General features: G+C 37.1%; 1 pseudogene across 1 annotated transcript; it reads left to right on the top strand.

The window, feature by feature from the left end:
* The first annotated feature begins 93515 nt into the window (after positions 1-93515).
* On the top strand, positions 93516-245575 carry LOC308278985 (E3 ubiquitin-protein ligase RNF167-like; annotated as a pseudogene). Its single transcript has 3 exons — positions 93516-93706; positions 96237-96372; positions 245033-245575. The product of its transcript is annotated as an E3 ubiquitin-protein ligase RNF167-like (transcript).
* The last annotated feature ends 42783 nt before the right edge of the window (positions 245576-288358 follow it).

The following is a 288358-nucleotide window of genomic DNA, read 5'->3' as shown; positions in this document are numbered from 1 at the left end:
CTCTAGCAAAAATAATATTTTAGTTTTCCAAATTTACATCAATATTCTTCCTTTTCTTCTAAACAAAATTAGTATTTATTATTTTTTTTTATCTGTGTGTGCTTGTGTACGTGTGTGCTTTTCAGAGGTCTATGGTTGGATGCATGATGATACACAGGTTTTTTTTTTTAATCCTTTGATGTTCTATGATATATAATAGGAATAGGACAAATATTTCCTACTGTTTTATTTTCAAAGATCTCTGACTTCTCTTAAGCAATCTCTTGTGATATATAAATGCCTTGGAAACATTAAGCTGTACCAAAGGAGTTCATGTTTATAATAACTCCGAAGTAAATTTTTGATAACCAGAAAATATGTAAGCACCAGCTCTCTGATTTACATATTTTTTATCCTTATTTATTTATTTTAATTTATTTTGTGATACTGGGGATATAGATACCCATGGGAATTCTACCTCCAAGCTATACCTCTAGCCCTATTTTATTTATTTTTTATGTTGAATCCAAATTTCAATAAATTGCTGAGGGCTTTGATAATTTGCTGAGGCTGGCCTTAAACTTGCAATTCTCTTATCTCAACCTCCCAAGTACTAGGATTATGGGTATGTGACACCATGCCCGACTATTATATCTCGTATATGTATATATATTTATATATGTATATATAATTTTTTATTTTATTAAAGCAGGATAAAATATATTTTATATATCTTTCTTGAGGTAGAATAAAATATATTTTATATTTTCTTGAAGCATATATTACCTGTTTTTCGTAGAATTATGGAAACTTATTGCCTGATAGAGAAATGCAGAATCAGATAGGGTGTCCTGCTCAAGGTTTTTCAACTAGTATATAACTAAATTTTGATAGTAAAGTCTATCTGGCTCATTATTATTGGTTATTGCTCTCCTTTTACATTATTGACAACTCAAGGTAAAGATAACATTATTCTACATTAAACTAGAATGAATAACCCAGCATGAACTCTATTTTCTATAAAGCATATTAAAATTTAACATTATAAGAAGTATTATATCCTAGATAAATCTTCCATGATTATTTTCTTTTTGAAAGAACATTTGTTAATTCATGGAGTATTTCTAATGTGAATGCTATAAATGATAATAGAATATAGTATTTGCCTTGAATATCTAAACTAGTATACTAACTTTATACTTCAGTTCATATTTGATTTCTTTGTCAAATAGATAGGGTATTTATTTTTGGAAAAAAATTTGAGCGAGAATAAAATGTGTGAGTATATAAAGAAATATATACAAAGAAGATTTTGTTGCCTTTGTACTTTTTGCACATTATTTAAAATCAAACTTCAATATGACTTTTTCTCTTTAAAATATGCATATGAATTTTTAATCCAGAGTAAGAAAACAGCTGAAATTGAAAAAGAAATCTAAAAAATATGTAAAACTTAAAGAGTGGTTTGCTTAAGGCTGAAAACATTAATTCAGTTTTCAATTCCATGAACAAGTAATTCCTTCAAAAATGTTATCATTTGAAAAATAAAGCAGAAATGCTGTTTTGAGATTCTTTGTGTGAAACTGAATAATGAAATCCTGAGGTTCAAATGGTACAACTAAAATTCTTATTTTAGCTTTAGATATAGACATCTCCATTGTATTTCTTGCTTTTTTTCCCAACCCAGCAACATCATGGTCAAGTGAAGATTGCTTCATTTAGTTTAAAACACAGTGTAGTGACAAAATCTACTGTATGTTTACTAAGTAAGTCATCAACATTTCAGAGATAAGTGAGTTAATTAAATGAAGAAAAGAACTGATTTCCCACTTTCTATAGGGATAAATATGTTTACATTCCAGCAGCTCATTAGTAAAGTTGAGAATGCAGACGATGTTTCATTTGAAATGGGGCCTTCCAATGAAGTTTACTTGTACTTTTTTGTAAATTTCAAAAGCTAGCTTTAGGCCATGAAATTAATTTTGTTCTCTAGAGCATCATAATATAAAATGGATTTTCTGACACAAAGAATGAACAGACTCCAAAAGTTTGTGATTCATGCTGCAGGCAGGAAGGTTGAAAAGAAAGGACAATCATTTTATGGGCTAAAACACAAAAAACAAATTCTTCTAATGCTACTCTGAAAATTGTTGTACAGTTGTTTTTTTGTTTGTTTGGTTTGGTCTTGGTCTTGGTTTCTTTCACTTTTTTTTTTTATGGGTCTGAGGATGGAACCCAGGGGCATATGCCCTCATAGCTACACCCCTGCCCTATTTTTTATTCTTTCTTTTGAAACAGGGTCTCACTGAGTTGCAGAGGACTTCACTAAGGACCTGAGGCTGGCTGCGAACTGCGATCCTCCGGTCTCAGCCTCCCGAATGCTGGGATTACAAGCATGTGCCACCATGCCCGGCTTTTTCACTATTTTTAATTTTCACAAAGAACTAGTTGAGATAATATAGCAAAGTGTTTATTCTATGATATATTAATGAAACATGCAAATCCTTATACGTGTGTGTGTGTGTGTGTGTGTGTGTGTGTGTGTCCGTGTTACTGGAGATTGAACCCATTAGTGCTCTACCACTGACCTATACCCCCAGATCTTCTTAATTTTTTTTAATTTTTATTTTATTTTATTTTATTTATTTATTTATTTTTTATTTAAACAATTTTTATTGAACGTAAATAGTATACATTTACACTATATTTGATGCCCTCCCCCCCGCCCCCATTTTCCTTTCCCCCCTCCCACCAATGGCTGTCCAGGTTAACCATGACTTATTCATAATTTTACACATGTTCAGGTGTAGACCCTCGTTAATCAAGACCGACCTTCCTCCTCTCCTATCTTACCATCCAAACTTAGCTAGTATTTCCCCTTCAATAACTGGAGTCCTACTGGTATTCTTTGTGTTTCCTAGTTTGGGCATATTAGAGGAAACATATGTATCTTCTTTTGTGCTTGGCTGATGTCACTTAACATAATGTTCTCCAGGGTTTTCCATCTCCTTGCAAATGACATAATTTTGTTCTTCTTTATGGCTGAATAGAATTCCATTGTGTGTATTTCCCACAGTTTTTCTATCCATTCATCTGTTGATGGTGATCTGGGTTGGTTCCATATTTTGGCTATTACATATTGTGCTGCTATGAACATAGGTATGCATATGTTGCTATATTTCTCTGAATTCAACCCCTTTGGAAAGATACCCAGGAGTGGTATAGCTGGATCATATGGTGGATCTATCCCCACCTTTCTTAGGAATCTCCACACAGATCTCCATAGTGGTTGAACTAGTTTGCATTCCCACCAACAGTGTAAAAGGGTTCCTCTTTCCCCACATCCTCGCCAGCATTTGTTGTTGTTTGATTTCTTTATGCTTGCTATTCTGACTGGGGTTAGATGGAATCTCAGTGTAGTTTTGATTTGCATCTCCCTGATGGCCAGTGATGAAGAACATCTTTTCATGTATCTATTAGCCCTTTGTATCTCTTCTTTTGTGAAGTGTCTATTTAGTTCATTTGCCCATTTCTTGATTGGGTTGTTTGTTTTGCCAGTGTAGAGTCTTTTGAGCTCTTTGTATACTCTGGATATTAGCCCCCTATCAGAATGGTGGCTGGTAAAGATCCTTTCCCATTCTGTGGGCTTCCTCTTAAGGTTATTGATAGTTTCCTTTGATGAGAAGAAACTTTTTAGTTTGATGTTATCCCACTTATTTATTCTTGCTTTAATTTCCTGAGCTTTGGGGGTTTTGTTGAGAACGTTACTGCCTGTGCCAATATGTTGTAGTGTTGAACCTATGCTCTCCTCTACTAACTTCACAGTCTCAGGTCTAATTTCTAAGTCTTTGATCCATCTTGAGTTGATTCCTGTATTTGGTGAGATATAGGTGTTTAGATTCATCTTTTTACAAATGGTTAGCCAGTTCTCCCAGCACCACTTGTTGAAAAGGCTGTCTTTTCTCCAGCGTATGTGTTTGGCCCCTTTGTCAAAGATTAATTGACTAAAGATGTGTGGGTTTGTTTCTGTATCTTCTATTCTAAGAAAGTCATGTTTCATGCTGCCTACAAACCTGTAATCCTTCTTTCTCAGCCTCTCAAATACTTGGATTACAGATGTTCCACCCCTATGTCCAGCTCTTTTATTCCTTTCATATAAAACAGCTTCATATTTTGGTTCAAAGATTAAGAAAATGAGCAATAATGTACAGTACTTTTTTTTCACTCCAACTAAGATACAACTACTTCAGTGTAGTATTCCATATACCAACTGTGTCCACCCAGTAAGAATTATTCAAAAACCTATACAAATGATCAAATTGATGGGAAGGGATATACTCAATAATCAGGGGTAGTGGTTCTACCTCTGAGCTACACTCCCAGAAATATTTTCTATTTTATTTTGAAACAGGGCCTCGCTAAGTAGCTGAGCCTAGCCTTGAACCTGCAATCTTCCTGTCTCAACTTCTCAAATTCTGGGATCACAGCAATGCCAGTTGAATTAATTTATGTTTGATCAAATAAATGAATCATATTATTTTCCCTTTTTATCTTTATTATAAAAAGTTATAATAAAAAACAACTAGATGAAATTGCTAGCTTTCTTTCTCAAGCTCATCTGACTTTGGGGATGACATGGGCTAACAGAGAATGGGTAACTACTGAGGAGTACTTGGGGAGATTACTCGTGTTAATCTAATTCAGTCTTTTGATAATCAAGGGCATTGGTACTTCGGTCTTTGTAGGTATCAGTTCTCTTGCTTTATTTTTGAGGAAATAAAAATGTATAGCCCTGACTGAAGAGCTTAGCACCTATTAAGCATTCAGTAAATGTTAGCTGTGATAATTTTCCCAGACTTTCCACACCTATCAGTGTCTTGACTTGAGGAAGGCCAAAGAACACTTACAGATTACCTAGAGTAGTGCTCTCAAGCTTGGGTGGGCATTAGAGTCCCTGAAAATCTGGGTGCAGTGGTGCACACCTATAATCCCAGTTCTTGGGAGGCTGAGACAAGAGGATTTGCAGGTTCTAGGCCAGTCTAAGCAATTTAGGGAGATTCTCAGCAACCTAGCAAACCCTTATTTCAAAATTAAAATTAAAATATAGCTGGGGGTAGAGCTCAGAGACAGAAAACCCCTGGGTTCAATCCCTAGTACCCTCTCTCCCAACACACACACACACACACACATAAAGTCTCCTGGAAGGTTGGTCACAACACCAGTTTTTGGGCCACATCTTTGAATTTCTGGTTCATTAGGTCTGAGATGGGGCCCAAGAATTTTCATTTTGAACAAATTTCTTGGAGATGCTGAAACTCGGGATGCAATTATGAGTTATGTGCTCAATATGTCTGTTCCATAGATTTCAAAACTTAAAAATACTTTGCTCTACCAATGTGTCCATTTGTGTTCTTGTAAAAATATTTCTTTATATTTAATATTAGAATTGTACTGAGCAGCTAAAATAGTAAATATTTGACTTTCAAGAAAAAGATCTCAAGGGAGGAGGGGGTTAGCCAGCTGGAATTAGGAGGGAACCAAAATAAGAGATGTTCTATGCATATATGAATGCATCATTTTGAATCACACTATGATGCATAATTATATGGTACCAGTAAAATTCATTAAAAAATAAAAAAATAAGTCCGGCGTGGTGGCACATGCTTGTAATCCCAGTGCTTGGGAGGGTGAGACAGGAGGATCGCACAGGTTCAAAGCCAGCCTCAGATATTTAGTGAGGCTCTCGGAAACTTAGCAAAACCCTCTTTCCAAATAAAGTATAAAATAGGTCTGGGAATATAGCCTGGAGGTAGAAAGTCCCTGGGTTCCATCCTTGGTACTGCAAAAAAAACAATAAAAAATAAAATAAAAGGTAAAGATCTCCCTAAAGCTCTTACTTTCTATTTATTCCTTTGATGAAAATATACTTGATCTCACCCAAAAGGCTGAGAATGATCATTTGATGAAAATAATTGTATCAGATATTTTAGATTTATTTATTTATTTATTTATTTATTTACTTATTTATTTTGGTGGTACTTGGGATTAAACCTAAGAGCATTTATTTTGAAACTGGATCTGACTAGGTTGCTGAGAGTCTTGCTATGTTGCTGGGGCTGTCCTAGATCCTGCAATCCTCTAGTCTTACCCCTTCCCAAGTACTTGGATTATAGGCATGTACCATCATATTTGGCTTATTGTCTGATTTCCTATTTGAGGCATTTTATTATACTATACAGATACAAAACTGGCATATTTAACTATTTATGAGGTTCTTCTGCTAATTGAGTCAGGGTTATAACCACTGTGCCACATTTCACACAAGCATAATAATAGAAAATTAAAACAATTAATTTAGAAGAGCAGTCATCTGTTCTAAATAAGTTATAACTTCTAGAGTTACATGTAAATATGCTTTGCAGCTGCTCATATCTTTGTCTTTCATAATACTCTTGGGATAACAACTAATTTTTATACTAGATATTGATGTTTCCTCAGCCAATGTATCCCCTGGTTAAAATGTGGACAATTACATTGCTACAACCCCCACTAACATTTTGTGCATGTTGCTTGTTACATATCAATGTTCCTGAAAAACAAAACTATTTCATTTGTCATTAAGTATGTACCCTTTTACTTTTAACCATTGATGCTCAAAAGATTCACTACAAGATTCAATGTGGTACAAAGAAGAAAATTAACAAGCAGGTTAAAATTTGCACCATGGGAAAACAACAGCAGTAAGAGTGTCAGAAATTCTTTCCACATACCATACAGCAAGACTACTGAAGATTTCTCAACCCATGTGTCACAGACTAGTAAAATGTGGTGGCACTTGCCTGTAATCCCAGTACTTGGTAGGCTGAAATAGGAGGATCACAAATTCATGGCCAGCTTTGGCAAAGTAGCTAGACCTTATTTCAAAAATTAAAAAATGGTTATTTATTATTATTATTATTATTATTATTATTATTATTATTATTATTTAGTACTGGGGGTGGAACTCAGGGTTTTCGACCTCCAGGCTCTACTCCCAGACCTATTTTATATATATTTTTTGGAAACAGGGTCTCACTAAGTAGCTGAGGCTGGTTTTGAATCCAAGCGATCCTCCTGTCTCAGCCTCCCAAGCGTGGGGATTACAAGCATGCGCCACCACACCCGGCTCAAAAATTGGGTTTTTAAAAGGCTGGGGAAGCTGAACATAGTGGCACATGCCTGTAATTTCAGTACTTGGGAGGCTGAGACAGGGGGATGACAAGTTGATGGCCAGCCTCAGCAATTTAGCAAGGCCCTCCACAACTTAGTGATATCCTGTTTCAAAATTACAAAATAAAATAGGGCTGGTAGTGTAGCTCAAAGTTATATATGCCCCTGGGTTCAATTCTCAGTACCAAAATAATAATAATAGTAGTTATTATTAATTTATATTATAATATTATAATAATTATTATTATTATTGCGTGTGTCACAAACTTATAGAAGGTTACCCTTCCTGTCTCTTCCTGACCCCAAACTGCTCAGTCACCTTTAAGATTCATGGAAAAGAAAAAAAACACTTTGGCATTGGCACTAGCACTTCTCTGTGAAGAACTTTATCCAAAATGGTAGATATGAAGCTACATGATAGAGTTTTTAAAATAAATGTAGCCAGGATTTATTGAGTGGTCACAATGTCAAGTAAAGTATTTTCCCTTCCTTCCTTCCTTCCTTCCTTCCTTCCTTCCTTCCTTCCTTCCTTCCTTCCTTCCTACTTTCCTTCCTTCCTTCCTTCTACTGGAGATTTAACCCAGAGGCATTCTACCTCTGAGCTACACCCCAGCCCTTTTTTATGCGGATGGCACCCTTCTATCTCCGGGCTACACTCCCAGACCTTTTTATATTTTATTTGGAAACAGGGTCTCTTAAACCAGCTGAGGGTGGCTTAGAACCTGCACAATCCTCCTGTCTTGGCCTCCCAAGCACAGGGATTATACGTGTGCGCCACCATGCTCAGGCTTTTTATTGTTATTATGAAATAGGGTTTTACTAAGTTACCACACTAGCTTCAAACATGTGATCCACCTATTTCAGCCTCCCAAGTGCTGGGATTACAGGTATGTGCTGCCCTGCCTGGCCAGTATAAACCTTTTTTGATTCTGATTTATTTGCTTGAAATTAAAAAAAAAACTTTACTTACTAATAGTGGTTTTGGTGATAAATATAGTATTAATAATATGCATATAATGAATACTAAATATGTATCAGATATTTTATATGCAGTAATTTATCCTTATTTCCCATTTCACTCTCTTTCTTTACTTTCTGTTCCGACAACAAATCTCTCCCTCATGAGCAAATCTTTCCACTATATATGCGGTACAAAATCATTTTGCTACCTTTGGTTCAAAAGCAGATACCATCTTTACCATGCATGATGCCACTTAAGGATTTGGAACCTAGTACACAAAAAGATTCAAGTTCATCTCATTTTATGTGGTTAGGGTAAAGTCAGATTTAATTGACCTTGTGGGTCAGGTTTAACATATCATGTGCTCTTGGCCACACTGCTTTCTGGCCCTAGATACCATTTACTGAATCACCAATCAGTAGATACTGAAGCAAAGAAGCATTTAAATCCTCCTTTGAGAACCATTTTCTGGATTTTCAGAAATAATTCAGAATATTTTGAGGAAGAGGAACTTCCTACCTAGTGAAACCTTTGTAGTTTTTTATGGTATCAGGGAATTGAACCCAGGGGCATTCTACCTCTGAGATATACCACCAGATCGATTTATTTTTAATTTTGGAACAAGATCTCCCTAAATTGTAGAGGCTCTTGCTAAATTGCTGACATAACGTTATCCTCAAAACTGCAACCCTACAGTCTCCGAAGTACTGGGATTACAGGAGCCCCACACTATGCCTGATTCTATCATTTTTAATTTAAAAAGGAATGTAAAGGGAATCATATTTGTATCCATAAGTTGGAGAGGGTTGAGGAAATGAATGTGCTTAGATAAAATGATTCCTCTATTTCCCATGTGAGCTAATTAATATTCTCCAATTATATGAATACCTCACATGGCACCATAAACATTGGATTCAGTAGTATCTTACTGTCTGATCAATGCAAATAAAAGAGCTGATGATGTCCTGAAACCCATGTTCTTCTTAATTTCTTATAGAAAATGACTTTTTAAATGGCACTTGTTTTTGATTATCCTCTTTTTGCCTTCTACTTCTCAAGGCTAAGCAAAAAACAACATGTCACATCGTATCATCCGGTGCATATTTAAACATAAAGCCAGGCTGTTGAGAATATGCCATGTGTTTCCAGCTAATGTGAGAAATCACTTTCATCAGAAAAAAAAAATTCAACTGCCCACGGGGCATTCAGCTTGATAATCAGGTTGCAACCTTTTGTTCTGGTTGATTCAAACAGCTGTGCTGGCAACTAAACAGGAACCTTGGAGAAAGTGCTTTTAAGCTGCATTACATCCCTAATGATACAGGGCAGAACTCTGCAAACCTAAAGTGATCTGAGAAATTTAAGCAGGCTATCGAACTCGGAGTATTAAGGGGCAAAGAAAACTTGACTCACAGTTTTACAGAATGCTACAATCTATATGGGACTATGCTCTTAACATAGAGCATAGCATCTGAATGAGCTCTATATAACTACCTCTACCATATACATTTTCAAAAATTAATATTATACAATTAGTTATTCCAAAGAAAAAATTGCGTATTTTTAAAGATACTATACCTCAAATATTTATTAAGCTTGCATATTCATCTCCAATTCTACCTTCTTCATTTTCAGAAATCAACCAATTCCTTCGTTGGGATGCACACGTTTCATCAATAAGACTTTGTTCCTTGTTTTTTTTACCAAGATTTTGCTTTACCATGATCTATTCTCTCCCAATTGCATTGAAAATCTCTTCTTTACAACTGGAGTATTCACATAAATGCACTGCAATGCTGGATTAACTCCAGGATTACAACAATGTAACAAGTAAATCTCTCTCCACTCCATTGCCTTCACTTCCTAATGTTCTATTTATCTGCTTTCTTTAATGGAAAATATGTTTGGTTTCTATTTACTCCATATTTTGTCTTGTTTTTCACTATAAGTAAATGAAAGCCTATAGTGAATAATAGAGTGTATATAATCATGCATCTACCATGCAGATTTTTAAACCTTAATATAGCATTTTTTTTGTTCTAGATCATACTTTCCTTTTTTTTTTTTTTTTTGATGGTACTGCAGATGCAACCCAGGGGCATTCTACATCTGAGCTACATCCCTAACCCGATTTTTAGCTCTTTTTATTTTGAAATAGGGTCTCACTAAGTTGCAAAGGGATTCACTAAGTAGCTGAAGCTGTCTGTGAACCATCATGCTCCTGTCTCAGCCTCCCGAATGCTGGGATTACAAGCATGTGCCAACGCGTTTGTTATATATATATATATATATATATATATATATATATATATATATTATGTGTGTGTCTGTGTGTATACACATACATATATGTATATAGATACACTATCTATATACACACACATATATATATAGATAGATATAGATATAGATATAGATATACATATGTATATATAAAGGCTTGAGACCAACCTGGGCAATTTAGTGAGGCCTTCAGCAACTTATGTAGTGCCTGTTTAAAAATAAAAATTAAAAGGCCTGGGTTAGAGCTACAAGGTAGACTGCCCTGGGTTCCCTTTCTAGCACCAAAAAAAAAAAAGAAGAAAGAAAAAGAGAGATAAACCAATCAGAACTATATCAATAAGGAAAAATAAAAATTTTAAGGGTGAGAAAACAAAGTATGCTGTAATTTTAAGTACAATATGTGCAATTGTAAAAGCTTGATAAGCTGTATATATCTCCAAGGTCTGATGTTTATGTTATCATTCAGTTCATCATCTACTCACTGAGCAACTATTTACTGAGCACTCACTATGTGCCATACATTGCTTTAGCTTTTGATTACAGAACACTGAACAAAACAGAACAAGTCCTGTACCACATGCAACTTAAATTTCAGTTGGGGGGGGCATAGAGACAAAGGATTTAATAAGAGAACTTTTGAAGAAAGACCTCAGAAAAGAAGGAAGATGGCCATTAAAGGGGAAGGCATGGGAAAAGCCTGTAGGTGGGAGGAGCTCAGTGCATTTGGAAGAAAACAAGCAGCTAAAGTGGCTAGAGAAGAAAAGCTCAGCTTAGTGGTACATACATGTAATCCTGATACTTGGGAGGCTGAAACAGGAGGATCACAAGTTGAAGGCCAGATTTAGCAAGTTCTCTTACAGAAAACATCAGAAATGTAAGAAAAGTCTGAAAATTTAACTTGGTAGTAGAATACCTCTATGTTCAATCCCCAATATTCCCCCTCCCCCCAAAAAAAGAAAAAAATGAGTTAAGTTTTAAGTAATTTTCTCAGTGCTTTTTATTTTGTAGTTCATCTTTTCTCTCATTGATTGGTTATGTCCACTTTATTACAATTTTCTTTATACATATTAACATTCTTTTTATAAGCTTGTTTTTACTGCATCACTATATAAAATTACATGGTATTTATTTATTTATTTATTTTTGGTACTGGTAATGGGTCCCAGGGACATTCTACCTTCGAGCTACACCTCCTGTCCTATTTTTTATTCTTTATTTTGAAACGGGGTCTCACTGAGTTGCAAAGGGCCTCACTAAGTAGCCGAGGCTGTCTGTGAACCGTGATCCTCCTGTCTCAGCCTCCCAAATTCTGGGATTACAAGTGTGTGCCACCATGCCTGGCTTAGTTTATTTTTAATATACTTTTATTTGTGCATTATACTCACACATCATGATGTAAATAATGTTGACAGTGATATGCATGTACACAGTGCTTGGCCGGTTTTTCTCTGACTCCATCTCCTTCCCCTCTTCCCCACACAGGGTACTGATATTAAAATTAGTATTTTCATATATATATATATATATATATATATATATATATATATCCATAGGTAGTAATTTCTTCATAAATCCTCACTCTTTCCCCTCCCCTTCTCCTACAACACATCCCTGGATCAATTGGGTTTCTCCTCCATTATCTGGAATTCCTCTGGTATTCCTATTACAAATTAAAGAAGACATATAAACCTTCACTTTCCGTGGCTGGCTAATCTCACCTAACATAATATTCTCCAGATCTTTTCTTGTTTCTACAAATAACATGCTTTTGTTCTTCTTTATTGCTGAGTAAAAATTCCATTGTGTGGCTATCCCATAATTTTGTAAACCATTCATCTGTTGATGAATATCTAGGTTGCCTTCATAATTTAGCTATTGTGAATTGTGCTGCTATGAACATGAGTATGCATATATTACTGAAGTTCTCTAATTTCAGTCCCTTTGGAAAGAAACCCAAGAATGGAATAGGCAGGTCATATCGTGAATCCCTTCCCAATTTACTGAGGAATCTCCACACTGATCTCCATAGCAACTTCACTGAGTTGCATTCCCACCAACAGTGTAGAAGAGTTCTAATTTCTCCATATCCTCACCAACAAAAATTGTAGTTTTACTTCTTTTTTTGCAATACTGGGAATTGAACCCAGGGTATTTCTACTGCTGAGCTACACCCCAGCCCCATTATTTTGAAACAGGGTTTTGCTAAGTTGTGGAGAGCCTCACTAAGTAGCTGCGGCTGGTGGCAAACCTGTGATCATCCTGTGTCAGCCTCCCAAGTACTAGAATTACAAGCTTGGGCCACCACATCCAGCTGTTTTTTGACTTCTTGATGATTGCCATTCTAATGAGATTGAATCCATTCTGGGTTAGATGGAATCTCAGTGTTGTTTTGATTTGCATCTCCCTGATTGCTAATGATGAACAATTTTTTTCATGTATTTATTGGACATTTGTATCACTTCTTTGAGAAATGTCTATTTAGTTTAATTACCCACTTATTTATTGGATTTTTAGTGTAAAATATTTTAAGTTCTTTGAATATTCTAGATATTAGTCCTCTATTAGAGGCGTACTTGGCAAAGATCTGTAAGCTTTCTCTTTAGATTCTTGCTGGTTTCCTTGATTATTACATGGCATGAAGAAGTCCTTTTTAAATCTTGTCTTTTTGGTGTTCTGAATGTCTACCGGATGTTGAGAGTCTTTTTCTATGTTTTGGAAATTCTCTGGTATTATTTCTCTGAAGAGTTTTCTGATAAACTTTGTGCTTCTAGACCTTCTTCAATGTCTATTATCCGCAAGTTAGGTCATTTCAAATTATCCTATATTCCTTGGTTGTTCAGGTTATGTTGCTGCATTGTCTTCCCTATATTGTTGACTTTGTTTTCAGATTTGAATAAACTACCTTCCAAGAGTAATATTCTGTTTTCTATGTGGCCTAGCCTGCCAGAGATGGTTTCTATTGCAGTCTTTATTTATTGCTTTCTTCATTTTGATAAAATCTTCTTTTTAGGTCTTATTTAGGACCTCAGTTTCTCTACTGATGAGTTCTTTTATTTTTTGTACACTTTCTCTGAGGCCTTTGGTCATATTGAAGATCAAAATTGTAATTTTCCTTCTTGCATTTCCTCCAGGTCAGTATTGGTGATTTTTCTTGTTTTTAAGTTGTGGAAGTTTATTTCCTCACTGTTCTTTACTTTTATATTTTCAGAATTCTTTTTTAAAATTTTTTATTGGTGCACTGTAATCATACATCATAATGGGATATAAAACTTGTGTAGACATACATGCACACATCGCCCAGTTAGCCCCTCCCCAATCCCAACCCCATTCCTTTCCTCTCCCTCTTTCCCATGCTTGGATTAGTGATTAACATCTAGTATTATAGCAATTTATCTAAAATTAACAATGATAATCTCACAAAACAGATTCATTTTTCTGATATCAAACTTGTGATCACTTAGAGATAACATTTCAATATTTCTTTTTGCTTTCTTTCCTGCCAGAGGATATTTTTTCTTCTTTTTTTAAGGTGAAACTATCATACATTTATTTATTTATTTTTCAGAAAAAATCTATCCTAACATGAGATACGAACTCTAAATACCCAAAATCTCAAAAATGTACAAAGCAAGAAGATGTACATTTTATGATTTCAAACCTTATAAAGCTACAATAATTGAAACAGTGTAGTACTGCTATAAAAGCAGATATATAAACCAGTGGAGTAAAATAAAAAGCCTAGAAATAAATTCTTCCATATATGGTCAAGTTATATTTGACAATGTTTCCAAGAACATTTGGTGAAGGAAATAATGATCCTTTCACTAAATATTGTTGAAAAATAATAATTACATGAAAAAGAATAAAATTGGACCCTTACCTAACACCATATACAAATATTAACTCAAAATAGATGAAAGACCTAAATGTAAATCTTAAGACTACAAACTTTTAGAAAAAAACCTGAGTCATAAAACTTCACAACATTGAAATTGGCAGTGATTTCTTGGATATGATTTCAAAGGCACAGGCAACAAAAGAATAAACAAACAAACTTCCTAAAAATAAAAAAGTACATCCAAAGACAATGTAAACAGAGTTAAAAATTACAGATAGAATGGGATAAAATATTTACAAATGCTATATCTGAAGGTATATTAATATTCCAAATAGAAATCCTAAAAATTAGCAACAATAAAAGCAAACAATACAATTTAGAAATAGGTAAAAGACTAAAATAAATAATGAATCTCCAAAGATTTTAACCAATAAACACATGAATATATTCTTCTTTGCTTAGTTGTCTGCTGGATGAGAAATCTTGTTTCTCTGTTTCTGGTGTGTATTACATATTTCTTCTTGGTAGTATTTCTTCTTTGAGTATTTTTTCTAGCACTGGTATTGAAGACATACATTCCTTCAGGTTCTGTTTGTAATGGAAGCTTCTTATTTCCCCATCTAATTTGATAGATAGTTTTGCTGGATAGGAAATTTTTGGCTGGAAGTTGTTTTCTTTCAGAGTTTGGAATATGTTACTCCAAGCCCTTCTGGCTCTCATGACTTGGTTTGGGAAGTCTGGAGTGATTCTAATTGGTTTGCCTTTGAATGTCACTTGGCCTTTTGTTTTTGTTGCCTTTAAGATTCTGTGCTTGGCTTCCACGTTGGTCATTTTGACAATTATGTGGCATGGGGAACCTCTTCTCTGATCCTCTCTAAAGGGAGTTCTATAAGTTTCCTGGACCTGTGTATCGACCTCTTGCTCTATGTTTAGAAAATTTTCTGCTATTATTTCTTTGAAGAGATTATTGATCCCTTTGGTTTCACCTTCTCTTCCCTCCTCTATTCCAATTATTCTTAGGTTAGCTCTCTTAAAATGGGCCCATACTTCTTCAATGTCAGATTCCTGCTGTCTGATTTTTTTTCTAAGTTAGAAATTATGCATTCATTTTTGGAATGATCATCTTCTAGGAGCGAGATTCTATTCTCCATGTGGTCTAATCAGTTGTTTATACTTTGAATTGAGGACTTTACCTCAATGATCACATCCTTTATTTCTTTTAGACTCTCTCTAAATTCTTTTTGAGGGTACTGTATTATTTCTATAGTTATATTCCTGATTTGATCTTCTGGAGATCTCTGAATTTCTGTGTTATCAGGTTCTAATAATATGGGGTTGTGGGCATTCATTGCTCTATTGTTTTTCCTCTTTCCCAAGATTTCAAAATTCTGTGCCTTCCCTGGGTCACTACGACTTCACTTAGGGTGCTCTGGATCTCAAGATTGTGGTAATCTCAGCCACCAATACTCCTTTACTGGGTTGTATCGCAAAGTCTCAGACCCAGGTAGTTAACTTAGGCTGCGCAAGACTATGGGGGTGCCGGGCTTAGCGTTTTCCCATGGGGAGCTGCAAGGAGGGTGTGGTATCTCAGCCACCGCTACTCCTTCACTGGGTTGGACTGCAAAATCTCAAACCAAAGGATATTATCGAAGCTGCGCAAGTCACTAGGAGTGCAGTACAGGGATTTCTCCTTTAGGTTCCAAAATTCCATTCATGGATATTGTGCATGTAGATCAGGAGCTGTTGCAGGTTGCATTAACCTCACTGTTGCTGCTGGCAATATGGCGCCGTTGCCATGCCCTTAGCTGTGAGGCTGGCACTGCTGGCAATATGGCTCCGCTGCCATGCCCTTGGCCGTGAGGCTGGCATATTTCTTTTCTGGTTTTGAGCTTCGTTATGAGTCCCTGGAATTTGTAATGAGCTTGGCCACTAGGAGTTTTAGGCGCTCTTTGTGTTGAAAGAACTGCTGAATTACACCTGCATGATCCACAGCTGCTCACTTCAACTCCTTATTTACCTTTCTCTTTGGAGCCTGGTGCTTTGAGGGAAGATGGTGCTGGTGTGGCTCTGCTGCCGCATTGTGGGCTTGATTTCTGGTCTCTGGTTGTTCTTCTAGTCTTTTTTTCTCTGTCCCTTGTGTTTAAATTTTTTATTTCTCTGTTGCTAGTGTTTTCTGGCTATGAAAAGTGCTGATTTTGTGGCAATAGAAATTGAGTATTAGCAGGACTTGTAAATGCTGCCTTTCTTGGTTGCCATCTTCCCAGAAGTTGCCTCTATTTTCAGAATTTTCAGGTTTGTATTTCTATTGTCAGATGGGGCATATAACTGAGTGTTAGAGCATCTGTCTATTATGCTCACGGCCCTGAATTTAATCCCCAAAACCATATTTTTTAAAAAAATTTACGTATTTCTATTGTCTTGGCATCTTCTTCCTCTTTGTGAATCCTTTTTATTTGTTATCTCATTATAATAAGGTTGTTGCTGGTGATATAGATTTGACTCTACAAATCCTTGTCATATAAACTTTTGAGTTTGTCCCCCAGAGCCTCTTTAACAAGATTCAGTTCATATTGAAGACAAAGTGGAGTTTCTAATTAGATGCAGGCCAACATGGTCTCTAGGCCTATACTCCTTAGGGCCAGAGACTATGTTGTTCTGTTCAGAGCCTGCAGCCTGTTGGTTGAAATTTAATGTCCTACAGACACCACTGCTATTCTGCTGATTGTGAACCCATGAAATTGTGGAGCACTGACCTCTGGCCTCTGTGGTTGATGGGCCTAAATTCAATAGAGCCAGCAATTGCTATTTTACAAGTTGTGGTCTAGCTTGCTGAACTTTGATGGCCCAGAAACACCACCGCTGATCTTACTGGCTACAATCATGTGAAATACTGCCAGTCACTGGCATGCATGCTTGCCAGGAACCAACTCTGCTAGTAGAGAGACTGTTGAGTTTCCAGCCTGTATCTGTGATCACGTAAACTTTTGCCAGCCCCTTGCCTCACTGCTTTCTGGTCAGAAGCTTTGGGAGGGAGATATACTATTCTAAGCCTGCAACTTAAGTGGGTACTGCTGCTCTGGATGGCTGTGATCATGTGAGACATTTTTACCTCTAGCCTTGTTGCTTGTAGTGCTCAAATACAGCTCATCAGAATTTCCTAGCTTTCTGAGCTTACTACTCTGTAGGCTGAATTACTTCACCCCACAGACACCATTTCTTGTGTTTCATAGTTCTCAGCATACTCCAGCAAGAACTCAGAGTGCCCATGATAACTTCATAATAACCCTTTTTTTGGAGCATATATGGGACTGGGCATTGAACCCAGGGGTGTTCTACATCTGAGCCATACTCCCAGTTCTTTTTATTTTGAAATAAGTTCTCCCTAAACTACTGAGGGTGTTGCTAAGTTGCTGAAGGTGTCCTTGAACCTCTATTCTCCCTGTCTCAGCCTGCCAAATACTGGGATTACAGGCATATGCCATAATGACCAGCTAGAACTTTATAATAACTCTTGAGAACTAATATAAGGGCCAACATATTTTTCCTTCAAAAATCATTTTTATATTCTTAATTGTTTAGTCTTTCAGAGAGATTTTAGAAGCAGCTTGAAAAATTCCATTAAAATTTTGGGGGGATTTTTATTTAAAATGCAATGAAGTTATTGGCTGATTTGGCAAGAATTTAAATTGTTCACAATTGAAGTGTTTCTGTTCATAAACATGGTGGGTTACCATACATATTTAAGTATTATTTTATATCCTTTAATGAAGTATTATAAATTATGCTATAAATATCTTGAATCTTTTTTTGGTCTTACTGGGGGTTCCTGGAAACCCTTGTACCTTTGGGCTATACCCCCAGACCTATTTTTACACATTTTTATTTGGAAACAGGGTCTCTTAAGCCAGCGCGGCTGTATTCGAACCTGCACGATCCTCCGGTCTCCGCCTCCTAAGTGCGGGGATTACAAGCGTGTACCACCACACCCAGCTTGATATCTTGACTCTTTAAAGGCATTTTGTCCTACATTTGTTATGGTGTTTGCTACTATAGCTAATTTCTCCTTAAATATAAACTACATGTTAACTAAGCATGATGGTGCATGCCTGTAATCCCTGTACTTGAGAAACTTGAGAGAGGAGGATCACAGATTCAAAAACAGCCTCAGCTAGTTATGAGACCTCATCAACTTAATGAGACTCTATTTCAATAAATAAACCTATAAAATATGGCTTGGTTATAGCTTGGAGGTAGAATGGCCTTGAGTTCAATCGCAAGCAACACACACACACACACACACACACACACACACACACACACACACTATACTTTATAAAAATGTCAAGGATCAGAAGACAATACCCAAAAAGTATGGCACCTTGGATCAGGACTTTTCTTTTGATAACATGTCTTTTCTTTTTCACTTTTTTATTTTCTTTCTTTTTTTTTGAGTGTTTGGTATTAAAGATTGAACCCAGGGACATTCTATCTCTGAGCTACACTCCTAAATCTGTTTTATTTTATCTTTTCTTTTGAAATAGGTATCACTAAATTGTGGAGAGCCTCACTAAGTTGCTGAGGCTAGTCTCAAACCTGTGATCCTACTGTGTCAGCCTACCAGGTACTGGGATTAGAGGAGTGTGCCACCACACCTGGCTATAACTGTCTTTTCTTATAGGTATGTCAGCCATGACTTTTGTGAGCGATGGGTGAATGATATTACATCCCTCTATGCCAAAATTTATTTATTGAAATTATATAGTAAAGAATTTTAAAAATAAACATTATATTTACATGAGTTTTCATTTACAGAAAAATCATGAAGATCTTATAGATTTCTCATATGCCAGACATACACTTTCCCCAGCATTTACCTCTTATATTGGGATAGTACATTTGTTATGACTACTGAAACCAGACAGATACATTATTATTCAATAAAGTTTACATATTGTTCAAATCTTCTTAGTTATTATCTAATGGTTTTATTCTACTTGAGGATCCAATTCAAGATACCACTTAAACTGAGTCATCTTACCTCAGGCTATTCTTGTTCAGGACAACTTCTCAGCCTTCCTTTGTTTTTGATGACTTTGACATTTTTGAGAAATATCACTCAGGCATTTTTTAGAATGTCCCTCAATTAGGATTTAACTGGTGTTTTTCTCATAATAACATGGTGTTATGGGTTCTTGAGAGAAAAACATAAAAGTGCCATTCAAATCAAATGATATCAAAGGTCCATACTATCAACATGACTTTCTGCTGACAACAACTACTTGGGACAGTGCCTGTCAGATTTCTGCACTGTAATATAGCAACTCTTTTCTTTCCCTTTTCCATATTGTCTTTGTGTGTGTGTGTGTGTGTGTGTGTGTGTGTGTGTGTATGTAGTACCTACACCTATAAAGAAAAGAGTTTGTTTTACTCCCCTGAGGATTGAATAAAATATGAATTATTTGGAATTCTTCTGCACAGGCGTTTTGTCTCTGCTTATGGCTTTATTTTTTTAAATATTTAATAATTTTTAAATATTTAATAATTTTTAAATATTTAATAATTTTTAAATATTTAATAATTTTTTAAAAATAATTTAAATTTTTATTTTATATTTATTATATTTATTTTCTATTTTCTATTTTCTTTTATTTATTTTTATTCAATTATTTATTTATATTATTATGGATTAATAATACTTTAAATATATACTTTATTCCTTGGGAGGTAATCCAACAGTATTTATTTGGCTACTCAGATTCATTCCAGCTCTGGTCATTGGGTGCCCGTTCAGCTGCTCTCTACTTCCATTTCACATACCCCATCACTTGTTTTAGTACTTTCCTTACTTTCTGAATCTTTGAGGTGCTCTAAACCCATATAATTTTTGTTCTCATCCATTTTACCAGGGATCTCTGGTTACGTTGGGGAATGGTTTTAGAAAACAAGATTTGCACACTAAGTATGCTCACTCCCTCTGGGTTGTTGCTTTTAAGTCCACCCAGCTGACAGAACAAGGAAACATATGTATGCATACTAACCAATGTATATGCACATATCTATAAATATTTCTAGATGTCACCATCTGTATTTATATTAAGCTATACATGAGTTTATATCGATATCTCCAACTCAAATTCTTTAACACATGGACCATTCTAGCCTTGCTTATCTGCAAGCTTCCACACCAGCAGTAAGAAACCTGGTTCCTGCCATATGCCATCTATTTATTTAGTTGCTGGACTCCAGCATATGTGCATAGCAATCTCCAAATTGTTAACTAGTACCTCCATGGGAAATAACATATCCAAAAGAATACAGTATTTGCATATGGAGTCTTTTGCCTTTAATCTTACGGACATTACTCATTTCCAAAATTACTTACTTAGGTCACCAATATTCCCCATCCCTTCAGTGAGGTGGTTTTATACATTTGGAATACAATGAGATAGTTTTGTCACGTTCTGCTGTCAATCCTGGGACATCTGAGATCTCCTAAATGATTTTCAAATTTTGTTTGCTTTTTTTGTTTTTGATACTGGGAAATGAACCCAGGGGCATTCTACCTCTGAGCCATACTCCATCCCTTTTTAGTTTTTAGTTTGAAACAGAGTCTTTCTATGTTCCTGAGAGCCTCATTTAGTTGGTGAGGCTTGCTTCAAACCTGAGATCCTCCTGTCTCATCCTCCCAAGTACTGGGATTACAGGTGTGTGCCACCATGCCTAGCTATAAGCTATTATTTTAGATATGGACTATTAGTCAAAATATTAGCTGCTTCCCATGCCTGGCTAAGTTCCATAGGTTTTGATAATTAGTGTCATATGTTCACAACTATAGCATCATATAAAATAGTTTTACTGACTTGAGAAATTCTCTGTGCTTCATCTATACCAATGTTCCTTGACTTGCCATAGGTCCTGGTAATGCCACCATAAATGAAAAATGTATTTTATACACCTAACCTACCAAACATCCTAGTTTAGCAACATGATATATTGTAGAGTACCTATTGTTTACACTCATGATCACATTGCTAACAGGAGGTCCAGCCCTGTGAGAGTACTGAGTATTTCTAGCCCAAATGAAGGTTTCTACTGAGTGAACATCACTTTTGCAACATTGCAAAACTGAAAATCTGTAAATCAAAACATCTTAGCCAGGCATTGTGGTGCATGCACGTAATCTGTACTGGGGAGGCTGAGCAAGGAGGATTATGGGTTTGCATCCAGCCTCAACAACATAGGAAGGCCCTCTCAACTTAGCGAGTATCTGTTACAAAATAAAAATAGAATCAATCCCCAGTAATGGATACATATGTGTGTGCGCATGCGCACGAACACACACACACACACACACACACACACACACACACACACTTAAGGCAGGGATTGTCTGTACATACAGTACTTTCCTACAGCTTCCCTGAAATGGCAATTGCTGCACTTTTTATTGTTTTGGTGTAGAGTCATACACTATGTAGCTTTTTGCAGCTGACCTCTTTTACTTGCAATATTCATTTAAGATATATCCATAATTTTTATGGTTTGATTGCTTATTTATTATTGTATAATATTCCAGTATAATATAGATGAGCCATAGTCTATTTAACCTTTCAGCTATTGAATAATACATAGTTTACTCTCAATTTTTGGTGATTATAAATAATAAGTGCCGGGAATGGTGATCCATGCTTGTAATCCCAGTACTTGGGAGACCGAGACAGGAGGATTGCAAATTCTTGGTTATCCTCAGCTACATCATGAGGTCCTCCACAATTCTGTTTCAAAATAAAAAACAGGGCTGAGGGTATAACTCAGAGGTAGAATGCCCGGGGGTTCAATTCCTAGTACCATAAATAAAGAAGTCTGCCATCACATTCATATGCAAATTTTTGTGATTGTAAAATTTCAACTTATTTAGGTCATAAGGTAAGAGTTTGTTTAATCTTGTAAGAAACTGATATACCGTCTTCTTCAGTGACATTACCAATTTGAATTCTTCTCAGAAACAAATGACAGTTCCTATTGCTTCAAAATCTTGCAAACCTTAACCATTATTTCTTTATATGACTTTGTTTACAGGGATTATTAAATTCTTCTAATAATGCCCATAGCTTGTGTTAAATTTTTTTGAATTTTCTATACAAATAATTATATGAACAGTGAATAGTATATTCGTCTTCTTCATTATAGTTTCAATATGTTTAGTTTTCCTTATTCTTTTATTTTTTCAATGTGGTACTGGGTATTGAACTCGGGGAATTTTACTTCTGAACAACACTCCAAACCCTATTTTACTTTTATTTTTGAGATTCTGCTCATCTTGAAACACTTTTGTTTCTCTCTCAATTTTGAATAATAACTTTGCTGAATATAGCAGTATTGGTTGGAAGTTGTTTTCTTCCAGGGTCTGGATTACATCATACCAGTCTCTCCTGGCATTCATGACTTGGGTTGTATAGTCTGGGTTAATTTTTATTGTTTTGGCCCTATATGTTACCCATTCTTTTGTTCTCACTACTTCCTAAAAAATTTTATTGTTGCATTGTATTCATACATCATATTGGGGTAAAAAACTTGTATGGGCATACATGTACACATTGCCCATTTAGCCCTTACCCAATTCCCACACCATTCCCTCCCCATTCCCCCTTCCCATGCTTGGCTTAGTGGTTGACTTTGATTATTATTTTCATTTTGAGACATAGTTTCACTAAGTTGCTTAGGCTAGCCTTGAACCTTCTATCCTCCTGGCTCAACCTCCCAAGAACTAGAATTACAATGGTGTGCCAAAATACCCAGCTGGCATGAAAGTGAGTTTCTTAAACTCATTGAGGGAATTTCTTTCATGTTCTTGGAATGACTTCCTTTACCACAACTGAGCCACTGGGTACTTAGAACTGCAGCAGCCTATTGGTTAATTTTCTTCCTATTCTAGAAAGCAATTACTTCTGGGTTTTGCCTGGTTGCTATTACTCTGAGGTGCCTACTGGTGCTTTCCCCACAGTCTTCCTTTGACATAGCAGAACTGTTGTTTCTATTCAATCTCAGAAAGTACTTTTCGTAATCTGGGTTCTTCTAACCAACCTCCAAATAATATGCCGTGAAGATAATACATCCTTATGCCCAAATCTAGCAAGGATAGTAAAAGAAAAGAAGATTTGTTGTGGTGGAAACTTAATGAGACTCTGTTTCAAAATAAGAAATAAAACTAGGGCAGGGTGAGTAACTCAGAGGTAGAATATCACTGGATTCAATTCCTAGTACCACAAAAACAACTAAGTAAATAAAATAAAATGACCAAATAAGTGCATTACTTTTTTGTTAACTTGTCATTTGTTTTAAGGATATTGGTAGTAAAACTTTATGATGGGTGGTGAAAAGTAAGACCCTTTTTACCCATATTTAGGTAAGCCACTAAAATTTTATAATTGTTTGTTGCTGCAGAACAACCTAGTCCAAACAACTATTTTACTTTGAAAAATCAATTATAATGGAGTGATATGTATAGACAATTGGAGTAGGTTAAAGAGAAGGGCTAAATAAGACAAGCTGACTGAGAGGATGTGATGGGGGAAGATGGAAACTCTCTAAAGCACATGATATACTTAAACATATTGAAGTCAACCACTAAGCCAAGCAAGGGAAGGAGGGACAGGGAGGAAATGGGGTGGGAATTGGGTAGTGGCTAACTGGGCAATGTGTGCATGTACGTCTACAAAAGCTTTTTAACCCATTATGATGTGTGAATACAGTGCACCAATAAAATATTTAAAAATACTTTAAATAAAATGAACTTTAGTTGAAAACATTCCATTGCAAAATACTTGGAAATGCCAAATAAAACAAGTTATTCTTTCCAATACTTAGTGGAGCTCAGAAGAAAAGAAAAAGGACCAAGGAACAACAAAAGAAATAACTGATAACTAAAATTCCAGGCACATGACACTGAAGCTACCATGGGATAGGAGGAAAGAGAAATGTGGTTTATCATAACTGTAGAGTTTGGAGGTTATAATTGTTCCACATGATTGTCCATTCATAAAGATGATAAATAAGAACAAAATCCTTTATAAAATGAGACCAGCGCTTTGTAACTAGAGAGTGGAAGGACTCATCATAGTGTGACGTAGAAATGTTAGATTTTCTTTTTCTCTTTTGTTTCTTTTGTTCTGGGGATTGAATCCAGAAACATTCTTCATCCAGGGCCACCACAGCACTTTTTTTTTTTAACAGTAATAGGGGTGGAATCCAGGGCCAATCTACCTCCGATCTACACCCCCAGTTTTTTGTTCTTTATTTTGAGACAGGATCTCACTAAGTTGCGGAGGGCCTAACTAGCTGCAGCTGGCCACAAACCTGTGATCCTCCTGTCTAAGCCTCCCAAGTACTGGAATTATAAGCATGTGCCACCACATCCGGCTTAACCCAGCACTTTTTTTCAAAATTATTTTACCAGGCATGATGGTACATGCTTGTAATCCAGTACTTAGGAGGCTGAGACAGGAGGATCACAGGTTAAAAAACAGCCTCACAAACTTAGCAAGACTCTGCTTCCAAATAAAAAATAAGCCTGGCAGTATAGCTCAGAGGTAGAATGCCTCTGATTTCCATCCCTACTACCACACACACACACACACACACACACACACACACACACACACACATTAGTTTGAAACAGGGTCTCACTAAGTTGCATATAGGGCCATGCTAAATTTCTGAGGCTGGCCTAAAACTTGCCTCCCATCTTAGCCTCCCAAGGACTGGGATTACAGGTGTATACCAGCAAGCCCAGATAATTTTGATAATTTTTGTGTCATGTACTTTACGATTGCATTTAGAAACACACACACACACACACACACACACACACACATATATACCTATATATATATACCTATATATATATACCTATATATATATATACCTATATATATATATATAGGTATATATATATATATATAATTTTGAAAATTTTTGTGTCATGTACTTTACGATTGCATTTAGAAACACACACACACACACATATATATATATACATATATATACCTATATATATATATATATATATATATATAATCTTATTGCAAAGTGTAGGCTTTTACCTCTGTGTCTCTTCTTTTTATTAGATTTTCCCTTAACTTTCTAATTGTTGCATTCACCCCCAAAGTATATATCTCTGATATGTATGTGTTTGTGTATGTGTGTGTTACTGGAGATTGAACATAGGGCATTCTATTTCTGAGCCACAATTCCAGCCCTTTTTTATTTTTATTCTTTTTATTTTGAAACAGACTGAGGCTGAGGCTGTCCTTGAACCTGCAATCCTCCTGTCTCAGCCTCCCAAGTACTGGGATCATAAGCATGCACCACCACACCCGGCTTTCATTCATTTATTTATTTGCTGCTGAGATTGAACCCAGGGACATTCTACATCTGAGCTAAATCCTCAGCCCTATTTTATTTTTTTTTAATTTGAAACTGGATCTCACTAGGTTGCTAAGAGTCTCACTAAGTTGCTAAGACTCTCTCCAGATTACTGAGTTTAGCCTCAAACATATCAGTACTCCCAATTACTGGAATTACAGGCAAGCACTACCATGCCCAGTTGAGTCATCATGTTATGTGACATGGAAGCCTTCAGATTAAAAATCTAACAACTAAAGATGAACTCTTCATTTTGACGATAATGTTTGATGAAGCATGTGTAGAGATGTGACTGATCAACAACAACAACAATGCATGACACAATGGAGATAGATTGAGTGGGGATGAACAGAAAGGCCTGTCCACATTCTTCTTCTCAGTTGGAATATATCTTAGTCTGCGGTAGAGGCCAGTGTTCTTCTGTAACAGGGGTCTTATGACCTACATTCAAGCATGGTAAGTCACTCCCTTTATGACTAGCTTTTACACAAAAGGGGGGAGGGAGTCAGAGCAGTCTTTTCAGATTTTTATGGCTGGCTTTGAGGAAAGTAGACTCTGGATTTATGATCCATCTTGGAGAAGAAGAATACTAGTTTCTATGGTTGTTCTTGGGAAAGAACAAGGAAAGCAGGAGAGCAAAGAGACTTTGTTTCTCTACACTCATTTTTTTAACCTGCTTGCTTTTTTAAATTTTTTTTTATTGGTGCATTATATTCATACATCATATTGGGGTAAAAAACTTGTGTGAACCTACATGTACACATCACTGATTTAACCCCAACCCAATGCCCACCCCATTCCCTCCCCATCCCTCCCTCCCTCACATGGCTTGTGTTTCTTTTGCATAGTTCATGTTGGTTGCTGGTTAGGTAAGAATCTGTTCCATGTCCTCTTTACCTATATACCAAGTCTGAAGGGAAAACTCTGATCTAGAATATTATCACTTCTCTTGCAGAAGAAAAATAAGATGGATATACTTCTGCTCCCACCTATAATGTGAGGATATTTAACCTCCTACCCTATAGGGAGAGACCATAAAAGGTACTATAATGAGAAGCACCTAATATTTTGAAGAGTAACTAAGTATTTCACATCTAAAATAATACTTTAGCCGGTGTGGTGGCGCATGCTTGTAATCCCAGCATTCAGGAGGCTGAGACCAGAGGATCACGGTTCGCAGACAGCCTAAGCTACATAGTGAGGCCCTCTGCAACTCTGGTTTCAAAATAAAGAATAAAAAATAGTACAGGGGTGTAGCTCGGAGGTCAAAAGCCTCTGGGTTCCATCCCCAGACCCGCAAAAGAAAATTAAATTAAAATAATAAAATAAAAGTTTAAGCTGGGTGTTGTGGCGCATGCTCGTAATCCCAGCATTTGGGAGGTGAGACAGGAGGATCGCTGTTCGCGGATAGCCTCAGCACTTAGCGAGGCCCTCTGCAACTCAGTGAGACCCTGTTTCAAAATAGAGAATAAAAAATAGGGCTGGGGATGTCACTCAGAGGTAGAATGCACCTGGGTTCCATCCTCAGACCCACAAAAAATAATAAAATAAAATAATAATTTAATTTGGGTGTGGTGACACACTCCTGTAATACCAGTACTTGGGAGGCTAAGACAGTAGGATCACAGGTTTATGGGATCAGTGAGGCCCTCTGCAACTTAGTGAGACCCTGTTTTAAAATTAAAAAAAAAAATAAAAAACTTAGGGCTGGGGATGTAGCTTGGAGTGAGAATGCCCCTGGGATCAATCTCCAATATCACAAAAAATAAAATAAGTTAATTAATTAAATAATAGCTTATAGCTGAACATGCTGGCACATTGCTGTAAACCCAGTAATTGGGAGTCTGAGACAGGAGCATCACGAATTTGAGGCCAGCCTCAGCAGCTTATTGAGACTCTCTGCGACTTAGTGAGAACCTGTTTCTGAATGCAATTTCTCAAAAAGGGGGTGGCTAGGTTGTAGCTTGGAAGTAAAATGCCCCATGATACAATCCCCAGTACCAAAAATAAAATGTTTTAATAAAATAAAAAATAAGCTTAAAAGCTGTGTTGCTAATTATCCTAGATATGTTTTAGTCCTCTTTTTACTCACTTTATGACCATTTTTTAACACAGGATGTCACTCCCCAACTGTATTCATTTGTTCATTCATCCATTCAAATTTTTTCCCTTGTGGTACTGAGAATTGAACCCAGAGGCATTCTACCTCTCAGATGCACTCCCAAAGTGATGTTATTTTTTATTTGGAAACAGGGTCTCACTAGGTTGCCAAGAGCCTCACTAACTTGCTAAGGTTTTCCTTGAACCTATAATCTTCCTGTCTCAGCCTCCCAAGCACTGGAATGATAAGCATGCACCATCACACCTGGATTTGATTCATTCATTTATTTGCTACAAGATTGATCCTAGGGACATTCTACCTCTGAGCTAAACCCTCAGCCCTATTTTATTATTTTATTATTTATTTATTTATTTATTTATTTGGTGGTATTTGGGGTAAAACCCAGGGGTTTTCTACCTCTTGGCTATACTTCCAGACCTACTTTTTATATTTTATTTGGAAACAGGGTCTCACTGGGTTGCTGAGAGCCTCACTCAGTAGCTGAGGCTGGCTTCGAACCTGCGCGATCCTCCTGTCTCAGCCTCCCAAGCGCGGGGATTACAAGCGTGCGCCACCACGCCCGGTGTATTTTTATTTTGAAACTGGGTCTAACTAGGTTGCTGAAAGTTTCACTAAGTTGCCGAGGCTGGTCTTGAACCTGTAGTTCTCCTATCCCGGCCTCCCAAGTAATGGGGATATCAGAGGTTTGCTACCATGCACAATTAGGCCCTCTGCAACTTAGTGACGCCCTTTTTAAAAATAAAGCATAAAAAATAGAGTTGGGGATGTAGCCTAGAGGTGGATAGAATGTTTCTGGATTCAATCCCCAGCTTCAAAAAATTTATACATTAATAAAATTCTAAACTTTTCTTTATCATTCTAAGAAAACCACATGCAGTTTTCTTCCTAGTGTTTGATCAGTGAATTAGAAATAAGCAAACCGTCATGTTAATAACATCATTCCCACTGATGTTTGATTTTTACTGTGGGAACAGGAACTTTTTTTCAAAGTACTTTGCTCTATGCTAAAAATGGTGGGAATAATCTCAATCAATCTTACTTGTCCTTTTAAATTAACAACAAACATACGTTATGCCAAGAGCAATTTCTTTTCTTCCTCTTCCTCCTCCTCCTCCTCCTTCTTCTTCTTCTTTTTTTTTTTTTGTGGTACTGGGGTTCCTGGAAGCCCTTCTACCTCCGGGCTACACTCCCAGACCTATTTTATATTTTATTTGGAAACAGGGTCTCCTAAGCCAGCGAGGCTGGCTTCGAACCTGCGCGATCCTCCTGTCTCTGACTCCCAAGCGCGGGGATTACAAGCGTGCGCCACCACGCCCGGCTCCTTCTTCTTTCTTTTTATACCAGAAATCGAACCCAGGGACATTCTATCTCTGAGCTACACACCCATCCTTTTTATAATTTTTTGTTTTGAAACAGGGTCTCACTAGTTTGCAGAGGGCTGGGTTACATTGCTGAGGCTGGCCTCGAATCTGCAATCCTCCTGTCTCAGCCTCCCAAGTAGAGGGCTTACAAGAGTGTGCCACCACACCTGGCTGTTAACAGCACATTTTAAATGACCACTTAAGGTGATTTCTTCTGCTCCTCCTGTAGGCATAAATTCAAGATGAGTTAGTTTTATAATCGTAAAAATCACAGGTTATGCAACTTATTTGACAGGGTATACAATACAGTTGTTTCAAATTAACTTTCTGTAAAATCATGCATTAGGAGTTTGCAAGACTCATAAAGTAGTAACATTTAGCATGATTTAATTCATCATCACACGCTTAAAATATTTCTCTTTTCATGGTTTTTGGCTAAATAAATAATCCATTGCTGGAGATTTCAACATCTTGGACAACTTTGTAGTTGCTTATATTTTCTGTAATATCAGCAACTACATATTTCTTTATATTTTAAGGCTGAAAACTACTTCTGAGACAAATGTGGTACAGGTATCCTTGAAATCAAGGTTGTTGCCATTACCAGTAAGAGCAACTTTTAGCTCCCCCCTTTTTTCCCCTCTGCTTTTCCTATCCATAAATAAAGGAGTTGGGTTAGATGATTTCCAAAGCACTTTCCACTTTTACTTGCTATAAAATGTTCAACCAGTAACTGTGTCATTATATTTATTTATTTATTCATTCATTTCTTCATTGTGTGTGTGTGGGGGGGTGTTAGTTACTGGGGATTGAAACCAGGAGCATTCTACCTCTGAGGTACATCTCTAGCCCAATTTTGTATTTTATTTGGAAACAAGGTCTCACTAAGCTGTAAATGACTTCACTAAGTTGCTGAAGCTGGCCACAAACCTGCCATCCTCCTGTCTCAGTTTCCCAAGTAGTGAGAATACAGGTGCGTGTCACCATACCTGGCTTGTCATTACATTTTGAAAGTTAAGTCATAGTTGGCTATGAATGGAACCACTGTCTTTTCTAAATTTTCTTTCTGGAGCTACTCTCTGGTGTTCAAATTGTATGGGAAGGGTATCATCATTGTAACCTGAAAATGCCTTTATTTTGCCTAATTCACAACTGATAACTTGAATGCCAAGATTAAAGCTCTGTCTTCCTGCATATACTAGTTTTATACATTATTTAAAGATTTAAGCTGGGAGTAGTGGTGCATGTTTGCAATTCCAGTTCTTGGAAGCCTGAGATGGGAAGATGGTAGGTTTGCAGCCAACCTCAGCAAATTAGCAAGACCCTCCACAACTAAATGAGACCCTGTTTTAAAATAAAAAATAAAACAGGGTTAGAGGTATAGCTCAGAAATAAAAGACCCTGAGTTCAAACACCAGCACTAAAAACAAAACAAAAACACACACAAAAAACCTCAAGACACACCATACAGGAGTGATGGAAGTGTGTCATTAGATGGGTACTGGCCTGAATGTCAGGAGGCCTACTCCTATTTCTGCTATTGATTATTGTATGGCTCTATCAAGTCAATAACTGCCATTTTACTTTACTATTTTTGTATTGTGTGTTCTAACTCCAAGCTACACCCCCAGCCCTTTTTATTTTCAAACAATATCTAGTTAGGTTGCTGAGGACCTCCCTGAATTCCAGAAGTTAGTATTGAACCTGTGATCCTCCTGTCTCAGCCTCCCAGATACTGGGATTAAAGGTATGTGGTTGGCTTGTGAGATTTTTGAGATATCTTATTCCATTCATGTTTATCTCATTTAATCTCCTGGCACTTTCAAGACATTTTAATTATTATCTATTTTATATAAGTCACATGATGGCTAATGTTTTATATATTCACTAGGAAAGTTTCCATTTCATTTTAATTTTTTGATTGATTAACATTCACTTAGATCTTTTATTTTTTGTTTAGACTTTCTAATAAACTGTTTAGATTGCTTTTGATTGGTATAATCCATAAATTTTATCTGAATCTGGTAAGCAAGCTTAGACCAGCTGTGAACTGATTAGCTTTCAAGAGTCGGCTTCTCTCCCAGCTGCCTGTGATGGGGCACAGCTGCAATTATGATTAGTGATGAGGTGAAGGTGGAGGATTGTTAGGGAAATTTCAGGCAGTATGAGGTTGTCTGATGAAGCTAATTCCTACAGAAGCTTGAAAATAAGAACTGTCAGGAAACGCAATAATGGAGGAGAGAGATTATGTGGATCTTAACACTTTGATAACTTACATGCACACTGAGCCACTCAGATTGGAATAGGAATTACATTTTCATAGAATAATACTTCTGCTCAGAACAACTTCCAGTGAAGCTGCTTTTGAAATTGAATGCAAACTCAAGGTAATGAGTAACAATGGACACCATCCTCATTACTAGCCTTGAGGTTGTGAGATGCCATTCTTGTCAGTAGTAAAATTTATTTACTTATTCATTCATTCATTCATTCATTCATTTATTACTGTCAACTGAACCCAGGGACATCCTACCTACAGCTACACTTTCAACCATATTTTATTTTTAATTTTGAAACATGGTCTCACTAAGGTGCTGAGGGTCTCACTGAGTTGCTGAGACTGACTTCAAAACTCTGATCCACAGGGGTCATGGTGGCGCACACTTGTCATCCCCGCGCTTGGGAGGCTGAGACAGGAGGATCGCACAGGTTCGAAGCCAGCCTCAGCTACTTAGTGAGGCTCTCAGCAACTTAATGAGACTCTGTTTCCAAATAAAATGTAAAGTAGGTCTGGGAGTATAGCCTGGAGGTAAAAAGCCCCTGAGTTCCACCCCCAGTACCCCCCCACACACAAATATTGTGAGCCTGGCGAGGTGGCGCACGCTTGTAATCCCAGCATTTGGGAGCCTGAGACTAGAGGATCGCGGTTCAGGGACAGCCTCAGCTACTTAGTGAGGCCCTCTGCAAATCAGTGAGACCCGGTTTCAAAATAAAGAATAAAAAATAGGGCAAGGGGTGTAGCTCGAAGGTTGAATGCCCCTGGGTTCCATCCCTAGACCCACCAAAAAAATATACTGTGATCTTCAGCTGGGCATGGTGGTGCACGCTTGTAATCTCAGCATTTGGGAATCTGAGACAAGAGAATCTTGGTTTGCGGACAGCTTTAGCTACTTAGTGAGGCCCTTTGGAACTCAGTGAGATCCTGTTTCAAAATAAAAGAATAAAAGAAATAGGGCTGGGGGTATAGCTTGAAGGCTAAATGTCCCTGGGTTCCATCCCCAGTACCAAAAAGAATAAAAGAGAAAAACACTGTGATCCTCCTCCCTCAGTCTCCTGAGACTGCAGGAGCATGTCACAGTGCCAAGGTGCCTAAACTTTTTGTTTTGTTTTGTTTTGTTTTGCTACTAGAGCTTAATCCAGGGTTATTCTATTTCCAAGTTAAATCCCCAGCCCAATTTTGTTGTTGTTTATTTTGAAACAGGGTTTCACTAAGTTGCTGGGGCTTGCCTTATACTTGCAATCCTTCTGACTCAGCCTCGTAAGTACTAAGAATACAGGTGTATGCCATCACACCTGACTCACGACGATCTTTTTTTTTTTTTTTTTTTTTTGGTGGTACTGGAGTTACTGGAAACCCTTCTACCTCCGGCCTACACTCCCAGACCTATTTTATAGTTTTTTATTTGGAAATAGGGTCTCTTAAGCCAGAGAGGCTGGCTTAGAACCAGTGCGATCCTCCTTTCTCCGCCTCCCAAGCGGGGATTACAAGTGTGCGCAACCACGCTCGGCCCTCACTACGATCTTTAATGACCATCCATTTCCTCCTCTTGCCCTCTCGGACCTTGTCTCTATAATCTCCAGAAGCCCCAGTCCCCTATTTTTTTCCGTGCCAAAAATGCTACATAATCTTCAACTATGAAGCTTTTATAAAACTCTCATATTTTGGGGAACACTGTGTGTAATTGCCTACGTAATTTTTTCTTTTAATCTCTCTTCTATTAATTTAAATCATAGCCTAGCCAAAGAACCTAGGAAGATGGATAAAAGCCATTTCCCCTCCCTTACATTTATATACTAGGCTTGAGCCTACTGTTGCAATTTTTATATAGCAAGCTTTTGAAGGGGCAGTGCCACTGGTCTGCTTGCACTCTTTTTTTGCGGGGGGATACAGGAACATTCTACATCCAAGCTACATCCCAAGCCCTTTTTATTTTTGTTTTGGAACAGGGTCTCTCTGTGTTGATGACGGCCTCCCTAAGTTACTGAGGCTGGCTGCAAACCTGCAATCCTCCTGTCTCAGCCTCCCAAGTACTGGGATTACAGGTGTGCACTGCTGCATCCAGCTTTGGTGCATTCTTTAATATAGAAAAAGTCTAATGCGGCAAAAGCATTTTGGCATACACTATACATAATGACATCTGTAAATGCATGCTTCTGTGATTTTAAATAAAAATGCAAGATTGTGCCGCAGTCTTATTCTCTTTTTGGATGTAAAGTTTTAATATTTATATTACCATTTATTATTATTATTATTATTATTATTATTATTATTATTTTGTGTGTGTTGCTGCGAGTTGAACTCAGTCTACCTCTGAACTGCACCCCCAGCCTTGTCTTATTGTGTATTTGGAAACAGGATCTTGTAAGTTGCTGACAGTCTTGCTAAGTTGCTAAGGCTGGCTTTGAACCTATCATCCTTGTCTCTTAGCCTCCCAAGTACTGGGATTATAGGTGTATGCCACCACAGCCAGCATCTTTTAAAATTAATAATGGCTATAGGCCGGGTGTGGTGGCGCACGCTTGTAATCCCCGCGCTTGGGAGGCAGAGACAGGAGGATCGCGCAGGTTCGAAACCAGCCGCGCGCGCTGGCTTAGGAGACCCTGTTTCCAAATAAAAAAGTATAAAAAATAGGTCTGGGAGTGTAGCCCGGAGATAGAACGGCTTCCAGGAACCCCAGTACCACCAAAAAATAAATAAAAATAAAATTAATAATGGCTATCTTTCTGCTTACTAATAATTATGCTTCTGGTTATTAATAATAGATATCCCTTTGGTGTTCAGAAATTGAGTTCTGAATACCAAAGAGATGAAGAAAAGGCATAAAATTCATCCTCAAAGCAGGGACAGGTGAGAAAAGATAATGAGGTAAGAAGTCAAATATTTAAAAAATAATTTTCAAGCCAGGTGTGGTGGCACACACTTGTAATCCCAGCATTTGGGAGGCTGAGAGAGGAGGATTGCAGTTCTTGGACAGCCTCAACTACTTAGAGAGGCCCTTTGCAATTCAGTGAGACCCTGTTTCAAAATAAAGAATAAAAAGTAGGGCTGGGGATATAGCTCAAAGGTAGAATGCCCCTGGGTTCCATCCCCAGTACAGCCAAACAAATGGATTAAAAATTATCTAAGAAAAAAGTTGTTTCAAGTGTTTTCATAATCCCTTAAAAAACAATTCTCCGGAATATTCAAACCATGGTATTTACAAGTCTGTGGGTATAGACAAAGCTAGCTAATATCAATTTTATTTAAACTGCCACAGCTCGATAATTTTATAATACATGAGCTAAATATGTCTAGTTTACATTGATTGACAGAGAATTTTGCATTTGTGCGTGTTTTTGGAAAGCACTTAGAATAAATATTACACTGTGCAAATAGCGATTCTGTTTTTAAATTAAATGCAAAAATAAAAAGTGCATTAACTTATATGACTTTACCTTTGAAGGTGCCCCAAATAGCAAAGCAATATTATCAGTTGGCATGAGCAGTGATTTCAAATTATAGCATTAAACCAACTGTGGTTTACAATGTAGTTTACTTCATTTTTATGTTGTAGGAGATGATGCTACTTACGAGAAAGTACTATTTAAAGCTTAAAAATCTTATTGCAATCAAATAAATGTTGATATCACCCATTGATCTCATTAGATACAATGTTGTTCCATAAAATTTCTGAATATATGCAGATTTCTCTTGTTTTTTTTCCCCCCCTTTGGTGGTACTGCGGATTGTAGTATTCTATTTTGTTTTTGAAACAGGGTCTCATTAGAATGCTGAGAGACTCACTTAGTTGCTCAGGATCTCCTCCAACCTGTAATTCTCCTATCTCAGCCTCCCAAATGCTGGGATTACAGGTGTGGGCCACCATGCTGGGCTCCAAATAGGTGCAGATTTCTAAGTAAGCAGAATAAACGACCCCTGAGAGACTAGAGATAAGGTAACCTCATTTTGATGATTTACCTTTTCTAGTGTTGACCATTTTATATGTTCCTTGATTCTCCATTTGTAAGCACATGTTGATAGTGTAGTAGTTTAAAATAAATAAATGTATATATATATATATATATATATATATATATGCACAAGAAACCACTTGCCTTTCAAGTATGTAATACTGGTATGCATACAAGCTGAATATAGTATGCATTTTGGAAAAATGGATAGCTGATAACTCATAAATGCATTGACTTATTCCATTTACTTATTTATTTATTGTATGTGTGTGTTTGTCTGTGGATTGGATCCAAGGACACTGTACTACTGAGCTACACTCCTAGCCCTTTCTATTTTTTTTATTTTAAAACAGGGCTTTGATAAGTTGCTGAAGGTCTCACTAATTTGCTGAGACTGGCCTCAAATCTCTGATCCTCCTGTTTCAGCGTCCCAAGTACTAAGAATATAGGCCTGTACCCACAAGCCTGACTTATTGCATGTACTTTCACAAAATGCGTGGAGCCTAGGATTTTTCTTGTCATTGATTTTTAAGCTAATATTTGAGAAATATCTTCCTTCAGAGAACATGTCTACTAAATTAGACCATTATGAAGTCATGTCGCTACCTTCACCTAGGGCCGAATACCTGACAGTTGGATTATTTGGATTACAACTCATAGACATGCTTCCACAAGCCATCTGTCACAAGCTTTGATTTGGGGAATGATTATTTCAAGTGTTGTATTACAGCCAAGAGGGGTGGCGCACACTTGTAATCCCACTACTTGGGAGCTGAGACAGGAGGAACATGGGTTTGAGGCCAAACTTAGCAATTTAACAAGGCCCTCTGCAACTTAGATTCTGTTTCAAAATAAACAAAATAGAGCTGGGGATATATCTCACAGATAAAATGCTCCTGGGTTTAATCTCCAGTCCCCGCCTAACACACACATACAAATGTGTGTGCTGTGGGAAATTTGGAAGATAGCAGGATGCCTATAGTTTGTCATCAGTTAAGCCAACAAGTTTTTCTTGGATAAATTCTGTTTGCGGCATGGTACTGAATTGAAGATTGTGGAAGATAGAATAGGGAAAAGAAATACATTGATCTTTTCTCTTAAATATCTTTCAACTCAAACACAAATGTTTATAATACTAAGTCTGATAGGAATATTCTAAGGTAGCAGCCAGGTGTGGTGGTGCACATCTGTAATCCCAGTACTTGGGAGGTTGAGAGAGGACGATGGCGGGTTCAAGACCAGCACGGGGTATCTTAGTTAGACTCTGTTTCAAAAAAGAAAGATAAAATGGGCTGAAGATGTAGTTCAGAGGTAGAATGCCACTTGGTTCATTCCCCAGTGCCACAAAAAAAGGAAAGAAAGGAAAAAAAGAGAATAAGTGAGGGAGGAGGGAGGGAAGGAAGGAAGGAAGAAGAGAAGGAATGAAGGATTAATTCTAAAACGGCCCCCAATGAGGTGATTTCTCAGGTATTACTTCCATGATTGTTTTACATAACAAGAGATTTTACAGACACAATTAATGTTACTGCTCAGCTGACTGTGCAATGAGGATATATTATGGAGGTGAGCCAAACCCAACAACATGGGTTTAAAGTAGAAAGTTTCACTGAACAATGGCAAAAGAGGAAGCCAGAGCTTCAGAGCTCTTGGGAATTGAAGAAGGTTCTTTGGCTCACTTTAAGATAGATCCATGTGGAGAAGACCTAAATGTAGCCTCTACTTATTAATTTAGAAACTATCTCAAGTCTTGTATTCCAATGTGATGTATGATTACATTGCACAAATAAAAAAGAAAAATATAGAAAATAAATGATAGCATATAGTAAAAATAAATAAACATTAACATTTTATATAAAAAAAACTGTTGCAATAGTCACAGAGAGGTGGTGGCTTGAACCAAGATAATATTAAGACCCATGGAACCAGGCAAAGTGATACATGAAGCCAGGCGTGGTGGCGCACGCTTGTAATTCCAGTATTTGAGAGGCAGAGACCACGGGATCATGGTTCACGGACAGACTCAGCTACTTAGTGAGGTCCTTTGCAACTCAGTGAGACCCTGTTTAAAATAAAGACTAAAATATTGGGCTAGGGGTATAGTTGAGAGGGAGAATGGCCCTGGGTTTCATCCTCAGTACCACAAATAAGTGGTATATGAATGTAATTCCAGTACTTGGGAGGCCAATAAAGCAGTATCGCATGTTCAAGGCCAGCCTCAGCAGTTTAATGAGACCTGCAGCAACATGGCAAGACCCTGTTACAAAATAAAAAGGGCTGGGGGTGTACCTCAGAGGTAGAATGCCTTTGGTTTCGATCTTCAGCACACTCCCACCTGCAAAATTCATGAAAATGGTAAGATGAAACTTTGTATGGTTTTAATCAGGTAAATAGTAAAATATGTCCCACAAGAAAAGAAAAAATATTGACATGGGAAAGATATTATTTTTATAAGGATTTGAGAGGTGGGCTTCATTGAAAAAGTTACATTGGCAGTGAGCCCATAAGGGTTTGGTTTGATTATGGTAATTAGAGGTAGAATGAATTAATACTAGACTAGAAGTTCTCAAATTTAGCCTCATATTGAATTATTTGGGTGCTTTCAAAATAGTTATGACAGCGGGGCATGGTGGTGCACACTTGCGATCCCCACATTTGGGAGGCTGAGACAGGAGGATCGCACAGGTTCAAAGCCAGCCTCAGCTATTTAGGCTCTCAGCAACTTAGTGAGACCCTGTTTCCAAGTAAAATATAAAATAGGTCTGGGAGTATAGCCCAGAGGTAGAAAGCCTCTGGGTTCCACCCCCAGTACCACCAAAAAAAATAGTAATGACAGAGCTTCTGATTAAATCAGTCTGGGTATTTACCTAGGTGTTGTTTTGTTTGTTTGCTTGCTTTATTTTTTAAATTTCTTCTAGTGTTTATAATGATAAGCTAGGGCTAAGAAGTGTTGTTCCAGGCAGAAGAAATAGTATGAATAAAGGTATAGAATGCATGAGTTTGTTTTATATTACTTTTATTGACACAATGTAATCATACATTATTTTCTTTTTTTATTGGTACACTATAGGCTCATATCATAATGTGAGTCATGTTGACAATGGCATATGTTCACACAGTACTTGGTGACCTCCTGCTTCCCCTTTTTCCTCCCTCCCAAAACTGAGAGTCCAGGTTAACAATGTTAAATTCACATGTATAGCCCTTCGTGGTGGTGCACGCTTGTAAATCCCCACGCTTGGGATGTGGAGACAGGAGGATCGCACAGGTTCGAAGCCAGCCACGCTGGCTTAAGAGACCCTGTTTCCAAATAAAATATAAAATAGGTCTGGGAGTATAGCCCGGAGGTAGAAGGGTTTCAGCTATAATCCTAGTTCTTGCAAGACTGAGACAAGAGAATTGCAGATACAAGGCTAGTCTCAGCAATTAAGTGAGATCATGTTTCAAAATAAAAAGTAAAAAGGGCTGGGAGTATATAGCTTCAAGGTGGAATGCCTCTGAGTTCAATCTCCAGCACCACAGAGAAAAATAAAGAATGAAGAAAAGAAAGAGAGAGAGAGAGAGAGAGAGAGAGAGAGAGAGAGAGAGAGAGAGAGAGAGGAACAAGGAAGGAAGGGAGAAAGAGAAGGAGGGAGAGGGAGGGAGAGAGGGAGGGAGGGAGGGAGGGAGGGAGGGAGGGAGGGAGGAAGGAAGGAAGGAAGGAAAGAAAGAAGGAAGGAAGAAGAAAGGAAAAGAGGGAGAGAGAGCAGCTCAGACAATGTCTCTAGAACAAAAAAGGCCTTGCCTAGAGGGTACTGTGGCTGTAGAACAGGAAACTAGGAGGAAAGTGGTGATAGTGAAAATTGGAAAGGATCATGCAGGGGTCATATTTATAAAACATCATATTCAAATGATATTGGTAGGCCAAATAAGGGTATATATTTATCTGTTTGTTGTGACATGATGAAATTTGCATTGTAAAATTGCAATTGTGGTTGTTAGGTGGGGAGTGAACTGAGTAGGGAGATGAAGGATGGAAAATGAAATGACTTTGGAACTGATTTCATCAGTTGAGTTAGACAAAAATAGTGGCTTGGACCAGGATATTAATATTGTAGATAGCAAACTTTGGACATATATGTTATATTTTTCCATAGCAGACTGAGTATCACAGATTGAATAAAGGGAGTGAGGGAGAAAAGAAAGTTAGGATGGTTCTCAGGACTTTGGCTTATGTAAATGGCAGGAAGCCATTTAATGTGATGGAAAAGTCTGCTGGAGGCCTCACATCCTGGGGAAAAATATAATGAAGTCAGTTTCAAGCACATGAAAGTTGAGACATCTATCAATATTTAATAAGTGGCTGGGTGTTGTGGTGCATGCCTGTAATCCCTGTACTTGGGAGGCTGAGACAAAAGGATTGAAGGTTGGGGGATAGCGCCAGCAAGTAGTGATGCCTCATCAACCTAGCAAGACCCTATTTCCAAATAAGATAAAATTGGGGTTGTAGCTCTAAGGTAGGTTTGGGGGTGTAGCTCGAAGGTAGAATACCTCTGGCTTTTATCCTCAGTATCACCAAGAAAAAAAATTAAAGAAGTGTTGTCAAGGAAAGAATTGTGTCTGTTTGTGGGGGAGGAGGGTTGAACACATGGAAATTCTACCTCTGAGCTACATCCCCAGGACAGGATCTTGTTAAATTGCTGAGGCTGACCTCAAACCTGCTATCCTCCTATCTCAGACGCTCAAGTACTGATATTACAGTCCTGTGACACCATGCCTGGCTAGCAAGGAATTTATTAAGGATCAAAAGAGATTTCTAGAGTAGGTACCTAATTTTCGTACTTCCCTTTTGTCAAAATTGGCCTATTAACCTTTTTTTTAATGTTTTGTACTATCACTTCTCCTGTGGACTTCTCTCTTCAGGAAACTTATTTTTCTGCCTCAATACTACCTTGATTTGCTTTTCCTTATTCCTTTTTTCTTTACTTCTTCTTTTTAAGCCCAAACAGTTCTTATTATAAAAAAGATAATACATTTAAAAAGACTATGGAATGCTTGTAATACCGGTTCTTGGAGGCTGAGACAGAGAGGTTTATAGGTTCAAGGCCAGCCTCAAAAATTTCACAAGTCTCTCAGCTACTTAGCTAGAACCTGTTTTAAATTTTCATACAATAAGATTAAAAGTTATAGTTCAGAGTTATAGTGCCGCTGGCCTCCATCTCTAGAATCAAAAATGAAGGGAAAGAGAAAAAAGATTATGACTGGGACTGGGAGGAGGAAGAGGAGGAGGAGGAGGAGGAGGAGGAGGAGGAGGAGGAGAAGGAGGAAGAAAATCACTATGGAAGAAGTCAGGAGGAGTGGTGCACACCTATAATCTCAGTACTTGGGATTCTGAGACAGGAGGATGGCAGGCTGGAGGCCAGCCTGGGCAACTGAGTAAGACCCTTAGCAACTTACTGGGATCATAGGCATGTACTACCATGTCCAGCTTTTGAAAATATTTTAAAGCTCAAATGAGAATAAGGTATATGGAAGTACTTTGAATAATACAAAGAATTCTCCCTTTTTTCTTCCTTTCTTCCTTTCTTCTTTTTTTCTTTCTTCTTTCTTTTTCTTACTCTTTCTTTCTTCAGTACTAAGGATTGAACCCAGAGGAATTCTACCTCCAAGTTACAACCCCAGCCCTAGTTTTTATTCCTTATTTTTGAAACAGGGTCTCACTAAGTTTCAGAGGTTCTCACTAAGTAGCTGAAGCTGACCATGAACCTGTAATCCTCCTGTCTCAGCCTTCCATGTACTGTGATTTCAAGAGTGCACCACCATACCACACCCAGCTATAAAGAACTTTACTTTTTTTGTGTGTCTGGTACTTGGGATGAAACCTAGGGGCATTCTACCTCTGAGCTACACCCCTGGCCCATTTTTAAAAATTCTCTTTATTTTGGTGGTGGTACTGGGGTTCCTTGAAACCCTTCTACCTCTGGGCTACACTCCCAGACCTATTTTTTATATTTCTATTTGGAAGCAGGGTTTCTTAAGCCAGCACCACTGGCTTCGAACCTGTATGATCCTCCTGTCTCGGCCTCCCAAGCGCGGGGATTACAAGTGTGGACCACCATACCCAGCTCATATAAAGAAATTTTTAAATTAAAAAATGCTGTTATTTTTCCTTGGCTAACCATAACTTCCAAGCTGCAAAATATTTTAATTAAAATTATCATAAATGTCTAAAAGTATTAAAAATTGAATCATTATTTTGTAGGAAAAAATACTTTGAGGTTGAGTAAGTACTATTAATAGCATCATTTGTCTGTGTGATAACTGCTAAATTTTCTTTGGACAACCTTTATTTGATTTTAAAAATATGTTTCTTTATAATGCATCTTCTTAGTAGCATATAGATTTTAAATTTGAGCAAAAGCTCATTTTCATAATAACGCCTGCAATAATAATTCAGCAGTTTTTTAATTATGCAAAATTCATCTTGATCAATTTTCCAATATTTTCAGTTTAGCAAACCATACATTTTTATTAAATACAAAAAGAAATGTCAACCAACATTTCTGGTTCATTTGTCTTTGGCATATCATATCAATATGCTGCATAAAGTCAATAAAAGAACAGACTCTTTTTAGTCCACTAAGTTTTTTTCTAAAATATCAAATTGTCTTATTACAAAAACATGAGGCATAAATAAAATCTTCAAAATCAATACTAATAAGCACAGTAAGTTAACCTCTCTTATCCTCATTCCTTATTGATTTTAGGATGTTTTGGGACATATGGATTTTAAACAATTTATTGAGAAATCATTCTGTTATAGGCTAAGTAATGTGCCTTAGAGATGGTCAGTCCATAAGATTAGAACCTTCAATTGTTATCTCACATGGCTAACTCTTCGCAAATGTGATTAAGGGCATTTTAGTTGGTAAATTCGTCCTACATTATCTGAGAAGGCGTTTCATACAACTAGAAGTGTTCTTATTAGAAAGAAACAAAGAATCTTATAATCCCAGTACTTGGGAATTTGAGACAGGAGGATCACAGGTTTGAGGCCAAAATGTGCTAATTTTGTGAGACCCTGCTTCCAAATAAAAAATAAAAGTTTGGAGGGTATATCTTGGAGGTAGAATGCCCCTGGGTTCAATCCCTAGAACCAAAAAAATAAACAAAAAATGAAGCAAGCAAGGGGATATTTGATGAGTGAATGAAGAGTAAAAGGCAACATCAACTGATCAGAGACTGGAGTGGTGGAGCCAATGCAGGGGAAAATCACCAGAAATTGGAGGAAGCAAAGCATGGATTCTTACTAGAGTGTCTGGAAGGAATGCAGATCTGCCAACACATGGTTTAGATCAAAGCAAATATTTTCTGACTTCTAGACCCCAGAACTGTAAGAAAATACATTTGTGTTGTTTTATAGCACTTTGTAGTAATTTGTTTCAGCAGCAATAGAGTTAATGAGCAAAGGTTTACTGCCTAGTGTATAGAAGCCAATGCTATGGCATTGAGCTTTTGAAAAAAGAAAAAGCTGTGCTGTATAAACAACTAGCAAAAACTAGGAGCTATAAGCTCATACCTGTCTCCCTGGTCTATTGTTTGGAAGCAGGGAAAATTTGAGGGAGAGGAAAGGTATTGCTTATTGATTGAATGACAAAAAAGGGTACAAGTGAGCTAGGAATGATGGTACATGCCTTTATTTTCAGTACTTAGGAGGCTGATACAGGAGGATTGCAGATTTAAAGCTAGCCTCAGCAGTAACATAGTAAGATCCTGTTTCAAAATTTAAAAAACACTAAATAAAATAGGGCTAGGGGTATAGCTCAGACATAGAATACTCCTGGATTCAATCACCAATACCATAAATAAATAAATAAATAAATAAATAAATAAATAAATACATACATAAATAAATAAATAAAAGGTATGTGGCTTTTTTCCCCTGGGGAGGTATGTTCTGCAGAGGGGAATTTGAGTTTGTGATGTCTCTATGGATTTTTAAATTCTGGTCATTTTGTATAAGTACAATATTTGTTCCTTTGTTACTGTTTAACTTCACTTGACATAATGTCTTCAAGGTTTTTATATTTTGTAGTATATATCTCTATTACATTCTTTTTATGGCTAAATAACTGAAAGGATATCCACATTTTGCTTGTTCATTGATTAGTTGACTGACTTTGAATCATTAGCACTTTTATTTTTTGGTACTAAGGATTGAACTCAGAGGTACTACCTTGAGCTACATCCCTAGCTTTTATTTATTTATTTATTCCAAAACAGGTTTTACTATGTTGCTGAGAGTCCCACAAAGGCCTGCCAATTTTATTATTGACTTGTAATAGTTATTTTATATTCTAGATACAATTTTTACATATCTATTTTTCTTGTCATAACTCTAACATAGATACGACTGTAGATTCCTAGTTATTTTGAACAATGAGTTATTTTATTAAATTAATGTTCATCACATATAGCCTTTCTTCTATTGTCTGATACTTGTTATTTTAATTGTTTTCACTTATAAATATTCACCAATTCTCCATTTAAGGAGCAATGAATCTGATATCCATTTTAAATGCAATGCATGGCCCAGTGTAATGACACATGCCTATAACCCCAGTATTTAGGACACTGATACAGGAGGACCGCAGGTTCAAGGCTAACCTCAGGAACTTAGAGAAACCCTCAGCAGCTTGGCAAGACCCTGTTTCTTTGTGGTATTTGTAGGGGGGTAATGGAGATATTGTTTAAAAATTAAAAGAGGCTGGAGGTGTAGCTCAGGGGTAGAAATCCCCTGGGTCCAATTACCAATATCAATCAAACAATCAATCAATATATAAATAAAATATACTTAAATGAAATTAAACATCAGGCCAGAAATGTTCACTGAATGCAATCAACCATCTGACCACTGTACCACAGGGTATTCCCCCTACCCATTGTCATACTTGTGAAATCACTACACTTTGATTTCTGTTCTATGTTCTTGTTTCTCCTCCAGTTTTTTTTTTTTTTTTGGTATTATGACAGGGTATTCCAACAGGCTTTCAAGCACCTGTTAGTTCCTTCATTTACTGATGCAGTTGAATCTGGGAAGTACACATTAGTTTCTATGTCCGTAATCCATCTACAGGCTGGAATAATATGATTGAGTGGATGAATTGTAATTCCTGGTGAAGTTATGACAGTAAACTCCTCACAAGGATTGAAAAGCTGTGTGTCACTTAAGAATCCAGGGATGTAATCTACCTTTCCATACACTTGTCAGCTGATGACTCTGATTGTATTATGTTCATATCAGAAATGATGAGGTAGAAGACACTCTTCTCAATAGGATGGTGTTTCATTTTGGATGAAAGCTCACACATTGATTTCACTTACTCTGTTTTACAAATTGCAGGAGATCAAAATCTTCACCATTTTTGTGTGCTGGCAAGTGTATGTGCCCTATCAATCTTCAGAACACTAATGGCTCCAAACAACATACACACATTTGCTCATGGGATCCTGGTTAGAGTGGGCATTTTTTAGCATTACCACACATAAATCTTCTTTCTGTATTTGGGAAATTCTTCATTGTGTGATAATTTATGTTAGGTGTCAGCTTGACTGGATTAAGTAATGCCCAGGGAAATGGGAAGCCATTACTGCCAGGTGTGTCTGTCAAAGAGCTTCTGGAAAAGACTGACACATGAGTTAGTGAACTGATTGGAGAAAATCTATCTTCGGTGTGAATGGACACTGTCCAATCAGCTGGAGACCCAGGTGTGTGTGTGTGTGTGTGTGTGTGTGTGTGTGTGTGTATGAGAGGGAGGGAGAGAGAGAGAGAGAGAGAGAGAGAGAGAGAGAGAGAGAGAGAGAGAATGAGAATATGAAGAGAGCTAAATCCTCTCTTTCTCTTCTATGGTGAGTATGCTTCCTTCTCTTGCCCCCTTGGACATTTGAACTTCAGACTTTTTGGCCTTGGGACTCCAGGACTTATAGGAGCAGCCCTTCCTCCTCCACATTCTTAGACAATTGACCTCCTACTATGGATTATACTATCAGTCCCTTGTTTAAAGTCTTTTGGGTGTATATGTGTGAGGAGGGGAGGTACTGGGGCTTGAACGCAGAGAAATTCTATCTCTGGCCCTATTTTATTTTATTTTGAAACAGGGTCTCACTAAGTTGTGGAGGGCCTCATTAAGTTGCTGAGGCTTACCTCAAACCTGAAAGCCTCCTGTCTCAACCTCACAAGTACCAGAATTATAGCTGTGCACCATCATGCCAGACTTGAAGGCCTTAGTATTTGGATTAAGCTACTTCTGGCATCCAAGGAGAAGGCGTCCAGACAGGCTTTTGCAGAACTTATCAATCTCCATAATCGCACAAGTCATTTCCTCTAATAAATACATTCTTCTCTCTCCCTCTCCTCTGGAGAACCCTACTGATTTCTGCTTCCTATTCTTTGTCTCAGGAGAACTGAGTAGTACACTTATAAGCCTTGGTAGAAGACAGGTTCAGCCAACCATATACATCTTTCTGGAATTTAGAATGTGGAACTAGTGACACAAAGCAACTAAGACCGAGGAAATAATTGGTGATGGTAGTCATAGCAACAACCTATTTCTACAGGAAATAGAAAGATTAGTGCCAGCATCCATGGAAGCTTTGGTGGCTACAGGCAGTGACAGTGGCACCCTGAGTATACAAGTTATCTGGTAGGCTTTGCCTACTCTTCCACCTGCATTGTGTTTTTTTTTTTTTTTACAAACATGTTATTTGAGCATCTTGGTGATAATTTTCTGAAGGACTCATTTTCTCAATAAACTCCATTTTGGCTGAAATCATCCGGGCATTTTTTGTTGCTCAACTAAGAAGTCTAATTCATGCAAATGTCATAAAATGCCAAGGCTCAGAGGGAATACCTCTCATTCATCCATTTCATTATAATAAGAAAATTGAGATAATGATAAAATACTTTATGTTATATGGTCATAAATGGGACTTCTTGTTAGAATTTGTGTAGGAAAAACCAAAGAGAGGAATAATTAATGATCTCACTTTGCAAAGAATTTTAAAAATAATACTACCAAAGGGTCATTCGTGTTAATAACTCCAGATTTCTGGGGAAATATATCAAACACTAGTGCATTTTGATTGATAAATTTCACAGATAAGATGGAAGCTGAAAGTCTTGTTTGATGAGAACAAAGCAAACCAAATTTTCTGCAGTCATGATCTATGCCTAATATCTCTGGCATAGCTAGGGAACAAGGACAGCATAACATCTGTTAGGAATGTGTTGTTGCATTTGAAAGTGGATACAGAAATAAGAAACCATAAACTAGTAAAATGAAAATTGAGGGGTCTTAAAATATAAAATATACCACAAATTTTTAAGGGGAAATAAGATTTGAAAAATGCATGAAACTCTACCTCTCAAAAATATTTTAAGATAAAATTTCTGTGTGTGTGTGTGTGTGTGTGTGTGTGTGTGTGTGTGTGTTTTACTGGGGATGGAAATTGAACCCAGGGCCAATCTACCTTTTTGCTATATTCCCCAGTCGTATTTTATTTATTTTATTTTTTTTTTTTAGAGAAAGGTTCACACTAAGTTGCTGAGGGCCTAAGTTGTAGAGTAGGATTGCAGGTGTGTACCAAGCCCAGGAGGATGGTAAATTTTGAGATGTTCTGGAAGTTGTTTCAGTAGATGCAGAGAAATCCTCTTTTTTGTTTGTTCTTTGTTTGGTTGGATGGTTGGTTGGTTGGTTGGTTGGTACTGGGAATTGAACGCAGGGGTGTTCTACCTCCAAGCTACACTTTTAGCTCCATTTTATTTTTATTTTGAAACAGTCTTTGATAAATTACCAAGGGACCTTGCTAAGTTTCAGAGTTTAGCTTCAAACCTGTGATCTTTCTGTCTCAGCCTTCCAGGTACCAGGATTACAGATGTGTACCATTGAGTCAGGCTGAAAAAGCCTCTTTGTAGATTTTACAATATTTTTGTAAGCAAATATCTAGAATATGTTATTTAAATACTGCCTGTAGTTGATCCATAATTACAAATGAAGACCTTACCACCTCAAACTCAGTAGCTAATAAAATGAAGCGAAAGAAATTCATTAAGAAGATCTAAAAAATCAACCAAAATGATTTAATTAATATATAGAACATTACACCCAGCAACAGCAGAATAAGCTCTTTTCTTTTTCTAAAATGCTCAGGGAATTTTCAGCAAAATAGCCCATGTTCTGAGACAAAATAAAACACATACTAGGCATAGTATAGGATGCCTGTAATCCCAGTACTTTGGAGGGTGAGATAGGAGAACCACAGTTTCAAGGCCAGCCTCAGCAATTTAGGAAGACTCACATCAACCTAGGAAGATCCTGTTTGAAAACAAAAAATAAGGGCTGGGGGTATGGCTCAGCGGTAGAGCACACCTGGTTGAATCTACAGTACCCACCCAAAACTACTAAAGAAAGATAAAGAAAAACACACAACAACAACAACAACAACAAAATACCACTTTAATGTAGTTTAAGTCATATAGCATGTATTTACTGAGCATAATGAAATCAAACTACAAATTTAGAAATCAATAACAGAAAGGCCCAGGAAAATCATTGAATAAGTGAAAATTACACAATGCACATCAACATGGCATATGGGTCAAAGAATAAACCTCAAATGAAATCCTAAAAACCTATATAGAAATAAATAAAAATATAGCATATTAAAATATGTGTGATGAAATTGATATGTACAGAGATAAAATGATTGTCCTAACGTTTTATAATACTATGAGAAAGTAAACAGGGAATTCTGCAGTCATTCAAAAGGTAATAAAATAATATGAACAACTTTTGGCTCATAATTTAATAGACATAGACAAACTTCTTGAAATATAAAAGCTACTAAATCTCAACCAATAAAATATAGATATTGTGGAGGAAACATTTGCACCCCATGTTCACTGCAGCACTATTCACAACAGCCAAGAAGTGGAAACAACCTAAGTGTCCAGCAACAGATGAATAGATGAAAAGCATATGGTACATACTCACAATGGAATACTATTCAAGCATAAGAAAAATAATAAAATACTATCTTTTGTGACAACTTGGATAGAACTAGAGGTCATTATGTTAACTAAAAAGAGCCAGACACAGAAAGATAAGTACATGATCTCACTCATGTGGAATATTCAAAAGTTGATCTCATAGAAGTTCACAATAGCATGGTGGCTACCTGAGGCTGGGGAGAGGAGCAAGGGATGGAGAAAGGTTGATCAAAGGGTACAAATTTATCATTAGGATTAAGAAGTTCTGGTGTGATGGGCATGGTGGCCCATGCCTGTAATTCCAGTATCTTGGAGGCGGAGACAGGAGAATTGCAGGTCTGAGAACAGACTCAGCAAAATAGCAAGACTCAAACAACCATAACCCTGTTTCAAATTTTTAAAAATGCTTGGGGATATAGCTCAGAGTTAAAATGTCCCCCACACAAAATATTCCAGATCTAGAAGAAAGGATTCTGAATATTTCCATAATAAAAATGATAAATGTTTGAAGAAACAGGTTTAACCTGACTTAAAATTTACAACAATGTATATGTGTATTGAAACATCATAAAGTGCCCCATTAATATTTTCAATGTTTGTATATACCAATAAATTGAAGTCAGGATTGGTGGCAGCTACCTATAACTCCAGTACTGGGGAGGCTAAGATGGGAAGATCACAGGTTCAGCGAAAGGCTCAGCAACTTAATGAGGCCCTCCACAACTTAGTGAGATTCTTCTTAAAAATAAAACAGAAAATAGGGCTGAGGGTGTATGTCAAAGGTAGAGCTCCCTTAAGTTTGATCTCCAGTACGAAAAAAACGTATTTTTCCTTTGTTAGGAAAAAACAGGTGAAGAATTTGATTGTGCTGAGCATAAGTGTGGCCTAGCATGTTTTGTTCACTTGTATGGGGGAGTATGCAATTACTTTCTTTAAAACCTTGCTTCTTGTACAATAAATTGAGGGTAAAGAATGGTTCTTTGCCTCTGATCAATAATAAAATAGACATTGTGAGCCTTATAATGGAAAAAAAAGCATACAAAAAATACCAAGAACTAGACTAGCTTGAAAAGCTCTTTTCAGCTTCCTGGGAACATCTGGTCTTTTCGTTTGATGAGTGCACTACATTATGCAAATTGTCGTGGAGTGTTTTGTGGTTGTTGCAGTGCTATGGGACTGATGTCAGTATGAAGGACATCAAGGTCAGGAGTGAGCCTGCCCAGAGAAGATGTGCCTGCCAACAGAGTTTCATTTGGAAAAACATGAGCTGAGGATTATTAGCAAACACATTCATTTAGAGTCAACAAATGTTTTCTGGAGAACTACTAAGTACAAGTATGAACTAGATACTGCAAGAGATTCAAAAATAAGTACTATTTTGTCTAATAATGGATCTAATAAGTAAAAATGTTAAGAACCAATGACAACACATTTTCCTAAAGTGACATCTAACTCCCCATAGTACTGTACTCAAAAAAAGTAGTGGAACTCACTATGTCTTCACTTTACTAAAGGCCTTTCCACCCCAATTCAGAAACTGTGGCACTGATTTATATCCAGGGTACCTAGCATATGTGCAGAAGGCTTTTCTAAAAGCACAGTGGTCTTACAATTCTATCTGGAAAAATATGAGAACATTTTGCATTCTGTTCCTCAATACTTATTTATATATGAAATGTATCTAAAGCAAATAAAGATGATGCTTCAGAAATATATGGTAAATTAGTCCTATGGCACCATATATATTCTCTAGCACAAGTCAAGGTACCACCAAATTATGGGTAATCCAGTTTGAAACACATGATTCCATAAGTAAATCTTAGTATATGGAACACATACTATTCACAAACTATTCACAATCAATTGAATAAAATTTTTTAAATGTATAGTATGCTATTTCTCTATTCTTTTTCTTTATTTTTTTTAAATTTTTATCTTTTATTTTTTTCTTTATTTTTTTTTCTTTGTGGTACTGGGGATTGAACCCAGTTAGGAGGTAGAAAGAAATAGGCAGAGAGGGCTGGAGGGCCAGGGTGGAAAAACTTAATTTCTTGAGAGGCATCATATGCTAACTAAATTCCAAAATTCCTGAAAGGAGTGGCCTCCTGAATCTCATCAAGTGCTAATGAGATCGAAAGTTTCCTGAGAGTGAACAGAAGCTTACAAAACTCCAATTTTTTTCTGCAGAAAAGCAATTCCAGGAAATCCCAGGAAACAATGTATGGGACACCAGTAGAGAGAAGGAGACACAAAAGAATACGATCTAAGTCCCAAGAAACCACTTCTGGAATCTCAACTGTGAAAGAAAACTCAAAGAAACATATAAACCCCTGTATATATTACCCATTCAGGAACCCTGCCCCTATTTGAGCTGTACTCTATTTCACAGGTCATGTGGGCATTTGACTCAGGCAACTCCTGGGTAGTGACTAGAAGACACCACCTGGGCATGGAGGCTGACTGAGGCCCCTAGGAATGGCCTGCAACTCTCTTTGGTAGATTGCATGGATTTGGGAAGAAAGCATTCTGCAACTGACAGTGAATTACTTAGACTACTCCCAGTAGTGTCCAGAAGGAAGCTGCCAGACACCAGGATTCTCATTTCCTGAAAGGCTGCTTTGCCTCTTTTCCCTTCTTTGTTCTCTTTACAATAAACTTCTTACTTACCTTTCTGTTTTCTGTGAGTGTAATTCTTTGTACTTTGTAGACAAGAACCTTTGTAAGGAAAGTGTCAGTTTCACCAGTGATATTTTACCTTCAACCTACACCCCAGCCCTTTTTATTTTGAAACAGAGTCTTGATAAATTGCTAAGGGTCTTAACTAAGTTGCTGAGTCTGGCCTCCAATCTAAAGTAAATAAAGATGATGCCTCGAAAATATTTGGAGGATGAAACAAAAGGATCTTTGTTTCAAGTACCCTTTTTATTTTCTGTATAGAATTTGAGATATTTTATTTTGGAATAAATTTATGTATATTCATGACATATATCTTGATCATTCTAACTGAAATAGAAAAGGACAATGAGCATATTCATTAGGTAGAACTATGCTTATATTTATGTTGTGAGTCATAGCTAATTAAGAAAGCTCTGTTGCTTTGATTAGAAATATGAACACATGAAAATATTTGCCAATATAGCTCCTGAGTATAAAGCTTAAAATTACTTATGAAATGAGCATGAACTTATAAAATCTAAATATATTTTTATTATTATATACAATCGTAAGATCAAGGTACTATTTCCTTGTCAATGACTTAAAAATAATGATGGCCATATGTTGAAAGCCTTCTTGGCCCATTGCTTTAAGGTCACCTTGGAGCAGCCTGGGTGGGTACCAAGTGCTCACCCAAGTGGAAATTGCTTTGCTCACAAAGTTTTCAAGGACTAGATGGGACCAATAAGTGGTGTGGACCACGATGTAACTTTTTCCCCCATAATTGTTTACCCTTTTCTTCTCTGATGCATCCCATGATTGCTTTGCCGTTTTTCCCTGATTCATCTCATGACTGATTTACTGGCTCCAGTATTTAACCATTTTTACAATGTTTTGGTTAAACCGCCAATAAAAGAAAGACACTTGTTGAAAGAGAGCAATAGATTATCTGTCTTCTCTCCAGCCACCCTGTATTTCTGATATTTGATTCTGAGTCATTCATGCACAGAAACTTCTAATCTCACTAAACAGCTTCCACAGCTCACCCATTGACATGTAAACTCACTTGGAATTAATGTGAACACCCATCTGGCAGATGGAAAATCACGATCTCATGCATATATGGTTAAAGCAATTGAGAAGCCACCAAAACTCATCTCAAGATAGCTTAGAGCTGTGTGTGATAGCACACACCTCTAATACCAGTACTTGGGAGGCTAAGACAGGAAGCTCACGGGTTTATGGCCAGCTTCAGCAACCTTGTGAGGCCCTCCAAACGTTAGTAGACCCTGTTTCAAAACATTTTTTTTAAAAAGGAATGGGGGTATAGCTCAGAGGTAGAATACCCTTGGTTCAATCCCTAGTAAGTATCATTAAAAAAGGTAATTGGGAAATAGTTCCAAGACTTTAGAACTGAATTGTGAATATAATGTAAACAACAGAAAAGTAATCAACTTTATTATATACTGTTTGTAATAAAAAAACTACATATATAAAATTTTAAGAATTGTCCTAGAAAATTTATTCTAGAGAATGGCTTGATATCTAGGCTTCCCTGGTGGTTCAAGGGCTGATGCCAAATGAAATCCTTTCTGATTCTTACAGATGAGTATTATGGAATTTCAAACATTTTCTTTTCATATATACCTAAAGTAAACTTTTTGAGAAATCAATAAAAAGTGTTGATCTTCACTAGAATGCCTAAACAAATAAAATAGCACTAGAGCTATCAAGAATTTTAATTCTTATTTGTATTGAGAAGTACTCAGATGCACATAAAAATAATAACATGGCTACCAAGAAACATTTATAAATTGCACAAAGCCTCCACAGAAATCCCCAGAATTTTTTTTAAAGACTGTTTCACTGTATTATCAGGGCTTTCTTGTCTTGCTTCAGTAGTGGTGTGTGTGTGTGTGTGTGTGTATGTGTGTGCATGTTACTAGTGATTAAACACAGGGGCATTCTACCTCCAAAATATACCCCTAGCCCTTTTAATTTTTTGTTTTGAGACAGACTTGCTAGGTTGCTGAGAATCTCACTAAATTGCCAGGAATAGGTTTGCACCTGTGATCCTCCTGTCTCCCAAATAATGGGATTACAGGTTTGCACCACCACACTTGGCTCAGTAGTGGGTTTTAATTGCTATTATTCTTATTTAATTAAAAGGTTAAAGGATTACGGTTAGCTTTTATTAGTTTTCAATTTGTAATTTTTTCTTTGATCATGATATTAAGAGTTATATTTCTTTCCTATTTTTTTATCGTGGAGTTTATTTTTCCATAAGAATCACATAAGGGTATAATAGACTAAGAGGGCTGTTTGATTCTACTGCACAGACGGTAGAGCCTAAATCCTCATATGCTAACATTATTTGGAGACTGACTACAGGACATGAAGTTTCTGGTTTCTAGCATTAATTCTGTAGTATAAAAGGGTTAATAGGCTTGCTTTATTATGACCCATAAAATATAGTCTTCAATCACAAACGCAATCAATTTGTGTTTCTGTGTTCACCTTTAATAACTCATTTTGATTTCCTAGGATGTTTTAGGAAGGGGTATCCTAGTAGAGACACAAATATCACAGCAACCGAAAAGGGACTTTCTGCTTTTGTAAATTTGTTGAATGCTATATGAATATAATTCTCACACAAATTTGACCCTCAATTTGAAAAGGATCATATCCTAAGCAGTAGTAAATTTACTAAGCTAATGGTACCTTTGCCCAAAGGTCATCGTTATTTTGGCAGAGACCAGGACTTATTATCATCTACTAACAACTTATTAGAATTTTCATGTTGCTAAACTAGAATAAAGGTGTGAGAGATAATGCAATTTTTTTTGTGGTACTGGGGGTGGAACCCAGAGGCATTCTACCTCCAGGCCGTACTCCCAGACCTTTTAATATTTTATTTGGAAACAGGGTCTCACTAAGTTGCTGAAAGCCTCACTAAGTAGCTGAGGCTGGCTTCGAACCCGTGCGATCCTCTTGTCTCAGCCTCTCAAGTGCGGGAATTACAAGTGTGTGCCACCACGCCCGGCTGATAATGCAATTTTTTTTAAAATCTCATTAATTTAGATATGATGGCACACAAGTATATTCCCAGTACTTTGGAGGGATGCTGAGACAGGAAGATAGTAAGTTTGAAACCTGCCCAAACAACTTAGGAAGAGCTCTAGCAACTTAGCTAGACTCTGTGTCAAAAATATCTATATATATGAAAAAGGCTGTGACTAAAACTTAGAGGTAAAATGCCCCTGGGTTCAATCCCCAGTATCCAAATATATAAATACATAAAAATATCTTCAGCAAAGAAATATAGAATTGTAAAAATCTTTCAGAACTATTTCTTTCTTTGTCCATTCCTAATGGCCCCCATAGGTATCAGTTAATTTGAAAATTGTCTTCTCAAATCCATTCTAAGCATTTATCCAATTGTACACTAGAAATGCAAATCCTGCTGTAAACGTTAAAACATGTGGGTGTATTCTGATTGCCTATACAGTAGATGTGTTTGATGATAATTATTTTTTCTTCTCTAAAGAGTTGATAAAGTTAATGGATTTATTTTCTGGCAGATTTTACCAAAATACAGTTCTAGCATTACGAGCCTAAAAGTGTTATGATATTTTATAAGACTTAACAGCAAGAATAATTCATTGTGAATCAATGCGGTCTTAAAGTTCTAAGAATTGACTACTCAGCAAGCAGTAACTGGCTTTCAGTTTTAACTTTCTTTGATGATGGAGGCAGTTTCAGCATCTGAAAGTTGCTCACACCCCATTTAACATAATAGCTAAATAGAAATACAATCAGCTCAAAGAAAGTCCTATCACAGAGCAGTTTTTAAATGGAGCAGTTCTCTTTCAGAGCTATCGATTACATTCTCCTTGGGGATTGGATCCAGCTCTCTTTTGTGGTCTGTCTTTTACTACATTGGTTCACACCATGGAAGATGAAATACACAAGTAATAGGAGGGCTATTTTCTGGAATGTGTTAGCATTTGTCACATTTGAGATTTATAAGCCACCTCACCATTCATTTTTCATATTCATCTTTTTAAATACGAGCTCATTTCGTTACGGCTTTATGCCAAAGTTAAATGTCAGCTATATATCAATATCCAAAAGTTCAAAATGGAATTTGGTGGTGGTGACGGGCACTCCAAAAATATTGGTTCTGCTTAGATCATTCTTCAAATGTGGACTCTTTTTTCACCTACCCTGAAGACGCGACCTTCAGGAGGACAGGATTTAGCAATTTCATCCTGCATGGAATTAGGATAATTTCTAATTTAAACCTTGTGGCGTATTTTCTCTAATTTTTGTACCCTACTCTTATCTTTTGTCCTATATTTACATTATAGGGCATTCTGGTCAATTTTCAAGACATAGTTTCTAGCAATATATTAAAATATGTATATATACAAAAAGAGAAAAGTGTCTCTAAACACAAAAGAAAAAACAGAAGAAAATAAAAAGTGATTTTTGTGTTTTGATCCCACATCATATTATTTTTTTTATTTATTTATTTTTGTACTAGGGAGAGAACCCAGGGGGACATACTAATTCTAGGTCTGTATTCCCAGCTCTTTTTAATTTTTAATTTTTAAAATTTTTGATACTAAGGATTGAACCCAGAGGCATTCTACCTCCAAGCTATACCTCCAGCCCTATTTTTTATTCTTTATTTTGAAACAGGGTCTTGCTAAGTTGTGGGACTCACTAAGTAGCTGAGGCTGGCCACGAACTTGTGAGTCTCTTGTCTCAGCCTCCCAAGTACTGAAATTACAAGTGTGAACCACCATGCCCAGCTCTATTTTTTTTTGTGTGTGTGTGTGTGCGGGATTGGGGATGGAACCCAGGGGCATTCGACCTCCGAGCTACACCCTCTGCCCAATTTTTATTCTTTATTTTGAAACAGGGTCTCACTGAGTTGTGAAGGGCCTCACTAAGTAGCTGAGGCTGTCTGCGAACCATGATCCTCCAGTCTTAGGCCCTCGAATGCTTGGATTACAAGCATGCACCACCACGCCTGCCCCAGCTCTATTTATATTTTAAACAGGGTCTTGCCGGATGTGGTGGTGCACAGTTGTAAAGCTTGGGAGGCTGAGACAGGAGGATCCTGCAGGTTCAAAGCCAGCCTCAGCTGGCTTAAGAGACCCTGTTTCCAAATAAAATATAAAATAGGTCTGGGAGTGTAGCCTGGAGGTAGAAGGCCCCGGGGTTCCATCCCTAGTACCTTAAAAAAAAAAAAAACAGGGTCTTGATAAGTTGGTGAAGCTAGCTGGTCTAAAACCTGTGATCCTTCTGTCTAGTCTCCCAAATACTGGGATTACAGGTATGCACCATCACTCCTGCTCATCCCACAACATATTCTCCTTTCTCAATCTTTTTTTTTTGATATTTTTGTTGTTTGGTACTGGAGGTTGAACCCAGAGCATTCTACCTCCCACCTACACCCCCAGCCCTATTTTATTTTTTTTATTTTGAAACAAGGTCTTGCAAAGTTGTTGAGGATGGCTGTGAACCAGCAATCCTCCCATCTTACCTCCCAAGTACCTGGATGACAGGAATGAGCAAACACGTGGCTCTTCTCTCTTAGAGAGAGATGGATGTTTCAGATTAGGGTCTTCTAATTTGGCAAAATAAACTTTGAATATTAGAGAAAAAGACGATGCACAATATTTGCTAAACCATTTACATATGTTATTGGGAATAAGTCTATTTCATAGCTTTTTGGAATGTACATGCAAATATTTGCATATCCAGACATTTATTCACAAAACATGTCCTAGATGTCTACTGTACTCACAGTCGAGAAATAGAATGCCAAAATGAACTAGATAAAAATAATAATTTCAAGGTGAACTTCTCATTTTCATATATTTTGTATAGGCAAATAGTTTCTATAAGAGTGTAGATATGGAATAACCTCTCAGATGGTTTTAGTGGAGGAATTCAATGACATTGCATTTGGGCATTGAAGAATGAGTAGATTTAGATGGAAAAGGCTCTGGGGAGCATTTCAAAGATAAATAATTGTATGGGCAAATATGCATGCAAAGATGGAAGGAGTCGGTGGGCAGTGAACACATTTTACAACTGCAGTGTGTGATTCATCTTGAGGAGCAGGAAGGAATAAAACCTGAGAAACAAAACAGAAACTAAACATCTTTGAATATAAACATGAGCCAGTCCTCACTAAGGCAGGATGCAACTGAGCAGTTTTATCTCCTAAACAAGTCATCAATAGAATTGGTCTTGTAGTGTAAAACTATGTGGTTTTGTTGTTGTTATTGGTGATTGTAGTGGTGGTTTTTGTTTTTGTTTTTACTGAGGATTGAACTCAAATTCCCTCTACTTCTGAGGTAAATCCATAGCCCTTTTTTTATTTTTATTTGGAAGCAGGGTATTGCTAAATTGCTGAGGCTGGCCTTGAACCCATGATCTTCCTGTCTCAGCCTCCCAAGTACTAGGATTACAGGCGTCTGCCACCATGCTTGGTTTCTAGTATTCTTTATGTATAAGAAAATCTGAGCTCCCACATATCCCACATATCTACTACACCCAGTCCCATCATTAAAACTTTGTGTTTTATTTTTTTGTTGTTGTTGTTAGTTTTTGTAGGGCTGGGAATTGAACTCAGGGGTGCTCTACTTCAGAGACACACTCCCATCTATTTTGTTTGTAAATTTTAAAAAGAGGTCTCACTAAGGTTGCATAGAATCCCACATATCCAAAGAGTACATTTTTTAAAAATCTGTTTGTCCTGGATTTAATCTTAGTTTTCTTATTTGATCTATAATTTTTCATGTTGGGATTAGAGTCTTGCTGTGAATCACTGGATAATTTGATGGCCCCTTCTCTCCAGGGACCACATCTAGCATTCTCTGTTCCCAGTTTAAGGATAGTACCGTGTGCTACACCCAGATCCATGGTGCATTAATCCACCTAATTCCAAATCTCACCACTATTTTGAAATGACTGTAGCTGTACCACAACCATTATATCAAATAATCCATAATTATCATTAATACATGTTAAACCTAATGTTATTTGCCCCTTTGTATACTCTGAACTTCTCACTAGCATTTTCATTTCTGTATAAATATCAGCTCTATAGTTACGCAGCTTGTGTCTTGCTTCCTCCTGTTCACTACTATTTTGCTGTTATGGTCGCTGTGTGTCTTACGTTTGAAGCAAAGTGAGATCAGGATAAAGAGCATGATGGCACATGCCTGTAATCCCAGTACTTGTGAGGCTGACAGAAAGACTGAAGGTTTGAGAACAGCCTCAGCAAGTAGTGAGATCCTCGTCAACCTATGAGAACCTGTTTTAAAATAAAAGAATAAAATAGGGCTGGGGGTATAGCTAGGAAGTAGAATTCCTCTGGTTTTAATCCCAGTTACCACAAAATGTCCAAACAAATCAAACAAAAAATCAAGATCAGGCCTTCTGTCTTACAGTGGCCTCTGAGGGAGAGAAATTAGTGTCCAAGTTAGTGACTACTAGAACCCTACTGAATAAATGAAGCCCTTTACTTTACAGAGGAGGTAATCTACAGCTCAGAAAATTTTAATTGACTCGCTCAAGGTCTATCAGTAATTAGTGGAAGAGTAAGTGCTTATTTCTGTTTATAGAGTTTTCAAAACATCAAGCTGGCAAAGATGTTAGCAAGATGTCCCTGTAGTATGTCTGGGATCTGAGAAAGTTGTTCATATCTCCCAAAAAAGCTGTTTCACAGTTTCATCGTTGTCTTCAAGTCCTTTTTCCACATCACTCTTCTTTCTCTCAGCTGAGGACATGCCTTCTACATCGTGGTGAAAATGGACATGACAAGGAAGTGCAAGGGGTCAATAAAAGTTGGCTATCGTTCTCTTTTTGTTCTAGCCTTCCTATCCAGGGCTTAGTATCTCTTTTTGCTTTCTACCACTTTCTCTACTGATCTCAAAATCTACTACACCCAGGCCCATCATTAAAACTTTGTGTGTGTGTGTTTTTTTTGTTGTTGTTGTTGTTGTTAGTTTTTGTAGGGCTGGGAATTGAACCCAGGGGTGCTCTACTTCAGAGACACACTCCCATCTATTTTGTTTGTTAATTTTAAAAAGAGGTCTCACTAAGGTTGCATAGAGTCTAAGTTGATGAGGCTATCCTCGAACTTGCCATCCTTCTGTCTCAGCCTCACAAGCAGTGGAATTACAGGTGTGCACCACCACTCACTCCTGTTTTTTAAATTTTTTTTCTAAATAGAGCCCTGGTATTGCTTCTTGACCCTTTGGCTCAGATGAAGTGTAAATAGAGCCCTGATTCATTCATAGTTAATTCACCCACCTCTGTCCAGTATTCCAGTCTTTCCTGTCCATTCAGGAAGCTTTCCCCCTATATATTTTATGTATGAAGGTTATTTATTATTATTATTTGGTACTGGAGATTGAACCCAGGGACATTCTAACTCTGAGCTACACTCTTAGGTATTTTTATTTTTAATTTGAAACAGGGTCTTACTAAGTTGCTGAGGCTGACTTCAAACTTGCAATCCTTCTATTCCAGCCTCCCAAGTACTGGGATTACAGGAATGTGCGAGCATTCCTGTCTATTCCCCTGGTATATTTTAATAGTCAGTAAATTCAACTTCCCCCTTTCTATTCTGTTTTTTTTTTAGCATATATGCTTTTTTAAGCTGCTCCCCATACTTAATATCCACATTTCTCATTCTCAATTATTTTAATCACTTCAATTTGCAATACAGCCCCATACTCTAGTGGCATTGCTTTTGCAAAGGTCTTTAGTCATTTTTTCATTGGTAAGTCTCATGGACACCAGTGACTCCTTCCTTGAAATACATCACAGATGAGCAAGTACAGACATAGCGAGTTGAGATAGGAAGTTAGGGCTGCAGGCCATGTGATATTGAGGAGTTTGAATGGTTAGAGAGTTAGGGCAGAGGACCTAGGAACTGTGAAGATTGATATGATTGATATAATGTACAGAGAAAAACGATCAGGCAGGACCAGCTTCAAACAAGAGCCTCAGGAAAGGGGTCAGAACAAAACTTCAGCCCCTCTCCTGGGCTGAATACTGAGAACAACCAGTATGAACAGATTCCAGAAGTAATCAAGGAGAGTGATGAGCATCATTAGAAGATGGCAGCAGAGATTAAAAGAACCCACCAAACTACCAGATAGTAGGAACTCAAATTAAGGATTGAAACTAAGACTCTAAAATGACTGATTATAGTACAGATATAAATGAAGAATTATAACTTGACAAAGATTCAAATTAGGGATTGAAACTAAGATTATGAAAGGACCAATTACAGTTAAGATGCAAATGAGGAATTGAAATTGGACAGAGTCCAAATCTGACCAATCAAAGACAAATGGGGGGATCACAAAAATGTGATAAAAATTGGTCACCAAGAGCCTTTGGTAGCTACCCGTTTTCAAGATCCCCCCTTTGAGGGGCCTTTGCTTTTCTCTTCCTCTGTGTTTGCATTTCACATTAGCATTGAAGACTAGTTCTGTGTGATTGCTTGCATTTGGTAGAGCTACTCCCAGATAATGCCAAAAGGCCCCGCCAGCACTTGGCTTTCACTATGGCCCAACAGGATGTTACATTCCCAGTCTTTTCTGGCTTAAACTTCTATACTTGTAAACTCACACTTCTATCATCCTTGGACTTCATTTTTGGATTTCCTTTAGGAGAAAGCACCTACCCGGTAAGAAAACCTGGCATCAAAATGAGCAGGATGATAGGTATTGAAATGGTGAGAAGTGGTTAAGTTTCAGATATCTTGAGGACTTAAAGGTAACAGAACTTAGGCATGTAGGAGGTGAGAAAAATAGGTCAAGAATGGTGCTTAGTAACTGAACTTTCTTCTTTGAGTCTTGGCATCCTTTAAAACTCTTCTCTCAAATAGTACCATTGTTTCCTTCCTTCCTTCCTTCCTTCCTTCCTTCCTTCCTTCCTTCCTTCCTTCCTTCCTTCCTTCCTTCCTCTCTTTCTTTTCTTTCTTCTCTCCCTTTCTTTCTTTCTTTCTTTCTTTCTTTCTTTCTTTCTTTCTTTCTTTCTTTCTTTCTTTCTTTCTTTCTTTCCATTGAGGACTGAACCTTGGAGCACTCTACCTCTGGGCTATACCCTATTTCATTTTAAACCAAGGTATCACTAAGTTATAGCCTTAAAAATTTTTTAAGGCTGGCTTTGAACCTATAATCCTTCTGTTTCAGCTTCCCAAGTACTGGGATTACAGGCATGTGCCACCATGCTCAGCACAATATTATAGTTAAACCCAATTTTTTTGTGTGGCACTGGGGGTGGAACCCAGGAGCTTTCTACCTCCGGGCTATTCTCCCAGACCTATTTTATATTTTATTTGGAAACAGGGTATCACTAAGTTGCTGAGAGCCTCACTAATTAGCTGAGGCTGGCTTTGAAATTGTGTGATCCTCCTGTCTCAGCCTCCCAAGCACGGGGATTATAAGCATGAGCCACAATGCCTGGCTTAAACCCAAATTTTGATGCAGATGAGGAGGGAGAATGAAATAGGCAGATAGGACCAGAGGGCCAAGGCAGAAAAACTTAATTTCCTGAAAGGCAACAAATGCTAACTACATTCTAAAACTTTTGAAAGGACCAGACCCCATAAATGTTGAGTGCTAAAGAGATCAAAAGCCTCCTGAGAGTGACCAGAGGTTTACAAAACTACAGTTGTTCTTACTAATAAGCAATCCCAGGAGATTCCAGGAAACAGCATCTGGGATCCTAGCCAGAGAAAGGAGACACGAAAACAACATTAAGTCTCGGGAAACTGCTTCTGGAATCACAACTGGGAAAGGAAACCTAAAAAAGCATATAAACCCCAGACAGGCTGCTTTAAACACATCACCCATTTGCGAACGAACCCCTTCCTGTTTGGAGCTTTTATCTCTCTTGCAGGTCTTGTTGGCTTTGAGAGAAAGTGGTATGTAATTGACAGTACTCATCCTGCGCAACTCCCAGGTGGTGAGCTAAAGGTGTTCACTGGACATGAAGGCCAAACGAAGACCCCACGGGTGACCTGCAACTCTCTTAGAGGTAGATTGTGTAGACTTTGGGAGAAAGCAGATTATAATTAGCAGCCCATGGTTTGAGTTACTCTCAGTAGTGTCCAGAAGGCAGCTGCTAGACACCAGGGTTCTCATTGCCCACAAGGGTGTTCTGCCTCTTTTCCTTTTCCCTGTTCTCTTTACAATAAACTCCTTGCTCCCCTTTCTGTGTCCGAGAGTATCATTTTCTGTACTTCATAGACAAAAAACCCGGTAAGGAAAAGATCTGTTTCACAGATGAATTTGATTAAAGAGTTTTAAATAACTATGCCAGACTGTGACTCTACTCCTACAGTTGAAGTAGAGGAACGCTGTAATAAAATTTTGTAATAACTCTGACTGTTCCAGCATTAAACAGTGAGCTCAGCCTAGTGTGGTGGTGCACCCGTGTAATTCCAGTACTTGGGAGGATGAGATAGTAGGATCACAGATTTGAGGCCAGCCTTAACAATTTATGGAGACCCTGTTTCCAAATTTACAAAAAAAGAATAGGGCTGAGGGTGTAGCCCAGTGGTAGAATGCCCCTGGGTTCAATTCCTGGTACCAAAAAAATTAAACTGCCTGGAGGTGGGCAAAGTGCCTGTTGTCTGTTAATTCACAGCACCTAGAGAATTGCTGAGCCCATTACAAACCTTTGAGAAAAACTTACTGAATGTATATTTACATTCTAGAGATGTGCACACAGCTTATTATTTCCTCCAAAATAGTTGTTTGGGTTTAGTTAAATGCACACATTTATTCAACAAGTTCTACAGATGAAACTTGGTCTCTCAGGGACTTAGCAACCGGCAACATTTGCATTTTCAATCACTCTATTGAGATTCTGTAGATGGTCCACTGGTAAGGATGGGGAAGGAGATGAGGGATTGTTTTGTGTTTTAAAAGCTTTAAAGCTTTTGCAGAGACCTGATAGCTCCCTTTGCTATTGCAGTCATTTAGAAACCTTCCATTTCCTGACTGATTCCCTGAGAATGATTTGAGTTTCTCTCTCTGGCTTAACACTCACTAAAGAAAAAAAAATAAATGAAGTAATAAATAAGATTAATTCAATTCATGTTTTCAAAAGAAATAATGCTTGACTTTGCAACACTAGACACAGACATAGAAAACCAGATTCTAGTGAGTAAAAAATTATTGTGCTAATCACAAAATCAGAAATAACAAAAATATTTTATGGAGTATTTTTAAATAGAATACTTTTTATTATAAGACATTTGAATTACTCTTACAAGAGTATCGTGTTATTTGGAAGTATTGGTTAATTTGAATTGTTAACCACTTTTTTTTGCAGGTCTGGGGATGGAACCCAGGGGCATTCGACCTCTGAGCTAAACCCCCTGCCCTATTTTTTATTCTTTATTTTGAAACAGGGCCTCATTAAGTTGTGGAGGGCCTCACTAAATACCTGAGGCTGTTCATGGAGATGCTCAGGTCTCAGCCTCCTCAATGGTGGGATTACAAGCGTGCGCCACCACGCCCGGCTTAGGTTAAGCGCTTTTTAAGAAGGTTTAAAAAGAAGTGTAATGAACATGCTAAGAAAGAAGAGAAAACAGAAACATGTAAAATAATAGATTATGCAAGTAGAAAAAGAATAAAAAGTTATTCTTCTTAAAGGCTGATAATTTTTGAGATAAAAGTCTAAGCAAGCTTATGAGAGAGCATGCCAAAAATAAAATAAAATGATCAATAGAATCCTAGCTTATGCTGAATATGAACAATTTTGACAGACTAATTCATTCCTCTTTTGTTAAGTTTGCAGAGTTGGAAGAACATCAGCAATGCTAGATCAATGATTTCTTTTGGTTTCACATACATTGTAGTCTCACATTATACTGCAATTCATAGTGATAGTGACACACATGCACACAGCACTTGGTAGCCCCCCTATTCTCCCTCCCCTTCCCCAGAAAGGGTATTGAGATAGACATAGGTGTTCTCACATATGCACATAATAGCTATAATGAATTGTTTTCTTCATTGATCCCCTATGTTCCTCCATACCACCCTCCTGGATCTACTGGGATTTCTCCTTCATTATCTGGAGCCCCTCTGGTATCCCCATTACCCCTTAGTTTCTACATGTGAGAGAAAACATATGATCCTTCACTTTCTGTGACTGGCTAATCTGACTTAATATCATGCTCTCTAAGTCCATACATTTTCCTAAAAATGACATGATTTTTTTTCTTATTGCTGAGTAGAATTTCAATGTTTGGATATTCTATGTTATTTTCCATTCACTTGTGGATGGACACCTAGTTTAGTTCTATGATTTGGCGATTGCAAATTGTGCTGCTATGAACATGGATATGCATCTATTACTGTAGTTCTTTAATTTCAGTCCCTTTGGAAATATACCCAGGAGTGGTATATCCTGGATCATGTTGCAAATCCATTTCCAGTTTATGGATTTATTTTAGAACAAAAATTGGTAGCTATGGTGATATTTTTTTGGTGGTCCTGGGGTTCCTGGAGACCCTTCTACCTCCGGGCTACACTCCCAGACCTATTTTATACTTTTTTTTAAACTTGGAAACAGGGTCTCTTAAGCCAGCGAGGCTGGCTTTGAACCTGCGCTATCTTCCTGTCTCCTCCTCCCAAGCGCAATGCTGATTTAATGGGTCAATTTTGGCTAATCATTGTCTAACTCTTACCCTGTTGTGTTCCAGAGATTCTTGGGCTTTAAAATAATACTACACATTTTAATCCTTTACCTGGGCCACTAATTAGTGCAAGTTGTAGTTCAGAGTTTTTCTTCAAGTGACATACACCTATCATCCCAGTAGTTAGGAGGCTGAGACAGGAGGATTTCAGGTTCAAGACCAGTCTCAGCAATTTAGCAAGGCCCTTAGCAACTTAGTGAGATGCTGTTTCAAAATAAAGTAGAGCTGGCGTGTAGCTCAGAGGTGTAATGCCCCTGAATTCAATTCCTAGTACTACAAAAAAAAAAAATCTCTCCCAGGCTGGCTGTTCTATCCAATTTTGAGAATTTAGATGTTCAAGTCATCTTGCTAAATAAGGCTGTGGACTTAAACAACCATTTTTTTTTCTAATGGAACTTTTTTGAATAACTTACAATAATTAATGATAACTAGGAATTGTTATGTAAATAATGCAGAAATCAAGTATGGCAGATTTAGGACACTTAGAAAAACAGATCATGGTAGGTAATTATAATTACAAAACTAGAGTTATCAAAAACAAGTCAATAAAGAAGAGGGTAAAATCAGTTTTGGAGAAGTCTAGAAAGAGGTGGCAGGGAACAAAGTTTTATGGTTCAGTCCACGCAAGTAAAGATATTGTTCCTAGGGTTACTGACAAAACTTGAAAATGAAGAACTAGGAACTGCAAGAAAAGACAGCATTCTAAGAGTAAAACAACAGAATTGATGTATAAAGTTAGAGTGGTATTGATAGGTAGATTGACTTTGTTAAGGAGGAAGGTTGGCAAGGAGGATTGATTCTGTGAGGGGTCTGAGGAGTTCTCATAGAGGGGAACCTACATCAGGACCAACAGGATCCTTGGCTTATGTGATGGAAAAGAATCTCAGCAAGATCCAGTCAGAGATATAGGCAGGGCTTTATACAGGAAAGCAGAATATACACATTCAAGGGAGAATGTGGCTCACCTAATTTGGGGGGTTCACAGCTCTTTTTTATTTTGATATATATTTTACTGGTCCATTATAGTCTCACATCATAATGTAAATCATATTGATAGTGACATACATGTACACATGGCTATTCTTTTAAAGGAAACATAGTGAAAGGTGGGTGTGAGAAGGTTTGTGAGGATTACCTCAGTCCAGTAGTGACAAGGTGTTTTGTGATGGTTTTGGTCGTTTATAGAGTTCTCAAGCTAATAATGGTCTCCATTATCTGACCAATAGATAAGATGGAATGTACCCTTATCTGTCTTGTTAACAGTACACAGGGCAATTATATTTTTTTTTGTTTTTTTAACTATAGGATCTACAAACTTCTCAAGAATTCAGGAGAGATAGGTCTGGAAAAGTGAAATGGTTTAAGGAGTGAAGGGTGAGGAAGGTTAGCACCAGGTTCTTAAATCAAAGTTGTATTTTACTTCTTCCTATCTGCCTCCCTTCTCCCTATTAATTTCTTCTATCCAAATCAACTTCTTACATTTTTTAAATAATTGGTCTAAACTGCCTTCTATTCACCCTGACCAGGAATAGTATTGATTCTAAAGCCAAGAGGAGAAATTATTTAATTTTCCAAAGCTATAAAATGTAAGAAATTTTAATGATGGAAAGTTTATCATATTTTATATCCTTCTTTCCTGTGCATAAAAACAAAGAATGATTGATCCCTTTCACCCCTAAGTAGCTCAATTGTGGGATAAGAAGGTCTGTCAGCTCTGGTAGAAAGATTTTCCTTAGCCTTATGCTCTGTTTTCTGGTTGATGTCCCCTAGTGCATCTTTATGTGGAACCCAGAATGTCCTGTCCATTAGCTGTTCTCCATGTCACAAGATCTTCTCTAAAATAATTCCTGATATATCATGCTCTTTTGTATGTCTTCATAGAATGGTGAGAATGATGGTTGGCATTTCTGAGGTTGCTTTCTTCCATATACAAATGCCAAAATCTAATATCCATTGACTGACTCCATAGGGATACTGGTTGGGAGTCTCTCTGCACCTTTTTTTGAGAATCAGTAGCAGTGCTGACACTGAGCTTCCTAGTGGCAATGAGGGAATCTTGCAGCTTTTTCAGGGTATGCCTCATGTACATTACCCTAGTAATCTATCTGACTTAATCCAAGATATTAAATCTAGATTAAAGTAGAATGTAGACTTATTAAGTACTTCCTAGTGTTCCATATAGCTTTCCTTGTTAAGACAGTGTAGAGTACTTCATTTTGTCTTTATAAAGACCATGCTACATTATCTAGGAGATTTGCTAACAGTCCCCAGAATAACAAAAGTGATATAGATGACTAAAAAAGATCTCTGACTTAAAAGGGCACCAAGTATAGTTTAAATGTATACCATTTATGTTCAATAAAAAAAATTTTTAAAAGGGTAACTTTAAAAAATCAGAGATTTGTTAAAACAATTTTATTTAGTGACCTAGCTCTAATAAGTTTCCCCATATTTTCTATAGCTACCACTTTGTATAGTGACCACTGATACTGAAAATGATAATTTAGAGGCCCCTCATAAGTTTTAGTCTCTGTGTATGTGTGTGTGTGTGTGTGTGTGTGTGTGTGTGTGTGTGTGTGTTACTGCAGGGGTATTCTCTCTGAGCAATACCTGTAGACCTTTTTTAAAAGTCTTTATTTTGAAACAGTGTCATGTTAGTTTGCTGTGAATCTTGGTAAGTTACTGAGGTTGGTCTTGAACTTGAGATCTTCCTGTCTCGGCTTCTCAAATACTGGGATGCTTTACCACACGTGGCTTTGATCAACAATCCCTACTGAAGCTGATCTGCTCTGCTTCTTCTTCATATGATTTACTTCATCCACGTTCTGAATCATGTCTTTCTTGATGATCTCGATATCTACAAACTGTACAGTGAGTTGGCACTTTGAGACCACTACTTCTGATAGTAGTCAACAAGTGTCATTTGCTTAGCAATTCCAGCCTACCTGGTCTCTTTGAAATCAGGTGAAATACCAGCACTTGCTCTCTATAATAATGGTTTCCTGAGAACCAGACTCATTTTGGGACCTCTCTATGGTCTTCTACATCCAGACTCTCAACAGAAATTGAATTTCCAAAGATCAATTTCTTTTATGGCTTACTTCAGTGATATGTGACATGTCTCAAATAATAAAAATGATTCTTTCCCTTTGAGAAGAATAATGTTTGTCTTGCACTAACCCTGATGTTATAAGATACTGAAGTACAGTGAAATTCTAAATCACAGAGCTTTTCTCATGGTGAGAAATTATTTTTGCAGTCACTGTGTGACCATATCTGAAGTTGGGGTTGAATAGAGAGAATGGGGGCTCTACTGCAATCAAGGGTTTTGTATGTCAACTGATTTAATATGTTACTCCTTTCTGAATTGTCTGGGATTTGTTGGTTAAACATACAAAGTGTTCCACTTATAGATTGCACATTATGTGTTATATACTAGACTATTATAGATCTGCACATTGTCTTAGTCTATTCAGGCTGCTATAGCAAAAACTCATAAACTGGTTTATGAGTAATAAACATTTATTTCTCACAGTTCTGGAGGGATAGGGAGTTAAAAATCAAGGCTCTGGCAGATTCAGTGTTTGATGATAGTGAGGCAGGGCAGAGGAGTTTGGAACAGGAAGGATTAAAGCAGGCAGCATGTATCACCTTTTATGACGTGGGGAGTCGGGTTTGAGTAGGGAGGCAATAGACCAGTAGATGCCACGAAATCAAGGCCTACCAACTCACAAGATAACAATACTAATTAAGCATTGAAGTTGGTCAAAGGACATTGGTCCTCCAAGACCTAATTCTAACCAATCATAAAAGAGGAGAGGGGGAACCTCAATAAGGTTTAAAAGCCACCTCCCAACACTTCCCATGGTTACTGTCTTCAGGGACTTCCTTCTCCACCCATCTATGTGTGTGTTGGGGGGATTGAGCTGTTTTTGTCTTCTATCTTTTCTTGTTTTAAAATACTCTTTTACATTTCCATACCCTTTATTAGTCCTTAAACTTCTTTCATCGAACTCCACTGAACAAAAACCATATAAGAGGATACACCCTTTTATCAGTGGTCTGTTTCCTGGTCCATAGATAACTCTTCAGAACTGTGCCCTCCTGTGGTGGAAAGCACTATCTAGCTCGCTGGGGTCTCTTTTAAGGATACTAATCTCATTGATGTGGGCTTTATCTCATCACCTAGTCTCCTCCTAAAGTCTCTACTTTCTACTACCATTATTTTTTGGTTAGGACTTCAAGATATAAATTTGTTTTTTTTTCATATTTATTTTTAATTGGTGCACTGTATTCATACATCATAGTGGGATACAAACTTTTGTAGACATACATGCACACATTGCCCAGTCAGCCCCCACCCGATCCCCACCCCGTTCTCTCCCTATCCCCCCCTCCTATGCTTGGCTTAGTAGTTGACATCTAGTATTATAGCAATTTATCCAAAATTAAAAATGATAATCTCACATAACAGTTTCATTTGTCTGATACCAAGCTTTTGATGACTTAAAGATAACATTTCAATATTTCTTTTTGCTTTCTTTCTTACCAGAGAATCTATTTTTTTCTATTTTTTAGGTGAAACTATCATATATTTATATATTTATTTTTCAGAAAAAAAAAATCTATCCTAATATGGAATATGGACTCTAGGTACCCACATCGATCTTGAAAAAGAACAAAGCTAGAAGATATATATTTTCTGATTTCAAACCATATAAAGCTACAATAATTGAAACAGTGTAGTACTATTCTAAAGGCAGATATATAAAACATTGGAGTTAAATAAAAGCCTAGACCTAAATTCTTCCCTATATTGTCGTTATTTTTGACAAGGTTTCCACGAACATTTGGTGGTAGAAATAATAATATTTTAACTAAATATTGTTGAAAAATAATAATTACATGAAGAAGAATAAAATTGGACCCTTACCTAATCCCATATACAAATATTAACTCAAAATAGATAAAAGACCTAAATATAAATCTTAAGACTATAAACTTTTAGGAGAAAATCTGGGTCATAAAACCTCACAACATTGAAATTGGCAGTGATTTCTTGGTTATGATTTCTATGGCGCAGGCAACAGAAGAGTATACAAACTCCCTAAAAAATAAAAAAACATATTGTATATCCAAAGACAATGTAAACAGAGTTAACAGTTACTAATAGAATGGGATAAAATATTTCCAAATGCTATATCTGAAGGTATATTAATATTCCAACTAGAAATCCTAAAAATTAACAACAATAAAGGCAAACAATACCCTTTAGAGATAGGTAACAGACTAACATAAATAATGAATCTCCACAGATAACCAATCTTAGTTGTCTGTTGGATGGAAAATCTTGTTTCTCTAGTTCTGATGTGTGTTACCTATTTCTTCTTTGTAGTTAATCTCTTTGAGTATTTTCTCTAGTGCTGGTTTTGAAGACATAAATTCCTTCAGTTTCTGTTTGTCATGGAAGCTTCTTATTTCTCCATCTAATTTGATAGAAAGTTTTGCTGGGTAGGAAATTTTTGGCTGGAAGTTGTTTTCTTTCAGAGTTTGGAATATGTTACTCCAAGCCCTTCTGGCTCTCATGACTTGGTTTGGGAAGTCTGGAGTGATTCTAATTGGTTTGCCTCTGAATGTCACTTGGCCCTTTGCTTTTGTTGCCTTTAAGATTCTCTGCTTGGCTTCCACATTGGTCATTTTGACAATTATGTGGCGTGGGGATCCTCTTCTCCGATCCTGTCTAAAGGGAGTTCTATAAGTTTCCTGGACCTGCGTATCGACCTCTTGCTCTATGTCTGGAAAATTTTCTGCTATTACTTCCTTGAAGAGATTGTTGATCCCTTTGGTTTCACTTTCTTTTCCCTCCTCTATTCCAATTATTCTTAGGTTAGCTCTCTTAAAATGGGCCCATATTTCTTCAATATCAGATTCCTGCTGTCGGATATTTTTTTCTAGATTAGAAACTATGCATTCATTTTTGGATTGCTCATCTTCTAAGAGCTAGATTCTGTTCTCCATGTGGTCTAATCGGTTGTTTGTGCTTTGAATTGAGGCCTTTACTTCATTAATTGCATCCTTTATCTCTTTTTGGCTCTCTCTGAGTTCTTTTCGAAGCACCTCTATTATTTCTACAGTTATTTTCCTGATTTGATCTTCTAGAAATCTTTGATTTTCAGTTTTATTGGGTTCTGATGTTGTGGGGTTGTGGGCATTCATTGCTCCAGTGTTATTCCTCTTTCCCATGATTTCGGAAGTTTGTGCCTTCTCTGGGTTCTTCCCTTGGGTCACTATGACTTCGCTTAAGGTGCTCTGGATCTCGAGTCAGTAGTATCTCAGACCCCACTACTCCTTTACTGGGTTGTATCACACAGTCTCCGACCCAGAGAGTCGATAGAGGCTGCTTTAGACCATGGGGGGTGCCAGGTTGCACGTTCTCCTATGGTGTGATATCACTGCCACCGCCCCTCTCCCACTGGGTCAAAACCCAGGGAGTACAGTACTGGGATTTCTCCGCTGTGGCCCGCAATTTGACTCACTGTTCTTGAGTACGCAGATGTAGCTGTAGTGAATTCGGTGCTGCTGCCGCCGGTGGCAATATGGCGCCACTGCTACGCCCTCGGCTGTTGGGCTGGCGTTTTTTTTTTTTTTTCTTGGTTTTGATTTCCACTCTGAATCCCTGCAGCGTGTGCTGAGCTCAGACACTGGGAGCTTTAGATGTCCTCTGCGCCGAGAAATCCCGCCTGGCTGTTCCGCAGCGGCTCCCCTCGGCTTGCTGTGGCCGTCCCGTGAATTCGCCGGCAGTATGGCGCTGCTGCCGCGTCTGCCGTGTCCTCGGGCATGAGGATCTCCTCTGTGGCTCTGTTCTCAGTCCGCTTTCTCTCTGGAGCCTGGTGATTTTTTTTTTGTTTCTCTGGTGATGTTGTTTTCTGGCTTTGAAAGGCGCTGATTTTGTGGTAATGGATATTTGTTGTTAGCGGGGCTCTTAAGCCCCGCTTTTCTCGGTCGCCATCTTCCCGGAAGTCCCAAGATATAAATTTGAAGAGGCGACATAAGCATTCAGATGATACAATATATGTTATATAATATATAATTCTATATGTAAATGTATTTATTTCTCAACTAATACTTCAAAATAAGCATCATTTTTTCTCAAGTATGCAGTTGGTCAAGAAAGATCACACACTGGTAAGGGGTATTTTGGCTTTGAATACAAATTTATGTGGCTCTAAAGTTCAGACTCTTAACCAATAATTTCTTTTCAATATTCCATTTCATTCTTTCTAAGGCCTGGTTAACCATATTAATCACCTGGAGAGTCTTATTTATTTATTTATCCATTATTGTACTGGGGACTAAATTAAAAGGAATACTACATATGAGTTGCACCTCCCAGACCCATTTTATTTTCTTTTATTTTGAAACAGGGTCTCACTAAGTTAAAGTGTTTTGCTAAGTTGCTAATGCTATTCTTGAACCTATGTTCCTCCTGTCTCAGCATCCCAAGTACTGAGTGAGACTACAAGCGAGCACCACCACACCCTGCTCCTGTATTTTTTTATTGTTCTTAAAACAGGATTCCCACATATACCAAGGATGGGAACCACTGCACCATACTAAGAAAAAAAGGAAGCTCTACCATCTATCACTCTCACTGCTGTACACCCAACAAATTAATTGATAGCATTCTATGGAAGTGAAGTTATAAGAACATTAATAGCATTCTTAGACCTTGTGTTTCTAGGGCAACCCAGCCAGGCTTCCATTGAGACAGATTCTCTTTTCTATCATTTGTTGTTGGGAAAATAAAAGGTGATCCCTCTGATTATGTGTACATGTATTTCAGAGGCAACCTCAAAACCAAGACAATGAAGATTACGTTTTAATAAGATTAAGATATATTACCAACTGGGAATGGTGGCACACCCTTGCAATCCCAGTACTTGGGAGGCTAAGACAGGAAGATCACAGGTTCAAGGCCAGCCTCAGCAATTTAGGAAACTCAGCAACCTAGTGAGATCCTGTTTCTAAATCAAAATAAGACTGGGAGGGCAGGTATGAAGTAAAATGTCTTTGGGTTGAATATCCAGTACAATACACACAAAAGGATAGCCTATGAAATAAGATATAAGAAAGAAAAAATGAGTGTATATATTAAAATCTCAGATGGTTTAACAATAGCTGGAGTTGTATAGTTTCCACAGGTTTCCATGGCTTCAGCAATTAATGCTGTTTGAAATAATATTTTGCCTTTTAAATTCTGCTTGATATTATTTTGGTCTATGACAGATTAAAAAAAAAAAGGGCATTCTACCTCTGAGCTCCACCCCAGGCCATTTTTTTAATTTTTAATTTTGAAACAAGGTTGTTACAAAGTTGCTAAGGTTCTTGCTAAATTGCTGAGGCTGGCCTCAATGTGTGTGTGTGTGTGTGTGTGTGTGTGTGTGTGTGTGTGTGAGAGAGAGAGAGAGAGAGAGAGAGAGAGAGAGAGGGAGAGAGAGAGAGAGAGAGAGAGAGAGAGAGAGAGAGGGAGAGAGAGAGAGAGAGAGAGAAAGAGAGAGAGAGAGAGATTGGAGACTGAAGTCAGTAGCATTCTACGTCTGAGCTACACCTTCAGCAAAAATTAATTACTTTATTTATTTATTTAGTTATTTAGTTATTTAGTTAGTTATGTGTGTGTGTGTTACTGAGAATTAAACCCAGGGACATTCTACCCCCAAGCTACACTCTCAGCCCTATTTTGTATTCTTTATTTTGAGACAGGGTCTCACTGAGTTGAAAACAGCCTCACTAAATTGCAAAGGCTGGCCATGAATCAGTGATCCTCTTGTCTTATCCTCCCTGAGACCTGAGATTACAAGGGTGCACCACCATACCTGGCCTTATTTTTTGTTTTAAAATAGGATCTAGGTTGCTGAGGTCTCACTAAATTGCTGAGACAGGTCTTGAACCTGCAATCTTTCTTTCTCAGCCTTCTAAGTACTGGGAGTACTGGGCCACCATATCAGGTTTAGACATCTTTCAAATATAGAAAGTAACCAAGAGAAATCTTGTTGCCATACATGGTAAGAGAGAAAAAGGGACACCAATATTTTAGTTTTAATTTCCAAGGAAAATCCTGAGTTTTTGTGTTGCTACACATAACTTTTCAATTTGCTATAGATTTTTGTCTCTTTTCTAAAAAAATAAGAGGATTTATTTTTTGACAGAACAGTGTTATATTATTTGTGTACAGAACTGGAGGTAAATGTTATTTATTCATTTCATATCTCATCGCAGGGAGCTGGTGCTTTATTTGACAGCAGTGGCCTTTCGGATGGAACTATGATTCATTAGCAAATGATAAGTAAACTGAGGAAGAATAGACTGGGATGTGTAAATAAACAGCTTAGCAGATACATTACTGTTTTATCTCTGAATGAATCACCATGGAAAACCCTAGAATTTAGGCAATAGTGAAGGAAACACATCCAAAATAACAGCTCTTAAACATCTCTTTTATAAAAGGACCTTGGTAGTGGTGGTGGTGGTGGAGAACCTTGAGGACAATCTCTCTTAAGGACCTGGTTTGGGAACCACCTATTAGGTTAAAAAAAATCCTTATAATCACTTTTTTTTGCCATACTGGGGACTGGACTCAGGGGCATTCTACCTATGAGCAACACTCTCAGCCCTGTTTTATTTTTATTTTGAAACAGTCTCACTAAATTGTAGAGGGCCTCGCTAAGTAGTTGAGGGTGATCACAAACCTGCAATCTTCCTGTCTCAGCCTCCCCGTTACTGATATTATAAGCATGCACCACCATGCTCAGCTAAATCCTTTTTATTTTGATACAGGATCTCAGTTGTCCAGGGTGGCCTGAAACTTGCAATCCTTCTGCCTCAGCCTCATAGCCTTGACCAAGGTACTTTAAATCCTGTGGTACATTTGTGTGTGTGTGTGTGACTGGAGGTTGGATACAGGGGCATTCTACATCCAAACTAAACCCTCAGCACAATTTTATTTTTTGTTTTGAAACAAGGTCTCACTAGGGACCTCATTAGGTTGTTGAGGCTGGTCTTGAACCTGTGATCTTCCTGTCCCAGCCTTCCAAGTATTGAGATTAGAGAGGTGTGCTACCACACCCAGCTCATTTATTATTTTCAACAACCAAATTAATTTTTTGTATAGTGCTATGATTTAACCCAGAGGTAATCTATCTTCAAGCTACATCCCCAGCCCTATTTTTATTTTTATTTTGAAATGGGGTCTCACTAGGTCACTGAGAGTCGAAGTTGTTAAGGCTGGGCTCGAACCTGCAATCCTTCTGTCTCAGTCTCTAAGTACCGGGCTCCAATTAAATCGTTTTTAACTTTGTCTTTGCAGCTGAGAAAACTGAGGTGCAAAGAGTTTGATTTAATTTGACAGAGTAACAGAGCCTTGAAATATTGATGTCAGGATTTGAATCCAGGTGTTTTTCACTCTCAAATAGTGAACCTTACTAACATGTTATAGTACTTTACTAGTATACTAATGGTAATTTCAGTTTTTCTAAAATTTTCTTCCTCTTTTCCTATTTTCTATAATTTAAGTAATTGCTTTAATTAGAAAGCAGGTGAAAAAATTACATGACTGTCCTAGGAATAGTCATGTGATCACGTGAAATTCATGCCATATATTTCTACTACCTGATTATTGGGAAGAGCAGAACTGGTTCTACCACCTAGTTGTTTCTTTTTATATTAAAGTTATGTAGCCTTGTGAACCTTAAAATAAATCTGCATATTACTAACCAAGATAGAACTTCAAAGTAAAATAGGAAACTAAATAACATGCTCCAAAGCATAACTAAAAATGTCCTTTAAGCCGGGCGTGGAGGCGCACGCTTGTAATCCCCGCGCTTGGGAGGCAGAGACAGGAGGATCGCGCAGGTTCGAAGCCAGCCACGCTGGCTTAAGAGACCCTGTTTCCAAATAAAAATGTAAAATGAGTCTTGGAGTATAGCCCGGAGGTAGAAGGGTTTCCAGGAATCCCAGTACCACCAAAAAAAAGTCTTTTAATTAACTTCAGTATAGAGATAAGACTATCAGGGTTTTTTGTTGTTATTGTTCTATCTATAATTTGAAATCTTTGCAGCCTTTTGAAAGTATTAACCTAACCTTATATGACCAAGAATTTTTAAAACTACACCTTTCTAGAATGGGATACTTTCCAAAAAAAATTTAGCTTCAGGCCTTAGCCAGTAAACACAACTTTCAAATAGTGAGTTATCATTGATATAAGACATTAATATAGGTGCCAGCTTCTGGGGGGGTTTGTGTGCAGTTCTGGTGACGGAACCCAGGGGCATTAAACCTCTGAGCTATACCTCCAACCCTATTTTATTTTATTTTTTATTTTGAAACAGAGCCTCAGTTGCTGAGGCTGACCTCGACCTGCTTTTGAGATAGAACAGAGGACCAGGGAATAAGAGTGATTAAAACAGGCTATGTGGTTCACCTTCTGTGAGGTGGGAGGGTGGTAAGCAAAGAGAGACCTGCAGGCACCAGGAGATCAGGGCCCCACCCTACAAGATAACAATTCAAATTAAGCATTGAAATTGGTCAAAAGACATTAGTCCTTCCTCCAAGACCCAATTCTGAGAAATCATACCTCAATAAGGTTTAAAAGCCCACCTCCCAAGAGCTTTGGTGGTTATTCTCTTTTGGGGATTCCTTCTCCACCCATATTGGGAACTGTTTTGGTCTTTCATTTTCCCTGATTTAAAATAAACTTTTATATTTCTATACCCTTTGTTAGCCCTTGGACTTCATTCATGGATAGCCACTGAATGAGAACCCAATAAGAGGAGATGCCCCTGTTTCACTATCCTTCATTCTCAGCTCCTCACTCAAGTACCGGGATTCTAGGTGTGCATCATCATGCTTGGCTTAGAAATTCTGAATGAGATGAGGATGCAGGTCATAGCTAAAATGATGTAGATGTAGTGACACTGGGCAATGGGAGGAGGAAACCATTTCAGTTGGAGCAATGTGGCTAAGAGGAAGATGTTTTTTTTTCATATTTATAGGACAGGAAACAATCAGTGTGGTTGAAATAGAGTAAGTACAAAGAGTTAGCCAGTCATCAAATTATATTATGCTTGCTGGGCACAGTGGCAGACACCCGTGATCTCAATATTGAGGAAGCAAAGAAAGGAGGTTCTCAGGTTGAGGTCAGTGTGAGTTAACTTAGAGAGACTGTTTCAGAATAAAATAGAAAAAGCTTGGGATGTAGCTTAGTGGTAGAATACCTCTCAGTTCAATCCCCTGTACTACACACACACACACACACACACACACACACACACACACACGCATGCACACGCATACAAACTCACACATACACAAAGCAAGAAAGTTAGATTAGAAACAACTGCTTGATATTGCAAATCACACAGTTGCAGTATTTTTTCTAGTGTTTCTCAGTCTTGTGTAAACATGCAGAAGGCAAATGTTAAGATTTGTTCAGGATTGGTGGTTTTGTGTAGAAGGAGACTAAGAAGCCAAGAGAATCGAGGGACCCGATTTGATATTAATTTATTAATTAGTTTAATGCAATTGACAACATGACCTAGTCGATGAAAGGAAGGGACTAAAGCCAAAAAGGTTAATAGTTAATAAATTTGCAAAAAGTTGAGAAGTTAAATTAATTTAATGCAATTGACAACATGATCTTGTTTGCCAAGAGAAGACAATGAGGCCAAGAAGGTTAATAAATTTGCATTAAGTTGAGAAGTTAAGATGCCTGTGATGTCAATGATGTCAAAGAGCAAGTGCTATGTGTGATGGGGTTGCTGGAAGAATGAGTAACTGGCTAGAAAGTGAGAAAATGAAGTAAACATTTGCAAAGGAAGAGCAAGGGTTTTGTTTTTGGTAGTATTGGATTGAATCTAGGTGCATTCTACCTCTCACCTATTTTATTTAGAAGCAGGGTTTTACTAAGTTGTAAAGGGCCTCACTAAGTTGCTTGCCTCAAACCTGTGATCCTCCTGTCTCAGGCTCCCAAGTACCAGGATTATAGGAGTTTGCCACTGCAACTCCCCTCCACCCCTAGGCTAGGAGGAACAGTTCTGAATGAAGATAAAGTCCCAAGGATTGTCATGGATAAGGATATCTAAATAAAGTACAGGTAAAGGACATATGGATTGAAGAGTGAGCAATGAACCATGTTGCTGCAATTTGGGAAACCTACTCCTAAGTAAATGGGAAAATCACCTGTAATTGTAGAAAGATTTAAGATGTAAAGGGAGATTATGAACTGAGCATAAAAGATTTCAAAGAATGTTGGGAAAGTGGTAGGGATCCTGAAAGTTTAATTCCAACTGAGCATGGTGACATACACCTGTAATTCCAATACTTGGGAGCCTTAGACAGGAGGATCCCAGGACAGCCTCAGCAGTAGCACAACTCTCATCAACACAACGAGACCCTGTTTCAAAATAAAAATAAAATAGGGCTGGAGGTATAGCTCAGAAGTAGTTGCCCTTGGTTCCATCCCCATCAGAAAGAAAGAAAGAAAGAAAGAAAGAAAGAAAGAAAGAAAGAAGAAAAAAAGAAAATGTTTACTTTCTCATTATGCAATTTTAAAAATAATTAATTTCCTTCTTAGTAATCCATATCTTCGAAGGAAATGATATTATGATTTGGATTTTATCAATATGTTTGTCACTATTTAAAAGGTGGAATTTTTTTCAATCTATAAACTCATATCCTCTCCATAACTTAGTGAGACCCTGTTTCAAAATAAAGAATAAAAATAGGGCAGGGGGTATAGCTTGGAGGTTGAATGCCCCTGGGTTCCATCCCCAGACACGTGGGGAAAAAAAACTCATATATTTTAGTTCTATTAGTCTCAATACTAGATTCCATATTATTTCCTCTTTCCTTTGTTATTAAATTTTGGGGGGGTCTACTGAAGACTGAACCCAGGGGCATTCTATATCTGAGCTATATCCTCAGTCCATTTCATCATTTATTTTGAAACAGGATCTTCTTAAGTTGCTGAGGTTGTCTTAAAATCCGTTATCCTCTTCTCTCGGCCTTCCAAGTATTGGGATGACTGGTGTGTACCACCACACCCTGTTATATTAATCTTTTATTTTATAAACCATGTTCTTGGGCATCTTTAGAGATAAGGAAAAAATTAAGTCAATTTTTGAGACCTTCTATGTTTGAAAACAATCTTCATTTCATGTTAAGTACTTGATCAATAGAGTTTGCTGGGTACAGAATTATAAATGGAAAATCATTTTTCAGTTGTGATAGCATTGCTCCAAAATCTCTCAGTTCTCACTGTGATAGTTGAGTGGACCAATACAGTTCTGACTTTCACTTTTTCATATGCAACTTATTTCTTAGAGTTTTTAAGATCCTAACATTATATGATAATATGCTGAAACATAGTAAAAATGTATGTGGGTTGGGCCTCTTGCATTCTTTTGGTTGGCATAAAAGAGAAATATAGGATAAATTCACCTTCAGTTATAGGCAATATACTTGGAACAGTTCCTTGATATTTTTTCTTACCTCATTTTTATTTATTTATTTATTTATTTTTATTTTATTTTATTTATTTATTTGTGTGTGTGTGTGTGTGTGTGTGTGTGTGTGTGTGTGTGTGGTACTGAGGTTCCTGGAAACCCTTCTACCTCCGGGCTACACTCCCAGACCAAATTTTATACTTTTTTGATTTGGAAACAGGGTCTCTTAAGCGCTGGCTTCGAACCTGCGCGATTCTCCTGTCTCCACCTCCCAAGCGTGGAGATTACACACGTGTGCCACCACACCAGGCTCCAGCAAGAACATTTTTAACAACTTTCTTGTGTGTTCTTACGTTGTCTGTTTCTCTTTCTTCATTTTTCCTGTCCATTCATTTGGGCCTATATCTCACATAAGATGTTCTCACAAATTGTGTGTGTGTGTGTGTGTGTGTGTGTGTGTGTGTGTGTGTGTTTCTGAGAATTGAACCCAGGGCATTCTATTTCAGAACTACACTGCAGATCTTTTTATTTTTTACTTTTAAAGCAGGGTCTTACTAAATTGCTAAGGGCCTCACAAAGTTTCTGAGGCTGCTCTCTAACTTGATCTCAGTCTCCCAAGTACTGGGATTACAGGTGTGCGCCACCACACCCAGCCTCCCTCATCTTTTGAGGTAGTTGGTGTTTCATACTCCTGAGCCTTTCCCTGTTCTGTGACATACTTTTCACCAGCATCTCCAGCAGGCCTTTAGATATCAGTTTTTTTCGCATTTTCAATCTTTCAAAAATGCATCTCATACATTTTTGTCTCCTTTTAGGTTTCCTGTTGTTAGGTAGTTCAGTAGAGATGAGAGGGCTAGGAAAGAAATGGGACAGGGGAGGATTTGGCTAGCCTCCCTGAGAAGAGATATGGAGATTGCCCCACTCAGCTGTTGTCAAAGACTTGCACCCTTTACACTGAAGTTTTAGACATTGCTGCAAAAATTTCCAACATGTTGAATTTAATATAGTCACTTTAAGCTGTGGCAGGAAACCCAGAACTGACCACCCCAAATTACTATGCATGGGGAGCGGTGACATTTCTAGATAGCATAAGAACTCACCATGTGTCTCACTCGCTCTCCCTTTTTTTCCAGTCCTGTATTAGTCAGTTTTGTGACCTTCCTGGCAAAATCACCCAATAAAACCCTTTATGTTTACCCTATATGTGTCCCCAAGTGAAATATTTCTTTTTTTGGGGGGTGACAAGGATCAAGAGAAACTTGCTGCCCTGTGACCCTGTGTCTTTCCTTTGTCTATGCCTTTTCATTCTTCATTGTGTTTACAAGGCACAAGGTCTAGAGCTGAATTGCTTGCATTTGACTCTTTCCTGTGCCAGAGGATAGACATTTTAATTAATTAACTAGTTGATTAATTAAATTAATTTAGTTTGTCTCTTCCTTTTTTCATTAATTTTTATAGAGAAACTGTAATAATAAATGAAAGTTTCAGAGTGGAAGGAGATAGAAACTGCTCAATTGCGCTACAGGCTTTATTAAAATAAAACCTGTGTGTGTGTTGGGGGTGTCTCCAGAAAAGCTTGATGCCCATATCCCCTTACAGACTAGAAGTTTATCTCGGTTGTTTAAGGAGAGATTTTACAGGGGGGAGGGAGGAGTAGTTAGCTATTTCCAAAGAGGGTTGTTAAGGGAGATTCTACAAGGGGAGATTGATAGTTAATTCTTGCCAAGGAGGGTTGTTACACCAGGGTTGGACTTTCCTGTAAGCAGAGGGATCCAATAAGCAAGGAGCTCGTAGGGCCAGTTTTAGGCAAGACAGTGGGGACGTTTGGGAAGGAGGGGGAAGGGTGTACTGAGCAAGATTTAGGAATTTCATCTTCACAAGTTGGAGTAATTTGTTTGAGGCATTAACAATAGGAAGACCTACAGGTGGGCATGGTCATGCTCAATTGTAATCTCGGTACTTGCAAGGCTGAATCAGGAAGATTGATGATTTGAGGCCAACCCTAGCAACTTAGTAAGACTCAGCAAACAAGTAAACCCTGTATCAAAAGCAAATACTTTAAAAAGGGGCTAAGGCTATAGCATGAAGGGAGATTGACCCTGGGTTCAATTTCTAGTACCACCAAAAAAAAAAGCACCTGTATCATAGGAAGTAGTATATGTAAAATACTAAGAACAGTATGTTGTACAATGTATCTGTACAATAAATGTCAATTTTTTAATTGCTACTAACACAAGAGAGAGATAGTTCCCTGAAGGGTCCAGAAGAGTTTCCAGTGGAGAAAAGAAGGGATCTTAACTCAGGACAGACAGGGTCCCTTGCTTACCTGACTGGAAGAGATTTTAACATATTCCAGTCAGAGCCATAGACAGTCATTTTATTCAGGGAAACAGGAAATACACATTCAAGGGTTAATGGAGGTCACTAAAAATGAAAGAAACCTTTTTGAGGGGTCCATGGCTCTTCTTTTATAGGTGACTTGCTTGAGGAGTGGGTAGAATGCATTACATAAGGATGTCGTCAGTTTGATAGTCACAAACTGATTTAGCATTTAGTATGCTTTGGTCTTCTAGCAGGCCCAGATTCTAAGATGGCTTTCATTGTCTACTCAATAGTTACCTTCTTTTGTGTAATTTTTTTTGTAGATGGAATGACTAATAATAATCTAGATGATTATCATGAGTGCATTTTCCTGTTTTGTTGGGCAGATCATCTTTTCAGATCTTTTGTGTGGTTCCAGTTGTCTGAGCAACAGCTATTCATCCTGCTTAACTATTCTTGGTGGGATAATTAACAGAGAATAGTGTCCTATGGCTCCCTTCTCAGTTTTTTTGTCTAATCTATAGATGTCCCTTTTGGGGAGAGCTGACTGTGCTTAGGGTATTTAGCATAAGTTGGTGAGTAAAGATTTGTAAATTCTTCAGAAATTTGGGACTGAAAGGGCTCGCTAGGTGTGGGAATGGGGTTTATAGACTTGGCTTGAAGATTGGTGGTATTGGGGAATTTTACCACAGGCATCCATATTAAAGTGACATTTTCCTGGTCCTTCCTTTCTACTTATCTCTTTTATTTCTTCTATCCTATTTCACTACAACTATTATTATTATTTATTATCAGGGTCTGGAGAATATAACAGTAGAAGAGTGCTTGCCTGGCATGAACAAGGCCATTAAAATATATAGAGAGAGAATAATATTATTATTAAAGAGTTTCTATTGAAAGTAGAGAAAAACATGTGCATTGAACTTACTATGTTTAACCATTAGTTGTTTTTTATATGTAGATGGCTCAAGTGATAGCTGCATTATTAATTATCCTTGAAAATTTGAAGAATAGAACATAGTAATTATAGTGGAATTTGAAAAATGATATTCCATTAAGAGCCTAGAATCAAGGTTAAAAAATCAGGTACCTAAGTCACTGTGCTTCTCCACTCTTCTGAAATCATTGTCTCCTTTATACCAATCCTGGTTTCCCTTTTAATTGCAAGATGGTTTCAGTGGTTGCATATAGCTTGTACATATAAAGAAACATGAAGAGGCAGAAAGGGTGTCATATTATTCATATCATGAAGGGGGAAGAGTTGATTCCTCAACTCATGACCCACAGGGTCCTTGGCTTATACGATGAAAAAAAATTCAGCACGCACCATATAGAGACATAGATGGAAATTTATTCAAAAAAAGAGAAAATACACATTCAAGAAAGAATGGAAGCCATCCCCAGAGTGAGAGAAGCCTGTTTGAAAGTGCAGGGCTCTTATTTATAGAAGACTTTAATGAGGGGTGGACAAAAGGAGGTATGTGAGGATAACCTCAATCCCATAGTCACAAGGGATGGCTTAGGAAGTGTCTGTCATGTTTCAGGTCCTAACCTTCACCGTCTTATTACTAGGTAACTATTTTTTTAAACTGTCCAAGGACAGCAAACTACATGTAAACAGAGTATTCTCTTGTGTGATGCCCAAGGAGATTCCTCTTTTGTGCAACCTCTGGTGTCTGATAACCAACTGTAGATATTACCTAAGGATGATCCACAGTACTCAGGGTCACTTAGGAAATCATCAGAAATTTTTGTGTCTAATAGGACTTCTCACCGGCTTCCATATTAAAGTTACATTTCCCTTGGTGGAGCACACTGGTAATCCCGGTATGTGGAAGGCTGAGACAGGAGGATAAGTTTGAGACCCACCTCAACAATTTAGCAATTTAGCAGGACTATTAGCAACTTAGCCAGAAAATGTTTCAAAATAAATTTTAAAAATAGGGCTGAGGGTATAGCTCAGGGCTACAATGACCCTGGGTTCAATCCCCAGTACCACACACACACACACACACACACACACACACACACACACACTAAAAAAGTTACATTCTTTTTGTTCTCCCTTATGTCTTCTTTTTATGTATTTATTTCTTTTGTCATATGTATTTATTTCTTTTGTCATACATCAGTATCTTCTGTAGAATGAGGGCATCTTTCTTAGAAGTACCCAACAGGCCTTCATTCATCTTTCAATGGCTATAATTTATATGATTGCCCTTAATTCAATCATTATCAATAAAAATAGGAATGCAAAAATGGGCTTAGATTGATTTTTCTGATTTTCTGATTTCTCTGATTTTTCTGAGGCTGAGAATCGAAGTCTAACTGCTCAAGTCATATGGTAGGTACACAATTGGACACATATAGTCAATTATTTTAATCGTATGAATAAAGGAGGAATGAGTATTTATTAGGCAATAAAGTAGAGAATTGTTTGTGGTACTGGAGATTGAACACAGGGTGTTCTACCTCTGAGGTATGCCCCCAGCCCTATTTTATTTTTTATTTTAAAATAAGGTCTCACTAAGTTGCAGAGAGCCTCATTAAGTTGCTGAGGCTGGCTGTGAACCTATGATCCTCCCAAGTACTGGGATTACAAGAACATGCCACTATGCCTGGCTGAGAAAGTTATTTTTCAAAGTGTTCTGTGAAATCAAAATATTGAATATATCTCAAATAAAATCAAGACCTAGAAGTGTGTGTGTGTGTGTGTGTGTGTGTGTGTGTGTGTGTGTTACTGAGGATTAAACTCAAGGACATTCTACTTCTGAGCTATACCCTCAACCCTTTCTAATTTTTATTTTATTTTATTTTATTTTATTTTGAAGCCACGAGCATTATACCTCTGAGATACATCCCCAACCCTATTTTATTCTTCATTTTTAAAACAGGGTCTCCCCAAGTTGCAGAGGGCCTCACTAAGTAGCTGAGGCTGGCTTGGGAACCTCTGACTTTCTATATCAGCCTCCCAAATACTGGAATTTCAAGTGTGCACCAGCATGTCCAGTTCCTTTTTTATTTTTTGTTTTGAAACAGCATCTTGCTAAATTACTGCTCACTGGTCTCCAACCTGCAGTCTTCCTGTTTCAGCCTCCAAAGTACTTGGATTACAGGTATGCTGCATCATGCTTGTCTAATACCTATAATTTTGATGAGTATTTGGGGAAAGAAAAAAGTTAATTTCCCCAATGAATCTTTGCCTACTAAATATTCTGTAATGCCTAAGACTAGACTTATTGGTATTCAAATCAAATTGCTAGTCTAATTGAAATTTTGCTTATCACAGTGTAGCAAACAGCCAGTTTTATCATTCAGACAAAAACAGATAACACTTCTCCAACTTAACTCCTTCCTTCCCCTTCAAACAAACAGCAAAGTAATACAAATTTTACAAAAGAAGTATAACTATAGTTTGCTTTCATAAAGGAATGTCAGTACAGTTTCTTGACTTCTATCTACCCCCAAAGAGGATCTGAGAAAAGTGAAAGTCTTCCTTGCTTTCCTGCTTTCTCAGGTCCTCAGAAAAATGAATTATTATTCTCTAATTTGCCTTACATACTTTAGCAAGCTAATTACAATAACACTTTTACAGTACAGCCTGCTTAAAAAGCAAACTGTGTAAGTTGTGATAAACCTGCTGGCAATTAAGAGGCAGCAAGATGAATTATCTCCAGATGCACACGGGACTTCTTGAAGTTTCGAGAGTCACATCTGTTTCTTTAATACTTTGGTACTTTTCCACTGATTGTGGAAGCTCTTCCTGGCCCTGTTGACTTGCAGATATGTAAATGAGCCTTGCCCAAGTGTGCTTCATTTCAGGGATGGAAAGTCTCCAGGCAGAGTTACAAGAATTCATGGTACATTCACTTTCACAGCCTGAAATATGTATGCTGGATCTCATAAGTGTACTTTCAATTTTAGAGAGACATCATACAGCTTATATTTTCCAAGATGCTTTGGATTTAGGAAGAGGTGAAACTCTTTTTTTTTTTTCTATAGGCTGTACTGATAAAAAATAATGCCTCTAAATGAATGCAGCAAAGCTCAGAGTATTCTTTCTTTGAGTTCTCCACTTTTTCATTTGAGTTTCTCACAAAACACTCATATTTCTGCATTATAGTAATGTATTCAGAAAGCTATAACCTTTGCAAAGACATTATTCTTGGCATAAATACTTTATCTACATTAAAGATTAAATTATTAAAGTGATTGAAAAAAACTTTTTTTAATCCACATATACGTTCAGGTCTATGATGATCCATCATGGTTGACTCAAGCATGTTAGAAGGATTTGAGGTTTGGAGTCAGAAATGGTAGATAATTGTGCCATTAGCAGAACAGCTATTTTTACAACATAAAGAAGTCAGTCAACTATGTTTATTCATTCATATAGACATGACATTCACCCACACTGTGTCAAACACCCAGTCCCTCATAAAATAGTGGCTTCATTTTATCTCATAAACACTGCACTATGATTCCATCGATGTAAAATTTTTAGTACTTTGAACTTCTCCAATTACCAATATGAAAGCTCATTTCTCTACTCTTGAAGTTTATCACTTGAGATTATGATACATTTGTCTTATTAGCTGTTGAGAATCAAATATCTAGTACAGGAACAGAACCCGATTTATTTATTTATTTATTATTTTTTTTTTTTTTAGTACTGGGGATGGAACCCAGAGGCATTTTATCTCTGAGCTATTTTTTATTCTTTATTCTGAAATAGGATCTCCTAAGTTACAGAGGGCCTTACTAAGTAGCTGAGGCTGTCTTTGAACCACCATCCTCCTGTCTCAGCCTCCAAAGTACTGGGATTACCATAACATATGGCTTGATTTATTTTTAATTTCTGTGCACTGTAGAGCTATATGCTTATGTACAATCTATCACATTTAGCATTCATAATCATACTTGACATATAATACATTTGATATGCAATAACAAAAAATTGACAAAATTAATATTACACTTCTAGCGCAGTGTAAAATGTGATGCAAGATAGGTAAAGAAACCCAGGTGTGGAAGTGCACTCTTGTAATTCCAGAACTTGTGAGGCTGAGATAGGAGTATCACAAGTTTAAGGCCAGTCTCAGCAATGTAGTGAAGCTCTCTGCAACTTAGCAAGAATCTGTTTCAAAATACAACAATAAAATAGGGCTGAGGATGTAACTCAGAGATAGAATCCTCCTGAGTTCAATCCATTGTACCCCCTAATTTTATATGTAAAAAAATAATAGAAAAAGGATTGGAACATATGGTTTATATCCTTGATTCCAGTTGAAGCTTCTTTGACAGTATTCTACTATATGACGAGCAGCCCATACTATGGTCTGAATGTTTGTGTCCTTTCTCCCCCAAATTCACAGAATTAAAACCTGCTCTCTAACATGGAGGTATAAAAGGTGAGGACTTTGGGAGATGAATAGGTCTCTAGTGTCCCCTGCCTTATGAGTAGAATCAATGCTTTTAGAAAAGAGGCCTAAGGGAGCTCTTTCACCCCCTGCACCCAGTAAGGATGAAACAGTAAGTCTCTATCTGGGAAGCTAAGGGGAGGGCCCTCACCAAATCTGCTGTCATCTTGGTCTTGAATTTCTCATCCTCTAAAACTGAACCGGGACAGGCATGGTGTCACATGTATGTAAATGTATGTAACCCCTGTAATTGGGAGAGTAAGACAGAAAGATCACAGGCTTGAGGACAGCCTCAACAAGTAGTGAGACTTTCATCAACCTAGCCAGACTTTGTTTCAAAATAAAAAATAATAGGGCTGAAGGTATAGCTCAGAGGTAGAATATACCTGTGTTCAATCCCCAGTAGCAATAAGTGAGCAAATAAATAAATAAATAAATAAATAAATAACAGTAAATTTGTGAGGGTTTGTTGTTGTTGTTGTTGGTGGTGGTGGTACTGAATATTGGACCCAGGGACATTATGCCTCTGAGCTGCATCATCAAACTTTTTTTGAGACAGGGTCTTAATAGTTTTCTGAGAGTCTTGCTAAAGTTGTTGAGGCTAGCCTCAAACCTGTGGTTCTGCCATCTCATCCTCCCAAGTACTGGAAATACAGTTGTACACCACCACTTGTGGTTTATCTCGTCCTCTTCTAAGTGCTATAAAATCTTTATAATGTAAAATCTATAACATTTCACATGTCAAATGCCCCAGTGAAAAGTATTCTGAGCACCTCCAACTGCCTGCCACCATAAAATCACTATAGTGAATATCCTTGAGCATGTTCCCTTGTGTACATTTGTGAGAATGTGTAAGCTGGGTGACATAGGACACTTACATGCAGTTTGATTACATGGCTCCTTCCTGTAATCCCAACACTTTGGAGGCTGAGATAGGATGAGCACGGGTTCAAAGTCAGCCTCAGCAACTTAGCAATATCCTGTTTCAAAGTAAAAAATATGATTTGGGGGTGTAGCTTAAAGGCAGAGTATCCCTGGATTCAATCCCCAGTACCAGGAGAAAGCAAAGAGACTCTTTCTGAGGTAGGATAAGAGAAATAAAATATTAGGTAGAAGGAAAATGAACTGAGAAGAAAAGGGAAAATTATTTTTAAAATCTAGAAACTTCATATTTGTTAATTTCACGGTACCGGGTCTGTTCTATCCTAATTATAATGTCCCCTCTCCCCACCTGAGATTGCTGAGATGCTTAGTAAGCAAAGGAAATGGCCCTCTTTCTCCCTTGGAATATATAAGGGATCCTGGAGCCGAGGGATTAGCAAACTTTTTCTGTAAAGGAACAGAGATAAGTATTTAGACATTTCAAGCTGTGTAGAGTCTTTATATTATCTCTTTTCCCCCCTTCTTCTTTATAAAAATGTAAAAAACATTCTTATCTTGCACTCTTATTATTATAAGATATTATTATCCACTCAGAGGTCTGATCTGGCCCTACATGCCCGCCCACTAGTAGCAGATAATTCACTTCTCTGGTTTTGGTCAGTGAAATGGATATAAAGTGAGTACTGAGCCGAGCATGGTGGCACATGCTTGTAATCCCAGCATTTGGGAGGTTGAGACAGGAGGATCCAGGTTCATGGACAGCCTCGACTACTTAGTGAGGCCCTTAGCAACTCAGGGAGAGCCTGTTTCAAAATAAAGAATAAAAAAATAGGGCTGAGGGTGTAACTCAGAAGTGGAATTCCCCTGGGTTCCATCCCCAGTACCTTCCCTCGAAAAATAAAAAAAAATAAAATTTACAAAAATAGAGTACTGTTTCAAGTCCTACTTCTCAATTAGTTAGGCTACCTCCCCCATTATTTGTTAACTTTGGGGTTTTCTTGTCAGAAAAATTCCTGCTGAACAATTCATTCAGTTGTCTTGTGTGATTTCTACATTTTTCTTGTTCATTTTTATTAGATTTTTATATATTGGCTAGTAACTCATTGTTAGTTTGGGGCACTTCATGCTTCTTTGTGGGGAGCCATTACGGTTTTCCCCTTTAAGAATACTTCTGACTGTCCTTTGCCCAGAGCCAATAAGGTTTGGGGTCATGGAAAGTTCAATGTCTGAGAGAAGCTCAGGTGGAATTGATTGGTATGACCGTTAAGCGCACAGGTGGTGACGGCGCAGGCTTGATTGGTTTGACCGTTACGCACATAAGTGGTGACGTCATGAAGGTTGGGTGACCGGGAGCGGTATAAATAGGACGAGAGCGATAAAACCAGGATCGGTCAGTAGAGATATCGACCCGGGGGTGTACTGCCGATCCTTCCATGAGAGAATGAAGTATTCTATGAATAAAATTCATTGACTAAAATTCTTTTCATCCTCACTCCTCTCTTCAGAACCCGGACTTTGGCCGGCTGGCTCTGGCACTTCTTTTTCTAGTCAGCTTTCTGTTCATAAATATTATCCATGATGCCTTTCGGTGGGTGACAGAAATGCTCCATTTTGATGTGTTTTAAGACCTATGTAACAAACTCAGCTATAAACAGATGGAGTGAACCAAAACAGAGAGCCGCTGTGCACTGAACTGCATCTTCAGAGGCTGAAGGGCCATTTGGCAGTGTCACCATGCTATAAAATCACAGGCGTTAGGTATGTGTGTGGGAAAGGACATGATGGTCTCTTTCAATCCTGAAATTAGTTCACATGTAAAAATTGCAGATTGTGGTCAATATTTGGAAATCACAGGATTTCGGCAGTAGACGAGATATTAGTGATTTTTACAATCTAGACTTCTAATTTCCCCTGGCCAGAAACAGAGCCCAGAAAAGAGGAGGTACTTAACACAAATTTTTCTCAGTTAGTTGGTGGCAGAGGCTGTACCCAAATTTCTTGCTTTACAGTCCACTGCCCTTTCCATTACCTCCAGGTAAATTCTAAATTGAATGGTTCAGCGGTGAACATTTGAGGTGGTTCCAGAGGGAAGAGCACATCACTGAGGTAGAAAAAGTATGCAGAAATGGACGTCTACCAGCTTTCTTAGGATTGACTAGTTCATGGGAAATGTTAGTGCTTATTTATTTTTGTGGTACTGGGATTGCACCCAGGAACATTGTACCTCTGGGCTATGCTCGTATCTCTATTTTTTTTTTTTTTTTTGAAACAGGGTCTCACTAAATTGCTGAGAACCTCATTAAGTTACTGTGGCTGACCTCCAACCTGTGATCCTCCTGTCTCAGCCTCCAAAGTACTGGAATTACAGGTGTGCCCCACCATGCTCAGCTTGCTGTCACTTTTATAACTCCTCATAATACATATGTGTTGTTGCCATTTCCATAAATAATAGTAAAGTCATTGTTCATATTTTCCCTCCCCCATTATGATGTTGCATTTAGACTTTTCCCATGTACTTCAGGCAATAATGGTACCGTCATTTCCTCTGTAATGCCAGATACTAAACGCTACAGAGCCTTTCAAGCTGAGCTCAGACTGTGAACTAAAACACTATGGAAGCTTCATCATCATGCATTCCCAGAGAGCCACTGGGCTGCTGACCAGCTGCCATTGCCTGGTTCCTTTAAATTAGAAGTCCAATCCTTTTGCACAGTATTTAGTGACAAATCCTTTCAAGAACTGTGCCACATCATCTACTCTAATAGAAAAGCTTAGAGAAAAATATGGAGTTGCTTAAAGCCTATGCCACTCCAGGTAAAATCATCTTACTTCAGTGAGACCTTATTTAGATCTACCCTGATGCTACTAAGGAAAGAGTTGTTTAGATAAGTTGCGCTATCCACCATAGATCTCACACTATTTAGGGGTGTGACACAATGATAGATCACGAAATAAGACTCTGGGCTCCTTTCTGAGAGGTTATATAAACAATACAAAATAACTTTTCTTGGTACTGAACTTTGAGCCCGTGGACAATCTATCTCTGAGACACACACCTAGCCCTACTTTTTTTTTTTTTTTGGTACTGGGGGTGGAACCCACGGGCTTTAAATACCTATTTATACTTTATTTTGAAACAGGGTCTCATCAAGTTTCTGAGAGCCTCACTCAGTAGCTGAGGCTGGCTTTTGAACCTATGTGATCCTCCTGTCTCAGCCTCCCAAACGCTGGGATTACAAGCATGCGCCACCACGCCTGGCCCTAGCCTTACATTTAAATGTTTTATTTGGAAACAGGACATCACTAGGTGGCTGAGGTTGTCATCGAACCTTTGATCCATCTGTCTCAGTCTCCCAAGAACTGGGATTACAGGTGTGTACCACCTCACCTGGCTACCAAACAAGTCATAAACCATTTTGATGCTGATATATACAATTTCCAAAAATAGAGATTTTTATAGTTGTAGAGGGTCAGAGACAGGAGGTTAATAGGCTAGAAAACACAATTGTAATAGTATAGGGTAGCTATACTTTGAGTGGGACTTCTAGGCACACAGATGGCGGCCCAGTTAAGATGCGCTAGACGTTCTTTCCTCAGTAGCAATATCCCCAGAATTACTTGCTTCCTTTTCTGAGCAGCACAGTGGGAGATTTCACTGTTTTCTCTCAGGCCTTTTCCAAACTTGACAGCTAAGTGGAAAGTATAAAGGTCACATCCACAGCCTTTGTTCGGCCGCAGTTCTTCTCTCTGGCCTACGTACTTCTGCAATGTGTCCAGCAATCCTGAACAAGATTCTCTACTATGCATCTTGAGTACGCCATATGTTCTAACAAAATGGCTAAGTGCTGGAAAAGTTCAGAATGACTTAGAACATTTTTTTGGTGGTACTGGGAGTTGAACCTAGGAGTGTTCTACTTCTGAGCTATACCCCAGCCCAATTTGTTGCTAAGTAGTTGAGGCTGTCTTTGAACCCGTAATCCTCCTCTCTCAGCCTCCCAAGTATTATAGGTGTGTGTCACTGCACCAGGCTAGAACAATTGTGTGTGTGTGTGTGTGTGTGTGTGTGTGTGTGTGTGTGTGGTATTGAGGAGATAGAAAGGAAATAGGCAGATAGGGAAAAGGCCTCGGTAGAAAAGAAGCTAATTTCCTGAGTTCCCTGAGGGGCAAAAAATGCCTGAAACTCCAAAGGCTCAGAGATAAGAAGGCCAGAGCTTCACAAAGCCATCCTGAGTTTCCTGAGAGACAACAGATACCTGAAACTCCAAAGGTTCAGAGATAAGAAGATCAAAGCTTCACAAAGTCATCCTGAGTTTTTCTAACCAACAAACCCACCGAACAAGTCTGGAAAGGAGACCCTTCAAGGGACTTGCAAATGTCCTATGCAAATTCTCCTTGGAATCCCAAAGGACTTACAAATGCCCTATGCAAATTCTCCTTGGAATCCCAAAAGTCACCCTAACCACAAACGGACTTGCAAGCGGTCAGGCATCGGCCAATCAGATGGCAAAAGTGGGGGACTTTCCTGCTCGGGACCCCCTCCCCTTTTGGGGAGCTGTTCTCTCTCTCACAGGTCGTGTTGGCCCTGAGAGAAGGCAGAGTGCATCTGAGGGCACGTGGCTCGGGCGACTCTCGAGTAGTGACCTGAAGGCCTCTGCTGGACATCATGGCTGGGCAGGCCCCTAGGGGTGACCTGTACCTCTTTTCTGGCAGATCGCGTGGACCCTGGGAGAAAGTAGTTTGCAACTGATGGGCACTTGGCTCGGGCAACACTCGGGTAGTGACCCTGAAGACAGCTACTGGACCCCGGAGTTCCGACCGCCCCTATGGGGTGTTCGGCCACTTTTCTCTATTCCCTTCTGGCAGATCGCATGGACTCCAGAAGAAAGCAACCTGCACCTGAAGGCAGTTCGGCTTGGGCTACTCTCAAGTATTGTCCTGAAGGCAGCTGCTGGACCCAGAGTCCCAGCCCCTTTGGGGGTGTTCAGCCACCCTTGCCCCATTCCCTGCTGCTTTCAATAAACCTTTTACTCCCCTTCCTGAGGTCTGTGGGTGTCACTCTTCGCTCTCTGTAGACAAGAACTTGCAAGAAACCCCCGTTTCAGTATTTGGGATTGAACGTAGGGGCATCCTACTTCTGAGCCACACCCCAGCCCTATTTTTTAAATTTTTTGAAACAAGTTCTTTCTAAGTGGCTGAGGCTGGACTTATACCTGCAACCCTCTTCTCTCAGCCTCCCAAGTACTAGGAGGCTACAGGCATGTGCTACCATACCTAGCTAGAACAATTCTTTGTACTATGTCTACTCTTTTCTCAGTGTTTTAACTTTTGACTTGACTACCTGCTATGCTGAAGCTGTTTCTGTCTCCTTTTTTCCCCCACAAAGAATAACTGTTACGGGCTGGAATAGCTTTCCTCCCCACCCCTGCCCCCAGCATTACACCTGTTTCAGTTATACTCTTTGTCTTTGCTGTGTAGCCTAAGGACACAATTTAAACACCCTGCTTATTTTTTTTCTGCAAGCCAAAACATATTCCTTGCTTGAATGAAGAGGAAATGAGAAAAGGGAGGGTAGGAGAAGAAAATCTGTCTACAGCACGCCTTCCTCAGGCAACAAATGGCATATCTGAGGAGTCAGAGCTAGAAAGGAATGCAGGAGAGCACACTGGTAGCTCCCTTCTGGTTCAACAATATAAACTCAGTTCTTTGCAGAAGCTGAAAGAGCTGACCAGTGACAAGTTGTCATGGTAGCAGAGTGAAGGTACACTGTCTTTCCTGTTGTCAATCAAAGGAGGTGCTGTATATGATACAGTTAATATGCCATCTCTACTATCCTCCACTAGTACACTAATTTACTATTAGAAAGGTAGCACCCAGCTGGTCCTGGTGTAGCATGCCTGGAATCCGGGTACTTGGGAAGCTGAGATAGGAGAATCAGAGTTTCGAGACCAGCCTCAGGAACTTGGTAAGGTTGTCAACAACCTCGCAAGACCCTGTTTCCAAATAAAAAATAAAATAGGGGTGTAGTCTGGAGATAGAAGGCCGCTAGCTTCCATCCTGAGCAACACACACACACACAAAAAGAAAGGGGATACCCAATCCAGATGTGGTGGCACATGCTTACTAGTTGGGAAGCTGAGACAGGAGGATCACAGGTTGGAGGCCAGCCTCAACAATTTGGCAAGACCCTGTTTCAAAATAAAATTAAGGCCGGGCGCAGTGGCACGCGCTTGGGATGCGGAAACAGGAGGATCGCGTAGGTTCGAAGCCAGCCGTGGTGGCTTAAGAGACCCTGTTTCAAAAACTGTTATGTGAGATTATCATTTTTAATTTTGGATAAATTTCTATAATACTAGAAGTCAACTACTAAGCCAAGCATAGGAGGGGGGATAGGGAGAGAACGGGGTGGGGATTGGGTGGGGGCTGACTGGGCAATGTGTGCATGTATGTCTACAAAAGTATGTATCCCACTATGATGTATGAATACAGTGCACCAATTAAAAATAAATATGGAAAAAAAATAAAAAATAAAGTGCAAAAAAAAAAATATATATATATATATATATATAATAGGTGTCTATGAGTGTAGCCCGGAGGTAGAAGGGCTTCCAGGAACTCCAGTACCACCAAAAAATTAAAATTAAAAATAAATTAAATTAAATTAAAAGGTCAGAGGGTGTAGTCTAGAGGTAGAATGAAACTCTGGGTTTCATTCTCAATACCAGAAAGAAAGGGAGAAAGAAAGAAAAAGAGAGAAAGAAAGGGTAGGAAGGACCCATTTGCCACAGTTTCCATTTCATCTTTCAGATTGCCAACACCCTGCTCTAACTCATCAAAAGTATGGGTGAAGCCTAGGTGGATACTGAGACGGTACAGTGAGCAGGTGTACTGAGGGGTACAGTGAGCAGGTGTTTCATCCCCTGCAGAATAGGGTACTAGGCATGATGCGACTACTGCAACAAACTGAGATGCCCATTAGATAAGTAATTGTAAAGAACAAGATCCAGAATAGCACAAAACAGGTTAAAAAGCTAAAAAGAGTTAGTTCCTCAGAAAAGGGCTGCTTGGTTGGTTCCTAAAAGTGTCATGTAAATAAAATATTTAAAAGCAATAGGTATATATCTCTGCATGTCAACTAATCACAAAATGCCACTTCTATAATTTGCGCTTGCTTGCAAAATTAGCCCCCCAAACCACCTGCGAGCAGTACCAGCCTATAAAATGTATGGTCTTTAAAACCGAGGCACTGCTCTCTGCTCGGTGTGCTGATTGTGGTTGCACTCACCTTGGCTAATAAATCTTTTACCTCTTAAACGATTTTTAGTCTCTGTTTTGTGTTGGGCGATATCAGTAATAAAATCTTCATTATACCAAACATGAGTCCCACAGGGACCCCCTTATCTCCATACATATTCAAAGAAAAACTAGGGCCGGGCGTGGTGGCGCACGCTTGTAATCCCTGCGCTTGGGCGGAGGAGACAGGAGGATCGCGCAGGTTCGAAGCCAGCCACGCTGGCTTAAGAGACCCTGTTTCAAAAATATAAAATAGGTCTGAGAGTGTAGCACGGAGGTAGAAGGGCTTCCAGGAACCCCAGTACCACCAAAAAAATAAAGAAAAAATAAAGAAAAACTAGGAATGAGAAAATGATATGTTTATTGAGGTATGTCTTATGTTATGACTTGAGATCCTGAATAAAACAGAGGTAATCCCCATCATCTAAGATGAAATGTTAAAATTGTATAATAAACTGTCAAAAATATGATCGTGTTCTGGGTGTGGAAGTACAGGCCTGTAATCCCAATAATTGGAGGCTGAGACCAGAGGATCACAGGTTGGAGGCCAGCCTCAGGAATTTAGCAAGACATTATTTCAAAATAAAAATAAATTAGGACTGGGGATATAGCTCAGAGGTAGATATATCTGGGTTCATTTTATTTCTGAGCTATGGCCCCAGTTTTGTTTTTTTTTTTTTTTTTTTTTTAATTTGGAAACAGGATTTCACTAAATTGCTAAAGCTGGCCTCCAATCTGTAATCCTCCTGTCTCAGCCTCCCAAATACTAGGATTACAGGCATGCACCATGGCACCTGGCATCAAATCCCATTTTCACCATTATGGTTGATTGTTCAGTCCCTACTAACCTCCATCTCAAAATAAAATCTGCAGTTGCAATACCCTACTGGATATTTCATGTGAGGAAACAGGGGTGGTAATCTTCTTCCTTTTTTTGAAATTCAAATAAAGCCTTAAAATTATATTCCCCCCTTTCCATTTCAGTGAACTGATGTTCCACTTGGTATCCATTAAGTCCCAAGTTGACATTTCCACTGACCACAAGGCTGGATTTCAGTCTCCAAATATGACCCTGCAGTGCATCATGCATTGTCGTCCGCTCACAGGAGAGAAGCAAACTGTAAATATTTCACTCAGTGGGATGATCATGTGGTTAGAACATTAGAGCCAAGTGATGTGTACTCTCAGGTACTTGACATTATAACTGCAGTGCAAATCAACAAGTGTTTATTGGGTAATTGTATGTCTAGCATGGTATGATGGCTGGTCTTTACACAATACTTGATATAGCCAGAATGGATAGAAGAGATTTCTCTGAGCACAGTTCCTTCGGATGCATTTCCTCCGTCAGCCTATTATTTTACAATTGGATCCTTTGCTTTGGATCATTAAGAAATGTTGGGCCGGGCGTGGCGGCGCACTCTTGTAATCCCAGCACTGGGGAGGCTGAGACCGGAGGATCGCGGTTCGTGGACAGCCTCAGCCACTTAGTGAGGCTCTTCGCAACTCAGGGAGACCCTGTTACAAAATAAAGAAAAAAAATAGGGCAGGGGATGTAGCTCGGAGGTCAAATGCCCCTGGGTTCCATCCCCAAGCCCTCAAAAAAAAAAAAAAAAAGAAAAAGAAAAAAGAAAAGAAAAAGAAATGTTGGTGTTTCAGTTTCTCTGAGGATAATCCAGAGATCCTGGATATATAGAAAACAAAACAACATCTTAGTTATGGTGAGGCAGGACAGGGGCCCTAGTTACAAGAGAGATTAAAAAAGGCCATCTGAGCTGCCCATGGTGGTGCACGCTTGTAATCCCAGTACTTGAGAAGCTGAGACAGGAGGATCGCAGGTTCCCAGCCAACCTCACCTATTTAGTGAGGCTCTCTGCAACAGGGGTGTAGCTCAGAGGTAGAATGATCCTGGGTTTTATCTCCAGTTCCATGAAAAAGGCTGCATTGCCTTCGGTGGGGTCAGGGGAGGTGAGCATGGAGGTGAGAGACAGGTCAGGTGAGAGACAGATCAGGGCTCACCAAATCACAAGATAGCAATTCAAATTAAAGATTGCAGTTGGTCAAAGGACATTAGTCCCCCGAAGACCCAATTCCGACCAATCATAAAAGAGGTAATTTGGAGTCTTCATGAGGCTTAAAAGCTCACTTCCCAAGAGCTTCAGTGGATATTCTCTTTCAAAGATTTTCTTCTCCATCCATGTATGTGTGGGGAGAGGGGAGCTGCTTTTTTTGTCTTTTATCTTGTCCTGATTTAAAATAAATTTTCATGTTTCCATACCCTTCATTAGTCCTTCAATTTCTTTTATTAAAATTCACTAAACAAGAGGAGACACCTCCATTTCAGTAGTTAGTGGGAAAAACAAGTCAGAATTGGATTTATCAAACCAGGCATGGTGGCACACATCTGTAATCCCAGTACTTGGGAGGCTAAGACAGGAAGATCAAAATTGACAAAAATATTCTCCCATTCTGTTGGCTCTCGATTGAGGTTCTTGACAGTTTCCTTTGCTGAACAGCAGCTCTTCAGTTTCATGCAGTTCCACGTATTGATTCGCCTTTTAATTTGTTGTGCCTTTGGGGTCTTGTTGAGAAAGTGTTTATCTGTGCCTATGTGTTGCAGTGTTGGACCTATGTCCTCTTCAAGGAGCCTCAAGGTCTCTGGTCTGATTTCCAAGTCTTTGATCCATCTTGAATTGACTCTTGTGCAGGGTGAAAGAGTGGGATTAATTTCCATTATTTTTTTTTTGCATATGGTCAACCAGTTTTGCCAACACCATTTGCTGAATAGACTATCTTTTTTCCAGTGTATGTTTATGGCCCCTTTGTTGAATATCAATTGGATGTAAGTGTGTATATTTCTTTGAGTCTTCTATTCTGCTCCTTTTGTCTATGTACCATGCTGTTTTTATTGCAGTGGCTTTGTAGTATAAAGTCACGTATTGTGATTCCTCCTGCATGGTTTTTGTTGCTGAGATCTACTTTGGCTATTCTTGGTTTTTTGTTGTTCCAAATGAATTTGAGGACTGATTTTTCTATGTCTGTAAGGAATTATCTTGGTAACTTAATTGGTGTTGTGTTGAATCTGTAGATTACTTTTGGGAGGAAAAGAGACTAGTTTGAAGAATAATCTGAAATTGGAGCCACACATATATGGCTTGATATGTGAAAGTACTATATAATAGAGGAAGGAGATTATAATATTTTTAATAAATCATGTTGAATCAATTGGATAGCCATATGTGAAAAATAAATTTTGATTGCTTCAATGTAACATACTTAAAAAAATGAATGCTTTCTTGAAAGATTATATATTTAAATGTAAAATATAAAACAATGACGTTTATAGAACTATGCTATCCAATATTATCACAACATATTGGATATCACAGCCACATGACTTAAATTTAAATTAATACAAGCCAGGTGTGGTAGCACATGTCTGTACTTTGGAGTCTGCAACAGGAGGACAGCAGGTTGGAGGTCAGCCTCAGCAACCAAGCGAGAGACTCTCAGGAACCTAGCAAGACCTTGTTACAAAATAAAAATGGTGCTACCACATCTGGCTTGATTTGTTTTTAAAGAAAGTTATATCACCTCTTGCATAACTGTTTTTCATCTGACAATATTTCATTATTTATTTATTTTGCCCAGTCCTTCTCTGATCTTGAAAAGGCCAATGTTTACTGCAGTGATCGTGATATGAGATATTTATCTGAGATGCCTGAATATCAATGACTGCACCTTTTGAGATTCGTTGTCCAGGTTTTGTATTCCAGGGTGCAATTTCACTTACTCATTTGTATTCTAATTTTATAACACATAGTAGTCTAGAGAATGAACCCTTGGTAACACTACACAATTTGGATTGTAAGAGATATTTATGACCCATTCATTTTCATAGTTTCTGTAAGAAAATGCCTGTTGTGTAAAAACAACCAGGGTAGCTTACTGATACAAATACCCGGAAAGGTCCCAAGGCTCTTCATTACCTGCCATGTCCGTGTCCAAATCATAATTGCAGGTAAGTCAAAGCCAGAATTCTTAGAGGGGTTCTCTCAGGGTTATGTTTCCTCTCTTAAAATTTAAAACAATACAGAGCATTGGTTGAGAAACATCTGTGGAGCAATTACTTCCCCAGAGATACAAAGGATGGGATGGGTAGACTTAGTAATTAAGGAGCAAGAGATTTCTAAATTTGGAATGAACAGTATAAATGGGGAAAAAAGACTACAGGTTATGTGGATCAGTGTATGGGGGAAATGGAGAAAGGCTTCTGTGTAGGATCCAAATTGGAGAATGTTTAAAAAGGTCAGAATTAGATGGTAAAAAGCTTGAATGTAAAACTAAGTCACTTGTTTTATCCTATGGGCATAGAGGAGCCCCGAGTGCCATCTGCAATTTACTTCTTTTCAGAAAAGCAGCATTTCATGTCCTATTATTTAGTATAAAATGCCGATCTTCATTTGGAAGCGCAACTTGAGTTTACCTATGAGCTTGACTATCCATGGTGATGTACAACATTCAATTTTCTCACTGTGAATTCTCATGAAGAATGAAATTGAGTTATATCTCTGTATTTAGAAGTGGTAACTGCGTCATCTGGATCTTTAAGTAGTTATGCTGATACTCATCACCAATAACTTTTATTACATTCCAACATTGCATAAAGGCAAGTATAAAACACAATGTGGCAAGATAGAACTTCCCATGGTTGATGTTAATTGGAGGGTTTTGAAGTAAATTAGAAAACTGTTAACCTCTTTGGTTGGACTTTGCCTTTGGTGTGAATCATAAGAGACTAATATTTAAGAGAGATCTAAGACCTTTGATAGCAGAGACTAGGACATATTTATTCTACTATTGTCCATATCTAGTATATAACTATATACCTGATACGTGTTTAAAAGCTAAACAAAAAAAGCTGGGTGTGGTGGCTTCTTCCTCAGTATGATTTCACTTCCTGTCCACTTTAGTCGCACAGTGGCACTTCAACATGGTTATCGCTAACACCCACTGTTAAGACATGATAATTATTACAATGTATGATCTAAAGTGGACAAGAAAAAAGGAATTGATAATATATGAATAAGAACTAAAAATGATAGAATTATGTCAGTGTTAATTTTGTGAGCTTAGCAAATTTACTTTGATTATGGAAAATGTTAACATTTGAAGAATCTGAATGAAGGTTATATAGGAATAAATTTTATCATTTTTGCAACATTTGCCAAAGTATAAAATTATTTAATAATGAAATTTTTTCCGGTACTGGGGGTGGAACCCAGGGCCATTCTACCTCTGAGCTACACCCTCAGCCCTATTTTTATTCTTTATATTGAAACAGGGTCTCACTGAGTTGCAAAGGGCTTCACTAAGTAGCTGAGGCTATCCACAAACCCCGATCCTCCTGTCTCAGCCTCCCAAATGCAGGGATTACAAGCATGCGCCATCACTCCTGGCTAATAATGAATTTCTAAAAAATTAAAGCAATCAAGAAATGGGCACCTGAATTGAATAGACACTTCACAAAAGAAGAGATACAAATGACCAATAGATACATGAAAAGATGTTCAACATAATTAGCCATTAGAAAGATGCAAGTTGCCTGGCTTGGTGGCGCATGCTTCTAATCCCCGCGCTAGGGAGGCAGAGACAGGAGGATCTCGCAGGTTCGAAGCTTAAGAGACCCTCTTTCCAAAAATAAAATAAGTATGAAATAGGTCTCGAGTGTAGCCCAAAGGTAGAAGGGCTTCCAGGAACCCCAGTACCACAAAAAAAAAAAAAAAAGATGCGAGTCAACGCTGAGATTCCATCTAATCCCAATCTGAGTGGCAAGCATAAAGTAGTCAAACAACAAATGCTGGCAAGGATGTGGGGAAAGAGGAACTCTTACACTGCTTACTTACACTGTTGGTGGGAGTGCAAACTAGTTCAGCTGTTATGGAGATCAGTGTGGAGATTCCTTAGAAAATGAGAATGGAACCACCATATGATCCAGCTATCCCACTCCTGGGTATCTTTCCCAAGGGTTTTTTTTTTTTTTTTGGGAATTCAGAGAACTACAGTAACATATGCATACCCATGTTCATACCAGCACAATTAATAATAGCCAAAATATGGAACCAACTTAGGTCTCCATCCACAGATGAATGGATTGCAAAATTATGGGAAATACACACAATGGAATTCTACTTAGCAACAAAGAACACGATCATGTCATTTGCAAGTAGATGGAAAGACCTGGAGAATAGTCTGTTTAGATCAGCCAAGCACAGAAAGAGAAGGGAGGGACTTATGTTTTCTCTAATATCCCCAAACTAGGGATTATTAGGAATATCAGAGGGACTCCAGATAATGGAGGGGAAACCTCAGCAAAACTGAAATGGAAGGGTAGGAGATGAAGAAGGCTGAGGCTGATTAATGGAGGAGCTATATCTGAATATGTGTAAAAGTATGAATTTAGCATGGTTAACCTGGACACTCATTGTTGGGAGGGGGAAAGGGGAAGTGGGGATAAACCAAGCACCGTATGAATGTATGCCAATTTCAATATAATCCACATAAAAATAAAATAAATAAAAATAAAAAACAAAAATCTTTAAAAAAAGTTAAAGCAAAAAATGCAGTGTCATCCACAAACTTGAGTGGCCCACTTCTCACCTTGGGATGCTAAGCAGTGTCAGAGAGGTGATACCGTTGGGGTGAGCTCTCAGCTGAGGAACTCAGGGTCTGCAGGGTCCTTGGCTAACGTGAAGGAAAAGAATTTCAGCACGCGCCAGCTAGAGACATAGACGGAGGTTTACTGGGGAAAAGGGGAGGAAATACACATTCAAGAGAGAATGAGGGCTCCTCAAGATGAGGAAAGCATTTTGGGGAGTTCAGGGTTCTCTTCTTATAGGGGACTTCTGTGAGTGGTGGGCTAGAGAAGGTATGCGAGGATGAGCTCAGTCCGGTAGTCCCGAGGCGGTTTATGGTGGGCAGGTGGTCTGGCAGCCTTAGGGTGGATGAGCTCAGTTCAGTAGCCCCGAGGTACTTCCTGATGGTCTGTGGTCTGGTCAGCTTTAGGGTGGATGATCTTGGGTTGATTGGGGTCCTCATTAGTTGATTGATGGATAAGCTGGGATATCCTAAATTATAGGTTTTCTTGGAAATACTGTTAACTCTAGAATCTACAGGTTTCCCAAGAATTTATGTTAGAGTCAGGCCTGGGAAAGAGAACTGGTTTGTGGACTAGAGGCAGAAGCACTTCAGCTCCAGGTTCTTATATCAAAGTTATATTTTTTACTTTTCCTTCCTGTCTGTCTCCTTTCTACCTACTTATTTCTTCTGTCCTACATCAATACCATCTGTGGCTCTTCCAAATGCTTTGCAATCTTTTTTTTTTTTTTTTTTTTTTTTTTTTTACTGGGAATGGACCCAGGGTTTCCCTAAGTTGCTGAAGCTATCTTTGGACTTTTGGTCGTTCTGTCTCAGCCTCCCAAGTATTGGGATTAAGGCTGTGTGCCACTGTGCCTGGCTTCATTTTGAAAATTTCAGCTTTCAAGTTATCCTCTTTCTTCTTTTCTTCTTTCCAAGCTTCCTTTCTCTCTCTCTCTCTCTCTCTCTCTCTCTCTCTCTCTCTCTCTCTCTCTCTCTCTCCCTTTCTTCCATCCTTCCTTTCACTTTTCTACTGGGGTTCGAACCCAAGGCAATTCATCTTTCAAGGCACATACACAGACATTTCTTTTTATTTGGAAACAAGGTCTCATTAAGTTGCTGGGGGCCTTACTAAATTCCTGAGGCTGGCCTCAGACCTGTCTCAGCCTTCCAAGTACTGGGAATTGCAAGTAAAGAAAATACAAATAAGGGGTTGCAAAAGCCAGGTGAGACCCTCGACAACTTAGTGAGACCCTGTTTCAAAATAAAAAAAATAATAACAATATGCCACATCAGAAAATACCTTTAGGTGAAATGGAGCAAAGGCATAAATCTTACTAAGTGCAGTTACCATCTTTAGTAGTTGATTTATATATTTTGTATATTTTGTTCAGATTTTTATGATTTTCATTTTCTGGAGGGTTAGCATAACCAATGTGTTGTGTCATTAGCTGAAGCTGGACTCTTGTACATAGTTTTAGATTTTCATTCTCCTATTTTTATTTCTAAGAAGTTTTCTTGCATATTTTTCAAATCTGTTCACCTTTTATAGTCACTTGTGCCTTCTTCATATTTTACTCCCTTTCTTTAAATGTTTCAAACGGCTGGGCGTGGTGGCGCATGCTTGTAATCCCCGCGCTTGGGAGGCTGAGACAGGAGGATCGCGCAGGTTCGAAGCCAGCCGCGTGTGCTGGCTTAGGAGACCCTGTTTCCAAATAAAAATGTAAAAATAGGTCTGGGAGTGTAGCCCGGAGGTAGAACGGCTTCCAGGAACCCCAGTACCACCAATAAATAAATAAATAAATAAATAAATAAATAAATAAGTAAATAAATAAATGTATTTTTTCAAACATACTTGTATTTTCTCTCTGATAATGTTAGGTTTCTTTGGAATCTATTTTTGAGGTTTCTTCCAAGCATGGTGACTTATTTCCTTGTAGACTGTTTTGCCTATAAATTCAGTACTATTGGAACCTGTGGGAACTTTGTAGTCTGGGAAGAGGAGTCATACCATCTTCCTATCTGAATACTCTTGGAAATGTATTAATTCTTACTGAATTTAAGGCATGTCACTGAATATGTGCTTATTTATAGAGCTATTTCATTTGGGATTATGGTCATTTGTGTCAGACAGAAAACTCCCAATTGTGGTGATTTAAACCAGATTGGATCATATGTCTCAGGACATAAAAAGGATTTAGAGGAAGAGAGTCCATTATTATTCTCCATATGCAGGTATGTAGAATAATAAAAGCGATCTTGTTAGATTAGCTAGCTGGACATTAGCAGATGGGGCCAGCAGGGATGAACTGAGTTTACGTGCAGAGCCTTGCTTACCTTGACCCACTCTCCTGTGGGAAAGGGGCAGAGTGGCTAGGTGTGATGTGCAAAGGGCATTCAGTCACCCCAAATGTGATTCAGATGAAGATGTCCAGAGCGACTATAAAACCCGACACATGGAACACCCCACGCTGCTTTCCGTACTTGGAAATGGACCGTTCCAGACCCATCTCTGGATCACAACACCACTGCCCTAGGCCGCCTTTCCATGCCCAGGAATGGCTCCTTCCACATGCTTTTGCCCCTGGAGCTAGGCCCTTTCCCCACTCTTCATGAGCAAGGGCTGACATTTTACAGAATAGTTTTAAGATCTTCCCTCTGACAACAGTCTCATTCTTTATGCCCACCCTTAGTCGGTGTTTCCCACTACATGATATAAGAGAGTTACTTCTCTCTTGCCATCGCATATGGTTAAAGAGAGTGTCAAGTGAAGGCGTGTGGCGTCTAGTTTCATTTACTTCCTGGATAATGCTCAAGACACTTGTTGTGTATCATTGACATCGAAGAAAGCTGGGAAATGCAGTTTTAGTACTCAAAGTCCAGATGCTGAGTTGAGAAGAGGGATTTTAATATCAAATACAATAGGTGTAGCCTACATAAGAGGATATTAATAGCCTCTGCCATAACTTCTAATTTGTAGTACTATATTATAGTTGTACTAATAGAAAGACCATCGTAATAATCATTTTAAAGCCCATATAAGCCGGGCGTGGTGGCATACCCTTGTAATCCCAGCATTCGGGAGGCTGAGACAGGAGGATTACAGTTCGTGGCCAGCCTTAGCTACTTAGTGAGGCCCTCTGCAACTCAGTGAGACCTTGTTTCAAAATGAAGAATAAAATAATAGGCTGTGGTGTAACTCGGAGGTAGAATGTCCCTGGGTTCCATTCCCAGTATCGCAAAAAAAAAAAAAAAAGCCCATATAAGGTTTTAAATGTTGTCCATCAAATATGTACTCACAAATATGTATTTTGCTGATTAGATGGTTAAAGCGTTTGTTGTTGTTTTGTTTGTTTTTTTGTACTGGAATTAAACCCAGGGGAGCATTCTACCTTTGAGGTGCATTATTCGCCTTTTTTTTTTTTGTGTGTGTGTGGGGGGGTTACTGGGGATGGAACCCAGGGCCATTCTACCTCTGAGCTACATCCCCAGCCCTATTTTTTAATTCTTTATTCTGAAACAGGGTCTCACTGATTTGCAAAGGGCCTCACTGAGTAGCTGAGGCTGTCCTCAAACCCAGATCCTCCTGTCTCAGCTTCCCAAATAATAGCTGAGATTACAAGTGTTTACCACCATGCCCAGCTTTCCTGAGCTATTTTTATTTTTTGTTTTGAAACAGGATCTCATTAGGTCACTGAGGCTGGCCGCAAGCCTGCGATCCTCCTGTTTCAGCCTTAAAAGTCTTCTTTTTAGTTTTGAAAGTCACAAGTTTTTTTGTCCCTTTTAGTGTTTTGTGTGACTTAGCTAAAATGGTGAGTTATGAGAATTTACAGTATGTATTAATGTAGTATTTGTGATTCTATATGTTGATGAAAGGATACATGAATGGATTGAGTCAAAATCCAGCTTCTTGAGCAGACATGGTGGCACACATTTGTACTTGGGAGGTTGAGACAGGAGGATCACAGGTTCTTGGCCAGCCTCAGCTACTTTATGAGGACCTCTGCAATTTAGTAAGACACTGTTTCAAAAATAAAAGAAAAAAATTAGGGCTGGGTATTTAGCTCAGAATACCCCTGGATTCAATCTCCAGTAACACACACACACACACACACACACACACACACACACACACTCACACATACACACACAAAAAAATCATCTTCTTAATGACTCTATGAGCTATCAGTTCAATCTTCAAGAATATTCTAATATTTTTTAATTTAATTTTATATTTTAGTACTAGGAATTGAGCCCAGGGACATTTTACCTCCAGGCTACACTCCTCACCCATTTTACTTTTTAAATTTTTCTTTTTCATTGCTATATCTTTGAAGTAGATAGGATGCTTCTTAATCAGAAATAGCAGAACATCTTTTTTAAAAGTCATCGTTATTTTTTTGCACTGAGAATTAAACCCAGGGGCATCCTACCTTCAGGTTATACCCCTAGCCCTTTTTAGTATGGAACAATCTCTTGCCAATTTGCTGAGTCTGTGTTGTTGAGGCTAGCGTTGAACCTGTGATCCTCCTGTCTCAGCTTCCCAAGTACTGGCATAACAGGTGTGTGCTACCACAACCAGCTTACAAGAATATTCTTAAATCATGCTCATCTGAATAAAATTGGTTACTGTATATATAAAATAGAAGACAATTTACTTTGCAGTGATATTTTCACATGCATTCTTGGCAGTAAGCTACACTGTCATCACTGCTGATCTAAATCAACATTCACAGATGATCTTATGTTATAAGCACTTTTATTACTCAAGGCGATGCTGTAGGTCTCATAATAAATACTAACCTGGCATTCTAGAAATAGGAAATGAAGCAGAAAAAGTGTAGCTGCTTTAGTCAAGGTAACACGTCAGCAGGAAATATTGACTAGAAATATGTAAAGATGCCGTTTCAGTGAGCGTCAGTGAGCAGATGCTTTAGATTAGGATTTAACAGCATTTCGGGAATTTTCAGTTTCTCACATAGATTTAAGCAGATAGCTCCTTGGCTCCCACTAGCCTACTTGTGACATTCCTTGATCACCTTATTTATTCCTCTTTGATTATATCTTGCCTATGTCTTTTTTATATTTATTTATTTATTTTGTGTGGTACCGGGGATTGAATTGAGGGGCTTTCTACTTCTAAGCTATACCTCTAGACCAATTTTATATTTATTTAGAAGCAGGGTCTTGCAAAGTGATAAGGGCCTCGCTACTTACTGAGGCTATCCTTGAACCTGCAATCCACCTGTCTCAGCCTCCCAAATTCTGGGTTTATAGCTATGCACCACCATGCCCAGCTTGCCTAGGCTATATGATCCCACATACTTACCTCTGTTCCTTTTGATCTCTCACAGAAGAGACACACCAACATGCTAAGGAGGTCTTTATGGTTTGCGTATTTTCCTTTAGCTATTAATGTATTATACATAATGTCTTTAGTCTGCAATTTTCTTTAACAGTTTGTTCTCTGCTAGTGAAAGGGATTGATGAGAAACTAAATTTTATAAATGAATTAGGCAGGTGTGGTGGTGCACGCTTATAATCCCAGCATTCGGGAGGCTGAGACTGGAGGATCGCAGTTCGTGGACAGCCTCAGCTACTTAGTGAAGCCCTCTGCAACTTAGTGAAACCTTGTTTCAAAATAAACATCCCTGGGTTCCATCCCCAAACCTGCAAAAAAAGTAAATTTTATAAATGAATCTACGCTATGTCAGAAATATAAATCTGTATGTGTTTTAAATTCAAGTATTCTAAAAAGGATGCTCTGATGCTGGCCATGGTGGTGTATGCCTGTAATCTCGGTACTTGGGAGGCTAAAATAGGAGGATCACAGGTTTGAGGGCGGCCTCAGCAACTTGGCCAGATCATGTTCCAAAATAAAAAGGGCTCAGGGTATAACCTTGCTAGAAATAAATTTCCATGGCCTTGTAAAAAAAAAAAAGACAGATATTTGAAAGTGGCTTGGCAAGGTGAATTTTACTTTTTGCAAAAAGAAATCCAGTAAAGTTAAGTAATCAAGAGCCATGTGGTAGAAACCTACTGGGTTTTTTGTTGTTGTTGTTGTGTGTTTTTTTAGGGTGGGGCTTCTGTGCTGTGCTCCTATTGGTGGGATCATAGTCTCACACTCTTTAAACCCTTGGACAAAGGGCATGCTGGGGAAGGAGCTGGCAGTCACAATTTTCAGGAAATGCTATCTTTACAAAAAATACAAGTGCACACAAGGTTATATGTAATGGGGGCTCTACAAAATGGAGCCTAAGTCAAGTTCTTCCTTTGATAGACAAGATCTAATTATATTATCACAATCTGGAGGTACATGCCCCTGGGTTCAATTCTAGAAGAAGGAGGAGGAGAAAGAGAAGGAGAAGAAGAAGCCCTAGTACTTCTAGTTAAGAAGCATCCTAGCCGGGCGTGGTGGCGCACGCTTGTAATCCCAGCATTCGGGAGGCTGAGACCAGAGGATCGCGGTTCGGGGACAGCTTCAGCTACTTAGTGAGGCCCTCCGCAACTCAGTGAGACCCGGTTTCAAAATAAAGAATAAAAAATAGGGCAGGGGGTGTAGCTCGGAGGTCAAATGCCCCTGGGTTCCACTCCCAGACCTACAAAAAAAAAAAAAAAAAAGAAGCATCCTATGAGCCAGGCATGGTGGCGCACACTTGTAATCCCCGCGCTTGGAAGGCTGAGACAGGAGGATTGCACAGGTTCAAAGCCAACCTCAGCTACTTAGTGAGGCACTCAGCAACTTAGTGAGACCCTGTTTTCAAATAAAGTGTAAAATTAGTCTGGGAGCATAGCCCGGAGGTAGAAAAGCCCCTGGGTTCCACACCCAATACCACACGCACACAAAGCATCCTATATGCTTCAAACATATAGCAATAAAAAGAAAATATAGTGCCTGCTCACTAAAACAAAAGTGTTCTCTTGATAAACAACTTAATAGGTATTATAGAAAAATAGGTGTAGGCATTGTATATTAGAAAAATAGAATAAGTTTAATGTGGATTTGGTGGTTAGGTTAAAATAAGTTAAAAATATTTAGTGGTTAAAATAGCAGATAATATTAGCAGTTAATTTTAGAAGTAGAGATAGTAACTTTAATATTTAGTAGTTAAGTTAGAGGATAGGATAAATTTAGTTTAAGTTTATTATGAGTGATGGAGAGATTGGCCAGGCAGTGGTCTCCTTTTTTTTAGTGTTTTCTGACCAAAGATCACAAGAATTTAAGAAAATAAATTGTACACTTTGTATTTTAAAATATAAAATATAAAAGTAAAATTTTTTGCCCCTTATAATCTGTTAAAAACTTCGTGTTCCTTCTGATGGAAAAGCCCCTTGTTTTCTTAACTTTCGGTTTAGCCTTAGGTTTGAAGATGAAAAAGGAAATCCTATAGAGGAGCGAACAAGACAACCTAAAGGAGGGAATGGGGGGGGGGGAAATTCTCTAAAACACACAATGTACTTAAATATATCGAAGTCAACCACTAAGCCAAGCAAGGGAAGGAGGGATGGGGAGGGAATGGGGTGGGAATTGGGTAGGGGTTAAATCAGTGATGTGTACATGCATGTACACACAAGTTTTTTTTTACCCCAGTATGATGTATGAATATAATGCACCAATAAAAAAATAAAAAAATAATTAGAATAAAATTGATTTTTGTGGCTAGGTAATTAGAGTGAATTGGATGATGTTAATTTGGATAATTTCAGGTGTTTTTTTCAACCACGTTATTGGGATTTGAGCTCATTGGGGCAGATTGAATTGTTTCAGATAAAATGCAAAATGTACCCAGGTGTACTAAAAACATGTTTTGCTAAAAGTTGTTTATATTCAGGTGTATTGAGGAAATGTTTTGCCAAAATTTAATATCAAATATTTCCATGTAAAAGCATATAAAAATAAAACATTGACTCTGTATGGCAGTCACACTTCCAAAAAAGGCTATCTCTCATTCCCTCCAGTTGCTGACTCCTCATCACCTTCGAGAACCCCTGAATTGGCCGGAGCTGGTCTTCGGCACTTCACTAGGATAAAGGTTAAATATAGAGCTGTATATTCATTAAATAAAATGCCATGTAGCAATTAAAGTATATTAACTACAGTTACAAATATTGACATCAATAAATCTTTAAAATATAATGTTGAATAAAAAAGATGCTCAGTGCAAAGTTAATGACTCAACATTGTATGCAGCATGGCATATTGCTAGTAGGTATTTTGTTTTTGTATTGGAGATTGAAGGTAGGGGCATTATACCTCTGAGCTATACCATCAGCCTGTTTTGTTTTTTGTTTTCAAATAGGACCTCACTAGGTTGCTAGTCTCGCTAAGTTACTCAGGCTGGTCTCAAACCTGAGATCTTCCTGTCTCAGCCTCCCAAATGCTGGGAGTATAGGCATGTCCCATCACACCAGCCTGCTAGTAGGAGTTTTTGATTGAGGGAAGAGTTCATTTTCATTGTTTTTAAGTAGTAGTAATAAGAGTATGCAAGTATATTTGTGCGTATCTGTAACCCTATTAGTTGGGAGGACAAGACAGAAGGAAAACAGGTTTGAGGCTTGCCCCAGCTATTTATTGAGCCCCTACTCTAAAAGTAAAAAATAAAATAGGTTAGGAGGTATAGCTTGAGGTGGAATGTCCCTGGGTTCAATCTCCAGTACCATCAGCATAATAATAATAATAATAATAATAATAATAATATTTATATGGCATTTTACAAAGTAACATTTTGCATGCATTACCTGATAGCATTCTCATAAGAAACTTGTGAGTTTAAGTCCTATTTATTTCTACTTAAATAAAAAAAAAAACTGACCAATTCAGTTCAGTGTCAGAGAGTTATTTACAAGGTGGAAAGGAGACTCAATCCCAAGTCTAATACCAAAGCTGTACTTTATGCATCATTACTCTTCATCATTGTGATCATCTGTTGGATTTATACCAAAACATGCTACTGTTTGTTTTCATCTCTTTTTCCCACTTCATGACACACCCATTACTGTAGATAGAAGCCTATCATGCTACTATTCGTTTAAGCAATTACCATTAGAGTTTTTATTTCTTCCTTTTTATTAACCATAAGTCCTTTACCTCTACATCCTGTCGGTTCCACTTCCAAAAAATGTTTCCCAAATCTCTTCCTGCCTCCTCATCTACAATGCTCTCACCCTAATCCAATCTCCCATCAGCATTTGACCCCACTGCTACTGTAGCTTCCTAACCTATACAGCTAGACTCAGTTTAAGAAAGCCTGAAGCTGGGCATGGTGGTGAACACCTGGCTTCTAAGTACTTGGGAGGCTGAGACAGGAGGATAGCAGGTTTGAGGAAAACCTCAGCAAACTACCAAATATAAAAAAATAAATAAATACAAAAAAGGGCTGGGGGTACAGGTTTGAGATAGAATACCCCTGGATCAGGCCGGGCGTGGTGGCACACGCTTGTAAAATCCCCGCACTTGGGAGGCAGAGACAGGAGGATCGTGCAGGTTGGAAGCCAGCCGCGTGCACTGGCTTAGGAGACCCTGTTTCCAAATAAAAATGTAAAAATAGGTCTGGGAGTGTAGCCCGTAGGTAGAAGGGCTTCCAGGAACCCCAGTACCACCAAGAAAAAAAAAAGAATACCCCTGGATTTAATCGCCAATACAGGAAGAGAGAAAGGAGAGAAAGAGAGAAAGAGAGAAAGAAAGAAAGAAAGAAAGAAAGAAAGAAAGAAAGAAGGAAGGAAGGAAGGAAGGAAGGAAGGAAAGTTGGTTGACTTGAGATATTTAGGTGTTACAAGAGTACAAAAGGCAATATGCATTCAATAGCAACTTAATTTGGCATTTTTTTCTTTTCTCTAGCTAGCACTATGCAGTGGGTCGTGTGGCACTTGTTTGTGTTGTAGTGTGGCACTTGTTTATGTGCTGGGCAGCAGCTTTCAATCAGTTGCATGATTAGGAGTGGGTTTAGTCCACTGTGTTGCTAAATTATGTTGTTCGGTATTTCTCTTGGCACTGGGAATTAAACTAAGGAGCATTCTACCTGCAAGCTATATCCCCAATTCCTTTTATAAAAATTTCAAATAAAGTCTTGCTAAATTGTTCAGGCTAGCCTCAAACCTGCAATCCTGTCTCAGTATACTCTACTGTTGTTGAATGTAATGTTCTAAGTGTGTGTGTGTGTGTGTGTGTGTGTGTGTGTGTGTGCATATCTGTGTGGTACTAGAGATTGAACCCAGAGGCATTCCACCTCCAAACTATACTCCCTATACTCCCAGACTTATTTTTTATTTTTATCTTGAAACAGGGTCTTGCTAATTTGCTGAGTTTCCCTAAATTACTGTGGCTGGCTGCAAACCTGCGATCCTCCTGTTTCAGCCTCCCAAGTACTGGGATTACAGCATGTGCCACCACTACCACAACTAGCTTTAAGTGTATTTTTGACTCAGAAATTTTATTTTTAACTTGGAATGGTTTATCAGAATGGATGGAGACTCATTATAATTCTTTTCCTTTCTTTCTTTCTTTCTTTCTTTCTTTCTTTCTTTCTTTCTTTCTTTCTTTCTTTCATTTTTGGTACTGGGGATACAACCCAGAGGCATTTTATGTCTAAAATACACTCCCTATTTTATTTATATTTTGAAACTTGGTCTGGCTAGGGTGATGAGAGTCTCGCTACTTTCTGAGGTTGTCCTCCAACCTGTGATCCTCCTGTCTCAGTCTCCCAAGTACTGGGATTACAAGCATGTGCCACCGCATTCAGCCTCAGTGTCGATTGAGAAATGACTGTACTGACCTGCATTCTGGGTTCTTTTCTTTGGTGGTACTGGGAATGGAACCCAGGGTCTTCTACCTCTGGGCTATGCTCCCAGACCTATTTTATATTTTATTTGGAAACAGGGTCTCACTAAGTTGCTGAGAGCCTCACTAAGTAGCTGAGGCTAGCTTCGAACCTGTGCGATCCTCCTGTCTCAGCCTCCCAAGCGCAGGGATTACAAGGGTGCACCACCATGCCCGGCTGTACTCTGGGTTCTTAATAGACACAAAATGCTACACACCTTATTAGAAATTTTTATGTAGGGAGATGAATACACTGTTTTATAGGCAAGAAAAAAATGTATCTGAAAATCTTTCACACTGGTTGCCTTTGCATATCACCTTTCCTATTTTTGTTGTTGTTGTTGTTGTTGCTGTTCAACTAATTGTTGGCTGCAGATGGTTATGATACACTGGGCAGGAAAGGCCTGAACAGTCTGACCCCACTTCATTCAACTATGTTACATGGTTGTTCAAAAGGCACTTACAATGTAATTCTGGTTGTTTGTGTTTGTTTGTTTTGGCACTAGAGTTTGAACTCAGAGTCATTCTACACTGAGCTACACCCCCAGCACTTTTTATATTTGGTTTTGAGACAGGGCGTCCCTAAGTTGCTGAGAGTCTCTAAGCTACTGAGGATCGTCTTGATCGTGTGATTATATTGTCTCAGCCTCCCAGATGCTGGGTGTCCAAGCATGGACCACCGCACCCAGCCTGTAATTTCTGTTTATAGTAGGCTTTTACTTTTTCTCACAAAGAAGTACATATAAAACAACAAAAAGGAAATTTTGTTTAAATTTATAAAATTCCCAAAATCATGAAATAAAATGCTTCTCATTTTTGTACTTTCTACCCATTATTCTTTTCAATGAGAATTAGCTCTTAATAAGCATTCATTATCATTTTGAAAAAGTATATTCTGAGCCGGGGCATGGTGGCGTACACTTGTAATCCCTGCATTTGAGAGGCTGAGACCAGAGGATCACGGTTTGCGGACAGCCTCAGCTACTTAGCGAGGCCCTTCAAAACTCAGTGAGACCCTGTTTCAAAAAAATAAAAAGACTAAAAATAGGGCTGGGGATGTAGCTTGGAGGTAAAATGCCCCTGGGTTCCATTACCAGTACCACAAAAAAATGTATATTCTAGCATGTTTAGGTATCTACCAATGATTATTTCTGAACTGTTACAAATATGATTATACTGTATATATTTCTTCAATACTTTTTCACTTAGTAGTATATCATATATATGTTTTTCATGTTAGCTTAAATAGATGTAGCTAATTTTTATTAGTGACTTCATAAATTTCTAATCAGTTGTATGCCTTTAACTATGTTCTTCAATCTCGCCTTGTTTGTTTGTTTGTTTATCTCTTTTGCAGGTCTGGGGATGGAACTCAGGGCATTGGATCTTCGAGCTACACCCCCCTGCCCTATTTTTTATTCTTTATTTTGAAACAGGGTCTCCCTGAGTTGTAGAGGGCCTCACTTAGTACTAGCTGAGGCTGTCTGTGAACCGTGATCCTCAGGTCTCAGCTTCCTGAATGCTGGGATTACAAGCGTGTGCCACCACACCCGGCTTATTTTTTTTTTTTTTTGTCATCAAGTAATTTTCACATTTTATGATTTATACAGTCTCCTCTTCTTGTTTGCAAACTAGTAACACTTTCTTATCTATATATCTGTTTTTCTTTATTCTCTCTTTTTCTTCCTAGTTTTTTGGGGGGACGTGCTGGGGATTGAACCCAGGGGCATACTACCTCTGAGCTAAATTCTCAGTCTTTTTTTTTTAATTTTGAAACAAGGTCTCACTAGGTTCCTGAGTGTTTTGCTAAATTACTGAACCTGGCTTCAAACCCATGAGCCTCCTGTCTCAACCTCCCTCAATATTTTTAGACTATTTCTATCATTTTTAGTGATTTAAGATATGAGGATGATGATGCTCCATGTACTAAGTTCATCAGTTTTAATTGGAACCAGAATAAAATGCTAAGACATATGGCTAACAGAATTTCTGTTCTGGTTAGACCACATATGTGAATGTGGGTAACATATTAAAATGAAAAAAAAAAACGAATTAAAGTGAGCTCCTGAAGAATTTGGATGGTATATTAGACACAGTGAAGGTTATTTAGCCTGCAGTAGGGACGACTTGAAAGAATGGGCATAACATTAATTCTCATATTTGAAAAGCAATCAGAATTGGAATGAAGCCTTAGATTTGAGTTTCTAGGAGAATGTTCAGATCAGGAAAATCTGTCATTCCCAGAGGAATAGCTTTTGAAGTTGGAGAATATGTATAGGTGCATGCAAAGCACGCAAGCGCAGCCTAGGATTTAGAGGATGTTGAAACAGACTCACCGCGTAGTCCTTGTTATCCAGTTTGCCAGACAAGTAGAACAGTGTGATAGGGAACCTGAAAGTCGGAATTATAATCATCACAAAGATTCAGCTTTACGAGTGACATAAAATCTAAACCACCATCTGCACCCTGAATATTCTCTGGACTGTTCACACAAAGGGTTTATTTAACATAAGCATAAATGTATACAGTGTCAAAGTAAAATAAACATCTGAGGGGCTGTACTTCATCTTTGGAAAGCCCTATTCAAGAAAGTGTGTGTGTGTGTGTGTGTGTGTGTGTGTGTGTGTGTGTGTGTCTGTGTGTCTGTGTGTGTGTGTGTGTGTTACTAGGGATCAAATCCAGAGGCATTCTACACGCCCAGCCCTATTTTATTCTTTATTTTGAAACAGGTTCTACATTGAGGAAGGCCTCACTAAGTAGCTGAAGCTGGCTGAATACCTACAATCTCCCTGTCTCAGCCTCTGAAGTACTTAGATGGCAAGTGTGCACCACCATGCCCAGCTAAGAAAGCTATCTTTTTTTTGTGGGTCTGGGATGGAACGCAGGGGCATTTGACTTCTGATCTACACCCCCTGCCCTATATTTTATTCTTTATTTTTAAGCAGGGTCTCACTAAGTTGCGGAGGGTCTCACTAAGCAGATGAGTCTGTCCGTAAACCGCGATCCTCAAGTCTCAGCCTCCCAAATGCTGGGATTACAAGCGTGAGCCACTATGGCTGGCTAAGAAAGTTATTTTTTATACGAAGCTTCAATCTCCTGCTTCATGACGGAAGCAGGGTCTCCCTCGGTTACTGAGAGTCTTGCTTCATTGCTGTCCTTGAATCTGTGATCCTCCTGTCTCAGCCTCCCAAGTCCTAGGATTACAGGCGTGAACAATCATGCATGGCTTTCCATCTCTGTAATTTTGTTATTTTACAAATATTATAATAGAACATAAAATCATATAGTGCATATTCTCTGAGACTGTTTTTATCATTCAGCATAATTCATTACAGTTGTTATATGTATCATGGTTTGTTCAGTGGTGAACACGGTAGTAATCCCAGTACCTGGGAGGCTAAAACAGGAGGATCATAAATTGGAGGCCAGTCTCAGCAACTTAGCGAGACTCACTTTCAAAATAAAAATAAAATAGGGCTGGAAGTGTAGCTCAGGGAAAGAATGTCCTTAGATTCAGCCAAATAATATTGAAGTTTCTTTCTTTTTATTGCCATGTGGTGCCCCTATAGTAATAATGTATTACGGTTTGTTTACCTAATGAAACACATTTGAATGGCTTGCAATTTGGGGCTATTATGGACAAAGTGAGATATAGGATTTGAAAACAAATCATTTTTGTGTGTGTGGTACTGGGCATGGAAGCCAGGGGCTCCTTCTACCTCCGGGCTACACTCCCAGACCTATGTTATACTCTTTTATTTGGAAACAGGGTCTCCTAAGCCAGCGTGCGCGGCTGGCTTCGAACCTGCGCTATCCTCCTGTCTCCGCCTCCCAAGCGCGGGGATTACAAGCGTGCGCCACCACGCCCGGCTGAAAAAAATTTTATTTTCAAGAAGTATTGTGTCCCTTCCTCATGACTTTCATGGTTTAGATGGGAAATATGCCATCATTTGAATCAGTGTTCATTATAGATAATGTGTCATTATTTTTTCTGCATGTTTAAGACTTGTCTTAATTTTCAGAAGCTTTATTATGATGTTGCTTGACATGGAATTCTCTGGCCTTATCATGTTTCTGTTGTGCTCAGCTACTTGAATCTGTAAACTAGCCTCTTTCACCAAATTTGGAAAGATTTTAGTCACTGTATTTTAAAATATTTCTTGATTTCATGTTATTTTTCCTCTCCTATGAAATAAACGGTACTAATGGTTGATACCTTCTTATTCTTCAATGCATCCTTGAACCTCTCTCCATTCTTAAAGGCTATTTTTTCAATTGCTCAGATTTTATAAACCCTAAAAGTTTGCTAGCATTTCATTTACGATTGTATCTTGGATAGGTTGTGCTTTAGGTTAGGAGAGAGACTATTCTTTTCTTTTCTCTCTCTTTTTTTTTTTTTTTTTTGGTACTAGGGATGAAACCCAGCATTCTTCCTTCAAGCTGCACCCTTGTTTCTAATTTTTAGTCTTTTTCTTTTTTGAAACAGAGTCTCACTGAGCTGAGAAGGGCCTCACTAAGTATCTGAAATGTTCTCTTTTAATACATATATACATTGTATAAAAGTATGTAATGATCAAACCTGGATAAATATTACTATCTTTATGTTAGGAGGTTTTTGCAGGAAGTCATTTGATTTAGGTTTTGCATATAGGTCTTTGTCTCCTTTTGTGAACTATAGCTCCAGTTTCATTTCCAGAGCCTTGAGATTCTCTTTTAACTGGCTTTGCACTTTGGCACCAAGGCTTTTCTATTCAATTTCCTCATGTACTACCTAGGGCTTCCAGTGTCAAGGGGTAGGAGTTTCAGGACACTCTCATTTTTTAATTTTTTTTTATTGGTGCACTGTATTCATACATCATAATGGGATAAAAAAAAAGACTTTTGTAGACATACATGCACACATCGCCCAATTGGCCCCTACCCGATCCTCACCCCGTTCCCTCCCTATCCCTCCTTCCCATACTTGGCTTAGTGGTTGACATCTAGTATTATATCCATTTATCCAAAATTAAAAATGATATTCTCACATAGCAGTTTCATTTGTCTGATACCAAGTTTTTGATGACTTAAAGATAACATTTCAATATTTCTTTTTGCTTTCTTTCTTACCAGAGGATATTTTTTCTTTTTTTTTTAGGTAAAACTATTATACATTTATTTATTTATTTTTCAGAAAAAATCTATCCTGATATGGAATATGGACTCTAGATACCCAAAACGATCTTGAAAAAGAACAAAGCTAGAAGATGTATATTTTCTGATTTCAAACCTTTTAGAGCTACAATAGTGGAAACAATGTAGTACTGTTATAAAGGCAGATATATAAACCATTGGAGTTAAATAAAAGCCTAGAGATAAATTCTTCCATATATTGTCAAGTTATTTTTGACAAGGTTTCCACGAACATTTGGTGGAGGAAATACTAATCTTTTAACTAAATATTGTTGAAAAATAATAATTATATGAAAAAGAATAAAATTGGACCCTTGCCTAATCCCATATACAAATATTAACTCAAAATATTTAAAAGACCTAAATATAAATCTTAAGACTATAAATTTTTAGGAGAAAATCTGGGTCATAAAACCTCACTACATTGAAATTGGCAGTGGTTTCTTGGATATGATTTCAATGGCACAGACAACAGAAGAGTATACAAACTCCCTAAAAAATAAAAAAAAATATTGTATATCCAAAGACAATGTAAACAGAATTAAAAGTTACTGATAGAATGGGATAAAATATTTCCAAATGCTATATCTGAAGGTATATTAATATTCCAACTAGAAATCCTAAAAATTAGCAACAATAAAAGAAAACAATATGATTTAGAAATAGGTAAAAGACTAACATAAATAATGAATCTCCACAGATAGCCAATCTTAGTTGTCTGTTGGATGGAAAATCTTGTTTCTCTGGTTCTGGTGTGTGTTACCTATTTCTTCTTTGTAGTTAATCTCTTTGAGTATTTTCTCTAGTGCTGGTTTTGAAGACAAAAATCCCTTCAGTTTCTGTTTGTCATGGAAGCTTCTTATTTCTCCATCTAATTTGATAGATAGTTTTGCTGGGTAGGAAATTTTTGGCTGGAAGTTGTTTTCTTTCAGAGTTTGGAATATGTTACTCCAAGCCCTTCTGGCTCTCATGACTTGGTTTGGGAAGTCTGGAGTGATTCTAATTGGTTTGCCTCTGAATGTCACTTGGCCCTTTATTTTTTTGCCTTTAAGATTCTCTGCTTGGCTTCCACATTGGTCATTTTGACAATTATGTGGCGTGGGGATCCTCTTCTCCGGTCCTGTCTAAAGGAAGTTTTATAAGTTTCCTGGACCTGTGTGTCGACCTCTTGCTCTATATTTGGAAAATTTTCTGCTATTACTTCCTTGAAGAGATTGTTGATCCCTTTGGTTTCACTTTCTTTTCCCTCCTCTATTCCAATTATTCTTAGGTTAGCTCTCTTAAAATGGGCCCATATTTCTTCAATGTCTGATTCCTGCTGTCAGATTTTTTTTATAAATTAGAAACTATGCGTTCATTTTTGGAATGATTGTCTTCTAAGAGTGAGATTCTATTCTCTATGTGGTCTAATTGGTTATTTGTACTTTGAATTGAGACCTTTACTTCATTAATTGCAACCTTTATCTCTTTTTGTCTCTCTCTGAATTTTTTTCAAAACTCCTCTATTATTTCTACAGTTGTTTTCCTGATTTGATCTTCTAAAAATCTCTGAATTTCTGTTTTATCAGTTTCTGATGTTGTGGGGTTATGGGCATTCATTGCTCCATTGTTATTCCTCTTTCCCTTGAATTCGGAAGTTTGTGCCTTCTCTGGGTTCTTCCCTTGGGTCACTACGACTTCACTTAAGGTGCTCTAGATCTCGAGTTTGTGGTATCTCAGTCCCCACTACTCCTTTACTAGGTTGTATCGCAGAATCTCAAACCCAGGGAGTCAATCAAGGCTGCTTTAGACAATGGGGGAGTGCCAGGTTGGGCGTTCTCCTATGGTGTGATATCTCTGCCATCACCACTCCCCCAATGGGTCAAATCCCTGGGAGTATAGTACTGGGATTTCTTCTCTAGGGGCCGCAATTTGACTCACTGTTGTTGAGTGCACTGATGGAGCTATAGTGGTCTCAGTGAATTCGCTGCTGCTGCCATCGGTGGCAATATGGCGCTGCTGTGACGCCCTCGGCCGTGAGGCTGGTGTATTTCTTCTCTGGTTTTGAGCTCCGCTCTGAGTCCCTGCAGAGTGTGCTGAGCCCAGCCCCTGGGAGCTTTAGACGCTCCCTGCGTCGAAAAATCTGCCGAATTCTGCCCGGCCTTTCCGCAGCTGCTCACCTCGGCTTGCTGTCCGCTGCTCCTCTCTGGAGCCTGGTGGGCTGTTGAGTGCATTGGTCTAGAGCCGTCCGGTGAACTCACCACTGCCGCTGGCTGTAAGGCGCTGCTGCCGTGTCCTCGGGCGTGAGGCTGGCGTATCTCCTTTTGGCTCTGAGTTCCATTCTGGGTCCCCCTCCTCTCTGGAGCCTGGTGCTGCAAAAGAAGATGGCGCCCACCGCTCTGTGCCGCGACTCCGGCCTCAGCACTACAGTCTGGTTTCTTTCTGCTGTCTCGTTTTTCCACCCCTCTTCTTCTCTGTCCCTTGTATTTACATTTTTTGTTTCTCTGCTGATGGTGTTTTCTGGCTATGAAAGGCACTGATTTTGTGGTAATAGAGCTTGGTTGTTAGTGGGGCTCGTAAGTCCTGCTTTTCTCCATCGCCATCTTCCCAGAAGTCCCCACTCTGTCATTTTGTTACTGCCACCTGTGTCTCTGCTGTCCCAGGAAGATAATGGGGATCTTGCCAGGTTATTGCTGCTATAGCAGACTGGTGAACCACTGATTTGGGTATTGATTGGTGGATAATCCCTGACTGGTCCTGCTGATATACTAATATAGAAGCTACAACTGCCACTGCTTTGGATGTAAGATGGGGTCTCTGATGTTTCTACTGCTGTAGTGGTTTGGGCTCCTACTTGCTTAGGTGTGCTGACATGGGTCTCTTACTGGGCCCTATTGATGATGTGGCTGTCTGGCATTGGATAGAGACCCCTTTTCACTGTCACCATGGCAGAACAGGCTATTTGCCTTCATGTTGGTTGAATACTGTGTAAGCTTAATTACATTATAATAAAATATCTGAGGTAGCTAATTTACAAAGGGAAAAGGTTTATTTTGGTTAACAGTTCTAACAGGGCGAGCCCACTATTTTGTGGCTTTGGCAAGGTTGGTACATCATGATGAGTGTGTAACAGAGCAAACCACTTGCATCATGAGCCAGGGAGCAGAAAGACTGGTAGGCTCCTGCAATTCCTTTTGAGGACACACCTCCAGTGACCTAACTCTTCCACAAGGCTCCATGTCCTGAAGATCCATAGTACCTCTCAATAGCACCACCGTAGGAATAAAGTATTTAATACATGTGTCTTTGGGAGCATTCAACGTCCAAACCACAGCAGATGTCATTACTGCTACTGCTTTTGTGTTTGATTTAGCCCTCTAGTGCTCTCGCATAGAGTTGTCAGTGTGCCCATGTTGGGTCTTTCTGCTCCTTCTGCTGCTGTTGTGGCCTGGTCTGTTCTGTCCTGGGTGTTAGTGCTGCTGTTTTGGTGCTCTCAATGTCAGATGGGATGGATATCGCCCCGGGGTCTCTTTTGGGCTGCTTTTTTTATTGTTTACCCAGCAAGGTCAGGCTTTTCTTGTTTTCTTTCATTTCTCTTCAACACCCATTGGACTTTTTGAATTGCAAGCTTCTCCAAAGCCTAGGCTAGGATGTATGGGAAAACCCAGGGAACCGGGCATCGTGGTGCACACCTGCAATCTCAATATTAGGGAGGCTTACACAGGAGGATCACAGATTGGATGACAGCCTCAGCAATTAGTAAGACTCTCAGCCACCTAGTAAGACCCTGTTTCAAAATCAGAAAATGAAAAAGAGGGCTGGAATTGTAGCTTCGGAGTAGAATGCCCCTGGATTCTGTTATGGGTCAACATAATTATTTCTGTGGGCTCTTGGCTTCTGTAGTGAAAAGAATTTCAACACACACCAGTCAGAGAAAAGACAGAGGCTAAATCAAGAAAGGTTTCAAAGTTTTACAGGAAAATGGGGTTCTCTCTCGAAATTTCACAGCCCTTTTTATATACATTCAGGATGGGATGGGGCTTGTTTAGATGTGAACAATGTGAAAATGCCCTTCAGATGTTAAGTTATACCATTGTGATCTTTTTGGTGGTACTGGGGATCCTGGAAGCCCTTCTACCCTTCTACCTCTGGGCTACACTCCCAGGCCTATTTTTACATTTTAATTTGGAAACAGGGTCTCCTAAGCCAACGCGCTCCGCTGGCTTCGAACCTGCGCGATCCTCCTGTCTCTGCCTCCCAAACGCGGGGATTACAAGCGTACACCACCAAGCCGGCACCCATTGTGATTTTAAACACCTGGTTTCCACCCAAGCAAAAGGCTCTGAAACTTAAAACAGCTGCCAGTCAGAGAAGCCAGTTCCTGAGCACAACCTTCCTCACATGCCATTTTTTTCTTCCCAATTTGTCTCCTTTCTTCCTAAATTTTATTTCTTCTGTTCTACCTCAGGTTTACCCTCCAGCACACACACACGCACACACACACACACACACACACACACACACACACACGCACGCATGCACGCACGCACACAAACAGAAGACTCAATATGGTATAACTTCTCCAGTCTTGAGAATTTCAGACAGTTTACCTTCTTTCCATGTTTCAAGAAACTTTTATGATTATCAAATGATCCACGCCATTGAGTTGTGTTTAGGGTAAAGAGTAGGGAAAATTGAATTTATGCCTTCTTTTTCTGGAATCTAGAGCCCTATGCATTTTATAAAAAGAAGATGAAGGCTTAAGTATTTGTAGTGTATATAGAACTAACCTACTGGGATCCATGTTGGAGCAAGATATTAAAAGTAAATATTTGTGCTCCTTCTTTCTTTCGAATTTAATAGTATAATTGTGAAGAGGATTAGAGATTTGTTTGACTTTTATATCTTACTAATGAGCTATCAATTATCCGCAATGAAGATCCATACCCGCTGGGTATATTAGCTCCCTTTCAAAGACTTCTTCAGTTATCATTACTGTAACAAAATGGGGCATTTCAATTTTCTGAGATTTTGTCATTCTTTTATCACAGAGGTTTTAATGATGTTTGCATTCTAAACTTTAATATTAAATTGTTCAGAAGGATAACAAATGATAATTTGGAAACTCTCAAAAAATGTCAGCTAGTGAGATTTTGAACTACCAAGCTTTTAAGACATTTTGCCTATCATTTTTATTAATGTGAAAGACAGAGGATTTAATTAAACATACTGTTTTTAAAGGTTATTGTTTCTGTAAGCTTTCAACTTAATCCCAGCCTTCTTATTATGACCCTCACTGTTTCCATCAAGTCAATGTAGATCTCGAATTACAGTTGCTGAACTCTAGTGAAATAAAAGTTTAAATAGCTTTTAAATTATCTGCATTGTTTTGAATGGTATATGACATTTTTGTTCTGAAGACTACTTACTCAAATTGATAAGAGCCTATAGTTTATTAAAGTGCATCTTCTGAAAAAGTATATTCTACACTGTATAGTAAAGAAACTTCCCCTTGTGATGATTGTGGTTTATGCTTTCCTGTGTTCTAAGCACTTAACCCACTGCCCTACATTAACAGAGTATTCAATAAATGTTTGCTTTTGAGGATACTGATAAAATCATCATTCCCACCAAGATACCCTGTACCCCCTGAAATTGAGCAAATGTAACATCACCTTGAACTCTTTGCAGGGAAAAGTGCTTTTTAAATGACAAGGACAAGTAGGACCCAAGTGTTGGTTAACCTTTACCATGAAAGCAGATTAAAATTCTCCAGAGTGTAATAAGTCCCTGGGAGACTGTTCCACTCATTATAAATTTCCTTCATTTATCTCATTTCCTGAAATGACATTTAACACCTTGCTCAGTTGGAGTAATTTGATCTAATGCACATTATCTTTCTATGAATGATGATTGCTCTATTGAAAGATGAAAGCTCAGTTATAACAAAAGCATTTTGTCAAATGTGGACAGTGTTGGCAAAAAATGCAAACAGTAATTTAAAGGTAACATTTTTGCCCATTTTGGATTCTAGTGTTATTTTTCCAAGGCTCTTTTCAGTCTATTATCTTTAATTAGCATCAAGATATTTCCACTTAATGGCTATCTTGATTCTTCTGTCATTCCTTTTTCTGACCTTGTTAACTTCGCTTATTCCATACGATGTCCTATTTGCTTTCTGAGCTCATGACCTTCCAAGTTGCTAGAAAGTTGCAACAATCTTAAAACAATCTTGAGACCTACTGTGGGAGTCTAAACCATCCTTAAAGGTATCTTTGGTATTGGCTTTTATCAAACAGTTCCAGTGACTATAGTCTAGATGCTAAACTGAGATTTTTTTTTTTTTTTGGTGGTACTAGGGTTCCTGGAAACCCTTCTACCTCCAGGCTATACTCCCAGACCTATTTTCATGTTTTTATTTGGAAACAGGGTCTCTTAAGCCAGCAAGGCTGGCTTCGAACCTGCATGATCCTCCTGTTTCCGCCTCCCAAGCGCAGGGATTACAAGTGTGAGCTCCGGGCCTAAACTGTGATTTTAATATAAAAATATTTATTTGTTTTGCTATTGACTTTGAATGAATAATTCATTCTCTACACTCCTAATTCTTGTTTGTGAAACATCAGATTTATTTTGACTCATCCCCAATTGTGTTAGTATAGTTGGCTTTTATATCACCTTTCTAAAAACTGGATAAAATTAAAAGTATATTATCAGCTGGGTGTGGTGGTGCATTCCTGTAATCCCAGTACTTGGGGGTCTGAGACAGGAGGATCGCAGTTTGGAGGATTGCCTCAGCAAGTAGTAAGATTCTTATATAACTATCAAGACATTGTTTCAAAATAAAATTTTTAAAAAATAGGGCTGGGAGTATAGCTTGGAAGTAGAATGCCTCTGGGTTCAATCCCCAGTACAAAACAACAACAACAACAACAACAACAACAACAACAACACAACAAAACAACAACAACAACAACAAATCAAATGGGCTGGCAGTGTAGCTCAAAGATAGAATGCCCCTGGATACCATCCCCAGTACCAAACAGCAACAAAAACAAAACAAAAAACAGGAAACAAAAAAAAAAAAGGAGAATGCCGGGCGTGGCGGCACACTCTTGTAATCCCCATGCTTGGGAGGCTGAGACAGGAGGATCACACAGGTTCAAAGCCAGCATTGCTAGCTTAAGAGACTCTGTTTCCAAATAAAAATTATAAAATAGGTCTGGGAGTGCAGCCCAGAAGTAGAAGGGTTCCATCCCCAGTACCACCAAAAAAAAAAAAAAAGGAAGAGAGAGAAAGAAATAGAAGAGGCTTCCTCTTTAATAAATTAACTAAAAATTTTGGAGTAATTTAAAATAAGCTTTGTGTATAAATAAAATAATATGTTCATTCTCTTAATATCAGTCTATCCATATTTATTTTTATGTTAAAATATATGGCTCTTTGGATATTACCCTGAATTTAAAGTTTGTAGAATTAAAGATGTGTACTAATACTGATATTGGCAAGGAAAATTAACCTTTGTATATTTTTCCCATTCAGTCTGGCCACACACATATTAAGAATATATTTTATGCATACTGTTATCCCATGATGCGATTTCTCTAGGATCGCAGATTCAATTTTCTTTATTATTTGGATATTATCACGTGATTAGATCAGCATTTGTGAGGATATTTGATCTGGAGAATGAGCAACATTATACTGAATGAGAATTTGTCTTGTGAAACCTGGCTTAGCTTTAGATCTCTCCATGTATACTTTTACTAGCCTTACCTTATCCACTTATCCAGGGGGGAAACATGTGACAGACTTCTGGATTGGAGAAATTTGATTATTTTCCTCTTATGTCTTCTTTGTCAGTGTTCTGTTATGAACCCCATTGTATTCTTGTCCTCCATCCAATACACTTAAATATAGTTCAGTTAGAATGGAGCCACCTTTATTGGTGACATGCTGTATTCTCCATTTTCCTCAGTCACAGGCTACTTAGGTCCAAGTACTACAACAAGTCACATCTTCAAAACTCTGTGAAGCTATTCCTTGTTACTCCTCTGGTGATTTTCCACACCTTGTCTATTGACCTTGAGAGACGAATAAGATATTTGAAGGATTTGCAGGCTTTTTCCTAACCAGAGGTTTCTTGGCAGTTATAAAGACAATAGAAAGAACATAGAATGTTACTGTCACCTGGTAACAAATAGCCAGGTGACCTGCATCATTAGGCTGATGACTAAACAGTGAGTTATATGGACAGTTCAAGAAATTTTATGTCTAATTAGGAGACATATAGCCAGGGTAATTTATTTGTAGTTTTCCTTTATGGCTTATGAAAATAGCTTTACTCAAAACTTTTCTGATTCAGCAAAGAATGTTTGAAGATCCATTCACTCAGGAACATTTTCTTTGAGAATATCTGAATCTCTTCATCCATAAAAGGTATTGCTATGCATACAATTCTAGAGGATGATTTTGAGCTTGACTTCTTTGAAACTATCTGGGTGCTAGAGATACAGTATACTTTTGAAGGAAAAGGCCAATGTGGGATTTTTTTGGTACATATTTCAAACCTCATTGAGACTCTGGATGCTATTCAAGCTCTTGTCAAGGATGCATGAAATTAAATTTAGGAAATCTCAACTTTAACAAATGCCATTTTCCCCTGAATCAGGTAGTTAGATGATAAGTAAAAATTAAAACTGGTAATTTTCTCATAAAATTAATAACACCAATGAGTCTTTTCATAATTCTGCACATTTAATATGTGTTGATAATTTAGGGAGCTGAAGTTAGATTCAAGGAGTCACAAAAATTAAAGCAGAAGGTAAGGAAAAGGATCCCATGGGAGTTTGATACTTGTTGACTAAGACTTTTAGAATGTTTACAAAAGTAATTTTCATGGAAAGCATATTTTAAAAAGAGTAATTAATGTTATTTTAAAATGAGTATTCAATTATGTATTTTAACTTAAAAACTAGAAGCTAGGCATGGTGGTGCAAGCCTGTAATCCCAGTGCTTGAGATAGGAGGATTACAGGTTTTTAGTGAGACCCTGTTTCTTTTATTGTCTTTCCTTTCCTTTCCTTTCCTTTCCTTTCCTTTCCTTTCCTTTCCTTTTATGTGGTACAAGGGATAAAACTCAGGGATATTCTGCCTCTGAGCTATACCTCTAGCCCTTTTTTATTATTTTAGTTTGAATCAGACTCACTAGATTGCTGAACGTATCACTAAGTTGTTCAGGCTGGCTTTGAACCCGCAATCCTCCTGTCTCTGCCTCCCAAGTAATGGGATTACAGGTGTGTACTAACATGCCCAGCTACCCTCTTTCAAAATAAAAAATAAAAATGTGTTCAATCCCCAGTAAAACACATACACACACACACACACACACACACACACACACATATCACACAAATGAGTCTTTTGGTGAAATAAATATTTTTTTCAGGAAATAGATACATCTATTTTTCCTTATTGCAAAGTTCCTAAATTCTACATCAGATAGTTTTTTTCATCACAGATTTTTTTCTGTGATAAAATTGTGCCTTTTAAAGTATGTGTCTTTCTCTTTTGTCATTTGGCCTATTCAACAACTACTTGAAATAGAGAGGATATGTTTGATCATAGATAAGGAAACAGATTCAGATTGTTAACAAAACTAAACTGAGATTCCATGGCTAATAGCTGCAGAGGGAAATCAGGCACCAAAATTCCTGGTTTCCAGTTCCCAGAGTTCTTTCCATTATGCTGTCCAGTCTCTTCTTACAATATTATTAGCAGACCCCATGATTATTTCCTTAATACCCAAGGGAAGTTGATTTTCATGAGTAATGATATTGACTCTTATGTATTATATCTCAAAGCAAGGGATGATTGAGTCATATAAAAGTGTTACAAATTGTGAGGGCTGAGCAGATTTGGCAGACAGCAAACTGTCGTTCCTAATCTTAGTATGAATGGCCTCACTGAGAACTACCACTCAACACTGCCCATTTCCCTGTGTTTTCCACTCTGAATAAAATAGATAAAATCTTGGCACTCATAGAATTTACATTATAGCAAAGGAGCTAGATAAGTAAAATACAATTAAAATTGGGAAATATTAATATTATAACAGAGAAAATGGGTGCTAAAATGCATTTGAGGAATATCAAACCCTTACTTAGGGGTTCATGGAAGACTTACTGAAAAAAAGATGTAAAACATGAGAAAAGAATTGGATAATGAATATTTCAAAAAAAATTAAAGAGTGTGGGTTGAGAATCAGAGCTTAGAGTATTTCAGAAGCTAAAAGAAATTCAATATAACTGGCATCAAAGTCACTAGAGGAGAAATGATGATCAATTAAGTGCCTTCCTTATCATATAGGAGGCTGAACAAAAGATAGGAATAAGGAGAAGAAACATGGAAGGAGAAATGATATGAAAGAAATCCTAGAAGACAAGTCTTGACCCATTTTAGTCCAGGTTCCAGGCTTTCTTCCACCTCTCACTGTCCATTGTGGCCAGTGAGCAAGAGCTAGTGTTTACTGAATACCATCTATGTTCCATGCCATATCAGATGTACCATCTAATTTAAACCTAAAGCCCCACAAGGACTGGTGCTCTAATATTATTAAAAAAAAGAAATATTCCAAAAGACAATGAAAACTGTCCAAATATACATGATTACTAAGCAACTGTGCATAGAACTGTGTCTAGATCTCTCTGCATACAGAAGCAACATTGCTCAGCCATATTCTGTTTTTTCCTTAGTTTTCATTACTACTACTACTACTACTACTACTAGTACTACTGCTGCTGCTTCTGTTATTGTGTGTGTGTGTGTGTGTGTGTGTGTGTGTGTCTGTGACATGCTAGAGATTGAACCTAGGGACATTTTACCTCCAGCTAAATCCCAGACCTGTTTTATTTTTTTTAAATTTAGAATCAGGGTCTCACAAGGGTACTAAGGGCCTCCTTAAGTTGCTGATACTGCTCTTGAACTTGCAATCCTCCTGTCTCAGCCTCCTAAGTACTGGTATAGGCATGTGATGTACCTTCATGCCTGGCTTTCATGACTATTATTATAGTTCTCCTACTTTATATCTGCTTCACTAGAACAATTGAATTAAAAATGACTTTTTGTTCATCTTAGCTAAAGATAACCCCTCCCACCTTGGTTTATTGGTACAATTGAGTCAGAGGTTTATTTTATGAATTAATGCATTTGAGGACTGACTTGTCATGTAAACATGACTAAGACACCAAGAAGGACCTTCCTTAAGAATTATTTGCATGTAAAATTTCATATGCTCTCAGACCCAAAATAGAGACTCCCCTAAATTTTGACAATTTTGTAGAAGTCTCATGTTGAAAAAACCACCTAGCTGATGGCAAAATGCCCCTGTGTCTGAAAGGATTCTTACTTGGTAGGTTTTTAGGAACACAGAGTAGGAGTCAGTAGGATGTAACACTGATTAGGAGCTGTTCCAATTTAAGCAAGAACTCACATATGTGAGACCTAATATTAAACTGAATTGGCACAACACAGAGTCTGGTATAAAGGACATACTCTTCATATTTATTTTTATAGCAGTTCTGGTCTTACATTAAAATGGCATTTATTTCAAAATTGCTAAAAGAGTATATTTTAAATGTTCTCACTACTCAAAGATGATATGTGAAGTGATGGATATGGCACGTGGCTTAATTTAATCATTTCAAAGTGTGTACATATATTAAATTATCACATTGTTCTTCATAAATATGATTTAAAAGGAATCGCAGCCAGCGTGGTGGTGCACACTTGTAATCTCAGCATTTGCGAGGCTGAGACAGGAGGATCAGGGTTCACAGACAGCCTCAGCTACTACTTAGTGAGGCCCTTTGCAACCCAGTGAGACCCTGTTTCAAAATAAAGAACAAAAAATAGAGCTGGGGGGGTGTAGATTGGAAGTAGAATGCCCTTGGGTTCCACCTCTGGTACCACTAAAAAATTGCATCTATGAAGTAAAATTGTGCAACTACTTAAGACTTATAGATCCTGAGATTACACAGTTGAATTTCTATCCCATTAGTTTTAGATTCATTTCCCCCAGGCCTATTAAGGGATTGTTATGACACCTTTATTTTATTTTTTATTATTTTGTATGATATTTTGTTTTAAAGGAGTAAAATACATTATGTCTTTCGTCATCTGTATACCAACTTAGTATTTTTTCTTATTTAGGGCATTTAAATTGTTATTTTTGAATGTGTAACAAAAAATCTCTTATATTCAAATTTTGGATCTGATATTTTAAATGTTTTGTTAAATTGCTATATAATATATAATTGATTTTAATTCTCTGGAAATTACATATTTTAAAAGAAAATAGCATTTCTTTTATATTTAATATGGCTACCCCTATTTTAACAAATTAGAAATGTGAATATTCTTAAATTTTATTTTTTCTAGTAAAATGATAAACACAAATAATTATTTATTATAACATGTGTGACTTCTTCAAATTTTACCTCTTTTGGTACAGGGAATTGAACCCAGGGGTATTCTATCTCTAGCCTACATCCCTAGCCCCTATTTTTAAAATTTTTTATTTTTAAACATGGTCTTATTAGGTTTTTGAGAGTGTCACTAAATTGCTGAGACTGGCTGCAAATTTGCAATTTCTTGTCTCAGTTTCCCATGTACTAGGAAGTACTGGAAGTACTAGGAAGTACTAGGTACTGCACCTAGTACTAGTACTAGGAAGTACTAGGTACTGCACCACCATGCCCAACTTGATATTATTTAAAAATGTTGAGGTATTGTATCCATGAAGTTAAAATTTACTACCAGAAATCACTCTATTAAATATAACTCCAATAGAGGATATACAATTTTGCTACTGATTTGAAACCAAATGTAAACAAAGTTGTGGATGTTGCTTGTCCCTACCCAGTTTGAGACCTTTAAGGAACAGTTGAGATTGTTCCACTGTAGGTAATATGTCATTTTGCAATACAAACCTGAAACAAGGGATGAAAAATTATGGTTAAATAAAGAAGAGCTTGTGAACCGAAAGAGAGCTTTGCTTCTCTATAAGGCAATTAAAAACAAGACTGCTTTTAATTTTTTTCTTCCTTTTTTCTTTCTACATTTAGCTCTATTTTTTTTTAAACAGGATCTCACTAAGTTGCTGATGACCTAAATTGCTGAGTCTGGCTTCAAATCTGCCTCAGTCTCCCAAATACTGGGATTACAGACAGGCATGTGCCACCATGCTCAGCTTTGTTTTCTGAATAATGTAATGGTCTACTTTGAGAATATCTTTTGTAAAGTTAAATATAGAATGAAAACATTTAGCAAACTTAGGGATAAAACGAAGTAAGATGCAGAGGGTACTGAGGAAAGAAAATCGGAGGACATTTTTAGGAAGTCCTGAGCCTCAATACTTTCTTTCTTTCTTTCTTTCTTTCTTTCTTTCTTTCTTTCTTTCTTTCTTTCTTTCTTTCTTTCTTTCTTCTTTCTTTCTTTGCAGTACTGGAGATTGAACCCCAGGTGCACTCCACCTCCAAGCTACACCCCCAGCCCTATTTTTTATTCTTTATTTTTGAAACAAGGTTTCACTGAGTTGGGAAAGGCCTCACTAAGTAGTGGAGGCTGCCTGTGAACCCTGATCCTCCTGTTTCAGCCTCCGGAATGAGGGGATTACAAGCGTGGGTCACCACGCCCAGCCTGATACTTATTTTCTAATTGCTATCCTTCAGAAACTGGATTAAACACACCAGGTACAATACAATAAAATATTAATAGAAGTTTCAAAAAAAGTCCCTGATTTAAAATGATGTCTAATTAGTAGCTTCTAACTCCCGAGTTTCCTTGTGAAAATGTCAGCCCTTGGTATGTAATAATATTATCCCATGCCACCACTGAAAACTAACAGTGGCCTAATGTCTGATTCTGGAAGGAGTTTCCATTAACTAGAAGTATATAGACATGGATTTAGGAAAAGCCTAGAGAGATTGCCTGGTGAGCCCTCTGGATTTCATTTCTTGAAACAAATTTGCTTTGAAAGGACTGGAAGAAACCAGAAAACTGTGGACAGCTTTTCTTTTACACTAAAAACATTCAGAACTACCAATAATCAAAATAAAAAGGGGTAAGAATAGAGAAATATGTTTAATTATGAATAAAGCTTTGCTGTGGGTAGGGTCAGGGAACTATGAACAGTTCACAAAGCGAAAGGGTCCTGGGTGCAGTATAACAGATTGGCTCTGAGGGAGAAAACCAGGCAATATGGCAGAAAATGATCCCACTTGAAGACATCAAAATTCACTGATCACTGCAGAAAGTCAATATATGCCATTGTACCCCCAGATATTAATTTTAGAAATGAAATTACATATTTAAGTAAAGTTCGTCCTAATGTTTTAAATGAGTTAAGATTAAGCCTAGTTGATTCAAGAAAAAGTAGAAGAAAAAATACCCACATAATCAACCACTCCTACATAAGCACTTCAGGTTTATGGGAAACCTTCAGGAATGAAGAGTGGGGACACCTGGCACCTGTGACATCCTTGGTTCAATCCCCAGCATTTTCAGAAGAAGCATATATGAGACAAAGCCTACTGAAAATTTATGAAAAATTTCAAAGAGGATATTTCATATTCTTGATTCACTCCAAAGAAGTACGGTCTTTTAAAACCTGGGCATGGTAGTGAACACTTATAATCCCAGTACTTGGAAGTCTGAGACAGAAAGATTGCAGGTTTGAAGCCAGTCTCAGCAACATAGTGAGGCCTTCTGCAACTCAGTAAGAATCTGTTTCCAAATAAAAAATAAAATAGAGTTGGGGTTGTAGCTCAGAGATAGAGTGTCTCTGGGTTCAGTTCCTAGTGCACACACACACACACACACACACACACACACACACACACACAGAAAAAATAAATAGGAAGAATAGAGTCAAAATAAATAATGACATAATTTTTAAAATCTGAAGTAAGGAGATCTGTGTTAACCCATTGTTTTCACAATTTTCTGGCAAAAATAAGAGGAAAGGAAGCCATAGGTGTATGTAACCGAGGATATTTTTTAAATCACAAAGGTAAAGAAAATAGCCTTTTACCATCTAAGAACACTTCATAGTTGTCTATTACACTAACTTCAAAATTAGTTTTGTTTTTAGACAAATCATTGCTTTTTGAGAGACATGCCATATGGTCGTCTCAATGGATGCTGAAAAGTGGGATAAAATTGAACATCTATTACAAATGTAAAAAATTCTTAGCACTAGCACAAAATATTATTGACCAATATGAATTATAATTATAGATGCAAAAATCCTAAATAAAATATTAGATAATAGATTCTAGCACTATATGGGAAAAGATTAATATGCTATAACCAAAGTGGTTTATTCCAGGGACTCAACAATGGTTCTGTGTTAAGAAAATCTATTAATAAAATTCATAACAGAAATAGGTCAAGTGACAAATGAACCTGGTCAATATAGTGAAGAAACATTGATATAAGTCAATACTTATAATTGCTAGAGACAAAATCATAAGTATCTGGAAATAAAAAATATTCCTTTATACATTAATGAATATATGTTTCCAACTACCAGCCTGCAAGGTGTATACTGTTGAACCGATCACACTAAAACAAAGAATAAGACAAGTCATCCTAAAAACAGACTTATTTTTCCTGCCATTTCCAAGAGATTATTAGTACAATACAACATGAATAAAAAGCAAAATCACAGTTTTTAAACTGGGAGAAACAAAATATAATTATTTGGAAATGTGTTTGACTAGAAAACTCAAGTTAAAATAACTGAAGAAAGAATGGATATTAGCTGATGGAAAGCTTATAATTCCAGCTACTCAGGAGGCTGATACAGGAGGATCACAAGTTCAAGGCCAGCCTGGACAATTTATAGAGACCCTGTTTCAAAATCAAAAGTACCTGGGATGCAGCTGAATGGTAGCAAATATGAGGTCCTTCGTTCAATCCTCAGCACTGCAATGACTAACTTACTAAATAAATAAATTAATTAATGATACTATGAGGTCCTCAGTTACAAATTTAATATATATAAATCATTACTTTTGCCGGGTGTGGTGGCGCATGCTTGTAATCCCTGCAGTTGGGAGGCTGAGACAGGAGGATCGCACGGGTTCAAAGCCAGCCTCAGCTACTTAGTGAGGCTCTCAGCAACTTAGTGAGACCCTGTTTTCAAGTAAAGTATAAAATAGGCCTGGGAGTATAGCCCGGAGATAGAAGGCCTCTGGGTTCCACCCCCAGTACCACAAAAAATAAAAAATAAAATGAAATAAATCATTACTTTTTCTATAAAAGTAAATAACCAGTTGGAACATACAACACTAAATTCATATTTGTCAAAATAATTATGGAATATCTAGAAATATAAATAAAAGTATATAGCATTTTTCTCAGTCTATGTAACTTCACTGAATGATCCAATAAATGAAGAATATTCTATCATGCCTATAGATCAAAGATACCCTATCCAAATTAATCTATAATCTATATTTTTATTGAAATTGAGATAAAAATTTCAAAGAGTCAGGCATGGTGTGTACCTGCAATTCCAGTATTTGGGAGGCTGAGACAAGAGGATCACATGTTTCAGGCTAGTCTCAACAACTTAGTGAAGCTCATAGCAATTTAGTGATACTCTGTTTCCAAATAAAAAAATAAAATAAGGCTGGAGGTCTAGCTTAGAGGTAGAATCCCCCTGAATTCAAGCTCCAATACAACAGGCATATACAAAATATTCAATGGATGGTTTTACATTGGTAAAATTTTTAAATAAAATTTTATTGGTGCATTGTAGTCATACTTCTTAATAGGATACAAAAAATCTTGAGATATGCATGCACCCATCACCCAATCCGCCCTTACCTAATCCCTAACCCCTACCCTCACCCTGCAAAACATTAATGATAAAGAAAGGCTGGCTCAATCAAACCTGATTGTGTTTAATAGAGAAAAACTAAGACTGGAAGTGTGACACTGTTGTAGAACACTCACCTAGCTTGCATAAGGCCCTGAGTTTTACCGTCAGCACTAAAAACAAACAAAAAGATAAATTAAGTAGGAATAATATAAATAATATGGTACTTTTACTACAATAGAAAAATGGATCAAAAAGTTATTTGCATTTGAAATAAATAAAAGTTTAACCTGTGTGTGTGTGTGTGTGTGTGTGTGTGTGTGTGTGTGTATGAAATACTGAGTATTGAACCCAAGGGCATTCTACCTCTAAGCTATGCCCCAACTATATACATACATATGTGTGTGTGTGTGTGTGTGTGTGTGTATGTATGTGTGTTTGTATGTATGTATGTATGTGTGTATATATCTCGGTACTGGGGATGGAACCACCCAGGGACATTCGAGATCCAAGCAACATCCCCAGCCCAATTTTTTTTTGTTTTTATTTTGAAATAGTATCTCACTGAGTTGTAAATGGCCTAAGTAGCTGAGGCTGTCCACAAACCACTATCCTCCTGTGTTAGCTTCCCAAATGCCAGGATTACAAGCATGCACCACCACGCCTGGCTTTTATTTTTCATTTTGAAACAGGGTCTCCTAGGTTGCTGAGATTCTCATTAAATTGATGAGCGGGCCTCAAACCTGCAATACTCATGTCTTGGCCTCCCAACTACTGGGATTATAGGTGAGCACCACTATGCCCAGCCAAAATCTAAATCTTTATTGTAATTAAAAATGTGTAGCATCTGTCCCTTGTCTTTTCTATCTCAGCTTCACATGTTCTACACACACAATGATTATTTGTTGCCTCAGGTTTATATATTCAGCTCTTTTTGTCTGGAATTTTCTTCTGCCTACTCTACGTCGGAATCACTGTCACCCAATAGTTCCCAGCTCATGTAGTACTTTCTTACTGAAAGATGTACATGATGGAAATACATTGGAATTATCTTTTAAAAGATGGTAATCAAAGACAGAGGTTACATGAGGTTATTGCGGGTGTGTTGTAGAGAGAGAAGAATATAAGAATTTAAATCCTTCAAGGCAAGCTTTTCTGTCTGTTTTAATCACTGCATCTTCTCAGCCTCTATAATACTGCTTAGCGCATAAAGGTGCTTCATAAATAGTTCTTGGATGCAGGAAAGAAATCCTAGAGTCAAAAGCATTTAAAGAAAGCAGCAGATAAACCAATAATGGTTACTGAAAAGTAATGCCAAAATATATTAGAAGAAAACCTTTAGAATTTTTTTGGCAAAGACACCAAGAACATTTTTAAAAGAATAAGATAAACAGGGCCTGGTGGCTCATGGTTGTAATCACAGTATTTGGGAGGCTGAGACAGGAAGATCACAAGTTCAAGGCCAGCCTCATCAACTTAGTGAGACTTTCATCAACCTAGTGAGACCCTGTTTTAAAATTAAAAAATTGGCTGGAGGTGTAGCTTGGAGCTATATTGCCCCTGGGTTCTATATCTAGTACCTCTAAAACAAAAAAACATACATAAGAATAAAATATACCATGCTAAATACTGATAAGGCACCATCAAGATGAAGTTTCAAAAGCATTAAATGACATGGGCCATTGAAATCTTCATAGAAGATATTGAAGTGGAAGATCAAAGGCCAAAACCAGAAAGCAGTGGGTATTAAATAGCAAGAGAGAAAATGGAGATGGAAAATGAAAACTGTTCTAAAAGAAAGAAAATATATAACAGTTTAAACAGCAAGTGGGCTGAGGGAAGATTTGTGTTAAATGAGAGAAGTGTCTATATGTAAAAATGAGGAGGTAGGGGAAAGAGGATTGCAATAGAATTATAGGAAACTGGAACATGAATCACTGTAAAGTCTGTTTGAGCAAATCAGGTAGAATATTATATTAAAGGATTTTTCCCCAGCACTTTTTTGAGAGATGAGAAAGGAACATCTGAAGAAATTATTTCTTTTAAGGGGAGGAAATGAAAAAAATTATATATATATATATATATATATATATATATATATATATTACAGAAACTGGCCTCAAATACATATATATATATACATATATATATATGTGTGTGTGTGTGTGTGTGTGTGTGTGTGTGTGTATGTGTATGTGTGTATGTATGTATGTACGTATTTTGGTACTAGAGATTGAACTCAGGGACATTCTACCTCCAAGATAAACTCCTAGCACTATTTTTATTTGATGAGGGTCTCACTAAGTTGCCGAGGCTGGCCTTTAACCTTCAATTCTCCTGTCTCAGCCTCCCAAGTGCTGGGATTACCGGCGTGCATCACCACACCAGGCTTAGAGATATTTTTTTTAGTGGAAAGAATATCTAACCAAGTCTATCTAACCAAGTGTCATTTGACTTGGATTTCAATTTCAGGTAACTAACATTAGCTGTCGCTTCCTTCTGAGTCTTAGTTTTCATCTGAAAAGTGATTATATTCTCTTTAAGAAGTCTTTAAACTTGAAATGTCTTTGGAACTTATACTGCGTATTTCCTGAAAGTGTTCATGGCTTAGTAATATGGGTCTCTGCTACAGGAGGAGACAATAATTTGCTACCAAAATGATAACAATGATTATGAAGAAAAAGATGCATTCCTTAGAGAAGTAAGGAAGAAACCCTTGACAATTTTTCTTTCTCTCTAATATTTTGTAGAGTAAGCAAGAATGTGTCTTATTGTTGATATTTCCAACCTCTATTTTGATTCTAAATAAAATTCTCAAAATGGGCATTTGAGTGTTGTTTTACTTAAATTATGAACAGAAAAAAATTATATAGGTTAGTTGGGTCAGAAAGAAAAAGAACCCCTGAAGCCTGGCATGGTGTGACACACCTGTAATCTCAGAACTTGAGAGGCTAAGATAGGAGGATTGAAAATGTGAGGCCAGCTTCAGTCATTTAGCAAAGTGAGACCACTTCAAAATAAAAAGGGCTGACCGCATGTGGTGGCACACACTTGTAATTCCACTTTAATAATGTGTGTGTGTGTGTGTGTGGTGCTGGGGATTGAACCCATGGGCATCAAACCTCTGAGCTACATCCCCAGCCCTTTTTTTATTTTGAAACAAGGCCTTACTAGGTTGCTGAGGATCTCAGCTAAGTTGTTGAGGCTGGTCTTGAACCTGCAATCCTCCTGTCTGAGACTCCCAGGTACTAGTATTCCAGGTATGTGCCACCGTGATGGAAAGACAATTTATTTATTTTTATTTTTATTTTAATTTTTATTTTTTATAAGTGGAACATATTGAGAGTGGTGTACATTTACATTGTGCTTCATGCCCTTCCCCCTCCCTTTCCCTCACCCCCAATAGAGAGTGTCCAGGGTAATCATGTTGTATTTATGCTATTACACATATTGGTATGTAGCTCCTCCACTGAACAACCTCAGCTTTCTTCCTCTCCTATCCTTCCATTCTAGCTTTGCTGAGATTTCCCCTCCATCATCTGGAATCCCTCTGGTATTACCACTACTCCCTAGCTTGGGCATATTAGAGAAAACATATGTCCCTTCTCTTTCTGTGCTTGACTAATCTCACTTAACATAATGTTCTCCAGCTCCCTCCATCTTCTTGCAAATGCTATTATTTTATTCTTCTTTATAGCTGAGTAGAATTCCATTGTGTGTATTTCCCATAATTTTGCAATCCACTCATCTCTTGATGGAGATCTAGGTTGGTTCCATATTTTGGGTATTACAAACTGTGCTGCTATGAACATGGGTATGTATATGTTAACGTAGTTCTTTTATTTCAACCCCTTTGGAAAGATACCCAATAGTGATATAGCCGAATAAAATGGTGCAGATCTTTACCAGCCACCACTCTGATAGGGAGCTAATATCCAGAATATACAAAGAGCTCAAAAGACTCTACACTAACAAAACAAACAACCCAAACAAGAAATGCACAATTGACATGAATAGACACTTTACAAAAGAAGAGATACAAATGGCCAATAGATACATGAAAAGATGTTCAATATCACTAGCCATCAGGGAGATGCAAATCAAAACTACACTGAGATTCCATCTAACCCCAATCAGAGTGGCAAACATGAAGAAATCAAACAACAACAAATGCTGGCGAGGATGTGGGGAAAGAGGAACTCTCTTACACTGTTGGTGGGAGTGCAAAGTAGTTCAGCCACTATGGAGATCAGTATGGAGATTCCTTAGAAAACTGGGACAATTTATTTTTTAAACACAAGATGTTGGTCCTATAGTTTTTCCAGACATTCCTTTTTTTTATTTTTTATTTTTATTTTTTGGTTGTGGTACTAGGAATAAATGCAGGTGTATTCCACCTGTAAGATATACCCTCAGCCCTTTTAATTTTTTATTTTTATTTATGTGTGTGTGTGTGTGTGTGTGTGTGTGTGTGTGTGTGTGTGTGTGTTGTGCTGGGGATGGAACCCAGAGGCTTTCTACCTCCGGGCTACACTCCCAGACCTATTTTATATTTTATTTGGAAACAGGGTCTCACTAAGTAGCTGAGGCACGTTTTGAACCAGTGCATCCCTCCTGTCTCAGCCTCCGAAGGACTGATTATAAGCGTGCACTCACATCCGGCAGGCAGAAACATTTATTTGAAGTAATCATGAATTGAATTTGAAATTTCATGTAGTTAAAATTCATGTCATTACCACAGAATCAAAGATAAGGACTCTTTAAAATAAGTTCATCATTTTGATCAGAGTAAAGGAATAAATCATTGTAATGTATTCAAAATTCAAAGCATAACTGAAATGATAAAAGATATCTAAAAAAGCTTAATATTGCTTACATTTTAATCCAAATTTAATTATATTCCCACTGAAATGTTTCCCCCATGGAAATGGAGATATCGACTTTGGTAAGTCAATTGTAGTTAATCATCTTACTAGTATCAAAGTTTCATAACAACTATTTTGCTAGATAATAAATATCTACATGTTTTTAATACTGCTAATTTCTATTGTGGACTTAAATGATGTATTCACGTCATTGTTTTCTAAAGTTGGTTGCATGATTGACACCAAGGCTAGAGAAACCAAACAATAATTTCACATCTTTCATAGCAACTTGACTGTGATATTCGTTTAGTTATGATCTATTCAAACAGATTAGATGGTAAACAATTTGCGAATAATACTAAGACACATTCAACTGTTTTAATTAATATTTAATTTTGAAAATATCAAACACTATAGAAAGATATAAAGTAAAAATTAGGGTGGGTAATACATGCATATAATCGCTGTACTTGGAAAGCTGAGACAGGAGGATCGTAGGTTTGAGGTCCCCTTCAGCAACTTAGCAAAACCCTGTTTCAAAAATAAAACATAAAATAGGGCTAGTGGTGTAGCTCAGAGGAAGAACTCCCCTGGGTTCAGTTACTATTACCGCAAAACAATAAAAAAGTAAGAATGAAAATTTTTTTTTATTGTGACTAAAAAGGTCTGTGATCTTTGTATCATTCATAACCCTATTCTCTATTGATGTTTATTTACCTTTCTATCTATTCATCCACCAATTCATTCATTAAATTATTGTTGTTGTTTATGGTACTGGGAATGGAACTCAGGGCCAATTCTTCCTCTGAGCTTCAACCAGGCCTTATTATTACTATTACTATTATTATTATTATTATTATTATTATTATTATTTTGTGGTAGTAGAGATTTAAACCAGGGACATACTACCTTTGAGCTACACCCCAGCCCTATTTTATTTTTTATTTGGAAACAAGATCTCACTAGATTTCAGAGGGTCTCACTACATTGCTAAATCTGTCTTTAAACTTGCCATCCATGTGTCTCAGCCTCCCAAGTACAATGATCACGGGTGTGCACCATCACACCCAGCTACTATGATGAAATAAAAAAATAAAAACAAACTAATAGTATATAGTGGATGATCTGTGAAGGAGAAAGTTGTTGTTTTATAGGTGCAGGATTTCAGTTTTGCAGGAATTTAGTTTTGCAGGATTTAGAAGTGATCTGTATATGGATGCTGTTGATAGTAACACGACAATGTTAACATACAAATGCAACTGAACTATATACTTTAAAGTGGTTAAGAAAGCTGAGTGTGTGAGCCGGGCGTGGTGGCTAACGCTTGTAATCCCAGCATTCAGGAGGCTGAGACCAGAGGATCACGGTTTGCGGATAGCCTCAGCTACATAGTGAGGCCCTCTGCAACTCAGTGAGACCCGGTTTTAAAATTAATAAAAAATAGGGCAGGGGGTGTAGCTCAGAGGTCAAATGCCCCTGGGTTCTGTCCCCAGACCTGCCCTCCCAAAAAAAAAGAAAAAAAAAGAAAGCTGAGTGTGGTGGTGCATGCTTGTAATCCCAGCATTTGGGAGGCTGAGACTTGAGGATCATGGTTCGTGGACAGCCTCAACTAATACTTTGTGAGGCCCTCCACAACTTAGTGAGTCCCTGTTACAAAATAAAGAATAAAAAATAGGGCAGGGGGTGTGAAGCCTTCCACAATTCAGTGAGACCCTTTTTTTAAAAAAAGTATAGAAAATAGGGCTGAGCATGCAGTTCGAAGGTAGAATGCCCCTGCGTTCTACCCCCAGTATCACAAAAAAATTAAAAAAGGACAGCCTATAGAGGAGCAAATAAGGCAACCTAACTGTGGAGATTGGAGGGGGGAGAGGGAAACTCTTTTAAGAGCATGAAGTACTTATTCATATTGAAGTCAGCCACTAAACCAAGCATGGGAGGGAGGGACGGGGAGGGAGTGAGGTGGGGACTGGGTGGGGACTGACTGGGTGATGTGTGCATCTATGTCTACACAAGATTTTTACCCCATTATGATGTATAAATACAATGCAATAATAAAAGTAAAAAATAAAAATAAAAAGTCAATTTATATCATGCATATTTTCCCATTATTTTCCTTTTTTGATATTGGGGATTGAACCCAGAAGCATTCTATCTGAGCAACACTTCCAGCCCTTTTTTATTTTTTTATTTGAAATAGAATTTTACTAGATGACTGAGAGTTTCTTTATGTTACTGAAGATGTCCCCAAACCCATGATCCTCCTTTCTCAGCCTCCTAAATACTGAGATTACAGGCATGTACCACTAATGTCCAGTTTGAACTTTTTAAAAATACACTATTTTAGAGCAGTTTTAGGTTCATAGGAAAATTGATCACAAGGTACATAGATTTCCTCACATATCCCTTCTCCTATTATGTATAGATTCCTTCAATATAAATATTTATTGGAGCAATAAATTTATTATAATCAATTAACCTGTATTGATACCTTATAACCTAAGTCTGTAGTTTACAATAAGGTAGTTTGGTTTGTACATACTTATGATGACATATATCTGCTATTATAGTATCATACAGAATAGTTTCACTAACCTGCAAATCTGTGCTCCACCAATGAATCCCTCTCTCCTACCTAACCCTTGGCTGCCAATGATCTTTTTACCATTACCATAATTTTGCCTTTTCTCACTGACTGATAATGAGATTGTCCTTTATCATGCCCATATGAAAAACAGTTCATCAGTGATATATTTGTATGTACCTATGTGTACACATGTGTGTAATTATTATTATTATTATTATTATTATTATTACTATTATTATTGTTTTGGTACTGGGGATTGCAAGGGCATTCTACTTTTGAGCTATACCTCCAGCCCTTTTCATTTTTTTTTTTTGTTTTGAAACAGTCTTGCTAGGTTGTTGAGATTCTCACTATGTTGCCAAGGCTGCTCTGGGATTCTGGGATTATCCTGTTTAAGCTTCCCAAGTACTAGGGTTACAGACGTCTTCTTTAAATGTTTGTATTTTAACATAATTTTTTTCTTAAATGAATTTAAATTATTTCTATAAGAGTATTTGTTTCTTATTTATTTATAAGGCCTTTTTTCAGTTTACCATTTTGAATTTTTTAGTATCTTTTGAAATACCAAAAATTTATTTGCAATTATCTAATATCAAAGCTACTGGCAATTTCCTTTAGGCATTTTCCTTTTCTTCTTTTTCTTTTTTTATATTGGTGCATTATATTCATATATCGGGGTAAAGAACTTGTGTGTACATACATGTACACATCACCGATTTAACCCCTGCCCAATTCCTACCTCATTCCCTCCCCGTCCCTCCTTTCCTTGCTTGGCTTACTGGTTGACTTTGATATGTTTAAGTACATTGTGTGTTTTAGAGATTTTCCTCTTCCCCCCTCCTTTCTCCTCCATTAGGTTATCTTGTTTGCTCCTCTATAGAATTTCCTTTTTCATCTAGAGGTCCTCCTATGACCCATTTCTCCCCAGCTCTCACATATTAGGGAAATCATCTGATTTTTTATTTTTTGTGACTGACTAATCTCACTTAGCATAATGTCCTCCAGTTCCATCCATTTCCCTGAAAATGATGTAATTGAGTTTTTTTAATGGCTGAGTAAAATTCCATTGTGTACATATCCCACAGTTTTGTAATCCATTCATCTGTTGATGGACATCTTGGCTGGTTCCATAGTTTGGCTATGGTAAATTGTGCAGCTATGAACGTAGATATACATGCATTAGTTTGGTAATATGGTTTCCTATCTTTTGGGTAGATACCCAGAAGTGGTATTGCTGGATCAAATGGTAGATTTGTTCCCATTCTTCTGAGGATTCTCTATACTGTTTTCCAAAGTGGTTGCACTAATTTGCAATCCCACCAACAATGCTTTAGAGTTCTCACTTCTACACATCCTCGCCAGCATCTGTTGTTGTTTGTGTTTTGAATGATTGTCATTCTAGTTGGAGTTAGGTGAAATCTCAGGGTAGTTTTGATTTGCATCTCTCTGATTGCCAGTGATGTTGATGCTTTGTTTTCTTAATGTTGAGTTTCTTGAGTTCTCTGTATATTCTAGATATTAGTCCTCTATCTGAGGGGTAGGTGGCAAAAATCTCCCATTCTGTTGGCTCTCGATTGAGGTTCTTGACAGTTTCCTTTGCTGAACAGAAGCTCTTCAGTTTCATGAAATCCCACATATTGATTCACCGTTTTATTTGTTGTGCCTTTGTGGTCTTGTTGAGAAAGTGTTTATCTGTGCCTATGCATTGCAGGGTTGGACCTATGCCCTCTTCAAGGAGCTTCAAGGTCTCTGGTTTGATTTCCAAGTCTTTGATCCATCTTGAATTGACTTTGTACAGGGTGAGAAAGTGGGATTAATTTCCAGTATTCTACATATGGTTAACCAGTTTTGCCAACACCATTTTTTGAAGAGGCTATCTTTTTTTCCAGTGTATGTTTTTGGCTCCTTTATAAAAAAAAACAATTGGCTGAAAGTGTGTGGACTTGTTTCTGGGCCTTCTATTCTGCTCCATTGGTCTATGTATCTGTTTTTTGGCCAGTACCATGCTGTTTTATTACAATGGCTTTGTAGTACAGCTTAAAGTCAGGTATTGTGATTCTTCCTGCATGGTTTTTGTTGCTGAGAACTACCTTGGCTATTCTGGGCTTTTTGTTATTCCAGATAAATTTAAGGACTGATTTTTCTATGTCTGTGAGGAATGATCTTGGTAGTTTAATGGGTATTGCGTTAAAACTGCATATCACTTTTGGAAGGATGGCCATTTTAATATTTATTCTGCCAATCCATGAACATAGAAGATCTTTCCATAATCTAAGATCTTCTTCGATTTCTTTTTTAAGTGTTTTATAATTTTCTTTGTAGAGATATTTTACTTCCCTGGTCAAGTTTGTTCCTAAGTATTTTATTTTTTTGTGGGAGATCCTGTGTGGAAGTGTTTTATGAATTTCTTTATCAGTGGATTTATGATTGGTGTACAGAAAAGCTTCTGATTTTTTAAGATTGATTTTGTATCCTGATACTTTGCTGAATTTGTTGATCAGTTCTATAAGCCTTTTGGTTGAGTTTGTTGGGTTTTCTAAATATAGTATCATGTCATCTGCAAATAGTGAAAGTTTGAGTTCTTCTTTTTCTATCTGTACTTTTCTGATTTCCTTTTCTTGCCTTATTGCTCTGGCTAGAGTCTCTAGTACTATATTGAGAAGAAGTGGCAATAATGGACATCCTTGTCTCATTCCTCTTTTAGGTATAATTCTTGAAGTTTTTCCCCATTTAATATGATGTTGGCGGTGGGCTTATTGTAGATTGCCTTAATAATGTTGAGATATGTTTCTTCTATTCCAATTGTCTGCAGTGTTTTTATCATAAATGGATGTTGAATTTTATCAAATGCTTTTTCAGCATCTATTGAAATAATCATGTGTTTTTTATCTTTGATTCTGTTTATATGGTGAATTACATGGATTGATTTTCATATGTTGAACCAGCCTTGTATCCCTGAGATGAACCCTACCTGATCATGGTGTATGATTTTCTTTATGTGGTTTTGAATGCGTGATGCTAGTATTTTGTTTAATAGTTTTGCATCCAAGTTCATCAGAGATATAGGCGTGTAGTTTTTCTTTCTTGAACTTTCTTTATTAGGTTTGGGTATTAGTGTGATGTAGGCTTCATAGAATGTATTTGGGAGAGTTCCAGTATTTTCTATTTCACGAAATAGTTTGAGGAGTATTGGGGTTAGCTCTTCTATAAAGGTTTTATAGAATTCACTTGGGAAACATCTGGTCCTGGGCTTTACTTTGATGGTAAACTCTTTATTGTTGTTTCAATCTCTGATTCTTATTGGTTGGTTTAAGTGTTCTATATCTTCTTGACTCAGTTTAGGAAGGTTGTATTTATCTAGAAGTTGTCAATTTCCTCCAGATTTTCCATTTTGTTGGAGTATAGTTTTTCAAAGTAGTTTCTGATAATCCTCTGGATTTCTACACTGTCACTAGTAATGTCTCCTTTTTCATCTCTTATCTTCATAATTTGGGTTGATTCTCTCTTTTTTTTAGTTAGGTTGGCTAGTGGTTTATGAATCTTGTTAATTTTTTTTTCAAGAAAACCAGCTTTTGGTTTTGTTGATTTTCTGTATTGTTTGTATTTTCTCTATTTCTTTAATTTCTGCTCTAATTTTAATAATTTCCTGTCTTCTACTGGCTTTGGGGTTCAATTGTTCCTGCTTTTCAAGGGCTTTGAGGTATATTTTTAGGTTATTTATTTGAAGATTTTCTGTTTTTCTTATGTGAATACTAAGTGCTATAAAATTTCTTCTTAATACTGCCTTAAAAGTGTCCCAGAGATTTTGATATGTGGTATCTTTATTTTCATTTGTTTCTAGAAATTTCTTGATTTCACCTCTTATATGACCCATTTTTCATTCAGAAGTGTGGCATTCAGTCTCCACATGTTTATGTTGTTTCTCTGGATCTTCTTATAGTTGATTTCTAGTTTCATTCCATTATGGTCTGAAATGACACAGGGAAGTATGTAACATTTTTTATATTTGCTGGTGCTCATTTTCTGTCCCAGAATGTGATCTATTTTGGAGAAGGTTCCGTGAGCAGCTGAGAAAAATATAAACTCTGCTCTAGTTGGTGAAATATTCTATATGTGTCCAACAGGTCCATTTGGTTAATGGTGTTCTTTAGTTCTGAGGCATCTTTACTGACCCTTTTTCTGGAAGATTGGTCTAGTGTTGTGAGAGGTGTGTTGAAGGCTCCCAGTATTATTGTATTGGAATTTATGTGTGACTTCATGTCACAAAGAGTTTGGTTTATGAAAGTAGCTGTACCTATGTTTGGGGCATAGATGTTGATTATTGTTATTTCCTCTTGCTGGATTATTCCTTTTACCAGTAAAATATGACCTTCTTTGTCTCTACTACTGAGTTTGGGTTTGAAGTCTAACTTGTCTGATATCATAGTTACTACTCCTGCTTGTCTTCAACTTCCATTAGCATGGATTACCTTGCTCCAGCCCTTTACCTTGAGTTTGTTCTTATCTTTACTTGTAAGGTGTGTTTCTTGTAAGCAGGAGATGGATGGATTCTGGTTTTTAATCCATTTTGCCACCTTATGTCTTTTTATTGGAGAGTTGAGGCCGTTTATATTCAGTGTGATTATAGAGAGATAATTTTTAGTTCCTATTATGTTACGATTTTATTTCTGTTTGAGATACTATTTATTCATCTTTGCTTAGTTGTCTGCTGGAGGGAAAATCGTGTTTCTCTGGTTCTGGCATGTATTACCAATTTCTTCTTTGCAGTTAATCTCCTTGAGTATTTTCTCTAGCACTGGTTTTGAAGACATAAATCCTTCAGTTTCTGTTTGTCATGGAAGCTTCTTATTTCCCCATCTAATTTGATAGATAGTTTTGCTGGGTAGGAAATTTTTGGCTGGATGTTCCTTTCTTTCAGAGTTTGGAATATGTTATTCCATGCCCTTCTGGCTTTCATGACTTGGTTTGGGAAGTGGAGTGATTCTAATTGGTTTACCTCTGAATGTCAATTGGCCTTTTGTTTTTGTTGCCTTTAAGATTCTCCCGCCGGGCGTGGTGGCGCACGCTTGTAATCCCCGCGCTTGGGAGGCAGAGACAGGAGAATCGCGCAGGTTCGAAGCCAGCCGCGTGCGCTGGCTTAGGAGACCCTGTTTCCAAATAAAAATGTAAAAATAGGTCTGGGAGTGTAGCCCGGAGGTAGAAGGGCTTCCAGGAACCCCAGTACCACAATAAATAAATAAATAAATAAATAATTTAAAAAAAAAGATTCTCTTCTTGGCTTCCACATTAGTCATTTTGACAATTATGTGGCATGGGGAACCTCTTCTCTGATCCTGTCTAAATGGAGCTCTATAAGTTTCCTGGACCTATGTATTGATCTCTTTATGTTCAGAAATTTTTCTGCTAACACTTCCTTGAAGAGATTGTTTATCCCTTTGGTTTCACCTTCTTTTTCCTCCTCTATTCTGATTTTTCTTAGGTTAGCTCTCTTAAAATGGGCCCATACTTCTTCAATGTCAGATTCCTGCTGTTTGATTTTTTTTCTAAGTTAGAAATTATGCGTTCATTTTTGGAGTGATCATGTTCTAGGAACGAGATTCTATACTCCATGTGGTCTAATTGGTTGTTTATACTTTGAATTGAGGCCTTTACTTCAATGATTGCATCCTTATCTCTTTTAGACTCTCTCTGATTTCTTTTCAAATGTCTTCTATTATTTCTACAGTTATTTTCCTGATTTATCTTCTGGAGATCTCTGAATTTTTGTGTTATCAGGTTCTGATGTTGTGGGGTTGTGGGCATTCATTGCTCCATTGTTATTCCTCTTTCCCTTGATTTTGGAAGTTTGTGCCTTCTCTGGGTTCTTCCCTGGGTCATTATGTCTTCACTTAAGGTGCTCTGGATCTCGAGTCTGTCATATCTCAGTGACCACTACTCCTTTACTGGGTTGTATGACAAAGACTCAGACACTGGGAGTCAATGGAGGCTGCTTGAGACCATGGGAGGTGCCTGGCTGGTCATTCTCCCACGGGGATCTGCGGCTATGGTGTGATATCTCTGCCACCGCCACTCCCCCACTGTATTGGACTGCAAAAATCTCCGACCTAGGGAGACTATCAAAGCTGTGCAAGTCCCTGAGGTTGCAGTACTGGGATTTCTCTTCTAGGGGCCACAGTTTGTCTCACGGTTGTTGAGTGTGTTGATTTGTAGCTGTTGTGGACTCAGTGAACTCGCTGCTGCAGCCACTGGAAATATAGTGCCGCTGCCACGCCCTCAGTGGTGAGGCTGGCATATTTCTTTGGTTTTGAGCCCCATTCTGAGTCCCTGGAGGGTGTGCTGAGCCTGGCCCCTGAGAGCTTTAGACACTCCTTGCACCAAAAAAAAATGCTGAATTTTGCCTGGCTGTTCCGCAGCTGCTCACTTCAGCTTGATGTCCACCCATCCTCTCTGGAGTCTGGTGGCTTGCTGAGTGCGCTGATCTGGAGCCATCTGGTGAACTCGCCTCTGCTTATTCATGTTCCTATGTTTACATATATAAGATAGTTCCTATTCCCAAGTATTATCATATTAATTATACTAATAGCTAAACTTCACACATTCTTAATTATTTCCTTAGGATATATGTGTTGATATGAAATTGCTAGACCAAATGTGATGCCTATTAGTAACTTTTATATAAGGTGCTATCTTATTTTCCAGAAAGTTTGTAAAAATATTTATTCCAACTAATAGTTTATATGAATGCCTGCTCTCATGCTCCTATAACAACTTTAATTATTATACTATCATCCTTTTAAAGTTTACTAGTTCCATTTGCCAATTAGTTTCTTATTCCTCATTTACTTTGCATCTTTGAATATTTGATTATGAATATTTTTATATATTTATTGGACTTCTGTGCCTGTACATTATGATACTTTGCCCATTTTTATTGATGCTTGCCTTTTATTTATTTGTAAAAACACTTATTAATATTTTGTGATATATAGTACAAACTTTACCATCACTAAGACCAGAAGTCAAATTTTTATGTTTTAAGGATATATTTTAATTCATATGGATATGCTATACAATATTTGTCAATTTGAAGAATTAAATTATTTTAATTCTAGATGGTAAACATTTATTGATATTGGAGTATAATTTTCAATCACTTCTGTATGTACCCTTTCATCCACAATCAAAATGGAAATAATGGTAAGGTATATTTAGTTGGGCTTTTTTGGGGGGTATTCTCCCACTAGACTACATCCCAGCCATCATTATTATTATCATTATTATTATTATTATCATCACTTTGAAACAGGGTCTTGCTAAGTTACCCCACATTAGTCTCAAACCTGTAATCCTCCATTCTCAGCCTCCCAAGTACTGGCATTACAGGTGTACACCAACTGGCTATAGTTAATCTTCATATATAGAACTCACCTCTAATTTGTAAATGCTTGCCCAAGGGTATGTCATCTACTCATATTTTCTTCTGAAATCTTCATAAATTTTGAAATATAGTGTGTACATAGTCAATATCAAGTTTACATGAATCCTAAGAATCCCAATGTACAGTTTTTAGTTAAACCATTCTCACTAAGGGAGACTGTAAAACACACTAAGATTAAAATATATTTGCTTTAAGATTTAGTGGTTATTTCAAAAGTTGTTGATTAAAGTTACAAAAAACAGAAAGACTATACATGCATGTATTTTTAAAATATCCACTGAGCCAGGCACAGTGCATATGCCTGTACTTAGGAGACTAAGGAGGGAGAATCACTTGAGATCATAAGCTCAAGGCCAGCCTGGGCAAGATAGCAACACATCACCTTAAAATATAATATAAGTAATATATATCTACTTACATTTTCCCTTTGAGCAAGAAGCTTATCTTAGTTCACCTCAATCATTGTGTGTACATATGTGTTTGATATATAAATACATAAATATGAAAATATAAAAGTAATACATTTCTAGTTAGAGATGGCTACCTATATATGTATGTGTGTGTGTGTGTATGTGTGTGTCTATCAGTAAGTATATATGCCTATATACAGCCATCCATTTCAATCTGTGTGTGCATATATATGTATATATAATATATATATTCTCTCCCTAAATCCCATTGAAATAACAGAAATGTAAATATTTTATATATAGTATATATACAGACTATATATCTATATGTTTATGTATATGATAGATGTATACACTATAAATTTGTTATGAATAGATGACATCTGATGGCAAAAGATTAACAATAAAAACAAACAGGCCTGAAAAATTATTCCACAGAAGTAAATAGATGACACCTTCAACTACTATCACAAGACAGGTCACAATGAGGCAACTATATCGGTATCAAAAGCAGTAAGAGCTAGAAGAAGGTTGAACTTGATAAATAAATACGCATGGAAAAGCTATGCAAGTTTCCTACCAGAGGAGGGAATTTAGGCATCTACCTCCCACATAAAATATACAAGAAAGCCAAAACGAAAATTTAGTGTTCATTCCATACTAACCCTTGTTCTAAGTGCTTTTCTATTTTAACTCATTTTATATTCATAGTATCAATATAAAATTGGTAGCAACATTTTTTATCCTATTTTAAGATGATGTGTCAAAGTCATCATGGCTGAGTTTTTTGTCCCAGGCCAAATCAGTGGTAAATGCCTGAGCCAGGATTCAGTGCCCGACAGTAATATGCAAAGCCTTATTCCTATCCAATATGCTATGCTGCCTTTCTGTGCTCACATATATCAACAATAATAACTAAGAAAAGCTTCCTATGAAAGGAAGTGAATCACAGTTCTATTTCTATCATGGAACAACTGTGTTCAAACTCGCCATTCCCCTGTAAACAGCTAAAAATTGGATAAAGTATACAAGGCAAAACTTTTTAGGTGTTATATATCAGGTGAAAAAGAACTACATTCCTTGAATGAAGGCAATCTGGTGCAGTGAGCCCACATTTATTTTGTATCAGCTATTGAGATGTTTTTCCTATCATGACTCAGGGAAGTGGATTCCAGATAAAAAACATCTGTCTTCCTGAATCAAGGATCCAGAATCAAAGTTAAAGGCTGCTAAAAACTTGAAATTTGCTTGAAGACTACTATAAAAGAGAAAATTGTGAGATTACAAAGAGAAAATTGTAGTAAGAGCCATTGACTAAAGCAATGGCCAATGCCCTGGGACTTGAATGAAACTACAATAGTCTTGTTCTAAGATAGAACAATCAAGAATTACAGGACAGCCAGGTGTGATGGAGCACACATTTAAACTCAGTACTTGGGAGGCTGAGAACTAGAGAATCACAGGTTCACATGTCTGGGCGTGTAGCTCAGAGGTAGAAGGCCTCTGGATTCAATCCCTAGGACCACATAAAGACTTAACAGGACAAAGAAAGCTAAGGGTGATACAGTGTTCTCCCCCCAAAAAATCCGATGGCCTTTAATGGAAGATGACAAAATCTACATTTTATTTAAATTATCACTCACAGTGTTAAGAATATTAAAGAGTCCTAGACCCAAGAAGTAATAAATAATGAATTGTAATTAAGAAAAACACATATCAGTAGAAACAGACTCTTCAATGAGCCAGAATTAGCATACAAGGGCTTTAGAGCAACTATTATAAATATGTTCTAGGCATTAAACGGAAACACTTGTAATTGGCAGCATGAGGGTAATCTCAGAATAATAACAAAAATCATATATAACAATGACAGAAATTTCAAATGTGGGCAGAATTATACCTGCAATGAAAAACTCAGTGTATTAGATTAACAAGGAGTACAGAGGTTTTAGAAACCTCTGGCACCAGTATTTACAGCAAACATTAAACACAGCCAAACTTCTAGACATATTAACATAAAACCTCACATTAAAAGACTTTTACTTCAGTTCTCATTATGTGAAATATCATGTCTGATTTTTAGCACACACACAAAAAAGTTACACTTATCAGGGAAATAAAGTCCAACTAAACAACAGAGTCCGGAGCTACCAGCCAAGCATGAAAATCAGACTCAGATATAACACAGATTGTGTGTGTGTGTGTGTGTGTGTGTGTGTGTGTGTGTGTTTGCAGTACTGGGGATAGAACCCAGGAATATTCTATTTCCAAGCTCTATGTTTAATTCTTTATTTTGAAACAGGGTCTCAGGGTCTCTCTGAGTTGCAAAGGACCTCCTAAGTAGCTAAGGCTGGCCCTGAACCCGGATCCTCCTGTTTCAGCCTCCCAAATGCTGGGACTACAAGCGTGCGCCATCATGCCCAGCTTAACACAGATTTTATAACTAAAAAGAAGAGAATTCAAAATAACTATAAATATATTAAGTCTAAAAAGATGACACTATGCAAGAGTAGATTCCAACCTCTCTGTTAAATTTCTTTTCTGATTTCAATGAACTATTTTCTTTTTATTTCTTTTTTTTTTCTTTTTTTGTGGTACTGGGCATTCTACCTCCAAGCTATACCCCCAAGCCCTTTAATTTTTTTGAAACAGTGTCTCACTTGTTTGCTGAGACTATCCTCAAACCTTCAATCCTCTGTCTCAGCCTCTCAAGTACTGGGATTATAGGTGTGAGCTGCTATGCTTGACTTGTATTTTTATTATTTGACTATTTTGTGTACTGGGGATTGAACTCAGTGGCATTGTACCTCTGAGCTACACCCCCAGACTTATATTATCTTTTATTTTGAAATGGTTTTGCTAAGTTGCTAAAGGTCTTGCTAAGTTGCTGAAGCTGGCCTTGAACCTCCTATCCTCAGCCTCCCAAGTACTGGGATTACATATATGCACAACCATACCCTGACATTCTCTATTTTTGTGAAGTTCCTTGAGCTTCCTTTAGACAATTATTTTGATTCCTTTTTTTGGGGGGGGGAAGTACTGGGGATGGAACCCAGGAACATTCTACCTCCGAGCTACACCCCTAGCCCTATTTTTTTATTCTTTATTTTGAAACAAGGTCTCACTGAGTTGCAAAGGGCCTCACTAAGTAGTAGCTGAGGCTATCTTCAAACCACTATCCTCCATGTCAGCCTCCCAAATGCTGGGATTACAAGCATGCACCACCACTCCTAGCTTATTTTGATTTCTTTGTCAAGCAGTTCACATATCTCCATTTATTTTGTGTCTGCTGCTACCAAATTATTATATTCTTTAAATGTTATTACATCTCCTTTATTTTTCTTATTTTCTGTTGCCTTATTTTTTTCCTGTATATTTGGTGGGGTTGTCACCTTTCTCAGATTTATAGGCATACTTTGGTGTGGAAAGACATTTTCCTATGGGAGATTACAGGAGTTCTTTCTGGGTGGAGTGGAATGGTTCTGTCACCAGCCAGGATGCAGTTATGTGATCTTTGTGCAGCTGTGTCTGCTGAGGTCAGTACTGACAGATTGCAAGGACCCTCAATGACCAACACTGTGTGGCTCCATTGGTGGTGAGGGTTGCTGGAGACTTCATTGACAATAGCTGCTAACATCTTCCTCTTTATTTTTTGCCCAGTGCAGAAACTGTGACTGAAGGGATCCCTTTTGTTACTGGATCTGGCTCATGGGCCAACCTATGGTGGTAGTAGCATTAGCATCTCATGGGTGATATCTATGGAGTGATCAGAGCCAAGGTCTAAATTATAGTCATACATGGAAGGACTACAGCCCTAGGAAACTGCTAGGGCAGTGTCACCTGGAATGCAGGGACTACCAATGCCTTTTTGATACTGGTGTGTGAAGTATAAATATTTTTAAATAGCTAGGGAGCTAAGAAAGGAGGACAAGGTATGCCTCCAGTTAGAGCAGCTCTGGGTTTGAGGTAGAGCCTAGATCTCTGCAGTAACTAAAGCAATGCACAGAACATAGGCGTGCACAGTGAGAGCTGGGTTTAAGGCTCAGAGTACAACTAAGTTCACTATGGTAATGATCCTGTGTCTAAGATATGGATTTGCACAGTGCAGACACAGAACCAGGCTAGGAGTGAGTGTGTACACAGAACGGAACAGTCACAGGTTCAGGGATGGAACACTAGGAGAGTTAGGAGAGATGGCAGCTTCTTTTCCAAAACAGCTAAACAGTTGGCTGCCTCTTTGACAGGGATAAATATATGGCTTTTTCAAATTTTCTTTATACAGGGTTACTTTCAAATATTTTCGTTTGTATGTATATGTGTGTGGGGGACACTGGGGATTGAACTCAGGGGCACTGTACCTCTGGCCTATCCCCTCTGCCCTAATATTATTTATTTGAAACAGAGTTTTGCTAAGTTGCTGAGGGTCTCCCTAAGTTGGTAAGGCTGGCCTTGAACCTGAGATCCTCCTGTCTCAGCTGCCCAAGTACTGGGATTACAGGCAAATTCCACCATGTCTGGCTACTACTTTTATTTTTTCAATATTTCCATGAAGGACTGATTCTGAGCTTCCTAGTTAGGCATCTTGCTGATATCACTCTTTACTACCTCAATTTTTTTTTTCATTTTTGGCGGTTCTGGGGATAGAACCCAGGGGCATTTTAATTTCAAGGTACACGTCCAACCCTATTTTTATTTTTTATTTAGAAACAGGGTTTTGCTAAGTTGCTGAGAGTCTCACTAAATTGATGAGGCTGGATTCAAACCTGCAATACCAGCCTTCCAAGCACTAGGACTACATAAGCATGTGCCACCACACCTGGCTTCTACCTTAATTTCTTAAAAGATTTATTCTAGGGTTCTGTTTTAAGTATCTATCTGTGGTATATGGCTGATATACTTCAAGAAGTATAAAGCAAAGAGATTGTAAAGATCGATAATAAAAAACAGAAATAGAAAAATGACTGGCAATATTAATAAAAAGTGAAAGTTGTATTCTCCAACATATGAAGAAGCTGCTCCTTTGAGGAAAGTGTCTCAATGTGTGTGCATGTGTGTGTGTGTGTGTGTGTGTGTGTGTGTGTGTGTTAGAGAAGAAGGAATCATCTATGTTTAGAGAAAATGTCATTGATACTCTAGATAAATTCCTCCCAGAAGCCAGCTTCACTTCTGAATTTTTAATTGTTTGTTCACATGAATTAATAAATTCCACATTTTTTATTAAACTAGCTTAAGGTAGTTGGCAACTGGTGAACTGATTCACTCTACAAACTATAAATTCCCTAGGATAATCTAACAAAATTAATGTATGTTCTATATAAATAAAATAGCTTCTCTTAAATACACATAAGTGGGCCTGAATAATTGAGGCACTGACATTTTTTTTTCCTGGACAGGAGATACTAATTCTTCCTAAATCAATCTATACATTGAATTCAAAACTTCAAAATTCTCCACAAACCATATTTTTGTTACATTTTTCACTAGAGAAAAGGAAACTTAATGTCTTAAAATAGACTCTGTCTAGAGTTAATTGTGTTGAATTTTTCAGACTTCTTATACATTTTGGAATTTGAAAAATGTTATGATAAAAATCATACATAATTCAACATATTATATTTACCAAGTGACAGACTTAGCATAAGCATGTTTCAAATGTTTTGTAACTTATAGTATGACTTCTTTGACTCTTCTCATCTATGATTATATAAAAACCACATTTCTGAGGCTTATCTGTATGTAAGCAGTATTAATCTAGATAGCCAGCAATATTTATAACTATATTTTCTTTTTATTGTGATAGTAAGAATTGAAACTCTGGCCATTCCATCTCCAAGCTGTATTCTCAGACCTATTTTATTTTTTATTTTGAAACAGGATCTCCCTAGGTTGATGAGAGTCTCACTATCTGCTATTCTTGAACCTGTGATCCTCCTATCTCGGCCTCCCAAGTACTGGGATTACACATATGCACCACTGCCTCCAGCTTATAACTGTATTTTCTACCTACTGTATTTGATCTGAATTTTTACCTGAATTATCTTTATTTTAACTTTTACATATATATGGTTTCCTTTCATAGGGTAAAAATTTTAATTGAAACTTAGAGTATAACAAATGTGAAAAGAAATTGGACCTTTGGAATTTTGATTCAAACAAAGAATAAACTTTTCCTGCAATTATTTTAACTAGAAAAAATGTGATTGGGTAGAAAACAGATCAAATCATTATCTTATATCTGAGGCACTTCACAGTATAGGCTCTGTTTGGCAAAAGATAAGGCTTATGGTCACTCTTTTGTGTGAGAGCTGCCTGACTTTTGAGTACCAGGCCATCCTTGGTAAGAACTTTATCAATGAAGGTTCTCAAGTTGCAGGAGTCCCTGTCTGGCTTAGATTATATTTACAGAAATTGAAGAGAAAACGTGTACCTTTTTATCAGGATCATTTTAGTCTTGGAAAAATTATACAATCTATGTGGAAAAAAACTAAGCAGAATGAGCTGAATAACATTGCTTCTCATTTTTCTTGCCTGCATTTTTCTTGGCATGCATCTGCTGTTATTTCTGAATCACTGGTAACAATTCTAGCGATTGTGCATTCTCAAAATAATCTGTGGAATTATAATGTACAAAGAAATACCCGACAAGAAGTCAACACACATTCTAAAATTAGGTGTTTCTAGCTGGGTGTGGTGGCACACACCTGTAATCCCAGGATTTGGGAGGCTGAGACAGGAGGATTGCAGGTCCAAGGCCAGCCTCAGTAGCTTAGAGAGATCCCTTAGCAACCCATGTGGTTACACTCATCACATTTCTTTTTTTCTTTGTCTCCATGTCACAGCCTTCATGTGGGAAAAAGAGACTAAATGTTACCACCAGCAGCTTGTTAGCATAAGACCTGTTAAGATGTAGGATGTCAAGAGAGCTAAGATCGAATCTTTCTTTTCTGAGTTAATTTTGCCTATTCATTGAATAAACTAAGAATAAACAAATCATGAGCCAAATATGAAATTGGATGCTCTCTGTAATGAGCAAATTGAGAAGGCAGAGCCTGATAACCTACCGCGGAGCCCAGTGTGTACTGTGGTTTCACGCTATTTCGATCGTTTTCATTCACTGTTCTGTGGCTATTCAAGGCTGTCCAATTTGTGCTTATCATTTAATAGTGAATGGAAGGATTGCATGCGTTGGCATGTTGTATATACATTTTAGAATCGCATACAATTGTTTTCCTTTTACAGTGTCTTTCAACTTCGTTGTGCTTTCCATCCACGTTGGGTTGTTTTGGAACTGAATTTTGCTTGAACACAGTGTTTCACTTGATGCTCTGCCAACTACTCTTCTCAGCGGTTTGTGATGTATTCAAATGGGAGGTGAGCTATTCACTATCACTTTTGTCACACCAATCTGAGAATCTGTCTTTTTTGATAAGGATTGCTAATTTCATGTTGATTACAGCCCCGAAACCTCCAATCACGGTTTTATCTACTCCATGTCAACACTGCCATTGGGATTACTCATACTCACAATAGCTGCATTTAGCTTTTGGAGTTTTTGAAGCAAAAGAATGAAATTGAAGTGTTTACCTTTGCTCAGTCTAGCTTCATTCCTGGCAATTTGTGGTGTTTTTGATGACAGACTTTTTCTGTAGCTTTGGATGTGAAGTTCTTTCTTTTTCAAATGGCTAAGCAGACTCTGATATGGTCCATTCATAAAAAGGAATGAACATTTAATCTGTGTTTTCTCATGCAACGCTTGAAATGACGATTTACTTGAATGTCTGGTTTAAGAGTGACTGTGTCTTTATGAAATGTTATTTCATAAACCCTAGCTTGACAGTGGGAAAACATTTGAGTTTGGTTTTAGGCAAGCATTGCCCCCTGCTCTAGTGTTATTCCCTATAGTTGTTCCCTATAGCACTATCTAGCTGATGGGATAAGTCAATTACCACCTTCAAAGGTCAGCATGTATGACATTTTTTCACAGAAACCAACAGGCAATGAATTACTCACAGCTGCCATTGGACAAGGAGCAAGAATAACAAAGCCGTACACACACTATCGATTTCTTTTCCTTGCACTTTTGCCTAAAACTAAATGCCCAAGGTGGATCTATTTTCTTTTCTTGTATTTAATACCGCCTAATACCTGGGACGGGGCTCTGCCATGTTACATAAATATCACTGGGTGGTGAAGAATGTAATTATTCCTTTGAGATATGTGTATGACAATTCAATATATACAGCAGGATGTTTTAGATTATTAAACTCATTTTCCTGGCCTAAATTGAAAAAAAAATCAGGTGAAAAATAAGATGAATTTGCAAAGATCATAGTGATTTCCTATTTTTCTGAGTTTCATGAGAAACATTAAATTGCAATTATTGTTTCTATTTTATGTTCTAGAAAGTAAAGCCCAGGTAGTTTAAAATTCCTTAATATATCGATAGTTACCATTCTAATTATCTAATTATTTACTTTTTATGGTACTGGGGTTCCTCGAAGCCCTTCTACCTCGGGGCTACACTCCCAGACCTATTTTATATTTTTATTTGGAAACAGGGTCTCTTAAGCCAGCGAGGCTGGCTTCGAACCTGCGCGATCCTCCTGTCTCCGCCTCCCAAGCATGGGGATTACACGTGTGTGCCACCATGCCCAGCTAATTATCTAATTATTTAATATAAGTTTTGTTTGTATTCTTCTAAGATATGTCTATTTTATGTTCTCTCTACCACAGTTTTACTCTAGCACTGATGCCTCCAGCTCTCTGACATCAAAAATATCATTTATCATCTTAAGGGAATATGTGATGAATCTTTTAGAAATATTCAGGAGCCAGGTATGGTGGTGCATCCCTGCAATGCCAGTACTTGGGAGGCTGAAATAGGAGGATTACAGGTTTGTAGACAGTCTCAGCAACTCAGTGAGGCCCTGTTTTGAAATAAAAGAAAGGGGCTGGAGGTATAGCTTGGAGGTAGAATGCCAACAAGTTTGATTCCCAGTACCAAAAAAAAAAAAAAAAAACAGACAAAAAGAAAATAAAAGAAGATAAAAGAAGTAGATTCTCAGGAATGATTAGATCATTGGGACATGTCATATATGATTACTTAAGTCACAGACACAGATTATTCCTGAAAATGTTATCAAGGACCTGCTGCTTGCATACTCTGTCTTTTTTGAAAAGAATGTTTTATTTATTTATTTATTTATTTATTTATTTATTTACTTACTTATTTACTTATTTATTTATTTTTGGTGGTACTGGGGTTCCTGGAAGCCCTTCTACCTCCGGGCTACACTCCCAGACCTATTTTTACATTTTTATTTGGAAACAGGGTCTCCTAAGCCAGCGTGCGTGGCTGGCTTCGAACCTGCGCGATCCTCCTGTCTCTGCCTCCCAAGCGTGGGGATTACAAGCGTGCGCCACCACGCCCAGCGAAAAAGGAAGTTTTAAGTGGGGAAAGTGACTTTGGCTTAATATTTTCCATATGTTTTTCATTTATTTTTGCATTGTTTTATTTCCTTTCATCACCTTATGCTCCAGTTTTTTTCCCTACTCCTGCCAAAACACTCAGGTATTTACTTTTTTTTTTTTTTTTGGTGGTACTGGGGGTGGAATCCAGGGGCTTTTCTACCTCCGGGCTATATTTCCAGACCTATTTTATACTTTATTTTGAAACAGGCTCTCACTAAGTTGCTGAGAGCTTCACTAAGTAACTGAGGCTGGCTTCCAACCTGTGCAATCCTCCTGTCTCAGCCTCCCAAGCGCGGGGATTACAAGCGTGCACCACCACACCTGGCCAGCTATTTACTTTTAAATTTAGATATATTCTCACAAAATGATTGTTTTTTAATTTTAATTTTTATTTTTTTTGGGGGGCTTGGGTTTTTTTAGGGTTAGGGTTAGGGGTTAGGGTTAGGGGTTAGGGTTTAAGGGTTAGGGTTAGGGTTCCAAAATGATTATTTTACGCATATTTTAAATTTATATAATTTAAACTTAATGATTTTTATTTCCTTTAATATTTCCTTCACCTGAGCCTGTTTTATTTATTTTGAAACAGGGACTCTCTAAGTAGCTGAGGCTGTCCTCAAACATGCAATCCTCCTGACTCAGCCTCCCACATACTGGGATTACAGGTGTGCACCACCACACCTGAATCAAGATTTTTATTTTATTTATATTTTTTGGTGCTGGGGATTGAACCCAGAGGTGTTCTACCTCTCAGATATACCCTCAACCCTATTTTATTATTTTTAAATTTGGAAACAGTCTTACTAGGTTGATGACAGCCTCACTAAAAATTGCTGAGGCTGGCCTTGAACCTGTGATTCTCCCATATAACACCCGACCCTATCTGTTCATTTTGTTATCTCATATTAGATGTTGACTATTCATCCCACTTTGTGTATCCATTCATCCAGTAATGTACATTCAGTTGCATCAAACTCCTCACCACTACAAATAACACCAAATTATATAATACTATATAATTTCTTGCTTTAATCAAGGTAAGAATTTATTTGCCTTATATGTCTAGGAGCATAATTGTTGAATCTTGGGAGAGATAGATTATTTTCTATAATATCTACACCAGTGTAGTCTCCCATTAAGAAAGAGTACATTTATTTACATATATCCAGTTTTCTACTCTTTTAGTCTTTTAGGTATTAAGTGGTACATCTGTGTTCATTGTCATTTCTATGATTATTAATAAGTTTGAACATTACTTTGCATACTTGTTAGTTTTTTGGAAACTCATTCTCCTAATATTCATATTTTTCATATTTTCCACTTTTATTCTTGTCTTTCTATTGTTTAATTTTAAGAAATTCATATATATTATAGATATTAAATCCTTTTTAGTTTTAGACATTGCAAATAAGTTCTTCTGCTCCATCATGTATTAACTTTGTTCTAGTATCCCTAAGTGAAAAGAAACATTAGATTTTTATATCAAATCCAGAAGTGTATTTATTTCATGTTTTATTGTATGTGCTTTGAAATTTCATTGGAAAACTTGTTCAGGCCTATAATATTAAATATATTTCCACATTTAATAATTTCTTAATTTTACTATTTTTATTTTTTGCACGAAGGTACATATATACCTTCAAAGAATCTGGAGCCTATTATTTATTTATTTATTTATTTTTGTAGTACTTGGGATGGAACCCAGTAGCTTTCTACCTCCAGGCTACACCTCTAAACCTATTTTTATATCTTATTAGAAACAAGGTCTCACTAAGTTGCTGAGTGTCTCACTAAGTAGCGGGGGCTGGCTTCGAACCACTGTGATCCTCCTGTCTCAGCCTCCCAAGTACTGGGATTACAAGTATGCAACACCACATCTGGCTCAGAGTCCATCTTTTAAATATTTTATGAAAACACACAGAATTATTTAGAGTACTTGGATTATAGATGCATGCCACCACTCCCAGGACCGACCTTCCTTTCTTCCTTCCTTCCTTCCTTCCTTCCTTCCTTCCTTTTTTCCTTCCTTCCTTCCTTCCTTCCTTCCTTCCTTCCTTCCTTCCTTCCTTCCTTCCTGTGGTGCTAGGGATTGAACCCAGAGTCATTCTACCACTTAGCTATACCCAAGCCCTTTTTATCTTTTATATATTTATTTTGGAACAGGGTCTCATAGCTGAGAGTGGTAGCCCACATTTGTAATCCCAATACTTGGGAGGCTGAGACAGGAGCATCACAGATTTGAGGCCACCTTTAACAAATTATGGAGAGCCTGTTTCAAAAACAAAGAATAAATTAGTGCTGGGGATGTAATTCAGAGGTACAATGAATGTTTCTGGGTTAATCCCCAGTACTACCAAAAAAGGAAAAATGAAACAGGGTCTTTCTAAGTTGCTGGGGCTGACCTTGAACCTGTGATCCTCCTGTCACAGTCTCCCAAGTACTGTGATTACAGGCGTGAGCCACAAAATCCAATTTATTTAGGTATTTTTAATAGAGGCTGAGTTTTTTTTATCATTTACATTTCATTTTTGTTTCATCATACCATGTGTTTGGTTTAAACAATGTGTTTAATAGCATTTGAAGGTTATGTGAGACATTAATATAATTCTAAGAGTCAGAGTTATAAAACAGTTGAACAAATGACACAAGAACAGTAAAAGCTTTATACTAAACAAAAACACAAATAACCCAATCACAAAATGGCCAAGTAAGTTGAGACTTCACAAAAGAAAAAATACAAATGGCCAAGAGATACATGACAAAATGGTCTATATCTTTAGCAACAACCCGGGAGATGCAAGTCAAATCTACACTGAGATTCCATCTAACCCCAAACAAAATAGCAATCAAGAAGTCAACAAGAAGGCTGGGCGTGGTGGCACACATGCTTGTAATCCCCGCCCTTGGGAGGTGGAGTCAGGAGGATCACGCGGGTTTGAAGCTGGCCTCGCTGGCTTAAGAGACCCTGTTTCTAAATAAAAATATAAAGAATAGGTGTCTGGGATTGTAGCCTGGAGGTAGTAGGGTTTCCAGGAACCCCAGTACCACCAAAAAAAAAAAAAAAGAAGTCAACAAGAAATGTTGGCAAGGATGTGGGGAAATAGAAACTCTTTTGTACTGCTGGTGGAATAGTTCAGACACTATGAAAATCAGCATGGAGATTCCTCAGAAAATTGAGAATGGATCCACCATATGATCTGGCTGTACCACTCCTGTGTATCTTTTCAAAGAGATTGAAACCAGAGAATGTCAGTAATATAAGCATAGCCATTTTCATAACAGCACAATTCACAATAGCCAAATTATGGAACCAACTTAGGTGTCCATGGACAGATAAATGGATTACAAAATTATGGAATATCCACACATTGGGATTCTACTTGGTGATAAAGAAGAACAAAAGAACAAAATCATGTCACTTACAAGAAAATGGAAGGACTAGGAGAACATTATGTTAAGTGAGATTAACAGAAAGTGAAGGGTCATATGTATTCTCTAATATGCACAAACTAGGGAGTAATGGGAATACCAGTGCAAAAAAATAGAGGAGAAATCTCAGTGGATCCAGGGATATGGTTTAGGGGAAGGAGAGGGGAAAGAGTGAGGTTCATTGAAGGAATTACTAACATAGGCTATGTGTACATGTTCATTATACTAAAGTTGATCTCAATACTCTGTGTGGGGAAGGGTGGAGGACACCAAGTACTGTGTACATATATGTCACTGTCAATGTGATTTACATTATGATGTGAGGCTGTAATGCACCAATAAAAACATATACAAATAAAAATAATGTATTAAATTATGCTTAAAATAATCTGATTAAAAGTGTGCTAGGGTTATTCATTTTAAAATTACTATTTATCCTTCTTGCATGCTCAATTTCTGCATGTAAAACAAAGTCCATCTCACACAGGTGTGAGAAATTAAGATCCATCCCTTAGAAAGGTATTACCGTATTTGTATTTTTCTCCTCAAGAAGATTTGTTTCTTTGCCTCCATTTCTGTATTTTTCTGGTAGTTTATTTTCATCACTATGAGATCATGTATTTTTTCTTTAAACTTTGGTTATTAATGCAACTCTATGTTACTTATTTTGTTGCTCAAGATAACTTTAATTTTATATAATAAAATATATAACATGTTTTATATAATATGCAATAATGGGTGCATTACATAAACTATACTGTACAATTTACATTTGATACAATAAACTATAAATATAAATATTGTATATAACAATATGTTGTTTTGTTGTTCCAGTTTTGGCCATCGAGAATTCTTTCAAATTGACTCCTGTGTCCCCTGGCTGTGCCTCTATCCTGTGCTTCTGGAGCACAATTGTGCTTGTTGACAATACAAAGTGCTCCATGATCCTCTTCCCTTTTGCTTGCTCCATTCTCAAAATCAGCTACTGGCTCATCATTGGTTCCAACAGACAGAAGTAGGGAATATTGATAAGAATACTAAGCCATTTGATCAAATATTTCAGTATATGTATGTTCTTATAGATATTACTTTCTTTTTTTCTTCTCTTTCACTGTAGTTTTTAATTTTTTTTATTGGTGCATTGTAGTCATACATCTTAACAGGGTATAAGATGGTAGAGGCATACATGCACATATCACTCATTTAGCCCTTCCCCAGTTCCCACCTCATTCCCTTCCCCTTCTCTCCTTCTCATATTTGGCTTAATGATTGACTATGGTATGTTTATGAATGTACATCATGTACATTAGGGAATTTTCCTCTACTCCCCCACCCTCCCATCCCCCTTGGGTTGCCTTGTTTGCTCATCTATAGTTTCTCCTTCTTTGATATAGTTTGTCCTATAATCTATTTTCTTCCTAACTTCTGCATATAAGGGATAGCATCTGATTTCTTACTATTTGTGACTGATGAATCTCACTTAGCCTAATGTTCTCCAGTTCCATCCATTTCCCTGTAAATGATGTAGTTTTCTTCTTTATAACTGAATAAAATTCCATTGTGTATATATCCCATAATTTTATAGTCCATTCATCTGTTGGTGGACATCTTGACTGGTTCCATAGTTTGGCAATTGTGAATTGTGCAGCTATGAACATAGATATGCATGAATTAGTGTGGTAGTTTGGTTTTCAATCTTTTGGGTAGATACTCAGACTTTTGGGTAGATACTCAGAAGTGGTATTGCTGGATCATATGATAGGTTCATTCCCATTCTTCTGAGGATCTTCCATACTGTTTTTCAAACTGGTTGAACTAATTTGCAATCTCACCAACAATGTATTAGAGTTCCCACTTCTCCACATCCTCGCCAGCATTTGATGTTGTTTGTGTTTTGAATGATTAGCATACTAGTTAGTTAGGTTAAAATATCAGGGTAGTATTGTTTTGCACCTCTAATTGCTAATGATGCTGGGCATTTATATACATTTATTAGCCATTTGAATTTCTTCTTTTAAGAAGTGTCTATTTAGGTCAGTTTCCCATTTTTTGATTGGATTATTTATTTTCTTACTGCTGAATGAGTTCTCTGTATATTCTAGTTATTAGTCCTCTATCAGAAGAGTAGGTGCAAAAATTTTCTCCCATTCTGTTAGCTCTCTGTTGAGATTCTTCATAGTTTCCTTTGCTGTATAGAAGCTCTTCAGTTTAATGCAATCCAAAGTATTGATCCTCCTTTTAACTTCTTGTGCTTTTGGCGTCTTGTTGAGAAAGTTTTACGGAGCTTCAAGATCTCTGGTCTAATTTCCAAGTCTTTGATTCATCTTGAATTGACTCTTGTGCAGGGTGAGAAAGTAAGGGTTTTTTTTTCCATTTTTCTTCATAGTCTTGTCTCAAACCTGTGATCCTCCTGTCTCAGCCTCCCACATACTAGAATTACAAGCATGTACCACCATGGCCTGTTGCTACAAGCATTTTCTATTTTTTCTTATTCCATCTTTTTTTTTTTTGCTGTAAAAATGCATTCTTTGTATTTTGTTGTAGTATTTGCAAATTACTATTCCATCATCTCCAGCTAGGTTTTAATCATGTATACTTTTGCTTTGAAATACTCAGTATTAGCCAGGCATGGTGGCACATGCTTTTAATCCCAGCATTTGGGAGAATGAGACAGGAAGATCACCATTCAAGGACAGCCTCAGCTATTTAGGGAGGCCCATTGCAACTCAGTGAGATTCTGTTCCAAAACAGGGAATAAAAAATAGGGCTGGGAGTGTAGCTCAAAGGGAGAATGCCCCTGAATTCTATCCCTAGTACCACAAAAGAAAAGAAAAAAAGAGAAATACTCAGTATTAGTCGTGTGTGTGTGTGTGTGTGTGTGTGTGTGTGTGTGTGTGTTACTGGGAGCTGAACCAATGGTCATTTTATCCCTGAACTATACCCCAGCCCAATTTTATTTTTAAATTTGAAGCAGGGTTTCATAAGTTGCCGAGGCTGATCCTCTTGTCTCAGCCTTTCAAGAACTGGAATTACAAGTGTGGGCCACCACACCCTGTTCAGTATTAGTCTTCTTGCCTATTGTTAACTTTTATATAACAATGCATCCATTAATAGATTAGTGGAACATGCCTATAATTCCAGTGCTTGTGAGGCTGAGAAAGGAAGATGGCACATTCAAGGCCAGACTCAGCAATTTAGGGAAACACTCAACAACTTAACAACATTCTGTTTGTTAAGTAAAAGAATAAAATAAAAATAAATAAATAGAGCTGGTCCTGATTGTGCACCCTTGTAATTCCAGCATTTGGGTGGCTGAGACACGAAGATCGCGGTTAGAAGACAGCTTCAGCTATTTAGTGAGGCCCTTGCAACTCAGTGAGACCTTGTTTCAAAATAATGAATAAAAAATAGGGCTGAGAGTTTTGCTTGGTGGTAGAATGACCTGGGATTCCATCCCCACTACTGCAAAAAATAAATAAAGAGAGGTAAGAAAGACGAAAGAGAGAGAGAGAGAGAGAGAGAGAGAGAGAGAGAGGGGGGGGGGGGAGGTGGTGGGGTGTAATTTGGAGAAAGAAATTCCACCAGGTTCAATTTCTAGTAATAAATAAATAAATAAATAAATAAATAAATAAATAAATAAATGTGCTATCTTGACTGGATATTGGTTCATACTTCTTAAATAGTTTGATATTCATTTTTTGTGTTACTTTGGATTGAACCTAGGCATGTTCAACATCTGAGCTACACCCCTAGCCCTATTTCATTTTTTATTTTGAAGCAAGTCTCATGTGGAGGGCCTCACTAAGTTTTGGGGGCTGACCCTCAACTTGTGATTCTCCTGTCTCAGCCTCCCAAGCACTGGGCTTATAAGTGTGTGCCACCACAACTGGCTCTAGTTTAATATTTAAAATAAGCTTTTAATAGTTTTAAATTTGTAGAAAAAAACCAAAGACAGTATGGAGTTTAATTTTGTTCTTGCTTTTTTTAAATACTAGAGATTAAACCCACAGCCTCACACATACTAGAAAAACACCCTTTAACACTGAGATAAATACCCAACCCCAATAGCATGGTTTCCCCAGACTCCATACTCAGATTCCTTTGTTATTATATCTTTCAGTTGTATGGTAAATTTGTCATTATTATTGAGCCAATATTGGTACATTATTATGCAAAGAAGTCTGTACTTTATTTAGATATTCTTAGTTTTTACTTACTATCCTTCTGGTGTTTCAGAATCATACCCAGGGTCTCATATTTTTTGTTTTCATGTCTCCTTAGGTTCTTCTTCTTTTTTTTTTCTTATTCGGGAAACATCAGAAGAATTTAATTCTTGTATCTGTAAACACCTTGGTGGTATTTTACAGTGTTACCCAATAAGCTACATACTCCAGTTTATAGTCTATAATGAGTCTCAAGCACTTAGCATGTTACATGGAACACATTCACCCTTCAGGCACTAATTGTCAAATAGAATTTCACTTCAGGAAAAAATTCTTATATCTCTGAATTTTTTTTTTTACTGTTCTTAGTATTTTTTTTAGTTTTTTTTTATTGGTGCACTGTATTCATACATTATAGTGGGATACAAACTTTTGTAGACATACATGCACACATCGCCCAGTCAGCCCCCACCTGATCCCCACCCCATTCTCTCCCCATCCCTCCTTCCCATGCTTGGCTTAGTGGTTGACATCTAGTATTATAGAAATTTATCTGAAATTAAAAATGATAATCTCACATAACAGTTTCATTTGTCTGATATCAAGCTTTTGATAACTTAAAGATAACATTTCAATATTTCTTTTTGCTTTCTTTCTTACCAGAGAATATTTTTTCTTTATTTTTAGGTGAAACTATCATATATTTATATATTTATTTTTCAGAAAAAATCTATCCTAATATGGAATATGGACTCTAGATACCCAAAACGATCTCGAAAAAGAACAAAGAAGATGTATATTTTCTGATTTCAAACCATATAAAGCTACAATAATTGAAACAGTGTAGTACTGTTCTAAAGGCAGATATATAAACCATGGGAGTTAAATACAAGCCTAGAGCTAAATTCTTCCCTATATTGTCAAGTTATTTTTGACAAGGTTTCCAAGAAAATTTGGTGAAGGAAGTAATAATCTTTTAACTAAATATTGTTGAAAAATAATTATTACATGAAGAAGAATAAAATTGGACCCTTACCTGACAACATATACAAATATTAAGTCAAAATAGATAAAAGACCTAAATATAAATCTTAAGACTATAAACTTTTAGAAGAAAATCTGGGTCATAAAACCTCACTACATTGAAATTGGCAGTCATTTCTTGGATATGATTTCAATGGCACAGGCAACAGAAGAGTATACAAGCTCCATAAAAAATAAAAAAAAATATTGTATATCCAAGGACAATGTAAACAGAGTTAAAAGTTACTAATAGAATGGGATAAAATATTTCAAATGCTATATCTGAAGGTATATTAATATTCCAACTAAAAATCCTAAAAATTAACAACAATAAAGGCAAACAATACAATTTAGAGATAGGTAAAAGTCTAACATAATTAATGAATCTCCACAGATAAGCAATCTTAGTTGTCTGTTGGATGGAAAATCTTGTTTCTCTGGTTCTGGTGTGTGTTACCTAATTCTTCTTTGTAGTTAATCTTTTTAAGTATTTTCCTAGTGCTGGTTTTGAAGACATAAATTCCTTCAGTTTCTGTTTGTCATGGAAGCTTCTTATTTCCCCATCTAATTTGATAGAAAGTTTTGCTGGGTAGGAAATTTTTGGCTGGAAGTTGTTTTCTTTCAGAGTTTGGAATATGTTACTCCAAGCCCTTCTGGCTCTCATGACTTGGTTTGGGAAGTCTGGAGTGATTCTAATTGGTTTGCCTCTGAATGTCACTTGGCCCTTTATTTTTGTTGCCTTTAAGATTCTCTGCTTGGCTTCCACATTGGTCATTTTGACAATTATGTGGCATGGGGATCCTCTTCTCCGATCCTGTCTAAAGGGAGTTCTATACGTTTCCTGGACCTGTGTATCAACCTCTTGCTCTATGTTTGGAAATTTTTCTGCTATTACTTCCTTGAAGAGATTGTTGATCCCTTTGGTTTCACTTTCTTTTCCCTCCTCTATTCCAATTATTCTTAGGTTAGCTCTCTTAAAATGGGCCCATATTTCTTCAATGTCAGATTCCTGCTGTGGGATATTTTTTTCTAGATTAGAAACTATGCGTTCATTTTTGGTATTATCATCTTCTAAGAGCGAGATTCTGTCTCCATGTGGTCTAATCGGTTGTTCATGCTTTGAATTGAGGCCTTTACTTCATTAATTGCATCCTTTATCTCTTTTTTGCTCTCTCTGAATTCTTTTTGAAGCACCTCTATTATTTCTACAGTTATTTTCCTGATTTGATCTTCTAGAAATCTCTGATTTTCTGTTTTATCGGGTTCTGATGTTGTGGGGTTGTGGGCATTCATTGCTCCAGTGTTATTCCTCTTTCCCATGATTTCCAAAGTTTGTGCCTTCTCTGGGTTCTTCCCTTGGGTCACTATGACTTCGCTTAAGGTGCTCTGGATCTCGAGTCTGTAGTATCTCTGACCCACTACTCCTTTACTGGGTTGTACCACAGAGTCTCCGACCCATGGAGTCGATAGAGGCTGCTTTAGACTATGGGGGGTGCCAGGTTGCACGTTCTCCTATGGTGTGATATCTCTGCCACCGCCACTCCCCCACTGGGTCAAGTCCCAGGGAGTACAGTACTGGGATTTCTCCTCTGTGGCCCGCAATTTGACTCACTGTTCTGGAGTACGCAGATGTAGCTGGACTGGACTCGGTGAAGTCACTGCTGCTGCCGCAGGTGGCAATATGGCGCCGCTGCCATGCCCTCGGCATTGAGGCTGGCATATTTTTTCTTCTCTGGTTTTGAGTTCCACTCTGCCTCCCTGCAGCGTGTGCTGAGCTCAGCCACTGGGAGCTTTAGATGATCCCTGCGCCAAAAGATCCCTCCTGGCTGTTCCGCAGCAGCTCACCTCGGCTTGCTGTAGCCGTCTGGTGAATTCGCCGCTGCCGCCAGCAGTATGGTGCTGCTGCCGCGTCCTCGGGCGTGAGGCCAGTGTATCTCCTCTGTGGCTCTGAGCTGTGTTCTCAGTCCGCTTTCTCTCTGGAGCCTGGTGATTTTTTTGTTTCTCTGGTGATGGTGTTTTTTGGCTATGAAAGGCGCTGATTTTGTGGTAATGGAGATTGGTTGTTAGCGGGGCTCTTAATCCCCGCTTTTCTCGGTCGCCATCTTCCCGGAAGTCCCTCCTTAGGTTCTTCTTGGTTGTGATGGTTTTGTAGATTTCCCTTGACTAATAATTTTGAGATATACGGCTTAGGGATTTTGTAGTGTTTCCTAATTGGGATATATCTGAGGCTTTCGGGGGTTCTGATAGGAAGCCCATAGGTATAAAATGCGTTTTAAATATTATTTCTCTCTTTCTCTCTCTCTTTTCCTTCCTTCCTCTCTCCTTCCTTCCTTCCTTTCTTTTTCTTTCATTCTTTCCTTCCTTTCTTCCTTCCTTTCATTCTTTCATTGTTTTCATTCTTTCGTTCTTGTTGTGGTACCTGGAATTGAACCCAGGGGCATTCTACCTCCAAGCTACATCCCCAGCCCTATTTTATTTTTATTTTGAAACAGGGTCTTGCTAGATTCCTGAGAATCTTGCTACTTACTGAGGCTCTACTGGAATCTGCGATCCTCTTGCCTTAGATTCCCAAGTACTGGGATTCCAGGTGTGTGCCACCATTCCCGGCTCTGTAGCACAACAGTTCAATGGTATATAGTGCCAATATGATTGTAACTCAATGTTAACCTCAACCACTAGCAGAGTGGGTTTTTTCTTTTATTTTTTCAGAGTGAGTTTTTGTCATGTTTTCTGCTGTTCACTCTCAGGAGGAAGAGATTATGGTCCATCTCCTTGAGAGTGAAGGCTGCATAAATTATTTGTAATTCTTTTGCACTGGGTATTTGCTGCTTCTATTGTGCATATTTATTTATTCAAATGTTTATTTTTATCAATATGAACTCGTGGATATTTACTTTATACTCTGCATTATAATTTGAGATTTATTTTGTTCCTCAAATTATGTCAGCTTTTGCCACTGTGATCTTTTTCAATGAGCTCCTGTGAACCTTTGGCATATTCAGATGCGTGTGTTTGAGCACTTCCTTATTTTCTGGCATTACAAGAAACCACAGGCTCACATTGTACATTTTGTGACCCAGCCCTTCAATAAACCATTTTCCAAGGCACCCTAGTTTCTTTTATTGAGTAATACTATTAGGTGTCAATTTCTAGATGCTATAATCACTTCTCTTGGGTTTCATTGCTTTTAGGCCTTCTTTGCAGACAAATTAGGAAATATATGGGTTGTTGTGTTGATGGGGGAGGAGGGCTGGGGATTGAACCAAGGTGGTCTACCACTGAGCTACATCTTTAGTCCTTTTTATTTTAAAAAAGGGTCTTGCTAAGTTAGTATATGTTGGCCTAAAATCTATAATCCTTCTGTCTTCTACCTCCCAAAGATTATTGTTGTGGACCACCACACTTGTTTTAGTTTTGTTTTGCATTGGTAAAGATGGAACCTAGAGCTTCACATATGCTATACAATGCTTTACCACTCAGTTATACCCCAAGCCCACAACTCTCTTTTTTTGATGTCCACTGCAGAGTAAAGAATTTTTTGGAAAAAATCAGACAGAAGATATACATAATTAGTTATGAGTATAAGCATTGGTCTCAAACCTGAGATAATAATTTTGGCTATTTTACATTTTTTCATCCAGTTTTATGCCTTCTTTGAACTTCAGCTTTTTTGAACAAGTATAGATATAACAGCCTATCTTACAATGTTATTGTGGGCATTAATTTAAAAATAAAAATGTATGAAATGCCAAGTATAGGATATCCCACCTGTAAAATTTTGTTGAGTATCAAGTCTTAATAGCAAAGCATCACTGTTGAGAATTACAGTTGCTTTTTATTCCTTCTATATTGGGATTGTTTCTGCATTTAAATAATATAAGTTCCACTTAGTAGATTCAATTGTTACTAAAATACTGTAATGGAGTCTAAACTTCATGTTATATTGTAGAGTAAAAACACAATCAATATATTATAGAATACATTTAAATTTCATTTCATATACCCAAATGATAAAATAATAGTAATAATATTCAGATATTGTGATAAGAAGTAAATTTGTCAAAATCAAGTTTATCCTATCAGATACTTAACTAGAAAAATGTGGAATACATTATTGAGATAAAACATTTATTATTTTTTCCATTCTATGGCTTTCTACCAACATTTATAGAAAAAAACTGATCAAGAGGGAATATAGAACCTCTTCTTATTTGATTAATGTTTTTGGAATGAAATACTATAATTTTTACAAAGTGCTCATTAACTCATTTCCTATGCATGAATAAATTTATCACACATTTTTTTCTCCTAGAGTCCTTGAAATTTTCATCATTTTACTCTGCTGCTTTTATTTAAACTGTTATTTTGCTCATAAAGTAAAGAAATAAGGAAGAAGTATTCTACTTGAAAAATTTTGGTTTTGGTTCACACATAATTTATCAATTCAAATATTTGTTCTCACAAATATTACTTAGTATGATTATACTAAATATAATCATAATTAGGATTATATAAGGATCATAAATTATGGCTTAATTATCTACCCTACGTAGGTAGAATTAACTATTCATGTGTGATGTGTTCTTTTTTTTTGTTTGTTTTTTGTTTTTGCGGTACGGGGGATGGAACCCAGGGGGCATTCTACTTCCGAGCTACACCCCCAGCCCTATTTTTGTATTCATTTAGAAACAGTCTCAAAGAGTTAAAACATTTAACTCAGGGCCTCACTAAGTGGCTGAGGCTATTCTCCTGTCTCAGCCTCATGATGTATTCTTTGAATGCAAAAGAAGGAAGATGATTCCATAGGGTATTGCTAAATAATTGTTTAAGTCGTAATATGATTTTAAATCCACCTAATGGTAATTTCATGTCTATTTATTTTGGGCAACATTGGTAATGTAGGTTATTTAGATAATTTGTAGACAGAAAATTGTATGAAGAAAGCTGTACGTGGTTGTGCATGCTTGTAATCCCAGTACTTGAGAGGCTGAGTCCAGAGATCATGGTTCACTGCCAATCTCAGCTACTTAGTGAGACCCTCAACAATTTAACGAAACCCTGTTTCAAAATAAAGAATAAAAAGTGGTCTGGGAGTGTAGATCAGAGGTAGAATGCCCCTAGCCTCCACAAAAAAAGAAAACTGTATGAAGAATAATTTAAAAATCAACATTCAAGTAAACTTTTTAATTTTCCATGTTTTGATCATTCTAAATAACAATAAAATGAAAACCCACCAGATGATTTTCTCCAAGCTACTTGAAACAATTTGTCCCTGAAAATACAAAGCTAGTTTATAACATAGAATATGATAAAAATAACAATATTTAATTTCTAAAAAGAAAAAGCAAATGTTTTTGTTGGGCTATTCCTTCACAAAGACATTAAATTATAAATAAAAACTTCCAAGTTGTGTTGCATCAGCTACCATAGAGTTTGAAGGACATGGCTGTTATATTTCTCCTAAATAAAACTGTTGCTACTGAAAGATCAGGTACTTAAGTTAGTGCTTGATTGTCTACCCTACATAGGTAGAATTAACTACTCGTGTGTGATATGTTCTTTGAATGCAGAAAAAGGAAGGTGATTCCATAGGATATTGATCAATAACTGTTTAAGTCATGGTAATTTGTGATGATATTAACACTATTCTGGTATTAACAGTGTACTCTTTTTGGCTGGCCATACAATGAAATCATGCTATCAATGACATTATGTTACTTGCTTTTTGCCAACATTCCCACAGGAAACAACCTCCCCACACACAGGTGAATCACACTAAAGTAGCTGAATAAGTCACATTTTTAATAAGTAAATGAGTTTTTCGTTTTGTTTGTTTTGTGTTGTGGTGCCAGGGATTGAACCTGGGCATTCAACCTCTGAGTTATTCCCCTGGTCCTATTATTTACTTTTTATTTGTAAGCGGTCTCCCTAAATTACTGAGAGCCTCACTACCTGGCTGTGACTGGCCTCAAACCTGCAATCCTCCTGTCTCAGCATCCCAAGTACTGGGGTTACAGGTGCACCATCATTCTTGGCTCAATAAATTCAGATTTAATAGTGAGAGCTATTATACTGGCAGACCCATTGCATCAGAGTGTGGCTGGTAGACATGGTGTACAAAAAATTGCAATTAATTTTCCTTAGGCTGTAGCTTTGTTTGTACCTGTTTATGTCTCTGAACTTTTCAAAGTTGCATCTTATTTGGATGAACTGGAGCTGTTTGAAATGAAAAATCTTGTCTGATTTTCTGCTAGGCTTTCCATGTTGCCCTTTGAAAATGTCAAATGAGAGGGAAAAGAAATGAAAGGAAAATCTATGCCATGAAAAGTAGATGCAGGAGACCTGCGTTCTGGCAAGGTGAAAAGGAAAATACTCAACTTTAGAGCTTTAGTAAAGACAGAGAATTTAAACACATTGTTGTTGTTGTTGTTCAATGATACACTCATAAGAATTCTGTTTTATTTTGTTCCCTAAAGGAACTGTTTATCCTGAGCTAGGAAAGCTATTTTAGCACAAGGAAGTTTTAGTTAAATCCATTCCACCAACTGCTTCTAATAGAGCTACTCCATAAAAGCAAAAATATACTCATTAAATGTAGCTGAAAATCATATCATTAGCATGGATATTTCCTGCATAAATTATTTTACCCAAAGCAAAATAAAGCCCTTTCTGCAAGCCATTTATAATGTATGAAATTCCCTTGGTGCTCATTAACAAGATAGGTACCAATTTCAATTCAACATCTGGCTTAAGGTTTCACCGATGCAGTTAAGGTTTTGACTTTTTAATCAATATCTTGCCCTAGCATAAGATTAAAAATAATTTGCATTTTTTGTATCTTCAACTAGCACTTTATGGGAAAACTAAATGTACATTACAGAACTCCAAACTTTTTTGTTAAGTTGATGCTATGTACAAAAGTAGAAGATGGTAAGCACTGGTTATGTGTTTAATGTTTTTCTGTTTTTCATTTGCAATTTCCTGAGCATTGAAGCAATTTTTGGAAAAATTGCTCAAAATATAATTAATTTTTCTTCAGAATATCTCTGAATGTCTTCATGACCTAACCCAGTCAGTGAAGTTCTATACACCTAAACACAAATATTTAACAATTGATGTGAATATTTACAAATTAATAAAGAGAAAAATAGATCTTGTGACTTGATTTTCCCTATAAAGTGTGAAAATATAAACAAGCATTTATTGGGTACTTGTAACCAATTTCTTATAGGGATTTTAGGGCCAAGAGGTCTTATCTTGAGATGGAAGGATATTGGTGTTCTGTCAACTAAATCCAACTATTACATGAATTTGGATAAGAAAGATTTCTCTAATTTTCACTAACTTCTAACTAAAAATTTTCATTTCCTTTAATTTTGAAAATAGGCAAGAGACTACAGTAATTTGGGCCATCTCTATGAATTTTTAGCAATAGAAAACATAATTTTATGTCATATAAAGTTGTATTTATATTAAAATATAATTTAGGTTCATAAAAATGAAACAATTATTTTATCATATTGTAAAATTTGGAAAATACTTTTATGACTATATTTTAACATAACTGGTTTTGAATTTGTAAGTGGGCACATAAAGTATTTACTTCAAATGGTTATTCTAGAAACAATTAATTTAATATATGCAAAATTCCTAAAATAATGCATACTACTTTTCTTTCTTTTGGGGGGGCACTGGGGATTGAAGCCAGTGGCATTCTACCTCGGGGATACACCTCTAGCTCTGTTTTATTTTTTATTTTGAAACAGAGTCTCAGTTGCTGAAGTTGGTTTTGAACCTGTGATTCTCCTATCCCAGCTTACCAAATACAAGGATTATAGACTTGTGCTATCATACTGAACCAGTATATGTTATCATTACCTGCTTTGAGAGCTCTCATGACCATACCAAGTTCAGAGCTTACATCCATGAATTTTAGCCTTGTAAAAAATGATGCAATGTGTAGCAAAATGAATAATAGCGGTGATAATTATTTCAGGAACTCAAAGAAAGTAAAAAAATCAGACTTGTGTCATATATATTCTTCCAGGGCAGTTTCATAGAGGAAAGATATTGGTTGACAGAGGAGCTCACAAAGCATCCTCAAACTTTGTGTGTGTGTGTGTGTGTGTGTGTGTGTTACTGGGGATGGAACCCAGGGGCATTCTAACTCCGAGCTACACCGCCCGTCTATATTTTTTTCTCTTTTTATCTTTTGAAACAGGATCTCACTGAGCTGCGAAGGGCCTCACTAAGTAGCTGAGGCTGTCTGTGAACTAGCCTCCATCTCTGTAATGTTGGGATTGCAAGTGTGCACCACCATGCCCAGCTCTCAAACTCTTGAAGGTAGCTTTACCACATGCATCAATGAATGTAAGTCATGGTCCTAGTATGCATTTGAGTACCACTTTGGAGGGCCTGGTGTCCTAGAGATTGTTCAAAAGGATGTTACTTCCACTGATAGTCTTGACATCTGGCTATGTGATTAGTTCTGTTGCTATCATAAAAAATTTAGATTACACAATACGGGAAGCATGAACTGTTAAATTAGCTGAGTATTGTTTCAAATCCTGTCTCATAAGCTTTAAGCAAATTGCTTATGTTCTCTAAATTTGTTCATAAGAAATTCTGTTTATTCATTCAGCAAATATTGATTACTTCTCTGATTTGTGTCAGGTCCTATGCTACATTCTGAGGAGAAGGCAAATTAGATGCATAATCCTTAGCAAATTTAAAGTCTCTTAAATCTAGAAAATTATGCCAACTCAGAGATTATGGTATAGTTTTGTGTTTTAATAGTATAAATTATAAGGGGATTAATATATAAAATTGTGAACTATGCCTGACCTATACTAGCTTTCCCCAAAAGTGGTAGCTGTTCTTTTTCTTTTGTTTTGGGTGTGTGTGTGTGTGTGTGTGTGTGTGTGTGTGAATGTGTGCATGTGTGTGTGTGTGTGTGTGTGTGTGTGTGTGTGCATGTGTATGTGTGTGTGTGGTGCTGGGGAATAAACCCCTGAGTCTTCCACCTCTGAGCTACATTTCCCGCTTTATTTTATTCTGAATTTATTCAATAAATTGCTAAGTTGCTAAGGCTTCCCTTAAATCTGCAATCCTCCTGTCTCGGCTTCCAAATATTGGGAAAACAGATGTATACCACCATTCCCCGCTGGTAGCTGGTTTGACTGGTAAAAACTGTTAATGGTATTTTTAAAGCATTTTATGTAGAGCTGGGTGTGGTGATGCACACTTGTAATCCCAGTATTTGGGGGGCTGAGACAGGATGATAGGAGTTCAAGGACAGCCTCAGCTACTACTTTGTGATGCCTGTAGCAACTCACTGAGACGCTGTTTCAAAATAAAGAATAAAAAAATAGGGCTGGGAGTATAGCTCAGAAGTAGAATGCCCTTGGGTTCCATCCCCAGTACCGCAAAATAAATAAATAAATAAATAAATAAATAAATAAATAAATAAAGCATCTTATGTGATTCTAATACATAGGCACATTTGAAAGCCACTGACTTAGAATAATGACAATTATATTTGACTGTACATTGGAATCACTGGGAAAATTTTAACAACTACTGATCATGACTCTCCTTGCCAGACATTCTAATGTCCTTGAACACAGGCATGTCCTTTTTTTTTAAAGCTCCTCAAGTGATTGAAAAGTGCAACTAAGGTTAGGAACCTGTGAGAATTGTAGCATGTCTTGCACACTGCTCCTTTCCAGTTGGTAAACACTCTTTGAATGATTTGAGTGACGCTGAGATATTCTTGTTCAGTCAGGGATAATCTTGGGAAGAGCCAGAATGAGAGGCTTCACCAGATAATAGAAAAGAAGTATTTCAAGTGAATGGAAAGATTTTCCTTAATGTGGATGTTTAAAGGATACACAGCTCTAATGCTACTGCTATTGCTATACTGCTCTAAACCATAACAACATATAGAAATTAATGGAAGACTATACATACATTAATCTTATTTGCAGGTTTACACATAAAAAACTATCACTGACTGTTAGAAACTGGCATACCAAAGGATAGAGGGCCAGTAGTTATCATCTGCCTCAGTGAGGAGGTGTATTTTATTTATTTATTTATTTATTTATTTATTTATTTAGCAGTACTAGGGATGGAATGCAAGGGCATTCTACCTACGAGCTACACTCCCAGCCCTACTTTTTTTAGTCTTTTATTTTTTTTGAAACAGGGTCTCACTGAGTTGCGAAGGGCCTCACTAAGTAGCTGAGGCTGTCCACAAACTGAGATCCTCTGGTCTCCGCCTTCTAATGCTGGGATTATAAGCATTTGCCACCATGTCCGCCCAGGAGGTCTATTTAATTATTGACATTGCTTAGAATTGCCTGTGTATGTTGAAACATATTAAAAAGTATCAACTTTCAGAAATGTTCTCATCTTTTTGTATATGTATATGGTACCTGCAATTGAAACCAGAAGCATGCTACAGTACAGCTACAACCCATCCCTATTTTCTTTCTTTATTTTTTGAAGCAGATTATAACTAAGTTGCTGAGGGTGCCACTAAATTGTTGAGGATAGACTCATACCTGTGATTCTCCTGTCTCATCCTCTCAAGTACTGGGATTACAGGCCTCTGCCACCACACCAGCCCAGTGTCATTGTCTTGAAATTCACCAAAATCAGCACAGTCCCTCAGTCCCTGCTCCTGGAGCAAACCACTTCTACCATTCTGTACTTGATATTCCACTGCTGCTAGAAGTTGACTTTAAATAAATTTCCACATAAGATATTATGTTGGAGTGGGGAATGATGGCATACACCCATATTCCCAGTACTCGGGAGGCTGTGACAGGAGGATCACAGGATCAAAATCAGCATGTAGCAATTTAGCAAAACTGTCAAAAATAAAAAGGGATATGGGTGTAGCTCAGTTGTAGAGCATTGCTGCATTCAACCCCAGTAACACACACACACACACACACACACGGATATTAAGTTGATAACAAACTTCTACAACATAATGACTCATTCGTACATATTTCATAAACATCTAAAGCAAATTTTGTCAATACTGAACATTTTTAAAGATGCCAAGATTTATCATTCAAAATCGAAAAAAAATATGGAAGAAAATCAATAGGCCCTCTTCAAATGGCATGAATCTGACCATAGAAATGAGTAGTTATCAACAGTGGCATGCTTATTTTGAATTATACCCAATGAAACCTATTAAATCAAGAATTTGAAAAACTCAGTTGCATAGAACTTTAACCCTATATGGTCATCTCCTTCATTAAGTACTAAAATTGATTACAGCCTGTGTATTTAATTGCTTGTGTGTGTGTGTGTGTGTGTGTGTATGTGTGTGTGTGTGAGAGAGAGAGAGAAAGAGAAAGAGAGAGAGAGAGAGAGAGAGAGAGAGAGAGAGAGAGAGAGAGAGAGAGAGAGAATGAATGAGAATGTGTGTGTTACTAGGGGTTGAACCCAGGGGCATTCTCCCTCTGAGTCACACCTCTAGCCTTATTTTATTTTTTATTTTGAAATAGGATCTTGCTAAGTTGCTAAAGGCCTTTCTAAATTGCTAATGCTGACCTTGAATCTGGAATCATTCTGTCTCAGCCTCCTATGTACTGGGATTACAGGTGTGCGCCTCCATCATTGCTTGTATTTTAAATCTACAAAATATTAAAATGGGCAAAATGTTGTCCGTATCGAGATACCAAATTCACAGAACCATTATTAATCGGCTTCCCTTAGGCTCTCCATCTCTTCTCTGCTACTCCTCTAATTCCAGCTACTTGGAGATGTCATATTTCTCTCCAGAGATTGTTCCTGGTTACCTCTGATCCAAAATTACTTTCGCCCCTGTGATTACATTGTCTCTTGCTTCTTGAAAACAAATGACATAGTATAAGCCTATTACACCTTTTATCTGGAGAAAATTGAAAAGCAAAACTCAGGAAGCTGCCAGAGCAGTAGAGGATTCAAAATGTCTTTCAACAACATCCATTCAGAATGAGGAGGACAATCATAGTATTTTATGAGTAGTAATAGAAATGTGGAAAAATTCACTGTTAATTGATGGTGGAATAAATGCTAATGACCAATTGGAAATAAGTGGAAAGTTCATTATATTCTGCATTTTATTTCTTACATACCTATAAAAGAATAAATAATTCTATGTGTTGTACTGAGTTTTGAGATATTAATGTTATTTAGTTGCCTATTATTATTATAATAATATCTTCTTGTGTGCATGGTACTGGGGTTGAACCCAAGGACATTCCACCTCCAAGCTACTCCTCCAGCCCTTTTTATTTTTTGTTTGGAAAGAGTCTCACAAGGCTTCTAAGAATCTCACTAGGTTGTTGAGGCTGGCCTTGAATCTGTAATATTCCTTTTTCAGCCACCCAAGTGCTCATATTACAGGCATGAATCAGCATGCCTGGCTATAATAATTTATGAACTGAAATACTCTAGATATTTATCAAGCTAAGAAACTACTTATCTAAAAGTTCTTGAGCTCAACTTCCAACAGTATAAATAAAATTAAGGTATATTAGAAACTGATGATTGAGATTCAACTGACATAAATAAGGAATGCAATTTAGAAAATGGAAATATGGAGAAGGGGGAGTGGGGAGGGAACCAGGGAAGAGCATACCAAGTGCTGTGTGCATGTATGTCCCTATCACTAAGAACTACATTTAATTTGAGGCTATAATGTACCAATAAATTTATATAAAAAGAAAATAGGAAGATAAACTACTCCTGAATTGCCACATACATCATAAATAGCATTGATAAAAGCAAATAAATCAAAAGGACAAATTGCCAGCTATAAAAAATAATAAGTTGTATAAAGAGGATTGAACAGAGAAAAGAAGTGAAATTGTTGTGAAATTTTGCCAAAAACACAGCTGGGTGGCCTTGGTTACGTTTCATAAACTCCCTGGCTTTCAATTTTCCTATCTGTTAATGAAAGGTTTTGAGTAGATCATCTTTAAAGTTGTTTTCAGCTCTCAAAATATATTCTTTAGGCCAGGTGTGGTGGCGCACACTTATAATTTCAGCATTTGAGAGGTGGAAACAGGAGGATCATGGTTCACAGACAGCCTCAACTACTTAGTGAGTCCCTTTGCAACTCAATGAGACCCTGTTTCAAAACAAAGAATAAATAATAGGACTGGGGGTATAGCTTGGAGTTCGATTTCCCCTGGGTTCCATCACCAGTAGCAACAACAACAATATATATAGGGAGAGAATCAGCTCTTATCAGCTTCTTAAAATTATTTTATCTTAAATATCATATGCTTTCCATGGAATTTGGGGGCTTAAGTATTTTTAATAGAATTCTGAAATAAACATTTTAATATTTAGATAGCACTGTATAGTTTAGCCCTCTAGGTTATCAGATGATATTGAGAGAATAAAGTATATTCACAAAATTCCTAGGAGGTAACCATCTAGACCATAATTTTAACTATAATACACTACATTCAAATTTCTGATTAAATCAAATATTATCATCTTCAACTATGATCAGTGCCATTCAATTTCACATACTCAGTTCTAAAATTTTCAAAGAGACAAAGTTAATGTAATCATTAGTTTTTATGTTCTTAGAGCTGGCATGGTTTACTTTTCATATCCCAAAGCTGGATAATTACTGACATATGATTGATGTGTGCTTCAATTTGCAAATTATATTAAGTTCAATTCTATCTTTATTAGCTAATAACTTCCAAAAAATTAGAGCCTTCTCCTCTACATGTAGAGATAAGGTGAGTTTTAGCATATTTTTTTCTTTTTTGGGGGTATTGATAATTGAACCCCGGGTCATGCCACTTCTGAGCTAACACCCCCAGACCCTGTTCTCGATTTTGAAACAGGGTCTCACTAGGTTGATGAGAATCTTGCTAAATTGCTGAGGTTGGTCTCAAACCTGTGACCCTCCTATCTTTGCCTTCCAGGTACTGAGATTACAGGCATGCACCACTATGCCTGGTAAGAATCTCAACAATATGGAGCTATATACTAAAATCACTTTTCTTCCTGGATGACTCAATGTATTAAACATTTGCTGAGTCTACTAAAGCCTATAGAGGCACAGATCCTGAAGATGAACATTTGCTATGACTATGTGACTATATGTTTTCTCCTATTCATTATGTTAAGTTTTAACCTTATAAAGTTTCAGTCTATAATATGAGCATTACTTTTGGGGATCATATTTGTCCCAACCACCTAATAATATTTAGAATAGCAAATAATTCTTATTTATATATCTCTGGATGGTTTTAACAATGAAACTATTCAAAGAATTATAGCCTCCAAAGGACAGTATTAGAATCTACTGGTAATTATTTTTGGTAGTAGAGGAATATGATTAGAAAACATCTTAAAGTTGTTAATAACGACTCTTCAATTAAAAGTCACAGATAAGAATTCTATAAGTATACTTGTCAAATTATTTCTCTGTAGTATGTAGCAACAGAAAAAACAAACTAAACCAAAACAAGTAAGCAAACAAAGAAACAAAATATAAATATTTCACTAACTTCCAGCGGTGGAAAAATATTGAGGTGTTATTAGCTCTGATTCTATTTCTTACTGATAATAAGCTATTCTTGATAAATGAAAGTGATTTGAATATACATAGGTTTTAAACATAGTCGGATATACAAATTGACATAGACAAATATGCACACACAATAGCATAATAGTCTTTGCAATAAAATTTCAATTTTAAAAAAGTTAAAAAGATTTAAATTCTATTTTTGATCTGTCATTTTTTAACTTGAAAGTACTTGACTAATCTATAAACTGGAGATAATGATAACCCACTGGATTATCATGAAAAGAAAGTAAAACATATGCTACAGATTGAAAATATATCATTTTATTTTATTTTACTTTATTGTGGTACTGTAGATGGAGCCCCGAGGCATTCTGCCTCCGAGCTATGCCCCCAGCCCTATTTTTTATTTTTTAGTTTGAGACAGATTCTCATTGAGTTGCAAAGGGCCTCACTAAGTACCTGAGGCCGTCTGTGAACCACGATCTTCCTGTCTCAGCCTCCCTAATGCTGGGATTACAAAGGGGTGCCACCACAGTTGGCCTGAACATATCGAAGGTAACCACTAAGCCAAGCAAGGGAAGGAGGGAAGGTGAGGGAATGGGGTGGGAATTGGGTAGGAGCTAAATAGGCGATGTGTACACGTATGTCCACACAAGTGTTTTACCTCATTATGATGTATGAGTATAATGCACCAATAAAAATTTAAAAATAAATAATAAATAAATTTTTAAAATATCATTTTAGTAGTTGGTAACACAGTTCCTCTTAAGAAAAAACTTGGGGGTTAAATCAGTGATGTGTTCATGTATGTACACAAAAGTTTTTTACCTCAATATGATGTATGAATATAGTGCACCAGTAAAAAATTAAAAAAAATAAAAACTCATAAAAATTTAGAAAATGTAAACTACTTACATAGCTATGGAAGATAAGGTCCTGCAATGATGATTTCAAAGGAAATATCAAAAACTAATTAGTTCCTCTGAATTTTTCTTGAATGAATATGAATATTTCTTGAATGAATATTTCTTTATTGGTTAATGTCTACACCAAGAGACTTTACACATATATAAAACCTCATGCTCACCACTAGTATCAGCTCCTCTCTCGGGACCTTTCCTCTGCATGGGAGCTTTAACTCTGCTTCTCTTTGGTGGATCCAGTGGACTTTGGGGAAAGGTGGTATGAAGTTGATGGTGTGTGGCCTGAGATACATGCGGGAGGTGCCAGAAAGCCCCACTGAACTCTGGAGTCTGCCAGGGTCCCTAGGCGTGAACGGCATCTCTGCTTCCTTGCTACTTTAAAATCAACTTCCCACTTTTATTTTCCTGGTGTCTGAATTTCCTTCCTTGACTCATAAGACAAGGACCTGGTAAGAAACTGTGTTAGTTTCACTAGTGATTCTGCTCCCTATAAGGAGAGAATGAGTTTTTCTTGCAGGAGATGTGTTTGTAGTTCATGACTCTGTGTCAGTTCTTGGAAAGGACCTGCTGGCCAAGGCAAAGTGGCACACATTAAAGATGCTGCTGATCTTGCTGTGTTCTTTGTTTCTGCAAATTAAACCTTGTTCCAGCTGGCGCCATATTGAGCCCTCCTTGATGTCTCTGAATCCTCAGAAGATACTCGAGTTCCAGGTCTGTGGGCTGCTACTTCTGGTTGCTGGCATTGCTATGATTTTTGCCATCACTTACATAGCAGAAATCCTCACCAGAGTTTGATGGCTGAAACAGATGTTTTTCCCTACTGCAGTTCAAGTCTGGCAAAGTAAAAAGAATGACACTCTCAGACAACAGAAAAGTGAGTGAGCAGGGAGTTTATTGTAAAAAAAAAAAAAAGAATGAGAGGAAAAATGAGGCTGATCACCCTTGGAGGCAATGGGGACCCTGGTGTCTGGTAGCTGCCTCCTGGATACTACTTGGGGGTTGTCCAAGCTATGCACCATCACTTGCAAACTGCTTTCTCCCCAAACTTATGCAATCTACCAAAAATATGCTTCAGCTGGCCTTGATGTCCAGTGAGTGTTTTCAGGTTAGGGTAACCCTGGAGTCATTCAGTGCCATCATTTACATACTGCTTTTACTCAAAGTCAGCACAACCTAGCACAACCAGAGAACGAGGGAGGGGGAGAGAGAGAGAGAGAGAGAGAGAGAGAGAGAGAGAGAGAGAGAGAGAGAGAGAGAGGAGTGGAAGAAGGAGGAGAAGGAGAAGGAGAAGGAGAAAGAGAAATAGAAAGAGAAAGAGAAAGAGAAAGAGAAAGAGAAAGAAGAAAGAGAAGCTCCCAGAGATAGGGGTTCTTGAGTATGTAAAAGTTTAGGGTGGCTTGTTTAGGGGTTTATATGCTTCTTTGAGTCCTCTTTAGGTTAGAGTCACAGTGGTTGTTTCCTAGAATTTTGATAGAGTCTGCTTATGGCCAAGAACAACTGGAATCTTGCAAATTGGTCACTCTCAGGAGGTTTTTAATCTTGTTAGCACTCAGGACATTGGGTCCTGTTGATTCTCAGGAATGCTAGTATCTCCTTGGAACTTGACACTCAGGAGGTTTGTTCTTCTCAGGAATTTCGGAATTTAGTTAGTACCTGTTGCCTCTCAGGAAATTAGGTCTTCCCACTGAGACCTTCTGGCCTATTCTCTTTCTACCTCCTCATAGCTGGGACCTTCTGTTGTGTATGTGCGTGGTACTGGGAATTGAACCTGGAAGCATTCTAACTCCGAGATGTATTCACAATCCTATTTTATTTTTTTAATTTTGAAACAGTGAAACAGAGTTTCTCCTCTTATTAGGGTTCTTTGTCATGGATTGCAATGAATGAAGTCCAAGGACTAGCGAAGGGTATAGAATTTTTTTTGTGGTATTGGGGGTTGAACCCAGCGGCTTTTCTACCTCTGGGCTATACTACCAGAAATATTTTATATATTTTTTGAAAACAGGGTCTCACTAAGTTTCTGAGAGCCTAAGAAGCTGAGGCTGGCTTCGAACCTGTGCAATACTCCTGTCTCAGCCTCCCAAGTACTGGGATTACAAGCATGTGCCACCACACCTGGCTGGGTATAGAACTTTGAAAGTATATTTTAAGTTAGGAAAATATAGAGAATAAAGCAGCTCACCTCCCCCAAAGGGGGGGGGTCCCAGAAATAAAGTGACCTTGAAACACTTGGAGAGTGGGCTTATAAACCTTCCAGAAGTTTCCTATTTGTTCTTTTATAATTGGTCAGAATTAGGTTTTGGAGAACCAAGGAGTTTTGCACAGTTTTAATCCTTTTATTGAATGATCTGTAGGCAGGACAGGGCCCTACTTTTCAACAGCATTTCACTAAGCTGCTGAGTTTGGATTCAAACCTGCAATCCTTCTGTCTCAGCCTCCCCAGTACTAGAATTACAGGCCTACACAATCACATCTGGCTGATAGCTGGGTGTTTGTACTTAATAGTATCAGTGGATGAATATAATGTATTGAGTTTTGATGTGAGAAATTAAAAGTGAGATGTAATAGATAGGGTCCCTCCCTTCCCCACCGGATTCTGCAGCAAGGACAGTAGGTGGAACTCCAGAAGCCAAAGCAGAGATGCTGCAAGACTTTCAACATTGTGGGGCTGACTCCAGAGGTCATGAGACTCCAGAAGTCATAAAAGGACCAGCATTCCCACACCGCTAGCTCCACCCTAAGATAAACCCTTACTTCCTCTCTGCCACATGACTCTGCTGACCACATGACTCTGCCTACCATGTGACTCTGCTGCTCAGTTATGGGTCCCTTCCCCTACCATCAGCAGACCTCCCCCGAAGGAACCAGTTTAATTAGAGGTCTTTAATAACTTGACTGGTGTTTGCCTCCTTCACAACCCCCAACTCAATTTTGGGTTACAAGATGTGCCTTTGTATTTAAAATAGACTATTTTGAATTTTAAGGTAATCTCAACCAAATTAATTAAGTCATCCTCTTAAGACTAGCTTCTCAAACATTACTTTGTTAAAATAAATATTTTCCAAAAAATTGTACTATAAAGGTAGACTAGTAGCAAAACTAAAGTAAAATATATGTTCTCTTGTGCTCTATAAGACAGTAATAATTTGTGAAGGAACAGAACACTTTGTAAAAAGATGCATTTGAAGAGGTAAATGGATACTGGACACTTGATTCATAGTCCCTTATGCACTAGCAAATACATGGATAACTGTTTAAGGTGGCCTTTAATGTCTGCATAAATATCTTGTCTATATAAATCATAAAGATATGCTGTTCAGCAGGGAAATGAGTCCAGACTGACCTATTCTCACCAGGGCTTCATTTCTCTGATGTAAATGACCTATCCAGCATTACTATGAATGTCTTTCAGTGACCTAGTTACCTTCTTGTTTAGGAAATACCAGGATATTTGTGGCAAATTTAAATACCTATAGTCCTATTTAGGACTTTTACAGAATTGTAAATAGAATTGTTAATATTCACACTTTAGCACACTTGTACTGCTGAAATACCTAAAGTCACTTGCTTCTGTCCCAGGGAGGTCCTGATGTTACTTAGTAGTGGGAATGTAAAATATCAGATAAGGAGGAACTACTATAAGGCCTCAAGTTCAAAATTCAGTCAACATTTTTGGTACTCTTATCTCAAGTTTTCAGCAGCATTCAACATTATTAGGTGGCCTTTCTAGGCTAGTTTGGAAAACTTTCACTCTTTCAATTTTCAAGATGTTTTTCATTGTTTCATATTGTACTTCTCCAATTACTTTTTCTTTATTTCTACTGTTTATAGCTTTCCCCCAGATTTCTCCAAATGTGAACATTTAACTAATGCTTCCATTCCCAACCCTGGAATAACTGTTCTAAACACTAATTAACTTGTTTAATTCTATTCTCCAGCCCTGTTCATTTTTCCCTGAACATCTGAGTTCTTTCAGGTGTAGTAGAATTCAAGTTCAATCTATTAATGTTTTTTTTTCCATTTTTATAATTTTCCAAGCTTGTGTCCAGTGGATATCATATTCACACAGAATAAGTCTCCTGAACATATCATGTAAGAAGGAGCAGCTTTCATTTGAAAAGTGGATTTTCATAGCTCAACATACTCCATTGTGTATTCCCTAGTCAGTCAAGCTTTTCTGAGTATTTTTAGGTTGTAGGGCAAACATGACCATATTTCTTTATATCTTATTCTAGCAAAGATTTCAACATGCATCTTTTCTTATTACTTTAGCAAAGATAATATGGCAATTCTAAAAAAATCTGAAAGAAAATCAGTACGAAAAATAATTTGAAAATAGAGTCTTCAGTTCCTTTTTTGCCATCTGTTAACCTTGTTTACACTGGATGCAAAGCATAAATAATGGGAATTGAGAGAAATAGGGGCAAGTCCCACTAGAAAGACTGGTGGGTACCATAGATTCCAAGCTACTTTGTACTTCTGAATTCATGATTGAACCAGTGAAGGATGCAAACTGTTACGGTTAAAAAGAGGTTGTAGTGAAAGATGAACGTTACCATTTAGGGGTGAGGGTTACCATGTAGGGGAACAGTCCCTGGGGACCTTTTTTAGACACCCTGAAACAATTCCCCTCAAGAAAACTGCAAGTTCTTGTCCTGAGCTAAGGATAAATATGCAATAGCCCAGATTCTTGGTGAAGATTTAAGTGAGTTTATTAAAAAGATAGAAATGCAGAAGATAGTTACAGGGGGTGCTTTGAGCAAAATCACGGAAGATCCCTGGACACAGAGTATTCTTATAGCCAGCCTAACCAGATCTATGGCAGGTCGTTTGATATGTAAATATCTTGCTCTGTCTCCAGTGAGATCGACCCCACTGGGGCAGTGAGGGGGCAGCTCTGTCTCTGGCACAGACCCCCACACCTTTTGTTACACTCCCAAAATGTGTTAAGTTGCTTATCTGGAATCTGAGATCTCCTCACATTCTTGAGGAAGTTTGCCTCTCTTTAAAAATGTAAGAAGGCCCTTTTTCCTAAAGCTCTTGGCTTTCTTTACTACCAAAGATATACTTGAAAATTGGAAATCTTTCCCAATACTGGTACATTAATAAATTTTGAAACCTCTTCCCAATACTGGTACAGAAACTAACTTATCTGTTGATATGACCTAATCCCAAAAGTCCCATTCCACTCTCTGGTCTTCTGCTATCAAGTTTCAGAATGCATCTTTGATTCTAATAATGAAAATTATCTCGTCAGTTTCAAAATAACCTTGATCAAATTTTTAGTATATCAACCTTTTCTGTTATATAGTGTATGAATGTCATGCAAATCTGATCTTGTCCACAGATAATTGTTTTTAAAAAATCAAATAAAAATAAGAAACAATGTCCTTCCAAATATACACCAAAGACCCTGTAGACAAAGACCCTGTAGGAGACACAATTTTTGCTCAATCCATATCACCTTGGGTTTCTCTTCTCTCTCCAATTTGAATGTGAATTAGTTTATGAGGACCTGCAGGAAAAAACTCTGAAAGACTAATTTGATTACTAAAGCAGCAAACTCAGATTTATAGGTACAGACTAGAGTGGCACCTGGGAATTAACATTTTGCTTAGGACTGAGAATGGAGGCAGAGTATTAAAACCTGGCTCTCTTAATTAAAGTTGGGGCAGATACTGAAGTTGAAATTTACCATTCCTAAGCTCTCTATGAGATCAAACTAACTCTAGGACTTTGCCTGCTTGGTTTCTTCCCTCTTCTCGATTGTTTTCCCAATCTTTTATTTTCTCCTAAGAACATTTCTTTTTTCTTTTCTAGTTCTGGGGAATGAACCCTGGAGTTTCTACTTCTGAGCTACACCCCATTTTTATTTTTTATTCTTTGTTTTGAAACAGGATCTCACTAAATTGCAGAGGGCCTCACTAAGTTGCTGAGGCTGGCCATGAACCTGCAATCCTCCTGTCTCGACCTCCCAAGTTCTGGGATTACAAACCTGGGCCACCATACTGGCCTGAGAACATTTCTGAATAAATTAATCTTTATATTAGGGTCCAGTTTTGGGAACTACAAGTTATGATCTATACCACTTACCAGAGTCCTATGATACTTCTTATAATTGTCCATTTCTGGCCCAATCTCAAAGATAGATACCTGCATTTTAAGTCAAAATTCTAGACATTTTTGGTGTACCCATTTTTTCTCTTTTGTTTTCTGTTGGTTCACGGTCATCTCTAATAATCAATTATTTGAATCATAATCAATAACCAGTTATTATTCTTACTTTTTTGTCTCCATCGTTTTATGTTTTTTTCAAAGAAGAACATATATTTAAAATTATTCAGTATGAAGCTTATTCAGTTTGCCTGCTTTCACTTTATAAAATGCATTTAACATTCCTCCATATGCCTTTTTATGACTTGATAGCCTTTTTTTCTTGTATTGCTGCTGGTGGCCGGGCAATTATGTACGGTACATAATACTTGACAATGATAATAAATGACTATGCTACTGGTTTATGTACTTACTATAATATATGGCTATGTGTAGTTTTTAAAATTAGTATTCTGTTTTATATTCTCTGAACTTTCAGAATCTGTGGTTTTATTGGTGTCATTTATTTTAAAAAGTTCTGAGCCTTTCTTCTGGTATTTTAAGTATGTGCACAATTTGATACTATCCTACAGTTCATGCATATTCTGTTCACTTTTTCTTTGTTCTCTTTACATTTTAGCTTTGAAAGTTTCCATTCTCTTTTCTTCAGCTCATTAAGATCCCCTTGCATCGTGCCCAGCAAGACCATTCTTCACTTCTGTTTAAGTGCTTTTTGACTTCTATTCACTTTAGATTTTCTCTTTTAGTTCCTTGCCCTCTGATTCCATTACCACTATTTCTTCTTGCGTGTTGTTGCTAGGGGAGTAGTGATCACTTCCAAGTTCCTTACTTTTCAGAACTGAAACCAGAAACCAGCTTTTGAACTTCACATTTAAGTTTATTGCTTGATTAATTTTTTTCACTGTGACATGTCACGGCCAATAAAAGTGAAACTTTTAAACGTATTCTATATTCTTGGATTAATATTTTTCCTTAAGTACATCTTTTGTTACTCAAATCTCAATAGATATTAATATCAATAAATATGTGTCCTTTCTCATGTGTGTGTGTGTGTGTGTGTGTGTGTGTGTGTGTGTGCATGTATGTATATGTGTTGCTGGGGATTGGACCCATGGCCTCACACATGCTAGGCAAGCACTCTACCATTAAACTGCATTTCCATCCCTCTTACTCTATATTTTTGTCACATAATTTCCTAAACAAAAACATCATATCAGATATGATTTATTTTAGCTTCACATAACAGAAACACCTGGAATATAGTCACAGGCTGCATATTGACATCTTGGTCAACAATGGCCACCTATATAACAGTAGCGCCATAGGATTTTAATGAAGCTAAAAAGTCCTACTACCTAGAGACATCCTACCTGTCCTAACATTGCAGCAATATTGCTCGTGTATTTGTGCTGTTGCTGGTGTAAGAACACCTACTGTGCTGCTGGTAGCAATACAGTTAGGTACAGTACATAATATTTGACAGTGTTAAGAAATGACTATGCTACAGATTTATGTATTTATTATACTATATTTTTTACCATTATTTTAGAGTGTACTTCCTCCACTTAATAAGAGTTTTCAATAAAACAGCATGTTGTGTTGAACTGGCAGCAGCCTCATACATTCCATTGTTACCATGGTTTTTGTTTGTTTGTTTTTGTCATACTGGGAATTGAACTCAGGGGCATTCTACCACTGAGCTACACCCCTAAACCTATTTTTTATTCTGTTTTTTGAAACAGTCTCTCCCTAAGTGTCAGAGAGCCTCACTAAGTAGCTGAGGCTGTCCTCAAACTTGCAATCCTGCTGTCTTAGCCTCTGAAGTACTGTGATTACATGCGTACACCACCACATTGGGCTCCATGTTTCTTTTTCTTTTTTTCCCCTTAGAACAGGGGATTGAATATGAATACTGGGACATTCTGATACTGAGCTATACACCCAGACCCTTTTACTTTTTATTTTTAATCAATTAATTGTGTGTGTGAAAGAGAGAGAATAAGAGAGAGAGATATGGTGAGTGCTCTACCTCTGAGCTACACCCCCAGCCCTATTTTAGTTTTTATTTTGAAACAGTGTCTCACTAAGTTGTGGAGGGCCTACATTGCTGAGGCTGGCCATGAACCTGTCATCTCCTATCTCAGTTTCCCAAATACTGGGATTATAGGTATGTGCCAATCATGTTTCTTAATGCATCAAGAAGACACCTAAGTGACTGTCCTATACCATCTAGGTTTGTGTGGGTATACTCTATGGTATTTGCACAAACAAAAGTCTAAGTTGTGGAGGGCCTACATTGCTGAGGCTGGCCATGAATCTGTCATCTCCTATCTCAGTTTCCCAAATACTGGGATTATAGGTATGTGCCAATCATGTTTCTTAATGCATCAAGAAGACACCTAAGTGACTGTCCTATACCATCTAGGTTTGTGTGGGTATACTCTATGGTATTTGCACAAACAAAAGTCACCTAATGAAACAGTTCTCAGAAGGTATCTCCATTGTTAAGCAACATATGACTAACAGAGATTTAAACATAATAGACGCTATTTCTCATGATAAAATCATCTCGAAATAGTAAGCATCTTAGGCAGATATAGAGTTGCCTTGTGGACTTAGAAATTCAGTTTATTTATTTCCCTTACAACAGCCTAAATAGGCAATTTCTAGGATAAAATAGCCATTGAATCTCTAACTATTAAGTTTCTTGTCAAAAAAAGAGAAGACAGCAGGTTAAAAGAAAAACAAAGACATGCATCATTCCCTAATTTTTAAAACCTTCCAAATAGTTTCATCTTGTCACTTCTAAATATATCTTAAATTTCTGACCACACCTAACTATAAGGAAGCCTAAGAAATTGGGTCTTTTTTCTGTGTTTGTAGGAATCCCAATAAAAATCATAGTTCAGTTACTAAGCAAAGAGAGAATATATATTGAATTGACAAATGAAAAACCCTATCAAAAAGATTCGAAATCAATAACATTTGGGGGCCAGTAATAATTTTAAGTGAAATTTCTCACTCCAAGATGAAAATATAAAAAACTACTACAATTGACTTGGTTTTTGCTGAATAGTAAAATTAAAGTTCATAGTTAAATCACTATTTTTTGTTTGGTTTGGTTTGATACTGAGGACTGGACCCAGGAGCATTCTGTCTCCAAGCTACACGCCTAGACCTTTTTATTATTGTTATTATTATTTTTATTTTGAAATAGGGTCTCACTAAGTTGCTGACACTGGCTGAGAACCTGCAATCTTCTTGTCTCGGCCTCCCAAGCACCAGGATTATAGGTACACACTACTATTCCCAGCCTAATCACTGTTTGAAACAAATTCAATTAGGTCTTGCTTTGAATTTCTGGGAGTGGAATAAATATATTCCTATAAAATGATTCACTTTCACACATAGGCAGCAATTGATGAACAAAATCATTGAGATTTTGAAGGAGAAAATAGCTACATTAAGCAACCTGTGTACTACTAGAGAATTTAAAGTTGGGGGAAAAATAAGAAAAAAAAATTCTGCTTGGCCATCATATTTTTATAGTCAACTATAGTAGTTACAAAAAAATAGAATGTTTTTAATCACCAAAAAGACTTCAGACATCACCACTACACAGTTTTTATCTATCATTAAATCCAGTTGGAGAGATGAAGGTGTCTCAGATCTCTGCTGTCATTAATAAAGATTTATTAAACTCCCAAATTGGTCAATCCCTCCACAAATTGTTGAAGGTAAATTATATAACATATGTGTATATATATATATATATATATATATATATATATATATATATATATTTATATTCAGCATATTGAATACCTGAATGTTTCGTAATTATAGATATTAAACTTACAAATATTTAAATACTATCTATTTATATGGTTAAAAAAGAGCAAATGGTTGAAGTGGAAATGTACTGGCATTGTTATATTTAAAATGTTCACTAATAATTTTATGTACCATATAGTGAGGAATATAACCATATAATATACAAATTCATAATTTTATTTCTGAAATCAGAACAGATTATGTTTGATCATTTCAATTTATATCATTTATATATTATTGTGATGTTTGAAATTTACTATGATACCCTTGAGGTTCTATAACTAGATCATGAGGTGCCTTTTCAGTAATTAAAGAATATAAATTGTGTTCAGTGTTGCCTTACAGTGAAATGTCATTTTGTTGAAAAGGGGTAATCCATATCAAGTATATATGGTAATTGTCAGCTAAATAGGAAAATAAATGAACTGAATCATCCAATTAGCCACTTAGACAAATGAAGATATATTTGGGTCAAGTAAAGGTACTTGGTTCACTTTCAGAAATTACTTAGAGGGAGTTGGCTCACTGTGGTGTAAATGAGCATTTAATATTTTTAGAGGTGCCCCCTGTGTTGGTATCCAATCTGCTATTACTCTATTGCATGAATCAGGTGACCAAATTCTACAAGGAGTAATTTGCCCTGAACTTGCACAATATATTATTATCATATATATTAAAATAAGATTGAAAATAAAGTTAACATTTTAATTTCCCTTATGTTATCATTCTGTTTTCTTAAGCATCTGTCAGCCTTTGTAAAGTGAAAAAAATTGTTTAATCTTTTAAAATATATCTAGGAAACAAGGATATAAGATAATAGTTTTTACAGTAAAATATTATGCTAACTTCACAAATTCTAAATAAATAAGCAAGAAGCAGCTGAAACATAGCATATAATATACATTGCAAGTGGAAAAGAATTTTAAAAATGTCCAAAAAATACAATGTAGAAAATTATCCCCTTAAATTTTCCCCAGAAATTTAGAGTAATTATTTTTTATATTTGAGTCATATAAAGTTATTTTACCAGTCTTGTTAGCAATCAAAAGCTTGTCTCAAATTCACAGTGTTTTTTTTTAAATAGATTATTCTAGGATCCACAAAGGAACTTGTAGGCCTAAGCTGATCCTAGAATAGCATATTGAATTTTTTCCCAATTATTTTCCATACGGATTGAATTTTGCCATTCTTCACATTCACACATTGAAGCCACAAGCCTCAATACAACAGTATCTGGAAATAGGGCTTTTGAGAAGTAATAAAGTCAGATGAAGTCATTAGAGTGAGATCCTTATAATGAGATTAGTGTCCTTATATGAAGATACCAGAGAGCTAGTTCATGCTTGCTTTCCTCCACCTCACCCCTCCCTCCTTCTCTCTCTCTTTTCAATCTCTATCTATGTGAAGACATAGCAATGAGATGGCCACATAGAAGCCTGGTGGTGAAGAAAGCTAATGGACTAGCACCTTCATTTGGGACATCCTAGCCTCTAGAAATGAAAAAAAGAAATTACTATTGTTTTATAGAAACCTGAGTAGACTAAGGCATTGGTTGTCTTTTAAAAAATATTCTCATGATGCAAAATCTATCTTAATTTATCCATTTATTGATGGCATGCATAATTTATTCTAAGAAACATTATTGTTGCTAGGAATACAAAATAAGTTAAACATAATTCTTGACCTTTTGGAGCTGAGAGAGTAACAGTAGTGGGCAATAACTACAAATCCAATGAGAGAAGTTGTATGAAAGAGGAAACTGGAGGATGCTATGAGTACATGTAAGTGGGGCATCTAACTTTAACTATCCATTCTTTCTACTTAGCAAGGTAGAAAGTACTAATGAGTTAATTTGTGAATAGAGAATTGTCATTGGCATTTGGAATTAAAGTTGTGGTGATATTAAATGGCAATATGGCCAGATTATTTAGGGATTCTGAAATCCTGCTTTTGTCCCAGTTCATACCTGAAAGTTCTCCAGAAAACTATAGGTATACATACAAATGCTAAATAAGACATGAAATGCTACTCAGTTATACTCCAGGCTAATATAAGCTGAAATGCAGATACCGATCATAAGACTGAAATGAAGCACATAATTTAAAAGGAAAAGACCATACTGAATCAAAACCCAGATCTTACATTTACAACCAGCCTTTTACTAAACCCAAACTAAAAGACCTACATTTCAAGGAGCTCGCAAAAAAAAAAAAAACATGTAGGAGCTTTAACATTCTGGTCTTGCCCCATAGAAGAAAGAGGAAAAGAAGGGGGAAGAGAAGGAGAAAGAAGAGGAAGAAGAGAAGGAGGTTGTTTTTAAAGAAGTTTGTGAAGTTTTATCTCAAAGTTCCAGCTCACTAGTAACTATTACCTAATTGATTCCCTAACTGATAAATCTGATTATTGTTCTATCCTCTGGTTCTGGGAGGAGATGGGAAGAAAGTACACATAAAAGTGGACAAGAAAGCAATCGAAAGAGTAAGGTGTTTTTCTTACTTGATTCTGCCACTTTTCTTTCTTATCTAGGCCAGCACAGCCATGATGTAGTTGTTTTCATCCAGAAAATATGAAATTAAGGCAAAATATAGAAAACTCACTATCTTTGATAGGATTTTTTCTCAACTTTTCATAACTATATTGATCTTATCTGGATCACTATAATGGTCTAGTTAGTAGTCCTCCAAAGCTTCAGAGATTAGTCAAGTCGGGAATTTAATTCACTCTAAGGCCTCCCTATTTCTGAAGCTTAACTCCTTTATAGTTTGGATCTGGAGTGTCCTCCAAAGTTTCACCTGTTGAAGGTTTGCTCCCCAGCTAGTGATGCTATTGGGAAGTTGTGGAAATGTTGGGAGATAAGGCCTAATTGGAAGATAGCGGTAACTTGGGGATGTGCCTTTGTCCCTGTTCCTTTCCTCTCTCCCACTGCTTCTCACTTACCAGTCACCATGAGATACACAGCCTCCTCTGCTACCATAAATCCTCTGCCTTATGTCAGTGTCAAAGCAGTGGAGCCAGCCAACCCTGACTAAAACTTCTGAAGCCATGAGCCAATCTAATTCTTTCCACCTTTTAATCATTTATTTCAGGTATTTTGATACAGTGACAGCTGACTAAGACCACTTCTTACTCTTTAGTCTAACTCAATAATAAATAATGCTACAAAGTCCCCTTCTAATTCTACATAAAGAGTATGACCACTAAAACCACATTGTAGAAAAGTGCACATGAGAGGCTGATTCAAGGCAGTGAGTGTGAAGTATGGTCACCTTTGTACAAAACTACTCACCATAGGCATGACTGAAAGCAGGGTTGAAGATTAGATTATGTGAGGTGATATATAAGATATGCCTGACACTCTTATGTCTTCCATTAATTTGGACCAGTCTTGAAGTTGGTGGCCAGTCACAATATTTATAATAGAAAGTTATGAATAAAAGCAAAGTTGCCAATATAAGATGAAAAATGGAATCTTGTTGCCTTAATTATGCTATTTAATTTTTAGGGAATTTGAGCAAATTTATTCAGTATTTTTGTTTTCTGTTTTTGCTTTTTTTGTGGTACTAGGGATTGACCCTAGGGACATTCTACCTGCAAGTTACACCATCAGACCTATTTTTGTTCTTTACTTTGAAACAGAGCCTCACTAAGTAGCTGAGGCTGGATGCAAACCTGCAATCCTCCTGTCTCAGCCTCCCAACTACTGGGAATATAAGCATGTGCCGCCACGCTCGGTTTAAAGTGCCTTTTTTAAAGACCATCTTCTTTGGTTAAGACCACAATCTTTTTTCCTTATTATTTTCTTTTGTGAAGACCATATTCTTTTCCTTTTCCTGTTGAGCATTTCTCCAATTTGTTTTGATTTTTAAGAATTCTCAGATAATTATACTACAAGTCCAGAAACGGAATGATCTTTATAAAATAGATTTGGAGCAGTTGAAGTATTCCAGTGCCTTTAAAATTGTACTGGTAAGCCAGGCATGATAGCCCACACCTGTAATTCCTATACTTGGAAGGCTGAGACAGGAGGATTGCAGGTTCAAGGCAATTTAGTGAGGCCCTCAGTAATTTAATGAGACCTTTACTCCAAATATGAAATAAAAAATGGTGGGGCTTTACCTTGGAGGTAGAATGTCCCATAAAAAGTTGTACTGAGGAGGTTATTACATATTTCTCTGTACTAGTTTTAAAATAGACTATTAGAGTGAAGAACTTTGAACCATTAAACCTGAGTTTTAAATCTATGGTTCTGTTGAGCCAGTCACTCTTCCTATAAAAACTAAAAAAGGTATTTTAAGAGTATATGCTCTGCTGATATTTCTGGACTAAACTGTCATCAATTACTTGAAATAATTGTGTGGTTCTGTTTAGATAATAGAACCAAAGTATTTTCAGGAGTTATTCTCATTCACATTACTCTAATTTCACTCACTAGTTATCTACAGGGTAGGGTGCCATTTGAGTTTGCAGGTTTATCAGTTACTTGCAGCACTGTTTACCTTATGTGGGCTTCCTTAAAACCCATGTCATGGAACCAATTTAATTTTCTGCTCAAGAGCACTGTTTAATTTACATTCAGTGTGTTCTGTTGTTTGAGATTTAGAATATAGTTTTAGCAGAACATTTCCTGAGGCATGTTATAAATCCTAAGTTGCAGAACATCATTGAAGAAATTTAGACAAGTGCCTGATCACTAATTAAGCCCACTCTTTAAATTAGTTCTTGAGTAGATGCTACAGAAAGAAATTTGATTTCAAATGAGAATAGTTAAATAATTTGAATTGTTTAAAATTGGAAAATAGTTCAAAACATGAGTGAATCTTCAGTCACAATCAGTCCAGACTATGTTGTTTTAGAGAAAGGTCTTGCTAAAGGTAAGGAGTTAACCTAAAATTGTATCTATATGATACCCATAGCTCTTCCACATCAACAAACAAACCTAAAATTGGCGTAGATCAGCAAAGGTGTCTCACATACTAATAACTCAAGGCAGGTTGGAAGATGCATAGTTGGCTGTATGCATCTTTGTTAATTCTGGATCCAGGTTGATGGAGACTTCACTTTGGCATGAATTTCCATTATCACTAATATACTGAGAAGGAAAGGTGCTAAGTCACCCAAAAGCTCTTAAAAGTTTCCGTCAGTGACATTTCATTTTATTTAATTTTTATCATACTGAAGAATACCAAGGGTATTCTACTTTCAAGCCACACCACCACTCTTCTTTTTTGTTGTTTTAAAACAGGGTCTCACTAGGTTGCTGAGAGTCTCATTAAGTTGCTATGACTATCCTTGAACCTGTGATCAGTTGTCTCAGCTTCCGAAATACTGGGATTACCAGTGTACACCACCAAACCAAACTGTGACACTCTATTTTGTTTGTCAAATGAAACACATCGCCCAACTTCAGTAGCCACTGGGAGTGTCATCTTACCATGTTGAGATAGAAAACCAGATTTGTGAACAGCTCTGTGAGCAACAACTTTCCAAAAGTTCATTTCTGTAACTACTTGACATTCAAGTATCACAAAGCCAATTGGTAGTCAAAGAAGTAAAATTCCTTTAGTGTAGCAGAGATTCAACTTATTCTGTATTGTGTCTCTATGAAAGGATTTCATAGAAGCAAACAGTGGATATAGCCTAAAAGCAAGTCTGTTGCCATTTATTACATCTGCATGTATGTTGCCTCTTTTGAAAATGGATAGAGAGAATAGAACCATATATAGAAACTTTAAAAAATAAAGTAGAAAAAATTGAGGAAGACTATAAACTACTCTCTTTCCTTATGTGACAAAGAAATTAGGAATTATATATAGTAAGAGCAGAAATATAAAAGTTAAAATATAGGGACATGAAAAATAAGTGGTATGTTTAAAAAAGAGTAGCAGAAAATAATGAAGCCCTGACCATCTCAAAGAAAACCTCTCAAATTATTATTGTAAGGAGTTCATGTATTTCTGTGTTTACTGTCACCATTCAAATCTTTAGACTTTAACTCAAATCATGATCTTTAGATTGGACTATATGAGTTTCCTAGTTGGTTCCCTGTTTTATCTTTCCTCCCAAACTAATCTTATTTCCAAACTTCAAACATCTTGCTGATTCATTTATTTTTTTTTTGGGGGGGGTGGTACTGGGGGTGGAAACACAGAGGGTTTCTACCTCCGGGCTATACTCTCAGACCTTTTTTATATATTTTTTTGGAAACAGGGTCTCACTAAGTTGCTGAAAGCCTCACTAAGTAGCTGAGGCTGGCTTCGAACCTGTGCGATCCTCATGTCTCAGTCTCCCAAGCGTGGGGATTACAAGTGTGCGCCACCACACCCAGCACATCTTGCTGATTTAAAATGCAAACCTTATTTTATCACTCCTGAACATACTGCAAGGCTTCCAGTTATACTTAGGAAACACATGCATGCACACATACACACACGTGCACTGGCACACACATTCTTTGTTTTGTTGTGGCCTATAAGGGACAATGTGATCTAGCCTTGTCTACTTCTCCAATCACTTCCTGTGGGCATGGTGGGACAGTCACTCTGCTAAACCAAATAATGGGGTTTCAGAGGATTGATATATGTATCCAAGATGGAAGAGATATCTTGAGGACAAGTTGTTAGTACCTGATTCATGTCTGAAAAATCTGAAGGTGGACGGTTGGATCAAGTATGTAACTAGTGGAACAAAAAAGACACAGCTGTTAGCAGGGCGTGGTGGCTCATGTCTGTAATCTCTGCACTTGGAAGGCTGAAACAAGAGGATCAGTTTCAAGGCCAACCTCAGCAACTTAGCAAGGTCCCTCAGCAAGTTAGTGAGACCCTGTTTCAAAAATAGAAAATACAATAAGGTGGGGGATGAAGCTTGAAGGTAGAATGGTTCAACCTCCAGCCCCCTCCCCCTCAAAGGACACTAGCCAACACCTTCAGAGACTGGCTGTATATTAAATAGGTGTTGCTTTCCACATTTCCCTTGGGCTATATGTGGGTCCCATAGAAGAAAGCTCAACTTGGGTCATCTCAAAGGGAATCACCTGTACAGACAATGACCCCAAATGCAAAGCTAATAAATATTTCCCCTCCTTCTGACTGAAGTCTTTCAAATTTCAGGAGTTTACTGGAAGAAGACTACCTGTGGTGTTTTTTTTTTAAATTGGGGGTTATCTTTTGTTTTTATTTTTATTTTTTGTTTTTATATTTTATTTTTTATTTTTATTTTTATTTTTATTTTTTATTTTTTATTTTATTTTATTTTTGTCATTGCTCCTACTTGGCCTAGGTAGCACATCTTGACTCTGTAGCTTGTTATTAACTGTCAGTTTGGGGAAAATTCTCAGCCATTATATCTACAAGTGTCACTTCAGACTGCTCTCCTCCTATGATGCCAAGCATACTTATATCGGCATTTGTACTCATGTCCCATAAGTTCCTTCCGCTCGTTTCCCTCATTTTGTCTCGGTGCTTCAGGATGCTTTCTCCACAGTCCTTGTGCTGATTTAACTTTGATTATTGTCTCTTCGCTTCAAATGCAAAACTCACCCATTCTAGTATGCTAATTTGTATGCATAGAAACTCAATCCAGATTTTAGCATGCATCTGGACTCTAACATATCACTTCTCCTATGAGTAATATTTTGGTACTCAAGGGCATTCTACTTCTGAGCTACACTCTCAGCCTATTTTACTTTTTATTTTGAAACAGGGTCTCACTAAGTTGCAGAGGGTCTCACTAAATGGCTGAGGGCTGCCTCAAACTTGTAATCCTCCTGTCTCAGCCTCCCAAGTATTAAGATTACAGGCATGCACCATAGTGCCTGGCTCAGGTAGATGTTTCAAGAGGAAAGATGGTGCCCAACTGATCTCACCTTCTGCTTAGTTTCTCTTCTAGAAATCTTGTATCCATAAGTGTATGACATCTTGGTAGATTCCATTGCATCCAAACTAATATTATATGTTATCCAGATTTTTTAGTTTTCTCAGAAGAATTATTAGTTCGAAAGAACATAATCCATCATTTCTGCAAAGGATAAAAGTGATCTTAGTGTTTTATCTCTAATATTCCAGTTGATCTAATAATAAAAACTTATTTTAATACTAATTATAAATGTTTGCTTAGCATATGTAAGAAAAACTATTTAAATATTTATAGGTACACAATCACTTTGGCATATAAAGTTTCTATCAAAATTAATCGCCATAATTATCTACTGTAGATTAATTCAGCCACAGAGATATTCAGAAATATGTACTGCAAATAAAAACATTAATTTTTTTAGCAATGATACTATGAGGAATGGATTTTGTTCAAAAATTATGATCACTAAATTAATACTTTTTGTCTTTGTTTTATTCCTGACTCTGAGACAAAATTGAAATTTTTCTTATGTTTTCTTAAAATAAGAGTTCTTTCTTGTTTGTCATTATTTAAATATCTTGTATTATGAATTGTTTGGTTGATATATTAATAGATTTAGCCATTCAACAAATATGCATTAAGCATCAGCTTTTTGTCAGGAATGTTGCTGGGCCACTGCATATACAGAGAAGAATAAAAAAGGAAAAAAAAGAACAAAAATATAACAAACTAACAGCCAGAATTGAGAGATCCACAGAGTGTAAAGGGATCAGAGGAACAGAATATAATTCACCTTGGATAAGTCAAGGAAGGTTTCACAGATTACTAAGCCTTTGAACTAAGCCTTTAAACATCATTAAAAGAGCCTGGTAAAATGTTGTATGCCTGTAATCCCAGTACTTGAGAAGCTGAGACAGAAGGATCTCAAATTTGAAAGCAGCCTCAACAATTTAGTGAAATTTTCAGCAACCTAGTAAGAATCTCTTTCAAAAGAAAACATAAGCCAGGCATGGTGGCACATGCTTGTAATCCTGTGCTTGGGAGGCAGAGACAGGAGGATCGCATAGATTCAAAGCCAGCCTTTCTGGCTTAAGAGACCATGTTTCCAATATATATATATATATATATATATATATATATATATATATATATATATATATATATATGATAGGTCTGAGAGTGTAGCCCGAAGGTAGAAGGGTTTCCAGGAACCCTGGTACCACCAAAAAATAAATAATAAAAAACCAACAAAACATAAAAAATGGTTCAATGGTAGAATATCTCTGAGTTCAACCCCCAATACTCCAAAAATAAACAAAGGGAAGAGGGGGAAAGGACCAATAGAGGAAACACAGAGGATTTTTAGGGCAATTAAATTATTTGGCACAATATGGCCATAGCGGATAAATGTCATTATATATTCATTATAACGTTAGTGTGAAGCCTAATGTAAATCACAGTCATTGGGAGATAGGTGTTAATATAAGCTCAGCAACTATAAGAGATGCCACTGTGGTGGGGGATGCTGATAATTTTAAAGCTGTTAATGTAGAAAATCTTTAGGAATATAGGATCTCTCCATATATTCCACTGCATTTTGCTTTTAACCCATAACTGTTCAAAACATTAGTAGGACCTTAGCAAGTAAAAATTGCCCCAAATCACAGAGAAAATCATGACACAGAGGAATTTCGATTAGTTCCTCATAACTGAAGCTTAAGGATGGTATAGGGGCAGTGGCAGTTGACAAATGAGGCTGGAGAGAAAAAGCAAGAGTGTGCTGAATCATAGAGGCCATGGTATCAAGTTTGGCCTTCATTAGGAAGGAAATGGCGTGTCATTGAAAGGTTTAAATCAGGAGTATAACTTCATCACATTTACATTCCAGAAAGATACTTCTGGTTTCATCACAGAGAATGGTTTTGGAGGGATAAGACTGGAATAAAGGACCAAAGGAGAAAACTGTTGTGGTGGTCTAGTCAAGACAGGTTTTGAGCCCGGGAGCAAGAATACAGAGCAGAGGTGATAGGCTCAGGCTGTCTGTTCACACTTATTGCCTGTAATTCTTTTTCTTTTCCCCATTTATAACTAGAAAACCTAAGGCTACCCTATTTCAAATAAAAACACTGTTTAAGTGATCATCTTTTTTTTTTTCTACCAGGGATTGAATCCAGGGGCATTCTGCTTTTGAGGTACAACCCCAGCCTTTCATCATCATTATTATCATCATTATCATCATCATCATCATCATCATCATCATCATCATCATCATCATCATCAACATTATAATTATTACTGTTATAATTATTTTGTTTTGAACATGGTCTTTCTAAGTTGCTAAGACTGTCCTTGAATTTGTAATCCTTCAGTCTCAGTCTCCCAAATACTGAGATTACAAGCATGTGCCATTAATTAACATGTATAATTAACATGTATCTATGGATAATTAACATGTATCTATGCAACTCTCCCCAAGGACTTCCCAGCATGACACTACTTTTCAAGTTACCTGGATATCATTGAAATAAGGTTATTGAAATTCGGCTAAATTTTCACGTGTTCATTGCTTCAATTACTTTAACTCACATTTTTGTGTGTGTGCGGTACTGTGGATGGAACCCAGGGGCACTCTAACTTCAAGCTACAACCCAAGCCCTATTTTTTATTCTTTATTTTGAAACAGGATCTCACTGAGTTGCAAAGGGCCTCACTAAGTAGCTGAGGCTGTCCTCAAACCGCTATCCTCTCATCTCAGCCTCTCAAATGCTGGGATTACAAGTGTGCACCACCATGCCTGGCATTAAGTCACATTTCGGCAGCACAGATTTTATGAAGTGTATTACCAAGTGGATGCCTCATAAATATACTTGAATTATGTTGAGGCTTGATTTTATTAATACATTTGAAACCTGCAATATCAACATAATTAGGACAAATTTTTCACACAGCCACATGCACGTTTCACATGAAAGACATTCCAAAGGCACCTTACAGTAGAAGCCAGAGAAATAAATTAATTTAATGAAAAAAAAAACAAATACTGTGCTCTATTTGAAAGGGAAACAATAAAAGAACCATAAGGAAAAAAAGCACTTTCATTTATTAAAAATGTCATTTATCAACTCATTAATTATATTAAAATGACATTTGTAAGGGAGTTTACAATTTGAAAATCTTTTGTATTCATTATCCAGTTTTAATTAAAAGAAAGTTATTAAGAATCTAGATAATAGCTAGATTTTATTACAGAGTTATAATAACAAAATTTAATATGGAGTTAATAACCACCATTGCCAGGATCTTGTAATCTCTTTAGTTACTAGAAAGGCACTTGATCACCTCCTATATGTTTATTATTATTGAAAGTACATCGAAAAATAGCAATGAGTTGTATTAAGTACCACCCTTTACTTTCTTACAATTGTATTTTTTCACTGGGGAGTCATAAATAAAAGAAATGTATCATTCACTGTTAGCAAGGACAATAATCTGAATATCTAGAGATACACATTTTTATTAAATCTGGGATTTGGAGTCTTGCAGAAGTCTAGATTTACCTGGTAGCATAGCTTTTCATTTCTAAGCAATTCCTAAAGGAAAAATCCTATTCAGTTTTAAAGGAATTCCTTTAATGTATAAAAATCACCAGTACAGTTTTCCTATAGTATGGTGTATAGGACAATGTGTTTTACTTTTAAAATAGTAATATGTAGTTGTTAGTGAGAATATTTACTTCCAGCCAGGCATGGTGGTTCATGCACACCTGTAATCCTAGTATTTGGGAGTCTGAAAGAGGAGGATGGCAGGTTCATGGCCATCCTCTGGTATTTAGTGAGGCTTATTTTTTTTTTAAAAAAAAAATGTCGTGCGTGGTGGCGCACTCTTGTAATCCTAGCGCTTGGGAGGCTGAGACAGGAGGATCACACAGGTTCTAGGCCAGCCTCAGCTACTGAGTGAGGCTCTCAGCAACTTAGTGAGACCCTGTTTACAAATAAAATATAAAATAGGTCTGGGAGTATAGTCTGGAGGTAGAAAGCCTCTGGGTTCCACCCCCAATAGCACTAATAAATAAATAAATAAAAATAAAAAATAAAATAGGGCCAGGCATGGTGGTACATGCTTGTAATCCCAGCATTTGGGAGGCTGAGACAGGAGGGTCCAAGTTCGCGGACAGCCTCAGCTACCACTTAGTGAGGTCTTTTGCAGCTCAGTGAGACCCTCTACAAAATAAAAAATAAACTATAGGGCTGTGGGTGTAGCTCGGAGGTAGAATGCCCCTGGGTTCCATCCCTAATACCCCCCCAAAAAAATAGGGCTGGTGGTATATCTCAGAAGTAGAATGCTCTTAAGTTTAAGAAAAAAAAAATATATATATATATAATATTGACTTTCATGTAACAGACAGATGGTATTTTGTTCAGGAACTGATTAACCAAGTCTGATTTTCTTATGATCGTTCAATGCCTTGGTTCTGGCCATATTTCTATTTTTTTTTAATTTTTATTACCAGATGGTTGACAACAAAGAAAAAATCTTAAGAAGGCAGTTGTATCAAATTTCCCCTCAATTGATTTTCTTGTTTTTTTACTTGAAGCGAGGCCTATTGCACTGAAGGGTGAAGAAATGTGTGAGCCTCTGGGTCCTGGTCTGCTGCCACCTGTGACAACCTGCATTTATCTTAAAATCCATCCCCTGTTTCCTGAAAAACACTGACAAAAGTTAATCAGTGACCAAGTTAATTAGAATTGAGCTCTTCTAAAACAGCTCCCCATCTTCAGCAATTTTCTTTAGTGAGAATGTTGGCAATGATGCTTATCGAGGTAATTGAAAAATGGTGGTTTTATTTTAGAATTAATCACTTTCTTGCATTCCTAGTTTGGAGTGTGCTATGAATTGAATTGTACCCCATGAAAAGATCTGTTAAAGTTCTAACCCCTAGTTCCTGTGAACTGAACTTATTTGGGAAAGTGTCTTTGCAGGTGGAGGTCATTAGGTGGACCCTAACTCAGTAGGATTAATGTGTTTATAAGAAAAGAGATCCAGAGATTCCTAGTTGGAGTATTAATATACCTTCAGATATAGCATTTAGAAATATTTTATCCCATTCTATCAGTAACTTTTAACTCTGTTAAAAGTTGGATATACAATATTGTTTTATTTTTTAGGGAATTTATTTACCCTTTTGTTGCCTGTTCCATTGAAATCATATCCAAGAAATCACTGCTAATTTCAATGTTGTGAGATTTTATGACCCAGATTTTCTTCTAAAAGTTTATAGTATTAAGATTTATATTTAGGTCTTTTATCTATTTTGAGGTAATATTTGTATATGGTGTTAGGTAAGGGTCCAATTTTATTCTTTTTCATGTAATTATTATTTTTCAACAATATTTAGTTAAAAGATTAGTATTTCCTCCACAAATGTTCGTGTGAACCTTGTCAAAAATAACTTGACAATATATGGAAGAATTTATCTCTAGGCTTTTATTTAACTCCAATGGTTTATATATCTGCCTTTAGAACAGTACTACACTGTTTCAATTATTGTAGCTTTATATGGTTTGAAATCAGAAAACATAAATCTTCTAGCTTTGTTCTTTTTCGAGATCGTTTTGGGTATCTAGAGTCCATATTTCATATTAGGATATATTTTTTCTGAAAAATAAATATATAAATATATGATAGTTTCACCTAAAAAAAGAAAAAAAATATTCTCTGGTAAGAAAGAAAGCAAAAAGAAATATTAAAATGTTATCTTCTAGTTATCAAAAGCTTGATATCAGACAAATGAAACTGTTATGTGAGATTATCATTTTTAATTTTGGACAAATTGCTATAATACTAGATGTCAACCACTAAGCCAAGCATGAGAAGGAGGGATGGGGAGGGAATGGGGTGGGGATTGGGCTGGGGCTGACTGGGTGATGTGTGCATGTATGGCTACAAAAGTATTTTCTTTATACTATTATGATGTATGAATACAGTGCACAAATAAAAATTTTAAAAAATGTTAAAAAAGAAAAAAGAAAAGAGATCCAGAGATGAACACCATGTGAGTACACAAAAAATATTAGAGTAGTTGCAGTGGAACCTCAAGCAATTTCAGAGAGGCAGCGGTCCTTTCTTTGAGACTTCCAACCTCCAAAACAGAGGATAATATTTTGGTGTGAAAGGCACCAGTTTGTGGCACTTTGTTACAGTAGCGCTGATGAACTAATACAGGAGTTTAAAACAGATTTCTTTTTCTTCAAGTGAAAAAACTAGAAAGACATAATTCCAAGATACAGAGTTAGATGGGATTGAGAAGTAGTTGCTTATTAGAGCTTAGTCACCCTGTGATTCTAAGACACAGATTGGTTTAGGTACAGGAGTGGTTGTTATTTCTAATTAGCTGCAAGTAGGTGGCTGTTCCGTCCTTTTTTTTTTTTCTCTTTGATTCATCATTTAAAAAAGCAAATTTTGTTTTGAGATAATTGTAGGCCTGCCTGCAATTCAAAATATCTGGTTACTGCTATATTCATTGGATTTCTGAAGGGAGAGATCAAAGGTTTAAACAAAGTGAGAATTGGAACATGAGATAGTGATTAAAGAAAGCCAAATGTTCTCATAAATGAAGTGTTTGATTATGAATGATAATGTGGAGGAGTAAAAGAAGAAAGCAGATGAAGTAATCAGTAAAAGTACAGATAAAGCTTTTTTATTGAGTCTATATTTACAAAGTTTGTGAAATAGAATTTAGGCAGGTAAGGGTCAAGATGAACTGAAGTTTTGGGGCAATGAGAGAATGTCGGTAGATGATGAGAAAATGCAGAAGAGTTTACTCATAAGCTCTTTGCAAATGTGTCATATCTGCATAGCATTCAAAAACATTATTAAAGAGACGTGAAAGAACTGTGAGTTTACAGCTGGGCATGGTCCTGCATGCCAGTAATCCCAGTAATTTGGAGGCTGAGACAGGAGGATGGCAGGTTTGAGACCAGCCTCTGCAATGTATCCAGTTGCTCAGCAAGCAACTTAATGAGACTCTGTTTCTTTTTTTTTTTTTTTTTTTGGTGGTATTGGGGTAACCCAGAGGCTTTCTACCTCCAGGCTATACTCCCAGACCCATTTTATATTTTATTTGGAAAGAGGGTGTCACTAAGTTGCTGAGAGCCTCACTAAGTAGCTGAGGCTGGCTTAGAACCTGTGCGATCCTCCTGTCTCAGCCTCCCAAGCACAGGGATTACAAGCGTGCGCCACCACGCCCGGCAAATGAGACTCTGTTTCTAAAAAAAAAAAAAAAAAAAACATGAAATAGGGTTCGGGGTATAGCTCAGAGGTAGAATGCCCCTGGGTTCAATCTTTAGCATCAAAGAAGAAGGAGAAGGAAGGGAGGAGAAGGAGAGGAGGAGGGATAGAAAAGGGAAAAAGGTAGGAAGAAAGGAAGGAAGGAAGGAAGGAAAGAAGGAAGGAAGGAAAAATAAGGAAGGAAGTATGAGTTTTTCAGACAGGAAAGTGGAGCTATAAACTCATAAAATCTCATAAACTCATAAAATCTATAAACTCATAAAATGTGCCAATGGAATAATTTACCTTCACTATTCATGTACCAGGAATCATGAGGAACCATATAGTTATTGACAAGCTTTACAGAATAATTTAAGAAAACTAGAGACTGATTAAAATAATTTCCCAGGAGCTCTGAAAGCAGTCAAAAGTTTATATGAACCAGGCGAGTAACCAATCAGGAAAGAGCCATATTGAAAGCATTAGGGGATGCTGTGTTGTTTGTACTCCCCTTTGGCTTCCCAGCCAAATGTTTCAAATTTAGGAAACATTTTCCATTATCATTTGAAATATTCCTTCTTCATGTTTTTTTTCTTTTTCAGGTATATTGCAAGTTATACATTGATTGTTCTTAATGATGTCCACGGGCCCATGTACTATGCCCGTTTTTGTTTTCTTTTGTTTGTTTCTTAGATTGGCTGCCCTCAATTGACCTTTAAGTTTACTTATTCTTTACCCTGCTTGCTCAAATCTTATTGAACCCTTTTCATTATTTTTTATTTCATACTCAATAATTTTTTCACTCTTTTCAACTGAAAATATCTGTTTTTCTTTTATAATCTTTAATCAATATCAGACATCATTTTGACTTAATGTATAAGTTCCTTAGACATGGCTTCCACTGGTACTTTTTCTATGTATGTGGAACTGGGAATTGAACCCAGCGATATTCTGCCTCTGAGCTGCACACCCAGCCCTATTTTATTTTTTAGTTTGAAACAGATCTTGCTAAGTTGCTGAGGGCATCTCCAAGTTGTGGAGGCAGGACTCAAGCCTACTGTCTCAACCTCCCAACTACTGGTTTTACAAGCATGGTTCATCACACCTGGCTTCATTGGTTCTCTAGTCATATTTTGTTTGTTTGGTTAGTGTCTCTTGTGTATTCATGGCCACACAGAGGATCACACCTGGGCTCGGCCAGTGCATGCTGAACAAGTGCTCCACCACTGTAGTGTGTCCCCAGCTCTACTTTAGTCATAAGTAAAATGGCTGATTTAGAGACTTCACATAACAAATATAATGTCTGCGCTTTCTCAAGGACACTATATTATTTTTCCCTGCATATAAGGCAAAGTTTCTTGTTTCTTTGAATGTCTCATGACTTTTTGTTGAAAACTAGACTTTTCAATTACTCTAAGATAGTGACTTTAATAATCAGATTTTCCTTACTCCCCAGTATCTATGGTAAAGGTTCTTTGTTATTATTTTTTTTAAACTTTTTATTGGATCATTGTAGTCATACATCTTAATGGAGTACAAGATGGTGGAGGCATACATGCATACATCACTCAATTAGTCTTTACCCAATTCCCTCCTCCTCCCTCCTTCTCATTTTTGGCTTAGTGATTGGCTTTGATATGTTTGTTAATGTACTGTTATTACCTTTGTTTCATTATTTTTTGAACTGATTCATGGAGTCTATATTCTTTGTTGTTATGTGACCACTGAAGTTTTTGCTCAATTATTTCTTAATTCCAGTTTTTGCCAAAGAGCCCTTTGTGAGTGCTTGGGCTCGCATTGAGCACTCATCCAGGTAATCAGCATCTCCAACTTCTCCTTCTCATTCTACTTGTGTCTCAAAGTTAGCCAGAACTGAGAGCTTAAGGACCTCACAGGTCTTTCTTGGACACTCACAAAGGTAGACACATACATGTGGCCTACTACTTTTCCAGGAATGCTTCTGAGCTTCCAAAGCTGCTTTAGCCATCTTAATTTGTGGATTTTCTTTTTATGTTTTTGGATAGTTTAATTCATACAGTCATGAAGTTAATCAATGTCTTCCAATTTTTTTAAACAAATGCCCCCAGGGAATAAGCTTTTTACCCAGGAAAAGCTCCATCTCTAGGCTCAGATAAAGACAGATTTGCAAGTTAAGTCTTCCAAACAACCAAAAGAAAGATTAAATGATGGCAATTCTTTAAGATGAAACTTTGAAGGAGCTTCAGCTCCATTTTGCCTCCTGGATGTGAGGCTATTGGTCCTCACCAAGGTTGAGGGCTCTTGGGATTGCAGGCTACTGTGGAGATAGAGAAAGGGAGGATGGAAATAGGGTAAATTAAGTCTCATTATTTTTTTTCTTGAATGAATGCTTATCAGATAAATGTAAGCTTTTGATGAGTTTCCATTGTTCTTAGAACGTTTATTCTATTGATTCCTATTTTCTCATTGCTTTTTTCCCTTCTTTTCTGTTTTTTTTTGTCACTGGTTATTGAGCCCAGGAGCATTCTATCCTTTCTATCCTTGAACGACACTTCCAAACTCTTTTTTTCTGATACTGTGTATTGAAACTTAGGGACAGTCTACCTCCAAGCTATACCCTCAACCCTATTTTTTATACTTTATTTTGAAACAGGATCTCACTAAGCTGAAGCTGGCCACAAACCTAAACTCCTCCCATATCAGCCTCCCAAGTACTGGTATTATAGTGCCACCATGCCTGGCTTCAAAACCATTTTTATATTTTGTTTTGAAATAGAATCTTGCTAAGTTGTTGAGATTCTCACTGAGTTGCTGAGGCTGACCTTGAACCTGCAATTCTCCTGTTTAAGCCTCTCAAATACTTGGGATTATGGGCTTATGCCATCATGCCTAGCTTTCATTGTTTTTAAGGAAGAGGACATTTAATCCACCATTTTTGTTGAATTCCTTCATTCTATGATGTGCCAGTATTGGGAAGAGGCTTCAAAATGTATTAATGTACCAGTATTGGGAAAGATTTTCAATTTTTTAAGTATATCTTTGGTAATAAAGAAGCCAGGAGCTTCAGAAAAAGGAGATGCAGGATTCCAGGGACCAAGGGAGCTTTAGCAAGACAATAGAGATAATTTAAGGCCCCTTTTCAGTGTAAAGATAAGATTTCCCAAGGAAGTAGAAGGATGCCATAAACTGTCAGGAGATCCCAGACTTTGATAATCCTGAGAGGATGCCATAAGAGATGATCAATTAACACATTTTGGGGAAACAGGACAGACCTGCAGGAAGGAATCCCCCACATCAAAAGACTGGCCCTAGAGAGGGGTGGATCTTTCTGGTTTCGGAGACTGGCTATATCAATACTCTTGAACCCCCCCCATACCACTCCTGAATGGCATGGGGCTCTAACTGTCTTCTGATTTCTATCATTTTAATAAACTCCTTTAAATCTCCAGCAAGAGTCTGGGTTATTGCATATCTATCCTTAGCTCAGGACAAGAACCTGTGGTTTTATGGAAATAGTCTTGGGGAGCCTAACAAAGGTCCCCAGGGACAGTTCTCCCAAACCACAACAGTCGAAAACTGTAACATATGATAGAAAATATTATTTTGTAAATATATAATTGTGAAGATCCAGGTTGATTTCTTTATATATGTCTATATGCCCTTGTAATGACAGAGCTGATCAGTTACAACAGAGACCTTTATGACCTACAAAGTCAGAAATATTTACTTTCTTGCCTTCTACACAAAAATATATTAACTTCTGTCATAAAAAACATTGTGTTTGTGTGTGTGTGTGTGTGTGTGTGTGTGTGTGTGTGTGTGTAGTACTAGGTGTTGAACTCAGGGGCATTCTACCTCTGAGCTACACCTCTAACTCTATTTTATTTCTTATTTTGAAATTAAGGTCTTCCTAAATTGTAGAGGGCCTCACTACGCTGCTGAGGCTGGCTTCAAACTTGTGATCCTCCTGTCTTAGCCTCTCAAGTACTGGGATTACAGGTGTGTACCACCACTCTGGGATATAAAAGACATCTTGATATTGTGTTGGAAGTTAAACGAGGTCCAGTTGTCTTGAGTCTGGGTTTTCATCAGGATCACTTGTGATACTCACATGTAAGGGCCTCATATCCAGAAATACTGATTAAGTAAGTATGGGATAAAATAGTAGGTCTGTGTTTTTGTGTTTCAGAATTCTGGTGAAGAAAATCATATTCCTGGGAAGAACTAAAATAATTCATTTTTACTGTTCTTTCTAAATGGATAATTCTACTTGGTAGACTTCAGAAAGCAAGGACAAGTAACAGTAAATGGGGAAAATAGTCACATGCTCATGATTAAGCACTATGTTTTCACTTCTATTTTCAACAGAAATTCTATTTTGTTTGAGTTTATTCATCTCTGGTTTATTATAGTCATTTGTCCATGGAGGAAGAATTAATGAACCTGAAAGCCTATATTTTCTCAAGTGTTTATGAATTACCCTTTACTGATGTTTCCCTTCAAGGGCCAAGATTTACTCAGTATTTTACTGGATTAATAGATCTCAAGAAGACTTAGAGGCCTACTTAAGATTATAAACTGTTCTTTATATAATAGAATTATAAGAAATTTCAAGTGGAGCCTATCTTTTTATGGATCCATCCCATGTTTATGATATACACATAATTCCTTTAGTTGATGAGTAGGCAATAACTAATAGAAAGATTTACCAGTGAATTAGAAAAGGCCATTCAAGGTCATCTATTCTTCTATCAGAAACCTTCTTCCAATGCCCTTTCTTCCTAAAAGTTTTTACTAATAAAATTGATATTGATATTTAACTTACTTTGTGCCTTACTGCAAATAATTGGATTATTAAACACATACTGAAAACCACTGGAACTACTCTTTGCATATAATATTGAAAATTTCTCAGTGTAAACACTTCTGTGTGTATGTGTGGCTAGAAGGCTTAATAAATGGTCACTCCCTAGACTCAATTACTGAAAGATGAAAGTGGATTTATCACACACAAAGTTTCATTTTGGTAAAGAATAGATAAATAACCCAAATTATCTAAACTTGCACTTATCTCAGAAAGATGTTCCACCAGCCTTGACATTGAAGGTACCTTTGGTTGGCCAATAATAAAAATTGTTCCAAGAATTTGGAGGCAGCCTCGAGTATTGAATGAATCGTTATTTTTCTAATTTGGAAAAGTTGTTTTTTGTAAATAGGATTATTTCTTACTATTTAATGAACAAAGGTGAGTCCAAATGAATTGTATTAGTTTGCTAGGCTAGCATAACAAAATATCAAATGAAAAGCTGAATGGTTTCAACAACAGATATTTCTTTTCTCACTGTTGTAGAGACTAGAGGTCCTCGGTCAAGGTTCTGGTATGGTTGGTTTCCTGAGAAACCTCTCTCCTTTTTTTTCTTTACATGTGACTGTGCTTTTGCTGTAGCTTCACATCCTCATCCCTCTGTGCACACACACTATTGATCTCTTTCTTTCCTGATAAGGAACCCAGTGATGGTATATTAGGCCCCCACCTAGCAGCCTTATTTTTACTTAATCATTTATTTAAAGGTTTTCCTCTCCAAATGCAGTTACATTCTGAGATATTGGTGGTTACAACTGTAACATAGGGACTGTGGGAAATGTAATTCAGTCCATAATCTGGATGATGACAGAATAAATTGCAGCTTATGACATTTGTGATTATCTGGGCTTATAGATCTTTCAAAAATCATTTAGATGAAAGGAAAGGATGCATAGCTTTTATCAACTGTCTCCAAAATAATATTTTATTCTTCAGGTAGTATGGTTCTTTCCATTCATACATGAGTTCAGTAGTTGCTTTTCAAACTTCACAGACAATCTCGTTTAGTTGTAGTATCTGAGAACAGCTTTGGGTTTGAGGCATGGGTGTTCTACACTCCATGAGAATACTGTGTGGGGCTGTTCAACACAACTATAACTGTATATTTTTGTAAATGAGGGTTGGCACATGCCAACCTCTAGAAAAAATGCGTCCTCTAGAAAAAATAATTAGTGTAATTGTCTTAATATTTGCTTTCTAAAGTTGAAACTCTGGATAATTTGTGTGAACAGCCTGATAGTTGGGACATTTTTTCTCAAAATAAACAAGGGTTTATTAAACCAGGAAAGAAAAATGTAGGTGATAAATGTGTAGAAAACACAGAAAATTGAGAAAAAGTTTTGTCAGATCACATAGAAACAACAAACCTATAAAATAAATATTCATAGAAAATTAAAGAATGCAAATGCACTTCATGTAGCAACAGCAGTAGGAGTACTGTCGAGGTCATATACTTTGTTGGCTAAGTAGTGGTTAGCTGCATTCCACAGCCAAATGTAATGTTTTCTTGTTGTCGATTCCTGATTATGTACTTACTTTCTAATTGTCTATTGATCTATTACTTGAAAAATAGTTTTCAATTTCCAAAATTATTTGATTTTAGTCATCTTTCCTTTACTGATTGTGAATTTTAATTTTCTGTGCTTATGAAACATAATATTTACTCCTGGCATTTATTGAAAATAGCTTTGTTTTCAGATTTTAGAAATACTCTATGTGTATTTCAAAATATTAATATTTATTATTTATTTATTTATTTATTTAGTGGCACCAGCAATTGAAACCAAGGGCATTTTACCTTTGAGCTACCCCCCATTCTTTTTATTTATTTATTTATTACTTTGAAACAGAGTCTTGCTTGCTACAAGCAAGGATATTCTCGAACCTGTCCTCCTATCTTAGCTTCCCCAAGTACTGGGATTACAGGTGTGTACCAACATGCACGGCTCAAAATAATGAATATTTGAAATTTATTGGGTGCACGGTTTTATATCTATCCACTAGATTCAACTGGCTGAATTGTCCAAATACTATATACTCTTATGAATTATTGGTGTGCTCAAGCATTTAATGTCTTCAGAGAATATGTTAAAATTTTTCCAGTATAGTTAGATTTTACAATGTCTTCATAAATGCATACTTATTTTTCTTGTACTTTGAGACTATATTATTTGATGCAGACAAGGCTAGAGTTTTACATTTTCATAGCTGACAGACTCTTTGTGATTATCATATCTAGTTTTTCTTAATTTTCCAAAATGCCTTTAAGCTAAAAAACTATATTGGTATTATTTATGCTATACCAATTTTCTTTTGAATTGCATATATCTGGTGTATTTTTATTTATTTTTTTCTTTTCAATTTTTACTATGGAAATGTTCAAAGTTGCAAAAGTCAGATTGTCCTAATGAGCTGTCATGAAATAATTTTCATGCTTCAATAATTATCTACTTTTTGCAATATCATTTTATCTTTCTCATATCTCCAAAGTTATATGGCCTCCTTATAGATTTTAGAAAAAATAAACTAAGATATTTTCTACATTATATACCTTGTAGCTTATATGCCTCTGGGTAGTATTAGAGCTGACCTTGTTTGAGAACATAACTGACCCAAAGTTACTTTTGAATAAAAGAAATTAATACCGGGAAGTCAAGATTTGCCATCAGATTTGGGTGCAAATTGGGAGATGAGAATAGTAAATACAGAAAATAAAGAGTGATATTGAGGTGTTTGCAAAAGTAGAATCATGGAGAACTAAAGTGCATATTAGCACTTTAGTTGTGGATCATGAGGCTTAGGAGGTCAGAAAGTCCATTGAAAGAGACCAGACAAGCAGTGTCAATGTGTAGTGTGAGATGACATCCAAGGGGCTTATGTCAAAAGTTGTTTGCTAATACACAAAGAAGGATTTCAGTATTATAAAAATAAACTGTACCAACTCAATCCTCAGCACCACAGGGGAGGAAAAATCTTAGATTTTATTCTTAAGTTCTTGCAACAATAAAAATCTAGAAACACTAAAACTCAACTACTTTTCTTGACTCATTAAAGAACTAAATTTACAGGGCAAATATTAGCCCAAAACAAGTGAAAGGTAAATCCAGAGAGTTACAAATGAGATCTGCTTATCTGAAATAAAAACTTCAAAAATATAAACATGTAGGAAAACCTAAGTAGTAATTTTGATGAATTGCTAGAAAGTGAATGTGGTACAGAGTAAGAAAAAAAAAACAAAAAAACTCTGGGAGCTGCAGGCTTACAAGGGCACCCACACTTCGGTGGGCTTTATGTCTAGGAACCTCACCACATTCTCATAGTAAAGATCCTAGTAAGATCTCATTAAGGTTCTGGCAGACAGGGAATGAGCAATCCTTAGGATATACTTCAGCGCTTTCTCCATAACAAAGGCCTGCTTTGTGAGGGTAAAGACCATCAGAACCTCAGCCAAGGGCCATCCTGTCTTACTTAAACTTGGGGTTGAATGAAATACATTTTAAAAATTATACAATTATACAATAAAACATATTTGTTAATGTAATAGACTAAAGACATAGGGCTACATAAAATTAAGATTTAATTGGAAGATTATAGAATTCTTCTCCTTCCCCATATTTTATCACCATAGTAGCAGGAATCTGTCACTCTGAACTTCATTATGATGTATGAGTGCAATACATCAATAAAAAAGACATTCTCTAGCAATTCACAGCAAATAAACAAATGAATGAATATAAATGGGAATACAGCCAAAAGAGTTGCAAGATACAAAATCTTACTGTAGGGAAGAATACTTAGAGAAGAGCAAGTCAAGAGTATATATGAAAATAAAAACACCAGAGGAATTTGAAGGCTTCATCACCTTTAGCTAGAGAAATATTAAATAAAACCCAGTTTCTAGTCATATCACCATCAGAATTTACACAAGAGGATTATTAGCCTCAGTTCTATGACTTAATACATCATGCTCAGCTTTTACCAATAAAGTATTAGGCACACCAAAAGGCAAGTGAAAACATGGTCTGAAGAGGCAAAGTGTGAAAAGTGTGAAAAGTGTGAAAGCCAGGTTCAGATATTTTTGAAGCCAGACTTGTAATATCAGGGATGTTGAACTTATCATACAGGAAGTTTTAAATAATTATGGCAAATATATTAAAGGCTATCATGGCAAAAATACACAGCATGTAAGGACAAATGATGTGAACAAATATATGAAAACTCTAAGAGAAAAATCAAGAGGAAATGTTAGAAACAAAAAATACCATAAAAAGAAATGAAGAATGACCTCAACAGGTTCATCAGTACATTATGCAAGGTAAAGAATTTGTAGGCTTCAATAGAAGTTGCTAGAGACTCCCCAAACTGAAATTCAAGTGAAAATGAAGAAAACAGACATCCAAGACAGGTAAGACAATTTGAGAGATTATAATGCATATGTTCTAAGAAGGAATGGAGGAAAATAAATGTTTGAAAAAATTGTAGACAAGAACTATTCAAAATTAATGAAAAACACAAAACCAAAGACCAAGTAAGTTTAGACAACAGAAATAGAATAATTACCAGAAATACTAGAAATTGAGTCATCGTGTTCAAATAAAAGAAAAACGAATGCGCTAAAAACAACAATTATGAAGTTGCTAGTGAGGGGGCACATTACTTATATATCAACAAGAATAAAAATCATAGCAGACACCTCTCATAAAAAATCATGTAAGGAGAGTATAGAAAAATATAGTATTGAAAGAAGCAAACTACCAACTCCAGAATTCAGTATCTAGTTATATAACTCTTCAAAGTGAAAGAGATGTAATGACTTCCTCAGACAAAAACTGAAGCAATTCATCACCAAAAGATTTGTTCTAAAAATGTTAAAAGATTTATTTCAGATAGAAAGAAAGTGATAATAAATAGGTCAGGAACTTAGATCTATAAAGAAAGAGTGTTAAAGAAGGAAAAAGTGAAAGTAAAATGCAATCTTTTATTTTTATTATTCTTAATCTAAAATATAACTTTACTATACTAAGAGGAACAGTATACTGAATGATTTTATAATATGCATGAGTGAAATTAATGATAGCAATGTCACAATGGAAAGGAGGAATGATTTGGGGACGTTCTCTTAAAAGTTATTGGCATTATGTGTAACGTAGAGTAGCATTATTTTGAAGACTGACTTAGATTAGCTGATTTTAAAGTATAGGGAAACTGCTATTTTTTAATACAAATGATTGCTGCATTAAAAGAAGTGATTAAATAAAATTACATAAATTCTCAATTGCAACCATAAAAGTCAGAGAAAGAAGTGTATCAGTGAGTAAAAGCAATTAAAAATCCATTTTGTAATAATTCATATTGCTGATCTAAATCTGTCCATAATCACTTGAAATACAAATGGTTTAAATAATCCAATTAAAATAGATACATTATAAAAATAGATAGAGGCAAAACCCAATTATGTATTTCTACAACAAATATCTTTAAAGAACCCCATAGGTTAAAAATAGTGGGGTGGGAAAAAGATGCTTCCTTTCACTTTTAATGTATCTGTTTTTTTTTATTTAAAGTTATTTCTTGTAGATAACATATAACTTGTCTTACTCTTTTATTCATTCTGACAATCTTCTCATTTTCATTTGTGTTTAGAGTCTTTACATTTAGTTTAATTATTGATACAGTTTATTTAAAATCTATTGTATTGGTAGTTTCTATTTGTTATTTGTTATTTTTCTTATGCTTCCTTTTGAATTATTTATTTATTTATTTATCTTCCATATTTTATTTTATTTATAAGTTGAACAAATTAAAAATGGGGTGCATTTAGATTGTGCTTCGTGCCCGCTCCCCCCCATTTCCCTTCTACCCTCCCAATAAAGAGTGTCCAGGTTAACCATGTTATATTTATGCCATTACACATATTCGTATATAGCTCCTTCATTGAACAACCTCAGCTTTCTTCCTCTCCTATCCTTCCATTCTAGCTTTGCTGAGATTTCCCCTCCATCATCTGGATTCCCTCTGGTATTACCATTACTCCCTAGCTTGGACATATTAGATAAAACATATGTCCCTTCACTTTCTGTGCTGGACTAATCTCACTTAACATAATGTTCTCCAGTTCCTTCCATCTTCTTGCAAATGCTATTATTTTATTCTTCTTTATAGCTGAATACAATTCCATTGTGTGTATTTCCCATAATTTTGTGCAATCCATTCATCTGTTGATGGAGATCTAGGTTGGTTCCATATTTTGGCTATTATTTCTTATTGCATTTGCTTCTTTCTTTATTGGCTTATTATTTTTACATCTTTAAAATAATCATATGGAACCAGGCATAGTGGAGCATGCTTGTAATCCTAGTACTTGGGAGGCTGAGACAGGAGGACTATAGATTTGAGGAGGAGGAGGAAGAGGAAGAGGAGGAGGAGGAGGAGGAGGAGGAGTAAAAAATCAAATGGTTCTTCTACATTCTTCTAGATTTTCTTTATGTAATATTAAATTACAAAGACATACTTCCAAATAATATTATTTGGAGTTCCATGATAAGTTTAGAACCATACAAATATATAACTCAATTTTTTCCTCTCTTCTTTTGTGCTGATAGTATCTTGCTTCTACATACATTATACATACTACATTGTGTATATTTTATAGTCATTAATATTTTAGTGATTAAAGTAAAAATGCACATTATGGATATTTTCATTTTATTTATATTTGTAATTTTTCTTAGTTTTGTCTATATTTATATATCCAAGGATGTATATCTGGTACATCCTTATGGTATGAGAACTTGTTTTAATCTTTTTGCTGCTTTGAGTTCACTTTTTATCCATTTATTTGGCCTATAGTAAATTTCTTAGCCCTTTTTTCTGATATGTAAAAGTACATTTCTTTTTTAATTTTATTTTTAACTGTCATATACTATTTGTACATATTTTTATATAAACCATGAGCATTTGCAACATGTAATGTGTAATATTTTTTCTTTTCTTTTGAAGATAGTTTCACTTCATACAGAGTTAGAGTTGAAGGTGATTTTCTTTGATCACTTTAAATGTCATTTCTGGGTAGAAGTCAGCCTTCCATAGCTTGTTCAACACTGACAAGGGATGAATGTTCTGACTAGCTGGGGATCAGAAATCTCATTCTAATTGACCTAAAGAAGACAGAAACTGAACTCAGTTCTTGAGCTGGGTTCTTTACATTAAAATCAGAAACATCACTGAAGGACATAGCCCCAGAAACATGAGGATGAGTAGGTGTTTTTTTTTTTTTTCCTCTTATGTGCCTGAAGTTTGTTGTGCCCATCACACCATGCCTGCCATCAGAGTTGCTGAGACAACATTCTTAAGCCTTGGTATTTGGTCAAGAAAGCCATTCATCTGCTTTTGGGTGTCATTGCAATCGTAGTGTGCATCTACACAAAAAATTGTCATGTTAGTACAGTATACAATAACTCAGATAGTATCTTTATCCTGGATTCCTGAGATGCTTAGTGAGTAAAAAAAGGATCCATAAGGAAGGTCAAGCTCACATGCCTCTCAGCCACCATCCATCAATTCTGGGAACCTGAGGATTCTGAGGAGGTCCAGACCTCCACTCCTGTTGTGTGTCCCTACCCCATCGTGCTCATGCTCCTATAAAAAATCTGTAAGACCCCAAATATATGTTCTCTCCCTCTTGAGATGGTCTGCATTCTCCCTTGAATGTATATCCCCCACTTTTCTAAATAAACCTGTCTTTATCTCTGAAAAATATGTCATTTCATTGTCCTATTAGTTTTTGTACTGTCTGATGAACTATCTAGTTTAATCTTTGTCTGTCTCATTTTTATATAATGTATCTTTTCTCTATGATTGCCTTCAAAATTTTCATGAGTTGAAGCAGTTTAAATGTGATGTTTCTAAATCTGTTCTTTATTATCTTGCTTGAGGTTCTCTGAACATTTGGGTCATGAAAACTTTATTTTTGAAACTTCTATTCCATTATTTCTTCAAATATTTCTTCTTTCCCACTCTCTCTTCTATGAGTTAACTTAAATATTATGTTTTATAGTTTTTCTTATTATTTTGTTTTTCTTTATGTGTACTGATTGGAGTAGTTTTTATACTTCCAACTTATTAATTCTTTTCTCAGCTAGATGGAATCTATTTAAAGAACTATTAAAGACATTTTTTTCATTACTATTCTGTGCTTTTAGGTCTAGCAGTTCAGGTTGACTCTTTTACATGACTTCTGTATTTTGGTTCAAATTCATATTGCCTACTTTTCCCAATAGAATCTTCAATATATTTAATTATAGTTATATTCAGCTGGTTTTGCTTTACAGAGGAAAGTTGTATATTGAAGACATCTTGATACATGACAACATGGAGAAGTAATGACAGCCAGGAACAGAGGAGGTGATCTCAGATGTTGCCAAGATGCCAGTGCAGGACAAGACTTCATGATGATCCAGAAGGTTCCTAGAATGTAGATGTCACAAAGAGGGGGGAAAGGGGGAATTTCTGAATTAACTGAGTTTGAAACCAATGTTAATCAGTATAGCCACAATTCATTGAGATTATATTTACTATTTTTAAGTGGAATGGAAACTCAGTATATAGAAAACTTTGTGCTACACACACACACACACAAAAAAAAAAAAACACATCTCTGCACATCATAGCTCTGTGAACTAAGTTGTTTTTATTTTCTACCTGTGTTTTGAGAGACATGTGCACTGAGGAAGAACAGCAGCACTCTGAGTTTTATTTGTGGATGTCACATCCCATGTGTGAAATACTATAATTTTTTTTGATTTCTTATATTGACTGTATGTATCCAAAACATTTCTCAGGTCACATAGATATTCTCTTATAGGCTCTTCAAATAGCATAAAAGGCATGGATAAAATCTCTTGTTCATCTGGAATACATTTCATGTTTTTATTTTTATTTTTTGCGGTACTAGGGATGGAACCCAGGGACATTCTACCTCCAAGAGACACCCCTATTTTATTTATTTATTTATTTATTTATTTATTTATTTATTTATTTATTTATTTATTTATTTTGCGCACTGGGGATGGAACCCAGGGGCATGCTCCCTTTGTGCTACCCCCCTAGTCCCATTTTTTAGTCTTTTTTATTTTTTTCAAACAGGGTCTCTTCAAGTTGCAAAGGGCCTCACTAGGTAGCTGAGGCTGTCAGCAAACTACAATCCTCCTATCTCAGCATCCCGAATGCTGATTACAAGCATGTGCCACCATGCCTGGGTTTATACTTCAATTTTTAATGATTAGTCATGATTAATGTATTTTTTTCACTCGCGGTTAACACACTGACTCTACTATATATTACCATATCATTCTTTGGTCACTAATCTATTCATCATTTTACATTTTTATTATTTCTAAGACAGGGTCTTGCTATGTTGTGACAATATCTGGATGAAAATAATTTTATATTTATAAAGCTTCTTAAAAACAGCACACAGAGCTGTTAACCCATTTCCTGGCCTACTCAAAAATATTAAAATCTCATGTAACCTTAAACTAATCAATAAAATCAGGAAATTATCACTGATACCTGGTGACATTATTGACAATATCTTTATTTTTATTTTTTTTTTAATTTTTTGCGGTACTGGGGCTGAAACACAGGGGCATTCTACCTCCAAGCTACACTTCCAACCCTATTTTTATTATTTATTTTGAAACAGAATCTCACTGAGTTGCAAATGGCCTCACTAAGTAGCTGAGGCTGTCTGTGAACCGTGATCCTCCTATCTCAGCCTCCAAAATCCTGGGCTTAAGTGTGAGCCACCACACCTGGCTGACTATCTTTATGTATTTGCTTAATTCTATTTTGCACATAGATTCAGAATTGCAAGCACATACCATCATGAAAAACTAAATTGCAAACTAGGATATAATATCTCTTTATAGATCTTTTTGCCATTAGCCTTAATGTATGTATGAGTCGCTTTTACTTGATATAACAAAATGTTGTCTATTGGTGTATTCAGTTGAATATCAACCCAGTATTGCGCACCCAATAGTAGAGGAGAAATTTTCATGTGAATATATATGTAATGTCTCCAAATTAATTGCAGAGGAATCATTGAATACAAAGGACGATGTTGTATGATTGACCTGAAGGTAGCAACTGCTGTCAAAATAGATAAGAGCTATTTCCCAACCAAAGGAGAGATGAAGCTTATTTCTAGGTGAATGAAGTAATGTAATGTGCTATGTAAAAATGTATGTGTATACACACGCGCGCACACACACACACATACACACACACACACACAATCACACTTTAAAGTGTGGATCATACATTCCATGACGTTATTTGCTACTGGCAGATTACCCATTCTTTAAAGTCATCAAACTTACTGATCTTAAAATATCTTAGAGATATTTATGATGGATTTCTCTATATCAAAATTACGATTATTGAGGATATATTAAACTGTGCATACCCTGATAAATTACCAACTATATCTCTCAGCTCTCACACCTAGCTTGTTATGAAACTGTTGCAGTTAATGACTGTATTAATGCCTTTCCTTTTTTTGGTGCTAGGAATTTAACTCAGGGGCATTCTACCTCTGAAATACACCTTCAGCTTTTTTGAGTTTTTATTTGTAAACAGGGTGTCACTAAATTTCAGAAGGCCTCACCAAGTAGTTAAGATTGGCTTCCAGACCTGGGCGTGGTGGCAAATGCTTGTCATTCCAGCATCTGGAAGGCTGAGACTGGAGGATCTGGGTTGAACAGCCTCAGCTACTTAATGAAGCCCTTTGCAATTTAGTGAGACCCTCTTTCTTTCTTTCTTCTTTCTTTCTTTCTTTCTTTCTTTCTTTCTTTCTTTCTTTTCTTTTTCTTCCTTCCTTCCTTCCTTCCTTTCTTTTTCTCCTTTCTTCTCTTTCTTTCTTCTTTCTTTCTTTTGTTCTTTTTTATTGTATGTGTGGAACTGGGGATGGAACCCAGGGGCATGCTATCTCAGAGCTACATCCCAGCCATATTTTTTCGTCTTTTTTTTATTTTTGAAACAGGGTCTCACTGAGTTGCAAAAGGCCTCGCTAAGTAGCTGAGGCTGTCTGCGAACCTTGATCCTCTAGTCTCAGCCTCCCGAAAGCTGGGATTATAAGCACACGCCACCATGCCCAGCCTCTGTATCAAAATAAAGAATAAAAAAATAGGGCTGGGAGTGGAGCTCAGAGGTAGGATATCCTTGGGTTTCATCCTCAGTACTACAAAAATAATAAATAAATAAAAATAAATAAATAAATAAATAAAAAGATTGGCCTAGAACCTGCAATCCTCCTATCTCAGCCTCCTAAGTACTGGGACTACAGGTGTGCACTACCACACTCGAACATTAGCGACTTTTTAAAAAAATCATATTTCTCTAATGTGTTGCTGTTGCAAAAACAGTTGATAATCAATCAGCTAGGCATGACAATACATGCCCATAATCCCAGTTTTTGAGGTTGTAGCTTAGATATAGAATGCCTCTAACTTCACTCTCTAGTACCAAAAAAATTTTCAAAAAAAAACCCCACAAAACAAGCAAAAAACAAAAATAAACAAGCAAATACAAAAATATAATCATAGAAAATGATTATAACAGAGGCTGAGACAGGAAGATCTGGGTTCACAGTCAGCCTCAGCTACTTAGTGAGGCTCTCTACAACTGAGTGAGATCCTGTTTCAAAATAAAAAGAATACAATATATGGCTGGGTATGTAGCTCGGAAATAGAATGTCCCTGGGTCCATTCCCCAGCACTGCAAAAAAAAAAAAAAAAAATACACGATTATACAAAACTCACAATGAGGATGAATAACTGCATTTATTGTGTTAGAAAACAATATTCAAGCAATAATAGTAATATTACATATCCTGATGACACAAGCAAACTGACTTATTTTATTGGAATCTCTTTTCATTATTATTTTTCAAGTTCTGGGAAAAGTCTGAGATAAGTTCTAGATAGTCTGTTTCTTAATCTAGTTTCACAGGCTTAAGAATCATATCGTAGAGATCTGAAAATGAAAAAAATATTTAAATGTCAAATTATGTACCACAGCTGTTGAAAAAAGGAGTATAAATTGCTGGGAATAGCTTTTACAAAACCTCAACATTTCAGGTTTAATTATCAAATAAAAAGTTATATTTAGTTAAGTATGAAATTGTAGTCTAGGCATTTATTTCTGAACTTTCTATTTTGTGGCATTGATCTAGGTGTCTAAACTTTCACTAAATACTATGGTGTACTGATTAGTCTTCTTTTAGTTTATTTGGCTATATGTTAATATCCCACTTTATGGTATGTATTGGCTTTTATATTGCCTTTTTTGTATTTTTTGTGGTTATACTCTAGATTTTAGTATATATTCTTATAGTCTTAGTGAGTCAAGTGTTAGGTCTACAACCATATAGACCTAAAATTATTTCTTTTCTATGTTATAATAATTACTATGTACTTTAGAATGACCCCAGAAAGACATACATCAACAGTTACACATCTTCTAAGATTGTAAGTGGAGATAAATTATTTATTATTATGCCTATGTGAATATTTATGCCTGTTACTCTTCCTTTAATAATCATATTCAAATATTATTCTTAGTATCCTTTTCCTTCAGCCAAAAGAAAATCTTTCAGGATTCTTTCAGAGTAGGTCTGATAGCGATGAATTTGCTTGGTTTTCCTTCATCCTTCATTTAAAATGGCTTGATTTTTGTCTTCATTCATACAGGGTATTTTCACTAGTTATATAGTTCTGCATTTAAAGTTTGTTTCTTTCATCATTTTAGGGTATTTCAGCCCCTATGGCTTCTGATAATAAATATTACAATTATTCCACATGCTGTTGGAACATTTTTTCATCTTTATTGTTGAGTAGTGTATTATGTGCCTAAGCATGACTTTATTTGAGTTTTTCTGGCTTGCAATTCACAGAGCTTTATGAATATGTTAATTAATATATTTTACCAGACCTTAGAAACTTGGAAGTTTCATCTTTAGTTTTTTTTTCAAATACTAGCATTTCAAATGCTTTTATTTATTCTTTTTGGAATTAAAGAGTCTCCTCAACTCAGAGACATCAGTATAAAATATTGTGATACTATGGAGAAGTCTCTGAAGTTCTATTCAATCTTTTGTGCTTTTATTAGTGCATTGCAGTTATACAACATAGCGAAGTTCGATATAATACAAATATACATGACACAGCTTGATGTACTTCCATCCACACCCCACCCTGCTACTACTTCTTCCTCTTTCCCACACATTCTAGCAAAACTAGTAGTAATGACTTTATATATCACCAAAGCATTCTTTGAACTATTTTCTTCCTCAGTCATCTGTTTTCCCCTCCATCCTCTCTTCCTCAATTCCTTTATACTGTTCTACTGGTCTCCACATTTATCCAAAGTCCTTTTCATTTCTCTTTTTTTCTCTGCTCCCTAATTTGGATTGGTTCTGAGTGTGTGTGTGTGTGTGTGTGTGTGTGTGTGTGTGTGTGTGTGTTATACTGGTGATTGAACCTAGGGCCATTCTATCTCTGAGCTACACCCTCAGCTCTATTTTATTTGTTTTATTTTGAAACAGGGTCTTTCTAAGTTACTAAAGGTCTCATTATGGTGCTGAGACTGGCTTTGAACCTATGATCCCCCTTTTTCAACCTTCCAAATATTGAGATTATAGACATAGGCCACAACACATATCTAGTTTAGATCATTTTGTGTCATTAAAAAGATCATGTAGTACATTTTAAAATTTCAAATACTGTATCAAAATTTCTATTTGCTTTTATTTGTATAGTTTATATTTTTGTTGGCAAATTATCTATTTACATTTATTTTTAAGAGTGTTCACCTTTATTGACCCACAAAAATAAAACCTATTTTAAAGTCATTATTTGACAATGCTGAACTGTTTTACCTTAGAGCTGACCTTTATCTATTGATCATGTTTTCTTTTGAGATTCTGTCAAATTTTCTCATTTATTAGTATGTTGGATAATTTTGCATTGTATCTCAGACATTTTGAATATTGTGGTGAGACCTTTTTTCCTTTAAAAGTTCTCTGGAGAAGCTGATTTGTGGTTGAGGTTGTTGCTGTTCTTTCTAATTTTTTTTTTTTGTATATAGTAGTGATTAAAAAAAAGAAATCTATCCAGTGTGGTGGCGCACGCTTGTAATCCCCGCGCTTGGGAGGCTGAGAAAGGAGGATCACGCAGGTTCAAAGCCAGCCTCAGCTGCTTAGTGAGGCTCTCAGTAACTTAGTGAGACCCTGTTTCCAAAAAAATATTTAAAAATGGGTCTGGGAGTATAGCCCAGAGGTAGAAAGCCTCTGGGTTCCACCCCCAGTACCACCAAAAAAAAAAAAAAAAAAAAAATCATGAGTACTGACCTAAAAGAAATGCAAGAAAGAGAATTCCAAATTCTGATTTTCCATACAATGAGAGGCTTCACAGCAAGTGTATAATAAATGAAAGAGGAAGTAGAGCCATTAAGAATCAGAAAATGGTCTGGAATGAAATAAAAAAATCAATAAATGAAATGAAGACAGAAATAGAAATAAATTCTGGAAGATTAGAAGAAATGAAAAATAGAAATTAGAAGAAAGTTTATTCAAAACCAAAATCACACTCATCATCATAGAGAAGTCACTATAGCAACAAAATCTAAACTTCCAACAACTATGATACAACATGAAATGTCCTAATTTATGGATAAAAAGCATTGAAGAAGGGATAAAGGTACAGACCAATGGTATTTATAATCTCCTTAGAGAAATAATTTCAGAGAATATTCCAAACATGCAAAAAGACTTGGACATACATGTACAGGAGACATACAGAACACTGTTAAGACAAGATCAAAGAAGGACCTCCCCACACCATGTAATAATTCCAGCTGAATTCTACAAAATCCCAATACTTCACATTTTGTTCTGGGAAATATAAGAGATGGAATTCTCCTGAACTCCTTCTATGAGGCCAGTATCACCAAAACCAAATAAAGATACCTTGGGAAAGAAAATTACAGACCAATATCCTTGATGAACATGGATGCAAAAATTCCAAACAAAATATTAGCTATATGCATTCAAAACCATAAGAGAGAATTGTACACCAGGACAAAGTTAGTTTCATCCCATAAAGGTAAGGCTGGTTCAACATAGGCAAATCAATAGACATTATTCACCTCATAAATAGAACTGAGAAAAAAAAACACATGATTATACCAATAGATGCTGAAAAAGCATTTTTCAACTCTTTTTTATTTACTTATTTATATAAGACACTTTGGAAGGGGAGTTTCTGGGGTTTAACCCCAGCCCTAAATTGGCTGTTTAAATAAATAGAATCTTTGAACTTGAAGAAATTACATAAATATTTGTTTGTGTATTTAGGATGGTCCCAAATTATATGTACAATTAACTTCTCTTTATTGTTGACTTAGAGATCTCTTTTACATCATGTGCCAAGTTTAATCATTAAAATATTATTTATTGTGCTAGGGGTGTAGCTCAATGTTAGAGCATGTGCCTAGCATGCATGAGGCCCTATGATTCCCAGCACCACAAAAAATGTGTATTAGTAGGTCCAGGAAACTTATAGAACTTCCTTTATTCAGTATCAGAGAAAAGGTTCCCCATGCCACATAATTGTCAAAATGACCAATGTTGAAGCCAAGGAGAGAATCTTAAAGGCAACAAAAACAAAAGGCAAGTGACATTCAGAGGCAAACTGATTAGAATCACTCCAGACTTCCCAAAACAAGTAAAGAAAGCCAGAAGGGCATGGAGTAATATATTTCAAAGTCTGAAAGAAAACAACTTGCAGCCAAAAATTTCCTACCCAGCAAAACTATCTCTCAAATTAGATGGGGAAATAAAATTCTTCCATAACACGCAGAAGCTAAAAAAATTTATATCCTCAAAAACAGCACTCGAGAAAATACTCAAAGAGATCAACTACAAAGAAAAAACATGAAATTCACTAAAATAACAAATAATCCAATAAAAAAATGGGCAAGTGAACTAAATAGATACTTCTTAATAGAAGAAATTCAAATGGCCAATAAATGCATGAAAAAATGTTCAACATCTTTGGCAATCAGAGAGATGCAAATCAAAACTACCCTGAGATCTCACCTAACTCCAACTAGAATGGCAATCATTCAAAACACAAACAACAGATGCTGGCGAGGATGTGAAGAAGTGGGAACTCTAAAACAATGTTGGTGGGATTGCAAATGAGGGCAACCACTTTGGAAAACAGCATGGAGAATCCTCAGAAAAATGGGAACAAATCTACCATTTGATCCAGCAATACCACTTCTGGGTATCTACCCAAAAGAAAGTAAACCAAACTGCCAAACTAATGCATGTGTATCTATGTTCATAGCTGCACAATTCACCATAGCCAAACTATGGAACTAGCCAAGATGTCCATCAACAGATGAATGGATTACAAAACCGTGGGATATGTACACAATGGAATTTTACTCAGCCATTAAAAAAATAAATTACATTATTTTCAGGGAAATGGATGGAACTGGAGGATATGCTAATTGAGATTAATTAGTTGCAAAAAATAAGAAATCAGATGCTTTCCCTAATATGAGAAAGCTAAGGAGAAATGGGTCATAGGAGGAAGTCTAGATGGAAAAAGAAATCCTATAGAGGAGCAAACCAGATGACCTAAATGAGGGGATGGGAGGGTGGAAGAAGGAAATTCTCTAAACACACAATGTATTTAAACATATCAAAGTCAACCACTAAGCCAAGCAAGAGAAGGAGGAATGGGGTGGGAATTGGGTAAGGGCTAAATGGGTGATGTGTACATGTATGCCCACACAAGTTTTTTACCCCAATATGATATATGAATATAATGCACCAATAAAAACTTTTTAAAATGTCTTAGTATAATTAACCATGAACCATGTGGCACAAAATTGTAGTCAAGTATATAAATACCTCACTAAAAATATAAAATATATAATTTTACTGAGTTATCTTTTCAGGAAATCACTGAAAAATTTTAATACTATAGAAAATGTCAGACTGCTAAGCCCAAATCAATGACTAAAGTAAAATCTCCTTGTCTATTTAAACAACACACAACTGTGGGATACTTTACTAGAGACAGGCTAAATATTCTTTCTACTTGAAATATCTAAATTCCTCTGAAAAACGGACAGGATTTTAAAGTAGAAGAGACCTTCGTGATCATTCATACTAAAGGGTACAAATTCATTTCACACATATCGTCAAGTGTATGACAGATTTGAACTGGGACTGATATATAATGATAGAGGGATTGGGGTGGTTACCAAAGGAGGGTGGGGGTCTGAGTCCTGATTAATGTCCATATTGCCTTTCACTTTTCAGAGCCTTTGTTCTTTTTCTTCTGGAGTTTTCTATGCATGTGGAGTTCAGGAGTATTGGGAGGAGAGGGGCTTTGGTAAATCTAAGATCCCAGGCCTGCTTGAATCTAGTTCATTTCTTAATGCTACATAGATAAAAAAAATCTTTTATATAACCTATCTGATATAGTATTCAGATTTTGATATTCTAGATTGCTACCTGTGATCTAGTTAAGCATGTATTTTTCCAGAAGAGAAAACTGGGGTCCTAAAGGAAGGTGACTTAGTTTAAAAGCAACTGTTTAATTAGCTACCAAAGTAAGGATTACAACCTATGTCACCTAAGGCCCCATCCAGTTATTTTTTCACTACTCTTAAATATCTTTCTTTCTCTTTTACTCTATTTTGAATACTAAAAAATTCCCAAAAAGGTTTTTGTTGTTGTTGTTATTGTTTGTTGCTGTTGTTGTTGTTGTTGTTGTTGTTGTTGTTGTTTGTGGAATTAGGGATTGAGGAGCAGTCTACCTCTGAGCTACACTACGAGCTCTATTTTTTATTCTTTATTTTGAAACAGGGTCTCAATAAGTTGCTGGGAACCTCACTAAGTAGCTGAGGCTGGTCATGAACCTATTATCCTATCTCATCCTCTCAAGTACTGGGATTACAAGCGCGTGCCACCTCACTGGGCTGAGATAAAACTTTTAAAAAGAGTAATTGGAAACACATTTTTCAGACTAAATAAAGAAAGGCATAGTACTTTGAGAGTTAGCAAAGCAGAACTGAGATTCTTAAAAGAAATTATGGTAAGGGAAACACTCTAAATGACTCCTCTGGGAATCAAATACCTTCCTTCTAATCTATTTCAGGTGTTAAGTTTCTTTCTAAACAATGTATTTATACAAAGAGGCACTGTGTGTAATTGTACCAAATTAACTATTTACTAATAATCAATGTCCATAGATATGATTTATGACTTGTGCTGCTTCTGGGCAAGTCTGCATATATACACAATGGTGTACATGACCTTTTTCATTGATTGTAATGAGGGCACCTTGTAAGGTTTCCAATTCTTGGCATGTGGAATCACTTTCAGCTAATTAAAATGTAGCCACAAAATATAGCCCTTGAAATGAAGCTTTTTATACTCATAATTATCCAATGTAATGTATTTGGAAATTACAAAACAAATACCTTTAAATCCTGTCTTTTGTCAAAACTTGGAAAAAATTAGGACCCAGAATCAGAATCAAAATTAGTGTTTTGGGGGGATTTTATTCTCAGGTTTTTCCATCTTCTCTCTCTTGCTTTCCTTTTCTTTCACCTTAGCTCTCTTATTATGATTCACAGATTTCCTCATTCATCCTTTTATTTAACAAATATTTATTGATATTATTGTTAGGCCTTGAAGATGCAAAGATTTGTAAATTATGCTAATATGATTTAGGGTTCATTAAGAGAGTAAGATGTAAATAAAGGTGGTAGGATAATAAATGTCATTGTAGAAATGTACAAAAAGTATTAGGGGACACAGATGAGGGAGTGGCTATCTTTTAGTGGTCAACTAGGAGAAGCTTTACAGAGGACATTTAAGCTCAGTCAAAATAAATGGAGATTTCCAGACTGACAAAATAAAAAAAATGCATTAGAGATAGCAGAAATGCTATGACTCAAGGAGGTTATTAAGGGCCTGGACTTAGTCTCATCCATTTTTTTTACATAGCAGCTCATTTAGTGTCTGAAATATTACAGGCAATCAACACATGTTTGTTGTAAAGAAAGAAGTTGTATATTAGAAGTTATAAGTATTTTGCTTTGATTAGAGTTTAAGACAAATGTAAAGGATGGGTAGAAATAATGCTTTAAATATTGGTGGGGATAGATTGCAAAAGTCACAAAAGGTCATTAATATCAAAATAAGGGGTTAACTTTTATACAATTATCAAATGAAAGGCATAATCAGGTTAAAATATAATGATGGCTGCTTCAAGTGGAACAATGGTGGGAGGAAAATATGAATTAATGGCCTCTAGAAGTAGTCTTAATAAAAGGCAAGAAGCCAGGCATGGTGGCACATGCTTGTAAATCCAGCATTTGAGAGGCTGAGACTGGAGGATTGCAGTCCACAGACAGCCTCAGCTACTCAGCGAGGCCGTTCTCAACTCAGTGAGACCATGGTTCAAAACTATAAAGACTAAAAAATACGGCTGGAGGTGTAGCTTGAAGGTTCAATGCCCCTGGGTTCCATCCCTAATACCACAAAATAAAATAAAATAATAAATAAATAAATAAATAAATGGCAATATACCTAATGAAGAGAAGTAGAATTTTCAAATAGCATTGTGAAGGACAAAATGGTGGGCAAACTTGGTGGCAATAAGATCATTTAGGAATCCATTTCAATAGTGTATGGAGAAAATATTAAGTCCCTGAACCAAGACTTTGTGGTAGGGACTAAATAGAAGGGATAGATTTCATTTTAATACGTTGAAGGTATAATTTTCAGGCTATATTTTCTCGGAATGTTGGTTGTAGAAAGAAATCAGGGATAAAAGTCACATTCCTGGCTTGAGCCCACAGTTGCATGATGACTTCATTTGTTTAGGAGAAAAAGAAAATTTGGGGTGTACTCTAAAAATGAGTTTATGTTTTAGAGATAATAAATTTGAAACAGCATAGATTAAGATAAATTAACAGTTAAGAAGTTATTTAGAAATGGTGTTGGCAAAACTGGTTAACCATATGCAGAAAATTGGAAATTAATCCCACTTTTTCATCCTGTACAAAAGTCAACTCAAGATGGATCAAAGACTTGGAAATCAAACCAGAGACCTTGAAGCTCCTTGAAGAGGGCATAGGTCCAACATTGCAACACATAGGCACAGATAAACACTTTCTCAACAAGACCCCAAAGGCACAACGAATTAAAAGGTTAATCAATACGTGGGATTTCATGAAACTTCTGTTCAGCAAAGGAAACTGTCAAGAACCTCAATCGAGAGCCAACAGAATGGGAGAAGATTTTTGCCACCTACCCCTCAGATAGAGGACTAAAATCTAGAATATACAGGGAACTCAAGAAACTCAACACTAAAAAATCAAATCATCCAATAACAAAATGGGCAAATGAACTAAATAGATACTTCTTAATAGAAGAAATTCAAATGGCCAATAAATGCATGAAAAAATGCTCAACATCACTGGCAATCAGAGAGATGCAAATCAAAACTATTCTGAGATCACACCTAACTCTAACTAGAATGGCAATCATTCAAAACACAAATTACAACAGATGCTGGGGAGGATGTGGAGAAGTAGGAACTCTAAGATATTGTTGGTGGGATTGTAAATTAGGGCAACCACTTTGGAAAAGAGTATGGAGAATCCTCAGAAGAATGGGAACAAATCTACCATTTGATCCAGCAATACCACTTCTGGGTATCTACCCAAAAGATAGGAAACCAAACTACCAAATGAATGCATGTGTATCTATGTTCATAGCTGCACAATTCACCATAGCCAAACTATGGAACCAGCCAAGATGTCCATCAACAGATGAATGGATTACAAAACTGTGGGATATGTACACAATGGAATTTTACTCAGCCATCAAAAAAAACACTCAATTACATAATTTTCAGGGAAATGGATGGAACTGGAGGACATTATGCTAAGTGAGATTAGTCAGTCACACAAAAAAAGAAATCAGATTCTTTCCCTAATATGTGAGAGTTAGGGAGAAATGGGTCATAGGAGGAACTCTAGATGAAAAAGGAAATCCTATAGAGGAGCAAACAAGGCAACCTAAAGGAGGAGAAGGAGGGGGGAAGAGAAAAATCTCTAAAACACACAATGTACTTAAACATATCAAAGTCAACCATTAAGCTGAGCAAGAGAGAGAGGGATGGGGAAGGAATGGGGTGGGAATTGGGTAGGGGTTAAATCAGTGATGTGTACATGCCTGTACACAAAAGTTTTTTTTACCCCAATATAATATATGAATATAATGCACCAATAAAATGAAAAAAAATAAAATTTTTTAAACAAATTTTTTATTGAACATAAATGGTATACATTTAAACTATACTTGGTGCCCTCTCCACCACCCCCATTTTCCCTTCCCCCCTCCCACCAATGGTTGTCCATGGTAACCATGTAATATTCATAATTTTACACATATTCAGATGTAGACCCTCATTAATCAAGTTCAGTCTTCCTCCTCTCCTATCTTTTCATTCAAGCTTTGCTGGTATTTCCCCTCCATTATCTGGAGTTCCACTGGTATCCTCTGTGTTCCCTAGTTTGGGCATATTAGAGGAAACATATGTACCTTCTCCTTCTGTGCTTGGCTGATCTCACTTAACATAATGTTCTCCAGGACTTTCCATCTTCTTGAAATGATATAATTTTGTTCTTTATGGCTGAATAGAATTCCATTGTGTGTATTTCCCAAAGTGTGGCTATCCATTCATCTGTTGATGGAGATCTGGGTTGGTTCCATATTTTGGCTATTACGAATTGTGCTGCTATGAACATAGGTATGCATATGTTGCTGTAGTTCTCTAAATTTAACCCCTTTGGAAAGATACTTAGAAGTGGTAGAGCTGGATCATATGGTGGATCTATTCCCAATTTTCTTAGGAATCTTCACACAGATCTCCATAGTGGCTGAACTAGTTTGCACTCCCACCAACAGTGTAAAAGAGTTTCTCTCACCAGCATTTGTTTTTATTTGATTTCTTTATGCTTGCCATTCTGACTGGGGTTAGATGGAATCTCAGGGTAGTTTTGATTTGCATCTCCCTGATGGCCAATGATATAGAACATCTTTTCATGTATCTATTGGCCCTTTGTATCTCTTCTTTTGTGAAGTGTCTATTTAATTCATTTGCCCATTTCTTGATTTGGTTGTTTGTTTTGCTAATGTAGAGTCTTTTGAGCTCTTTGTATATTCTGGATATTAGCCCCCTATCAGAATGGTGGCTGGTAAAGTTCTTTTCGCATTCTGTAGGTTTCCTCTTTAGGTTAGTGATGGTTTCCTTTGATGAGAGGAAACTTTTTAGTTTGATGTTATCCCACTTGTTAATTATTGCTTTAATTTCCTGAGCTTTGGAGGTTTTGTTGAGAAAGTTACTGCCTGTGCCAGTATGTTGTAGTGTTGAGCCTATGCTCTCCTCTAATAACTTCACAGTCTCAGGTATAATTTCTAAGTCTCTGATCCATCTTGAGTTGATTCCTGTGCATGGTGAGATATAGGGGTTTAGTTCCATCTTTCTACAAATGGATAGCCAGTTCTCCCAGCACCATTTTTTGAAAAGGCTGTCTTTTCTCCAGAGTATGGAGATATGCCAGCCTCACAGCCTGGACATGGCAGCCGCGCCATACTGCTGCTGGCAGCAGAGAATTTACTGGACAGCTCCAGACCAGTGCAATCAACCAGCCACCAGGCTCCAGAGAGGAGCGGCAGACAGCGAGTTGAGGTGAGCAGCTGCGGAACAGCCAGGTGTAATTCAGTAGTTTTCTGGGCGCAAGGAGCATCTAAAGCTCCCAGGGGCCGGACTCAGCACGCCCTCCAGTGACTCAGAGTAGAGCTCAAAACCAGAAAATAAATATACAAGCCTCATGGCCGAGGGTGTGGCAGCAGCGCCATATTGCCTTCGGTTAAGGCAGTGAGTTCACTGAGTCCGCGACAGTGCACTCAACAACCGTTGGCATTGGCTACTGTTTATTGTCATTTTGTGAAGCAGAGAAACAAAATTTTGGTGTTCAGGGTTCCTGACTTCTGACCCCTGCTACCCCAAAAATAAAATATTTTTTAAAAAGAAAAAAAAAGTTATTTAGAGCTTAGAGAGAGAGATGAGTTTTCTTTTATTCTTTTCTTTTCCACGTGCCCTTCAAATTTCTTGCCCATCCTTCTCTGCCCAGATCTTGTTCCAGAAGGCTAAGCTTTATAGACCACATCACTTACATCTTTTGCCCTTATCTTACCCTTGAATTTAGTCAATGAGGAGAATCATCAGAAGGAAAGAGGGCAAGTGGAAAGGTATGCCTGAGTATTTACTGTTCTGATTCCTCCCTGTAAGGCTAGAGCCTGACTCAATTCCTCTAGTGAAGCCTGTCTTCTTCTCTGCATGTCTCCCCTTTACCAACCTCTACTATAACCTCTAGTTCTCTCTTTGGATTTTACTAATTGTGCTTTCCTCATTTTATCCTCAGGTCTAGGAGTTATAAGAGCTTTCTTCTTTTGGTATTGCAAAACACTACACCATCATTAGTTGGCTCCCTTTAAACTTACCCACATCTGTGTAAATAATACCTTTGTTAAACTTTTCCCTATTTGACTGTGACTATTCTTTGCAGTGCCTGGCTTGATAAAATCAGCCATGCAGGTCTATAAATCTGTATAAAGGAAATCAGAAAAGGGTTTATAGAATATTATGACTATCTAAATGCCAATAAAGTCATTACAGAAATTATTCATGAAGAATTGTGTGTGTGTGTGTGTATGTGTGTGTGTGTGTATGTGTGTATGTTACTGTGGATTGAACCCAGTGGGATTGTACTGCAAGCTATAATCCCAGCTCCTTTTGTTTTGTTTTGAAACAGGGTCTCACTATGTTGCTGTGGCTCTTCTTGAACATGTGGTCCTCCTGCCTCTGTCTCCCAAGTACTGGGATTACAGGTGTGCAGCACTATGTCCAGCTGAACATTCTACAAGAAAAGGATATACTTACAGCTTGGGTGAAGGGCTAAACATTTAAATGAACAAGTATTTGAAAAAAAATTTGTTATATAGGAAAAAATTTAAAGCACGGGATAACAGTAGACTTAAGTTGACAAATAGGAAATTATAACCTTAAATATAAGATTTTTTTACAACTCTGCCACTAAAATACCCTGCTGTGTTGTCATCCTGCTTACCATCAGTGTAGATCTCAAATAATCTCAGTAGAAAGTAAGTGACTAAGTTTTGGTCCAAAATACAGTTTTCCACCAAAAAATGAAGAAAGTTGCTGAGCAAAAGGGAAATACACATAGTCTCACACACCTTCTTTATTCCAGAAAACCAGAGTGATTTAAAAGTGTTTATTGTCATGCTAAAGGGGCTAGATTCTGAAATTAAAATGCCTGAAACTGGCTAGCTTATAATCATTTGAGCATCAAAAAAAGAAAATAGTAATTATTTTTGTAGTACTGGGGATGGAACCCAGTTTTTTCCGTTTAAATGGTGCCGAGGGGTGCCAAGCGTGGTGGTGCATGCTTGTAATCCCTGCGCTTGGGAGGCAGAGACAGGAGGATCATGCAGGTTCGAAGCCAGCCACGCAGACTTAAGAGACCCTGTTTCTAATTTTTAAAAAATGTATAAAATTGGCTTGTGAGTGTAGCCTGGAGGTAGAAGGGTTTCCAGGAACCACAGTACCACACACACACAAAAAAAAAGGTGCTGAGGGGCTCTTTTTCTTATTCAACTAAAGTCTGTTGAATAGAAAAATTAAAACTGATAGGCAGCTCAATGCAGCTTTAACAAGTCTTTATTACAAAATCAGTAGGAAGTAGAGAAGAGAAGGGAAAAAAAATCATAGTGGTATGCATGCTGGAGAGCCCCAAAATGGAACTCTCGCTCCTTTTTGGGACCCAAGCCTTTATATAGATTTTGTATTGGTGTCTTCTTATCAGCGTTACCAAGGCAATGGCTTAGTAACTTATTCCTTAGCCAGGTGGTGCCTCTTTGTCTCCAGACAGTGCACTTACTATGTGTAGGGGTCAAGAATCTACATGACCTTACCTCTTTTGTATTGAGCAATATTGTTTGCTCATCAACGATGGGAGCTTTGAAGCAGCACAGAGTTTACCTTTCCTATACCCAGGCCAGGTCACAGGGAGAGGGGGCAAACAGAGGCACTGATTGCCTTTATAAGTTTTTAGGGTTAAAGGCTTTAATTGTCTCTAAGGCTTTTACTATATGTTAATCATTAGAACGAAGAACAAACAGAGAGAACTCTGCATTGTAACAGCTGCTGACACCTTCCTACCTGAGTGCCTGCACAGTACCCAGGCCCTGACTACTTTTTACATTTTTGAAATTAATACCAAAGCAATTTTCCAATACCAGCATATAGGGACCTTCTACCTCTGGGTTATACCCCCAGACCTATTTTATATATTATATGGAAACAGGGTCTCTATAAGTTGCTGAAAGCCTCACTAAGCTGGTGAGGCTGGTTTCAAACCTGCAATCCTCCTGTCTCAGCCTCCCAAGTGAGGAGAGAGAAAGGAAATAGGCAGATAGGGAAAAGTCCTAGGTAGAAAAAAGTTAATTTTCTGAGTTTCCTGAGGGGCGACAAATACCTGAAATTCCAAAGGCTCAGAGATAAGGACCAGAGCTTCACAAAGCCATCTGTTTACTAATCAACAAACCCAGGAGCCCCTCACCAGCAAGTCTGAGAGGAGACCCTTCAAAGGACTTGCAAATACCCTATGCAAATTCTGAGAGCTGCTTCCCAGAATTCCTGGGATCCCAAAAGTCACCCTAACCAAAAGAGGACTAGCAGGCATTGGCAAAGCCCCTAGTCAGATAGCAAAGGAGGCTTTACCCTCTCAGGAACCCCTCTCCTTTTGGGGAGCTGTTCTCTCTCTCTCAGGTCGTGTTAGTCTTGAGAGAAGGCAGAGTGCAACTGAGGGCATGTGGCTCAGGCTACTCTTGGGTAGTGACCTGAAGGCCTCTGCTGGACATCAAGGCTGACCAGGGCCCCTAGGGGTGACCTGCACCTCTTTTCTGGCAGATTGTGTGGACTCTGGGAGAAAGAAGTTTGCAACTGATGGCACTTCGCTAGGGCGACACTCGGGTAGTGACCTCTGAAGGCAGCTACTGGAAGTAAGAGTTCTGACCACCCCTTTGGGGTGTTCTGCTACTTTTCCCTATTCCCTTCTGACAGATCGCGTGGACTCTGGAAGAAAGAAGCCTGCAACTGAAGGCAATTTGGCTTGGGCTACTCTCAAGTATTGTCCTGAAGGCAGCGGCTGGACATCAGAGACCCAACAGCCCCTTTGGGGTGTTCAGCCATTTTCCTTATTCCCTGCTGCTTCCAATAAACCTTTTATTCCCTTCCCTGAGGTCTGCAGGTGTCAATCTTCGCTCACCGTAGACAAGAACCCTGTAAGGAAATGCCAAGTTTCTTCTCAAGAAACTCAATTTCATCTATGATGAAACCCCAGGTTTCTTCTCAAGAAGCCCCCCATTTCATCTTGGGGGCTCAGAAGAAACCCCCATTTCACAAGTACTAGGTTTACAAGTGTGCTCCACCACGTCCGCCTCAGGAAAGAGAAATTTGAAATAATTGAAGCCCAAGAAATCTGTAAAAACACTGAATCTGTACAGTTCAAATGCTTAATGAAAAGAAAATAAAAAGTCAATTTAAACAAAATTAAAGAAGGATAAAAATTCGGTGTAGACAGAGATGTTTATATATTTTGTTCAAAGTGAGCTTTTTTGTAATTTTTATTTCTATTTGTATTTCTTGCTATAAGTAGAGAAGCCCATATTCCATCTTTGTATCTTTCTTTTCATAAGGAGAAAAACTTGGTTTCCAAAAGTTTGAATGAATTTTCTCATTTGTCAAATTGCTCTCCAGCACCACTACTAACAATAAACTTATTAAACATTCTGAGATTTTAAAATTTTTATTTTTATGTTTAAAGTAATGCTTAAAAGTTAAAACATTGTTCTCCCCATGGTTATCATATTTATATAGTTGTATTCATTTATCTTTGTGTACATTTAATTTAAAATTTTAGTGTTAGATTTTCCCCAGTCTTTTGATTCAAAATATCCTGGTTCATTATAGATGTTAATGTCTACACACAGCTAATTGTGCAGTGAACATCAGAAGCAGAAGCAAAATAGTAAGACTAGATTTGCAGTTAGGTCATGGTTCTGACAAGTGATTAGTGGGGTCCTTGGCTTAGATGCTGGAAAAGAATTTCAGCATTCTCCAGTTAGAAATACAGACAGATTTATTCAGGAAAGTAGAAAATATACATTCAAGAGATAACGAGGACCACTTCAAGAGGGAGGGAGACACCCTTGAAATTCTATAACCTTTCTTTATGGGAGGCTTTCTTGAAGGGTAGGCAGTAGAAGGTATGTGAAAATGCTCTCATTCCTGTAGTCTCCAGGTGATTTTCTGATGGTCTGGTATTCTGTTCATCCTAAGGGTCCTCAGGCTGATCATGGTCTTCATTATCTGTCCAATAGATAAACTGGAATCTCTTAAAGTATAGGTTGAATTTGAAAAATTATAACTTTCTAAAGATATCATATCTGTCTTGTTAACATACAGTGGACAATTATAAGTTCTTTCCATTAACTCAAAAGTTACAGATTTCCCAGGAATTTTGGAGAAACAGGCCTGGGAAAGAAAACTGGCTTGAGGAGTAAAGGTTGAGGAACTTTGCCACCTTGTTCTTAAAGTTATATTTTACTTTTTATTACTATGTGTCTCTTTTTTATCTATTTAATTCTTCTATCCTACATCAGTTTGGCCAGAAAGGTGTATGAAAAGCTGGGTCCCAGAGAGATGATGTTGTAGAAGAAAGTAAGATGGCTGAAGGGAGATAGAATGCTTTGGATAGAAACAAAGAAAAGAATGTGGTCAAGACAATTTTTAACCATGGAAACAAGAGTGGCCATTTTGAAATTGAAATAAGACACTCACATTCCTTTCCTAAGGCTCTGATGGATTCAGGGCCAGCAATAGCCATGAATGAGGCATGCTTGGCAACCATAATCAAATAGGGCCTAATTACCTTTCATGCTGGTAATTGATCTCAGCACTCATGAAATACTTGCTTTGCTGTAAAAAAAAAATGGTCACGGAGACTCCTCTGTTACCTCCAGATTTCAAAAACAGGCCTGGGAAGCCAGGCAATGTGTAGAAAATGGTTGGAACCTTGCAATCAGGCCCAAAGAGGACAATTTTTGAAGCTGTGAGGGTGAAGCTAAGGTTGCAAGTAAAACCCTTGAACTTGAAATTGTCAGAAACATAAAAAGACTTCATGAAAAAAACACTGCAAACTGTGAGTCATGGACCTAGGCTAGAAGAGCAAGCATTCTGCCAATTACAACCAAACAGTCCATAGGGGTGGGGCTGCCTAGGCCCCTAAGAGATCACATCTCACCACCATGTACCCCAGAGACCAGAGAGAAATGGAGCTGCAGAATTAAATGCTTATCCTGCTGGATTTCAATACTTTTTGACCCCATTTCTTCATCCTATAGTTCTATTTCTCTTTTGGAATATAAATGTTTACTTTGTGCATTGTACATTATGTCACTTGCTCTTTATCTGTTCAAAGAGCTGACAACCAAGATTTTGCCTTGAGTTTCAAAGAAGACTTTGGACTTTTGAGTGATGCTGAAACTTTAAGACTACGGGAACTCTTGGAGATGGACTAAATGCATTTTACACTGTGAGATGGCCTTAATATATAGGGGGCTAAGGGTAGAGTGTTGTGATTTTTTATTGAAAATATTACCTTAGGCCTACAGAAACAGGGCAGCCATCTTGGAGCCAGGGCTTGATTGCTGAGGAGGGGTCCCTTTTGGGTGACTCCTTGGGAATATATATGATCCTTCATCCCCCTGTTCAGTCTATTGTTGCTAGCTTCTATAATATTAGAGCAGAGTCCTGCTAATTCCCTCTGCCTCCTGCTGCCAGGTGCTGAAATCCACTGATATACCTGGTTGAACATGGTTGAACTGAACCCCTGAAATCTCCAGAACTGTGAGCAAATAAATTTTCTGTCCTCTAAGTCATGTAGTGATCGAGCATTCTGGATTACAGCAGTGAAAATGCTGCCACCCAAAAAATTAATAAAATATAAGAGATGATGATTTTCAATTTATTGGGCTTCCAAATATGAAAGACAATAATCCCAAGAGACAAAAAAAATAGAAATCTTGTTCCTGAAAATCAAAGCAGAAAACCTCATAATTCAGAAAGTACTGGGAAGGATGTTTAGATGAGTTTTATCTCTGAAGTAGGACAAATTATTCTTACATTAATTGCTGTTCTCTTAATCTCGAACCTTGAATACAAGATTCACAAGAATCAAAGTGATTCCAAGTAACTACCCTAACTATATCCCAGAACAAAGCTCAAAAATATCTACTGGAACACAAAATAGATAGCACTGGGCAAAGTTAAATTTACCCTGTCTGGCATCCAATATAAAATTTTTAAGGCATACAAAGAGGCAGATAAATATGACTCAAAATGAGAAAGAAAATCAAAGTGCAAATTGAGACTACATTTGGTTTTATTTTTGCAACCAAATACTTCCTCTTCCGCCCAACTGGATGCAGAGTTTCCTCTTATTAGGCTATTGTCTGCAAAATTTAAATTCAACAGATTTTAGAAGGGTGGGTATAAAAGTACAAAGATTTAAGCCAAGGAAAGATATTAGATAAAACAATACCCCAAATAAGGAGGAGTCCCTGAAAGGAATTATTCAGGTTCTTGGGAGATAGCTTTTATTCCTTCGTGTGGTTCCCCATCTGCTCTTTTATGTTTGGTCAGAATTAAGTCTTGGATAAAACTTTTGCCCAGTGTCAATACTTAATTTAAATCTCTACCCCAAATGTCAGTGGGGCCTTTTAATATCCTGGTGCCACCTTCTCATCCTTTTTACACTATTAATCACCCCTATTTCTGTTCTTTATAAAGTGGCTTCTTTTAACCTTTCCACTTCCCTGCCTCGTGTTGACCAGAGAATGTAGAAAGAGATATTGAACACAGTGACAAAAATTGACTAACACAATATGTGTGTGTGTGTGTGTGTGTGTGTGTGTGTGTGCGTGCGTGCGTGTGTGTATACATACATATATTCTTTGGTACAGGAAATTGAACACAGTGGCGTTTTTCTTCTGAGCTTTACCCTCTAGCACTTTTTCATTTGAAACAGGGTCTTGTTAAGTTGCTGAGACTCTCACTAAATTGTTGAGACTGGCCTCAAATCTGAGATCCTCCTGTTTCAGCCTCTCATGAACTGGAATTACAGATATGTGCTACCACATCCAGCTGCTCAGCTATATTTTCATAATCATCTTTAACACCTTCTCTAATGCCCTACATCCCACTTTTAATTTGGCTTCTGCTATTTTCAATCATCTTTATATAACATCCTTCAACTTCCAATTATCGTTTTTCAGACATACAAAAATTACATATACATCTAAAGTTTACAACTCAGTGTTTTGAAATATATTTATTGTGAAATTATCACACTCTAGCTATTAACACACACACACACACACACACACACACACACATATATATATATATATATATATATATATATATATAATTTGTGAATGTGTATATATGTATGTTGTATATTTTGTGTGCATTCTCTTTGCAAATACCAATATGGATGATAGTTACAAATAGTATATAGGCTTTTCCTTGGTTTTGTCATTCCCTTTCCAATTTGGGGATACAGGGATCAGTGCAGATATTCATTCATGAAGTCAGAATAGAAACTTACACAGAAAGACAGAAACCAAGTTTCTAGGTGAGTTTTTTTTTTTTTTTTTTTTTTTTTTTTGATGCTGAGGATGGAATCCAGGGCCTCACACATGCTAAGTAAACACTCTGTCGCTGAGTGATACTCCCAGCCCCTCAAAGTGATTTTGTAAAGAGATTCGGGTCTCCATTGAGATCCTCATGCTATTGACTGCATGAGCCTACAGGATCCTGACTGTTCAGATCTTTGCATTTGTAAACATAAGCACACTGTCTGTAGAAGCTTGTACTTTAACAATTCAGGCTAATTTTGAGACTACATCTTACATTTGATGATCTTCTAACAAGATTTGGCCATAGGTTTTTGCTGAAGAAATTTTTTTTTCTTTTTTTTTTTAAATTGGGAATGGAACCCAAGGGCATTCTACCTCTGAGCTACACTTAGTTCTTTTTATTTATTTATTTTTCTTTGAAACAGGGTCCTTGTAGGTTGCTGAGAGTCTCATAAAATTGCTGAGGCTAGCCTTGCATCTTCAATCCTCCCACCCCAGCCTCCCAATAATGGGGTTATATGTGTGCATCACCACATCCAGCTTAAAGGATTTTTAAAGGACTTTTTGATTAACTAAAAGCTCTCAGAAAATGCCTACAAAGGCATAGTGCCTTCAGTATTAAATGGGAATTCATTTGGCATTTTCATTACATTAATTAGAAGACGTGATTGCAACTTTGATATAAAGGTTTTAAATACACAGAGAGCAGGATACAAAGCAGCCATAGCTGGCAGTGTCGATTCTGATGACCTCATTAGCATGGACATCAATGACACTGATGTGTTAAAGAAAATTGATATTCCATCTGTCTTCATAAGTGAATCATCAGCTAATTGCCTGAAAGATAAATTCTTATTTGAGAAAAGTGGCCACTTTATCTTAGTTCCGGAATTTTGTCTTCCTCTGGAATACTAGCTAGTCCCCTATAAGGGGAACTAAGATATATATGTCTGTCCTGTACAAATTTTGTGATTATGAAAATGACTATGAAGGGGCCATCTGTCTCATCTTCATAGTCATAGACATATATGTAGAATCAACAGACTTCCTAAAGACCAACCTAAGACACTCTCCACATATAAATTTAAGAAAGGAGATGAGTGTAGCTTAAGTACCATTTGAGCTGTGCTTGGTGATATACTCCTGCAATCGCAGTAATTGGGAGGATGAGATCGGGAGTTGCAGGTTTGAAACCAGCCTTAGCAACTTAGCGAGGTCCCTCAGCAACCTAGTGAGACCCCCCAGAAATTTGGGGTTGGAGGTGTAGCACATAGGTAGAATACCCTGAGTTAAATCCCCAGTATCACCAGAAAAAAAAATGCCATTTCTCTGGATGAACTTAATGATGGTGACCAATTCAGAATCTTTCCCTGTTGTCATGTTTTTATCATTGCAAGCATTAGACCCCTGAGCTGAAATAACCAAAAAAAAAATCATGTCTGGTTTGCAAGCAAAATGTTGTTCTTTCTCACGGTAATTCAGATTTTGACATAAATAGTAGCCAAGAAGAAAAAAAGATATTAGAACATACTCCTTGAGAGACTCAGCTTCTGGTCATGCCCAATCATTTGGGGCTGTGTTGGAGTTGCTCTCACATCAGAACAGGACAGAATCTTCAGACTATGAGAAGACAATAATGAAAATGCAGACAACAGTGATGCAGACAATGGGAGGAATGGTTCTAGCGTTGTGGTCCAATTACTCCCTTATGGTAAATAGGATTACATCATAACAAATACTGTTTGGCCTTCAGAGGGTGTGTGCTTTATTTTCCTTTAAAAGACTTATGGAGGTACACAATTTGATTTGTTGCTTCCTTCAAGACGCTGTTAAAATAAAAATAGAATTGCTAGAGATGTAGCTTGGAGATAAAATGGCCCTGATTTCAATCTCCAGTACTTAAAAAAATAAGTTGATGGTTGATATTATTTATTAGTAAAATTAGATACATCCCTATAGATAAATACCAGATCAAAAACCAAATTTCAATAAGCTGCTTAAATTTGAATACAAAATAAGTAAACAAACAAACAAATAAAATCTCCAAGGGAACGGGAGTGGTGGCACACACTTGTACTTCCAGTACCTGGAATTGGAGAGTCACAGGTTTGAGGCCAGTCTTAACAACTTAATGAGACCCTGTTTCAAAAATAAATAATAATATAAATAATAAAATAGGGTTGGGGGTATACCTCAGAGTTAGAATGCTCCTTGGGCTCAATTCTTAGTATGAAAGGAAAGAAAGAGAGAGAGAAGGAAAGAAAGAAAGAAAGAAAGAAAGAAAGAAAGAAAGAAAGAAAGAAAGAAAGAAAAGAAAGAAAGGAAGGAAGGAAGGAAGAAAGAAAGAAAGGTAGGTAGAAAGAAAGAGGAAAGATTTTTTTGTGTGTGTGGTACTGGGGTTCCTGGAAACCCTTCTACCTCCGGGCTACACTCCCAGACCTATGTTTATATTTTTATTTGGAAACAGGGTCTCTTAAGCCAGCGAGGCTAGCTTCAAACCTGCGCGATCCTCCTGTCTCCGCCTTCCAAGTGCGGGGATTACAAGCGTGCACCAGTACTCCCAGGTTAGAAGAAAGATTGTTTTTTTAAATTCCCAGTATAGCTATTTTCACAGACTGCCATCTTAGTGACTGGAAACAAGGCAATTTGGCATATTTTTTCTTAACAGCACCATAGAGAAAATCAAAAACTATAATGTTCCTTCCTACTCCTAAGTAGCCATATCCAGAGAGGGATAGTCTCTAACTGTTGTAGATTCCAAAGTCTCCTTAAGGTTTTTAATACTGTAATGTGAGGTATGAATTTAAAACTTAATGTCTCTGCTCATTACTTACTGAATTTCTGTATCCTTAAGGGTTTTGTGATCAAAGCAAACAGAGAAAGCATAAAGACACCAAACATTAGCAGCTATTCATGCTCAAGCATATCTTACAAAGAACATCGTATGTTAATTAGCCCTGGTAAGCTCTGTACAGAGGAAAATTTGTTCAGTATTGGATTTGAAAATAAAATAATGGCTAATGTTTTGGGGGATGTTTTTGGTGATGAGGGTGGAACCCAGGGGCTTTCTACCTCTTGGCTCTACTCCCAGACCTATTTTATATTTTATTTGGAAACAGGGTCTCAATAAGTTGCTGAGAGCCTCATTAAGTAGCTGAGCCTGGCTTTGAACCTGTGTCAGCCTTCCAAGTACTAGGATTACAAGCATGCGCCACCATGCCTGGCTAAGGGTTTATGTTTAACAAAACTAATGATGGATTGAGGTAGTGTATAGGAAAAGCTAAATTATATTATAGTATAGTTGTTAACTATGTCCGGAATGTACCTATATGTATAATTAAGATGCCAAAATGTTTACATGGACTTATATGAGGATATTTTAAATTTCTCTATACTTTTATTAGTATGTTATAATTTTACATCATGGTGAAATTCAAAGTGATACAAACATACATGTGCACATCACTTGATGTCTTTTCCTCTGGATTCCACCCTGCTCCTCCCTCCTCTCTCTCTTTACATGTTAGTGAAATTGGTAATGATGCCATTATATATGGATGTTAATAAATATTTTATGCTTTAAGGAAGAAAACATAGTATTTATTCAAACCCTTTTAATTTTTTTTATTTTGAAATAGGGTCTCACTAATTTGTTGGGAGTCTCACTATACTGCCAAGGCTGGCCTTGAAACCGCAATACTCCTACCTCAGCCTCCCAAGTATTGGGTTTATAGGCATATACCATCACACCTGGATCTGATTAACTGTTTTTAAAAATATATTCAGCTGGGTGTAGTGGCGCATGCTTGTAATCCCAGTATTTGGGAGGTTGAGACAGGAGGATTGTGCAGGTTCAAAGCCAGCCTCAGCTACTTAGTGAGGCTCTCAGCAGCTTAGTGAGACCCCATTTCCAAATAAAATATAAAATAGGTGTGGAAGTGTAGCCTGGAGGTAGAAGGCCCCTGGGTTTCATCTCCAGTACCACACACACACACACACACACACACACACACACACACACATATATATATTCAGAACTTGGTGAACATGGAGGTTATTTCTAATGTTTGAATATTATGAATAATGCTGCTGTGAAAAATAATTTTAGTTTACACGCAGATCTTTTGTGAATGTATGCATTTACTTCTTTTGGGTAAATATCTGTACCTAGAAGTGGGATTGCTTTATTGTACTGTAAATGTGCATTTAACTTTATAAAGAATTGTCAAACAGTTTTCCAATTGCAGTGTGTGTGTGTGTGTGTGTGTGTGTGTGTGTGTGTGTGTGTGTGTAGTATGGGGAATTGAACCCAGGGGTATTCTACCCTCAAGCCATACCCTCAGCCCTTTTTATTTTTTATTTGGAAATGAGATCTTGCTAAATAGCTGAGGATCTCATTAAGTTGCTGAGGCTGGCCTCAAGCCTGTGATCTTTCTGATTCAGCATCCCCAAGTACAGGGATTATAGTCATGTTGTTACCACACCTGGCTCAATAAGATTTTACCATTCTGTAATCTCCCGGCACACTTGTGCTAAGTATTCTGTGTTTTGCATTTCATCACCCTCATGGTTGTGTAGCATTTTAACATTGTGATTTTAATTTCTATTTCTCTGATGCTTGGTGGTTGACATCCGTTACATACCTATTGTTCAGTCATATATCTTTTGGCTAAAATATTCATCTAAATGTTTTGTTAATTTTAATTGCCCTAGAGCCTGAAATGATTCAGACTATCCTATCTGTGAACCAGAATGGTTGACTGATAAGGAAGGTGCTTGGAGGTGTGGACTTATTTGGCTGCTCAAGAAGAGAATCTGGCTGGGCATGGTAGTACACACCTGTAATCTCAGGAGGCTGAGTCAACTCAGAAGGATCACAGGTTTGAGACAAGGCTCAGCAACTTCGTAAGACCTTCAGCAACTTAGTGAGAATCCACTTCAAAATAAAAAACTTAAATAGGGCTGTGGGAGTAGCTCAGAGGTAGAATGTCCCTGAGTTCAATCCCCAGTACCAAAGATAAAGAAGAAGAAGGAGAAGGAGAAGGAAGAGGAAGAAGAGGAGGGGGGAATGCCTCTAAGAGCTCAAAACTGAGCCTAGTATTTTTAAAAGTATACTAAGGCATTATAAATACATCCTTAACATTTCACAATCCACTTAGAGTTAATGTTGTATAACTTTAAATAAAATGTAGAAAACACTATAACTGTAAAGGTCATCTTATCTCCTTCACAATTTTATTTTTTCTTTCTTTTTTTTTTGTTGTTGGGGATAGAATTCAGGGTCTCACACATGCTAGGCAAGTGCTCTGCCACCGAGTCATACCCCTGTCTTTTATGCTGTAATGTATGTATTACATCACCCCAGATTATATATCACAAAAAATAATGTTATGAAGTTATTCTTAAATGTCATGTGTAAAGAATGAGTTTAGAGAAAAAATGTCTTTATGTTTCCTATTTCTAGTGCTCTTTTTTTTTTCTTTTTGAGGATCCAAGTTCCCAATAACTTCCATCACTACATTTTGTCATGCTGCTTGTCTAATGACAAGTTCCCTTATGATTCTTTTATATAAAAATATCTTTATTTTTCCTTCATTAATGAATATTTTCAGTGGAGAAAGAGAACATGTTTGTGAAGTTTGTTTTTAAATCTAACATTTTATTTTATTATTATGTGGTCCTGGGGATTGGACCCAGGGACATTCTTGTGAGTTATATCCTCAGCCCTTTTATATTTTTTATTTTGAGATAGTCTCTTATTAAACTAATGAGGCTATTGGTAGGTTGCTAAGGCTGGCTTCAAATTTAAAATCCTCTTGTCTCAACCTCCCATGTACTGGGATTACAGGGGTGCACCAGTGTGCCTGGCTGCATCCAGCCACTTCAAACTTGTCTCAATCTCTTCTAAGAAGTCTTCCCACTGATGCTATTAGTTTCTCTATTAATAGACAGCTATTAATTAATGGTTCCTGCATATAATATGCCATTTTTCTGTTATTGATTTCCATGTTTTCTTTATTTTGACTTTCAACTGTTTGATTATAAAGTGTCTAGACAGGAACTGCTTAATGTTTATTGTTTGGTGATTTAAAATTTTTATTTTTATTTATTTTTAGCAATGTGTATGGCTATGGGGATGAAACCCAAGGGGTCTATGTGTCTGAGCTACATCCCCAGTCCTTTTTATTTTATTTTTTTATTTTGCAACAGCATCTCCCTAAGTTGCTGAGGATGGTCCCACTCAAACCTGCCATCTTCCTGTCTCAGCCTCCCAAGTACTGGGATTATACATATGTGCCACTGTGCTAGCTAATGTTTATTTTTGTTTAATGTTTGTTCTGCTGGGAGTTTTTAGAGTTTTTGAAATGGTGTAAATTTATGTCTCTCATCTAATTTGTAAATGTTATAGTCGTTAGTGCTTCAAATTTATTTTTTACTCCTTTCTCTCACCATTGTCTTTTTAAACGTTGATGGCACACATTTTAGTCAATTTATTCCTGTTCATCAAGTCTCTAAGTGTCTATTAATTCTGTTAAAAATTTATTTATAAAAGTAGTTTTATGTTTCCAGTAGAATTGAGTAAAAATATACACATTTTCTATATAGTCTCTTCCCTGCACATCCTACAGAGCCTATTCCACTGTTGTAGATCATTACCATGAATGTCAGTCAGATATAACCCCAAAAGGGGACACTGGAGAAGCTCAGAAAACAAAGTTTATCATTCTCACAAGTGCTAGAGAAAGGTGACATGACCTGTCACATAGGGCCACATGGGAAAGTAGCAGTATTGGTCAAGGCAGAAGGGGCAGGAACAAGGAAAGCCTAGACCACGTCCTATATTTGAATTTTGATGGAAAAGGGAGGTAGGGCAGAACAAAAAGCATAGAATTGGTTAGTACGAATAAGTTTGGTGGAGTCTAAACTATAGGATTGGGGCCTATATACTAAGTTGCCTGGTACCTGGCCTCAGGAATATTGCCTCCTGAAATGTACAGGCCAGATAGAGTAGGTATAGCTCTGGCTTGGCTAGTTTGCATATCTGAGGCATTTTCCAGGCTAAATATGTTTTCTATCTCTACCAACTGTCAGTTCCGAAAGGGGCAATCTCTCCCCAACTGGAAAGTTTCTTAAAATGTCAGTTTCATAATGTACACAAAATAAAAATGGAAGCAATATGGTAAACAATACAGTTAACATCTTGTACCAAAGTGATAAACTTGTTAGAACTGATGACCCTACACTGACCCAGCACTGTTACCCCAAACCCATAGTATACATTGGGGTTCATTGTTGGTGCATTATATTCTAGGATTTTGTCAAATTTTTAATGACCTCTGTCATTATAGTGTCATACAGAGTAGTTTTATTAACCTGAAATTTATGCTCTGCCTTCTCATCCATCCTGTTCACAAACCCTTGGGAACCACTGATCTTTTTACTGATTCCATAGATTTGTCTATTATTTTCTTACTTTATTCTTCTTTCTTCTTTTGTGTGTGTGGAGAGGATAATGGAGATTGAACCAAAAAGGATTCTACCTTTGAGCTACAGCCACAGCTCTATTTTATTATTTATTTGGAAACAGAGTCTCCCTAAGTTGCAAAAGTCCTCACTAAATTGCTGAGGCTGGCCAAAAATGATAAATTCTCCTGTCCCTGTCTCACCTTCTCAAGTTCTTGTATTATAAGTGCGCAGCACCATGCCTTGCTACATCTGTCTTTTCTAAAATGCCATATATTTGGACCCATACAGTATGTAGCATTCTTTCGTCACCTCCATTTCATTGTAAAGTCTATCATTAATTTGTGTTCTTTAAATTTTTAGTAATTTTTCACTTTTTTAATTTCCATTTGGATTTTAATTTTTTATCTGCTGATATATTTCTCTTTCCATTATTTTTAAGTTAGTAATCTTAGTACTTGTGGGACTGAGACAGGAGGATCTCAGGTTTGAAGACAGTCTCAGCAATATAGTAGAATCATGTTTCAAAATAAAAAGTTTTTAAAAAGGGCTGATGGTGTAACTCAGAGGTAAAATGCCCCTGGGTTCAATTCCCAGCAATAAATTAATTAATTAAATAAATAATTAAATTGCTGACAATAATGATAGTAGTTGCTTTAAATCTTTCTTGCTAATTTATTTACTGGCAAAGCTTGGCATTTGTGCCAGCTGATTTTTTTTTTCTTTTTAAAAAATTCACATATTCCCAGTTCTTATATCCTATTGTTTGGATCGTATCCAGGATATTAATGAATGACATCAAATGTTTGTTCTTAGTTAAGTTGCTTTGTTATGCTCCACACACACATGGTTTGTGCATTAGCCAGAGATATGGAAAGATCGAATTTAAATGTGGACTCTTGTTCTTTCCCTTCATGATTCCTTTTTTTTTTCTCATTGTTAATAATTTTTCCTCCTCCTCCTCCTCCTCCTCCTCCTCCTCCTCCTCCTCCCCCCCACCCTCCTCCTCCTTGTGATGCTACTGGGAATTGAATCCAGGGGTATTCTACCTGAATACAGGTAGAATTCTGCATTCTCAGAGGTAGAATATAGAATTGTACCTGTAAAATTCTACAGGTAGAATCTGAGCTATACTCCAGCCCCTTTTTATTTTTTAATTTTTTGAAACAGGGCCTCAACTCAGTTGTGAAGGACTGTAAAGGACTGAGGCTGTCATTGAACCTGCAGTCCTCCTGTCTCAGCCTCCCAAGTACTGGGATTACAAACATGAGCCACGATGCAAGTCCTCAATGTTATTCTACAGGCCACGAAGTCTGCAGGGTTTTTTGTTTGTTTGTTTTTGTTTGTTTTTTGCAGAGCACTGATCTTGCTGAGATTCTCATGCTGAACACAGTAAAAAAGAAGGAGCTCTCAGTGTACATGTGCCTTCCTCAGCATATGGCCCCTCCAGCCAAATCTGCCTGCTTTGTTTACTGCATTGTGACTTTGATTTATGCCCAAAGTTTATAATTATAATTTATGAGAAGTTCTTCGTCATTATCAGGCACTCAATCATATTTCTTTTCTTCTTTTTCTCTCCCCACTTAGATGTTCATTTGAATTTTTTTTCCCTTAGGCACCTTGCAAAATAATCTTCATTTCTTAAACTTTTTCTTCTATTTCATTCTTGAGTTTGATCATCTCTCATCTCTTTTTGTTTGCTTGTATGCTCAAGTTCTGGATTTCACATTAGAAGTTGTATTTCATATTTGCAAATTCTTTTTTCTGAGGATTAAATTCACGTTAGGATATTCATAATTTTTCAGTACTTTGTGTTTTGTTTTTGTTTAGGTTTTGGTTTCTGAAGAATTTCTGTCAGTTGAAATAATTTTATTTTCATTTAGTTTCTTTTAATAATGGTTTTACATGGCTATCGCTTGATGATTTTACTTTTTAAATGTCTTAGCCGGGCATGGTGGCGCACGCTTGTAATCCCTGCACTTGGGAGGCGGAGACAGGAGGATCGCGCTGGTTCGGAGCCTGCCGCGCTGGCTTAAGAGACCCTGTTTCAAAAAAATATATATATGTGTATGTATGTGTGTGGATGTATATATATGGGTGTATAAGGCCTTCCAGGAACCGCAGTACCCCCAAAAATCAAAAATCAAAAATAAAATGTCTTATCTTATTTTTTTTAATTGGTGCACTGTATTCATACATCATAGTAGGATACATATTTTGTAGACATACATGCACACTTTTCCCAGTCAGCCCCCACCCAATCCCCACCCCATTCTCTCCCTATCATTCCCTCTCATGCTTGGCTTAGTAGTTGACATCTAGTATTATGGCAATTTATCTAAAATTAAAAATGATAATCTCACATAACAGTTTCATTTGTCTGATACCAAGCTTTTGATGACTTAAAGAAAACATTTCAATATTTCTTTTTGCTTTCTTTCTTACCAGAGAATATTTTTTTCTATTTTTTAGGTGAAACTATCATATATTTATATATTTATTTTTCAGAAAAAAATCTATCCTAATATGGAATATGGACTCTAAGTACCCAAAACGATCTTGAAAAAGAACAAAGCTAGAAGATATATATTTTCTGATTTCAAACCATATAAAGCTACAATAATTGAAACAGTGTAGTACTATTCTGAAGGTAGATATATAAACCATTGGAGTTAAATAAAAGCCTAGAGCTAAATTCTTCCCTATATTGTCAAGTTATTTTTGACAAGGTTTCCACAAACATTTGGTGGTGGAAATAATAATCTTTTAACTAAATATTGTTAAAAAAATAATAATTACATGGAAAAGAATAAAATTGGACCCTTACCTAATCCCATATACAAATATTAATTCAAAATAGATAATAGACCTAAATATAAATCTTAAGACTATAAACTTTTAGGAGAAAATCTGGGTCATTAAACCTCACAACATTGAAATTGGCAGTGATTTCTTGGTTATGATTTCAATGGCACAGGCAACAGAGGAGTATACAAACTCCCTAAAAAATAAAAAAATATTGTATATCCAAAGACAATGTAAACAGAGTTAAGAGTTACTAATAAAATAGGATAAAATATTTCCAAATGCTATATCTGAAGGTATATTAATATTCCAACTAGAAATCCTAGAAATTAACAACAATAAAGGCAAACAATACCCTTTAGAGATAGATAAAAGACTAACATAAATAATGAATCTCCACAGATAACCAATCTTAGTTGTCTGTTGGATGGAAAATCTTGTTTCTCTAGTTCTGGAGTGTGTTACCTATTTCTTCTTTGTAGTTAATCTTTTTGAGTATTTTCTCTAGTGCTGGTTTTGAAGACATAAATTCCTTCAGTTTCTGTTTGTCATGGAAGCTTCTTATTTCTCCATCTAATTTGATAGAAAGTTTTGCTGGGTAGGAAATTTTTGGCTGGAAGTTGTTTTCTTTCAGAGTTTGGAATATGTTACTCCAAGCCCTTCTGGCTCTCATGACTTGGATTGGGAAGTCTGGAGTGATTCTAATTGGTTTGCCTCTGAATGTCACTTGGCCCTTTGCTTTTGTTGCTTTTAAGATTCTCTGCTTGGCTTCCACATTGGTCATTTTGACAATTATGTGGCATGGGGATCCTCTTCTCCGATCCTGTCTAAAGGGGTTCTATAAGTTTCCTGGACCTGTGTATCAACCTCTTGCTCTATGTCTGGAAAATTTTCTGCTATTACTTCCTTGAAGAGATTGTTGATCCCTTTGGTTTCACTTTCTTTTCCCTCCTCTATTCCAATTATTCTTAGGTTAGCTCTCTAAAAATGGGCCCATATTTCTTCAATATCAGATTCCTGCTGTCGGATATTTTTTTCTAGATTAGAAACTATGCATTTATTTTTGGTTTGCTCATCTTCTAAGAGTGAGATTCTGTTCTCCATGTGGTCTAATCGGTTGTTTGTGCTTTGAATTGAGGCCTTTACTTCATTAATTGCATCCTTTATCTCTTTTTGGCTCTCTCTGAGTTCTTTTCGAAGCACCTCTATTATTTCTACAGTTATTTTCCAGATTTGATCTTCTAGAAATCTCTGATTTTCTGTTTTATCGGGTTCTGATGTTGTGGGGTTGTGGGCATTTATTGCTCCAGTATTATTCCTCTTTCCCATGATTTCGGATGTTTGTGCCTTCTCTGGGTTCTTCCCTTGGGTCACTATGACTTCACTTAAGGTGTTCTGGATCTTGAGTCAGTAGTATCTCGGACCCCACTACTCCTTTACTGGGTTTTATCACAGAGTCTCCAACCCAGAGAGTCGATAGAGGCTGCTTTAGACTGTGGGGGGTGCCAGGTTGCACGTTCTCCTATGGAGTGATATCTCTGCCACCACCCCTCCCCCACTGGGTCAAGTCCCAGGGAGTACAGTACTGGGATTTCTCCTCTGTGGCCCGCAATTTGACTCACTGTTCTTGAGTACGCAGATGTAGCTCTACTGGCCTCGCTGAATTCGGTGCTGCTGCCGCCGGTGGCAATATGGCACCGCTGCTATGCCCTTGGCTGTGGGGCTGGTGTTTTTCTTCTTGGTTTTGATTTCCACTCTGAATCCCTGCAGCGTGTGCTGAGCTTGGCCACTGGGAGCTTTAGATGCTCTCTGCGTGAAGAAATCCCTCCTGGCTGTTCCGCAGTGGCTCACCTCAGCTTGCTGTAGCCGTCCCGTGAATTCACCGGTGCTGCTGGCAGTATGGCGCTGCTGCCGCGCTGCCGTGTCCTCAGGCGTGAGGCCGGTTATCTCCTCTGTGGCTCTGTTCTCAGTCCGCTTTCTCTCTGGAGCCTGGTGATTTTTTGTTTCACTGGTGATGGTGTTTTCTGGCTATGAAAGGCGCTGATTTTGTGGTAATGGAGATTTGTTGTTAGCGGGGCTCTTAAGCCCCGCTTTTCTCGGTTGCCATCTTCCCGGAAGTCTCTTCTTATCTTATTTTTTCAGTAACACTTGCTAAGTGCATGGTATTTGGTTACCTACTAAGTTATTTATTTCAAATGAATTGTGTGTATGTATATTTTTTCTTATTTTCTTTGTATTTTTGATTTTTAAATTTTACATACAAATTTAACATATTTGTGGGGTACCATTTTTGCTTTAATACATATATACTTTATATAGTATTCCTTAAGCATTTATAATATATTATATTTTATCTTTTTATTTGGATTTGGCACTAGGAATTTAATTCAAGGACCTTCTTTTTATATACATTTATTAGCACAATGTAATTATGCATAAAAGTGAGATTCAAAGTGATATAAATATGTGTGCATGTGTGTTTTCAATTAATGATACTTTTTACTGCAGGTTGAAAGGTTTTATTTTATGATCCATTTTTTTTCTCTATGACCTATAATTTCCTTGTTTTATTTTCTTTTTTTATATCAAGCCTCCAAGGATGTCTCCCTCTTCCAAGTTGTCTTTATTGCTGTCAGTCATATTATAGTCTCAAGACTGCTACTTCTGTGTATATGCATTTCTGAACTGATTTCTGAGCATTCATCAGCAGCTTTCAGACTTTACTGTCTAAGTCAATATTTTCCCTGTTATAATACAAAATGACTGACCACATAACATAGAAGAAGAAAGATTTGTATTTTTTCACAGTGTTTTGGAGAATCTGGGTTCAGTACATATAAAACTAGGATCTGCAGAGCTCAGGATATGGCAGTAGGAAGCAGAGAGAGGGAGAGAACAAAGCTCTGCTTTCACATCATGAAGGGCGGAAGCAAAGAGACAGCAAGCAAGGGGATTCAAAGACATAAGCACCAAACTAAGGCCACACCCCCAGTAATCCACCTTTTCAGCCACATCCCACAGGCCTAGGTTTCCATCCAATAAGTCTATTACAACAGACTTCTTTACTGATGAAATTACAACCTTCCCTGACTTAACTATATCAACCCTGAGATTTTTCTAAGAGGATTCCTCTTTTCTCGGAGTATGATAGTTTCCAAAATTGCTTCTCTTAGTTTCCTATTCTTTTCTTCTGCTTTCCATATATTCTGATTTTTCTACTTTGTCTTGAGCCCTAGACATGGCTAGGCTTGTTTGGAATGTTTAGTTCACATTTAGCACTTTTAGAATTTGTACAAGTCTCTGTATCTTGGTTAAGTTGTAGATGTGAGATATGAAGAATTTAGTTTGTTCCACTTGTTTATCTGTATGGTTTTTGGATGACATATATAAAGATTCAGATATTGGTAACCGAAATTACCCTATGGGAATCCAGAAGTACCAAGATATATCTTTGTTGGTAATGTGCACAAAGACAGCATTATGCCTACAAAGCATATTTACCTTAATATTTTGTTTCTGTGTGTGTGTGGTACTGGGAGTGGAACCCAGGGGCTTTTCTACCTCCAGACTATACTTCCAGATAAAATAAAGTGAGCCTCACTAAGTAGCTGAGGCTGGCTTTGAACCTGCGCGATCCTCCTGTCTCAGCCTCCCAAGCACGGGGATTACAAGCGTGCGCCACCACGCCTGGCTTACCTTAATATTTTATAATTTTATTAAAATTACATGCTAACCAGGCACTATAATCCAGTCCTGTAGTCTCAGTACTTGGGATGCTAAGGTAGGAGCATCACAGGTTTGAGGCAAGCCTAGCAAGACCCTGCTTCAAAATTAAAAAATCAAAAGGGCTGGGGGGTATAGCTCAGAGATAGAATGCCCCTGGGTTCATTCCCCAGTACTTTAAAAATTGGTATGCTGTACTATTTCATTATGATAACATGGTGACATAAGAATATTTTACTGCCGCTGTTAAAGAAAAATAGTTAACACTACTCAAATTTAATCAAACTCTTCTTGTATTTACCAAAATGGAAAAAAAGTTAAGTACTAATTGTAGTGATTGTCATTTCTAGGTAGAAGGAAATAATATTTCTAAACATTGTGTTCATTATGGTACTCTTTTTATAGATTAATTAAAATGCAAATTTTATATAGCAAGACCATTTTTGTAATCTCAATCATCATGTTTCACTACAAATCTGTTAAAATTTAATTACATGGAACTTACATATTGAAGCAGGAAATAATCTATTTTTTGTCAGTGCTGGGCCTTTTATGCAGCCATCTGTGCTCAGCAAGTCATAAGACCTGGAAACAGTCTCCAAGCTCTTCAAAGACTCCATTGCAAAGTCCATGATCCTTTTTAACTGCCTTTACCATCAGCTTATTCACTTCAGAACATTTGCACATTTTTGCTTAATATATGATAATTTATTCAGTATGTCTGCTGAGCCTTTCCTGAAATTTCTCACTAAGAAAACAGTAGAATCCAATTAAAAACCTCGATAACAAGAGACATTCTTAATTAACTCTGTAGAAATCATTTTAAAGTTTCCCTGAATGCAATGATTGTGACCAATCTTAAAATTATATTAATTCTGTTTTTTGCAACAAAATGACCTCACTTGGTTTGCATCTCTTCTCCAAGGCCATGTTTTAATTCTCTATCTTGAAAGTCCTGTTATATTATACATACATGAAAGCTATCTGATAGTAAAGCAATAATCCAAAACTGGATTATTTTGGAACAGGACACTGGAGTGTATTTTCTTGTTAGATTATAAAGAGAAGTGCAGAAGCTGTGGGCAGGGCTTGGGCCAGAAGGCTCTCTCAGCAGACCTAGGAGGATGCAGTGCGTCCACCTCAAGCCGCCACTCCAGCTCCACTCAGAGGCCTGTCTGGGGCAGTCTTCGGGCCCCTTGTATTCTCTTTGAAAGTGAGGATGGAGGAGAGGACCAGTAGTCAAAATCTTTACAATTCCACGAAATGTAATAAAAAGCACATTCCATCAAATAAAAAGATTATAAAGAGAAGGTAGGCTCATTCATGTATTTAGCAAATGTCTATGGATGACTGTAAGCATGTAGCCTGCATTATGAATATAAAGGGAAAGGAACCTATGATAGTTCCTCAATTGTCTGTTGAGAAAGAGAAACAAGCAAATCCACAAATGGTGTATGCTAGTGATCTGATGAGAGGAATGTGGAGTGTGCTGTGGAGCACGGAAGGAGGGTACCCAACTCAGTCTGAAGGGATCACTCTGTTAGGTGCCATTATATTCAGGACTGCTTCCTTGACTAGATTTGCTGGCTCTGGAACTAACCAGGCATCCTGTTCAGGATAGGCTATGGGATTATGAAACTACTTCTGGCCATATTATGTATTTATCCACTTTAAGAGTATTCATGACTTGATGTAGAAAAGGCTAGGGAATTTCTCCTTAAAGATGAATTGTATTTTTGAGCATACTCTGACATGGAAGAGAGGTGGAAATGTGTGTGTGTGTGTGTGTGTGTGTGTGTGTGTGTGTTTGAGATGCTAGAGACTGAATCTAGGAGCATTCTACTTGTGAGCTACACACCCAACCCTTAATTTTATTTTATATTTTTATTTATTTAGTTAGTTTAATAATTAATTTTGATGCTTGGGAATAAATTCAGATGCATTCTACCTCTGAGCTACACTCCCAGCCTGATTATATTTTTTACTTTGAAAAAGAATCTCACTAAGTTGCTGAGGGCCTTTCCAAATGGTTGAGGCTGGCCATGAACCTGTGATCATCCTATCTCAGCCTCTCAAGTACTAGGATTACAAGTGCGCTCCACCATGCCAGCTCCATTTTATCTTAATTCATTTATTTATTGAAACAGGGTCTAGCTAGGTTGTAGAGAGCCTCACTAAATTGCTGAGGCTGGTCTTAAACCTGGCGTCTTCCTATTTCAGCTTCCCAAGTACTAAAATTACAGGAAGGTGTCACTATTCCCAGCTTTAGTGTTTTTTCTTTAACATTTTTATTTTGAAATAATTATAAATTCATAGAAAGTTATAAAATAAATATATGGAAGGCTTTCTATGTAACTATAAAATATCCAAATTAGAAATTGATATTGTTCTTTTCTCTAATATGCCCAAGCACATTATGTTAAGTGAGATCAGCCAAGCACAGAAAGAGAAGGGACATATGTTTTCTCTAATATGCCCAAGATAGGGAGTAGTGGTAATACCAGAGGGACTCTAGATGATGTAGGGGGAATCTCAGCAAAACTTGAATGAAAAGATAGGAGAGGAAGAAAGCTGAGGGTTGTTCAATGGAGGAGCTACATACAAGTATGTGTAATGGTATAAATATAACATGGTTAACCTGGACACTCTCTATTTGGAGGGGGAAGGGAAATGGAGGGGGAAGGGCATGAAGCACAATCTAAATGTACACCACTTTCAATATGTTCCACCTAAAAAATAAAAAAAGAAATAAAAAGAAATAAAATAAAAATAAAAAAATAAATTGATATTGCTACAATATCGCTAATGAACTATAGACTTTCCTCAATTACTACCAGTCATTATATGCACCCTTTCGAATGTGTCTGTGTGTATGAATGTGTGCGTTGTAAAGTTCCATGCAATTATATTCTATATGTAACCATTATAAACATCAAGAGGCCGGGCGTGGTGGCACACACATGTAATCCCTGCGCTCGGGAGGCAGAGACAGGAGGATCGCGCAGATACAAAGCCAGCCTCACTGGCTTAAGAGACCCTGTTTCCAAATAAAAAGTATAAAATAGGTCTGAGAGTATATCCTTGAGGTAGAAGGGTTTCCAGGAACCCCAGTACCACGAAAAATAAAATAACATTAAAAAATAAATATCATGAAACATTTGCATCATTTCCAAAATGACTCCCCTATATTATCACTCTTTAGTTGCTCCCTTCCACTCAGCCTGTGTCTATGCTCTAACAACCACTTAAGTTCTCTTGGTCTCTATAAATATTTTTGGTGTGTGTGTGTGTGTGTGTGTGTGTGTGTGTGTGTGTTGTTTGTTTGTTTTGAGATAAGGTCTTGCTATGTTGTCCAGGCCAGCCTTGAACTTGTCTTCCTTCATCAGCCTCCCTATATCTGGGATTACAGGTAGACACTGCCCCACACAGTATCATTATAATTTTGACATTCTGAACACATTATATAAATGGAACCACACAGAAGATGACCTTTCATGTTTGTTTATATGTTTCTTGGTACTAGTAATTGAACCCAGGGGCTTTCTATCTCTGAGCTACATCCCAGCCCTATTGTTTATTTTGTTTTGAAATGGGGTCTCAGTTGCTGAAATTGTGATTCTCCTAACTCAGTCTCTCAAGTACTGGTATTACAAATTCATCATTGGCTTTTTTTTTCAATAAATACAATGTCCTTGAGATTCATTTAAGTTATATATCAGTAGTTTGTTTCATTTTATTGCTCAGCAATATTCTATGTGATGGATATACCTGAGTTCATTTAATCATGCAATTTTTGAAGGGCCTCTTGGCTGCTTTCAGTTTTTGTCTTTTATAGCAGTACTGTGAAAATTCATGTGCAGATTTCTGTGTAAATGTGAGTTTTCATTTCCTTAGAATGAATGACCAAAATGCACTTGTTGGTTTGCATAGTGACTAAATGTTTAGTTTAATAAGAAACAACCAAATTGGTTAGGCATGGACGCGCACACCTGAAATCCAAGTACTTGGGAGGCTGAGAAAGGAGGATCACAGGTTGAAGGGCAGCCTCAGCAATGTAGTGAGATTCTCACTACAGCCACCTAGGAAGACTCTGTTTCAGAAAAAATAAATAAGATAAAAGCACTTGGGCCATAGCTTGAAGGTAAAATGTCTTTAGGTTTAATCCCTATTACAACAGAAAAGGAAATAGAAAAGAAATTGCCAAACTATCCAAATTATATATCATTTTTACAAGTGATCTATTTTCTCTGAATCCTCACCAATGTTTGATATTATTTTTTCACTGTAGCTGTTCTAACAGGTGATGTTAAACCTCTTTTTACCTGCTTACTCAAATTCCATGTACCTTCTTTAGCAAAATGTCTCTCCACATCATTACACATTTTCTATTGGATCTTTTGGGGTCTTTTTATTCTGAGTTTTGAGATCTTTTGTATATTCTAGGTGCAAATCCTTTTTTGGATGGATGGTGTATATAATTCATCAGATTCTGTACCTTGGCTGTTCATTCTGTTGTATCATTTTCAGAGCAAAACTTTTTAATTTTAATAAAATCTAATTAATAGGTTTTTCATTTTGTGGATTTTTCTTTCTATGCATCATATCTAAGAACTTATCACCTAGCCTTAGGTTCCAAAAATTTCTAAGAATTATTGTAAATGCTTTTTAGCCTCACAGTTTTCACATAAATTCATAATCCACTTTAAAAATTTTGTGTATATTGTGACAGCTCAACATCCATATTTTATCAAAAATCAGGTGGGTGTATTTGTATGTGTCAATTTCCGGCCCCTTGATTCAGCTGCACTGATCTGTGTATCTTTCATTCAGCCAATAATATCCTTTCTTGATTCGGTAGTTAGATAAGAAGATTTAGCATCAGATGAAGAGATTCAGTACACTTTATACGTCTTTTAAAAAATTAGTTTAGCTATACTTTTTCTTTTCCTAAAATATTAAGTGAGTTAATCAAGGTCTTATGATATAAGATCAATATACAGAAAATCCTCTTATTTCTATATTCTTGCAATAAAATGTAAATGCACTACTGTTGATTGATTAGAAAAATGAAATGCATTTCTATAAATCTAAATAAACAATGATGTCTTTGGATATACAGTATTTTTTTAGGGAGTTTGTTTACTCTTCTGTTGCCTGTGCCATTGAAATCATATCCAAGAAATCACTGCCAATTTCAGTGTTGTGAGGTTTTATGGCCCAGATTTTCTTCTAAAAGTTTATAGTCTTAAGATTTATATTTAGGTCTTTTATCTATTTTGAGTTAATGTTTGTATATGGGATAAGGTAAGGGTCCAATTTTAGTATTTTCATGTAATTATTTTTCAACAATATTTAGTTAAAAGATGATTATTTCCTCCACCAAATGTTCGTGGAAACCTTGTCAAAAATAACTTGACAATATATGGAAGAATTTATCTCTAGGCTTTTATTTAAGTCCAATGGTTTATATATCTGCCTTTATATAACAGTACTACACTGTTTCAATTATTGTAGCTTTATAAGCTTTGAAATCAGAAAATATACATCTTCTAGCTTTGTTCTTTCTCGAGATTGTTTTGGGTATCTAGAGTCCATATTCCATATTAGGATAGATTTTTTCTGAAAAATAAATAAATAAATGTATGATAGTTTCACCTAAAAAAAAAAAAGAAAAAATATTCTCTGGTAAGAAAGAAAGCAAAAAGAATTACTGAAATGTTATCTTTAAGTCATCAAAAGCTTGGTATCAGACAAATAAAACTGTTATGTGAGATTATCATTGTTAATTTTGGATAAATTGCTATAATACTAGATGTCAACCACTAAGCCAAGCATGGGAAGGAGGGATGTGGAGGGAACGGGGTGGGGATTGGGTAGGAGCTAACTGGGCGATGTGTGCATGTATGTCCACAGAAGTTTTTTTTTAATCCCATTATGATGTATGAATACAGTGCACCAATTAAAAATTAAAAATAAAAACATAAAAAATAATAATAATTAACAAAACATTGATTCTTCCAAACCATGGATACCCTGTGTATCTCCACTTATTTAGATCTTCTTTGAAAACCAAGGTAAAGAATCTGAGGAATTACCTGCATTTATCTGAGGCAAGGTTTTTATTTTTACTGCTCTTACTCAACATGGAAGTAAGATATGAAAAGTCATATAGTTTGGAAAAAGTGAAGTACAACTCTCCTTATTTACAGAGTATAAAATTTTATTATGCTATTTGACTTACCAAATTAAAAAGAAACCAAGTATTAGATACCATTTACTCTTATCCAACTCATGATGCTAGAGTCATTCAATTTTCTACTTTCCTAGATGCTATAAACTCCAAAAATAGAATTTTTTAGTTAATGGATATTTTTGCACTTGGTTTTCCATTCATTAATATTAAAGCAACTCACTGTCTTTTTCCAGCATTTCTTCTCTCTTTGCTAAGTACCTATGAATGAAATGACTAAGATTTATGATAAATGTATACTCAAACTTTTAAGAAAACACCAAATTATTTTCAAAAGACTTTGTAGCATCTTTCATTCTCAGAAGCATTATATAAGTGTTCAGGTGGGCCTACCTACTTGCTAACTCATATTGTACTTAAACTTTTAAATATAACACATCCAACTGTATTTGACGGCCCATGCTTGTAATCCCAGTACTTGGGAGGTTGAGATAGAAGGATCACAGGTTCACAGCCAGGCTCAGCAACTTAGTAAGGCTGTCAAAAGCTTAGTGAGACCTTGTTTCAAAATAAATAAATAAAATAGGGCTGACAGTGAAGCACAGACCTAGAGTGCCCCTGGGTCCAATCCTCAGGAACACAAAAATAAATAAATAAATAAATAAATAAATAAATAAACAAACAAACCAGGCCCAAGTTGAATAAAATATAGTGCTACTTCTCTGTGCTTCTAATGTGTCTTTCTTTAATGATAAATGACAGAAAGTTCTTTCCATGAGCTTGTCATTGATATATCATCTCTGATAAAGTGTCTATTAAAATCTTTGACCTATTTTTAATTCAGTTATCATAACTGTATTGTAAGAGTACTTTATATATTCTAGATATATGTCCTCTGTCATTTATTGTGTTGCAAATATTTTTTACTCTAAATTTTTTCTAGAAAAGTTTGAAGAATAAAAGGTATGCTTTACTTTTCAAAATGTCCAGTTGATATATCTGTTCTTTCATAGCTTTTGAAGGGTTTTGTTTCTGTATCTTAGGACATATGTAGATCTATTATACACTTCTAGTTAACTTTTATATATAGTGTGAGGCAAAGATATTCTTTTTTAAGTTTAGGTTTATCCAATTGTTTTGTAGATTTTATTGTACTTTTTTACCTTATTTTCTATCTTTGTTTTTGTTCTTGTTGTTTTTGTTTTGTTTTGTTGTTTTGGTACTAGAGGTTGAATCCAGAGACATTTTACCTCCAAGCTACACCTCTAGCTCTTTTTAATTTTTATTTTAAAACAGGGTCTAAGTTGCTGAGTGTGGCCTCAAATCTACAATCCTAGCTTTACCTCCGAAGTACTGGGATTGCAGGTATTTGTACCATGCCTGGTTCCTTGGAATTATTATAATTATACTATTATAATTGTTATTATATTTAAGTGATATTTTACCATCTCATGAAAACTAAAACTCCTTAGAAGAGTATGTTTCCATTTTCTACTTTTGACATTTGTACAAGTGCTATAATACATTTTATGTATTAATTTCTTAGAAACCTTCTTATACATTATTACTGTTTTGTTTAAAATAGATATTTTTTATCAACAGATGAATGGATTACAAAACTGTGGGATATGTACACAATAGAATTGTACTCATCCATAAAGAAAAACATAATTACATCATTTACAGGGAAATGGATGGAACTGGAGGACATTATGCTAAATGGGATTAGTCAGTCACAAAAGATAAGAAATCAGATGTTCTCCCTAATATGCAGAATCTATGGAGAAAATGGGTCATAGGAGGAACTCTAGACAAAAAAGGAGATACTAGAGATGAGTAAATAAAGCAACCAAATTAAGGGGACAGGAAGGGGGAAACGGGAAATTCTCTAATATGCATGATGTACTTTAACAAATATAAGGGCTAATTAGGTGATAAGTGCATGTATGTCTCCACCATCTTGTACCCATTAAGTTGTATAACTACAGTGTACCAATAAAAATTTTTAAAAATAAAATCGATAATTTTGAACAGATATTTTTTAAAATATATATATATTCACATACCTGTGCTTTCCATGCTTTTTATTCTTTTTATAGATTCAGATATATCTGATATCATTTTTCTTTAGCCTGAAGGATTTTTTTCAACATTTCCTATCAGGTAAATCTATAGATGATGGATTCTTTCAACTTTTGCATGTGTGGAAAAGCTTTTGCTAGCATTTGTGAGATATTTTTACTGGTTATAGAATTCAAACTCATCAGGTTTGCATTGTCCTTAGTTTTCTGTTTGTTTAATTTTTCAGTATTTTAATGATGTTGCCCCACAGGCTCTGGCTCACATTTTCCTGGACTTGTCTGCTGCCTCCCTTTCTGTTCTGTTTAAATGAGATGAAGTGTCCTGTACTCTGAGAAGAAGAAAGTAAAAGCTTTTCTGGCTTCTCAACTTGAACATTCCTTCCTTGTTGTTTGTATAAACTGTTAAATCAGTGTCACTTTTTTTTCAGCTTTGCCTCCTCTGCTCCTTTCCCCCACCTTGATCTCATCCTCTACTTACCTTTTTTCTGGGTTTTTATGATTTGTTCAGATTAGATAGTACTTCCAGTAGCTTCTCTTACATGTAGTCAGATTTGATTAGTTTATTTTGAGGACATAGGGCCAGAGTTCAGAGACCTATTAGTACCAGATGTTTATATGATTCCTTTTGTGCTGCTTAGAAAACTAGAGTTTTATAGCTCCCTTCCAGTGTTCATTCATTCATTCATTCATTCATGCCAGTCCTGGAGATTGAACCCAGGGCTGTCTACCTCTGAGCTACACACTCAGACCTATTTCAGTTTTTGTTTGGAAGCAGGGTCTCAATAAGTTGTTGAGGTTCTCAGTAAATTTCTGAGGATAGCATGCGTCACCATGCCTGGCTCCTTTCCAGTTTTCGATGCTAGTGCAGATTGGCCATAAAGCTTCCTATGCTTAGTGACAAACCTGCATTAAGAGGGTGAGTACTTGTTATCAATTCAGTCTCTCAGTGTTCTGGCTGTTTCAGCCATAAAAAATTCTATTATCTTAGTGCTACTTCTTCATCATATTTTCAAATACCTCATATTTGTTTAAAGTATGACATAGAGTGTAGTAATTAGGTATGATATTTGTGTGTGGAACATGTAATATTTATTACACTCATATATTATTATTAAATATTATATATTACAAATACATATTCATACATATAGAATTTGAGGTTCCTTTTTTATACTAAAAATAAAGATAAATAAAGGCTCATATGGTTTTCCTAAATACTAATGCAACTATAATATAATAATAATAAAATAATATAATAAACTTTAGATATGAGATTTATAATATATTTAATGTAATTTCATAAAACCATATACTTATGTTTAATCTATTACATTTATAATATAATGATATTTAGATTCTCATTTCTAAATTTAAAGTGATTACCATATTAAGCAAATAAAATATATATCAAAAATTAAATAAAATAGATTTGGGTTATATAAATAATAGTAACTATATTCAAAACGGTATTTTATATAATCATTAATTATCCAGAGAGACAATTTTATTTATGAAATTATATGCTCATCTCTTTAGGGACCTGTACTTTTTTCATGTTTTAAATTCTGGTTTTCATTAAGATCCATTGGTTATTTTTCTATCTAAAACAAAAGTCATTTCCCCTTCCTTTCTTCATGGAATCTTAAAATATTATGTAAATTATTTTCTAAGACTCACTTTTGGAAAATGATAGGCCAGGTCGCTCCCTTCCCCACGGGATCCCTCAGCAGGGACAGGAGGTGGAAAACCTGGATGCCAGAGCGGAGATGCTGCGAGACTCCCAACATAGATCTCACCAACTTTTGTAAATGGTCTGGCAAATGGTTGGAAGTCCTTTATGTACAGGCCTTCTTTTTCCTGTCCTCCTGTCCCTCCAACCGCTCTCCCCCATTAGCCCCCATTTTCCCATCAGTCGACATTTTGTGATGGTTTGTTGTGACCTGGTAATGTCACAAGTTCGCCATCTTGGTTGCCCCATTGTGGCAGCACATGGTCGCCAGCTTGTGACCTTCCTGGGTTACAGACACCAATTTCTAAGGACCCTGATCCCCAGGATCTCTCCTCACCACCCCGATCACCAATCTACCCTAGGATGCCTTCTCACTCTAACCTGCTTCTTTCCCCCCCATCATCCTCCCTTAAGGGACCAACCCTTACCTACCCCTTGCCTTCCCCTGTAAGTTACTGTACCTGCTCCAAGGACCAACCTTCTCTCTTGGCCCTGTTCCACAAGGTGGCCAATGCAGAAGGTGTAGGCCGTATCTAGTTCCCTTTACCCTTCCCAAAGCTTGCTCAAATTGAAATAAAACCAGGTTCTTTTTCCACCAATCCATCCAGTTTTATTAAAAACTTCCAATGCATTGTCCAAGGATATGATCTCATATGGCAGGATCTTCATATTATTTTAACCTCTGCCTTAACTCCAGATGAATGGCATTGTATTGTCAAGGCCACCCGAGAATGGGCCGACCAGGCTTATTTAAATACACATGGGAGTGACTGCGGTACATTCTGAGGATCCTCAGTGGGATTACCAGCCAGCCCCTAATGATGGGGGTGAGGACTTAAAAATGAGAGACCATATGATAATATCACTTCTCAATATGATAAACTTAAAAAATCACCCAAGGTCCAGATGAAAACACAGCCATTTTCTTAATCAGCTCCAGGAATTTTTTACCCTCTATACCTGCTTAGGTCCATCTACTGTGGCACGATGTGTGGTGGCAGCAACACATTTCATTGGGCAATTGGCCCCTGACATTCAAAATATTAAGAAAGACTGAGGATGATCCTCAGACCCCTATCTGAGATTTGATGAACATGGCATTTAAAGTCTTTAATTCCTGAAAGGAATAGGCTAAAATGGAAAGTACAATCTAACTTCACCAAAAAGCAGATCCTTAGTAGCTGCCCTCTGGCTGGCGGTGGCAGCTCAGTCCTCTGGAGCGCCACTTAGGGGTGGAGGACAGCAATGACAACTACCTCCAAGAGCCTTCTTCAAGTGTGGCAAGGCCAGGCCCACCAACCAGAGCATGCCTGGCATATTGCCAAGAGGGATGCTGGAACAGTGCCCTTGGAAAAGTGATGAGCTCCAGGTGCCTCAACACAGGGGAACCACCCTTCCAGATCAGGCCCTGCCACTGGCACTACTCAGCCTGGCCGAAAACTGACAGCTCCTGGACTCCTCAACTTCTATTCTCGATTCCCCTTGCCAAGCCCAGGGTAAACTTCAAGGTAGCAGGTAAGCCAATCTCCATTTTGGTGGCCTACTCAGTCCAATCCTTTTTGGGTCCTAGGTTTTCTTTTCCAATTTCAGTACAAAGGATTGATGGTAAGCCCTCCTGCCCATGCACTATAGGACCATTTTTTATAGGACACAATTGCCCTACACAAGGCTCAGGCCAAAGCAGTTGTTAACCTAATACACAATTCCTTACATGTTGGGCCTGCAGTGCTCAAACATTTTCTAAAGCCTTTGTTTTATTCTCCTCTCCTACAATAGCTGTAAAGTCAGTGCCTCCTGTTCTACTTGTGCTTCTGTTTCTCCCCAAGGAGGCCTTTGCCCCTCTTTTGCTACCCACCAAATGAGACGACATTTGCCAGGACAGGAATGGCAAATTGACTTCACCCATATGCCTTCTCACAAAACACTAAAATATCTTCTTACCATGTTTGACACCTTAACATGTTGGGTAGAGGTTTTTCCTTCAAAGGACAAGACAGCCAGCAGAGTGGCCAATGTTCTAGGCTCGGACATCTTCCCTCGGTTTTGACTCCCTAATTCCTTACAGTCCGATAACGGACCAGTTTTTATTTCTAAGGTGGCAACAAGCCCTTGGCATTTCTTGGAAGCTCCACATCCCATATTGACCATAGTCATCAGGAAAGGTAGAGAAAGTGAATGGGATTCTTAAAAACCATTTAACAAAACTTTCACTGGAACTGCAGATGTCATGGTTTGAAATCGTACCACTGGCTCTGGCCCATGTCTGGGCCACCCCTCGAAGCCCCACTTTCATGAGCCCTTTTGTTTTTAGTTTGTTTGTTTTTTGTTTGTTTGTTTGTTTGGTGGTACTGGGGTTCCTGGAAGCCCTTCTACCTCTGGGCTATACTCCCAGACCGATTTTATATTTTATTTGGAAACAGGGTCTCTTAAGCCAGCGAGCTGACTTCAAACCTGCGCGATCCTCCTGTCTCTGCCTCCCAAGCACAGGGATTACAAGTGTGTGCCACCACGCCTGGCATTTCATGAGCCCTTTTGAATTGCTCTATGATTGTCCTTTTTTGCTTAAACATGCTTTCCCTTTGGCTCTCCCTCCTTTGGCTTCCTATCTCCCTTAATTATTTTTTCTAAGGCACCTCCTTAGGGAACATGCTGACTGATATCTTCCCCAACCTGGGACTGAAGAAACAGCTCCACACCCAGCAATCAAGGCCCTTAAGCCAGGAGACCAAATCTCCTCAAGTCACTTCAACCAAAACATCTCCAATTACAGTGGCCTGGGCCTTTTACAATGATCCTCACCACACCTATGAAAGCCAAACTGCTGGGGGACCCCAATTGGCATCACCTTAATCAGAAAAAGAGGGCTCCATTACAACTGCCCCATGACAAATTATCCTATACAATGTCCAGGCCCACTAAGCTCCATTTTTCTCAGCATAATTCTCTTTAATGATTTTATTTCAGCAGGCCCACTTGTTTATATATAGACATTCATTTTGCAAGTGAACTACTTGCCTCCTATCCATAAAAGATTGGAGAGACCACAAGGGGGGTTCAGTAGGATATTCTCCTTCTCTGGATGCCAGATAGCCATAGTATTAAACTCTCTAGAATCTGTTACCAATGCTCCTGACCATGTTTTCCATTTGACCAGACTGACCCATACCTACTAACTTCTGAAAAGAGTGGTGTATGTCTCTTTCTCATGTAAAAGTGCTACTATTATATTAATGAATCTGGTATAATGGAGTAAAATGTCTAAATGCTTACCAGGTTAAGCGAGAATCTAAAAACATGATATTGGCAGTCTACCTCATATCTGGAAGGGTTCCAAGGGCCAGTAGTTGCTGGGCTCCTTCCCCTCCTGGGGCCCAGTCTTATGATTTGGCATTCTCATGATTTGCCTTTTTTAATAGTTCCTTATCTGCTAAAGTTCATTCAAATGTGTATTACAAAGCTGTTTATGGTAACTTCCAATGAACTCCTGCTGCAGACATACTCCCACCTGCCCACTTCTGAATGATCCAACCGCTCCTGGCCAAGGGGCCCCTTATGATGTTCCCTGAAAGCAGGAAGTTGTTATGGACTTGGTCATTGCCCAATATCACCAAAGGCCAGGATGACATTTCGGGTATCCCTTCCCCATGGGACCTCATAGCAGGGACAGGAGGTGGAACCCCAGAAGCCAGAGCGGAGATGCCACAAGACTCTCAACATCACGGGGCAAACTCTAGAGGTCACAAGACTCCAGATGTCGCAAGAGGGCCAGAATTCCCACACCACTAGCTCCACCCCAAGATAAATACCCTCACTTCCTCTCTGCCATGTGACTCTGCTGACCATGACTCTACTGTTCGATCATTGGTTCCTTCCTCCACGGCTGGCAGACTTCACCCAAATGTGCTGGTTAATTAAATAGACCTTAAATAACTTGGCTGGTTCTTGCCTCCTTTGCAGCCCCCAACTCAATTTCAACATTACAGAAAATATGGACTGTTAAGAAATTTAGCTAGCAATATGACTACAAAAAGTACTGGAGTCATACTAGAAATTATCTGAGCCATTCCCACCTGTAATTCCAGTACCTGGGAGGCTGATATTAAGAGGATTGCAGCAGGTTTGAGGTTAGCCTCAGCAACTTGGTAAGACCTTCCAGAATTTAGTGAAATCTTGTTTCTGGACTAAAAAAAAAATAAAAGGGCCTGGGAGTGTAGCTCAGAGGTAGACACTCCTGGGTTCAATCCCCATTGCAAGAAAAAAAAAGAAAAAAATAATCTGATCCAAGCACTCATTTTAGAGATGAATAAAGCCACGTGAAGCATCTAACAACAGACTGTGGGCTAGAACTCAGTCTTCCTTATGCTCAGCTGCAGTAGGCTGCCTCCCTACCTATGCTGACATCCTCCCCAATGGGTCAGCCTCTGCATCATCTCTCACAACTTTGCTTCACAAATATCACTCAGTGTTTCAGGTTAACACATGGGCAACTCCCTTTCTAATGTACAGACTCAGCTATTGACCAGAAACAAGCAAGATGTCTACCCAAAGTGCTTACATAGGAATGTAATCATTTCACAGCCTACTAGCCACTGATTTCATCTGAAAGACAACTTTACATGATTGCACTAAGCGATTTGCATTAACAGAATGCAAAGTAAATGGCAGGAAATTATATGTAGCATGTGGAGAGTTCATTATTGCTGTATTATAATATAAAATTTAAAGAGAATTATACTTCTGAGATAAATATATTCAATCAAAATTCTCAAATGTGTTTATGCTCACAAAAATAAGGATTGATCATTTTTAAATAATAAAAGGCAAATGATCTATTTGTAAGAGGATGGAAACTATTGTCCTTTTTTAAGTTCAGTTCTCCATCATGGAAGCTCTGAACCTCATTTTTAAAAGTAATGAATATAGGTTGAAATATAGTGGCTGATAAGTGCAATCAACCAGTGAACCAGTTCATGGGTTTCAAATTATGATTGTCAATTTATTCCACCAAACACTCGTTCATAACAAATTATTTGCACATCCATTGATAAATAACCAATTAATCATCATTTAGGGCATTAGTCTAGCAGGTGGTGTCTATATTTGAAATGAGGTAATTTTTCAAAGGGGACATTAAGTCAAGATTTTCTGAATCTGCCATTTGTTTTATTATGCATTTTGGCATACATCACAGTTTGTTGATCTAAAAAACAGATTGTAGCCATTTCATAACTGTCCTTGGCTGACCACTGTCAGTATTATCATATCAACAAATAACTATTTGGAACATATTCCTTGATAATAGTGATAATCTATGTTAGAAAGTCCCAAAAGACAACAAATATTATTGTGTAGGAAAATATTTTGAGTGTTCATTTATATTTATTCTCTAGCCTTTGAATTAAACCTCACTCTCCCTTAATCTGCCTTAAATTTAGTATGTGCTTTCTTTTGGTGGTACTAGGGTTCCTGGAAGCCCTTTAACCTCCGGGCTACACTCCCAGACCTATTTTATATTTTTGAAACAGGGTCTCTTTAAGCCAGCACGGCTGGCTTCGAACCTGCGCGATCCTCCTGTCTCTGCCTCCCAAAGGCAGGGATTACAAGCGTGCGCAACCACGCCTGGCAGTATATGCTTTTTAGTCTTTCAAAACAGATCAATTTTGCTTCCTTTTTAAAATAAAGTATAGGTTTTTAAAAAGATATACTCCAAGGCAACAAATAAAACAGTGTATATATACATCATTTGCATCACCCAAAACTTTACAAGTATTAATATTCAAAACTTAAGCAGCAGTTTAAATTTTACAGAGTGATTTCAAGTATTATTAACATCATCCCAAGTTTATAAAAGAGACAGAGGGTCAGAGTGACATGTGCCTTAAATTCATAGCAAATTTGCAGTATATATATATAATCATCTGTTTATATATATATCTGTGTGAGTCTGTGTTATATATATATATATATATATATATATATATATATATATATATAAATGCAAAATGTCTAACATTTGGCAATTTTACACAGATGTAAAACAGTTTACTAGCTCTCTCGCCATATATATATACATATATGTAAAGTTTACTAGATTATTTATATGTAAAATGTTTAATATTTGAACCCAAGTCTTTTGACTCACACTCCAATTCTCTTTTCATACAACCACATGGCTTCTCTGTCATATCTTCTTAAATGCATTGAATAAATTCCTGTAACTATATCTATGTGGGACTTTGGGTCTGATAATTTGAATTAGTGAAGTATCCTGTTAATTTATCCAAATAAATGGATTAACTTTATTAAATTTGGCATTCCTTGGGACTCAGCTTGGAACCTAATTCCTGAAAGTTGTAGTTTATTCTTTCAAATTGGATTAGGAAGTCACTTTCCATCATTATTCAGCCCATTTTATATACTTTAACTTAATATTTATTATTCACCAACATTTATAATTGTTCTAGTATTTGCTCAACTAGATTAGATGCAAATCCAGAACAGGTACACTGTTTCCTGGTTTATACCACACCAATAGTATCTAAAATAATTCGTGGTGCATAGTAGATCTTATATAAAAAATTAAAGCTGAATGAACTGTTGACAGTGGTTCTAAGTAAGAATGGCTCCAAATGGTTGATATGTTTAGCTTTTAATGAGACTGGATAAAGATCAGAATGGCTAGAGATTTCACAATGAATGATGTGTTCTGCACTCATTGTGATCTTAAACCAATAACTTGAAGCTCAGATAAAGAATAAATACTATTGTCTTGCTGATTGTACATATATTCACTTATTATTCAAGCATTATAAATTTAAGTACTAATCATTAGCGGTGTCTAAATCAATGATTTAGTGTTAGATTGATTAAGTTTTCAGATGATGAATGAGTTTTAGAGACCTGCCATAACAGAAAGCCTAACTTCACTTTCTCATAAGGCCACTGAGTCCACTCTACCCACAAAAAGCTGTGCACAGTAAATTGGTTGAAGATTATGGCATATTCAAGCCCAGCACAGTGACACATGCCTGTAATCCCAATACTTGAGAGGTTGAGACAAAAGGATTGTAGGTTCAGCAATTTAATGAGGCCCTAAGCAACTCAGAGAGACCCTGTTTCAAACTAAAAAATTAAAAATAAAAAGGGCTTGGGGTATAGCTCAAAGGTAGAATGAATGGCCCTGGATTTAATCCCTACCCACCTTGAAAAAAGACTATGGCAGATTCAGAACAACATTATCAACTCTGCTTATTTATTGATTGATACTATATTCAATAAACCTCTAGGTATACATTGGAAAGTTTAAACATAAATTAATCAAGACATCTTAAGAGGAATTATTTCCTGCATCTCTGTACCTCATTTCTCTTGCTTTGAAAATAACATGGAGATTTTTATATCAAAATTGAATACTCTACCTCAAAAACTTTATTTTCCAAAGTCACATACAAACAATTTAAGTAACAAACCCATGTAAGTACTTGTGCAGTATTTTCTGTAGAACACCCAAATTATACATGTATATTTTGCAGTGTTAGATCTGTATAAACTCAGCTTTATAGATGGACACAAACTACTCCACAAATTTTAGAGACTTACTTTTTCTAGAATACACACATGCACACACATACACACACACACACACTTGTAATAATTTCCAATATTACACTATTAAGTGTACATTCATTTGGAATTGTGTAGTGTGTGTGTGTGTGTGTGTGTGTGTGTGTGTGTGTGATACTGGGGAATGGACCCAGGAACATTCTACCTCCAAAATATATGCTCATACAGTTTTAATTTGGAAACAGGGTTTCACTAAATTGCTGAGGGTCTGCCTAAGTTTTGGAGGCTGGTATCAATTCTGTGATCCTCCCATCTAAGCATCTGAAGTACTGAAATTACAAGTATGTACTACTGTGCCCAGTTTTAGGAGTCTCTTATTGAAATTTAAGTATGCCCAAGTGGAGAAAGATTTAAGCTTTTATCGGGTCAATTATTTGCTAAGAATCATGTAATTCAGAAATCACATCAGAAGTTTAAATTGGAAGGATTTTGTTTAATGGGAATACTCAGACTAGTATCAAAGAGCAATTAACTCCAATATCACTCATTTTAATTTTTTGTTGGCACTTAATGTAGCCATGTGTGAGCATACTTGCTTAGTGGAATATCTTATAAGCATTCCATCTTCAGGAAAATATTGGAGCAGGACAAAACCTTATAAATCCTCTAATTCAAATCCTTCATGTTATAGAGGAAGACTAGCAAGAAAGAATAGCTTGAGTCCCAATTCTGTGTTTCATCCTCTATACCAAACTGATTTTGCTACTGTGCTGTAGAGAAAGTGTTGGTACAAGCTTGTGTTAAAATTCTTTTCACCATGGAAGTCAAGAATCCACAAAAATTATCATGCTTTTAAACCTTACTAAAAGCCAGTGGTGGTGGTGCACACTTGTAATCCCATTATTTGGAAGGCTGAAACAAGAGGATCGTGGGTTCAAAATCAGCCTCAGCAACTTAGTGAGGCTCTCAGCAACTTAGTGAGACCCTTTTTCCAAGTAAGAAATAAAATAGGTCTGGGGGTGTAGCATGGAGGTAAGAAGGTCCCTGGGTTCCATCCTCAGTACTACAAAAATAAGTAAATAAATAAACCTTACTGAGGTTCCCCATCTACTCTTTTATGATTGGTTAGAATTGTGTCTTGAGGGCTCAGTGTCATTTGCACAACTTCAGTCCTTAATGTGAATTGTTCTCTTGTGTGCTAGTGGGCCCTCATCTCCTGGCACCCACCCGTTCCTTACCTTCCTGCTCTCCTCCTACCATCTCACAGGAGGTGACACAGATGGCCTGTTTTAATCACTCCTGTTACCAGTTTCTCTGCCCTGACTCACTAGCTTCTAACTTCAAAGATAGCACCTATCTGTTTAAACATATACCATGTTTTTTAAATATATAAAAGCTTAAAAGTTTACTCAAGCTTAGTAAAGAGAGTGAACAGAGACAACATTTTGCATTCTTAACTAGGTCCAATTCTCCAGGTTTATTATTCTGCAGGGCAAGTAGTTGCACATCATTGAGAGGCTAATGGTGCAAAATGGAAAAATCTTCAACTCATTGAAAGTCTATTATATGATTCTCAGCACAACACAGTACCCTGAGAATTTCAAATGTAGCCTTGCTATATATACATTGCACTCAATTCTGGCTAAATTTTGGACCTCTCTTTAGACTGGAAGCTCTCAGAATTAAATTAACTTAAAGTCAGTAATATAGTTGACATCCTTCCTTTCTTCCTATACATATTTTACCTTTCCTTCACCTACTGTTTCTTTACGTCAGAATTTGACATTAAGCCAGGACTTGACAATCACTCAGACTGTTTTGATGGGCAAAGAAAGCTCTTCTCTCTGAAACCTTTCCTCTTATCTTAAGCCTGTTCAACTGCCTGGGGTAAGTCCACAATGTAAAACCAAAGTCACCTTGTTCTCTTTCTTTTTCTGGATATAGTTTAGTCTTAATCAGCTGAGCACCTGAGGTACCACATAGTTAGCAACCAGCTAAGTTCTTCTAGACATTCATGAGTTGTCTAGTCTTGAACTTTAATTTTCGTTCTAAGTGTGACCTTTGCCAAAGCCATTCATCACCTTGTTTGTCAACATATTTGCTTTAACATAAGGATGATTATTATCATGACATCTTGCCCCTTCTTGGCAAAATTGTGGGAAACAATGATGAGTTTTCCAGTTCACCACAGTTTTCAGCCATTGAATACTAATTTTAAAATGTTTAGGATTCTTGTACTACATAGATATTAGTTTCTTTTTTTTCTTTCATTTTTTGTGTTATGGGGAATGGAGCCCAGTGGCATTCTATGCCTCAGTTACATCCCAGCCCTTTTTATTTTTTATTTTGAAACAAAGTCTTGCTGGGTTTCTGAGAGTCCTGTTATATTGCTGAAGCTGACCTCAAAACTGCAATCCTAGCCAGGTGTGGTGGCGCATGCTTGTAATCCCAGCATTTGAGAGGTTGAGACCAGAGGATTGTGGTTCTCAGACAGCCTCAGCTACTCAGTGAGGCCCTCCGCAACTTAGTTAAACCCTGTTTTAAAATAAATAATCAAAACTGGGGCAGGGAGTATAGTTCGAAGGTCTTATGTCCCTGGGTTCTATCTCCAGACCCACAAAAAGACCAAAACAAAACAAAACTATGATCCTAGGAATATTGACATATGCCATGCCACCACATCTGGCTGAAATATTGGTTTCTAATAAGTATTGAAAGTTTACATTTATCTACTCAAAGCAGCTAATCAAGGAAATAAGTTGGGACACTAATTGGTCATGTTGCTATTTATCACAAAAGTTTCACTGAGCTTTTACTTCACATTACCACAGAATAATAATAATAATAATAATAATAATAATAATAATAATAACACTTAGATTTCATTTTGTATGTAAGCATATAGTCATGGCTTTCTATTGAAAGGAAAATTATAATTTATAATATAGAACACAAAACCTTAAGGCAGTTGAATTAGCCATAGTAAAATGAGCTCCATCCCAAGTGGTCACAATAGATCAACTCTGGATATCAAGGATATCAAATTTGGGCACTCTGAATCAAAATGATACCTCTACGGTCATTTATTATACTTATTATTTTCCATTTTTCCTTGACACTTTTATATAAGTTATAGAATACATCTTTAAGTTAGACTTGTATTTCAATCAAGGGCTAGGGATGTAGTTCAGTGAGAGTATGTTTGCCTTGCATGCACAAGACTCTGGATTCGATCCCATCACCACACACACACACACACACACACACACACACACACACACAAGACTGCAAGTTCATCAAGTTAAAAGAATTATATTTTACTGAAAGCAGGTATAATGTGCTTGTAAAAGCATAGTCTGAACGTAGACTGTATGAGATTGGCAAAAAGTTGCACATACTGATCAATGTAACAGAATTAAGAGATTAGAAAATGCTTCCATTTATATTTGTATTAATTTTCTTCTTTTTTTAATGGTAGTAGGGATTGAACCCAGGGCATTCTACCTATGACTCACACACCCAGCCCTGCTTTATTTTTACTTTGAAACAAAGTTTCACTAAATTGCAGAGGTTCTCCCTAATTTGCTGAGGCTGACCTCAAACCTTTTATCCTCCTGACTCAGTCTCCCAAGTACTGGGATTACACACTGTGTACTACCATGCCCCACTGATTAGCTGATTTTTTTTTTTTGACAAGACAATCTAAAGGGAAAAGAACTCCCATTTCAATAATTGGTTCTGGGACAATGGATATCCAAAAACAAATAAAGATGAATTTAGACCCTTACCTTACATAATATATGAAAAGTAACTCCACGTGGATTACAGACCTAAGTGTAAGAGCTAAAACTTCAAACTTCTAGAAGAAAAACATAGGAAGAAATTTTTGTAAGTTCAAGTTATATAAAAAAATTGTTAGAAATGAAACTGAAAACACGGTTCAAAAAAACTGTTGAATTTCATCAAAGTTAAAAACCTGTTCTTTAAAATGCTCCATTAAGAAAATGAAAAGCCAGATGGATGGGTTTTATCACATCTGGCAGTAAAGCTAAATTTGAAAGGCCTTGAGACATCCAAGTACTGATATTAAGTAAGCAGAAGGAATATAAATCTAATAATTCCAAGGGTAGATCAATGATGTACCAGTATTGGAAAGAGGTTTCAAAATATATTAATGTACCAGTATTGGGAAATATTTCCAATTTTAAAATATATCTTTGGTAGTAAAGAAAGCCAGGTGCTTCAGGAAAAAGGGCCTTTTTACATTTTTTAAAAGAGGCAAACTTCCTCAAGGATGTGAGGAAATCCCAGATTCCAGATAAGCAACTTAACACATTTTGGGAGTGTAATAAAAGGTGTGGGGGTCTGTGCCAGAGACATAGCTGCCCCCCCCCCCCCGCCCCAGAGGGGGCGATCTCACTGGAGACAGGACAAGATATTTACATATCAAACGACCTGCCATAGATCTGGTTAGGCTGGCTATAAGAATATTCTGTGTCCAGGGATCTTCAGTGATTTTGTTCAAAGCACCCCCTCATGTTACTGTAACATGAGGTTGTAACTATCTCCTGTATTTCTATCCTTTTAATAAACTCCTTTAAATCTTCAGCAATAGTCCAGGCTATTGCATATTTATCCTTAGCTCAGGACAAGAACCCAAGGTTTTCTTGAGGGGAATTGTTTCAGGGGGTCTAACAAAGGTACCCGGGGACTTATCCCCTAAACAGTAACCCTCATTTCCAAACGGTAACATCATCTCTTAAACTGCAACATCTTTTTAAGCTGTAGCAAATGATATGTATAATGATTGAAAAATTTAAGATGTCCATAGAATTTATGGTCATAAAACTAATTGAGAAAAAGGGGTGATTGAGGGGGTGCATGCCTATGACCACAATACTTGGGAGACTGACACAGGAGGATCGCAGGTTTGAGGCCAGCCTCAGCAACTTAGTGAGGGTTTGTTTCAAAATTTACAAAATGAATAAATAAAATAGGGCTGAAGGTATCATTCAGAAGTAGAATGCCTGGATTCAATGTCTAGTGCCAGGAGACTGACGGACTAAGAGATCTCAGAGAAAAAAGTATAGGCATAGGAGGGGTATAAGAGTTGAGTGCTATGACTTGCCAGTAGTCAGTGGTACAGATTAGAAGCCCACCTCTCCCCAAAGTGCTCTCATCTGCTTTGCTTTTTTTTCTATTTTTTCACACCTGATTTTAATCTAGCACAAAATAGCAAAGAAACTATGTCTGTAAATGTTTTGCTTTTATTCTTTGACGCTCTTATTTCAGTTCTAGCCAACACTAGAGCACTATTGAAGAGTGGGATTAGCCAGGCATTGTGGATGGCGCATGGCTGGAATCCCAGGACTCGGGAGGCTGAGACAGGAAAATCATAGGTTCAAGACTAGACTCAGCAATTTAGCGAGACCCTCAGCAACTTAGGGAAACCCTGTTTCAGAAAACATAAATAAAATACAAAGGGCTGGGCCTGTAGCTCAGAGGTAGAATGCCGCTGAGTTCAAACCCTGATTTTTTTTTTACCAAAAATAAAAAACAATCAAAAAGCCCACAGGTGGGATTGTACAAAATGTGAGTAGTATCTCAGAGCTTCATTGTCTCACTTCCATAGTTTACACAGCTTGTGATACAGACTGAGATAGGAACTAATCAAGAGATTCAAATGCTTCTGACAGCAGTCACTAAAGGATATACTCTGATATGAAAGAGTATATTCACAAAGGTCTTGATGGAATTTCAGAGGGCACACTATCTCTTTGGTGAGTCCCTCTCAAGGTATGGTCCCACCAGCAGGATATAAGATTAATCAAAACCACTTAGGTCTACATGTTTCTTCTGCTGCTGTCTTTGTGGTACGTGGACACATTTCAAAACATTCCCCATTTGGACAGATTAGGCAAACTGAGAAAATTACAAATTGCAGCTGACTTTGGAAATCAAAGTCAGGGAAAAACTGAGACAATCCTTTAGCTCATTCTTGTTTTATAGTCCCTGCTATTTCTTTACAAGTTTAAAAATTCAGCTAGGCGTGGAGGCACATGCTTGTAATTCCAGCATTTGGGAGACTGAGACAGGAGGATCTCAGTTCGTGGACAGCCTCAGCTACTTAGTGAGGCCGTTTGCAACTCAGTGAGACCCTGTTTCAAAATAAAGAATTAAAAAATAGGGCTAGGGATATATCTCAGATATAAAATGCCTTTGGGTCCCATCCCCAGTACTTAAAAAAAGTTAAAAAAAATTAAAGAGTAAGTTTTAGTGCTTTTTGTTATTCCTGGGTTAGGTAACTTAAACTGTATTAGAGTTACGGGAGATTAACATGCCAAATCCACTCATCAGAGTGTGCATTTCCCTCCACCTAAATACCCAAGGATATTAACACAGATTTGTTATACAGGTTGGGGATTATCTTGAGAATTTTCCCATCATTTGATGTCATTAAAATTGGCTTTTCTCTCTCTCTTTTTAATGAGAGTAAGGAAGATTTTATAAAAAGGGCTTATTTCAGTGGGGTTTTGTACTAGAAGAGAGAGCTGTTTTATATTATGAAACAAATATTTTTCAAAGTACTGAAAACATTAGTTTACCAGATCATATTCATTAATGAAAAGATAAGGGATCCTCCTCTCCTCTTCTCTCCTCTCCTCTCCTCTCCTCTCCTCTCCTCTCCTCTCCTCTCCTCTCCCCTCCCCTCCCCTCCCCTCCCCTCCCCTCCCCTCCTCTCCTCTCCTCTCCTCTCCTCTCCTCTCTCTCTCCCTCCCTCATGGTGCTGAGGATTGAAACCAAAGGCATCCTACATCCATGCTCTAACCCCAGCCCTATTTTATTTTTTATTTTGAAACAGGTTCTCACTTGGTTGATGAGTCTTGCTAAATTGCTGAGGCTGACCACAAACCTGTGATCCTCCTGTCTCATTTTCCCAAGTACTTGATTACAGGCATATACCACCATAGCCAGCAAAATATAAGGGTTTGAGTTATGATCACAGATGTGTCTCTCCTTGATGTGATCAAATTTATATTTATTAGAATTTTGGCTAGGAATTGTCTATCCTTTTTCCTTTTATTTCCCTCTTAAAAAATAATTGGTCAGAAAGGAGACAGTACGCTATTCTCCTATAGTAACTTAATTGTCTTGATGTGACCAATTCTCCCTGCTGCTGGTATAGCCTTGGTTATATTATACGGCTACTTATGAATCTGTCATGAAGCCGCATCTGCTAAGGCAAAATTTGTGGTGATTTAGGGCTCAACAGAAGAACCCTTTCCAGTCAACCACAGACCACCTGGCTTCAGACAGCTCAGGATTGTTTTGCATCCTGACAGTTCGCTTCCTCTTTCAGGTTCCCAGCACTCTCTTTTGGGAGAAGTCCAAGAAGTCCAGGAAGCATGCAATCACATTAACGTTGCTTGGCCAATAGGAAAACTGTGCCATGCAGAAGATATATCACTTCTTTTTTATAAATATCCATGGTTTCCTGAATCTCTAGACCTGTTTCTTCTTCGTTTTGTGTGAGGTTCGTAATTTGTAGATCCAGAGTCCTGATAAACACACTACTGAGTTTTCCCTTTCTATTTTCTTCCACAAGACATGGGGGATTTGCAAATGAGACTCCTGCTGACTTTTCATGAATATCCTAGAGTTCTTGGGCAACTATGGATAGCAAGCCTGATCATAACTCTCACTTCACCAAGCAAAAATAGAAAAGGTCCCTCTACCAATCCATAAAAGTCAAGGCTTAATTTGCTCTTTGATTACATAAGAAATTTGGAAGCCAAGCATTAAATTCAAAGCTTTAAAAATAAGTATAATAAGCTAAACATAATATGCAATGTAATATAATAAAATATTTCTATTTGTAGATCAACATGGGAGGAAAGCTAACAACCCCGGTATCTGCTACTCTTAACATATAATAGGGTGATCCCATGGTCTTTGAAAGAGCCAATATGAAGTATACAGACTAAATTTGATGATTATAAGCTTTTCTCAGCCAAATTGTGTTTTTCACTCAGACAGACCTTGCATTCTCCCTAAGTTACATCAAAGCTTCAAGGATTCACCATTGTTGGGAAGAGATGTCTGTTTTTTATTCTTTGACAAGTATTCCTGCTAGCAGCTGTTGAAAGCCATATAATATTCTTTTATATATGTGTGGTACTGGGAATGGAACCCATGGGCATTCTACCTTCATGCTACACCACAGCCTTATTTTTTATTTTTTTATTTAAAAACAGGATCTCATTGAGTTGCAAAGGGCCTCTACTAAGTAGTAGCTGAGGCTGTCTGTGAACCTTGAACTTCCTGTCTCAGCCTCCTGAATGCTGGGATTACAAACGTACATCACCATGCCAGGCCATATATTATCCTTTTAATGATTCATCCACAATCTCTGCATACTACTAATCCTGCCATTTTTGGCTTTGCCATTCTTTCTCCCCCCATCTCTCATCTCTCTCTTTCCTCTGTTCTCTGTCTCTGTCTCTGTCCCTCTCTCTCTCCTTCTCACTCTCGTTTTCGCTTTTTTTTGTACTGGGGATTGAACCTATGATCATTCTACCTCCAAGCAACACCCCTATCCTTATTTATTTATGTATTACTAAATTTATTTTGAAACAGCATCTTACTAAGTTCCTAAGAATGGCCTTGAACCTACAATCCTCCTGCCTCCCATGTACTGGGATTACAGATTCTCTTTTTCTTTATATTTTATTCCTCTTCCTCTAGTTCAGAAGAGCTCTTACTTTCTTTAGCGTGGGAGAATTTACTTGCAAATCATTATGCATTCTTCCAAATTAATTTTTTATGGCTTTGGCTTCTGATTCTCAATGCTTGGGCATTGGAAGTTTTCTTTCTAACTTGTTTTTATGCCACTAGTTCCAAAATAGATTTATTGATTTTTTTCCCGCATTTCTTCCATAACCTTTATGTCCTGAAGTAATGAATGTCAAGGTCTAGCTTGATATGGAGAGAGCCTTCAAGTAAAAGCAAAATCTAAAAAATTTTTTTAAAATGTAATTGATACTTCTAAATGTTACACTGTAACAATAAAATTTTCCAATAACACTGTAAACAAAATGTGCTGATAAACCCTGGAATTGCCAACTGGAGTAGAAAATAACTAAAATAATAATTTTTATTTTAGTCTCAACAACCATTGACTATACACATTCATATTCTCCCCCACCCCCACACCTTTCTCTCATACTGGGGACTAGGATTGAACCTAAGGTTATTCTACTGTTGAGTTACACCTCCATCCCATCCCTTTTTATGTTGAAACAGGGTCTTGCTAAATTGCCAATGGTCTCACCAAGTTGCTGGGATCCTCCTGACTCAGCATCCCAAGTACTGGTATTACAAACTGCTTCTAGTTAATGAACGAGAAGTTGAATAAGTGTACTTTAATACAATCTTAGAAACTCAAATTCTTTGTGTGTGTGGAGGCATTAGACCTCCATGCTAGAATACCTGCCCTATTTTTATTCTTCATTTTGAAACAGGGTCCCACTAAGTTGTGGGGAGCCTCACTAAAGTAGCTGAGGCTGTCCATGAACCAAGATCCTCCAGTCTCAGCCTCCCAAATGCTGGGATTACAAGTGTGTGCCACCATGCCTGGCTAAGAAGCACATTTTCCATAATCTCTTTTCCCATGTGTTCTGATAAAAAAAAGCCAATATGTACAATATAGATAGCAAAGAGAGAGAGAGAGAGAGAGAGAGAGAGAGAGAGAGAGAGAGACAGACAGACAGACAGACAGACAGACACCAGTTTTTTCCTCTGAAAACAGCTGCAAGAACCAGGAGGCAGAAATGGGGTTGAAAGAAAATTCCAGCAGAATTACTTAGGTATCACCTGCATCCATGCTGCATACCTGGGTAGTTGGGGAGAACCCTGCAGACATTGCTGGCAGTCACAGCTTCGGCAAAAATTCTTAAGAATCTCTTGCTTCACTTCTGCAGATTGAAATAGTTAGGGAACCTTCTAAATGTTTGGGAGATTTGCTGTGATTCAGGATAAGTTTAGGAAAACTGCCTGCTTTGATGCTAAAGGCATCCCTGATCTCCACTTGTCTTTCCTCCCAAATGTTTAATGACTCCACAGTCTCCCATCTAAAACTTTCACACTTTGCATATAAACAGTGGTTCTGATTTCCTGCTCTAAACCCTATTGGATAGATTTCATCTGTTTTTACTCTGTGAGTTTACTGAAACCCTGAACAAGATTTACAATGCTCAAAATCTTGAGCCGGGCTTGGGGGCACACACTTAAAATCCCAGCACTTGGAAGGCTGAAACAGGAGGATCATACAGGTTCAAAGCCAGCCTCAGCTACTTAGTGAGGCTCTCAGAAACTTAGTGAGACCCTGTTTCCAAATGAAGTATAAAATAGGTCTGGGAGTATAGGCTGGAAGTAGAAAAGCCCCTAGTATCCACCCTCAGTACCTTAAAAAGTAAAGAAATAAAAATATAATTCTCAATCTCTCCCTATTTAGGAAAAATGGTAGCATCCACCATACGTGCTTACTCTGGTTTGAACTATTCCCAGCGTAGTTTTTTTTTGTTTGTGTGTGGGTCTGGGGATGAAACCCAGGGGCATTTTACCTCCGAGCTACAGCCCCTGCCCTATTTTTTATTCTTTATTTTGAAACCAGGTCTCACTGAGTTGCAGAGGGCCTCACTAAGTAGCTGAGGCTGTTTGTGAACAGCAATCCTCCAGGTTTCAGCCTCCCAAATGCTGGGATTACAAGCGTGAGCCACCTCACCCAGCTTCCCAGCATAGGTTTTAAATATTTTTCCCCCTTTGGTAACAATTCTATCACTTTACAAAATGAGATCAAGATGTTAATACATCTACTTCTCAATCCTGAGATGTTTTAGGATCCATAGGATGTAATATTTCCTGGATGCCTGGAACATTCAGCATTAACCTTCCCTGGCCTGTTTCAGGAGAAAACCCTCATTTGAAAAGTAGATTCAGTGACCTCTAGCTAATTAATTTGCTTCTTATTGTTTCCAACAAGGGAGATTCTTGGGAGAAATATGCGAACTGCACATTTACTAGCAAAACTGTTAACAGTATACATGTCTTGAAAATTTTTCTTCATAAAAATGTTAATTCTAAAGCCAGATGTCATGGCCCATGCATGTAATCCCAGGATTTGGGAGGCAGGAGGATCATGGTTCAAGGCTAGCCTCAACTACTTTAGTGAGGCCTTTTGCAACTAAGTGAGACCCTGTTTCAAAATAAAGAATATGGAGAAAAATACACCAAATGATGTGTGTCTGTCGGTATGTATCACTTTGAATTTCATTAATACTTAAAATTACAATGTACCAATAAAAAATATATATTATTATTTTTGTGTGTGTGGTACTGGGGATGGAACCCAGGGGGCATACTACCTCCGAGTTATATCCCCAGCCCTATTTTTTTAATTTTGAAACAGGATTTTACTGAGTTGTGAAGGGCCTCACTAAGTAGTCACTGAGGCTCTCTGTGAACCATGATCCTTCTGCCTCAACCTACTGAATGCTGGAATTACAAATGTGTGCCACCACACCCAGAAGTAAAAAAAAAAAAATAAGTTAATTCTTTTTTTTTTTTCTTTGTGGGTCTGGGGATGGAACCCAGGGACATTCGACCTCCGAGCTACACCTTCTGCCCTATTTTTTATTCTGTTATTTGAAACCAGGTCTCACTGAGTTGCAGAGGGCCTCACTAAGTAGCTGAGGCTGTCTGCGAATTGCGATCCTCCAGTCTCAGCCTCCTGAATGCTGGGATTACAAGCGTGCACCACAATGTCCGGCTTAAAAGTTAATTCTATGTGTCTGTTCACCCATGCTTGCCTCAGAGAGTACATTCTTTGTCAATTTGAATGGACTGTTTTCAAGATTTAAATACTAAAATCTCAAGAAGCAATTCACTAGATAACTGCCCAAAACTATTCAGGAATGTCCATTTGCCCTCTGATACTCTTGATACTTACATACTTCAAGACATATTATTGATCGAATTTTTACCTGAGATTTGGCCAAGTACTGATACATACATGATCACTTACAAAAGTTTACATCTGAAGATACTTTCTGTGTGTGTGTGTGTGTGTGTCTCGTACAAGGGATTGAACCCTAGAGACATTCTAGCTCCTAGTTTTACTTCCAGGATCTCTCTCGCTCGTTTACTGAGACCCTGGCTGAATTGCCAAGGCTGACTTTGAACCTGCAATTCTCCTGTCTCAGCCTCCCAAAAACTGGGATTATAGGTATGAGCCACCATACCTAGCTCAGATACTACCAATTTTAAAGGGAGTCTTTTTTTTTTTTTTTTTG

The sequence above is a fragment of the Muscardinus avellanarius genome (assembly GCF_963383645.1).
Source record: "Muscardinus avellanarius genome assembly, chromosome: X".
In the NCBI taxonomy this organism is placed as follows: domain Eukaryota; kingdom Metazoa; phylum Chordata; class Mammalia; order Rodentia; family Gliridae; genus Muscardinus; species Muscardinus avellanarius.
This window is presented reverse-complemented; position numbering and strand designations above follow the sequence as displayed.